Here is a 288,358-nt window from a genome sequence, read left to right as displayed (position 1 = left end):
ACACACCAGTAATACGGGTACGCTGAACACCGGTCCGGACAACGACCACACTTTACAATCGAAGAAAGGAAAGTACCTATACATCGAATCATCTGAACCGAGGAAACCGGGAGAGAAAGCTCAACTCGTCAGTGAAGCGTTCGAGAGCTCTGCCGTTACTACTTGTTTGTCGTTTTGGTATCATATGAAAGGCCAGCACATGGGAGTTTTGAACGTTCTACAGAGAACAAACGGTAAGTTTATAAATCATTCGTATCAATTCTCGATATAATGATGATAGGGAAACTAGATCAGAAATGTGAGCCCACTGGTCAAATCTTTTTGAAAGCCTCATTCTCTTACTCACTGTACTAAACAACTCTGATAATTTACAAGAAATACGCTAGATCGTCTTAAATTCATGAAGTGTTAAATCGACCGACTAGTCTTCTATGGGTCCAGCTTGAAAATCTTGGAAGAGATTTTCTGATTCCCAGGGCTACTGTTCTATAGTTCTATAGACTTAAAGACCAGTCGAAGTTCTAAGACTTTTTAGACCAATCTAAGACCCTGTTTTTTTTTTTACTTTTTTTTTTCTTTTTTTAAGGCCCTGTTAGTTCTATAGCCAATCTAACAACTTAATACCAATCTTAATATATAAAACTAATTTTAGGACTTAAGTTTCAACTATGGAACTGGGCTTCGAATCTTAAGTCTGGTCTTGAACTGTTAGATTAAGCTATAGATTCCAAATGTGCTTAGCCAAGTCTGATAATCAGGCTCCTGGTAAAAATGAAGATTGAATTGTAAGTAACTGAAGTATATGTGAATGGTTGTTTATATAGGTGGTGCTAATTCACGTGTAATATGGAGTTTACGTGGTGAACAAGGATCGGCTTGGTTAAACGCTCGCGTTCCTATCGATACCAGTCAGAATTACGATATAGTCATCGAAGGAGTTGTCGGATCCGGTGTAAGAAGTGACATCGCTATCGACGATATTGAATTCAATAATCTACAATGTGACAGTAAGTAGAATATTAGCGTTGCTGCCACTATCTTGGCATTATTTGGGAAATCGAGGGACTCAAGGGTTACTGAGCCCAATGAAATGCCTGTTAATGAATTGTACATGGAATGTAATGTTTTTCAGTTGAACCTGTAACTGCAGTTCCTCCAGTTCTAACCACAACGCTGCCTCCTCCGACCGTTGCCCCGACCACAAACATCAGCTGTAATTTCGATCGGGATATGTGCGGTTGGAGTCATGACCAAAATGAAGTTCTCCAATGGAAACGGAATCAAGGCAAAACTATGACGGTCGGGACAGGACCGGGTGCGGATCATACGACTAATTCTCCAGGTAATGAGTTTAACATCTTCGGTTTGCTTATTGAAATAATTCAAGAGCTAAGCTAATTGTAGCTAAGTTCGTCACCATTAATCCGTCAAACATGAATAGTTTGAAATCAAGTGAACGAATTGACAGAAATTTCGTCCAAACTTTTGTTTGTTCCAGGCCTTCTTTTCAATCATCAATAAGTATTTGCTCGTTTCATAAAGCATAACTCATTCGATTGTACCTTAATTAACCTAATATATCGATCGAGAATGATAAAAAAGTTGAAAATTTCAAACGCGTTTTTCTCAGTTTTAAGTTTCAACAAAAGGTCATATCGGATGATCTCAGATCTTTGTTAATTTAAAACTGTTTTATGTCCGGTTTAGACGGTTGGTACATGTACGTCGAAACTACGTTTGGCTCTGACAACGACGCCGCTCTGATGATCAGCCCTCGCGTCACGCGTAGCAGTAGCGCGCAATCGTATTGTTTGGATTTCTACTATCACATGTTCGGTAAAACGGTCAACAAACTACTCGTTTACGTCCAAACCGGACTGACGAAGACCACTCCGATTTGGATCCAGTCCGGTAACCACGGCAATCGTTGGATGCACGGCCTAATCGATTTTACGCCGAAAAATGATTTCAGAGTAAGAGAATATTTTCTGGCGACGTCGGTTCCCGCAGTACCGAGAATTAACCCTTTCAGTGCTGACTAATCAATACCCTAAAGTGCTGGAGATAATTTGAAAATTTTGAAAAATTCCACTGTAGTGTATTGAATAACGGGAATACCACTATAGTGCGTCTACAACGTGGTGCGGTGTATCGTTAGTTACTAATATTTCACTATGTTCGACAGGTGCTGCCATCTTTCAATAGAGATAAAAACGAATTACTAATTACATCAATACACCGCAGTGCGGTGTACTAGCAAAATCCATCACCGATTCATACACTGCACTGCGTTGTAAATGCACTGAAAGGGTTAATCTTTTGTGCTGAATTTATTTTCTGGTTTAGGTCGCGTTTAAAGGCGTTCGTGGACGTCAATCTTCCGGCGATATCGCGATTGATGACGTCATCTTGAAGGAAGGGTCTTGTAGCGATGGTAAGCATTTGAAATAGGATTTATTTGCAAAGTTTTGATCGAATCAATAAGAATAGTTTTGTCATTTTTCACGAAAATTTGTTCGTATAATTACAGGTAGCGTTCTGTCGAAGAAAAAGTGTTCGTTCGAAGGCGATATCGATAGAAATTGCGGTTTCAAAAATGACCCGAGTGGAGATTTTGCGTGGATTCAACAGCGAGGTGGCACGATTTCAGGAGGAACCGGACCCAACACTGATCACACGTACGGCACTGATCAAGGTAGAAATGAAATGTTCCTGATTCTATCTATTGGTCAGAAGAAATATGTTCACGACTCTGTAGAACTGGATCCTGGGCTCGGGTTCATAGATTGGTTAAACTCAAATTTGTGGTGAAGTTTCATCAGTCGTTTCATGTTTTCAATAAGTGTGATAAAACCTATGACTCTCAAAGTCAAATGATTAGAAATTAACTAAATCATACCATATAGACCATAGAGTCCATGGTCAGACTGTTTACCTCTTATTATTGCATGCCCCCTCTTACAATATATTATACAAATTTTTTAACTCATCCTGGCTTAGAATTTGCGTATCACAGGAAGAATCTATTGGTCTCTCGAGATTTGAGGGCGAAGGGAGTCTGCTCTGTCGGTAGAATTGGGTTACGTTGATATTTTCCTGAACTGAATCAGTTCTATCGATTCGTTATAGGATATTACATGTATATTGAATCGTCGTACCGAGGTTCAGAAACGGCGCGTTTGAAATCCGCCATCTACGACGAGAAACCTCAAGATTGGTGCGTTAATTTCTACTATCACATGTACGGCGATCATATCGGCAGCTTGAAGATATTGTTCGAGGGCGCGAAAACGCAGAAATATATTTGGCAAAAATCAGGTAATATTTCTTGTCTTTGTTCGAAATGTTCTACACACTGTTTACTGTTTGTAATTTCTCAATAATTTTGGAGGTCAGTGAAATTTTTATGCTGATGTAATATCCTTTGTGATTTGATTTTATCAACATTTTCTTAAATCATAAAGAAATCTCCTACATTAACCCTTTCAGTGCTGACTAAGTAACACCCAAAGTGCTGGAGATAATTTGAAATTTTCTAGAAATTCCGCCCCAGTGTGTCGAATAATGGGTATACCGCTATAATGCGTCTACACTGCAGAGCGGTGTATCGTTAGTTACCAATATTTCACTATGTTTGACAGGTGCTGCCATCTTTCATTAGAAATTAAACTAATTACTAATTACGTCAATACACCGCGTACTAGCAATGTCCATCACCGATTTATACACCGCACTGCGGTGTAGACGCACTGAAAGGGTTAAGTTAAGTGAACTTTCATCAAAACAAACTTTTCTACAGCAGTTTTAGTTTTAAATGTGATGTTTTTGTTTTTCGTTTCCAAGGCGATCAAGGTAATCGTTGGTCGCTGGGCTACGCGTCTGTTCCTAGTTCGCTAGCGGGAAGTCCGTTTCAGATCGCGTTCGAGGGAACCGTAACCAATCAACCTCGCGGCGATATCGCTATCGACGACTACGAGTTAAAACCCGGACTCTGCCCGAAACCAGGTATATATTCAATCATCAATTTTTCACAATTTCACGAGAGTTTTCTGGATAATCTTCGACGATGAATGATATGAATTTTATACAGCGGCACCCTCATAAAGAACAGTTTAATAGAGGGACTTTATTTACTGATATCACCACAAAGGACTTTAAGTATCCAAACTAATAAGGCTGTCTGTACATAGGCTTATGGCTTTCTTTGATGGTAAATAATGATATGATATGATATATACGATATGAATCTCTGTTTCAGGTGATTGTGATTTCGAAGGAGGTAATTCGTGCTCGTGGTATAACTCTGATACTAGTGATTTTGATTGGGTCGTCATGTCCGCTAAAGACACAAAAGGCAAAGGACCTAATATCGACAATACAAATGGTGGATCCAGCACAGGTAAGCAATAACGTTTATTCGAAGTAAACCAAAATGATTGTGGTGATTAACTCTCATATATCCTTAGCACCTCTAATAGTACCGGTATATGTTTCATTTCTGTTTGCGGTAGAAGTTACTGCTTAATTTTGCCTTTCTTATCCAGACAAAAATTGTTAATCCCTCATTCTTTTCGAAATTGTATCTATTCAGATGAATATTTTTGACGGCCGAGAGAAGTTCCGCTTTCATTGTGATTACTAGAAATGCCATTCTCTTATAATCGGACCCGGTCTTCCAATTTTCCTAGTCGGCTCCTGTAATGTTTGATTATTTTTACAGGTTATTACGCGTACGTCGAGGGCGAAGTTTACGGTAGAACCGGACGTATGATCAGCGAAACATTCGACGCCGGAAAAACATGTATGCACTTTTACTACAACATTCAAAGCAACACGCGGGGAAAACTGCGAGTTTGGTTAAACGAAATCGGCCGGGGTGATTACAGTCAATGGGAACAATCGATGAAACACACTGACAGGTGGACGGAAGCACGACTTTTCATCAAAACAGGTTATTCATATACAGTACGTTTCAAAATAATGTGTATACCGTAAATGTTGAAGTAGTGATTCATATATTTTTAGATTCAATAGCCTCGTATATACTTCAAACGTTTTATTGTAGGTTCAATTTGAAGCTGTGTTCGGCACAGATGGATATATTGCTATTGATGACATTAAATTTGATGACGCGCGGATGTGTAATCGTAAGTGTCGTCAAATCAGAGATTAAATATTTGAAGGAATGATTTAAACAGAAAAAACAACCTACACTTTACATAAGATCCCAAAGGATTAGCAACCCTATAGGATTAGCCATTAGATCCCATAGTATCAGCCACTAGATCCCACGGTATGAGCCACCAGATCCCATGGTATTAGCCATCAGATCCCATGGTATGAGCCATCAGATCCCATAATAATATTAGCCACTAGATCCCATAGTATCAGCCTCTATATCCCATGGTATGAGCCACCTGATCCCATGGTATGAGCCATCAGATCCCATGGTATCAGCCACTAGATCCCATGGTATTAGCCATCAGATCCCATAGCATTAGCCACTAGATCCCATGGTATGAGCCATCAGATCCCATAATAATATTAGCCACTAGATCCCATAGTATCAGCCTCTATATCCCATGGTATGAGCCACCTGATCCCATGGCATGAGCCATCAGATCCCATAGTATCAGCCACTAGATCCCATGGTATTAGCCACCAGATCCCGTAGTATCAGCGACTAGATCCCATAGAATTAGCCACCAGATCCCATGGTATCAGCCACCAGATCCCGTAGTATCAGCGACTAGATCCCATACAATTAGCCACCAGATCCCATGGTATCAGCCACCAGATCCCGTAGAATTAGCCACCAGATCCCATGGTATTAGCCACCAGATCCCATGGTATCAGCCACCAGATCCCATGGTATCAGCGACTAGATCCCATACAATTAGCCACCAGATCCCATGGTATTAGCCACCAGATCCCGTAGTATCAGCGACTAGATCCCATAGAATTAGCCACCAGATCCCATGGTATTAGCCACCAGATCCCATGGTATCAGCGACTAGATCCCATAGAATTAGCCACCAGATCCCATGGTATTAGCCACCAGATCCCATGGTATCAGCGACTAGATCCCATACAATTAGCCACCAGATCCCATGGTATCAGCCACCAGATCCCGTAGTATCAGCGACTAGATCCCATACAATTAGCCACCAGATCCCATGGTATCAGCCACCAGATCCCGTAGTATCAGTCACTAATGTAATGAATGTGATGTTTGTATAGTGTTACCCGCTGATTCGATTCCTCCTCGCGTCACGACTACAACAATCATGACGACCAAACTGAAGACGACTACTACAACTCCGCAACTGACCACGACTACCAAACCTATTGTTACTACTACTCCAAGAGGTATGCTTTATTAATCAGTGATGATTACTTTTATCTCGCGTATCATATCTATCATCGGAGTTGAAAAACTGCGTTAACCTTATGTCAAATTAAAGTACTTTGTAGGTTAACTAGATTTAATTAGAAATTATGAGCTTTCGATACTAGTTCGCAGTAGCGTGGTCAGATAGCGAACGGCCCTACATAATGCTTTTTGATGTATTCTGTTTATTTGTTTAGTGAACTCATATATTAGGGGATTTTTTTTTCCCCTTCCCGCCATTAGTAATTTTGTAATTCTGTAAATTTGAATGTGTGAATGTGTGCATGCTTGATGAGTATATGTGTTTTGAATGCGTGTGAGGGATAGGTGTCTCATACTTGACAAGCAACCTTGCTTTAAATGAGCACCTACCACTGATATTGGAACATAAAATTTGTTACAATTTCTTGTGGAAATAAAATATTATTAATAATAGCCAATTTACCCAATGGAGCTACTTCATTCACTAGCAGCATAAGCTCATAAGTTCTGATGAAAGCAAGTAATTGTTCAAAGTACTACCGGTGTTCATTCACTTTTACTGATATCTATCTAGAAGACTGTGTTGATAATTTTGATGATATTCATCTTCAGATAAGAATAGTTTTAACTGCATTTTTGAAATGGATTTGTGCGGATGGAGAGCTCCGATCAGTAATTCGTATAGTTGGAAACGCGTGCGAGGATCTGATCATACAACCGGAACTAAATGTAAGTAAAGTCAATTCATGAAAACTTTTACTTTCATGGCACCAACTTTATTAAATGTCTTACCACAGGAAATTCGTGAAAGTCCAACTGTCTCATGTTTTAAATCACGTTTAAAAACTTTTTATTTTAGAAATCTGTACAATTAGTGTTTTAATCTGCTTCTGTCTTATATGTTTTAATAATGTGAAGTGCAATGATTATGTTTTATAGAAATGCGCTTTATAAGTAAATAAATTATTATTATTATTATTATTATTATTATTATTATTATTATTAAAACTGCCGAATGTTGTTGGAAGACTTTCCTTACGGAATAGTCTCGATTCAGTCAGTAACAACAGCAACAGCGACCATATGTTAGTTTTGGATTTTGGACTTCTTTTTGGACCATACGAAATGCAGTTTTGCTTCGTCCATAGATAGTTGCTAAATATAAGAGCCTGGTTCCATCCTACCAACAAGACGTAGGCCAACTGTACATGGTTTATAAAAATCCTCCGGAGTACAATTCCCGTCCCTACCTAGAAGCAGGCCGATGTCGTTTGGAGATTGCTGTGTTTCTAGTGTTTCTCCACGCACGTGGAATTAACTCCTCTTCTCTGTTAGGGCTTCAGACAGTTCAGCGATCTACTGAGATATGTCTAAGAACATATTTGTTGTTTTTTTTTGTAATCTGGGTCATACACAGTGTCTTTCGATCACTTCCTGTGGATACAGGCTACAATAGTTATAAATTATGGCAAAGTTTGAGTAGACAGTGACACTGGAACAAGGTTTATGCAGATGTTTCGATTGTTTACAGATGGTATGTTAATGCGAGGGCAGATCAGTTCGTGGTTGGGATGGACGACGTATGCAATCAAATTCATCAGTCCGTCGATCAATATCAAAAAAGGAACGACGATGTGTTTAAGATTCTGGTATTACAAGAGCAAATATCCGAAATACTCATTGAACGTCTATTATCAGAAAAACTCGGCGCTGGGTCCGGCGATTGCTACTATTACGGATGACCACGGTGCCGCCTGGTTCATGAATACTATTGATATCGACGGAGACTCAAAACCATTCAACGTAAGTCATATGAAACTACAGGTTGGCCGCTCACCTGGAAACCAGGGAATAGTCAGGGAAATTTTTTGAGATTGTTAGATCATGGGTAAAATCTTTGCACCAGCGTCTTATGTTAACAACTTACAACTTGCACTATATCAGTAAATAGAGTATCTGAACATTTTATCATAAATGTGTGGTCTCGATATTTTTAGGTTGTATTCGAAGCAAAAGGTACGAATGGCGATGTATTACTGGATGATGTCAGTATTAGTGATGGAACGTGTCTACCAGGTACAGTATTCAATATATCATATTTGCATTCCACTGTCGTAACGGTTAGTCGTTCAAAAATGAAAAATTCTAAGTATAATTTTTCAATTTCTAGCGACGAGCAAATCATGCGATTTCGAGCACAGTTTATGCGGATATACTCACGATAAGACGGCTGATTTCCAGTGGAAACGACAGAACGGTCGAACCACCTCGGATAAAACCGGACCGAAGTTTGATCACACTAAAGGAACATCATTCGGTTAGTTTTCTATGAAACGGACTCTACATCGAACCGGAAATATTTTTTCAAGTGTAAAAGACAGTCTCACAATATTGAAGATTGCCGACAGAAAATATGTTACGCTCAGATTTTCTTCAGAGATTTAGTCGAGCTCTGAAGATGAGTAAAAAGCATCTACTCGCGGCATCAGGATCCGGTTCCACAGTTGTGAGTTACAGTTAACTCAGAGTTTAAGTTAGTTCATTTTCAATGACTTAAACTGAAAAGACAAATTTAACTCAAAACTGTGGAACTTGATCCTGCATAACTCATATTAATTGTCAAATCTTCAATATTACCGGCCTAAATTGATTTCAAAGGGATTTGTTCTCGACTACAAAGATATTTGAATCTCGTAATTTCAGGTTTCTATATTTACATCGAAGCGTCGCGTCCGCAGAGGCCGGGCCAAAAAGCGCGCATCATGTCTCCGGTTTACAGTCAGAAACAGAAATCGTGTTTGAAGTTTTGGTACCACATGTACGGCTCGGATGTGAACAGATTAAACGTGTATACGCGTGTCGGTAGTACTCTCGGATCACGGGTTTGGACTCGACGATATAAACAAGGTGATCTCTGGTTACCGGCTAACGTTCCGATCGACGTCACCGGTAAATATCAAGTGGTGTTCGAAGGGATCGTCGGTAAAGGTGTACTCGGTGATATAGCTATTGATGATGTTGATATAACCGATGGAGAATGTCCACATCCCGGTGAGTATGACATAGTGTATGTTATGTGTGGGGTAGGCATCGCCTGGGCCCGGTTACACAGTGGTGTCCAAAAGTGGTCATAAATCATTATGTTGTAATATTTTTTTTTTCTTAATATGATTAGATTAAAACATGAAAAAGTGAACAAATATTAACATTGAACATGATATTTTTACTTAGGCCCTTCAAAGTTGTAATATTAGTTCTAGAACTAAGTCACCTTAAACTGTAGTCTTAAGTTGTCAGATTGGCTTTATAGCCAAAATAAGCATAAACTGATCTTAAGTTGTTAGATTGGTTATAGAACCAAAATGAGCTTAGACTCAGACCCTCTTGGCGAAATTAAGATTGTTCAACTGAATTTGAAATTCTCATTCAGGTAATTGTGACTTTGAGCACAATCTGTGCACATGGACGAACCGTATGAATTCCGGCAATGCTGATTTTGATTGGGTGATGAATAAAGGACCTACAGACACGGCAGGTACTGGTCCATCTTTTGACCACACTTCGGGAACGGCAAAAGGTGAGTTTAACATCATAGTCTTAAGTCTTAAATGTAGATCATTTGAGGAGAGTTGTATAGATAGAAGTGATTAAATTCTTTTGATGCCCATACGCCTATTCCGATGGATGTTTCATTTGCTGTTCATTAGAAATGATAGTTTTAACTGATTTATCTATTTTAGGGCAGTATGTTTATATCGAGTCATCGAAGCCGAGAAAACCGGATGAAAAAGCGCAAATTCGCAGTCAATTATTGAAATCGCTCGGCGGAACTTCGAATTGTTTGACGTTCTGGTTCCACATGCACGGATCGACGATGGGAACGATGAATATCTATCGCCAGAAAGTCGGTGCGAACAAGGAATTGTTGTGGACGTACTCTAAAAACCTGGAAGACAAATGGCAAACGGGACAACTGACCGTGACAAGCGATCTCGATTATTACGTAAGTTCATTAATTTGTAATCATCGATGAAAGTGCTCTGTCTTTATGTCTGGTTTATGCCGAATTTGTAACTTGTAAATGTTTAACTTAACCCTTTTGCCTATAATTTACTTGTACCCTGGCACTGGAACTTATATAATAATGTATATTAATATTCGGAATAAACATCTTTATATACTTTTAAAAAAAGTGCTCTGTCAAAAAAATTAAGTCGAAATCCTTGAGTTAGAAATTTATTCCTAATAGTCGTATTGATGCTGCTACAAAATTATGAAATACAATCCAGAGTGTATACACAATTGTTCTATTTCTAACTGCTTATAACGTCAAATATACTGCTAGCTTAAAGAAATATTTCGGACGATATTTTCATTTTTAATGTGAAACTTTTTGTAGCATCATTTATTCTATATCCTTAATTGATAATGAAGAAACATTTCCATTAAAGTTGGTTTGTTTTTTACAGATATTCATTGAAGGAGTTGTTGGAAACGGTGAATTGAGCGATATAGCTATAGATGATATCGTATTTTGGCCGGGAACCTGTCGATTAAAACCGTTAGACGCAGATCCTATCGGTTCTACGACTCCTATGATCACAACAACGCCATCGACACCGAAAAACACTTCCCCGGCCCCCACTTCAGGTAGCATTAACTCGAAAACCGTTTTTGAGCTCTGAATGCGTAGAATTCACTGTGAGATTCATTATTTACTTTTCGGGATTTCAGTGACGGGAACATTCGATTGTAACTTCGAATCAAACTTTTGCGGTTGGAAGAATGTATCTCCGGATAAGTTTGATTGGACTCGCAGGAACACACCGACGACTACTAGCGGCACAGGTCCATCAGGCGATCATACGACGGGAAGTAAGTTATCAAAACGATAGATCAGTCGATTTGTGTTTCTTATTGCTTCCAATCTTCGAACACTACTTCATTCCATGGTTCCCACAGAACAGGGAAATTGGGAAAAACTTGGGAATTTTGAAATAATAATTCCCGGTTTAGAAATATTTGGGAATTTGAAAAATTGGGAAATTCATTACATTTCACATATCGCATTTGCCAAGGGCAACTTTCTTCAGCAATTTCCCTTGAAAATCATCGTTATCAACCAGTCACCGCTAAAATGTTGACTGTTGAATGACGATATGTGTTCATTTCCATTTGGGAAAATTGAAAAATCACCCATGAAATACTTGGGAAAAACTTGGGAATTTTGAATTCATATAACTGTGGGAACAATGTTCATTCATATATATAAAACTGGTACATTCAGGGGTGGATCTAGGGGCTAATTTTGAAGAGCTTGTCACATCCTAAAGGGCACTTTGATGTCCAGGAAGGCATTATTAGATCACTTCTGCACTGTGGGCCTAATCAAACCGTACACCCCCACCTGTTTTGTGGTGGAAAATTTTGTCCATTTTAACAGGACCTCAAACCATATACCGTACTCCAATTCTTGTCACTTGCAACAAGACATCTCGTTGATATCCAAATAGCCAATATTATGATGACAAATTTGATGGACTTTATCAAATCTCAATTCTCCCTGAATCCGCCCTGTTCTTCTCATTTTGTCGATGAACATTTATTCATCGCTGATCATCTTTTTATCCTAGCATATTCTTTTATTCCAATTGAAACCGTTTGTTCAGTTTGTAAAGTTTTTTTGATTAATTCAGGTGGTTATTACGTATATATGGAGACCTCAATGCCGACTGTAGCTAACACGCGTTTCCAACTGAAAAGTCCTGTGGCCGACGCCTCGAAAAATGATCGCTGTTTCACGTTCTGGTATCACATGTTTGGTGCAACTATCGGAACGTTAAACGTTTATATAAAGACGAAAGTCGATCTAGGTAAACCGATTTGGACGTTGAAAGGAACTCAAGGACAGCAATGGCATCACGCTCAGATTGATATCGATTTCCATACAAAATTTGAGGTAAGTTTTTACTTGATAAATAGAAATAACTAACAATCATCATTTGCTATGATTTAGTAGTATAATCATGTGTATTTCTTGTTGAATTAGGTCGTTATAGAAGGAATTTCATCTTATGGATGGGAAGGAGACATTGCCATAGATGATATATCAATGGTTGATGGACTCTGCAGCAATGGTAACATATTGTTTATTTAGTACTGGTATTAGATTTGGGTCTTTAAATCTAGAAAATATTCAAAGAACTATAATGGATATGATAGATGTAAAATTGCCAAATTATAGTCGTTGAAATGAGATTTTGACTAACAACTTATCATATTTCTTTCATGAAAGTGTCCTGTAGATCTAGCTAGTTACTGTTTTCTGTGCTTATCGTTGCATTTTGTTTATATCTAGGAATATCTACGGTAGCGCCATCTGTATCTCCCGGTGGTCTGTGCACATTCGAAGAGAAAGGCAATTGCGGATATACGAATGATCCGAAGGCTGACGTACCATGGGAACCGCGAACCGGCGAGTCGGGAAATATGTTCACCGGACCGGTTGTCGATCATACATTAGGAACTAAATACGGTTAGCTCGATTTCATTTTTTGAAATTTTCAGATTCGGTTCATTGAATCCTCATCATGCTCTGCTGAAATCAATTGTGTTCGGTTAACCCTTTCAGTGCTGGCTAATCAATACCCTATAGTGCTGAAGATAATTTGAAAATTCTGAAAAATTCCACCCTAGTGTGTTGAACAACGGGAATACCACTACAATGCGTCTACACCGCGGCGCGGTGTATCGTTAGTTACTAGTATTTCACTATGTTTGACTGGTGCTGCCATCTTTCAAGAGAGATAATTAGTAATAACTAATTAAATCAATACACCGCAGTGTGGTGTACTAGCAAAATCCATCACTGATTCGTACACTGCACTGCGGTGTAGACGCACTGAAAGGGTTAAATGAAGATTGTAGGAATGACCAAAAATATCAAGAAGTTTTATGAATCTCATGATAAAACAAGAGCACCAATATGTTCATTTGACACAATTCATGGATGAGATCCCCATTTATTCTTCATTCATTTCAATAAGTTTTTCTTGCGCTCAATTGTTTTTCAGGTTATTTCATGCTCGCGCTCACTGATTATCCGGCGAAGAAAGGAGACGTTGCGCGAATGTTCAGTAATAAATTCCGAAGTCCGGCTAAAGGACAATGTGTTCAGTTTTGGTATCATATGCACGGAAGAACTATAGGCTCGTTATCCGTAAAGGTGCGTACCCCGGTTGAAAGATATAACTTTACTTCAAACTCAACAACTTTCAGGCTTAGAAACAACCAACATAATATGTACATATCTCTCTTAAGATGCCACATGTGAATTTAGATTTTAAAGTTTGATATTGTACATTTTGCTGAGATATGTTGTTATGCGCTTTGAGTTTTGATAAACAGTAAATATCTTCTTTTCTGCCGTCGTGGATTAAGGTTTTGTTGATATATTATTTTGATTTCAGCTTGCAGCGAATGGTGCTGTTGGTAACACTTTGTGGTCATTATCGGGTGAACAAGGCAAAAAATGGCAAGTTGAAGAGATATCCGTTCCAGCGAATCAGGATTATCAGGTACGAAATAAGAAGTTCGAATAAGTAAAAGTTTACAGTTGTCTCTTGTTAACTTGATTCAATTTGCACCAGGATTGAGTTCAAGATTGGTGACGTTATGTGAGTTAATGAGCAAAACTCGCAGTTGATGATTTCACAATTTATTCTGACAGTTTTGACTAGACTTTATCATCAGAGAAATGAATCTCTGATGAAGTTTAGTCAAAACTGTCGGAATAAATTGTTGAATCATCATGGGTTTTACTTATCAACTCTGAAATACAGAAATTATCATCAGTCTACCGGTTACGCGAGTTAGTCGGTAGAATTTTGATCGATGTTCAAATGCAATGATTCTAAGATTCGACTTCAGCAATGATTAGCTATTCAACTATTACTGTATCTGCTAAGTCATGTAGTCTACACGTAACTTTGAATCTATGTCCTTATATTATTCAGTCTGTAAATACGTTTTTTCATTTGCATGTGTATTTTTTTGTACGCTTTTTTCGTCCTATAGTCTATACTTTTTGTACGAAATAATTATTTTTATTAGATATGGAAATATTCAAGTTAAAAGGATTCTGCTGAAATTTTCGTGTGTCTACGTTATATTAACTGTTTGATTTGTACTATTTTCGATAGATTGTATTTGAGAGTCATATAGATGGATTGTACGGAGATATAGCGGTTGACGATGTTCTAGTCAGAGACGGTCAGTGTCAACCGTCCGGCGATTGTCATTTCGATTCCGGTACGAAGTGTACGTGGGTTAACAATCGTGACTATAGCGATTTTGACTGGCTGGTCGGCAGCGGAAAGACGACGTCGAACGGACCTAGCGTCGACCACACGTCAGATTCAAACACTGGTAAATACGCATATTTCAAAACAAATAATCAGTTTAGTTTAGTTAAGTTTTGATCAGTTCAATTTGTAGAGATTGTCTAGGTATAGATTTAAACTTAAGGATGATTTTTAGGATCTTCTTTAATTTCTGTTAGTTACTGGATGCTTTTTGGTGTCGGAAAATAGGGTTTTATTTTGTTTTGATAACAGTTATTGGTTGCTTCATGTTTCTGATAAACATGAAAGTCTTTAAGCTGAAACCGTTTATGAACCAGGTCCTAATCAAATGAATTATTGTTGGATCTTCCTTATTTTCTTTTTAATGTACCCGGTACTTTATGGCTATATTTGCTGCTATAATCTAAACGCTCAAACAAATGAAGTTAATAGTTTATTGAATGCATTTTTAAGCCAAAAACTTTTTATTCAACCAGGCTATAGACTCTATAATGACAACATCCACTGGTAGGCCTACGTCCTATATTTTAACCAAGTTTTCAACGGATGCATCGTCTATGTTTTAGGTAATTACGTATTTATCGACGTGGCCAGTAGTTCGATAATCGGTAGCAAGTCTGAATTACTGAGTACAACGATGACCGGACAACGTTGTATGTCGTTCTGGTATAACATGTACGGCAACGATATCGGTACGCTGACCGTGTCGACGATAATCCAGGGGGCGTCGCGATACAACACCGCCGTCTGGACGCTCACCGGCGACCGAGGAGATAGTTGGAAACTCGGAAGAGTTTTGATGAAGAATCCGAAAGTTCCTTTCAAGGTATACATTATGAATAATCTATTATCATCGTATTATTCGCAACACCGGGCAGTTTAAGTTTATTTCAAATTAGGAAACACAAAGACAAACAGTACTTCGTAGGTTGATTAGATTTTAATATAAGTACGAGATTTCGCTAACATTTGTGAAGTAAATTCTGCGGGCATATGATTCACAAGTTTACCTCTGCACTCGTTTTGATAAAATGAAGTTAACTTTCAAAGTACTACTTCCGGTCAACTGTTAACTTTCAAAGTACTACTTCCGGTCAACTGATTTGACGCTAGGTTGACGAAGCTCCTACGCAACTATTCTCAAGTTCATTTCACTGGAAGTGAACTTAGTGTTTGTACTGTGCAAATTGCTATTTTTAGGTCGCTATTGAAGCTAAACGAGGTGCTGGTAAATCTGGTTGGATAGCAGTCGATGACATTACATTCACAACATCTTCATGCTCCAGTGAGTAATCTATTATTCAGCTGTTTGATTTAAAAAAAGAATAATCGGCATTTATTTCACCGAAATTATTTTACTACATTGCAACCCTAACCTCTGCATTTTTGGACTCAAACCATGCCAAAAACCCTAAACCTAACCGAGACAGGATTTGAACCTGGAATCTCCAGGTTGCAAGCCCGGCATGCTACCACTAGGCCACAGAGCTCTGGTGACTGGTATTAGGAAGTTTGTGTTGTTGTAAGGAACCAGTGGTCAATGACCAGTGACCAGTCAGTTATGTGATGTGACCAGTCAGGCTTGATGAATGCTCTCTTCACTAACAATAAATACCTTTACAATCATTCTTGCTATTCATCATTGATTAAAAGGGTCCCTTTCTCTAGTTCTATTCGATAAGACAATGATTATATAGTTAACAATTGTTTCAGTCATTATAAAACAATATGTTATTAGAGCAAAATAATTCAAAACATATCGTGTATTAAAGCCTTAATTTGTTAAAGTATTTAATCTTTGAAATATTGACATCATGATGAAGCTTTGATTTGGTATTCAAATGTTATCATTATTAATCTGTTACAGTTTACCCATCAACTGCTCGACCATCTCCTGTAACAACTCAACCACCGATAACTACGACTATCGCACCCACAGGTAAAATATACTAGTTATTTGAAACAGAAAATTGTAGCTCGAGTACTTAAAATAAATCCAACAAAATCGTTTAAAAATGGGTCTAGTTGAAAGGAAAACTTTCGATTGTCGGTTATAGTGATGAAACGGGATTTCTGATGTTAGTTTCAGGAACGTTTGATTGTGATTTCGATGCTGATGTTTGTGGATGGACGGCTCTTTCGAACTCACAGTACGCACGTTGGAAACGTCACAGTGGAAAAACTTCTACGACACAAACCGGGCCTTCGACTGATCATACAGGAAGTGAGTGCATGTAGCGTTATAGGAGAACAGGAGTCATTACTTCAGTTGTTGTCAGTTAATGGTTTGCAAAGATTGAAGAGAGTTGAAACATTTAAAATGAACTGATTAATTAACTCTGAATTCAAACTTTTTGTTCATTCATGGATTCTATAGCCAGATCTATAGCTGTCGACCTATAGAACTGGGTCCAGTTGCACAGTCGCGACCTCAGTCCAAAAGTGGTCTTAAATCTTAGGACCTTTCCTTAAGTTGTTAGATTGGCTCTAGAACTAAGTTGGTCTTAGACTGGTCTTAAGCCTAAGCCATGACTATGCAACAGGCCCATGGGTCCTAACTATCATGACTAGATCCCATCATCAAGATCTATTAAGTTGTCAAAGTTGAAGTCATCATAATGCCAACTTATCCAAACGATGACTTGCACCTAGTGTGTTAGATTACAAATATGGGACTCAAAAATAGAGATGACTTTGGAGTGATATGATGACTTATCCAAATGATGACTTACATAGCGATTTTGACTATTAATACAATGATCAACTCAGAAATGATATTGAATTGATGAATTCTTTTCACGATTGTGATTTTATTTTTAGATGGCGGTTATTACATGTTTTTGGAAAGATCAAGTTCGTTCACGGGGATATCAGGATTCATGGCGAAACTGGTGTCGCCCTCTGTTGCATCAAGCGTTAAACAATGTTTCACGTTCTACTATCACATGTACGGCGCGCACATCGGCGAATTATCGGTTACCGTCGGCGATACACAGGCCGGGAAAGTTTTGTGGAAGAAATCGGGAAATGTCGGAGATGAGTGGCAGCATGTGGACCTGACGATTGAACCTCAACAACCCGGATCAAAGGTACGTAAAACTATATCCACCCACGGCTGCGATCTGGTTCAACGCTTCGTCTCTGGTAGAATTAGTTCATTCGCAATAAAGTAAGATTTTAACGTGCAACTGTGGAACTGGCTCCAGAAAAACAATTGATAGGGTCTCCAGGGTCCAGTGAAAAAGTTAAACCTCTATAGTTACTTCATGTTTTCAATAGGTTAACAATTATTACTCCATTTTAAGTTATAACTTTTCTAAGGAAAATGAACCCAGTCTAGAAATTCTGTTTTGCTCATGATTTAGATAGTAACTAGAATAGATTATCAGAGTTCTGTAAGTTTTAAGTTAATTGCCTCAATTCTTTATTCCTTGTCTAGCTGCTGTAAATGTAATTGACGTATATCTCATCCTGATTATAATAGATATATCTATGGACAAAATGTGTATTAGTATTTTCGTCTTTATTTTACAGATGGTTTTGGTTGCTAAACCAGTTGCTGGTGCTAAGGGTGACATCGCTATTGACGATGTAAAGATGACATCCGGAGAATGTAAAAAAGGTGAATATTATCTTACAATAGATTTGAGTCCCAGTAAAACTACAATTTATTCTAGATCTTGGATTCTCTGAAATAGCTTGACTCCGTAAATGATTTTCATCTATGTCTCTTATTTGACCATGAATTATTTTTTCCATGATTCGTTAAAGAATTTTCAACAAAAAGCCATGAATGAATTCAGAAAATAATGATGTCTTTGTATCCTACAATCACTGTGAATCCAGATGTGTTTCTATTTACATTATAAATCTAATTTTATTTCAGTTGTAAATCCTGATTTGATAATGACGTGTGATTTTGAATCCGACTGCGGTTTCACTGATAATCCACTGGGAGCGTTCAACTGGACGCGAGCTACTGGAACTACTGCTACCTGGAATACCGGTCCTTCGTATGATCATACGTTCGGCACAACCTCCGGTTAGTTTTATCCACATATGTCTCTTCATCATCTTCATCATCCGTGGTGCTGCTTCCACGAGGAAGCAATCAATCTCTCAGCATATTGCGCCATGCAGTTTTGTTGTGGGCTGTATCTTTCTCAGAGAAGTTAGGTGTCGCGTGTATTCAATTGCCCTAAGTTTTGGGTCTTCATGCCAGCTCTCAGTTGCTCTAGTAAGTTGGAGCAGTGGGATCCATGATGAACCAGGAGCCGGCCGAATTCGTTGACTGTCACAGCTGGGCTGTAGGCATCCATATGCGAGACCTGGCCGAACATAGTCCATCTAATTCTCAGCAGATCTCTCAATCAAGAAGTGTCCCTACAACTGCCTTCAAACATGCAGTTAGATCGCTGTTAAATCATTTCATGGGTCTTCTCATTTCGTATGCCTCGCAATCGACATATTTCATCTTGTTAAATGATGAATTATTAATCGTTTCAGGACATTATATGTACATGGAAGCTTCGAATCAGAATTACGGTGATATGGCTTTGCTCGAGACACCGAAATACACATCGACCAGCGTGCAGTGTTTACAGTTTTGGTATCACATGTACGGATTTCACAGTTCGCAAGCGTTGGAGGTTTTCGAAGTTACTGATACTAATAGCGCAAATCCACAAGTGCTTTTCTCTAAGTCGAGTGAGTTTGATAAAGCGTTTTTACACATTGAAGTATCAGTAAGACTTGTCTAGTACTGATGACACGAGTTGTAGAGGGGACGTGTTAACCTGGGCCCAGTTTCATGAAAAGGTTTAAGCTTAAAACGTTTAAGTTTGAATTGTTGTCCTCATTGAAAACATGAGGTTACCAAGGTAGCAATCACACCAAAATTTTAGTTAAACTTTTTCGTGAAACTGGGCCCAGGTGTTAAATCAGTAAACATGGAGAAAGGTGGTATTTGTAAGATTACCCGATTTTGTTGAGCATTTGCTACTAGTCCATTCATCAGATGGATTTTGACTAGATGAGGCTGCTATGGGCTAGTAGCGAAAGTTCGTCCTTATGATAAAATCAGTAAACCTACGAAGTACCACCAGTCTTCAATTGGTATCTTGTAATCCAATTTATAATCTGAAATATTCAATTGAAGGAGCGATACTGATGGATTTTTGATGTTGTTTATGTTCAGATAATCAAGGAGACCAGTGGTTGAAAGCGGAAACCCAATTCCAACCGGACAGCGCGTATAGAATACGGTTTAGGGGAATTGTCGGCACGTGGCAGGCGGATATAGCTATCGATGATGTTCAAATCATGAAGGGGAAATGTAGTTACCAATGTAAGTAAGAGAATTTGGCATTTACACGTGCTCGACTTCAGTGTTTTCGTAAGCAGATTTTGTGTGAATCTAGAAAATGACGGAAAGCTTGAAATATTTGTGGATAGTATTTCATCATGCCAATTGTACTATGTTTGTAGCTGGAATTGAATGTTTTTTTTTAGCTCCGGGTAATTGTGATTTCGAAGTTGATTACTGTTCGTGGACGAACGCGCCGAAAGGAGAAGTCGAACTCGATTGGGTGCGTCATGCCGGAAAAACTTTAACTCCCGGAACCGGTCCATCTACTGATAATACTTTCAAGAATTCAACAGGTAACTTATGAAACTATACCATCACTTTTTTTTTATCATGTTTAATTAGGTTGACATTTTGATAAGACTGTATTTAGTCAAGTCATATTTTGCCGGTTTCAGTATCGGTTTACTTATGAAGATTTAATATTCAGGAATCTGATGAAAATGAATGAATATTTATCGCATGTTTTCATTCTAATTCTTGAGAGATTTCTTGATAAATGTCCATGCATTTCACTCGCAATGAATGTCTACAGCGTCCCTACGACGCCTTGATTCCTGAAAAACTCATTCATAAAATGCTTTCAAAGGGGCTTGAAACTTCTATAATTTGAACAAAGTGCGCAAAACTCTAAACTTAAAAACTCCCTCAGGTTTGAGAAATAGGCAATTAGAATTTTTGGTTAGTTTGTAGTTATACAGTAGACTACGCCTAAATCAGTACTGTTAGGATCAGGATATTCTTTTGCCTAATAAGTCAGTTACTGGATCGGAAAAATACTGAGTTAAGCATACATAGGATAAAAATTTACTTACAAAACCACTCAATGAATGGTTTTCCGAGATAAACAGTACCGATTTTTAGAGGAGTCTACATGTTATATGAAACTGATGCAGAAGACACTTCCTCAAATTTTGAAATTTTCTCCTTTAAAACTCCTAAAAAACTACTTACATCGAGGAATGACTGATTTGTAAGGACTCTGGGGTCGGTTGCATAGTCATGGCTTAGACTTAAGACCAGTCTAAGACCAACTCGAGTTCTATAGCCAATCTAACAACTTAAGACCAGTCTTACGATTTAAGACCACTTTTGGACTTAATTCACGACTGTGCAACTGGCCCCTGGTCTAAAAATTTGTGTAGTTACTGTTCTTACGAAAGAGAATATTTTCCAGGTCATTATGTGTATCTGGAGTCATCGTTCAAATGGTCCGGAAATCGCGGTCGTCTGTACAGCGAAATGTTCGCCGGCGTGGCGACCAAAACGTCGTGTCTACGATTCTTCTATCACATGAGCGGACGGAACATCGGAATATTGCGATTGGTGAAGAAATTACAGAATGCCGTCACCAATACGACCTTGTGGGAAATATCCGGAGATCAGGCAGACGTTTGGAACAAAGCGTCGGTTCCGATTCCGAGAATTACGAGCGACTTTCAGGTGAATTTTCAAATTCGTACATTGTAATTTTGATTTCGTATCAAACGTGGAATAAACTTTAAAAAATCGATGAATTTATACGATTTTTTTTTTAGCTGATATTTGAAGGAACGCTGGTTGGTGGAACGAGAGGAGATATGGCTATCGATGATATTTCGTTTACCGTCGATGTAACTTGTACGTTATTCCCGGACGTGGCTCAACCAACGACTACTCAAATTCCTACTACTGTCGTCACTACAACTATAGTACCAACATTACGTAAGCATTCATTATTATTTGGCATTCATATCCTGTATCCTGTATAAATATATTACCTTTCGGTTTTATAGACTGATATTAACTTCATCCCTTGACTTGATTCATTGTCGATTGAGTTAGCGCCTGGGTTGAGGTTGATACCAGTTCATATAACCGGCATCTTGGTTTTTAGACTGGACCTAACTATTCAATTAGAACTGAAGACTCAAATCAGTTTGTAGCAATTAAGTACATAAGTTTTAGTCGAAATTAGTTCATTTTCGATTACATGTAGTGAACATGAAAATTTTGTCCCGATCTTTTTACATCTTATGCTGTCAAGGTCTCTAGCGTTGAAGGTGTTATGAATGAAAGAATATTCTAGAATATTCGTATTTTTTCAACAGTCCTACTCAGCGAACAGTCATTTTATTTTCGTTCTAGCTCCGCAGTTCAACTGTACGTTCGATAAAGATATGTGTGGGTGGACTCACGATAAAAGCGGAGATTTTCAATGGTCTCGACTGAGCGGCAAAACTCCTTCGGTCAGCACTGGACCCAGTACTGATCATACAACTGGAAGTGAGCGCATTACTTTTTCATTGTTTAATCAAAAAGAGAGATTTTATCTACGTAATCAACAAATTCAATGCCATCATGATTATACAATTGCCACTACATGACCTGGTATGATGTGTAGTTGGCACTTGAGCTATAACAAAGTCAGACTTTGTTCAAAATTGAGAATTAAGTAGAGTTTGTTCAGATTGCTGGCCAATCAAGAACTGCGTCTTGCTGCATTAGATATAAAACACTTAGCCCAGTTCCACAGTTCTGAGTTAAAATTTGACTCTGAGTTAACTCAGTGAAAATGAATTGACTTTAACTCAGAGTTAAGTCTTACTCACAACTGTTGAACTGAGTCCTGAATAAGCAGGACCAGCTATGAAAGATGACTTGTAGTGGCGATGATTGCAGAACCGGTAATGCAAGTGAAGTCGTAGCCGGCAGTGAACGCGTTGATTGTAAATTTCTCTGTATCTTTACTTTCAAGTTCTATCTTCAGGTTATCATCGATGTATTCTTTTTACCGTTGCAGCCGCTGCCGGATTCTTCATGTACATCGAGTCTTCGGGCAAAAATTTACGCGACGAAGCTCGCATGATCAGTCCTCCCTTCGCGTATCAGCAAAAATACTGCTTATCGTTCTGGTATCACATGTGGGGAGGTCATATCGGAAATCTGAATGTGTATTTCGCCAGCGGCACAGTTCTAGGAAAACCCATCTGGTCAAAATCTCAAACGCAGGGAGATCATTGGTTGAAAGCTCAAGTGCAGTATACACCTCAGGTTGGACCGAGCGCTGACCGGGTACGTAACCTGTCATCACAAATACAGAAAATGCGTAACTTATTAACAAAGTAAACTATTGCTTGCGATGTCTTAATAAGCAGGGAAGCTCCAGCGCCTGGGGGCCAGCGGTACAGTTGTGACTCCTAAAGTCGAAAAGTGGTCTCAAATCTTAAGGCCAGTCTTCGTTGCTAGATTGGCTATAGAACTAAGATAGCCTTAGTCCGGTCTTTAATCTAACCCATGACTGCAATTAACCCCGGATTTATTGGATGTGTAGTATAACTTCTATTTATGCCAGTTCACACATCTCGGGCTAGTTTTAACTAAAACTTGGGGCTTTACTCAAATCATAGTCAATGTAGCCCTTAAAAACCACTTGAAAAGAACCACTTTCTTTGATATTTGCAGTAAAGTTTTTTTTAGTCGTGTAACTTAAATGTTCTTAATTCAACGATACAGTTATTTCAAGTGATTGAATATTGTAGGTTGTAATCGAAGGTACGGTAGGAGCTTGGTACCAAGGAGACATCGCCGTCGACGATATCGCGTTAAAATTAGGCTCGTGTTCGGGGCCCGTCGTCGAGAAGAATTTCACGTCGTGCGATTTCGAAAACGGTCTGTGCGGAATGGAGCACGAACTAAACGCCGATTTCAAATGGAGTCGAATCAACGGTAAAACGGATTCAGATCAAACCGGTCCGTCAGTCGATCATACTTACGGAACATCATACGGCAAGTATAACATCCATTTTCATGGCACGCCAATTTTCAGGGTGTCTGAACATCCTTAGGAAACAGCGTTATATTAATACACGTATATAACAGCAATTATAGCTTCTGTCCTTTGTATATGCTGTATTAGTATGTGTTATTATTTGTATTTCATTTACGCGCATATTTCTAATAGATCTTAATCCAATCTCTAAAGACACAATATTTAGAATAATGAAATTGATGGCAGACTACCATTCTGTTTATGTACTTAACATGCACTGTACTCGTAATTGATTTTGTTGATATTGTACATACTTATGGCGAAAGGTCAATTTAAATTACATCATTTCTAAATTTGAAACTTCTAAATGAAAACTATTTCTTAATTGTAACTTTGATTTGATTTGATTTATTTGATGATTATCATGGTGCAAATATGAATAAATTATTGTTACAAAGTTTATGCATATAATGCATGACATTCATTATATAGACTCTTATAGATCCTTCTGTTCTTCGCGTATTTTTCAAATCTAAGAGATGGAGAATTATTGGAATTATTTTGCTAATCGTGTCTATCGTACGATTTGTAGGTTATTATGTGTACATCGAGACCTCAAGGCCTCAACTATCTGGACAACGAGCGATATTGTGGACGCCGAAAATCAAGACAGATATTCAGAGTCGGTGTCTTCAGTTTTACTATCACATGTACGGACAACACATCGGATCGTTGAATGTTTACTACGCGAAGCAAGAAATCGGACAGATATCGAATCTTGGTCCGGCGTTATGGAGCCGCAGCACTGACCAAGGAAATAAATGGAACTTCGCCGAAGTTGATCTACCCTCTAATCAGAATTTACACGTCAGTTTTCGCTTTATGTCTTCAAACTCTTCAGCTTCTATCCGATACGTGTGTAATATCATCTCATGAATTTCAGGTGGCATTCGAAGGAATCGTCGGAGCGCATTATATGGGTGATATCGCTATAGATGATATCGCGGTCAGTGACGGTTCTTGCGGTGTTCTAGGTAAGTATTTCACCTGATGAGAAAATGCTTATATTTAGCCGACAGTATTATTTGCTTTGCCGTAATTCAGCTGTGACGATGCCTTCTTGTTATATATATATATATATAGACGAAGAATACATTTTCACATCTGAAATATTGCTAGGGCTTATCGATATCTGGAACCTCTTGGTGCTGCGTAGTTATTGACTTGTGCTTGACTCAAAACGCTTGCTTTGCCGTAATTCAGCTGTGACGATGCCTTCTTGTTATATATATATATATAGACGAAGAATACATTTTCACATCTGAAATATTGCTAGGGCTTATCGATATCTGGAACCTCTTGGTGCTGCGTAGTTATCGACTTGTGCTTGACTTAAAACGCTTGCTTTGCCGTAGTTCAGCTGTGACGATGCCTTCCTATGAAATACGAACTAAGAAGTCATAGTCACCGCTGTCCTATTACTAAGGCCTCTTCGCAGAGATCGGGGTAACATAGCGCGCTTTCGCAAAGTACTTGCTTTCGGATTTTTCAGATGCTTGCTTCGCCATAGTTCAGCTGTGACGATGCCTTCTTGTTAGATCCAGACATCAAGAATTCACCGTCAAAGCTTTACTATTGCTTTAGCCTATTATACAAAGATCATGAGCTTTGCGAAAAGACTTCTTTGCTCATCAGCCCTCTTATGGCATATGATGATTAATATGTAGATTCTCTAGCTTGTATTTCAGATTGTATTTCTGTTCAGCTTGCTCTACTGTTATTCAGCTTGCTCTGCCATAGTTCAGCTGTGATGATGCCTTCTAATGAAGTATTTGCCTAGAATGCATTGTCACATCTAAACTATTGCCTGAGCTTATATCGCGCAAAATACTGGGGACTTGTATTTTTGAACATGTTTCAGCTAGTTCCGTATTTGATGCTTGCTTTGCCACAGTTCAGCTGTGACGATGCCTTCTTGTTATGCATAAAAACCAAGAATCCATCTTCAGAGCTAAACTTTTGCTGTAGCTTCACGCAGAAAAAATGTATGCTGAATTCTAACGATCTTTCATATAGCTCGTTGTAAGATGCTTTGTCCTCGTCAAATGCTTAGCGATACTTCAGCTGTGACGATGCCTTCTTGTATCATAAAAAGCAAGATTTCGTCGTCAAAGCTGATCTACAGCTAATCGCTTATCACATAATTTCATCAACATTTCGAGGACCTACCCTACATATTGCTCGCTGTAACAATGCTTTACCATAGCTCAGCTGTGACAATGCCTTCTTATAAAATTTCATCCAAGAATTCATTGTCGCAGTTTTGTTATTGCATTAGCTTCTCACAATCTGAATTTAAAAAATATTTTCGTGCTGCTTTTATTCCACATATTCATAACTTTGCCGTAATTCAGCTGTGACGATGCCTTCTTGTTGCGTTAAGACAAAGAAGTCATCGTTACATCTGAAATATTGCTGGGGTGTATCCATTCACAGACGTGGTTTAATCATAGATCGCTAGCTTCTTCAAAAACTTGCTTTGCCGTAGTTCAGCTGTGACGATGCCTTCTTTTTACATATAGATTGAAGAATTCATCGTTACATCTGAAATATTGCTGGGGTGTATCCATTCACAGACGTGGTTTAATCATTGCTAGCTTCTTCAAAAACTTGCTTTGCCGTAATTCAGCTGTGACGATGCCTTCTTGTTTCATATAGATTGAAGAATTCATCGTGACACCTGAAATATTGCTTTTGCGTATCACATCGAGGGATAACCTTGAATCCTTGCTCCTGCAAAATTTTGCTTTGCAGTAGTTCAGCTGTGACGATGCCTTCTTATGAAATAGAAACCAAGAATTCATTGTCACAGTTTGACTATTGCTGAGAAATAGTAATAGCTGCTTCACATATACAGAAATACAAATTTTTTCTAAATGGATTTGTCCCATAGACCATGTTGTATTTTGTAACTGAATTCATCCAATAAACCGATACTGATGTGACTTGTAACTGTTTATACTGATTTGTTGCTGTTACAGGTGACTGCGATTTCGAGAACGGAATTTGCGGTTGGAATCACGCACTCGCAGACTTTGATTGGCAGTTGGGAAAGGGAAGTACACCAACGTGGCACACCGGACCCTCAGTCGATCATACATTAGGAACCTCTGAAGGTTTGTTACGACACTAAGGTTCATAGGATCCAATTCTTCTGACAATTACTTTGAATATGTATATCTATTTCAGGAACATATATCTTCACGGAATCGTCTCAACCTCAGAAGAAAGGTGATCGAGCGCGATTAGTATCTGAAATCTTCGATCCTACGCCGGCTAAGGGTCGTTGTTTGAAGTTTTGGTATCACAAATACGGCGTAAATGTCGGCACCCTTCAGATCTTACTCAAACAGGTTTGATATGCTTTATATTTCTTTTCAATGAAGCGAAGACGTGATATTCCTTGCTAGCCATCTCACATACTTGATGGAAACGCATAAATCATTTCTACCATATAGAAGTAAAGAATATTCATAAATTGATGATGGTAGGAAATAAGGTTTTAGGTTTATGACCTTTTAAAACCTAAATCTCTACCATGTTGAAGTAAAAATATTCAGAATATATTAAGTAATCATTTGAAAGTCTTTATACTGGTACCTGAATGTCATTGGAGATAAGAAAACGCTTACTGAAAGAATTCATTCCTTCTGATGCAGAAAGAAGTTTACACTAATCTTTGGCAACTAAATGGTGATTACGGTGATAGATGGAGACCTGCTCAAGTTGGGTTTGTCAGTGATAGTCTTTATGAACTGGTAATACAAGGTGTACACGGAGGTAGTGATAAAAGCGATATTGCAGTTGATGATGTCTCGTTCGGTACCGGAAATTGTGTCGGTAAGTTTTTCAGTGATTAAGTTTAAGGGTAGGTAATATTAGTAGGAAGCTTATCAAGAATTATTGATCCAATCTTTTAGCGTTTTGGTCTAAATGATTTGGTACATTCTACAAACTAGTATAGTAGTTCTGGCAGAGCTAACAACTCATCCAGATTTTCAGCAGTATTTTATTAGTATTTTCTCCCAAGAAATACTGATTGAACTTATACTGAAATGTGAAAGATGGGTAACCATTGACTACTGATTCATTTTAACATCTTCCACATTTCAAAGAAATCGTCGGGAAAAAATTCTTCTTGTCACTGGTAGCACTTTTCAGAGGTTGGCAGCCCTGGTCTGGTGACTTGTAGCCAAGTTTAGATGCTTATGCCGATTTATTCTATTTTACAGTACAGCCAGCCAGCGCGACTCCCCCAATGACAACAGGTCCAACAGCAATTCCTACATCTGTGATCCCAACCATACTTTCGACTACTGTAGCCAGTAAGTACGCTTACAATATTGACTGAATGAACCATATGCATGATCACATACATTACTGTACATCGCGATTTATGTTTTAACTCAACCTTGAACAAGGTAAATCTTCAGCGCTTTTGAGTTAAAATGTCAACAATTTTATCGTTTACAGCTAAAAGTAATTACGACTGTGATTTTGAGAGCGGAATTTGTTCGTACGAAGACAGTCCTGATACAGATTTCAAATGGACTCGATATCGCGGCGCGTCTGATACTCTCGGTACCGGTCCTACCGTTGATCACACATTAGGCACAAGTAAGTTCTTTTTGAAAAAAAGGAACTATGACAATGTGGCTTCTTACGTGGCAGGGAAATCGATGAAAAGTCAGGGAATTTTCTTATCTTAGATAAAAGTCAGGGAATTTTCTTATCTTAGATAAAAGTCAGGGATTTTTGTGAAAAAAGCTATAAATCAGAGAAAAGGCAGAGAAATATGTTGATATTGCTAGATCGTGTGTAAATTCAAACATTTTCTGTCTATGTCTTACGTATTTGACTGTGTTAATTGATCAGATTCTTAGCAGATTAAGTCAGATAAAGTAATGTGCATGCCAAGAAATAGTCAGGGAAAAAGCGAGTCAGATAAAAGTGGCCACTCAGTATGAAATTTTGTCTTTGTAAGTGAATAAGGAACATGTGTCTTATGATTTTTATTCAGATATGGGTTGGTACATGTACATCGAAACGTCGCTGCCTCAAGTTCCGAACAAGGCCGCCCGTTTACAAAGCGCTACGAAACCGGCCGGCAAATACTGCGTGAATTTCTGGTATCACATGTACGGAACTCACATCAACGCGTTGAATCTGCGCGTGAAATCCTCGGCCAACGCGTACATAATGACGGCCTGGTCGAGAACCGGTAACCAGGACGATAAATGGCTCGAGGCTCGTGTGACGTTGAACGTCAAGGTACAGCATAGAATCGTATTCGAAGGAATATCCGGACCCGGTTATCAAGGAGATATAGCGATTGATGATATAAAAGTAACGAATGGAAGCTGCGGTTGTAAGTATTCTCAGTATACCCTTTTTTTTAGTGCTGATGCTTTTCACACGGCAGAAACTGCTGGGAATGAATTCAAACATTTCAGAAACTTAATGTAGTGTAAAACGGACATATTGAATACTGTGTTTCTGGTGTTTCATAACATTTGACTGATGCTAATCGATGTTTTAGCAATCGCGATAAATGTTTGTCTTTAATTTCGTTGTACAGCTCGCCCGGGATTGTGTACATTCGAGGATGGTATTTGCGGTTATTCCTTCTCAAAAAGTCTACGGAAATTCGACTGGTATCGCGGTCAAGGGGTCGGTTCTGGTCCGAATTCGGGCCCTCCTGCGGATCACACTTTAGCTTCCAAACAAGGTACTTAGATAGCTGATATTTTGATATATTCATCTTTTACTTCAAAATATATCAGATGTTGCTGATGGATTTAGTCGCATGAATTTGTGCGGATTTTAAGACAAAATGTTTTTCACACGTTTTCATTATTTTAGGAAGCTACCTGTACGCGAAATCATTCGCCACGGCTACTAAAGGTGACAGCACGTTTTTCATGAGTCCGACTCAGAGACCGACGCACGGCTCTTGCGTGAAGTTCTGGTATTACCTCTCCGGAGATGTCGGTCGCCTGGAAGTGAATTCTAGAACCGCAAGCGGTTTCGATAAGAATAAAATGTGGGTCGAGGGTAACCACGGCGCCATGTGGAATCGCGGTTATTATCAAGTTCGTAATACGCCCAGTAACTGGCAGGTATGTCGATACAGTCCACCTGTCCAAACCTGTTTCACATATTCCTTATTATACTTATTCGATTTGTTCAATGTTCATAGAAATATTTAATAATGATAATGATAATTTTATTGCCATAATTCCATATAAAATATGCTGTTTGGCTTATGAAAAAAATTCGGCACATGAATTGTTTAGGTGTAACGAAAGGTCTTAGCACCTTCTATTATTGATAAAACCGAATAAAGTTGTTAAAACGCTTAGGGTTTTGGCCCCCTTGATTAATTCGATGCACATTTTCTTTGATATTTCACGAACGGAGAAACTTTCATAAAAACACTTTGATTTATAACTGAATGCACTACCGTATGTAGAAATGTAGGTTCCCAAAATTACATGTAATGCTTGCGTCATAGTTGGTACCTTCATTAGATTCATCTTATCCGAATGACAAACTTACACTTAGTATTGTACGGGAAAAATATAAAGCGGGACTTGTGAATTCAGTAATGTGATGACATATCGATGATAGTTTGACTGCAGTGGATATTGATGTTTGAATCACCTGATGAACTATTTGTTATTACAGTTAGTTTTCAAGGCTATCCGTGGCGCTGCTCACAGCGGTAACATCGCGATTGATGATATCGAGATCGAATATGGCTCGTCTTGTCCTCAAGCCGGTGACTGCGATTTCGAACAGGATATCTGTACGTGGCGATCGGATCTATCGATGGTTTTCGAGTGGGTTCGAGCGAGTGGTTCTTCGCAGACGGATTTCACTGGTCCGTCATCCGATCACACCCAACAGACTATTTACGGTAAGCACATCAAATGCTTATTTCAATCACTGATTCATCAATTGCATCTTATTATCAATTGCGTTATTTAAAACCTATACAGCACATTATGTATAAGGCACTTCATAGAATACACAATAAAGACATGAAATCAAGATACAATAAAACAATGTAGAATAAAATCAAAATAAGACAAGATAATATCAAGTATAAAACCGGTGATACAGCAATAAGGTAAAAGGCTCTTTAGAAAGGTAGGTCTTAAGCACAGATTTTTAATGGGTGGTTGTTATTTTTAGGTCATTATATGTTCATTGAGACATCGTGGCCCCGTCAGAAAGGCGATCGCGCTCGTCTTTTGGGTCAAGTTATACAGTACGATCGCGGCCACTACGTTCCGTCGTGTATTAAATTCTGGTACCACATGTTCGGCGCTGGAATCGGTAAGTTTTACGGTTTAGTATTATTTCACTGGTTCACTGAATCGACTGAATCATCTTAATGTTGTTCGTTTGGAAAAATTGGTTCGTTCAGTGACGACCAAATGGAGCAGTTCTGTAGCTCGGTCAATTCAATATCCACTGCTGATAAAATCATTAGTGGAACCTGGGCAGGAGTGGCTATAATGATTTTGACAGTTTTGATTAAGATGACACAAAAGCATCAGTTGACTCCTAGTCAGCCGAGCAAATACAGCTTATAGATTTGACCGGTCTTATGATACAAAATTCTGATTCGTAGGTACGCTGCGTGTTATTCGTGAAGACCTGTCGCAAGACGGCGTAGCGTCGAAGAACCCGGAGAAGTTATTGTGGCAACTTTCAGGAGATCATGGCGATAAATGGTCGTACGGACAAGTATCTCATATCATGGTCAACAATAAACACCGCGTAAGTTCAGATGATAAACAAGTTTGAATACATTGCTGGGTATTTGATGGGTGGTTTGTTATGGACCTTTTTGATAGAATCTATCAAACAAAGTCTTACACATGCTAAACTGATAATGGCTACTTCCACTGGGAAAATCATGATGTCGTAAATCCCAATATACAAGAGAAATCCCGCAATAATTCAGCAAAGGATGTTAAGTTCTTGATTAAAAGGTTTATATATTTGAACGATATTTCAGTTCAAGTCTATTAGCCACGTGTACTTAGAACTTAACATCATTGGTTGAATTATTGTCAGATTTCTCTCTGACGCGGATATTGTGTAACTTAAATCCGATGATGAATACCGCTAAAAGAAATACTGCTTGATATCTACAATGATGCAGATAATCTACAAATGTTAAAAGTGTTTTATTAAAATCTTTGCTTGTTTTAGATCATATTTGAGGGAGAAGTCGGTGATAATCATCTCGGTGATATTGCTATTGACGACATCGAATTTACAAAATCAAGTTGTGGATGTGAGTTTAGGCGGCGTATTCTGTTTATGATTTGTAAAATAACTAGATATAAGTAATCGCTTTGTGTTTACACCATGGACTCTAAAGCGAATTCGTTTTGGAGTCCATGTTAACGTGGAGGAATAACTGAATTGTCTGGTTGTGCGTATTTCAGTGACACCGTCTGAGGCTGATCCTCGTTTCATTACAACACTGAAACCAATAACTACTGTACAGCCAACTACTCGTAAGTATTTTCAATCTTTCCATGTGCAGAGAATTCTATTCAGTACCGATGACTTTGTAACCGATAGCAATGTGTCGCGAACTAAGACCAGACGAGGTGGCCACTTGCGTGGAAATCCCGGGGAAAGTCAGGGAATGGTCAAGGAATGTAAAAAAGGGAAATGTCAGGAAAATTTGTTGAGATTGCGAAATTGTACGTAAAATGAAATTTTCCATCTTTGTCTTATGTATTTAACTGTGTTGATTGAGTGGATTCTTAGCAGTTATCAAGTTAGTACCATTAAACAACTTGCATATCGGGCAAAAGTCGGGGAAAAAGCAAGTCAAATAAAAGTGGCCGCGCTGAAGAAGCAAAAATTGCAATCAAAGACTAGAGGCCACCAAACCAGAAACATATATAAAACCGAAAGATTTAATGAAAATCCATAGTAGCAAAAACAGCACAAATCTCATTTTCTAATGAGTAATATATATTTATTATAGCAAATGTTTTCGGGAGTTACATTATCCCCTCTTCAGGCATAGCGCAAGTGATTTAATTCTCATACCATACTCGTTGTATTTCCTGTTTTCACATAGAAACCGTCATGACTGGAATCATTGTGAGTTTGACACTCTACTATGTATAGCTGTTATTTAGATCTGTGTCCATTTTCTAGAACCCATCGGAACGTTCGATTGTAACTTCGAAACTGATTTGTGTTCATGGACTCAGAATGGTAAGATAGACTGGACCCGAGCCCAGGGACCGACTGGTACATTGAAAACTGGCCCGACATTCGATCATACATATGGCACAGGTAAGTTTCAGGATCTCAATGGAAAATTTAGTTTTCCCTAGTTGCACAGATGTGAGTTGAAATAATTTTATGTCGAAATTCAAATTCGCATCTATGGAAGGTGGTTTCAGATATTGGGTTGGAAATATTGATGGATGTCTGATTATTGATAATTTTGTTTCCCACTTATTCATCTCGTTTTTCAGCTCAAGGCTGGTACGTCTACCTCGAGGCTTCATATCCGAATAAACAAGGCGATAAAGCAGAATTACTGTCCAAAAACTTGAAACCATCGACGAAATTCCGTTGTTTAACTTTCTGGTATCATATGTTCGGTTTTTCGATGGGAACGCTGAACGTTTACCTGAAAGTGAGTAAATTATTAAACGATGAAAATTCATTTTGTTTCTAATTTTGTGTGAAATTGCTACATTGAAGTCCAAATATTTCTCAGCTCTGAAACAGTTTTTCATTCCGACGAGAATTCTAATGCATGCAGAGTGTATAATGTAGTTTTATGAGCGAAGTTTGTATCTATCGCTGAATCAAAGATAATTTCTTGTTTGTCGATAGATTGGTTCAAAGTACGGGCAACCGATTTGGGCGCGGTCGAAGAACGCCGGGTCGGACTGGTTGAAAGGACAAGTGAACGTCGTTCCTCTCACGCAGCAGGGTAATATCGCATTCGAAGGAATTGTCGGCCGCGATATATTCAGCGATATATCGCTCGATGATATCTCGATAGCAGACGGAGCCTGTCCCGTTACAACAGGTCAGTGTGAGAAATATAAAATGTCAGTTTAGGTGAGATTTTCTGCCAATACTGGTGATCTAGTAAGGTGGATACAGAGGCCAATAATTTTGAAGAACTTATCAAGTCCCAAAGGCCACTGTGTTGTCTGAAAATGAAATAGTGTATTCCCACAAAATTTTAAAGAATTTGTCATTGTTGTGCAAAAAGGCAATATTAGGTGTATTTCTGCAGCGAAAAGAAGCACTAATTATCATTGTAGACTGTAGAATAAAAAGGGCACTAAAGAGAATCATTGATGGACTTGTTCAAGTCTCAAAAGACCCCCTGCATCCTCCCCTGCTGTGTAACTTTGTCAACTGTGTCTGATGCCTTTCTGCCCTTGATTAAGCGATCTTTCATCATGTTGGACATGAATATGCCTAAAACCTAATTCATGTGTCCATTTCCTCTTGTGACTTTGATAATTTCTCTTGGTGTCCCCAATGGAGAAATTCAAACATCAGAAATTCCCAGACAGGTTTTAAGAGAAATTCAGTCTATGGAAAAATTTGTGGTCAGAATTTGAATAAATTTGTTATCATTTTCTCGTCAGGTGTTAACTGTACGTTTGAAGATGCGTCATTATGTGGCTGGACTAACGCTACTGTCAGTGATTATACCTGGAAATGGGCATCCGCATTTTCACCAGTTTCTTCCCCTAACTCGAGACCATCTATAGATGTAACTGCTGGAACTAACGCTGGTAGGAATATCAAGATTATTCACTTTCTTGCGAGTTTTACAGCAAATATTTTGTTGTCGAAAAAACTGATCATAACTGGATATATTTTCTAGGCCATTATTTGTACATCGACACCACCTTCGCGAAGCCCGGTTCCACGAAAGCCATCATCGCAAGCCCTAAAGTAAACAAGGTCGCCACTCAGTGTTTCCAGTTCTGGTATTACATGCACGGAGCCGGTGCCAAACAGCTCGCGGTCGAACGTAAATACGACGGATCGAACCCGACGTCCGTCTGGTCGGTCTTCTCCGACCACGGAAATCAATGGATATTCGCGCAAGCACCGATGAAAGTTAACAAGCCGTACCAGGTGAATATAAATATCAACTCTGAAATCATACTGTAGAATCAATGCCTGTATAAGATTTTAAGCCTTGATATAGAAATCTCGCCTGGGCCCAGTGTCAGAAAACAGTTAAACTGAAATTTTTGGTGTAATTGCCATGGGTTACTTCATATCTTCAATGAGGACAACAATTCAAACTTAACCGTTTTAGGCTTGAACTTTTTTGTGAAACTGGGCCCAGAGCTTTTGATCCAAATCCATGGATCTTTATCAATGTAATACGCATGGGTATTTTTAACGTTTAAAATCGAACCTTATTTGGATTATATAAACTAATTTCATTTTTGTCGGTAACCGATGATTTCCTTGTCGTTTAAACTCTGAAACGTTTGAAAGCTGATTCCGTAAAGAAATTGTTATTTTGTTGATTTTTAGATTCGATTTAACGGTAAAATGGACGATAATAAAGGCCCCGGAAGTATCGCAATCGACGAGGCATCATTGATACCTGGAAACTGTCCTAAACAAGGTATGACTGTAGTGAACTGATATTAATCTCAGTGTAGAGTTAACAGATAAAAACCGGCAGTAGATATGTAGAAAAGTTAATTATCTAACAGTTTCAGGGTTACTTCTAAACCCCATCGTCAGAGAAACTATAAAAACGATAATTAATTCAAATAAATAAAAAGAATGATAATAAACTTTTCTGTATATCTACTGTGGGTTTGTATTTGTTAAACCAGATTTATATAGAATACACACACTAATTACATGTACCTTCCTTCAATTGTCAGAAGTAATAGTCGTCTAATCAGTTCACAGACTTGCATAGAATAACTGAAACTTGGTATATTTTCTGAATAGAAGGGATCTATTTCCCTTATTCTAATGTTCGAGTGCTGTCCATATGATAATCATATTTTCGTTTTTTCAGGTGACTGTAATTTCGAGCGAGGCATGTGTACGTGGTTCAACCCGGGCAGTAAAGGTCTGATCAAAGGAGATCTCGAATGGATTATTGGCTCCGGTAGAACAGATTCATTCTTCACTGGACCAAACACTGATCATACTCTCGGCACTGTTGATGGTACGTAGCATGATTTAATGAAATGATAGCTTGATGAAGGTCTTTCCTCTGCTAGTTAGTACAAAAAACTGTATGTGGAAATCAGTCAGAAAAGTTGGGGAATTTTCTTTTCTTAAAAAATGTCAGGGAATCTTATATAAAAGCTAAAAATCAGGGAAATTTGTTGAGATTGCTAGATGGCGCGTAGAATCAAACAGTTTTCATCTATGTCTTAGGTATTTGACTGTGTTAATTGATCGGATTCTTAGCAGATCAAGTCAGGGAAAACAATGTGCATGTCAGGGAATAGTTTGAGAAAAATTAAAGTGGTCACCCTAGACACTGTGATGAGAATCACGATAAACTGTGTTTAAACTTAATGCACATTTATTACGTTACGTTACACAGGAAAGTATGTATTCGCTGAATCATCGAAACCGAGTCGACCGGGAGATAAAGCGATTCTGATGAGCAAACGATTCATCGCGACGTACTCGAGCAGACGTTGTCTGAATTTCTGGTATCACATGTACGGCGAAAACATGGGCGCGCTTCGAGTTTATAACTATAACGTCGTTACGAAAATACAAACGAAAATCTTCGATTTGTCCGGTGACCGAGGACTTGTGTGGTACGAGGGACGAGTGGCTTTCAGTTCCTATGATGATTTCCATGTAAGTTTAGTTACTGTATCAGTAAACTTTTGATGCTTGCATCCAGTTCCACGTATCTGAAATAAGATATGACTCAAAGTTAACTTATTGCAAATGAATTACTTTTGACTAAGAGTTAACTTTCAACTCGCACCACTCAGTGGTGCGAGTTGAATGTATAATGAGAATAAAATGAGAATAAAACTTGTGCTCTGTCTTTTGGGGCACTTATTCTCTGCTACATTTTTCAGTTCTATGAGACAATGATATTCCTTCGCGTCTGTTATGAAAATATCCCTGTGAAATTAAAGTTATTAACTATTAACCTATTTGGTTTTGTGTAAAGTATTCTGTAGACAGAAAATGTGTATTTTCAGCTGGTGTTCGAGGCTGAAGTTGGTCTGGGCGATAAAGGAGATATAGCTTTAGATGATATTTCATTGACTGATAGTAATTGCGCGAGTAAGTCTTCACTCATTACACGTTGAATTTGAAAACAGTTTTAAAAGATTTCGTGTAATCAATTGTATCAATTCGTGTTTTACAGCTCAGCCACCGGACGCGGTCGTTCCATTGCCACCAACGACCGGCCCGACGAGCCTGCCTACAACCACACCTTACCCATCTCCGTGGGATGTGGACTTCGAGAACGGATACGGTACATGGAAAAAAATGGCTGGTAACGATTTCGAATGGAAATTGTCGACGGGAGCTTATGAATTCTATACGTACAAACCGAACCACGATCATACCACTGGAACGTGTAAGTTTTAGAGTTGAAGAAGGGGCTTGAAAAAAGAATAATAAGACTCAGTGGTTGAATTCAGCTTTGTTTCTACATTCTCATTTCTCATGCGCCACGCATTTCTTGATACTTTTCAATAATCGAAATGATTATTTGCCCGATATTTCAGCCTCGGGACACTTCATCTATTTCGACCAATCCGTGTTCACCAACGCGAAAATCAACGACACCGGTCGATTGATTTCGGACAAAGTGCCCAGCGGTAGTACACGCTGTCTGCACATCTGGTATTTCATGCAAGGCAGTGGCAAGAACGTATTGAATATCTATCAACGGATGCAATCATCCGGTAAGAAATATCTAGTATGGACTCGAAAAGGAGCTCAAGGAACTAAATGGCAATACGCCGACATTCATCTGCAAGGAACGGAAAATTACCAGGTCTGATTTTGAAAGCGAAAAATGAATTCAAAAGTAAATACGTCTCGTGTTTCATTTGCGTTTCAAAACATGACGTTCGTTTCTTGTAGATTCTCCTGGAAGGTATTCGTGGCACGTCATATTCAGGATTTGTCGCTCTTGATGATATCACAGTGACCGCTGGTCCGTGTGGTACTCATAAACAAGGTCAGTTTATCTCTCGAGTTCTTTCCCGATGACTTTTCCATCATTTTGTATCATTGCTAATCAAAATATTTCCCTCAATTTGCAGAGATTTTGTGCGATTTTGAAGATACGAATAGTTTGTGTCGGTACGCGTCGTCGATTGGAGCGGATTTAAAATGGTCTCGTATTCGCGGTGATGAAAGTAAAGGCGCCGCGCCGTCCACTGATCATACTTACGGTACTAAACTCGGTACGTTCATTTTACAATCTTACAGTCAATGTTCGTCATTTTGTCCTTGTGTTATTATGACTAAACTTGAACTTGAACCTCTGAAATTCTCTGAAATGGCCCCTCACCTGGCGTCTAAGTTCTGATGAATTTTCGAAATTCATTGAAAATGCAGATTCTTTGCTTGGGAATTTCTCTACGCCTTATCTACACGTATAGGAAGGAACTAGAAGCAGTTGTTTCTTTTTCAACCTTGTTTTGTTTACATTTTTAGGTCACTATATGAATGCCCCGTCTAGTTCTAAAACCGCTAAGGGTAAAATAGGCACTTTAACGTCTCAGTTGTACCCGCGAGATGCCGGGCAGTGTTTAGAGTTCTGGTATCAAATGTGGGGCTTCACAGTCGCTGATTTCAATGTTTACGTACAAGACACTCGCGGCAAGTCTCAGGTGTTTAGTGAGAAAGGCTTCAAAATCAAAAACTGGTTGGTCGCGCAGGTTCCGATACCACATTTCTCAGATTTTAAGGTCAGTTTTGTTTTAAAATGACTTAGAAACGTGTCGAATTATCTTAGTTCCTTCTCTCTGTACTTAACCCTTTCAGTGCTGACTAATCAATACCCTATATTGCTGGAGATAATTTGAAAATTTTGTAAAATTCCGCCCTAGTGTGTTGAATAACTGGAATACCACTATAGTGCATCTACACCACGATGCGGTGTATTGTTAGTTACTACTATTTCACTATGTTCGACAGGTGCCGCCATCTTTCAATAGAGATAAAAACTAATTATACCAATTACATCAATACACCACAGTGCGGTGTACTAGCAAAATCCATCACCGATTCATACACCGCACTGCGGTGTAGACGCACTGAAAGGGTTAACGTATTTGATATTGATGTTTTTAACGTATTTGATATTGATGTTTTTATGTAGTTGATATTCGAAGGCGTGACGACTGCAGCTAACTCAACGCTAGCGTCTGCCGGTGATATCGCTCTTGATGACGTCAAAATCTTGCCGAGATCTTGTAAAAAACAAGGTAATAGATAATAAACCTCATCGTATTTCAAATCAACCTCGGTCGAAAGTTGGCGTATTTCTCTGGCGCAATTATCAACTTGTACTCGTTGATAAAAAGATATTTCTCTCATATTTGTGCATCGTTCGCGGATATTGCAGGTGATTGTGATTTTGAGAATGGTTTATGCACGTGGTCGACCCAGCCTGGTAGTTTTGATTGGATTATGGGACAAGGTGCAACGGACAGTCAACAAACAGGTCCAGGATTTGACCATACGACTATGAGCCCTGATGGTAAGTTACGTCTTCTATATTTCTTTCATCAACTTTGACTTCCGGGAGGTTTTAGAACATTGTGAAAAAATTAACTGATTCGAACTTCTCTGAGACAAACTTAACCACAAACTAGAGAACTGGGTAATGAATTAGAATTTGATTCACAGTTAAAAGTAGTCCTTTATTGATTTATTGAGACTATGAGTCAAATTTTAACCATAAATGTTAATCCCGGGATCAGTTCCATAGTCATAGTCATGACTATGGAACTGTCCCTTGAAGCTCAAATCTGAATTGATTAGAAATCATGGTCTCATTTCTATGATGTTCGGTTTCAATGTTCATAAAATTCGGAAATTTTCTAACCTTCAGGAAGTTATATCTATCTGGAGGCGAGTTGGCCGATGAGACAAGGAAACGCCGCGCGTATCGAAAGCCAGTTGTTCGACGCGACAAACGCCCGTTGTCTAACGTTCTTCTATCACATGTACGGAAACGGAATCGGACAGTTGAACGTTTATACGAACTCGACTACTAAAACTGTAACTCGTGTTTGGACGCTCGGTACGGATAGAGGAGACATATGGAACTACGCTCAAGTCACGCTGACGTCAACAAACAGATTTAGAGTGAGTGTTCTATTTCTGCGCTTCACGTCGAGTTTCAGATTTCCGAGTTTCGGTTTTAACATTCAGATAACTGGGACTGCGTACTAGCCCTTCCGTATATTGTGATTTTATCCTCCTCTAAAACTGGTCTGTGATAGTGATTTTAATGTTTTCTATAGGCTGTGTTTGAGGCTGTTGTTGGCTGGAATCACGCCGGTGATATCGCCATCGATGACATCGAATTCCGAGAGGGTTCATGCCATTGTAAGTATTTAAAAACAACAGAACGAAACCTCGCTAAAAATTCGTTGAAATTCCCATGAGCATTCGACTAAGTCCGTCTGTTGAATGTTTTAAATCAAATTTAAAAACATACTTTTTTAGGAAAATTTATAACTGATCTTTTTATCTACTACTGTGTTTTAATATTATGTTTTAATATGGTTAAAATGATTTACATCTATGTAAAGCGCACCGATTACTATGTAGGGGTGCGCTATATAAGAAAATATATTATTATTATTATTATTATTATTATTATTATTAAAATTCATTTTCGATGGCGTTCAAGTTTTACGAATCTATGATGTTCTGTTACAGTGACGCCTGCTGCTGCTGATCCTAATAAACCAACCACTTCAACTCTGCCACCAACTACTGTGATAACTACTACTCCTAGACCAACTCCTTGTATGTACCGTAACAATGTACAGCTAATTACTTTTCGGCCCAGTTTCAATAAAATGATTAACTGAAATATTGAGTTAGAACTTTGGTTGAATCCTGTTGATTAAAGTTTATTATGCGTATGTGTTTTTAGCAAAAACCGATTTCGATTGTGATTTCGAGGCTGGTTGGTGCAGTTGGAAGAATTCTACCGATGATGACATCGATTGGGAACGAGCTCAAGGTCCAACCGGATCGTGGGCAACCGGTCCTACTGCTGATCATACCACTGGAACAGGTAAATGTATTTACTTGTATCTAAGCGTGAGATGGCAGAGCGGTCACTGACTGATACTGATACTGTATAGGATATTCCTGATTTACTTGAAATATAGACTTCCCTTCTTAGAAAGTTTGACAATGCTCTTTTTCTGTGGAATCCTAGACCTGGTGCCAGAGTTCTCGTTGAAATAACTTGACCGTGGGTTTAACCCTTTGAGTGCTGACTAATTAATACCCTATAGTGCTGGAGATAATTTGAAAATTCTAAGAAAATCCACCCTAGTGTGTTGAACAACGGGAATACCACTATAGTGCGTCTACACTGTGGCGCGGTGTATCATTAGTTACTAGTATTTCACTATGTTTGACACGTGCTGCCATTTTTGAAGAGAGATAATTACTAATTACATCAATACACGGCAGTGCAGTGTACTAGCAAAATCTATCACTGATTAATACACCGCACTGCGGTGTAGATGCACTGAAAGGGTTAAACACAGAAAATGAACGTATCTAAACACTTACCTGAATTTACGGAACAAAATTTCCGTATTTAAGAACAGTTCGGTTGTAGAGAGTCTAGTTCCGCATGTCAGTTGTTTAAATTGTTTATATTTGTCAGATCAAGGCTGGTATATCTACATCGAGACCTCGAATCCGACTAAGCCGGGTGATGTAGCTCGTCTTGAAAGCGCGATAATAGCTGACAAAAATGAACGATGCGTTAATTTCTACTATCATATGTACGGAGGCCATATCGGCATGCTGAACTTGTATATTAAGAATACTCGCACGAATGCTATGGGTAAACCTATTTGGCGTAAACTTGGAGCGCAAGGATATCAGTGGCAGTACGGTCAAATAACCGTCCAACAAAGCGATCCATTCCAGGTACTGATTACAGTGTTAACAACGGAACCTCGTCATACGTAACAAACTTGAATACTATACTATATATATGTATATATATATATATATATATATATATATATATATATATATATATATATATATATATATATATATATATATATATATATATATATATATATATATATATATATATATATATATATATATATATATATATATATATTGTAAACTGGATATGATGAACTATCAGTTTATTAGGAACAATGATGATTTTCTTGTGCCTTGAGGTTCATCATAACTCGGTTCTGTATTGCAATACATGAAAATGTTTGTACTTTTGTCCTTGCCAACATTTCTACATAACATTTTTACAGTTCTTTGTTTAAAGAGGAAAGATTTCGAAATTTCTAATCGTTTCTATGTTTGTATCAGGTCGTGTTTGAAGGTGTCAGCGGTAACAGTTATCGCGGTGATATCGCGCTCGATGATCTACGGGTCTCTGAAGGGGCGTGTAGTTTGACTGGTACGCATGTCTGTACATTCGAAGATAAAGGCCAATGTGGTTATAAAGATGGAGCCGGCGACTTCACTTGGACGCGACAACGCGGTAAAACTTGGACTTACGGAACAGGTTTGTGAATTCCTTGTGTTTTGTTGTTAAAAAAATTTTGGCTGAGTAATGATTTAGCTGAATAACCCTAATACCATAGCTGTATCAACTGAAACCCTCCCTAACACCAGCCATGGCAGGATTTGAACCGGGAACCCTTGGGTTGCCAGCCCAGCATGCTACCGATAGACCACCAACTGACTTACTTTGGTATGTTGCTAGTAACTGACAATCTCTGGAAGTTTGTTTGGTCACCATTGTTTGATAACCAGCGACCAGTCAGCCATTGTAGTATAGCTGTGTGGTGAGATCAGTCAGGCTTGAAAACTTGTTTTTAACTGGTCAATACACTATCAATACACTGTCAATACCAAATCATTCACTGATTGTAAGAGTTTCAGTCTAAACCACTAGTGACTGATCTTAGTTGACAACACTTAGAACAAAGGAAAGAAAGTTACTTTACTTAATAGGCGCAAAATCTAAATAACATAATGAACAAAACCCACAGTTGATGATTTAACAGTTTCTCTGATGATGAAGTTTAGACAAAAACTTCGAAACTGTCAGAAAATAAATGCTGAGATCGATATCAGGCTACCAGTTATCTAAATAATTAAATCCCTGCAAAACCATCCTTTATTTAAAAATCAACTCCCAATTTTTACTGGATAGATATTTTCTATGAATCATTGCAACGTTCTATATGTAAATTATGCCTTAGTTTCTGTTTAATCCAACAAATTCTAGAGATATGAAAGTGAAAGGAAGATGAACGTTTATTACAGTGTCTGAAAAAATGTTTTGTCATTCTTGTATCGATAGTATATATACCTTAATACCATAAAGTAATGTATGGACTTTATATTTCATAAGTCATGAATGGTAAATTAAGCCCCACTTATTTAGTAATTCAAGCATTTGTTTTCACAGAAAAAATTTCTTATCGGGCTACCCTTGATAGATAACATCTGTCTAGCACACATACTGTCCTCTCCTACTTTGCATTTCTGCATCATTCAGTTTGATTCTGTTATTTAGAATTTATCAGTAAAAACACTAAAAGACTCAAATTGTTATAGGTCCAGGTTCTGATCATACCCTTGGTACACCTTATGGATATTACATGTACATCGAAACATCCGGACAGAAACAGAATGATACAGCACTCTTAGTTAGTCCGACGTTGAAATTGCTAAAGTCATCTTCGCAGTGCGTTCATTTCTGGTATCACATGTACGGTAGGCACGTGGAAACATTGAACGTCTACCAGGTACCGACGGGACAAGCAGCTGCTCGCAAACATCCGCTGTGGACTCGCGCTTTTGATCAAGGTATGAACGTTAGAAACCTACGTGCGTCGATTCTGTGTTAACCCCCATCGGAGGAACTTAACTTAGATATCAAACTCATAACGGATTTTATTTGAATCAAGATATATGATAAGTATTCAGTTTGTTCCTCGGGATCCAGTTCTACAGTTGTGAGCCTGAGTTTCATTTGTAACAATCTCTGAGTCAAATTCTAAGGGTCCTGGATTCCTTCTTATTCCCATGGGTTGAATTTTGTTCTTATCGTTGGTATCTAAAGAACATGAGTATCTCCTCATTACTTAACGCCTTCCATCTGTTTGACAGCAGACATTGGGATTATGATGATGTTTATTCGTAGGTAATGAATGGAAAGAAGGAATGGTTACTATTCACCCGGCCGGTGACTATCAGATTCTATTCGAAGGAGTCGTCGGTGCGTCGTATCAGGGAGATATTGCCCTGGATGATATTTCCATTGAAGATGGTGATTGCCCGAAACCAGGTTCGTGTGAACAACATTTTGAATAATCCAGTTACTTTCAACTATAAATCATAACAGTTGTAAAGCTTAGGTTTAAGATAAAGCTGTTATACGATATATAAACGATATATTTCGATATTGTATTCTAACTTTTCTCATTGAACATCATCATTGAACAATATTTTCTGTGTATCGTAAAACTTTTAAGTATTTGGTTGAGAAATTATTTATTTGATTAGAAATATGCAGAGCTGAATGAAAATAAACATATTTACTACAAATCTATAAGATGTAGTTACAATTGAACAAATACAAGTAACTAGCCCTTGCATTGCCAAATCTACCCTTTTCAAATTAATTGCCCGTTCCAATTTTCAGGAATTCTTGATCCGCCCTTATTATGACCTGTAATTAGTAATATATTCACTGTTTTAGAATTTCATGATTTAAATTTTTTAGGATCGTGCACATTCGAGAAAGGTCAATGTACGTGGGTAAACATAATGGCAGGAGTTGATTTCACGTGGTTACGAGGACGAGGGGCGACCGGCAGTTTTTTGACGGGACCGTCGATCGATCACACGACCGCTACCGACAAAGGCTATTACATGTTCGTCGAGAGCAGCAACCCGAGACGAATCGGAGACCGCGCTCGACTCGGCAGTGAAATATTCCCGGCAGACGGAATAGATCATTGTTTCAGATTCTGGTATCACATGCGCGGCGATCAGATAGGTATACATACTACAGTTCCTTACATTCTATTGGTTAAATATATTCGATTCAGTGTTGGGGAATTATAATGAAATGTGCTAGAATCAAATATCTATAAAATTACCTCACTATATACACTTAAATATTGTTTGTTTTGATGAACCGCAACCCAATTTCCCAATTATGTACTTCGATTTAAACAGAAAATTCTGTAAATTTGACCGCCGATCATACAGCTATATCTGTACTTCGACTTCTGATTTCAAAGTCAAACCCCCTGTTTCGCTCCCAGTAGGTGTGGTGGGTCTGTAAGGGACACTCAATCAAAAAAAAGAAAATCAAACGAAAATACTAAATCCTACTTCCGAAATATTTCCTTGAACTAACGGTTTATTTGACATTGCGACTTTATCCTGATAGTTCATTTATGTCCGCAATATGTCAGCAATACCTTTATCAGTTTGAAGAAACATACATGGTTCCCTCTAAGGCTTTGTGCTGTATGGTGTCTATCATATGGTTGAAATTTCATAGAAGCAAAAACAGTGCAAATCTCATATTTTCTAATGAGTATATTAGTTTATTCTAAACTCATATACTCATATATTCATATACTCAATAGAAAATGAGATTTGTATTGTTTTTGCTTCTATGTATTTTCAACTATTTGAACTCTACCCAAGATCCGTGTCTATCATTATGTAGTAACGAAGCCTACAAATCTGTAACTACAGGATAGAAAAATTCTGATGAGTTTTTCAAGGAACTTTCATTTATTTTACTGTTGAATTTCAGGCGGTATTCGAATATACGTGACGAATAACGTATCGATTACGATGAAAAGCGTCGAGGCGACGTTGTGGATGTTGGACGGTGCTTCCGGGGATGAATGGCTCTCCGCGCAGGTTCCTATACCCTCTAAATATACCGGCAAACCGTACCAGGTGATGATCGAAGGAGTTGTCGGCAGCGGTTGGCGCGGAGATGTCGCTATTGATGACGTCGAGTTCTTGCAACAGCCCGGAAAATGTGATATAACTCCGCGTGGCGCCGACCCGGTCTATTACAGTCAGTACTGATTTATATTTGTTCTTTTGGCCTTTTTTCATAATTCAGATGATGGATTTTCAACAACCACATTTACAGGGGAGGGAAGAAATCTTTCAAAAACCTGTTTTTGTATTTATTCGAAAAATTTGGGAGATTTGTCATGTAAGCCCCGACTGAAAATGATCTTATCTTAAAACGATGACTATTTGTAATATCTCTGATTACAGCGGCTCAGCAGGCTTTGTGTGGATTTGAGTACGATACGTGTCAATGGTCGAACGGCACTGGTCAATTCAACTGGACACGATGGACTGGTAAAACTAACAGCGGTGGAACCGGTCCTTTAGGAGGACATCAAGGAAGTCGTAAGTATCGAATGCGTCGTTGATGGAATTTTTGATGCAAATCGACATTGCGTTTCAGGGTATTTTTGGTATTCACGGGAAAGGCTTTTATTCCACGTGAATCGTTTCGCGTTTTTTCAGAATATTATATGTACATCGAGGCGTCAAACCAAAAACAGGGAAATAAAGCCACGTTGAGCAGTCCGGTGCTGCCACCTACGGACGTTTCGTGTTTCACGTTCTGGTATCATATGTTCGGACCGCACATCGGACGGCTGAACGTCTACGTAGAGAGCAATGGTGAAAAAACGCTTCGATGGATGAAGACCGGATCTCAGACTAATAGCTGGAGACAGGCTCATATTACGACTAAAACTATCTACAATCACCAGGTGAATAAATCGATCGATCACTTCTTTCCAATTTTCTTTATGTAGCGTATGGGAAGAATGCCATCGGTTGTTTTAGTTTCATTTAGTTGAAAATCTACATATGCATTGTTAAAACCGGCTTAGATCGCCTCAAAATCTAGTGAATGTCCGGTTAGAGCATTGGAAATAAACTGATTGTAACTCTGGGATCAATTCTACGCAACTGATAGGCCCCGTATGCAAATTTATTTGAAATATGTGGTACATATATTGCGTAAACTTATGCTGTAACTGACGAGAGAAATCCCTCAATAACGAAGCCAAGATTGAAAAATTCTATATCAGAATGATTATATTTGAGGAGCGACGTTTCGACTAACAACTGTTAGCCATCATCAGGCGTACTGCTATAACTGCCCTTGTAATACAAGCTAAATTTTAATTACTTGTATTTACGCGTACGTAATTTCAGGTACATATCGAAGGCATTGTAGGAAATGGATTTGCCGGTGATATTTCCATAGATGATGTGTCTTCCTTCATCGGTCCTTGCCCTGCACAGGGTAAGCATTGGTAGAAATAGAAAAATCTTATCCTCGCTTATATTTGCGACCTAATGTAAACCAAAACCGAATCGATGTTTATAACGTATAACTGTGTTTGATTCCAGGTGAATGTGATTTCGAACTGGATTTCTGTTCATGGACGAACGATGCGACGAACGACTTCCACTGGAATCGTCACAAAGGCCAGACGAATTCTCTTGCAACTGGTCCTAAAGTCGATCATTCAACTGGCACAGATCAAGGTACGTACACAATGTTTCTGTTTGACATCGTGGTTGCTGAAGTAGCTAGGCTTTCGGTCCCCTTAAGAATACAAAGAATTTAAGCTTAATTTGGCGTAATCTTCTACTTTTCACATTAGCTCAATATGTGTTTCAAAGCAATTATCAGCATTGATAGAATATTGACATCCACTCTGATAGGGGTGGCAGATATTTTATAAGGGGTGGTTGATTTTCAGAAAGGTAGATGCAAAAATGAAAGGGGTGGCTGCTCCTCTAAAACATGTTTTGGAGAACACTGAATTTTCTAGAATGAAGTTGTCAATGCTCAATCGAGTCCTGACTGGTGATTTCTGTAGTACAAACTCTAACTATAATTTCCTGTGATTTATTTTAGGTTACTACGCTTACATCGAATCATCGATGCCACAAACGCAAGGTGATAGCGCTCGATTGATCAGTCCGGTGTTCTCGGCTACGTCTGCTCAATGTCTCACGTTCTGGTATCACATGTACGGTAAGGACGTGCACACGTTGCGCGTCGGCGCGATGGTCAACAAACAACCCAGTAGAAAATACGTCTGGCAGAAAACGGGCGACCAAGGCGATCGATGGCGATTTGGACAGGCGACGTTTAAGAGCGATTTCGACTTCAGCGTGAGTTAGAAATACAGTCAACCCCCGATAAACCGCCCTCCTATATACCGCAATCCCCGCCTACCGCCAGGTTTACTAAATGTACATCTCTATAAAAATACACCCCGATATACCACCATACTGTATATTGGGTGTTGACTGTACTATCTACAGTTGAACATAATTTCATAGATCCTCGCCCGGCAGGGATTCGTACCTGATGGCATCGAGACTCACCACGGTATGAAACCCTGCCACACTAGCCTGAGCTACACGCACAGCTTAGATGATTACGCTATTCCGGAATAGAAATAGCGTATTCTGATCAAAATGAATTCAGCGCCCGAAGAGAATTCCGGAATCGATTGAGACCAATCGAACCTGCCTGAGAGTAAGAGGATCCACGTGAACTTTATATAGAATTAATAAATAAACATAAAGTGTTGGTAGTATTGAAAGGGTTAACTGATTTTATCAAAAATTACGAGCTTTCGCTGCTGGTGCTTAGAGTAGCTTCATCAGGTAAATGGTTCTTATATAAGGTATTGAGTACGAGGTGATACCGGTAGTTATTCTATATTTCAGATTGTTTTCGAAGGCGTTGTAGGAGCTGGTTATATGGGAGATGTAGCCATCGACGATGTATCCGTCGATGAGGGTGAATGTCCTCAGCCGGGCGCGTGTGATTTTGAGAATGGTATCTGCGGTTGGACGAACGGTGCCGACGATTCAGATTTTGATTGGTTGCTCGGAAGCGGTACCTCTCCGACTACATACACCGGGCCAACTCTTGATCACACCACTAATTCTAATTCAGGTAGCAATGTTAGCAAACAATCTTATTGGAACTGATCCACAATTCTTATGAGGAATGGCTTAACAGGTGGCCACTGACCTGGCAAACCTGGAAAGCTCAGGGAATCAGAAAAGTCTAGAAATAATCAGTGTCCAGGGAATTTGAGAAATTTTCCCAAAAAAACCTGGAAAACTCAGGGAATATGGATATGTTATTGACCACGCATTTCCTTATCAATATGCGATTCAATGAATAACGAGTGAATTGTTACATTTTAAATCAAGAAATTCCTCGGATTCACTCAGAGAATTTTTGTGTTATAAAATAGATAAATCAGGGAAGAATCATATCTGGACCCGGTTCCACACAGTTGTGAATTAAGATTGGAATCGGGGTTAACTCATTGAAAATGAACTGATTTTAGCTCGGAGTTAATAATTCAGGAAATTAGTAAATTTGTCGTAAGTTGCCGCCCTGTTTAAAACTTATCCATCTGAATTGATAGGTCATTATTTGTTCATCGAATCGAGCTACGGAAAAGAAGGAAATCGCGCTGATTTGTTGAGTCAACCGTACGACGCTACTACTATTGGCTGTTTCACTTTCTGGTATCATATGTATGGTGCATGTAAGTTATCATATATTCCTGTTGAAACCATGGCGGAGATTTTCAAGACTAATGAACGAATGATTATTTATAAACCATTTCAAAAACCATGGGTCATTAGCACATTCGAGGCTTAAATTAAGCTCATTTAGGTTCGATAACAATTCTTAAACACTTAAAAGCAGTCTGTGCTTAAAAGCAATCAATCAACCAATCTAACAACTAATCTAATGATTTGAGACTCTGGATTTAAAGACAGGACGACTGCCCAAGTAGGCCCATTAAATGTAGAAAAGAGACTTCGATGTCAAAACCCTTGTAATTTCGATTTTATCATGCGCTAAATTATTGTTTTTAGCTGTTGGAAATCTTACCGTCTATACAAAAAATATCAATTCAACAAAGATGGGAGCTGACTGGAAGTCGATTTGGCATTTATCCGGAAATCAAGGAGATGTTTGGAGATATGGTCACGTAGCCGTGAGTGATGAAATGAATGCCTTCGAGATCGCGATACAAGCCACGCGTGGTTACTCGTTTAGAGGAGATATCGCTATTGACGATATTGATTATATCGATGGGCCATGTCCGGCTGTTGCGATAACTACTCCTATACCAACATTACCTCCTACAACTCCTAGTAAGTTATTCCCGCTAGAAAATGAAACTAAGGCTTAAAAGGCTTGACCAGTTCTATATATACTGACAACAGCCTGTAAAATGGTTTTCAGTTTAGCCCTGGGGCCGGTTGCATAGTCATGGCTTAGACTTAAGACCAGTCTAAGACCAACTAAGTTCTATAGCCAATCTAACAACTAAAGACCAGTCTTATGATTTAAGACCACTTTTGGACTTTAGTCACAACTGTGCAACTGGCCCCAGGGCTTTACTCAATTCATAGCCTTTTGAATTTTGAGTAAAATTGAGGTTGAAATTGATATGATACGATTTATTTTCAAGTAAAATTTATACAGAATTAATGAATAAGCAAATACATTAAAAATCTAATATTAATATTAAATGAAAGACTGCTGAAATTGATAATATTGATAATCGATATAATGATTGAGAAATTGATAATATCATTTCAAGTTAACAGGGTAATGGATACATAAACGTTGCTCTAATCTTGGCCCGATTCTTGTATTCTTAGCTCCATTGTCGACCTGGGATTTCGAGAAAGGTTTATGCGCTTTTAAACACGATGACAATGCGGACTATAAGTGGGTACGTCAACGAGGAAGTGCCGGTAACTGGGGCATTCGGTATTCCGGTCCAAAGAACGATCACACGAAAGGAAATGCTAACGGTAAGTTTAGTGGTGCGTTTAGCTCTTTCAACTCCTTCTGCCGTTAAATCAAAGACTCTCAGGAACTCAGGTCGCCTATTCATGAACCAGTCGCGAAGCAGCCATATTGATTTGAAAGTTTCCATTCCAATTCCATTTGACCCTTTGATGTGTTTGATGTGAACTGAAATATGAAAGATTTTACGGAAGGATTGACCATTGATTACTGATTGATAGAACATTTTCTTTCATATATTCAGCCCTGAATGCATCAGTTGACTCAGGTCAGCAAAACAAACGTACAAAAGATCTTCAATTGATCGAACAGGGTTTTGCTGAAGAAATGTTGATTTTCAAATCTTCAATTTGATTCTCTTTCTATCCTTAGGTTACTATGTGATTGCGAGGGCGTCGTATAGGAAACAGAATGAAACAGCTCGTCTGATCACTGCGAACATAGCGCCTAAAGGTCGATTCTGTACGATGTTCTGGTATCACATGTACGGAACGCACATTAACGCGTTGAATATCTACGTCAAAACTTCATACAGCACTAAAGCTCAACTGCAGTGGACGCGGACCGGGAACAAGGGAGATCGATGGATTTACGGACAATTCCAAGCTTACAGCACAGCGCCATCTGTCAGTGTAAGTGATGTTTGATATTTTCTAATCTTAAATTGGGATTGTCCCTGTTTTTTATTTGGTTGGAAGATTTAGTCTGATTTGGTGTCCCTCACAAACCCACCAGTCACACCTGCTAGGAGCGAAACAGGGGGTTTGATTATGAAATCAGAAATCTGAAGTATGGTACACAATTGGAAGTTTCGGTTACTGATTATTCAAACAATTTATCAGATATTTGAACCCTAGCGATGATTCTACTTCACAACTGGTTCAGTTTTATGAAAAAGCCAAACTGTTTCTAATGTTCAGTTGTGTCGGTTACTTATGTTCTCAATGGGGACAACAATTAAAACTTAATGGTTTTTGACTTCAATTTTATCGTGAAACAGAGCGCTTTATTTTGACTCTTGAAACAGTTTAACTTCAAAACTGGGCAGTGATATATATCTGAATTAAGTCTTTTTGAAGTCATGTTTCTTGATGTTTTAGGCAATTTTTGAGGCAGTCCGTGGCACTGGTTACTACGGAGATATCGCACTCGATGATATCGTCTTCGCACCGGGATCTTGTCCACCTCTCAGTAAGTGATTCATCTCGCAGACAAATCAGAAGTTTCCCTTTGATTTGTACGTTTACTATTAACAATTTATTACCTTGTAGAAATGTGCGACTTTGAAGATCCGAAAATCTGCAATTTTTACCACGATTCGACAGTCGATTTCAAATGGATACGAAGTTCGGGTTCGACCGATTCGACGGGAACCGGTCCAATAACTGATCATACGATGGGAACTGATCAAGGTATGTCGTTCTGTAGAGATCATTTCCAAGAAAATTACTATGGATTCTGTAATTGATAGCTACAAGCAATCCTTGAACACTTCATGTGTACAGATTGGTAACAGAAAGCTATCACCGATCTTTGAAGACTTCATGTGTACAGAGATAGAAAAAAGAACTGTATTTCCTTCAGGATACGTTACGTGGGGCACATTTTGGAATATCCTGTGCCCCACGTAACGTATCCCTCTGGCCTCAGAAATAAAAATTTTCTTCCGGAAAATTATAATATTTCCTTCATCATACATTACGTGGGGCACAGGATATTCTAAAATGTGCCCCACGTAAATATCCCTCAGAAATACAAATTTAACTCAGGAAAATTATGACTTTTCTGAGCGCAGTCTGTAAGGAGTATTTAATGGAGTATTTAATGTTCTTTTCTAGGATTCTATATGTACATCGAAGCATCACTGCCTCAGAAACCTGGACAAAGAGCGCACATGTATTCACCTTACTATAAAGCGACCACTGGAACGTGTTTATCGTTCTGGTATCACATGTACGGCGATGACGTCGGCGTACTGAACGTCTATCTGAGACGTCAATACGATAAACTACGCGCTCCGATCTGGAGTATATACGGCAACCAGAAAAACTCATGGCATAGAGCATCGGTTACTCTGAATTCAGCAGCGGCTTATCGGGTAAGACGTTAGCTAAGATAACTAAAACACTACATATGCAAGTTCTTAGGTTTATGATTCAGTACTCCAATGTCTGGTGTTTTTACTTCATTTTAAACCAGATAATGACTTTTGTCCTGAAAACATATGAAGTATGAACGATCAGTTTTGAAAGTGTGCTGATGAAATGTGTTATGTCTGGTGTTTGTAGTTCATTTTCAATTGAAAAAGTCTCTGGTGAAGCACTGAACATATGTGAAGTATGGATGATCAGTTTTGAAAGTGTGCCGATAAAATGTCTAATATCTGGTGTTTGTAGTTCATTTTCAAAAAGAAATGTCTCAGGTGAAGCACTGAACACATGTGAAGTGTGGACGATCAGTTTTTGAAAGTATGCTGATCGAACGTCTTGGCATTTGTAGTTCTTTTTCAATTGAAAATACCTCCAGCACCGGAGTAAACTCATTTTGTGCTGTGGTTGTTTGTGAAATCTCCAGTTTCTATATTATTTGTTGTATATAGGTATTATTCGAAGGTGTTGTCGGTACTACTTATAAAGGTGATATCGCCATTGACGACGTGTTATTCGAAGAGAACGGACCGTGCGATGAAATGGCCGATTGTGATTTCGAATCCGGTATGTGCGAATGGTATAACCTGGAATCGGATGATTTGGACTGGATTCGTCACAAAGGTTCGGCGTCGCAATATTTCCCCGGTCCGCAAAAAGATCATACTTTGAGTTCGGCGGAAGGTAATTTTAAGGATTATTGATACTCGGTCGTATTAAGGCATTGTATATACAAACATTCGGGAGCCAGTCCGACAGTTCTTTGTTAAGTTTAGTCTCAAGTTTTAGAGTTTTAGTTTCTCAGTTTCAATTTCTTAATTCTAATTCTAGTCAAATCTTAATGAGGGACTGCTGATTAGTAAAACAGTTGAGATTTGAATTTTTTTGGAAATATAATTTCCATGTTTTACCAACCTGACCTGAAACATGCATGATTGCCTATGAAAAATATTTCAATTTGAATAACTGGGGCTACAGTTGCTCAAAAGTTGGTTAGAGTTGACATAGTGACAATCAAAAGTTCATTGTTACTATGGTATTTATCCGCCGGTTATCTTCAACCAACTTTGAGCAGCTGGCCCCTGAATTTTCTTTACTCGTTTGAATTCTTATTTCAAGTAGAATAAACTTCATACTTAATCGATGTACGCGCATTATATGTTTTCAGGTTATTATATATACATGTATATGCAAGGTTCCAGTACTCAAAAAGCGAAGACAGCCGTCGTGTCGAGTCAGATTATTCCCTGGAACAGCGACGTCGGCAACTACTGTTTCGAATTCTGGTACCACTTAATGGCGGAGAACATCGGTAAAATAAATATATACGTGCACTACACGAACGGTGATCGAATTCTACAAGATACGATCGATGGCTCGAAAATATCGAAGGCTTGGCAAAAAGCGAGCATTACGCTTTTCAACACTTACCAGAAATTCAGGGTGAGTTACATTAATTATTATAGATTATAGACATAATACAGTAGATTCCTGTGAACTCAGTATAAAAACTGCAACTCAGAGTGAATTCCACTGAGATTAATATTGAAGAACCGTCCTCTTCCCCAGGATCAGTTGTTCAAAAGTTGGTCTTAGTCGATAAACACCGCGATTAATGCAATCTCAATCGTCACTATGGCATTTATCAACCCGTTAACTTCGACCACGTTTTGAGCAACTGGTCGCAGATTCACAATTGAGTAATATATCTACAGTCCCAATGCTACTGAGTAACGTGCAGTTTACTGTCGTTCTACGAGTTGCCTTACCTGTGGATACCTTGGATTACTTACTAGAAACTCATTTACATCGAGCTTATTGGAGTTTGTTTCATCATTTACGTTAGGTTGAAATCGAAGGAGTCACTGATAAAAAGTATGGATACATCGCCGTTGATGATACGAGTTTAATGATGGGAATGTGTACAGACAGTAAGTATAGCTAGAATAAATAAAGAAATCCCCCACTTCGAATTTAAAATTATACGATCGAATTTATTATTACGAAACCACAACGTTTCGGCTGTTGACTAACAGCCATCATCAGGTGGAAGCTGATGATACATAATAAATTTGATCGTATAATTTTAAATTCGAAGTGGGGGATTTCTTTATTTATCTACAGTATACACGGATTATAGTGTTTATTCGACAACCATAGCTAGAATCATGTAGTAACCATCCACTATTGAATTAAAGCTGTTGCATTGTTTTATCTTTCAATGAAATTGTTTTATTTCAGTAACACCTGAAGACTTCCAGTGCAGCAATAGCAATCAAACTTTTCCGTTGGATAAAGTGTGTGATTTCATTCCCGATTGTGATGATGGTGAAGATGAACAAGAATGTGGTGAGTATCAGGGATAGTTCTCTGATGATTTTACTCTTTGTCATTTGCTTGAAGATTGTAGTAGGATAGCCATATATGTAGAATCTTATTATATGAACATTAAATCCACTAAGTCACTACTTCCAAAATATGGTGAACTGAAGTATTGAAAATCAGCGTTTTGAGCGAGTTTTTCTGACTCTTAATTTCAGGTGAATGTGATTTTGAGCGAGGAACTTGCGTATGGAAGGATGAAAGTATCGGATCATTCCAATGGCAACGCACGAACAGCCAAACAACACCGAGCTCTGGACCAACTGTTGATCATACAATCGGAACTCCGATGGGTGAGTAATGTTTACATCTTCCCTAGGTTCGGTCCCATGCTTCAGAGTCCAATTCTAACTGTGGAACTCTGCCCTGATTCTCCAGCGTTGTGCAATGCGTAATATATGTGAACGGTCATTTTTTGAATCTAAGAATGTCAAGAGATCTTTCTTATTGGCAGTCAGCATTTACAGCTATCATCTTTACTATTCCCCTTTACAATACAAAGTATCTAAGAAGAACTAGGTACATGTATTCATTTCCAGAATCTAATTTGACTACCAGTATTTAATGATGATTATTTACTTAGGTTTTCATAGATTTTACGTCGTATCTTTCAATACGCATTGATATTGTTGCCTTCCGAGAAATGTAGATTCTTTAACGAGTTTTTCAATCCGTAATTACTGTCTCGTACTACAGGTTACTACATGTACGTCGAGGCCTCGTTCGGAAACTACAACAGCGAAGCGGAATTAGCCGGAACTCTGCTGCAACCGTCAAGTCCGCAATGTCAAATGAATTTCTTCTATCACTTGACGACGTCTGGAGGTTATATCAGGGTAATGGCTAGAGTGAATTCTCGAGATACCGTTTTATGGACTCAGTCTAAAGAATCTTCTAAATGGATAGCGGCAACCGTTGAAATCGGACGCATAGATTCTCCATTTGTGGTATGTGCATGCCTGTATTCGAATTTTCCGCCGATTTTAAGCCCTGAATTACTTTCCGATCTGAATTTCTGTATTGTACATTTACGAAATTAGTCCAGATCTAAGCTTTTCACTCGGACTTTTAGATACTCATAAATGGAGTTAAACGAAATTCGAAACTAGGACACATCGCGATTGACGACATATCCTTCGACAATTGTGAATTCCCCAGTAAGTTATTCACATAATTCTTCGAGTATCTTGTCGATAAGCATATACAGTTTTTCGTATGACGCCGGAAAACCTTTTTTTTTTTTGTAGAACCAGAGGTGAGTTGCCGTGCGAACCAGTTCCAATGCGATCGATCGGCGTGTATCGACCAATCGCGAGTTTGTGATTACACCGATGATTGCGGTGATGGGAGCGATGAGGAAAAATGTGGTAAGTATTCGTCAAACCTCTGTGAAAAGTTGAAATCCTCAGCCTACACCTATGAGTGTTAAGTATCGGCGTTATGTTCCTTTCCCAAATAAATGTACATCGCTAGGCCTCGTATCTATTGAGGGGTCTATTGACAATCAACTTGGTCCACCATGTTGTTTTAGTGGTGGCTTCTGCCGGCAAGCTGCTCCATTTTCCCTCAATGGAGAATTTAGAATTTATTACATCTGGACCCAGTTCCACAGTTCTGTGTAAGGATTTGATGAAATGAATTTATCTTAACTTGGAGTTAACTCTAACTCACAACTGTGGAACTGGGTCCAGTACCTTCAAATAGTTTACCTTTCAGTATCTGGAAAAGTTCAGCTGTTGACTCAGAAAAAAATGTACCGGGTTTTTTGATCAATTGTTCTTTGATACCTGTTTTTACTTTATCCATTGTATAAAAACGCCGGGATCTAAAATTATTCTATAGTTATCTTGTAGCGTATAAATTTATTGAGAGAAAATGATCCGGCTCGCTGTCACAATTGTTGATCTCGTTTCTGATTTTTGCTAGACGAAAAGAATTACAAAACGCGGTGCGATTTCGAAGATTCGTTTTGCACGTGGAACCACGACGACGCGGCTGATTTCTCGTGGCGAATAACCGTCGCTCAGAGCAGCATCATCGGTTTGAAACGCGATCATTCTCGCGGTATAGGAGCCGGTTCTTACGTGTACGTAACCGGTTCGTACCCGCGTAAAGTAAACGACAAAGCGAGAATCGTCAGTCCCGTGTTCGCAGCTAAGCGTAAAACCAGAGCCAGCGGACAAGGTTGTAAGGTATGAAGAGAAATTTTCTGAACGTACAGTGAACCTCGCCTTACTCGCTTTATATGGTCAACTCGGACTTTTGATATACTGAAATTATTTTTCTAACTTTCTTGCATATTTTCATATTCTTTACGTTGACTAATTTTTCTGGTCCCAGTTTATCAGATTTAGACGAGGTTTACTGTACTTACTGAATTGAGATGAACGTAAAACATTGAATGAACTGAAGTGAACTCTTTAGTTCCTCGTCTAAAACTGCCTGATGAGGCTTCTTGAGGAAAAGCCGGTTGAGACTACCGGTACCTAGCATCCAACCAAGAATCAGAGCAGCTCACAGATTTTCTCTTGCTTAACCCTTTCAGTGCTGACCATTCAATACCCTATAGTGCTGGAGGTAATTTGAAGATTTTAAAAAATTCCACCCTAGTGTGTTGAATAACGGGAATACCACTACAGTGCGTCTACACCGCGGCGCGGTGTATCGTTAGTTACTAGTATTTCACTATGTTTGACAGGTGCTGCCATCTTTCAAGGGAGATAATTACTAATTACACCAATACACTGCAGTGCAGTGTACTAGCAAAATCCATCACCGATTCATACACCGCACTGCGGTGTGTAGATGCACTGAAAGATGCATTATTCAACCTTGTGAAGTAAGAGTTCAAAAGGAGAATAATATGTTTATTCGTTTAATATTTGTAGCTGCGTTTCTACTACTATATGGCCGGTGATACCGGAAGCATTAACGTATATACTAGAAACGAAGTCGGTGGAGCACTGACGAAGAAATGGACCAAATCTAATTCAGACGGTTACGATCTAACGTTCTTCGAACGTGCGGAAGTTCCTTTGAATCTGGAAGTTGATAATTTCGAAGTGAGATTTGATACTTTATCTTTACTAGTACAATTTCGAATAGAAGTCGGATAATGTATTTGCAGCATGTCTATTGTGTATGTTCAGGTATTGCTGGAAGCAGACGTAGGAGGCAGTGACAGTTCCAGTAATTTCAGAAAGACAAGATTTGCTTTGGACGACATCACATTCAGTGATGAATGTTCTACTATGAATGGTATGTACCATGTATTACAAACATTTTTTTTACAAAATCAGTTAATGATTGAATACGAGGAAAGTCTTTAGGTTTTTTTTCTTAGGCTGTAATTGATGATCGAAATTTTGACTGAATTTCCCAAACGTTTGTAATTTGAATTGTATTTTCAGTTCTGCTGCCCAATGCTACGGCGATGCCGCTAACAACTCCCAGTGCCTGTGGTCAGGACTTCATGTGCGGAGATGGATCTTGTATTCCGCGAACTCAAGTGTGTGATTTCCAGTCGCAGTGCGATACTGATGAGATGAACTGTGGTATGTACGCTAGGCGTAGTGTCTTCAGAATTGGTTTAAATCAACTTTCTTGGTCATGTATTCAACCCATCCACAATCTATCGTTTGAATCTTGGCGTTGACAGAGTTTCTTTCATCAGCGGTTCTGGCCTCTGAAATATAAACTTCTAATTTAAAGTGATAATGTATGTTATCGTGTTCTAATGCAGGTCAATGTACATTTGAAAATGGACAGTGCGGATGGAAGGATATTAGTTCTGGTGTTTACCAGTGGGAGCTAGTGAAAGCTGGTGTAACCAGTAACGCACCGCAGACGGACGCTTCAATTTCTAAAACAGGTTCGCGTTCAGCAGCAAACCTTATTTCAAAATGGGTGTAAATCATCATAGAGTCACAAATAGTCATCGAGCTCGATGTGTCCTTTTTTCAGGAAATTTCATGATGGTCGACAAGGCGACCGGTACTTATTATACGCAAGCTATGATGGAAACACCAACTTTGTACAAAACAGCTCCGAGTTGTCAAGTGAAATTCTTCTATTTCATGTATGGTGGCACGCAAAGTACGTATTATTAGTCAACTCTTTATTCGAGGATCGATTGCAAAAGATATCTAATGTTGTGTATATATTACAGGTGAACTATCACTACAGATTAAAGTCGGCAATTCAATTCCGTCGACCGTTTTGAAATATCGTGGAAGTCAGGGAAAACGCTGGAACGTAAAAACCGTCGATATTGGACAACAAAATGCTCCGTTTAAGGTATATACATACATACATTCAAGATAAGGTCCAACATTTTTTTAAAAAGCGTTGCATTTCGTTTTAACATTATTTACATTGATATCGATGTTAAAGGAATATTTTTGATTTCTAGATGATATTCACGGCTAAAGCTGGTAAAAGCTTCTTCGCCACTGGCAGTGACATCGCTATCGATAATGTTGAGTTCATTGATTGTGACCCGACTAAGATCTATTCAGATAAGAGTGAGTTCTATTTTCGGCTTCATGTTTGATCCATGCACGTCTCGGGGTGGGGGTCGTTGGTAATTATCTAGGACCAAATTTCCTGCTAAAACTGGCTAACTCGTTCGTTATCTAAGGCCCAGTTGGTAGCAAGTGCTGCAACTGACTATGCTACCCAGCTTCAGAAAATATCACCCCAGTTCGATAATGAATACTTTGAACAAACATTTATCCCCCACTTCCAATGAATGATTATTAAATTTTTGCGTCAATTTTTTTTTTCTAGGTATGAATTGTACATTTGAAAATGGTATGTGCGATTGGTTCCACGATAGATCAGGGGATTTCAGTTGGTCGCGTACGAACACGTCGACCAATTCCAAACATACCGGACCTGGATTCGATCATACAACTGGAAAAGGTATGGCAAGCTAATTGCCTTGGATTACAATCTACCTCGGAGGCAAATATCCTGGAGGATCCTTCTCCTTAAGAGCACAATAATTTCTATTATCTCTTACCAAAATGTTTGATTACTTTCAGGATTTTACGTTTATATCGAAACGTCTTACCCTCAACAAAAGGGCGACGAAGCGAGAATATTCTCCGGCCTTCAGCGAAAGTTCACCGGTTCGAAATGTCTGACGTTCTGGTATCACATGTACGGCGCGAACGTCGAAACGTTGAACGTTTATTTGTCGCATACGAAAAATCAGTCGTTGATTTGGACGCAAATTCAGAACCAGGCGAACGTTTGGAGGAAAGGACAAACGTCGTTCACAAGTGCAGACGCGTGGAAGGTAATGAACCGACAAGAAACTAAACAAACTGAAGATAATGTTTAAGGTTGACTCGATGAGACATACTGAAGTGTTTTCATTTTGCAGATTGTATTTGAAGGAGTTGTTGGTGAACCTGTTTATGGCGATATCGCATTAGACGATATTTCAGTAACAGATGGAGAATGTCCACCTTCACGTGAGTCGTTTTTGCTTCATGCTTGCACAGCCGATAAACAGTAGACTCTCCGAACACAAATCTTAAAACCATTTCAACAGAATATACGAATAAATTCCCATGGTTCCCACAGAACATGGAAATTGGGAATAACTTGGGAATTTTGAAATGATAATTCCCGGTTTGGAAATATTTGGAAATTTAAAATTTTTCCTCAAATCAGGGAAATATTTTGGAAATTCATTATATTTCACATATTGTATTTGTCAAGGGCAACTTTCTTCCGCAATTTCCCTTGAAAATCACATTTATCAACCAGTCACCGCTAAAATGTTGGCTGTAGCATGATGATATCTGTTCATTCCCATTTGGGAAAATTGAAAAATCACCCTTGAAATACTTGGGAAAAACTTGGGAATTTTGAATTCATATAACTGTGGGAACCATGAATATCGCTTGACATGAACAAAAATGACTTGATTCGAGTTAGGAGCAGTCTACTGTATAACTCTTCTTGCTCTAAATACTTCTCTTTCTATGATGAATACGAGAATAACTAAGATTCGTTGAATTAATTTGACCCTGAATTCAGTTCATATCACCTCGGGTTAAAGTAAAGACTGATCATGTATTAAACCAGCACCTGGAACCAGTTGTACAAATCAGTTCATTCTCAATGTGTTAACTCTTGAATGAAATCTTGACTCTGGAACTCGGGAACTGGGTCCTGAAGACTAAGGTTTGGTTTCTAGTGCAGCGCTGAAGTTCTTGTAACCTATCATTTTTTGGAGATTATGGGTTCTCTTCGTGTTATGGGACAGTAGAATCTACTTATTTACGACAAATAATCTGCTACCTGCTGATGGCTGGTAGGCAACAACCAAAATTTAGCATCAAAACTCCTATTTGTGGGTTTCCAGTGCAGCGCTGAAGTTCTTTTAACCTATCATTTTATGGAGATTATGGGTTCTCTTCGTGTTATGGGTCATTGTAGAATCATTCATCTACTTATTTACTACAAATAATCTGCTTCTACCTGCTGATGGCTGTTAGGCAGCAACCAAAACATAGCATCGAATTTCCGACTCCTATTTGTGGGATCTCACTTCATTAAACCTACTTATCTTTTCAGGAATTTGCAACTTCGAAGCCGGATTCTGTGATTTCAACACGAAAAGTGATTCGGACACGGCCGGTTTCGAGTGGTTACGCGGACGTAACGGAACGGATTCATCGAAAACGGGTCCAGCCGTCGATCACACGACCAGTACTCAGTACGGTTACTACGTTTACATAGAGACGTCGGCGCCGAGTAAATACGGCGATTTCGCGTGGTTGGAAAGTAAATACTACGCGGCGAACTCTGATTCCGAATGTTTACAGTTTTACTATCACATGTACGGACGCGATACGGGTTCGTTGACCGTGAAATTGCGACGTAAATCGGACGCGAGTTTGAAGAATATTTGGCAAGCGTACGGAAACAACGGAGCGTACTGGTTTTACGGGCAAGCTACGATCGATAAGGGGGATTCATTCCAGGTGAGCGAGCAATTTCCAGTATTTTAAAAAGCTATTTTTAGAGCAGTCGCTGACCTGAAAAACCTGGAAAACTCGGAAGAATCGGAATCGGAAGAATCTAGAAAATGTTTTTTTCAATTCGCGATTCACGAAAAATAAATAAATCATAACATTCTAAACCTAGATATCTTCCCTGATTCCCTCGGGGAATTTGTGTAGAAATTCAGAAAAGTCAGGGAAACTTGGGGCAGTTTGTAAATGGGCGGAAAGTGGCCACCCTGATTTTGTCCTGAAATATACTGATTGATTGTTAGGTGTGTACTGAAATGTGAAAGATGTTACTGAGGGTCTTGAAATTTATAACTGATTAATTTGGAATATTTTCTTTGATATCTTAAAGAAGAAATGTGACTGAAAAATTCAATTTGTTACTAATGGCAGTTTTTGGGGGTTGGTAGCCGCGCTCGTGTAAAATTGTAAATTTTGTTTGTCCGATTTAGGTGATATTTGAAGGAAAGCGTGGATATGGTTTCCGCGGCGATATCGCTCTCGACGATATCCAGCTAGTTCCGGGTAAATGTCCGAGTGCCGGTTGGTGCGATTTCGAAAAAGGTTGGTGCGGATACGCGAATATGGGCGGTGATTTCGACTGGTTACGCACAGCGGGAGTAACACCATCAGCGGGAACCGGTCCAAACGGTGACCACACGACTGGGTCTTCTTTAGGTAACCATTGAGCAACATGTCCGCGTCGAAAGATGATTTGAAATCCCACACTAAGAATAAATCTGTTTCGACTATATCCAGGCCCCGGTTGCATAGTCATGGCTTAGACTTAAGACCAGTCTAAGACCATAAGATAAAACCCCTCTATTTACAAATTAAAAGAAATCTAAAATCGAGAATTTATTCATTGAAACAATCTCAAATATAAGAACACGATGTTTCGATCTCACCCTAGAGATCATCATCAGGTGTGAGACTAAGTCTAGGTGTGAGGCATCAGTCTAAGACCAACTAAGTTCTATGGTTAATCTAACAACTTAAGACCAGTCTTAAAATTTAAGACCACTTTTGGACTTCCAGTCACGACTGTGCAACTGGCCCCTGATGATCATCTTCAGGAATACTAGAGCCTCCTATTTATTCTGAGTGTGCGATTTTATTTTATCTCCTTTAGAGATGTGACTAAGAATTTTGAGAAAATGCAAGATTTCTTTCTTGGTTCAGCGTTGATTTGAAAACTGAAATATTGATGATCTGTTGTAGGTTTTTACGTATATGTCGAAGCAAGCACTCGTAAACAGGGAGAAAAAGCCTGGTTATACAGCGAATTCTTACCGGGCACCAAAGTTTCTTGTGCCCGGTTTTGGTACCACATGTACGGCTCAGGTAATTCATCTTTTCGATAAGATCGTCGTGTTTGAATTTGTAGCATTGATCAAGTGTCAATTTCATAGTTATGAGTTAGAGTAAACTCTGATTCAGAAATAGTTCACTTTCAATCTTTAATTATAACTGTAGCACTGGATCTAGATTATATCATCGATGGTTATTGAGTCAATAATGTTCTGTAAATTTCAGGTATTGGAACGCTGAATGTTTGGGCGGTAAATCAAACTAAATCCGTAATTGTCTGGACATTGAATGGCGATCAAGGAAGTTTGTGGCATGAAGGAACAGTTGATTTAAGATCCACCACGTACTACCAGGTAAATATGTAACCTGAATTTTAAAGATTTTACCTATTCAATTCATAAGTCAGTCGTGGCTGAATGACACACGTGAATGTTGATTTTAAAAGCAGTTTTGATAAACAAAGTGGTTTCTCTTTTTCTCAGTTGGTTTTTGAAGCCGAAATTGGAAAAACATTCTACGGTGATATAGCTTTAGATGATATATCAATAGCTGTTGGAAGCTGCGCGAGTCAAACGACAACATCGACAACTGTCATCACTCCTCGTCCTACTTTTGGTAATTACTGTTACTAAATAATGGTGATGTCCGGGTTACAGGTGCCCTTAAAAATCCAAGATAAATCGAAAAGCTTGATTTCATTTCAAGAACAGTAGACATGTGGGAGAACAGAATCTGTCACGATATGTCCATTGTTAAAAAAATTAAACTATTACTACTGTTAGATAGATATCCTATCAAATCATTTCCGCCTGCTGCTGTGGTCCTTGATCCAGTTCAACAGTTGTGAGTTAACTCTGAATATCAGCTCATTGTCATCGTGAATTAGTTTACTCAGAACTGCAGAACCGGATCCTGGAATAGTAAATGGTTGCATTACTAGTATCAAGATGTTTTGTGGGGTATATTTCAGGTCCGTCTGTTCTTGATTGCGACTTCGAAAAGGCGAGTCTTTGCAATTGGAAACACGATCAAAATACGGCCTTCCAATGGACGATTGAAAGCAATAGCACGGGCTCGTTGCATACAGGACCCTCCGGTGATCACACTACTCAAACAGCCACAGGTAAGATACGTTCAGGATCAGTCGTGTCATTCGATCAGTCTACAGTCTTAGCTGATTGTTTCTAACATAACGTACATTACGCAACTGATTGAAAAATTCAAGCCAATTACTTCTTTTGGCTGTTATAGTCCTAGTTAACCTCATCTTCACCCGTCAAGGGATTCGAACCCACTACGCTAAAGCTGTTCCCCGAACCCCTTGACCTCACGAGTCGTTGGAGTCGTTACTAGCCGACCAGAATCCGGTCGTACCAATCACAGCGCTTGTAACAAACCGACAGTAGACTTCTGTTGGTTTTCCCGTTAAATGGACCAATCAGCGAACGTTTTACCGAACATGGAAGTATTTCGCAAATCGATATATGACGTCATGCGCAACAGTAATGAAATCACGCTTCGTGAGGCCAGGGGGCTGGTGGAAGCGAGTTCGGGAGTGATACTGGACCCCTGGCAAGCGAGGATGAGTTAACCTGATTAACGTGTCAATTCATTAGATATCTTAAGCTCTGTGCATGTAGAAAACTACTGCTTTATTTTACACGTGGTTCTGTATTTTGTATATAGGTTATTATGTATATATCGAAGCGTCTGGTCAACAGAAGGGTGCTACAGCTCGATTGATCAGTTCCCCCGTTACGATTGCTGATCAAGGTTTATGCTTCAAGTTTTGGTATCATATGTACGGATCACACATATACAGACTCAACGTTCACGCGTATGAGACAGGTAAAGTCATTCGATTTCAAGTTAACTTTTGGTCAAGTTTATGAGAACGTTTCAAATATGCCAAATGTTTTTGTGGAGAAAACCGACAAAGCTTCACGATGAAGATGTTGTTTCTTCATGAAATTTCAGCCGACTACAAAAATTCGAAAGCAATATGGCAGAAAGAAGGTAACCAGGGAGATGAATGGAAATATGGCCAAATTTATCTGACCAACAAGAAAATTACGAGCGTATGTATCTGTTGATTAGTGTCAAGATTCTGCATAGATGTTTTGATGTATCTTTTGTCTAATATGAATTGCGTTTTTTTTTTCAGCTCGGTCTGGAAGGTATTGTCAGCGACGGTTGGGAAGGTGACATCGCTTTAGATGATCTTTCGTCAAATGTCGGCCCATGTCCTGCGCAGCGTAAGTTTTCAAAAAGAGCGCTTTCTTACTCGAGATTACTAATCGACCTATTCGATAAACTGCAAAATCATGCATACTTGACAGTGAAATTCATAATATTAAAATGTTCACAAATTTGAGCGCTACATGAAAGATTCGTAACTAAAATGATGAAAAAACCCGCATTATTTTCTATTTCAGTTTATTGTGATTTTGAAGCTGCGGATAAGTGTGGTTATAAGGACGACGCACAGGCAGATTTCACTTGGACGCGAAAATCAGGCGGAACCGGTTCCTGGGGCACTGGACCCGTGAACGATCATACCTATGGGACATCATTCGGTAATTAACTTCGAACGTTTTTGCATTAACGCTTAAAATCGAACAGTTTCTGTCTACATAATTATGTATTCGACTGTGTTGATTGATTGGATTCTTAGCAGATCGAGTCAGGGAAAACAGGGGATAGTCGGGGGGAATGCAAAAGTCTGATAAAAGTGGCGCCAACCTGTTGATATTTTTACTCGCTATTCGTATAGGTCACTACATGTATATCGAAACAACTGGTAAAAACAATAACGATGAAGCGAGATTGATTTCTGCGTCGTATCTCGCAACGACGGGTAAATGTTTACGATTCTGGTTCCACATGTACGGAGATCATATCGGTACGCTGAACGTATACACGCGTCAGAACGGCAAACTCGGCTATTCCATCTGGAGCGAATTCGGAAACCAAGGCAACAAATGGCACGTCACCCAGGTGACGATAAACAGCGCCAGTTCTTACGAAGTGAGTAATGAATAAACTCGATTGAAATGTTCTGATACATCCTCCCTTGTGAGTTGTAGAGTCTACCAGGGTACAGTGAGAGTTAGAGTTAACTCTGAGTTGAAATTAGTTCATTTTCGATGAAATCAAGTCAGTTCTTAACTCACAACTGTGGAACTGGGTTCTGGTGTCGAATCTCCCACGGCAGGGATTCGGACCTGATGACATCGCTACACTCAGCCACGGCACAAAACCCTCCCACACTTGACCGGGCGCGCAGGTTTGCCCCACGAAAACTTGCAGCGCCAATCAGATTGCCTGTTGTATAATCGCTAAGGCAAATTTTACAAATAAACTGAATGGGCTAAAATACCTTAAATTTGTAGGTGGTGTTCGAAGGTGTTGCCGGTACTAGTTACCGTGGTGATATAGCTATCGACGACGTGGAACTGAAAGATGGAGTTTGCCCACCTCCGGGAAGTTGCGATTTCGAAGACGATATGTGCACTTACGAAAGTATTTTAACCCAAGATTTCGAATGGATTCGTCGTCAAGGATCTACTGGAAGTTACGGCACGGGGCCTAGCAGTGACCACACTCTGGGAACACAAGACGGTAATGAAAAAAAATTGCTTCTCAAATTGCTTATATCATGCTTCTGAAAACAAAAATTCAATCTTCTTCTTAACAGGGGCAGATTTAGGGGGTGGTCTCTGGGGTCCAGAACCCTGACTTACCGTTGAGGTTTCCCTTTTTGTCGACACAAAGATCGTTGAAACCTGTAAATGCTTGATCTCATATTGATCCATGAATCATATCTTAAATCACTGAAGGATACATCCAATGAAATGGACCGTTACAAATAGAAAGAGCCCACTGAATAATTGAACCCCGACCAAGAGAAATTTTCAAAGGCACTTCATTTCAGGACACACGCCTCTTATGCTACTCCTGTGGCCGGTTGCATAGTCACGGCTTAGACTTAAGACCAGTCTAAGACCAACTCAGTTCTATAGCCAATCTAACAACTTAAGACAAGTCTTAGGATTTAAGACCACTTTTGGACTTAAGTCACAACTGTGCAACTGGCCCCTGGTTCCTGCCTCCAACTTCATGAAAGCCGCCTGCCAATTTTGATTTCAAGAATTTATGGTTTCGTTTTGCAGGATATTACGTTTATATCGAAGCGTCCGGTCGTAAGAAGGGAGATAAAGCGTGGATCAGTTCGGAGAGACTCAGCCCTTCACAAGAACGATGTCTCGACTTCTGGTATCACATGAAAGGCGTTCACATCGGTGAACTGAATGTCTACCAGAAAATGGCCACCTCGAATAAAACGATCGTCAAAATATCCAGCGAACAGGGAGACGTCTGGTTGAATCGAAAAGTACCGCTGAAAGCCACCGAGGATTACACAATCGTTTTCGAAGGTGTAATCGGCGATTCGTTCCGCGGAGACATCGCCGTCGACGACGTGTCGATTACGCCCGGCGCTTGTCCGAAATTACCGCCGGAGAAATTCGATTGTACCGACGGTCAACACATATCGTCGTCGCTGGTGTGCGATTTCAAACGCGACTGCGATAATGGCTTCGACGAGAAAAACTGCGGCGGTAACTGCACATTCGAAGATACGGACTGCGGCTGGAAAAATAAAGGTCAAGGTTCGTTTAAATGGTCGATCGGTATCGGGCAGACGTCGACGCCGAATACGGGACCGACGGTCGATCATACTCTCGGAACGGCTCTCGGTAGGTATATGTTCGTCGACGCCAGTCACGGAACGATGTTCGATTACGCGGATCTAGAAAGCGCCTTCTTCAAGCAGTCGTTCTCGACTTGTCAAATGCGGTTCTGGTGGCACATGTACGGCGATTACGGTCTCGGCGATCTGAGTGTTTACCTGTTGCTGCCGTCGAAGCGCACGACGTTGCTCTGGTCGCGCAGCGGGAATCAGGGTAATTCGTGGAATCGCGCGACGATCAATATCGGCCGATTCAACGGCGAATTCGCGATTCAAATCAAAGCCGAACGTTCATACAGCTATAAAGGAGATATCGCCATCGACGATATCAGTTATACTGACTGCGATCTTCCGGATCCGATCGTCGGCTCGTGTCCGACTCAACTATTCACCTGTACGAAGATAAAGAACTGCGTCGCGTACGACAGACTATGCGATTATACGGACGACTGCGGCGACTGGACTGACGAATCGGCGCAGGTTTGCGCCAAGTATACGTCGTCGCGGTGTAATTTCGAGCACGGTCTTTGCGACTGGACGCACGACGCCGATAACGACTTCAACTGGATTCGTCGCAATAAGAACACGCCGTCGAGTCAAACGGGACCGTCGCGCGATCACACGACCGGACTCGCCAGCGGTTATTACGTCTACACCGAGGTGTCTCTAAAGAACAAGGACGAACGCGCGCGATTGTCCAGTCGAATTTGGGCGAAAGCTACGAAAGCGGATAAATGTCAGTTCCGCTTCCACTTCCACATGTACGGTACGCAGATGGGTAATCTGACGGTGTATATGAGGACGACGACCGACGGACCGTTGAGAGTTCTGTATCGACGATGGACGAGCGGCGGAGATTTCTGGATCCGACGTCAGTTAACGTTGACTAACGACGACGTATTCCAAATCGTCCTCGAAGGAACCGTCGGTAAAGGTTACCGCGGCGATATGGCTTTAGACGACGTATCGTTTACGTCCGGGTGTAAGCCGTTTAACGGAGGTTTACCGACCGCAGCCACGACTCTACCGCCGCCCGTAACGACGCCCGATCCGTGCGGAACGAAATTCCGTTGTCGGAACAGTTCGTCGACGGCGCCGCAGTGCGTCGATCGGCGTCACGTCTGCGACTTCTTCGCCGACTGCGACGACGGGTCGGACGAGACGAACTGCGGACCGTGTACGTTCGAATCGAACGACTTCTGCGGTTGGAGCGATCAGAGCACCGGAGGAAAATACGTATGGGGTCTACGACAAGGGCCGACCGATAGCTACTATACGGGACCGGACGTCGATCACACGTTACAATCGGATAAAGGATGGTATGCGTGGGTCGAAGGCGGAAACGGCGAGTACTTCTCGAGCGCCGTGTTGCGCAGTCCCGATTTACCGGCCGCGTCGGAAAATTGCGAAATGTACTTCTGGTATCACATGTACGGCAGACGCGTCGGTTCGTTGAACGTCAATCTCGAAATCAACGGAACCGTGACGACGCTTTTAACGAAATACGGCAGCACGGGCGTCGACGACTGGCTGAAAGGAACCGCTTACATCGGGCATAAACACGGAGGCGCCGTCGATAAGGGCTTCCGCGTTCAATTCGAAGCGCTTCCGAATCGCGATATGTTGATCCATCCGAAGAACAGCGGCGACATCGCGATCGACGATATATCGTTCAGTAATTGTAATCCGAATAAACAACCTCCGAAACTCGACTGTAATTTCGACGCCGATATGTGTAACTGGAAGGCGGCTAGTCGGCGTACGTGGCGCCGCACGGATGGTAGTACGAGTTCGGAATTTACGGGACCGACCGCCGATCACACGGGTAACGGATATTACATCTATATCGAGACGTCGTGGCCGACGAAACCGGGCGACGTGTTCCGGTTAGATTCGCCCGTTCAACCGCCGACGCACAATAAAGGTTATTGTTTCACGTTCTGGTATCACATGTACGGACCGGACGTCGATACGTTACGCGTATACCTCGAGAACAACAACCAAACCCGACAGACGCTGTTCGAACGTCGTAAAACTCAAGGCAACTCGTGGAAACAGGCGATGAAATCGTTCCAGTCGGATTTCGATTACCGTATAACGATCGAGGGAATCGCCGGGAAGAGTTTCCGCGGCGATATCGCCGTCGACGACGTATTTATTTTGGACGGAGAATGCCCGAAATCGCCGATCTGCGACTTCGAAGACGATTTCTGCGACTGGAAACAGGCTAAGTACGATCAGTTCGACTGGTCGCGCGGTCGCGGCGGTACGTGGACGACCGGTACGGGACCGTCGATCGATCACACGACCGGTACGGACGCCGGTTATTACGCGTACATCGAGACGTCATTTCCGCGTAAAGAACACGACCAGGCGATCATCGAGAGTCGACCGTACGACGGAAAACAAGACCGATGTTTCACGTTCTGGTATCACATGTACGGCAAAGATATCGGCTCGTTGTCCGTGTATCAGGTGCGCACCGATCAGTACTTCCCGAGCGGAATACCGTGGACGCGCGTCGGTAACGAGGGCAACCAGTGGCGCCACGCGAAGGTGACGATGAAAAAGTTTTCGTCCGATTACAAGATATTGATCGCGGGCGCCGTCGGTAAGAATTACCGCGGCGACATCGCGATCGACGACGTCGAGATCGTCGACAACGCCTGTCCGCCGCAAGGATTCTGCGACTTCGAGGAAGATTTCTGCGGCTGGGCGAACAGCCCGACGGCTGATTTCGATTGGTTGCGAAATAGCGGCGCGACGCCGAGTTATTTCACGGGACCCGATATCGATCACACGACCGGCACGGCCGCCGGTTTCTACGCTTATATCGAATCATCGACGACGCATTCGGGCGAGAAGGAAAAAGCTCGACTGGTCAGCGAAACGATACAACCGACGAAGGCGGGCTGTTTGAAATTCTGGTATCACATGTATGGAGCGGGAACCGGTAATCTATCCGTGTATACGCACGTACCCGATCAACCGAACAGCGACGTACGTCACTGGCGGCAGACGGGTAATTTAGGACGGTTCTGGAACGAAGGTCGCGTGGATATCTCGTCGCCGGTGACGTTCGCGATCGTCATCGAGGGCACGAACGGCGGTAACTACACCGGCGACATAGCCATCGACGATATATCGTATTCGAGATACGGACGATGCGCGAAAATACCGACGACTACTCAAGCGCCGATCACGTTCCCGCCGACGTACCCGCCGACGATCAACGACTGCACATTCGAGAGCGATTTATGCAGTTGGCAATTAGACCCGACCGGTGTATTCAACTGGACGAGACGATCCGGTCCGAGTCCGAGCGCCGGTACCGGTCCGCTCGCCGACCACACGACCGGTTCGATAAACGGTCATTACATGTTCATCGAGACGTCGCGTACGAACGTAAACGACACGGCTCGACTGATCACCGGATACCCATATCACGTTCCGCAGGGCGGCGCGTGTATCAAGTTCTGGTATCACATGTACGGCAGCACGGTGAATCGTCTGAACGTGTACGTTCGCGACGCGGTGAACCCGCAACGACCCGACGTTCTGCTGTGGACTCTACACGGCTCGCACGGCCCCGACTGGCGTTACGCGCAGATACACGTACAGGAATCGAACTCGTGGGATGTCGTATTCGAAGGTTTAGCCGGGAAGTCGTTTTACGGCGACATCGCGATCGACGACATCAAGTTTAACCGTCAGGCGTGTCCGCCGAGTCGACTGTGCGATTTCGAAAACGGTCTATGCGGATATACGCACGATCCGACGGCGATCTTCGAGTGGACACTAAACAGCGGAACGACGCCGAGCGGCTTCACAGGTCCGGCATTCGATCATACGTACGGTACTCATCTAGGTCACTATATGTATACGGAGATGACCGGACAGACGCGCGGAGCTACGGCGCGACTCGACAGTCCGATGTTCAAGCGGAGATCCGGACAATGCTTACAGTTTTGGTATCACATGAAGGGTTGGCATATCGGCACGTTGAACGTCTATCACAAGCATCGGGGCAACGTCGGAAAACCGATTTGGTCGCGCAGCGGACAGCAGGGCGATCGCTGGTACGGAGCCGAAGTCAACATCGACAGCTCGCTCGACTTCCAAGTCGTATTCGAAGGCGTACGCGGACACAGCGCTTTCGGAGATATCGCCATCGACGATATTCGAATGTTGGACAAGAAATGCCAATCGCCTGGAAGCTGTAATTTTGAAGACGGCACGTGCACGTGGGTTAACGAGGAACGTTACGACATGTTCAACTGGGAACGGGTTCGCGGTAGCACGCTATCGTGGGGCACCGGTCCGGCCGCCGATCATACCCTCGGAACCAAATACGGCGCGTACATGTTTATAGAGGCGTCGCCACCTCAGAAAGAGAACGACAAAGCGCGTCTGGTATCGACGACTTTTAATAACGATACGTACGGTTGTCTAGAGTTCTGGTATCACATGAAAGGCGCCGACGTCGGCACATTACGAGTGATTCAAAAATCGCTGAATACCTCCGTGAAAGAGATCGAAAGCTGGACGTTGACCGGCGATCAACAAGTCGACGGATGGCAGTCGCACGGAGCGCCAATGAAATCCGGCGTCGGCGATTACGTGATGATATTCGAAGGGACCGTCGGTGTGGGACATCGCGGCGACATCGCGATCGACGACGTCAATTTCATACGCAACGGAATCTGTCCGCCGCCGCCGACGTCGCCGCCCCCGAGATACTTCCAGTGTTCCGACGGTTCGTGGTTGACGAGGGATAAAGTTTGCGATTTCACGAAAGATTGCGTGGACGGCGCCGACGAAGTGCAATGCGGATACGATTGTACGTTCGAAGGTAAAGGTCATTGTAAATGGAACGATACAAGCAGCGGACCATTCAAATGGAGCATCAATCAAGGAAGTACGGCTAATATCAATACAGGTAAGTCATTGTAGTAGGATATATGGTTATTCAGTATCTGGAAATTCAGTTTAGTTCATCTTTGATTCAGTAGTTCTGTATAGTGGGAAAATGTCTGCTGAAGACTCAAAAACTGAGCACTGAACGACTCAAAAATACGTAACGTGTATTTTTGGTTTAATGTATAAAATCTATGAACCGATGAAACGATCAAAAATTATGACCAAAATCACATTTCGAAGTAATGGTTTATTGAATGTCATCTTCAGGAATACTGAATTTGAAAAGTGAAGTTCAATTGAAATTGTGAGATTTATAGAATTAAAGGACATATTAAGAACTTAAAAATTAAGAAAATTGAATAAATGTTGGATAAACTATTAATTCAAGGAAATATTTCGAACATTATTTTTCATTATTAGTGTGGAAGTTGATACGGTATCATTACTGTTTGGACTGAGATTTCTTTCTAACTGAAAGTTTTAATTGTGACTTTTCTCAGTCACAAATAATTTCGTTTGAATGAAACTGAAATATTCTACAACTTCTCAAATTTTTTCAGGGCCAACGTTTGACCACACGACGACGTCCCCGGCCGGACACTATATGTACGTCGACGCCAGGAAAGGATTAGGAGCGCCGGTAGCGCGATTCACGAGTCCCGAGTTTCAACAGGCCAGTTCGACTTGTCAGATGACCTTCTTCTACCACATGTACGGCAAAAACATCGGTCGCCTTCGAGTTTACCATCAGGAGGGCGACATCGAAACGGAGATGTGGCACGTCAAAGGAGAACAAGGCAACAAATGGATAATGGGCACCGTGCAGATCGGAAGATTGAGATCGCCGTTTAGAATTGTCATCCACGCGCAAAGAAAATATCTCACTATGGGCGATATAGCGATCGACGATATCTCGTTCGTCGGATGCGGTTTGCCAGAAATCGTTGACAAGTGTGAATATTCTTTTCTAATCAAATGCAACCGTGGTTCGTGTTACAGCAACAGTCGTCAATGCGATTTTACGGATGATTGCGGCGACATGTCCGACGAGCACAATGCAACGTGCGCCGATAACGTGAGATGCGATTTCGAGAATGATATGTGCGGCTGGACGCAGGATCGTAAAACCGACGATTTCGATTGGACTCGCAATAAGGGCAGCACGCTTTCGCAAACTACCGGACCGACTCGCGATCATACGACGAATACGAAGTACGGATATTATCTCTACATCGAATCGAGTTTCCGACAAAAAGGCGATAAAGCGCGTTTGATTTCGCCGGTGATGACTGCCGGTAATTCTTTCGATTGCGATTTGCGTTTCTATTATCACATGTTCGGAAAGACGACCGGCGATTTGACGGTTTATTCGCAGAAGGAGGAGAACGGTCCTTTGACGTCGTTGTTCACCGTCAGCGGAGAAGTCGGAAATTATTACGAAAGAGCGAGTATTTCTCTGAGTAAACTGAGAAAAGGTCCGTTCCGTATCATATTTGAAGCCACGGTAGGAACGGGATTCTTCGGCGATATCGCCATCGACGATATTTCGTTTACGTACAAATGTAAAGTTTTTGACGGCGTTTTACCACCGGCGCTAACAACTATAGCGCCACCTATAACTACGCCGAATCCTTGCGTAAATATGTGGCAATGCGCGGACGGAAATGGCTGCGTCAACGTAACGCAAAAATGCGATTTCAATCAAGACTGTTCGGATGGTTCAGACGAAAGCAGTTGCGGACAGTGTACTTTCGAAAAGGGACTCTGCGGCTGGTCGGATATGAGTAAATCGCGGTATAACTGGATACGCGGACTGGCGTCGACGCCGAGTATCTTAACGAAACCGGGCAAGGATCATACATCGGGAACGACTGGCGGATATTTCGTATACATCGACGAACAAAACGCCGGTTCATTCTACGGCACTGCGCTGCTACAAACACCGATTCTACAGACGTCGAAGGCCAGCTGTGCCGTTAAATTCTTCTACAACGTCAACAACACGTATTTCATTTCGAATGACCTGAAACTCACTCTCATTTACGGCTTGACGAAACCCGTTCCGTATAAATTAACTCTGTGGTCGGTCGGTCGCACGGTGTCCAACGATTGGATCGGAGTAACGGTCGGCGTCGGACGGCGTCGCGAACCGTTCAGACTACGATTCGAAGGTTCGCTCTACCACAACAACGGACATTACGCGCTCGACGACGTCTCGTACGTTAACTGCGGTTACGCGAAACCGGAATCGTGTGACGGAGCCGATAAATTCCGGTGTAAAAACGGACAATGCGTCAACAAAACGTCGGTGTGCGATTACGAGGACGACTGCGGCGACAACTCGGACGAGGCGAACTGCGACGCCTACGTCGAACGCTGCGACTTCGAGAACGATTTCTGCAACTGGAAACACGACGCGACGGCCAACTTTCAGTGGCAACGTCAAAGCGGTCGCACGATGTCGTACGGCACGGGTCCGTCACTGGATCATACGTACGGTAATTCGACCGGTTATTACGTCTACATCGAAGCGAGCAATCGACAAAACGACGAAACGGCTCGTTTAATCAGCGCCGTTTTCAAACCGACGATCGCCGCGACGACGAAATGCTCGTTTAGATTTTTCTATCACATGTACGGTCGACATATAAACGCGTTAAACGTGTATTTACGCACGGATAAAGGAACGTCATCGACGCCCGTCTGGTCGATGAAAAAATCGCAAGACGACGAATGGAAACGCGCGGTGATTGATATCGCGAGCGCCGATCGATTCCAGGTCGTGATCGAAGGCGTCACCGGTAACGGGTATTCGGGCGATATCGCCGTTGACGATATCTCGTTCACTCCCGGCTGCGTGGCCGGCGGTCCGACGATCGCGCCGCCGACCGTTACCCCGCCGATACAAACCGACAACTGCGATTTCGAAAAGGACATGTGCGGCTGGTTCGAGGAGAAGGAGACGAATTTCGATTGGAAGCGCGGAAGCGGAGCTGGTACGATGTCTATCAGACAGATGGCGCCAGCCGTCGATCGCACGACCGGATCTAAAGACGGACACTACGCGTTTATATACTACAAAAACGGTAAAATGCCGGCGAAACTCGTCAGTCCGTTACTGAAATCGAACGGGTTAGATTGTCGAGTACAGTTCTACTATCAGCACACGGGACGTGTCGGTCGATTGGTATTCGGTATACAGTATTCCAGCAGCCGGCGTATCAATTCCTGGTGGACGTTCGTCGATACGGGGAATACGTGGAACACCGTTAAAGTCGGTATCGGTTTACAGAAGAAGCCGTACAGACTGTTCTTCAGCGGCGGAACCTACACGTACAACGGAACGACGGCTATAGACGATATCCTGTTCAGCGGCTGCGAGCCTCCGCTGCCGAAACCGACGTGCGACGCGACCGTCAATTTCTGGTGCTTCAATAAAGCTTGCGTACCGAAGAATTTCCTCTGCGATCTCGCCGATCATTGCGGAGACGGTTCCGACGAGATGAATTGTAACGCGTACGAACGAATCGATTTCGAAAACGGCGTCGGCAGTTTCTACCAAACGACGTCGGACGATGAATTCGATTGGACTCGTAAGAACGGTTCGACTCCGAGCTACGGAACGGGGCCATCGACGGATCACACTACAGGAACTCCTGACGGACATTACATGTATATCGAAACTACAGGTACTGTAACATTTTTATTTCGATAGTATCTTTGTTAGGTGGAAAGCAGTGTAGCTATCTCTGGCTCCAGTTCCAAAGTCGAGGCTTTAGTTCAAAAGTGAACTTGAGATTGGTCTTAAGTTGTTAGTTTGGCTATATATGATTGTTTGGCTATAGAACTATGATCTATGATTGTCTTTTGAGCTATGATGGTCTTTGGTGGGTCTTAAGTCCAAGCCATGACTATGGGACTAGCACCTAGGTTCAAACATTTAACACTTTATAACCATTCCTTCGATGTGTGATGGTCACAAGTGTATATTCTTAATGAGCAATAGCAGATAAATCAGTACTACGTTGCAGATGCATGCATAACTACAGTAGATGTCAAAATTCTATTAATGCTGATGATTTCTTTGAAATGAGCTAATGTGAAAAATAGAAGATATCGCCAAAATCCAGCTCAATTTTTATGAATTTTTTTCTGGACTGAAAGCCAGCAGCCACTTAACAATGAATGCAGCCCCTTTAAAATACCAGCATATAGAGAACACTGCCGGATTGCTGGCTGAAATCCACCGTTGAAAATTACGTTCTGATTAAAACTGTGCGATCATCATAACAAAATACTGATCGATATTTTCAATAATATTTTTGATAGGTCAAAGGAAAGACAGTCGTGCGTGGTTACTGACGCGTCCGATGGTAGCCACGACTGATTCGTCGTGTAGAATTCGTCTGTATTATCACATGTTCGGATTACACGTCAATCGGTTATCGGTTTATCTGCGTATATATCGCGATGGAGCTCCAACTTCACGCGTTTGGTCGAATGTCGGCTCGTTAGGAGATTACTGGGAGCGTCTGGACGTACCTATCAATTCAAACAGTAACTTCCAAGTAAGTGTTGGATTATGTTCGGTTATTGTAGAGAGAATCCCACAATGATAAGGAAAAAGTCCGAAAATGTAACTTCGAGATGGTGAAACGTTGAATAAACTACTATCTCAAAGGTACATTTTCGGACTTTTTCCTTATCATTGTGGGATTCTTTCTACATCGCGTCAACACGGATATAGTGTTCTATCAATCGTGATGTTCGGTTATTGTTTCTTTGCATTCTCTTTATTTCAATACGAGTAACTTCATTTTCGATCGACCTTTTAGGATTTTTTATGAAATTGACTTTTCTACTCAGTGTTTGGCATCGCTTTCATTGGTAATCAATTTAGTTAAGAGAAAAGTTCATTGAATTTTGATTGATATAGAACTGCCAGTGCCAGTGAACCTGCTGCAGTTAACTGGACAATGGCTCAATTCTAACCAGAGCTGCCAACTGTTCCTGTTTTTCAGTATTTGTTACTATTCTATAACGAGAAATACCGATTTGATTTGTTTGATGCATACAGAAATATGAAAGATGTTACTGGGGATTATACTGTTGATTACTGATTAATCTGAACATTTTTTTTCATATTTCGATGAGATGTTTGTGAACAAATTCATTTCATGACTGATAGCAAATGACTGATCACATTTTGAAGATGTGGGCAGCCCTGCAATTTATTACCATGAATGAACCGATTGATTTTTCGTTTATTTCAGGTAATCATCGAAGGATTGGCCGGTGATAATTCGCAGAGTGATATCGCTATAGACGATGTATCATTCACGCCGGGTTGTCAGAAATCCAGCACGGATTTACCCCCAGCTCCGGCGACAACTCCAGTAACGATAGTTCCGACGTCTACCGTTCCGAACGACTGTACGTCCGGTCAATTCAGCTGCCGTGATAACGGAATGTGTATCGACGTGCTGCAAGTGTGTGATTTTGTAAATGACTGTAATGATGGTTCGGATGAATTAGCATGCGGTAATGATGATTTCTAAGGAAATGTGTTTCCCGAAGTTAACTAATGATGAAACACTCAGTGTTGCAAACAGAAAAAGATCCCATAATAAGATAGAAAAAGCATTCCTTGAGCTATTGTAGTTTATTCAACGTCTCAACTATATCCTAATAGTGTTTTAATGTAGCTCTTTAGACCATAAACTCAAGGAGAGAAATATGAAGAAATAATTCATAAAGCCAAGGAAACCGCTTTGTTTCTTAGCATGGATATAGAATCCTTCGTTAATATAACAAAAATGATAAAGTCCAAAAAATTTCATTTATACTCATAGTTTATTAATTCGACATTTCGACTATAACCTGATAGTCATCTTCAAGAATACTGAATGCTGAACTACAGTATTCCTGACGATGACTATTAAGATGTAGTTGAAACGTTGAATCAATAAATGATTAGCTTAAAGGAAACTTTTCAGACTTCATCTTTCTCATTGTATTAATGTGGGACTCTCTATATATTCACACTGTGAGGACAGTGTTTCATCAATGGTTATTCTTAGCATGGGATTTTTATGTCTCCTATGGTTATATTATGAACTGTTCATCACCATTGATGACAATGTCTATTTATTCATTAAATTTTTGTATTCAGCTAAAGCCTGTACGTTTAAGAACGATCTTTGCGGATGGGAAATCGAAGGACAGTCAACATTGAAGCGGCTGAAACGCGACACGAGAGCTGGCCCTAGAGATTACATGTGGGAACGCGCTCAACCGGATCCCAATGATCTATTCAGACCTCGTGAGTACAAACATAAATCTAATTGAATGTTTATTATATTGTATCTGCTGCAGCGTGGCCACTAACCTGGAAAACTCAGGGCCCAGTTTCACTAAAAGGATTAAGGCCTCAATCCAATTTCTTCATTAATTCAGTTTATCTTCAATCGATTTAACCCTTAATCCTTTTTGTGAAACTGGGCCCTCAGGGAATCAAAAAAATCTAGAATATTTAGGGAAAATTCTTGGAATTTGACTAATACTGCCTTTTTGGACGTCAAAGTACAAGTCAAACGTAACAAATTTCATTCCATTTTAGCTAAAGATAATTCTGGAGATGGTTGGTTCTTGACAGCAGATAATTCTCACGGACAGAATAAAGCGAAAACAAATTTCTCAACTCCATCAATCGGCAAAACTGGTCCACAATGCACGCTAGAATTCTACTACTTCATGCAAGTGTCGAGTAACGATGAATTACAAGTTTTAAAGCGCGATTTTACGGATCCCTCGATAAAAACGACGCAATTATTCATGATGATCGGAAACCAGGGTGCCGTTTGGCGACGCGGATTAGTCGACATCGGACCGATTCAACATGCGGGACTCGTTATACAAGCTCGACGTGGATATAATTTCAGAGGTTCGTCATCAAAATCCTGAATGTTATGCTCTTTACTTGTAGATATATCTCAGTTCTGGATCAGTTCTACAGTTCTGGATTCAGTTCTACAGTTCTGGATCAGTTCTAGAGTTCTGGATCAGTTCTACAGTTCTGGATCAGTTCTAGAGTTCTGGATCAGTTCTACAGTTTTGGATTCAGTTCTACAGTTCTGGATCAGTTCTACAGTTCTGGATCAGTTCTACAGTTCTGGATCAGTTCTACAGTTCTGGATCAGTTCTACAGTTTTGGATTCAGTTCTACAGTTCTGGATCAGTTCTAGAGTTCAGGGTTCAGTTCTACAGTTCTGGATCAGTTCTACAGTTCTGGATCAGTTCTACAGTTCTGGATCAGTTCTACAGTTTTGGATTCAGTTCTACAGTTCTGGATCAGTTCTACAGTTCTGGATCAGTTCTACAGTTCTGGATCAGTTCTACAGTTCTGGATCAGTTCTACAGTTTTGGATTCAGTTCTACAGTTCTGGATCAGTTCTAGAGTTCTGGATCAGTTCTACAGTTCTGGATCAGTTCTAGAGTTCTGGATCAGTTCTACAGTTTTGGATTCAGTTCTACAGTTCTGGATCAGTTCTAGAGTTCTGGATTCAGTTCTACAGTTCTGGATTCAGTTCTACAGTTTTGGATTCAGTTCTGCAGTTCTGGATCAGTTCTACAGTTCTGGATCAGTTCTACAGTTTTGGATTCAGTTCTACAGTTCTGGATCAGTTCTAGAGTTCTGGATCAGTTCTACAGTTTTGGATTCAGTTCTACAGTTCTGGATCAGTTCTAGAGTTCTGGATTCAGTTCTACAGTTCTGGATTCAGTTCTACAGTTTTGGATTCAGTTCTGCAGTTCTGGATTCAGTTCTGCAGTTCTGGATCCAGTTCTACAGTTTTGGATTCAGTTCTGCAGTTCTGGATCAGTTCTTCAGTTCTGGATCCAGTTCTACAGTTCTGGATCAGTTCTAGAGTTCTGGATCCATTTCTACTGTTCTGAATTCAGTTCTGCAGTTCTGGATCCAGTTCTACAGTTCTGGATCAGTTCTTCAGTTCTGGATCCAGTTCTACAGTTCTGGATCAGTTCTACAGTTCTGGATCCATTTCTACTGTTCTGAATTCAGTTCTGCAGTTCTGGATCCAGTTCTACAGTTCTGGATCAGTTCTAAAGTTTTGGATTCAGTTCTGCAGTTCTGGATTCAGTTCTACAGTTCTGAACCCGGTTCTGGATCCAGTTCTACAGTTCTGAACCCGGTTCTGGATCCAGTTCTACAGTTCTGAACCCGGTTCTGGATCCAGTTCTACAGTTCTGAACCCGGTTCCGGATCCAGTTCTACAGTTCTGAACCCGGTGCTGGATCTTCATTATAGAGTGTATAGCCCGATGGTTAAATTATTATAACTGCACTTTATAAGAAAATGTATATTACTATTATTATTATCATTATTAAGGAATCAATGAAATTATCTTACAGGTGATATCACAATTGACGACATAAAGTTCCTCAATTGTCAGCCGCATACCTCGTGTAATACTATTAATGACTTTAAATGCGATGATCGTCAGAGTTGTATACCGTCAAATCTACGATGTGACTTCGCTCGACACTGTCTCGATGGTTCAGATGAAAATGACGTAGGTTTCAATCAAATGTTTTACATTCATTCAATTGTTTATCATAATTATGACAAGAGTAATCCCTTTCAGTGTTGACTAATCAATACCCAAAAGTCCTGGAGATAATTTGAAAATTTCTGAAAATTCCACCACAACTGTGTTGAATAATTGCCATACCGCTAAAGTGCGTCTACACCACGGCGCGGTGTATTAAATGTTACTCATAATTCACTATGTGTGACAGGTGCTACCATCTTTCAATAGGGATAAAAACGTTGATACACCGCAATGCGATGTACTAGCAAAGTCCAACACCAATTAAATCACCGATTACATCAATTCACCACAATGCGATGTACTAACAAAGTCCATCACTGATTCAAACACCGCACTGCGGTGTAGATGCACTGAAAGAGTAATATGATTATTGTGGTAATATTCCAGGTATATTGTGACGCGAATTACAAACGATGCGACTTTGAGGAAGCATGGGGTTGTCAGTATTTGAACAATGATCGAACGGGTGACTTCTCATGGCAGCTCAGTAAACAAAATTCCTGGCTCTCGGGACCGAGTGTTGATCATACAACTAAAACTCAAACCGGTAAATCAATCATTTTCAGGCATTCAACCGAACTATTATGAACTTTGAAATTAAAGCTTGGCTCGTTATTGTATTCATAGCCGAACTCTATTCTCTACATAAAGAATTTCGAGGATTGCGTCACTGCATTCTTCTCATTTCAGGAAGTTACATGCACATACAAACAATTCGGAAAGCGGGAACAAACGCCAGGCTGAAATCATTTGTGATAGTTGGTTCAAAAACTGGATGCAAGGTAAGACATGTTGCCTGCAGAGTTCTAACCGGAAATGTTGTTAAAAGATAAGGGATTAACTTCGATTTCATCAAAATGTAGGTACTGCTAATAGTACAATCTATGGACCATGTTTGAATTAGTTTTATGAGTAATGTAGGACTCAAAATGTGAGCATTAGGCTTTACTCTTATGATAAAGGTCTAAGGGACCGTATGAAAGGGGTCAGATTGAAAAAAGTGATACAATGTGAAAAATGGGTGTCTGTAATCTACTTCGGTTATTGTACGCTGACGCATAAAATGCAGAGCTGTCAACTGTTACTGATTTTCAGTTACCGGTACTCTTTTATAACAAGAAAAAATGATTTGATTTGTTTGATGCGTAGACATATGAAAGATGTTACTGTTGATTACTGATTAATTTCAACATTTTCTTTCATGTTTCAATTTGATGTTACTGAAAAAACTCAATTTGTTACTTGGTTGGCACTTTTCAGAGGTTGCCAGCCCTGAAAAGCATATGTGAAAAATCATGTAAAAAATCCTGATATTTTTTATGAAAAAAAAGGCAATTGTTAGGATGAAAATGATCAACGTGTTCATCACGCTGTGATATTAATTCTCTGATGTGCAGGATATCGTAGTTGTTAGTTGCTTCCCTTCACTGTGATCTAGTGACTACACTATAACGGTCGTATTTGTTGTAATTATAGCTGCGATTCTGGTTTCACATGTACGGAGATGACGAGAATGTTCTACGAATATCGAAGCGTTTTTCATACAAAGATAAAAAACTGTCGGTAATCAAGGACTTCAACAGTAACGTATACGGAGATTATTGGTCTCGCGCCGAGTTAGAACTCACTCCAAACGGTAGCGAAGATTTTGAGGTTTGTTAAACTTTAAGTAAAACAATTTCAAGATGAGAAGTATCGTCTGATTGGTTGAAAATGATGTAATGCTTTATTTATACTCTATAGGTGGTTATTGAAGGGCTAGTCGGGAGTGGTAAGAGAGGAAACATCGCTATTGATGATGTCACATTTACCCCAGAATGCGCCGAATCTCAAAGTAAGTTATGAAAAGCTAGTAAGTTCTGCGCTTTCACAATATGTGAAAAATCTTAAGAAGTGATTTTTTTTTTTAAATGTGTTTGTGCAAAATCTGCTCAATGCATATAAGAAGATTTAGTGTAGATGGTAATGATAATAATAATGATTTAACCAGTATTTATCAAAACAACAGTATGCATATATGTAGATTTATACCAACAGTCCTACATAGTTGAGACATACCCGAGCCTGAAGGCTGTACCAATCGAAGGGGATGCCTTCGAAAAGTAGATTAAGACATATCTTCATATCATGTAGTATACAAAGAGCAATGTTAGACTTTGGTAGAGTTGAATGATAGATTGGCCACAACAAAATCACTACTAAAACAAAACTCATCCTTAAAAATAGTAAATTAGAGCATATTTGATTTCGCGGAGTCACATAATGTATGAAATAAACTATGTACAGAATGGCATAAAAAGAACCTTGTCCTTCAGTACATAGTTTATTTCATACGTTATACCTGATGAGGCTGAAGTGACTCAACGAAATCAATCATAATATATATTCTATTTTCAAGGATGAATTTGTTTCATTTGTGATTCTTAAGTGGCTTTAAAGTAATGTTAGTAGTTGTAGTACGACGTAATGGTTTTGAAATTCGCTGATGTGTATGTATGATTTCTATTTCAGTTGCGTTGCCAGGCAGCAATCAGACGGTTATTCCTCCAGTCACTCCGTGCGGCGTCGGGTTCATACAGTGTGCGAACACTACGCAATGTTACAGTACAACTGAACGCTGTAATTTCATCGCTAATTGCGACGATGGCAGCGACGAAGAAAACTGCGGTACGTCTTTATTTCATGGCGGGGTTCGATTTTTCCAGTATCCCGGTATCTCGAGGTTATCTAGATTCTTTGGTGGCATGGTAAAAATTGTTATGAAATTATCCCGACAGGATACAAACAACGTTTTCAATAAGAGCCAGGTCCCAGGTCCCAGACCCGTCTGTTGTTTGTAAAGAACCTATCTTTTTCTACAAACCAGCTATCGTTTCAGGGACCGTACCATATTATGGGACCTTCCTGTTTTTCAAAGGGACATGGCTTGTTGATTTCTTACTGAAAACACTGTACAAGAGTTACTGATTTCACCGCCGGAAAATTTTTAATCGAGTTCTTTCTTGACTCATTGAAAGGCAAACTGGAATAGCTAACTTTCATGCGGGATGATACTGAGAATGGAGGATTTCGTATCCCGAGAATCTCTAGAATAGCATCAATCGAGCCTTGGTTGTTTTCCTGATGTTTTCCTAATGATAACTGGTTCAATATTTATCTATTTCTTATGACAGGTTTGGATTGTGATTTCGAAAATGGAATGTGCGGTTGGAATAATTCCGTCATTGCAGATTTCGCATGGGGAAGAAAGAGAGGCATAGATTACGGCGCCGGTCCATCTGCCGATGAACATGGCAGTAGAAAAGGTAAATTCGTACACGCAAAACACTTTGCCTCAAGATTTTGAAGCTGAATTCATTTACACAAGTTTAAGTAGTGTCTTAGAGTTAACTAGATCACAGTTCTGAGATTTGATTTAAAACTCAAGAGTTAACTCATCACAAATTAACTAATCTTAACGACTGGAACTGGCTCCTGATTACGTGAGCAAACGTAGTCCCCACCCGCTCAAATTCTTGGAAATTAACTGATACAACTCCAACTCAAAACTGTGGAAGTGGATCCTGATTACGTGAGCAAACGTAGTCCCCACCCGCTCAAATTCTTGGAAATTAACTGATTCAACTCCAACTCAAAACTGTGGAATTGGATCCTGATTACGTGAGCAAACGTAGTCCCCACCCACTCAAATTCTTGGAAATAAACTCATTTCAACAAACTCAAACTGTGGAACTGGATCCTGTGGAATAAGAGTATATAGACCATACAGTAAATCAAAAGGTAATTCTTGTATGAATTTGTTGTAGGCTACTATGCTTATTTGAAAGTGCGAAATGCCGGTGTTAGACAGGGCCACAAAGCTCGTATAGTCAGTCGTTTGTTGTATGATTCGGCGCCGCTGTGTACGATGTCGTTTTCCTATCACATGTACAACCGATGGTCGTCAAGGGTCGGAAATCTTACCGTTTACTCGAAGACGTCTGCTGATAAAGCGTACAAGCAAATCTGGCAACGGAGCGGATTCCGAAGTTATAAGTGGCAACGGGGAAGCGTAAAGATCGGGTCGAGGAACGAATTCACGATTATGATCGAAGGTTCGCGCAGCAGTAGTTATCTGGGTGATATAGCTGTCGATAATATCGTCTTCAGTGATTGTCAACACACAGGTAACTATAGTCCCTTTCATCGGTGGATGTAAACTAGATTACACGTCGATGGATTCTCAAATCAACGATTAGTTAAAAAACCTGTTGAAAGTTAGTTTTCAAGGGTGGATACTAACTTGGAAACCCTGGTGAATACATGGGAATCAGAAGAATCCCTGGTAAATACATGGGAATCAGAAGAATCCCTGGTAAATACATGGGAATCGTAAGAATCCCTGGTAAATACATGGGAATCGTAAGAATCCCTGGTAAATACATGGGAATCGTAAGAATCCCTGGTAAATACATGGGAATCGGAAGAATCCCTGGTAAATACATGGGAATCGTAAGAATCCCTGGTAAATACATGGGAATCAGAAGAATCCCTGGTAAATACATGGGAATCGGAAGAATCCCTGGTAAATACATGGGAATCAGAAGAATCTAGAAAAAAATCAGGGAAAACTTAGGGAATTTCTAAATTGGCAGAACGTAGCCACCCTGTAAAAATCCATAGAGTGCTGGATCTTGATTTTGAATGTATATTCACAGATATTTCTTTGTTCGAAGTTGGAATCTATTGCTAAAACGAGGGGGCAGTTTTCACTTACCGGTGATAACTCTAGAAACACTTTAAACGACCCGCAACTGGAACAAAAGATAATGTTTTTAAATAAAATGAATTCGAACGATTTCAGGGAACGGAACGTGTAGTCGAAATCAATTTGCTTGCGATGATGGTAAAGGGTGTAAAGATAGAAAATACGTTTGCGATGGTGGACAATCTAGGTGCACCGATCGATCGGATCAATCTCAGAAAAATTGTGAAAGCTGTAAGTTAAACTGCGAGTTTCAATTCAAAAATACATTTTTTGGAAAATCTGTGCGTGATTGCAAATTAACCGAACTTGTATGATTTCACTTCTGAAGATAAAGCAATTCGCGGTTATTGCGACTTTGAAAATGGAATGTGTCCATCATGGATCCAAGACGAACACAGTGGCTTCAAGTGGCAAGTCGCTAGCAAGCCGCTATCCAAGGAAACCGGGCCTACACAAGGAAAAGAAGGCAAACCAGGTTCGTTGATGTAATGCCTGTTGGCAACACTTCAAAGGCTGTGGTCCCGTTGTGAGGTTAAATGATTAATCCGATTGGGTTAGTCATGAGAAACCAAGATCCGGGCGACGTAAAAGCAAAAACAAACAAACAATAAATAATGAAGAAATTTTTCATTGTCATTATTGTTGCGTATTTTTTCAGGTTCTCAATTCCTGGTCATCGACGCTCAAAATGCCGATGTCGGAGCCGTGGCAGAAATTCAAACTCCTCCATTGCGCGGTAATATGAAGATGTGTTACTTGCGATTTTGGTATCATATGTGGGCAGCAGATGATGCTCTTTACAGTACGGATAATATGGGATCAATTGAGGTGAGTCAATTGCCTGGAGCCTGTATGCCATATAGACATTCGATACATTATCATCATTCTTAACAAGTGTTCAGAACTTTTTTTGAAAATCGACTTCTAACGCTACAATCATGGTGAATGTCTGAATAGGCCGCAGATTGATATTATATTTTCTATGAAATCGAAACTTTGCTTTAATGAATGATATGTATGTATTATACAATCAGGTCGTTGCCAAGACTGCTAAAGATGATAAGACTGAATTGGAAACGCCGTTACTGTTCATACGCGGCAATCAAGGAAACCAGTGGAAAAATGCAAATATTCTGTTACATCAGACGCAAGATTTTAAACTCGTATTCAGAGCAATTCGCGGTAACGGAGCCCAATCGAACATCGCTATTGACATCGCTTCATTCACTAAATCGTGTTTGACAGGTATAGAATTTATTCATCGAGATCATTATCAATTGTTGTTCACATTAGCGCCATATAGGCCATCAGTCGTTACATTAGTTCAATTGCCGGCTGGTTTAAGCCATCGGTAAGCGTCCCATAGATCAAGTTCGGGTCCAAATTCTGGTGGCTGGTAAATGGTTCTTAAGCTTCATTCTTCCATAAGATTGAAAACGAAATCTCGAATTGGCAAATATTGCGATGAGTATCATCGCTCAGCAAGTTGAAGGAGAAAAAGAAATCGCAAGGCTATTAATGAAGTCATCCGAGACTTAAGTTGCCTAAGGCTAAACTGAAATGATACCTTGTTTCTTCTAATCAACCAAGTGAAATTTGTAAAGAATTTGTAATTAGTTCATTTCCATAGTTTCCAGGTCTGTTATTATTGTTAACTTGATCATGATTTTAGAAAATAGTAATGTACAGGGTAGATAGGCGGTTGGCTGGGTCAACTTTAAAGCTTGGCAGAAATGAAAAAAAAAGTATCAATTTTTTCAGCCTAACTGACGGCCAGTATACCGTATGCGCTTTGATGCGAGAATACGATATCAGCTTTGTTTATTCGTTACAGATATTGATGAAATGTGTTACGCCGATCATTTCTACTGTAAACCGCGTAATCAATGTTACCCGAACTCGTTTAAATGCGATGGAACTGTCGATTGTCCCGATGGTTTCGACGAACTCAACTGCAAATCGACACGACCGCCGTTAACGACTACTGATCCAAAACAGGTAAATAGCAATTACAGTAGATTCCATGTAGTAAAGTTTCCCTGTATTCTGAACATAACTAGGCACTGCTTGATCATCTTCAAATTTAATATGTACTTTGAAATGCAGCGTTAAAAAACTGGAAATGAACAATACAAAGGAAATTTAGCACCGGAAACACCCCTTCTGGATCTGTGCTCTTGTACATAGTATCAAAAATATTTTAACGAATATCTGAGTTGAACAGTTATTTCTGATTGGATCCGACTCGGGCAAAGTCTACTGTATCCAAAACGCTATGAGAAATTACTGGTTACGGTGAAGAGAATTTTCAAACATTTATTTTCCTCATTCAGGGAGCAACAATCGCGCCTCAAAATTGCGCTGATCCAAGTGAATTTATGTGCGTCGGAGGCATGTGTATTCCCGGTATATATTCATGTGATGGGGTCATCGACTGTCCGAATGGTGATGATGAATTTGGATGCAGTAAGTAGAGACCGAAAATGAATCCCTCGTAGTTCTAGTGATACAAGTTTGATCTTGTACCACGTCTGACTGACAACTGTCATTATCATTTTAGTGAAACTCTGCCCACCGCAGCTGTACTACTGCAGAAAGACCGATTCTTGCGTTCCGAAATGTGACGGCCATCCCGATTGTGACAATAGACAAGACGAAAAACTCTGCTCCAGCAACGGTAGGAAAACAGTCGGAAAAATGTTTCATCGCTTAAGTAGTTATAATGGATGGTGAAATATAATGTTTTTGTTTAATCGTTTCAGAGTGTCCTAAAGATTTCTGTGTGAATGGAGAAAGCTGTTTGGCCGATGAAGGATTTGCTTCGAAATTCCTATGTAACTGTACGACATACAGATGTGCATTCGCTACTGAGGGCACCTCAGCTCCCAGCACACAGAATGGAGCATGTAAGTTCTACATATTGCGCAACAGTCAAAGTTCGTTATAACGCCATCCTTTTTAATGCCGCTGGCCGGCCCACCTGACGCAAACATATTTCAGAGAAGAAATTTACTCAAATTCCACGAAAAATACCATTCTTCTTAATTTCATCAGTCCAAATGGTGGCGTTATGAAGGACTTTTACTGTAGTTCCACAGCTGAGTAAGGTTTGGTTCTTCGTAAAAGTTAAATTTTAACTAATAACGGAGTCCATTAGATCTTTCTTTAGATTGAACATGCTCCAAAAATCATCAGCTTATATCCAAGTCTCTTTGAATCTAGAATGAAATTTTTTACCTCAAACGCTGAGAAGAGAATCTTATATTATTTCTATGATATATTATGATTTTATTTTGTTTCTGCGTTTCAGCGAAAGCGTTGGTTCCAGTGATTAGTGTTCTAGCAGCTTTGATGTTAGTTGTGTTACTGATAGTTCTGGCTTCTTATTACGTGAAACGCCGCAACACAGCAGTGACCAGAGAGTGAGTAATTCATCATTGATAATCTTCCCATTGATTTAAATTGGAATTTCGATTAAAAAGCAATATGCAATAGACTCTGTTTGCCTCAGATGTTACAGCAGGCTCGTTGCCAGCCATGTCATTGGGGGGTTCGATTTGTATTAAAAGCTCATTCGGTTTTTCTCTCTTTATTAATCAGGCTAGTTGTGAATTCGAGGATGGGAGTTGGAGTAGAGAATCCAGCGTACGACATGCAGTTAAATGATGTAAGTATTGAAATCTGGTAAACGCATTGTGAACAAACCATTCAGTAAAGGGTGACGTCCAAAATATTTTTGCTCATGATAAAAGCATCTAGTTTCATGTGTTAATATCGGATCTTGTTATAATTGAAGTAGTTGATTTTAGTGAGAGTCATAATTAGTTCAGTATTTGATTATTTATTTCAATGCGATAGATTCAAGTGACATGCAGAGTCTTTAGGGAACAGTTTAGTCTTAAATGCTTTATTGCTTCTATAATTACATCGTTACGATGCGTTACTTAATTGAAATCGTTTTCATTTCTCGTATTTCAGTTTTCAATGTCGGAATTAGATGCAACAATGTTTGGTGGCGAATCTTCAGAACCAGGACCAATCACGGTACGTAGGAGATAGTAGCTTTCGTTCTGCATCATTAAAAACTAAGAATTTCCTCTCTTCGGAATGAAGATGAATTTCATTTCAGTATGAAACATAAAGGGGTCAGTTCCTTAAAAGTTGCTGAGAGTTAACCGGTGGATAATGAATGATGACATACTGACAATTGAAATTGAATTCTAACAAAAGTATCTGTCCATCATTTAACTCTAGTCAGTCGACTTTCAACGAGTGTTAGAGTCCATTCTCTAACCAACTGTTGAACAACTGCCCCCTGATTTATGTCGCAGATCCAGTCTAGAATAATTCAATCATCGGAATTTTGTTAAAACTACATAAAACTATTCAGTTTAATCATATCAGTGTTCCTTCTTTTTTCAGACTACTGATAAAACTGGTCCAACGTCGATAGAAAATCCTTTGTACTCTGACTGCTGATTTGTAATGAATAAAAAATCGTGATGTAGAGAATGTACCATATATTTTTAAAAGTATATTACTTAAAATAACTGTGATACAGCATCAATAGATTTAAATACGTAATAATTTTATGCAATTGAAATATTTATTCTAGTCATTAAATGAATAAATTTTGTTATGAATGTTTTTATAGTTTCTAAAAGAATTTAATTACGTGCAAACATGAAAAATAGGTAGATGATTTTAATGAATGTTAAATAAATTATTTTTGACGTAAATTTCGGTGTTATGATTTTTTTCTTGTTTCCCTGTGTATAGCCGCGATCACACGGGTCACAGATCAGGCCCGAGCCAATGCCTAATTAAAATTTCAGAAAAAAAAAACAGGCGGCGGCTAAATTAGGAGGGGAGCTGTTGGGAATCAAAGAAATTTATTTTTATGGCCTTATTAAAGTTCCACGATATTAAAAATCCATAGCAGCAAAAACAGTACAAATCTCATTTCTAATGAGTAACATATATTTATTATAGCGAACGTTCGCTATAATAAATATATGTTACTCATTGTACTGTTTCTGCTGCTATGGATTTTTAATTATCTAGACTCTACCCAAGATCTACTTCCACGAAATTGTTCAGCTGGCTACAGGCGTGTATTCAACTTCTATAAGCTCTCAATGTAAATCCATTCAACAATAGAGACACAATTGCGGCTTTTCAGAGTTGTTGATATCATTCGTACGCGCTATTGAATACGTCACCGGCTGACCACGGTGTACACGAGTATAGGCCATTCACCTCTGCACACTCACACTGTGAACATGCTACCGTGGATTCTCCTGGCGATTTTTGCTGCGCTCCCGCTCCTGTTCCTGCTTCCTGAGGAACGACGTCTTTATGTTTTATGTGTTACTGTTTGTCTCCGTACTGTCCTGTACTGTTCCGTGTTTATTAATCCGTTCTATTTTTCAGGGTCTAATCCGTTCTATTTTTCAGGGTCGATTTCTCTGTCGAATTTCAACGTTTGCTGGAACAAAACTAATGTCCGAAAGCATCAGCTCTCCTTCGCCGGTCATGTGTCGAGGATGTCAGACAAAGAGTCGGTCAGGAAATTCTGCCCTCTACACGCCCTCATACGGAACACGAAAACCAGGATGATGAGGCCTCACTGCCCCCATCTATCTACAAAGTGTGCTGAGTGATGTCAATGACGGGCTTATCTGCGGGATTGCGCGGGATACAAATGGAGCGGTTATACTGGATTGTCACGCTACTAGCATTCATTGTGTCCTTGTGACCACCCGGATGAGGGATGATTCTACTGTCACGCTCTTTGTTTCTGGTATTCTGAGTCGGCTGAGGGATGATTCTACTGTCACGCTCTTTGATTTCTAGTTTGAGTGCTAGTTTTCATTGTGTCCTTGTGACAACCCCGGTCAGTGGATGAAGTCTCTCGTCGGCTTGTGAGTGCTAGTTTCATTGTGTCCTTGTGACAACCTCGGTCAGTGGATGAAGTCTCTTGTCACGCTTTTGAGTGCTAGTTGAGATCCTGAATCTCAACCCGGTCAAGCTGGTTGTACTGTGCTATTTGTGTTTCGTGCAATTTTACAGGTTTGTCAGTTACTGACGTCGCCCAGTACATCCTGCAGTTAGATGGGGAATGTGAGGCGTTGTCATTCTGGTTTTCGCGTTCTGTGTGAGGGCGTGTAGAGGGCAGTATATTCCTGGCTGGCTCATTGTCTGGTGTTCTCGGCATGTGACCAGCGATGGAGAGCTGAAAAGCTTTCGAACATTAGTTTTGTTCCGTACCAGGTTTTCATCGCTCTTTTCTTTTTTTTCATTTCAGGACTCCCAAGAAGTTGAAGAAGATGCTGAAGGTGACTACAACGAAGACGATGCCAAAAAAGAACACTGAACTCAGCAATATTGAAAGTTAAGTTGATACACATGTAAATTACGATGCGTGATACGGAAAGGATTGTGTAACTACAGAATATCGTTCTTTTACTCATTTCAGGTTAATCCGGAAAGGCCCATCTAAAATCTGCCCACCAGAAGTGCCCACAAAAGACTCCACCTTGAAGTACCACCAAACACCTGTCGCAAAGACCTGTCGCAACCGAACCTGGCAGTCTTGCATGGCTCATCCTGCATGGCAACAGGAAAACATACATACATAAAGCTAAGTTGATTTTTCATATCTGGGGTAGAATGCATAGGCGCTGGTCAAGCTCACCATCTCCGCACTACTTTATTGAGGCTCTATGGCCGGTAGTAAATTGAAATATAGCTAGGCAATGATTGCTTGAATATTTACAATATTAGACGAAATGATTGAGTGAGGTCCTTTAAATATTCTTTGGTCTGATAATTAAAATGTAGATTGGTCAGTAGATACCGTAGGTATTTCAGGCCTCATATGACTATTGTTTAACTGACAATCAAGATCTAGATAGGACAATTTTTACTAAAAGATATATCAATTAAACTTTATCGTTGGTTGATAGATTTTTCTTTACAAATAATATATTGATAAATTTATTAAGATTGAGATTGAGGCCATACTTTACAATATATACTGTGTGCTGCCTCACACATAACAGTTATGAATTTCATAAGATAGTGTCTAGGGCTCTATCGAGGTCTGGTGTTATATGGGGAAAACTATGGACTACAGGTCTTTATGAAACAGTGATTTGGTCGCAACACTTCGATAAATCCAGAATAAACCAAAGCTTTAATTGATTTAATTCATTCCTGAAACACTGCGTCTTGCTTTGGGCGACGCATGATAATTGTTGTTTGACTGACAATTAGCATACAGCCAGGAAAAATGGCTTAGATATTCACAATTAAGATGAATTCAATATTTGATGTTAGATCAAAAACTTTTTATATCACAAGTATTTATTGATCAGAAATATAGCTGAAATATATAATATATTTGAGCACATCTATAAGTAAATCGGTCTCATTGACTGATCAGTTCTGTATCGCCAACTGCCGCGCTTACGACGACTAGCCATGCTTTTCATTATTGGCAAAATTTACTCAAACCTAACTGATTCAATTAATATCTAAAAGCCATACTGTGTGTCAAGTGACGCATATTAGATATAGTTTAACTGAAAATTAGAATCTAAGATGAATTACTCATTAACGTATTACTTAGATCGATTAAGGTTAATTCAATTGTTATGTGAAATTATTTCTAATTCCATGGACATTTAAAATGTAGCTGATACATGTGTATCTAAGCACATTTATTTATCTGTATCTAAGTGAACCTATGGTGTCTTCACACAGCTGTATTAGTTTTGGTACATATTGCCAAAATCATTTAACGCAGATTTACTTCCGATCGAATCTGTGCACAAATACATTCCTAGATTTGGAAGGGGGAATATTTCAATTTCACTGTGTATGTCAGATTGAAAGCCTTATTCTGACAGGATATCCTAAACTTAGGTCTTATTCCTCTTGCTAATAGCTCTCTTTTACTAACCCCTCTCCTTCAAACTATTTTCTAGCATCATGACTCGCACCGCACCAGGGAGGTCCGGTCATAACAAGGTCTTTCGGTCCTTATACACAGTGTACTATATAAGGGAAATAAAGATTATATAGCCATTCGGCTAAGGGAATTTCTAATTTACCACTAAAAATATGCTTTTTTATCTTTAATTTCTGATGAATTCAAATAGTGACGAATTCACCACATCTGAAATTCTACTCATGTAGATTTTCAGGCTCCATATAAATATTGTTCAACTGACTATTAAAATATAGCTAGTATGATTACTAATTAATGGTTCGCTTAGATACCTAGAATTCAATTAAAATCAATTCAATATAATGAATATAAGTGAAACTTATTCAAAATTGCGCAGTGGATGAGACGACTGTATCGTGCAATGTCATCTGCGTCTAACTGGGCCACATGTGTGTTGGATCTGTTGAATCAGTAAGGTTTTGGGGAATTCTGGGTTAGTTAAGCTAGGTATCAAAAGCTCTGATGCAAAATCAGCAGTTCTAATAGTGATTAATTCAAATTCGTACCGGATCTGAAATTCTTCTCGTGTAGAAATTTCAAGCCCCATATAAAATATTGTCCGAGACAATTTCAATTATAGCTAGGACATTATCAATTAACTAATTGATTAGGTATCTAATTCAGCATCTTCATATATGGTGAAAGTGCTCAAATCTAAACCATAGGGGTTGATAAGACAACTGTATTGATATATAAAGAGTACTGCTTAACTGTTTTAACTCTGACTCTTGTGCGTGGGATTTATTGAATCTTTAAGGCTTTGCAGAATTCTGGATTTGTTGAGGTGTGGGAATGATTCAAGGTTTCTTAAATCTGTAGAACCATGTTACTTATAGGATCAGTGTGCTCAATGCTGGCAGCGCACTCACTCTTCCGTTAGTTACATTATCATAATTACAAGATCATTGTATATATTAGGAGCAATATTTAGAATTAATGAAATGGATTAGAATACCATTTACTGGGTACAGATGTCACCATCTGTGGGTAGAAAACATCTCTTAAGTTTATTAACTGACGATGAAGTAAATTTGCTAATTCGAACATGGTTTAGCTGACAATCGAAATATATATATGCCAATATTACTAGCAGGTTTGCACTGTATGATGGGCCTGGGTTTCAATAAAAGACACATCAAGAATTTCAAGAAGATAGAAGAGAAAACAGTTCAAAAACGATTTGATAAGATTGATTATGCATTACTAAATTTGTTGTAACTCTGGTATTCCTAGAGATGACTATAGATGCTTTAGTTGAATTGTTGTTAAACTAAAAATAATCAACCATTGCTTAGATATTTAGAATATAGATGAATTACTATATGAGTTGAATTTTATAAATATCATTTAAGACTATTATAAAAATCTACATAACGATCCACATTGCTGATCTTATATATGAATTGACATGATAATTATGATCAGTGATATTCGAAAGGATTTTCTGCTCAAAAGGTTCTGCTCTTTTCTTCAGCTTGCCGTTTCAGACTGATTGGAAGATAGTTTGAATGAACCGGAATCGAATTTCCCAATTATGTACTTCGATTTCAGACATACTCGAGAAAAACTACAATAAACTTTGAAAAATTAGACAAATTTAAACGGTGAAAACGACAAAAAAAATTAAAGTTAGACAAAATTCTCCCACCTTGTAAACTTTCGGACTAGTTACATGAAAAAAAGACCAAATATTGTAAAATATAGTTATTTCCAAAATCTCGATGTTTTAAATTAGGCAGAAAAAAATAGATAAAATTATTCAACCTTGTAAACTTTCGGACTAGTTACATGAAAAAAAGACCAAATATTGTAAAATATAGTTATTTCCAAAATCTCGATGTTTTAAATTAGGCAGAAAAAAATAGATAAAATTATTTAACCTTGTAAACTTTCGGACTAGTTACATGAAAAAAAGACCAAATATTGTAAAATATAGTTATTTCCAAAATCTCGATGTTTTAAATTAGGCAGAAAAAAATAGATAAAATTATTCAACCTTGTAAACTTTCGGACTAGTTACATGAAAAAGACCAAATATTGTAAAATATAGTTATTTCCAAAATCTCGATGTATTAAATAAGCCAGAAAAAAATAGATAAAATTATTCAACCTTGTAAACTTTCGGACTAGTTACATGAAAAAAAGACCAAATATTGTAAAATATAGTTATTTCCAAAATCTCGATGTATTAAATTAGGCAGAAAAAAAATAGATAAAATTATTCAACCTTGTAAACTTTCGGACTAGTTATATGAAAAAAAGACCAAATATTGTAATATATAGTTATTTCCAAAATCTTGATGTATTAAATAAGGCAGAAAAAAAGTTAACCCCAATCAGTCACTTAATATGTGCTTCGACTATTTAAACGGTGAAAACGACCAAAAAAATTGAAGTTAGACAAAATTATTAAACGTTGTAAACTTTCGGACTAGTTACATAAAAAAAGACCAAATATTGTAAAATTATCTTCAACCGTGTAATATAGTTATTTCCAAAATCAGAATTAGGCATAATAAAAGATTGTTTGAATGAACCGGAACCCCGAATTACCAATTATGTTCTTGGACTTAGGAAAAAAAGATCTGTAAAAACGACCGCCGATCACGCAACTATATCTGTACTTCGACTTCCGATTTTGAAAAAAACCACCGTTTCGCTCCCGGCAGGTGTGGTAGGTTTGTAAGGGACACCAACTCGAAAAGTCAAACGAGAGCTTGAGGTCAACAACTCATCAAAGATCTGCCGATTAGAGAACAGTGCACAGAAACCAACCGACTTAGGAGATCCTCGTCGATGATGAAACCAGCAATCATAAAAGGTAACTTGATATACGGTACATGGAGTTATTACGATGATTTCTAAATGTCGTGATTACAGGATATATTTCTTTACTCATTGCAGCTAAGTTTCAACTATAAGAAAGAAACCAGCTTAAAATCAACTACTCATCTGAAATCTACGGATTTGAACAACCCACAGAAGAATCAAACTCATTAGATGGAAATTACCGGTATATAGAAATTTCAGGCCTCATATGAATATCATTTGATTATCATCGAAATCTATTTACCTGTCCACATGGCTGATCTTAGAACTTTTATCTTTACTTACACCTTAAATTTTTCAAACGAATACTCCAAGCTTAAACATTGATGAAATAGTCCTACTACTGCAATTATTTATTGGGGTTTAAATCGGCAATTGACGTCAATGAACCTAATTCTGATTTTGGAAATAACTATATTAACTATGTGAAAAACACGGTGGCTTGTAATTTGAAATGACATGTAAGTTATGATAAATCTGTCTAAAATGTTTTGCTTTCTTCACTTTGTTTCAGTCAAACTACATCCCGGAAATAATGGTCTGAAGAAGACACCCACAACGATTACTGATTGACCCATTGCTGATGAAAACTGCAGAAGCCCAAATGAGAAGTTTAGGAGCCAGCGACGGATTAATCACTGAATGATGGATTCTTCTACAATCGGTGATTTCTATAAAACATTTTATCAGGAGCAGCAGAGACAATAGTGAATCTTATAAACACTGATTCAAGCAACAAAGTTAATGGATTATCTCATAAACACTGATTCACGATAAACAATAGCGCACTTCTGTAGTAAAGTATTGATTTTTTTGCTTATCACCTTTTTCAAACCAGTCTGATGGATAATATAGTGTTTTCGAGGAAACTATTTGATAATGTTTATGCAATGTGAGTCTAATAAAAGCTAAGCTCCATTAATGCACAATTTTGGTCTTTGATCCTTGGTCAATAGATAAGTCAAGTTAGTCACTAGGGGTAAATGGTCGTGTTGAGTGCCTAGTTTTGACTTGTAGGTCTCTTGAGTTAACTCCTAAACTGAGATATAGTTTCAACATGAATTGTGAGTTTAATCTTCCAACTTACCATAGTTAAACATAGTCAGCTGTGGCTATTTGTCCGTGTAGATATCACTTAGTTAGGAAACATAGAACATAACGTTAGACCAGTGTTGATGTACAAATATTAACTATTTGCTGAATTGTAGATGTACAAATTTGATGGCATTGATATTTTCGAAGGTAACCAATTTTGAAAAATTTGAAACAAAGATTTCGATTAAAGCCTCCATCAATCTGTTTGATGATCATACCTACGTATTTGAAAACTAAAGCTTCTGAAAGGAGACCATTATTTACATTTGAGAGGTAAAGCTAGGAATAACAAGGCATAAAGTTATGGCTAGGACTAATTTGTAACGTTTTAACATTGTTTATAGCTGATTGAACTTCTTTTATTGTAATGGGTAAATCCATATCACGAGATGGCTCTCGTGAATAATCACTTAGCTTCAAATCGGGTGTATAATGATTATTAAGGAGTGGCGGTGAATCAGTAGCGCTTTCTTAAAATGGGCCCAGAACTTTACAGTGAAAAAATGCCTGCAGTTGTAAATAGAGGAGTATAAATAATACATAACTACAAACTACAAGTACATAAATTAATTCTAAAAAATAAAAAAAACCAATAAATAATAAATAGAATAAACAACAATACAAACAAACAAAAATTAATATTCTATTTACATGAAAAGGCATTTTTTCAAATATTTATCAACAAGGTTCTTCATTTATCGAACAACCTTCCCTAAGTATAGCGAAAACCCGAGATCTTTTCTTTTGTTATTCAAAGCATTCTATCAACTCAGTTATTGTAATGAACAAAACAAATAACCATAAACCTTAACTAAATCGAAAACATTTAAAAAAATAACTGATATGATAGAATGCTGTGAATAACTGTGATGAAAGATCGACCCGTCCTTTCAACTAGCCGCGCTCAATCACTGCTGTGACTGTTTATTGTTATACATGGGTAGACTTACTGTCTAAAATCTGGTACATACATTTTACTTTTTAGAAAGAATTTAAAACAGCTATAAACTTAAGTTATTGATGTTATTGATTAGTTACCGGTTGTTTAATTATATTGAAGCCGCCAGGAAAAACGTCAGAATACTTAGTATGTAATGTCAAGGTGTTTGGAAATCCTTAAGACAAGGCAAAGTTGGCAAAATTATAGTTTTCTAGTGAAAGTACTGATTAAGTGATACTAAGAGTTCCCGAGTGAATCTGAGTTTCTCATCTCTAGTTTTAATGCTTTTATGTTGGAGACTATTATTGTAACACAGTTCGCGTGTTTGTATATTAGGAACTTGCATGATGATTCATCGGTTAAGATATTATTGTTGCGTGAATAAAACGATGTACATTTTCATCATTCATGTTAAAACTTTTCAGTTGTTAAGTTTTATAGCAAAAATTTCTCTTTGGTGCTTTTCAGTGGTTCATAAAATACTGATTTAATCAAGGCCCTGTCGAAAATAGCGAGAGCATAGAATAATTGTCTTAGCTTTGTTTTGATTATCAGTTTAACCGCGTCTGTGTGTGGCCTGTAATATCTGGACAAGAATTTCTGATCTTTATATAGAGTTGTATTTATATCTACTATCAAGTTGAATAAAACAATTAAGAAGTTACCGTAGCTTCATCAGTCAAACCATATTTATTTGAAAATACTTGATTTATCTTAAATTATCACGAAGAAAAACCTTTATAATAGTTTGCAGGGTTTGATCTGAGGAATAAATGCCACTTGACCTTGGGGCAAGCATATATGTAATATCACTTGCCCCCTCAAAAATCAACTTGCTCTACATGAATAGTCCGATTGTGACACAATAATCCCTTGCATCGAGTGGGATAAAAGCTTTGAGACATAAAATTACACAAGCCCGGTGGATGAGTGATTATGATAACCTTCATGCCCTAATGAAAATATACTTGTCCCGGGCAATTGGACTAGTGCTTAAATCAGACCCTGCTTTGTTTCAAATGTAAAATTTGTGAAAAAGTAGTTGATAATGTTTGAAGAAATCTCTTAAAGACGAGGAAAATTTGGCAATGTTTTTAGTTTTCCAGTAATAATCAAGATTAATTAGTTAACCTTACGCTTTCCAGAGTGAGTGAATTTGTAGGTTTAATGTTTTTTCTCGATAATTAAAATGTCCTCAATCTCGATGTCATTTGAAAAGTTGACGATGATAGATTCATATTTCATGAAATATAACAAAGTGTCGGTTATATTGACCTCATGAATTGTCAAATTTGACTTTCAGACTAGTCCTTTTTCCGGTGTTTTATGGATCAAAGTTTACAACTCTGTGTATTTTTGTTATTTTCCCATTGATGTAAATTGTATGAATCAGCTGTAGTGGAAATGTATCATATATAAAGACATGTAACGTTTGTGATTTTAAAGTTAGTACAATTTCATACATAGTAAAATTTGAGAAAAAAAGTTAATAATTTGATATGTGAAAATAAAATGATGTAAAGAATGTAAATCAGATTGATTAATCCTACGCTTTCCAGAGTATTTGGCCAGGTTTATCTCTGGTTTTAGTGCGGGGCTAAGGACAATTGAGTCCATGGTTTGGCCATATACTTTTTTGTTTCAGAGTCTATGGTTGGACCATGGGCGCATAAACTCTCGTTTATAGTTTATACGCATATGGTGGTTGGACTAGTTGTTTTTGAAAGTCCACGTGTTTGAGGAGCTTGCATTATAATTCTTCGAGCACTCCTGGCATTTTGTGCACTCGTTGTATGACAATAAATATGATTGATTTTGAAATTCGTCATTCGTTTAGTTATAAAACGTTACAACAAGTGTCACTAAAACAATGCACTACTAGAAACGAAGACTATATGCACCAGAAAAAACCGACCAATTTACGTTTCATATGCGTTTGTTTATATCTTGGTATTGACTACACTCATTGGCAGAGAAGTGGTTGAATACACAGAGAGCGCTCCGGGTGAGGATTTCTATTGAGTACATAGGTCTTCGGTCTTCGTTTTAGTAATGCATAGTTCTAATATCGCAAAGTGCATAGGTATCTTGGTTTTAGTAGTGCATAGTTTTAGTAACATCCCCATTTCACTGCCCATTCACAGCTTTTTCGCGGCCGGTCCGTCAATCATTTACGAACTACAACCCTGGTAATGGGAAGCCGTGCAATTCAAAAGTTGTGAAGTAACAGTGTGAGCCGCAATCATCTAGTGTTGGCCTGGTGAATAAACGTAGTAACCCTAGTGTTGACCTTGTGAATAAACGTAGTAACCCTAGTGTTGGCCTGGTGAATAAACGTAGTAACCCTAGTGTTGGCCTGGTGAATAAACGTAGTTACCCTAGTGTTGGCCTGGTGAATAAACGTAGTTACCCTAGTGTTGGCCTGGTGAATAAACGTAGTAACCCTAGTGTTGACCTTGTGAATAAACGTAGTAACCCTAGTGTTGACCTTGTGAATAAACGTAGTAACCCTAGTGTTGGCCTGGTGAATAAACGTAGTAACCCTAGTGTTGGCCTGGTGAATAAACGTAGTAACCCTAGTGTTGACCTGGTGAATAAACGTAGTTACCCTAGTGTTGGCCTGGTGAATAAACGTAGTTACCCTAGTGTTGGCCTGGTGAATAAACGTAGTAACCCTAGTGTTGGCCTGGTGAATAAACGTAGTTACCCTAGTGCTGGCCTGGTGAATAAACGTAGTAACCCTAGTGTTGGCCTGGTGAATAAACGTAGTAACCCTAGTGTTGGCCTGGTGAATAAACGTAGTTACCCTAGTGTTGGCCTGGTTAATAACGCAGTTACATGCACTGCACATTTCGATCGTTGTAGGATTTCGGAGCCACCCTTCATCCTCATGAAAAATCTAATCAAGTTTGTTTTACCCTGTATCTATTAAAGAATAATTCCGTATTATTACTGCTTTACAAACGTATCGACTCGAGTATGTAGTGGAAATCTGCATTTGAACAGTCGTATTTTTTTAAGAATCGCATACTTTTGTTTGATAAAAAACTAAATACCGTCTAGTGCTGCCACCTGTCAATAAAGGAAAATGGCGGCGCCCATACTGTTGTTAATATCCGAATGATGTTTCATTGTTTCCAATCCCATTCGTTAGTAAAGTTCTGTAGATCCACAACTCGGTGTGAAAAATAAAAAGGTCAGTATGCACCATCTCAGAGTTGGTCTGGGGGAAATTTAGAGGCCTCAATTTACGTAGGCCCCTATGTAAGCGCGGAATACACCGGGACGGGTTACCCGTTTTATCTATCAGTTACCTGGTTACTGCTTAACCCCCGTGAGAGGATTATCATGTGCAGGTGCACGTCTGTGTTAGAATAATAGAAGAAAAAGAAATCTCCCTCAAGGAGAAAATGAAAATAATTTCTGTAGTTAAAAAACTAATGTACATAACAAATAGCATAGAGCCTAATAAAATGTCTATTTCAACCTGACTTGAGAGCATTCCGGGTGGCCTAGCTCATCATCCTCGTTTGCCAGGGGTCCGGTATCACTCCCGAACTCACTTCCACCAGCCCCCTGGCCTCACGAAGCGTGATTTCATTACTGGCGCTGTTGCGCATGACATCATATATCGATTTGTGAAATACTTCCTTGTTCAATAAAACGTTCGCTGATTGGTCCATTTAACGGGAAAACCAATAGAAGCCTAAAGTCGTTTGTTACAAGCGCTGTGATTGGTACGACCGGATTCTGGTCGGCTAGTAACGACTCCAACGACTCGTGAGGTCAAGGGGTTCGACGAACAGCTTTAGCGTAGTGGGTTCGAATCCCTTGACGGGTGAAGATGGGATGTCATGAGCCATATGACAAAGCCTAGATTAGGATTCTGATTAGAATACGTTGCCCTAGCATGTTATAGGATGCTTAGACCTACTTCGATGCTTACACAACTCGGCATAGTAATTACTGTCTACTCCACAGTGCGGTAGGCCTATATATCATTGGTACACATAATGCTAGCTACGCCATGTTACAACTATAGATTTCACTTATGGTTGACAGGTGCTGCCATCTTTCAATCGAGATAAAAACTAATTACTAAAATCGTTAATACTGTATACGAGCAAACACCATCGCTGATTTATACACCGCACTGCGATGTAGATGCACTGAAAACGTTTACATTTCTACGCGATTGATTATTTTCAGAAACGTCCTGTGTCGGCGGCGGAGGCTGACGGCGAGTTGAAATGAAATAGCGACCACATTCCACATTAAACGAGTGACATGTACAAAACGAGCGGTAAAAGTGTCAGCAGTAACAGAATGGCAGCAGCGTTACGAGCTCAACCGAAAACCGATCAGTATCAGTTCGGTCCGTGGACTTTCACGGCCGTCAAAGGCCACATACTCAAATCGGAAGGCGCCGATCGGCAACAATTCGAGTCATCGCTCGCGTTGCCGCAGGTTCCCGAAATGGTGTTCGCCGACAACGTGCTGCGCGTACAGCACGAACACGGCTTCGGTTTCGAGTTCAATCCGTTAGACGCGTTGAAACGCGTCGACGCCGAACACGACCTGATGAAGGTCGCCGGCTCGGACGCGTGGCTGAAAGCGCGCTCGGACAGCGAGCACATACACCACGTCGTGCGGCCGTTCGACTGGACGTTCTCGACGGACTACACGGGCACGTTGTTGGGCTCGGACGCCGTACCGATTCTCGTTTCGGAGAACGCCGAACGTATCGACATCGAAAAACTGAAAGTCAAAGAGAAGATTCTGTTCTACGCGGACGTGTTGCTCTACGAGGACGAACTCGCCGATAACGGCTGCTCGTCGCTGAACGTGAAAATACGCGTGATGCCGTCGGGGTTTTTCGTGCTGCAGCGTTTCTACATGCGCGTCGACGACGTGATCATACGCGTCAACGACACGCGCGTTTATCACGAGTTCGGCAACACGTTCTGTCTGCGCGAGTACGCGAGTCGCGAGAGCACGTTCGCCGAGTTGATGGTGCCGCCGCATTTGTACACCGATCCGAACGAGATATCGGCGTATTTGAAACTGAAGCACGAACGCATAGAACGCATGGACCTGCCGATCATTCTCGATTTGCCGGTTTCGATGGCCACCGAGAACATGGTCGAATAACTCGAGTCAATCTCCCGTTTATTCCAATAGTACGACATACACTAAACTGCGCCTTACTCGGTACTGTTCAACTCTTCAAGATTTTCAATGGATCAGTAAGATCACAATACTGATACGCAACTGATGAAACGAAGAATGTAAAATCGGGCAATTGTTGAAAGATTAAAAAGTTTATTTAAAATACCGGAACTATTTCGGTTACTATTTTTGGTTCCTACCACCTATCCTCAGTGTAAAAAAGTTGAAAATTGTTTACACTGAAGCAGGGTGGTAGGGACTGTCTGAAATATTTCTGGTATTTAGGTAAATTTCAACTCTCAAAGTCAAGGGAAAAAGTCAAATTTTATGCGTATGTAATAAGTTGATGATCCCTTAAGGTTTTTGATTCGGCTAAACCGTCTATTTTGCCTAATTCTCAACTCGGTATCCGGAGCTGTCAACACTTTTCCTGATTTTCCGTGTTTTGTTACTACTTTGTTTTCGAAAATACTGATTTATTTTGTGTGGTGTGTACAGATATGTGAAAAAGGGTCCTGTTGGTATTAATTTCAAATATATTCTTTCATGTCTCAATGAAATGTTCTGAAGAAAATCAACTTTATATTTTTAGCACTTTTCACAGGTTGACAGCTGTGGGTACCTGATAAATTCAGTAATCCTATTTCCAGATGGGAATTTTACAAAGTTTCACTGTAGAAATTCTTCTAAAAATCCTTTGTCGGTAGCTTCCGCTTGCAATGGAGCCAATTGTCTCGGATTATCGCGTGCCCCGGACAAAATCTAAAAAATAAATTTCCTCTACTATGCTACTGTTCACGTATTATTTCGTTGTTTAGGCTGTCGTTGAATTTGTTAGCCTTAGAGATATTCTTTTTATCCCAGTAGGTCCGAGGCAAGCGGAGTCTACTCTTTTTCTCAGATCTCAGTCCTATCGTTTTCACGAGTAAGGCCGAGTTTACTGCAGTAATGATTAAAATGTGCTCATGATGATTTTAACGTATCGACGATGATTTGGATCGATCGAGTTTCGATGAGTTTCCGGTTTTGGCCATCGAAGACAAGGTTTAAGTAATTATCTTTGCTCCTCTGATTAAACTAGCTTGTTATATTAATGGTTGTATTCGGTAGGTATCGGTCTGGAGCCACTATTCAGGGTCCGATGTAAGGAATAAAAATCACACATATCTGAGATTTTACTTGCCCCCTCAAAGATATTCTTGCCCTACACAAGCAGTCCAACTGTTGTATCGATTGGGAAAAAGCTTTGAGACATTAAAATGCACTAGCCCGGTGGACAAGTGATTATGATAACCGACTTGCCCAAATGATAATATACTTGTCCCAGGCAATCGGACAAGTGCTTAGATCGGATCCTGCTATTTATATTTGATCACCGAAGAACAAAAGAAAAATTTTAAATGAATTCTCAGTAAATGAAGTAAGGCACTGAGCAAATAATGTCTGTATTAAGTGACTTGTGAAAGAGGTCAAGTCAAGTGGTAGTCCCTGTTACCCACTGCCTTCTGTGAAAACACTGGGACCAAGAAAAACACGACGTTGTAATGAATTCGGTTAAGAATGGTGCGTTCAACTCTCAGTTATCTTCCGCTGTTGATGTGGCGATGTCTCGGTGGCGTGTAATCAACGGTGCTACAGGATAATGGGTGGATAATCGAGGGTTGTCTCGGTGGCGGATTTAAAGCTCAATGGCGCACACTACGTGGGAAAACACGAGAAACGCAGAATCAAACATGTTTGATCTCACGGGGAAAATTGTTTCCCGAAACCGTGTTTCTCGCAAATGGTGCGAGGAAACGCTCGAAAACATGTTTCTGTCTCCGTGTTTCCCCGCGTCGTTTGTGTCGGACTTTACAAAACACCATTTGAATCGACGATGAACTAAATTTTTTTGTGATCAGGGATTCGAAATTCGGGTAGAAAACCTGAGGGTGGTGGATAATCGGATTTTGGGTAATAGAGGGTTTGTGGAGTTATTTTGTGGAGTTGTTTGCTCTTAGAAAAATGTAGACTTAAATTAAAGCCTAGCGCATACATCGAGAAACACGGCAAACATAAAACAGAAATGCTATTAGAGGTGTGATTAAGGTGAGCACTGTCATTAGAAAGGATGGTGTTAGAACAGAATTTGCCCAGGAGCGGATCCAGGGGGACTTACGACGCTGGTACAAGCCCATAAAATTTTCATTTTGTCAATAAAGAAAATTTGTGCGCATTTCAGTACAGGAGTACACCTATTATTGCCTGTGTGACCATCTAAGTGACCTTGCCTCCTGACCCGCTCCTGGCCTGTTACTGCATTTGATGAATTGTTGTGTCCAATTTCACAATGACTTGGGGTTCTACTGTAATAATTGTTCTCGTAAATTAGCTATGTAATTTGAACATTAGGGAGTAGGGTAACGAATGATTTTTTTCATTCGTGAACAACAGCCGGAAAATCTGAAAAAAATTCTGAAAAAGTTTTTCTATGTAATTGCAATTAACCGATTATTAGATGTTTATTTGAAAAGCTTCTTTTGAAATTCCGATAACATTTGGCAAACTTTGTCGTAACTGAACTGTGTTGTGAAACAGACATCGAAATCTACTGCTTAGTCTAATCGGAATTAGTAATTTACACAAATTAATTACAGTCAATCTTGCCTTACTCGAACATTGCCGAAAATAATTTTTGTGACTTCATAACTTATATTCCTATCCTTAACTTTGCTTACTTCAGCTCAATTTTGAAGGTCTCAGTTTGTGGGAGTAAGGCGAGGTTTACTGAAATAATTGTCAGGTCGAAGCTGAATCGACTCATTTTGTCATTTCTTCTTGCGTATTGTAGCCTATTGTATTTAGATTTGGACATTACAGTTGAAAGAAGAATATCAGATCAGCGCTATTGAATTCAAAATTTGATACTCTTCTGAGTTGTAACCTCGCTACATAATAACCAGGATATAAGTAAGGCTAAACAAAAATGATACCTTGTTTCTCCGCAGCGGCCGGGTCATTTTTCTAAAATATGATAAAATTTGTAAACAGTTCATTTCTATAGCGGCCGGGTCTGTTAAGGTAAAATTGATCACGATTTAAAAAAAAAGTAATGTATAGGGTAGATAGGCGGCCGGCCGGGTCAACATTTAAGCTCAGCAGAGCAAAGAAACAAGGTATCAATTTTTTTTAGCCTAAGGACTGTCTCGCAAACTTTGTGCGCTAAAGACCAGATGCGCCACAGACCTAACTCGTATCCCATTTATCCCCGATACAGCTATCAATCTGCAGCCTGAACCCGCCCCTTTCATTGATACTCGATACTTTATCACCATTCTCATTTTCATCATACAGGCTTCGCTTCACCTGAGCCAGTTGACAAAATCGCCATACATCAGAAATTTTATCAGCGCCACACTTTCAAGACGATGCACAACACTAAGTTTATAAGGGGTATTTCCAGGCAGCAGATTCACGAATGCATCTTCGTTAGTTCCACGAATGTTATTATGTCCAAATTTGTTGTGATGACTCTGTGTGTAGAATCGCGTCCGCTCTAACAACGAAATCTCCTTAAATGTTGTCGACGGAAAGTGTAAAACAGTTGATAAACATGCAAAAAACGACGTCATTGTACAAATAAGTACGCGTGAAAATCTGTACAACTACTAGCTACTAGTACGCTGACCTCAGCTCAGGAAAGCTTTACACTATATATTATACATGTTTACGTAATGATCATACTCCTTTAAGGTATCTGAATATACATTTTCATTCTGTGTACTATTGTGTCGTAAGAAAATACATTACTGTCATGTTATTTTTAGAATCATGATGTATATATGTATATCGCTTCCCCAATAAAATTTTTATTAAAAGTATTTGTATTTCGTTTCGTTCTCGGTTTTCATTTCGGAATACTACAGTTAAAGTGCAATCAGCTAGAAATATCTTTTCGATGCGCTCGTGTACAACATCAACTATGATTAGGCTAAACAAAAATGATACCTTGTTTCTCCGCAGCGGCCGGGTCATTTTTGTAAAATATGATAAAATTTATAAACAGTTCATTTCTATAGCGGCCGGGTCTGTTATGGTAAAATTGATCACGATTTTAAAAAAAGTAATGTATAGGGTAGATAGGCGGCCGGCCGGGTCTACATTTAAGCTCAGCAGAGCGGAGAAACAAGGTATCAATATTTTTTAGCCTTATCTCGCATTCGTTTCAATGAAACAAATAACATTTATGATACAAGGCACCACTGAAAAGCACTGGTTCCAGTCGGCCAATATTAACAGGCGACGAGGAAAGAACCCTACCCCACGCACTCGATGGTCGCGATCTCGGGAGACGAATCGGCGGAGATTATGCCCGAGTCAAATTTGGCCCACAGAGAGTCAGTCACGCGTAAACCACTCACTCGATACTAAACGATACTTTAAGCGAAGCAAGTCACGTCCGGAACCACACGCAATGATTTGACCCGTGTTAAAAATTTGACTCGGACGTGGTCCAACGGTTTTGGTCGGCCAAACAGGCATGGGTCCATTGAGCAACCGTGTTAACAATGTTGTTCCGGGCAAAAAGTGGTCGTGTGGTCGCGGCTATTATAGCGATGTTTAAACATCATCTATATGACTCTGTCGATAAGCCACCCTACTATTTATTCTTTATATCAATTAAGTGCACGTTTCTCTTTCATTTATCAGGAATTGGTTTATTCAATGGCGTGTGATCAGAGAAATATTTACACAATTAGAAGATTGTAAGAATACGCCTCCTGCTTTACGCTTCCCGTATAAACATTTTAAACAGCTATATAAATACAACTCGCCTAAAAAACTGCGTCCAATAACATTTGTTGTAATGTTATGTACATGATGGAGTTATTGAATGTTGCTCCGGGCGAAGGACACGAGCGTTAAGCGGATATAGGTCTTCATTCTTTGCCCTTTAAAACCGGTAAATAATTCCAAATCTTCAATTTACGTTCAGGTTGTATTGGATAGTATTACACGCTGCCGCGTCGCGATTACATCAAAATGATTACATGGTTTGCATTGCAAGTCTAATAAGTGCTACTTAGTGTTACTTTTAGGAAGATCCCGATTAGTCAAGATCCTGGTGCTTACTTTTATATCAAAAAGTGCTGGAAATGTGCTTCTTTTTGTCTTAAACTTACAAGTCATCTAAAAAATGTCTTGTCACTGCATTAACTAATAAATATTGGTCAAATAATCAAAAGCCAAGCACTGTGGAATAGTGACATGGTCCTGGTGCACGAATAACATGTGTGATTATTATGGTTCGGCAAATCATGATGATGAGCAGTTACAATGTTTATCGTGGTGGGTGCAATTCACTAAAAAGTGTCACCTTTCCACACAAAACGTACTTCCTTTTGCTTAAGCCTTACTACGTAGTTCAAACAATATGGATTAGGCCATCGGCAAAACGTTTTTTCTTCATAAGAATATTCTCTGTTTCGAAATATAACATTCACGCGTAGTTTTTAGAGGAAGAGGAATACAGGTGACACGTGTGCGCGCAAACAACAATATGAATTCAATGACGCCGTCTGCGAATTAGAGAAGGTAAACGTAACCAGTCCGTTACGGTTAATTCGGCTTGTCATGTTTCTCTCGGAGTCATTTCCTGATGTTCGGCGCACTCTTTTCTCCTCCGTGTATAAACCGACACCGGGAAAGCTTCGTTCTTCGAGATGTAGTTGTTGTTGGGAGAAGTGACGACGAGGCGCTGTTGCGCTGTTGCGGAAGATTCGTTGCTATTGGATACTATAAACGCATCAACCGAAGAGGTATGTGTACTTTACTTGCATATCCTTACGTATAAATGCATTTTTTTTGATTATGTCTTGAATCGTTTCATCTCGGTTTACAGGATCTTTATTTGTCAGTCGATGTCATGCATCCAATCAATTTTCTACAAATCGCCTTATGTATTTTCGCTCATCAACGCGCTAATAATGACACGCGCGAGTTCTGCCGCTGTCAAGAGAGTACCGGGTTTTTTAACTTGCCAAGGCATTCCGCGGTTTCCTCGAAACGGAACTTTGTGTTTCTTGTCGTGAGTGGCAGGCCCGTGCCGAGCTTTTCTGAGGGGAAGTTCTACATATTTCAAGAAAAATGGCACTTTTGCACCGTGAAAAGGGACACTTTCCTATTGAGAGGACAGATCTTAAATATATGATTTTTTTCGATAACAAACTTAAACAATATCTCATTATATGACGTAGAATTTAAGCTATATATATTTATCTCCAATATTTAAAAATAACACATTTAAAAGTAATTGAACACTTTTATGGAGTGATTTATTACAATTTGACCCTTTACATTTTATCTTTTTCGCAAAACTTTTTCCAAATTTCGGTAATTGGTGTGACACAGATTTCGGCGTTCGACTCAATCCGAAATCGCTCTTCATCTGCTATACGTTACGACCTGATAAAAGAGCTCGTATAAGCAATTTGACGATCGTATAAATTTGTGAAGTCAACGATTCATCAATTCAAGTTTAGCTCGCACATTTCGAGAGTCTATTTTCACTCCGAGTGCTGTTAAGAAACATAGAGCGCGTGCGACGATCAAAAAGAATCTCGACGAAAGGTATTCTAATTAAATGCTAATTGGTTTTAAACGCATCGCATCCATCATCTTCTTAAAAGGAATAAATTACCCGTTTCTTAAACGAGCCGTAATAAGCCTCATTTTTATCGACATGGCGAGAATTTAAAATCGACAAACAAAAATGATGCTTTGGTCAACTTTTTTTCGTCTTTTCGTATTCAACTCAATTTAGTTTATATTTGCATATAGAAAATAATAGAGACAATACAATCGATGCTGGCCGAAGAAATCCTACTGGTCGCGATAAGTTATAGCTTTCAAGAAAGTAAAACATTAATAGCTTATTTAGAATTTACAAAGAGCGAAGAGAAAAAAACTATGCTACAAAATGTGTAGTGCGAAAAAATGCTAATGATAACAGTAACATTTAGAGTCATTGTAAATTACTATATTTTGCTACTATCCCCTTTCAAAAGGTCAAAACGGTAAATAGTTGCCACGCATTTTGACGTGTTAGTTCAAGCAAATTGAAGTCGGTTTCACGCGCGGTTGGACGCATCCTCCCCCGGCAGGGATTCGAACCTGATGGCATCGAGATTGCCACGGCACGAAACCCTGCCATAATCGACCGTGTGCGCAGATACATGCGCAGTTCAGATGATGTGATTTTTAGCCAATCAGAAATTCAGTTTTATTTTAGCCCGGGTTTTCCCATTTATAGTTCTTCCTTGAAATTTGCCTCAACGATTATACAACGAGCAATCTGATTGGTGCCGCCAGTTTTCGTTCGGAAAGCTGCGCATGTACCTGCGCACCCGGTTTACTGATGCAGGGGTTCGTGCCGTGGCTGAGTGTAGCGATGCCATCAGGTTCGAGTCCCTGCAGAGGGAGGATGGGTTAGACGTTTACTCAAATAGTTGAAATATTGCAAATGAAGCCAAGAAGTTTGAAACCGGTTCCCGAACGAGATATTTCCATCGCAGCATTTTGTCCTATTTCCAAGCTCGGAAACCGAAGCGGCTTTTCGTGTTTTTACACCATGCAGCTTTGGCTAAGAACTACAGCCCGTGAACGACATGACTCGTGCGATCGTATGTAACATTCATGGTCTAACGGAATTAATTACATAGCGATCTAGATACGAGAATAGTTATATTCATATGATACACAACTGCTCGTCGCTCGACGCTCCTCTATTCATCGGAGTAGTTTCTTTTTTTCAAAACATCTTCACGATGTCCACCATATTGATGCGCGCACAGATCCGTATGCAAAACCTGCGTCGGTTTTTGAAAATAAGATTAAGGACCGACACACAACAAATGCCAATGAAATTTGAATGGATTTCTAGGCTTCCGAATATGGTCAAACGATTCATCGATAAAAAAGATATCACTGATATTTGATTTGAAATATAGAAGGAATAGAAGCCAGTAACCTTATCGCACTTGTTGGGTCATCACGGAATCCTCTCTTTTCACAGCTGTACCGGTGCGCGGTACCTCATTCGAGATGTAGGTGTGCCCCGTAGCTATGTATGTCACGTTACGATCATACACGCTCAGTGGCTCATTTGATACAACCAGAGATTCCCGTGTGGCGAATATATTTTTTGCTTCATTTGTTTGCTTCCTACGTATAGTTCTGTTTACGCCTTCAACGGCTGAAGCACCCGGTATCCGCGGGCACTAAGCTAAGCCCAAAGCACACGATGCAGGGGAACACGGAATCATGCTTGATCTCGGAAACATTGTGTCAAATGCTAACGACACAGGGAAATGCTCGCAAACATGTTTCCAATTTCACTGTTTCGTGTGCGTTGATCCAGGTTTCCAAGATGTCAAGGTCCACACGGAGAAGCGGGCACCGCATACCACACGATATTTATACACTCGAAAACGTATAAATTACTGAATTCACGAGCGATGAACCGAAAAGTCTGAGTGAAAAACGACGTTATTTTCCTCAGGTTTTTCGCTAGATACATAACAATCAATATACGCGACGCGCAGTGAGAAACTGCGCTGCTTCAGCTTAACAGTTTAATTCGGTTTTTATTGGAGGTGGCATAGACGGGTTACCGGTCTGTATTGAATGGGACAGGCAACCAGTCTACGAGACGGCAGTGGCCTACTGTAATTCAACGCTGCATTTAATTCCCCAATGTATAATATACACTACGTCCCAATGATTTCTTTTTCAAATTACATCAGAGTTATTTCATTGAAATCCGTACAAACAATGATTATACTTTTGCCAGATTACGAAGACCAATTCATTACTTATCGTGAAATTTCAAACGGATATTCAAATTTTACGATTCTTATTTCAAAATCACACGCGAAACCAGCTGCGTCTGCCACCAATAATACCCGGCACTTAATCCATCAATTCTGACGATGCGCTCTGTCGTACTTGTCGCGCACGGCGAAAAAACGATTACCTGCAATCAATTTCTAGAAATTCTGCACTATTCGTGATTGTCAGAATTCATTTCGAGCGCCAACGAGATTAACCTGTGTGATATAATGCTGTAACTGCCCCGTTTTTCTTGAAATGTGCAAAAAGACCCGTAGCCCAAGAGAGCCCAGTTGAATTATGATATACGGATATACCTGATTTTGAGAGGCCTAGTTCTGTCAGGTTTCCGTCGTCGAGTTTATACAACATTTTAGTCGCTAAGCCCATACCAAGCACAAGGCGCACAGGGAAACAGAACATGTTTCCGAGCGTTTGCCCTGCGTTTACGAGAAACAAGAAACAAGGTTTTAGGAAACAATATCTCCGAGATCAAGTACATGTTTGAAGTTTCCGTGTTTCCCTGCAACGTGTGCGTTTGGTTTACACGATTGAGTATGACATTTTGTTCTCGAGCCGAAAAGAAAATCTTGTTTGCAAGAAATTTTCACGGAAAATATGATTTGCGCAGCGCATACGCGCTTTTTGCTTTATATTCCGATATGGAACTTCCTGTGGCAAGCGACGATGCTAGGATTTAATATAAAATTCATGGTTTTCATGACAAACAAATCGCAAGATCGACGGCGACGATTCCGGTGATTTTATTCATCAAAGATTAAATCGGCACTCTCCACAGAACGATTCGCAAATTGTATTTTCTATCGTTGCCACGTGAAAATGTCATAGTTACTTTTTGTAACTCATCACATTTAAGGCACCGAAAGCAATCGAAATTATTCCCGAGCCGTTGGAAAAATTGCCTTTTGAATCAGTGTGTTCGCTTGATCAGAACGTAACGTGCTCTATCGGGAAATTTGAAACTTGAAGGAGTACTCACAACAATCCTAAAACCACGAATGAAACGAAATCTTAATCTGCATGTATTGGAAATGGACACGTCTCGATCTATGGTCGCTCGTAGGGGAACGAAACGTTATCGTTCAGTTTTAATCGTTATTCGCCACGCGTATCTTGGGCTGAATCTCAAATGTATTTCTAATTCATAGTATTACTAGTGATCAGCATTGAATATATACACAACAAATTAGAAGTTTTCTTTTCAAAGACGTCATTATTAAACTTCGGCCTGTCCTCAACAGTCCGTGCTATGGAGTACTTGCACTTAGCATCAGGTGTTGATCGCGATTGGTTCATATTAATCCACTGGCGCTTCATTAAGCCAGGGAAGTGTGACACTTCCCTGATTAAGCCAACAAAATTAGACTCTTAAAAGTGCCAAAAGTCTTAACCGTGGCATCAACGTCGAAATGATACGCGTCTCTCACCTTCGGTGGCGCAATCGCCTTCTAAAATTCCAACACCCCTTTCATACATAGGTTTCCATTTTTAGTCGAAAAATACTGAGAATGATGATGGTGGCCCTAGATCAAGGTCATTTAAAAACTCATATTTCCCCGCGCTCACCAAAATGCCCTTTGTAATCATTTTGCCCCGTAAAGCACGGTAAGACCCTTAGATTTTTCCCTTGGTTTCGGTAAGTCGACTCTCGAAGCGCCGGTGTTCTTCACGCGGCCGGTTGTTCACCGCTGATCTCCGCTGCTTGTCAGAAGGACTGCAAAAATAAGATCGTACGTTACTCACAACCCGAGCCGCTCACCTTGACGAGAGAGGGATAGATAGATTTCCCCGCAGCAAGTAGATTGTTATTACAATAAATAATTTACTATTATATCAATCGCTGTAGGGAGATTTTGTACGTGTGCGAGCGAGCGTCTGGAACATATAGAACTCAGTGGATTTATTAGGATATAAACGGTTCATTTTTCCAGGTACTTTTACCATTCTGTGTGTATACAACTGTTCTCTCATCCCCTCGTTGTTATTTGAGCCTATTCTTCTATACGAGTATTGCGCTATATTATGCACGACAGATCGAGTTAATCAGAAAAAAAACAATAGATCTAAATCCTATCATATTTTTTTCGTGCTTTTTATTGAGCGAGAGTATATGGCTATTATTTGTGTGGTCATTCAACGCGTGAGGGCCCGACATTATGTAACTAACGCGATGCAATTCGCGGCCGTGCGTTGATAAGCTGCCGTTGATAAAAACAATGCCTTAAACGAGGATTTCAAGGTTAACGATCGGAGATACAAATTCTAGTGGTGTTACCGCGGTCGTAATCATCAGGTAATCTCCGGTAATAATAACTTCAAGCTTCGGTATTTCCAAAGATACGTTGTTTATTGCGCCTATCATTGCAAGCACACACACGACCCATCAACGAGAGCACGGTTTAATCGGGCATCTAAATGGGCTCTTTTCCGATTTCTGTGTTCTCGGAAAAAGCGGCCATCATTATTCATTAGACGGTGCACACGAAATAACCGGAGGCTTTAGATGCGGTACCGGTATTCATTTCGTGGAAAAAACTGGCCAGTTTTTTTTCACTACTGTTAGATCACTCGTTACGCAATGCGAATTGTTCTCTCATTTGAAATCGAAATTGGCAATTTCGTTAACGGTAAAATTATATGTACCATTCGCGTCCTGCTCCGACTCAACCTGCTCCGACTCAACTTGCTCCGACTCAACCTGCTCCGACTCAACGTGCCCGTTAAGAACATTTCAATCGTTGGTCAATGAATATATCCCACGATGAAATTTGTTAGTATCGTATATCCGATGAAATGTATTGATAAATGAAACCACTATACGTTTTGGCTGTTGACAAACAGCGATCATTTTTTCCTCATTTTGATTTTTCACATTTATCTTCAGCTGTCCGTTAAGGATTTGTTTTAGAATATTTCAACCGTTGGTGAATGAATCCCACGATGAAATGTATTAGTATCCATTCATTGAAATGAAACCACTACGTTTCGGCTGTCGACGATCATTTTTTCTTCATTTTCATTCTCTCACATTTATCTTCAGTGTGAAACGGATATTAAAGTGATTTATTCGACAATTTCAATCGTTATTTTCGACGCATCTCGTGTTTTCGTTTAGATTTCTGTGACGAAGATTAGAATTCGCATCGTTTTTTTTTTCTCAAAATGCAATTTTCGCTATCAGATTGCTTTATCGGCTGCGAAACGTCTGAGTATTGAGTATTGACTATAGAAACGTGATAACGTAGTTTCAGAATCAATAATCAAAATTCGAGATTCTTTACTTGTTAAAAATTATGATGGCGCACTCATAATTGAGGCTGATTTGGCCAAATTTCTGCGCAGAAAATTCACATAAACACAAATGCGCGAGAAAACCAAATTATCTTTATTAATCGCGTAACAAAACCACAAACGTTTTATATTAGCCAAACATTCGGATTCCTCGACTGCGAAATGTAACTTGCTGTGCTGGCATTTGGTAACTTTTTAGTATGGTCCGAATCGGTCACCACGATGAATCGGTCACAGATACGTAGAATCATTTTCGTTTTTCAATCTCCTGTAGATGGAATGTTCGTGATGTTTGTCATGAACGGAACTAGTACGGCAGTTACAGTCTTGTCGCCTTGACGCGCACCACCGGCCGATCATCCGAGCAGCCATTCATCCTCCCCCGTACACCAGCGCCACGGTATAACTCAGTATACAATATGAAATAAGTCGACGATTTATTCTTAAGTTTTCTTTGATAGCAGATTCGTATCCAGCTAGGAAAAAGTTGAAATCATTTCTTCATCGCGACAAAACATAAAAACTCGATTTGACGCAGAAAATGGGAATCATCACCACGATATGCACTTGATTTAATTAGATCAAAGATTAGAAAGACAGCTCTTCATTTTGGCAGTCACTTGAGACTGTGGTCCTATTTAAAAAATGAAACTTTTTGAGATTCCAACTATCGTGTGAAATAGATATTTCATTATTAAGTTTCGTTATTCCTCTGTTCCCACGTTACTGATATAAAATCTCATTTTTTTTCGTGAAGGTTTATATTCTATAAGTTAGACCTGTAACCTTTATATTGGCGCTGTACCCTTCAGCCCGGTACGTATTCTAAATAGTATAGCTATCGTCTGAGGTAAATTCCACTGAGGTGAAGAATATCTTCCTAGCGAGGAGAAATTATCATAAATATTTTCATCCGTCAAACATCAATCCCAGCGAACGCTTGAGCAAAATCTCGCGGTTTGGTCTTAAAATGTTTTTCTTTTTGGTTGTTGGACCCTTGGATTTCACGCAAATAACCAGAATTCATAACCCATCCTATTTGCAGAACTATGACAACATTTGGGGGACCTCTTTTTCATTGTAGGTATTATTTTTAGGTCCTGTCTTACGCATCTTGAAGCTACTAACCTAATTATAGCCTTACGCCACCTAATCGCCTGCTAATGATTGGGTCTTTTCACTACCAGATCTTCTATCGATCAAATCTCATGTGGGATTTGAGGAGGCAGATATCTTTAAAGAGATTGTGTACGTACATACAAATGTTTGATGTATACGTAATGTGCAACCGATACGTACATTGTGTATCGCTTTCGCTATTGAGTTTACAGTTCGTTGTTCACTTTCTGTGTGATCGTATCAACGCCGCGCAGCGCTTGACTCGGTGGAGCTGTGTGGGATTCCGTTCAAAGATATTTTCCGCAATAGAATAAATCAAACGCGCGTCGAACGTGATACTTTTTTCTATACGACGTTTTAAAGATTTTTAGCTCTCTGGTGCAGATTACGGACAAACTGCGCTCTATTTCTGGTTCACGAAAAAGCATTCACTTATTTTGCCACGGTATATTGGATTTTTAGCAAATCCAGTGAAAGATAGTTTCGGTTCCTATGACCAAATTATGCCCAATAAGTAACTAATATTCAGGACCCAGTTTCACAAAAATGATTAAGGCCTAAATCGATTTAGGATAAACTGAATTAATGAAGAAATTAAATCGATTTAAGAGATAAACCTTTTTGTGAAACTGGGCCCAGGGCGTCCTAAGTTAGTGAAAAATCCACCATCGAAAAACTATGAGAGTTCTGAACGTTTCAACATAATTGCAGTTTGAAATAGCCCGTAGCAATTTTAGTTGCATGAGATTTCCTTCAATAATGAAGATAGACAACCACTTGTATGGAAACATGGAAAGTCATTGCTAATTATTATCTTAATAGATTTTTTTTTTTTACTTTACTGAAGATATCGGAAGGGGCTTCAATTTCAACAGCTACCACTTTTTCAGAATGCTAGTTTACGTTTACTTATTCAAACGAATTGATCATTGTTTCTTTTTCAATATTTCGCGGGATTTACGTCTTGTTTCGCTCCCCGTAGGTGAAAAGGTTTGCAAAGAATTCACGCCAAATAAAAAAAAAAAATAAAGAGATTGACAATGTTGTTTCTGCAGCGTTCAGCGCACCGCTAGCTCCCGTAAAGGACAATCAATCTCTTTTTACGCCCGTATCCGATACATCCTGTGTATCCGATGCATCCGGTGTATCCGGTTATGGACATCAATGCAACTTCACGCTACGACCGATCAAATATCACCAGTTTTTTCAAACATCTTAAGCAGACTGACTGATCCAATATCACCAGTTTTTCCCCAAAGTCTCGTAAGCAAAATGATAAAAGTATTTCGTTCACAGTCAGATATAATGCTTAATCAATTCTATGTTGCGATTGTGATATTTTACCGAAGCATAAAATCATATATCCTTTCCGCGAGAGATCTGTAATTAATTACCTACAAAAGCCGACGCTTCGGACAATCTTTTGGGTTGGATTTTTGCAACTCAGTTCCTACGTTGTTATGCTTCTATTCTTTCACTAGTCAAAAGTTCTAAGTAATCGTTTTCATCGTTTTATTATAGCTTCACCGTCGACTGTTTCATTTGACTCCAAGCGTCTAGAAAATTAGTTCATTTCCAAATCTTTTGATTGAAATTTGTATATATATATATATATATATATATATATATATATATATATATATATATATATATATATATATATATATATATATATATATATATATATATATATATATATATATATATATATATATATATATATATATATATATATATATATATATATATATATATATATATATATATATATATATATAGTTTCACTATTTTCACTGTCGAAGGGTTAAGAACATAAGTTCATTTCTAGTTACAAGGAAATTTTGATTGAATTTGACGGTGAAATAATAAAACACGACCCATTTCTAATCTTTTGAATTGGTTTTTTTACTACCTACGTAAATCCGTAGTCGATAAGTCAATTCTATTTTGAAATATTAATGCTCTTCGAGGTAACTAGTAGGCGAGCTTCAATTTCCAATTCTCGGAGCGCAACATTCATTGACGAACATGAAAAATTAATTCTTCGTCGACGCCATCGAAATCACCGGTAAAGCGAATTGCGAGAGAACGGAGCGCTCCTCGCTTGCTAGGTTTACCATCATATCGCACAGAAACCACGTGATGCGAAATTATTACTCTTCGCAAACGAACGAAGAGGAAATGAACAAATTCTAATGACGCGAACGCGATCATAATCACCGAATATGTTTTCGCCGCTAATCGGCACCGAAAATTCAAATTCGACACGTCCCGCGCGCATCCGATGAATATGTCGTCTGTTATTAAGATCCTAATGCGAGTTAAATGACTTGAATTAACTCGTGAACTATTGACCCCCGTATTTGATTACTCGACAAGATCTCGTAAACAGACGTTCTCGGTTGAAAGTGAAAAAGTCAGGAGAAACGCATTTTGGAAATCAGGCGAGTTTGTTTTGCTCGCGATAAAATCTCTCTTGAGATCGGTTTGTTTTCTTTTGATATATCACATTTTCTCGGAAGAAAGCGACGTTGTTTCCAGATACGATCGGAGATAATTTGTTTCCGATGCTTAGACTCGAGTGGTTCGAATTATTTTTGAATTGTATATCGGCTTTAGGAGTCTGGCGTAAAAACTGTATTATCATTGCTTTCAGTTTTACTTTGGGAAACAGTGTTAACTTTAATGTGTGGCTGGCGTTTAACGATGCTGCGTATACACTTTAAAACGTGTGTTTGTCTCGTGGCTGAGATTGCGGATATGGATTTGAGGTTATGTTATATTCCGCAAGTCTTCTAGTGCGTATTGTAAGAAATACACTTAAGATCACACTCAAAGATATTTTTTCTCGCAAACGTACCTACAATAACAATGAAGCGCAATAGGACTATAGAAGCGATAGACTAGAATGTGGTGAGAAAATAATTCAAGACGAAATGAAGATATTCATTATCAATAATGTTGATTTACTTTGTTGCGGTTAGATTTATAGAAGGCTGGCGGTAAAAATACCAACAAATTAAAAAAACGACTTTGAACTTGTGTCTCAGTGAAAAGAATGAATTAACACAATCCGCAACAGTCATCTCTCCCAGGGGAGAGGCATATCATCCGAGCTAGGAACTCTTTCGTCATCTATCAGGCCAGATTCCCATTCGCTCCTTGGTGGAGGGATTTACCGGTTCGAACCCACGACCTGGCTTCCCGGAGTCAAACTCTCTAACCGCTCGCCCACGCCGCTCGCCTTAGTGTCTGACGCGTAAGTCTTAGCAGAGCTTAGCGTTGTGGTGTCAAGAAATGAAGTCAACTGATTCGACATTTCACCACGCAGGTAACTATTAACACACCGCAAGTTACGATTTCAACGCGCCAATGTCATTCGCCAATGTCATTCGCCAATGTCATTCGCCAATGTCATTCGAGTTGCGGTGGCCATTCGCAGGAGGCTCCTCTTACTCAAAACTCACGGCAACAACGCGACGACAATAAATAACGTCAGTCATTTAGATTTATCTCAGTACATGAATCAATATCGTTGATAATCGAATATTTCTCATAAATAACTAGTTGTAGTTTCTCACTGATTGGATTTTCCACAACCGGCGGAACACGCGCGGGAACCTCTCGCTCAGATCGGAGTTATAATGCTGTATCTATATCGTTGTGCCTATTGCCTACTGCGTATTACAACTTTTTCATATATATAAGAGTTGGACCATTAAAATCTCCTGGACTTAACCGATGACAGAACGACCGAAAGGCCGATTTGTAAAAAAGGAATTCAATTGATTCATCGTCGACGAGTTCAACGAAAGCTGACGCATTAAACGATACATCTACTACTCCGGACTGCTGAGACAAGAATGTGGTTTTATGCGATATAGCGTTATACCGGTATGTTCCGCAGTCATGTTATTTTTCTAAATAAAATACCACAGATTTAGTCGAAAATAACACCGAAATTTTAATCTTCGAAACAACGTCCGTATACTCAAATTATCTGCGTTGACCGTTAGACCGAACCTTTGAGGAATAGCTGCCGATTTATTCGACGATCAGTCTTCTATTAACGGTAATGATCTTTCTGCGGAGATGACGACGCCGTGTCGCTTATTATAAATGCTAATGAACGCGAGGATATGAAATATCAGTGTCCACTGTCGATTCAGACTCCGATGCCGCCTGAATTTCGTAGAAGACCCGACACTACTATGCAAACACCGCGTAACTCGACCGCCGTGGACGAAAAGGGCGCGATTTTTAATAATCCCGTCACCGCCGCTCCGATCGACGTTTCTTCGGCGGCGAAATTCGAACCGAACGACGGAATCGATCGCGGACCTGATCAGAAACTAATGGCTTGTTCTTATATCGGTAATGAACGTTGCGGCAAAACAGATTACGACTTCTGTCGAAGGAATTCGTCGTCTGCCAAACGCGATGACGACATCGACGTGAATGAAACGTCGACCGACGATAAGGAAAACGATAAAAACTTTGATGGCGACGATGACGACTGCGGTGACGACAATGTTACTACTACTGCGCAGCATCGATGCGGTGATGATCGGTGTATTTCACCGATACGTCAGGACCACAAACACAAATGGAATAGTTATATGAACTTGTCCGTCGAAGAAGTACAGATGAAAGTAGCACGGGTAAGAAAGTATATTTATCGGGATTGATTAAAAAAAAACCTATTTTGAGATCGTAAACGTATTACTGATATTTTGACTTTTTAAAAGCCCAACACACGTACGATGCAGGAAACACGGAAACAGGTGACGGAAACATGTTTCCGAGCGTTTCGCTGCGCCGTGTGCGTTTACGAGAAACACAGGTTCCTGAGATCAAACATGTTTGATTCCTTGTTTATGTGTTTCCCTACGTCGTGTGCGTTTACGAGAAACACAGGTTCCTGAGATCAAACATGTTTTATTCCTTGTTTTTCTGTGTTTCCCTGCGTCGTGTGCGTTTACGAGAAACACAGGTTCCTGAGATCAAACATGTTTTATTCCTTGTTTTTCTGTGTTTCCCTGCGTCGTGTGCGTTTTCGAGAAAGGAAAAACACAGTTACGGGACACAGTGTTTCCGAAATCGAACATGTTTGATTTAGTGTTTCGATGTTTCCCGGCGTCGTGTGCGTCGGGCCTAGTGCATGAGTGATCGCTGCTTTCGCCATAACATTTCGGCTGTTAACAAACGACGGTGAATGACTATAACGATATTTGTTTCATCAAGCGCTACACTGTACTGTACACATCGTCCATTCGCCGCCGGTATTTTTATTGCTTACGGGTATGGCAATTTGCTTTCGGCCAAAATGAAACGAGCAACTCCATTTTTTCCCATTTCCATCGCAACTGCTTTGCATTATCCGTCTGTTTCTATACCGTCGCTCCGAATAAAGGACAAGATTCCGCGATATTCAAATTACTGCGGCCAATGAATTGGAAACGCGCGACGAGTTATGAAAAAAGGCAATTTTTGATTTCCACGACTAGAATTAGTAGTAGAACTACTGGGTCAAGTTCCACAGTTCGGAGTTAAGATTTGGCCCTGAGTTAACTCATTGAAAATGAACTAATTTTAACTCATAGTTAACTCTAACTCACAACTGTGGTCCTGTAGTCCATTACTAATACAGTTAACCTGACATAACTCGGGCAGACTTGAGTCCGATGAAAGAAACTAGTTTTTCCGTGTTTTCGAAATAAGTAAAAGATCTGAGTTTGCCGTGTCCGAATTAGGTGACCATTATTGCTACCTAGAAGATAAAGCACCTTGACACGGATAAAGGTTACCTCCTACTCCGTCGCTATGGTACGGTAATAAACATCCATTTCCCTTCGCGTTAGTCTTACATACATGAAAGACTAAGCGTGATTATACGTGCCCTGCGTACGCAGTGTTAATGAGTTAACCGAGGGACCGACCGAATTAGTAAACCGATCATTAGTCGTCTGAGCGGTAAGTCGAGGCGCTGTTAGTTTAAGGTCGGCTCCGACGACGGAAGTCGCGTAGGCCTAACAGCGACGTTCCGATGGCCGATGCTGATTAACTATTCATAAAATGTACGGTGGCGGCATAATCTTTTACAGAATCGGTTTGTACCAACGCCAAATCTAGCCTATCGTCCGATGCTGGACTTTCTCCACGTAACCTTTGTTGGGTATGTTATACGTTTTGGAGATACTTTCGCTTGTTGGAAGTTATTTCATAAGTGATCATAATATGTGTGTATTTATGTCCACCAAGTCGTGTCGCTCTATTATCACTATATATACCAAGTGGAATATGCATCTAATAATGCAATTTTATACGCAGCAATCTTTCTTTGAGTATAGCGGACGCATCTCGCGTTGGCGAAGCGGAACAATGATTTTATCTTATGCCTGATATGGCGAGCTTCTTGCTGTCAGTTTCAGAAGAATGCGTGACGGTTTGATTCACATTCACAGTGTCGCCTGCCGTCCATACCTGATGGGGAAAGGTTGTGAAACTTAATGCTTGCCCATTTCTTCCCGCCATCACTCGACTAGACAATGGGAGCGAGCGGCAGTAGTACCGGCAACAACTAGGAAATAGTGGCCTGAGGGAGTTGCTCCTGGGTTCGAATCCCACTTTTTCCGAGTCGAGTAGCATTATACTTGGGGACATGTGTCGGTCATAACGAAAAAACAATCAGATACGTGGGTAGGGTAAATGTAGAAAGGTTTGACCAAAGGCGTTACAAAGAAACATCGATAAAATACGATCCTAAGATGATGTATACGTTTGTTTATATACCCGTGTCCAAACAGTTCATTCTCTCGCTAAGGAATCAGCCCTGATTACCTAGTCGATAGATTCACGAGGAAAGGCTAATTGATCGCGATTGTAAACGTAAATATTTGTAGATACAGTTTTGAAATGAGATCTCGTCCTATCGGCGAGTGTGTATACGTTCGTGTCATAACACGATCCGATGCATTTCACACAATAAAGCTTTGTTGATCTCCGGATTTTTAACCCTGTTTACGTTCACACGATCACCTCGTAATTACCACCATCGTATTCATTGTTATGCCATCTATGCATCGTAAACAAGCCGATGCTGGTTATGAGATATAGAAAGATAAGGACTTATAAGGGCTTAGAGTTTGCATCAGCCGAAAAGGCAAATTTCTACCTGCATTGAGTGGGAAACATGATTTTGATGATCAATAATTGGCTATTCCCTTCTATCCCACGCAGATTAGGGTCAAAGCGCCATTGACATTTGAGATATAGAAAGATAAGGACTTATAAGGGCTTAGAGTTTGCATCAGCCGAAAAGGCAAATTTCTACCTGCATTGAGTGGGAAACATGATTTTGATGATCAATAATTGGCTATTCCCTTCTATCCCACGCAGATTAGGGTCAAAGCGCCATTGACAGTTGCACCCAGCTTTATATTTCCCATGTTTGAAAGGATTTCTTCCATTTTACACGAAAACCTTGTATATAACAGGAATGGTTAAATCTGATGAGTGACACATTCTTCCCAGTATTCGGGTACTTTTATTGGATCTGTGCTTCAAGGCAAAATGGGTACAACATAGTGGCAAGCCCGGAGGAACTGACATTAAAGATAAATGCGATTTAACTGCGATAGGTCTTATCATGCAATATGCGTAAAGCGAATGTATCACAAAAAATCGCAAATATGAACGTTCTTTAAAAATAATGAAAATCTAGGCAAGTATCACGTGACGCGGGTAGATGTAAAATGAATAATAGTGTTCGGGATTGACGCGTCGATAAAACCGTTAACTATGACTATCACAGATAAAACGCGAATACGGCGTATATCCTGAAGGAGATATGATGACTATGAAGTGATTGTGAGTTTGTTTATGTGGACACGGCTTTCCATCGAGTCCACGACGATCATCATCTCGTTCGTTTGACGCCGCGTCAACGGTACGAGTTCCTTTCCCCCTCGGGGACGATAACCTTCGCATAACGATCAGCGACGGATTCGGCGTACGGAAGCGTGACACGATTGGTGTCAATGAACGGGAAGGCGGTGAAAAATATCGCCGCGATTTTGACGCTGTCCTCCGAGTGGCAGCGTTACTATATTCAATACCAGTTCAACGACGGATCGAGTTAAGGGTTTTCTGCCTCAGATGCGTAAGCATCCTGGATACTTGTAAAAAATAAAATGTCGAGGTTTATTTCGAGAGACTGAACTAGTTTTTAAACTACTGGATAAACTAGTTATTTATTTGATTGGTAAAGATTTGGTTTGCCTTCTTTTTTATTCGTTGTCCCTTACAAACCCGCCACAACTGCCGGGAGCGAAACAGAGTATTAAAAACACGGTTATTTCATTTGATGATTATAATATGTTTCTTTAACGTGAATTCGTATTATGGACATTCACGTTTTAAGGTGCATTAGACATTAATCGTGGTAATGAAGTGAGTCAATATTCTGGCCATTTGCTCAATCCCACTAATAGCATCTTCCGGCGCCATATTTTTTGGGTACCCGCTGGGCCCGCATTGTTGAATTTTTTCTCCATATTTGTTTTCAAATCTAATTCTAAATAGTAATATGTTTCAATCGTTTTATGAAAGCGGTTAATTCAAATACTTGTTTAGAAAATCGGCACGGGAAGCTTCGATTCACAGCCAATAATATCTAACGTTCATTTTTTCGCCTAGCCGGGAAATTTGAGGCTACTATACAAATATACCGAAACCTTTGATGGCTATTTCGCCGACCTCGATCAACTGACAACGGAAGGGGACAAATGACTTGACTAATGGGCGCAAACAGTCGCAAGAAGATTGATGCACCAATAGACCACACGCGCAGGATAAAGACTAGAGTCTCTATTGCAGATAAAACCTGTAAAATACCATTGTGCGAAAACCGTGATAAATTATTGACTCCGGTTTGGCCGCGTGCGTTGGTAACCTTGAGACGGTCACGTAACGTCATCGAGAAAGGTGATGACATTGACCTTATATGCGGACAAAAAAAATAGATAGGAGGATGATAGATACGACCCGGTCGAGTTGGCCCAAGATGTTTCTTTTCTTTCATTTCCCGGGCCACAACACTGATTGCTTAAAAGCCCGACGCACACGATAAACAGGAGACAGAAACATGTTTCCGCGCGTTTCATTGTATCGTGTGCGTTACGAGAAACGGAAAACATGGTTTGGGAAACGATGTTTCCGATGACAAACATGTTCGATTCCGTGTTTCCGTGATTACCGGTTTTCCCATGCGTCGTGTTCGTTGGGCTTAATAGTTTAGTCGATGGTGTCCGTAACGTTGAAGCCATTTATCCCGCGTACGAGCGGCGAGAGTACTCGTTTGGGCCATTCGCAAAACCGGGCGATTTGTCAAAGTTTTGTGCGCCGGCTGTCAGCCCATCACGGGCGAGCGGACCATCCCCCTCGCCGAATAATTTTGCGTATACTTCGCTCAAATATATTGATGCGAATCAAATCGCTCCATTAATCATCTTAATACAATCGCTACTTCCTTTTAACGTTGACGTAAGACATGGGTGTTGCAAAAATGGCAGGTGATTAATCGTTAGTCGACGCCGATCGACGTAATGGTATATATGTATGTGAAATTTGTCTCTAGGAGTTCTATCTCAGCCGTAGTCGGTTGGCTTATACCATCAGTCGCCGGCAAGGAGAAGACAGCTTCGGAGCTTCTCGTAAACTCGCCAATCAGTCGCATTGAACGAATGCGATCCGGAAACGTTTTCGTTATATTGGCTCTCGTCTGGTGCGCGTTTCTTTCGTCGAATATATTGTCCGCGTGCGAGGCGGACTCTTAACAACTATAGAGGCTCTCAGCTGGATCCACTCGCTGGTAATCCACGCTCTGTCTATCTATCCGTCTTTCTATTCGATACAAACTCAGGCAATCTTTATCTATCGTTTTCAACAGGAATCGATGGTTATGATAATTGATGGACGAAAGATGAACGAAAAAAAAACGCGTATTCACAAGTCGGTATCGGATAGTAACTTGGTTTGCGACCATCAATCAAGTTTCGTCGGACGGGCTTCGGTTTCAAAGATCGCGAGGGCCGATTGATTTCGTCGGCCGTTGTTTCGCTATAAAGAATCGTGCTCGCCGAAACTGTTATAGCCATACAAGTACTTGTATCGTAATCATTCGATAATGCGACGGACGAGCCCCCGTTGGGGTATCATCCAAGAGTTCATACCGCATTGAGAATGAAATATTTATCGCTTTTTCGCCGGGTAATCTTCGCGCAATTCCATACAAGGCGCGTGTGTATCGCAAGTTCCCTTTAACATAAGATTCTATCGCTCAAATTCGTCAGTATCGAATCGTCCCGTCTATCACTGGATGTGATTTTTGTAGATTTAAACCCGGGGATATTATCTAGATATTAGTAATTACTGTAGCTGCGAGATATAACGTTTCGTCCGTGGCCCGTAGCGTTGCGGCGACGACAGCGGTGGCGGCGGCGGCGGCGGCGGTGGCGGCACGGTTGATCATTGAAATTAGAGCGACATTAGAAATTAATTAAAACTGTCGGTGGTGTATAATTTCTTAGTTTTGTCCCTCGACTATACATGGATGCATTCGATTAATGTGAATTTTTCGGAGTTGTAGTATAGGTTTTTCTCGGCCGCTAACGCGTGAAAAGGCATCACGAGCGCTCGTTGGAATCACTCGAATATGACTGTGTAGCATACAAAATATATACTTGGATCAACGGACGTTGTCAGAGCAACACTTCTTCTTCATGTTGTTATTGTGACTGTCGTTGCCGCTGACTGATCCGAATGAAAAGATGTTCCCATACGCGCACGGTTCGATCAGACGTTGGATCTTACTTATATAATTTTCGGTAGACATTCTACAGTCTTTGGTGGAACTATTTACAGAAATTCATCGTCTACACGGGTCTGGTGACTGAGCAGTGCGTGCACCACAATTAGCGAAGTTATTTTTTAGTTTAGATACAAATCTGTTAGCTTTGATTCTTTGAAATCGCTGACGAAGATAACGAATGCTATGACTTAAGATTGACTTTCACTGGATACAACGACTTAATATATATCGGTGGAGATTAGTTTGCTCGAAGGAATTAAATACTGATTGTATGTATGACGTGGATCAATATCGATATATCATAATCCGTTGAATGAACGAGGTGCACCGCACCCTGTTGCATCGGCAGGTTATTGATATATCATTTACGCCCACAGTCAGGCGCTGAGTTCTTACAACCGATGGGATTTCGCTTAAGTGCTAACGCTTGAAAACAAACACAGATTACCGCGCGAAGACAAAATTCGATAAGTCTTTAACAAACTAACTTAATATGTGGAGGAAAATGGGATGTATAATGAAGGACAGACCAGAAACTGCTATTCTGCCGTCGCGCATGTTTTGCCCAGCTCACTACGCTTATCAGGTAGGATAGAGTTCCATAAATGTTTACTCTCCATCTCCGTCTCCGTCTCCGTCTCCGTCTCCGTCTCCGTCTCCCTCTCCGTCTGCCTCTGCCTCTGCCTCTGCCTCTGCCTCTGCCTCTGCCTCTGCCTCTGCCTCTGCCTCTGCCTCTGCCTCTGCCTCTGCCTCTGCCTCTGCCTCTGCCTCTGCCTCTGCCTCTGCCTCTGCCTCTGCCTCTGCCTCTGCCTCTGCCTCTGCCTCTGCCTCTGCCTCTGCCTCTGCCTCTGCCTCTGCCTCTGCCTCTGCCTCTGCCTCTGCCTCTGCCTCTGCCTCTGCCTCTGCCTCTGCCTCTGCCTCTGCCTCTGCCTCTGCCTCTGCCTCTGCCTCTGCCTCTGCCTCTGCCTCTGCCTTTGCCTCTGCCTCTCCCTCTCCCTCTCCTTCTCCTCAGGTTGTTGGCTTTTCAGTCCAAATCAAATAGTAAATGGATATATTCTTATACGTATCACGCCAGCTTCATATCTTCCATCACGAGCCTTTATTTTTTATCTCGGACTACTTTATAGCGACAGAATGCTCAGATTTTATCGCTGGACGTTTATCGTTAATTTGCCGTTCTCGCCGAGGGATTCATTGCACGCTTAATGTGTCTTCGTCGTCGAGCGAACGGCTGATTATGTTTCAAAGAAAGGCCACATGTTGACGGCGCGACGGCGTAAATATCTCACGACAAGAGTAATAATGAAACCCCAGGTAACCACAGCGCGTGTCGTCATGCGTCTGTCATATTATTTATCACGTATGTCACTGGGAGCTTTCTTCTACACGCGAGGTTATCACCTTATTCGAGTATAATTGTGTTGACCCTTGATGAGGTTGTCGGCAGGTCTGCTCTGATATGATAGACGACCAGTGTCATCACTTATACACAACACGAAATAAACGCCGAATAGTAACGTTTTCCTGACGTGTTTCGTAACTACAAGTCGCTTCGAAACAATCGCAAGAAACACATGTTTTCACGAAATATGTTTTTTTCGTTCCAACGAAATTATGTTTTTTTTTCGTTCCGACGAAAAATATTTCGTTCGAACGAAATGATTATGTCGTTCCCACGAAAAAAAGATTTATTTTTCACAATTTCATCTCCGGAGCTCCGTAGAGGCGAACTTGATATCGAAGCGCATAAACACAAAAAAAACCCATTTAGATGTCCCATGATTGTCATGCCTATATGCTTTACCAGTCCTTTTGTAATACATGGATCTTATAATACCACACTAATGACGAAAGATAAATTTTTTCAACCATTAATAGCTGATAGTTTATTCAACCATTATCGGATTTTATATTCTCGTCACAAAACAGGTTTAATGTTACATCGGTAGTTATATAGTCCCCTTATTTCGCTTAGCCCTCTTAATCTTCTATTAAAACGCCCACGACCACCTTGCGCGCGAAGTAGGACACAAAAATCAACTTTTATCGGAGATCCGAATCGGGATAAACTTAAAACGATAAGCCTTTGATTCCGTGTTTATTTGATGTGCTGCGACGAAGAGACAACAACAATTTTAATTTACAAGGCCGATTACTCCACGCCGCATGATGCGCCGGAACATACCACGGCGCACGTTATACGTTATCACTAACCTTATTTCTTCTACGAAATATATGTTTGCGTATAACTTATTTTTTAAGTGTAAGACGTGTGTGTGTCTGCGTCGGTTTTCGTGGAAGCGCTATGGCGGCCTTTTTAACGCGTATCTCTTTCTCTCTCTGCCTTTTTTTGTGTTGACCATAAATTGCCGGTTTTTTGTCTCTCGATTCGACTAATACGTGATCGATCACGCGTGTTGCCGAAATTGAAATTTGACGATCGTCTCTCCCTCGTAGACTCGCGATGTTTATTCGCGGGAAGCTCTTGCTATTCAGGACGTAGATCATTCGGCTGAATCCATTCAGGCGACCATAATTTCTGACACGGTCTTCCGTACGCAATCCGCGACGATTAAGTGGTACAGATGAAGGAAGTCGACGCTGCGTTGAAGAGCATGAATAGGAAGCTTCGCCTGACGGTCATGTCCTTCGTTCATAACTTGCCGATGACGTGCGTCACATAAATATTCATTAGAATACACGGATGCCGGACCCCCGAGCGCTAACTGATTTTTATTATGCGGTATCCCTTATAACATCGATAGCAGACGAACCAGGGTTCACACACGCCCGTCGTTTGCCTGGAAAAAAGTTGCCCGTCGTCCGATGATGGATTTGATCTTTGATTTACAAACGATGCTAGTGAATTGATTTTGTCTATACCAGTTGAATCGTTGTCGGTGAGTAGAATTGGTAATTCTGTCGACTGATAGCTCGGCGATCGGCTTAATGCGTCTGAATATACGTCAGACTGTCGGGACATCTTTTTTTTCGTAGATGGAATCGCGACGATACGAATTGGGATCACAGGGGCAGGAGTTGTTGGTACTGCAAAAACGATAATCTATTGAATCCAGCGTCTAATGAAATAAATATTTTCTTATGTATCTATAGACACTATTAAGATACTAATTTATACACGCATTTGACACATTATCGTTTTTGAAGTACCCATACGAGCCCTTTGGGGTTGGATCTAGACTCGCTAAGGAATTTCGTGTTAGGATGTCATATTATTCGCATGTAAGGATTGCTCATGTATACACAGAATACATCATCATCCTCATATTCTTATGAAACTTACATATTTGTCGGCATATATGTTTGTCAATACGTTAGGCGGAGTGTGAAAGGTGTTCAATCAACAAGCATGCAATATTATAATTGATATTTGAAGTGAAAATGAATTCATATTCATGTTCGCATGTTGCATCCCTTGTTTCACTGCGGACGATAGTAAAGATTACATCAGTATTTTTTCACAGTATTATCTATTCATTATAGCTATGAGAACTATGTAATGAATCTCGGTCTCAGAAGCGTTAGAAAAGTTAAAAATGAATTAACATAACTACGAAACAGAGTTGGTATTTACCGAACCGAATAACTTTACATCTCTTTCGATAAAGCTAATTAAGCATTTTCGTCGAATAAATACGCGTAAGTTAATTCTTTGAAACGTTTGCTAAAATGAGATATTACGTGCGCTATCGAAGGGACGTTTTTTTTTTTTTTTCTTTAGTTTATTGAATTTACCCCAGAAGTTGTCTCTCATTTACACACATCGAAATAAAACTTCAGAATCAATTTGTAGAAAAGGAAATAACGCTAACGTATATCCAAAATAGATTAAGGGATCGACCTATACTTTTTAAGACTATTCTTTCTACTGAGTTGAGTGATTTAGGGAATCTATTTTTAGGCTTTGATAGAGAATGTAGATTCGTTCAATTTGTCCAGTCGACGCCGATTAGATGAAATTGATTCAGATTGATTACGCAATTATACCGTTAGAAATTGAATCGAACCATCGATAGTTCAGTCAAGAGTGACACATCTTTCTGACATGTCAACCGACATCAAACCGACGAGAAGAACGGCTCGGATCGTCAAAACATCCGCGAAATCATACATTATGAATTTGATGAACCGTTATGAAATGTAATTAAAGCCTCGAGGTACAAGCGATATTCGCGGCCGCAGTAAAATACCGCTATTAAATTGACGATGATCTCTATACTAGGTTGAGATCGAAACGTCTTCGTGTGAGATTAATTCTATATGTACCCCTCGTTTTAACACTTAATCTCACACCTGACGATGATCTCTGGGGTGAGATCGAAACGTCGTGTATTTCAATTTGATATTTTTTGATTCAATGAATTATCGGTTTTTAATACTTTTAATCTGTAAATGGTGGGTTTTTATTGTATCGTCTCTCTTCACGTTTGATTGTAGCTATTCTACCAATAACCACTGATAACATTGATATCTTGCATGCTATCTCTCCAGTCACTCCAGGGCGAATTTTGGTTTTCTTAGTCGCTTAGTGGTTGGAGCTAATAACCGAACGCGCTATAGTTCGGTCGTAACGCATTTCACAATGTCGGCCATCTTGGAACTAGGTCCGAACTACTGCGACCATCCCGGCGAACTTCGGTTATCAGAGTTAGTCGACTATTTGCGAACTAAACGAAACTGAATGTCAATGGTCAACCGCGCAAATAAGCACGATCGCTGTTGTTCGGACCTAGTTCCAAGATGGCCGACACTGTCCGAAATATAGTGCGTTCAATTAATAGCTCCGACCATTAATCGACTTACCTACGAATTCCGGCTGCTTTCGGTTCGCAAAAAGATACCCGGATCGATGTATTAATATCTATTTTGTTGTATTTCTATTTTTCAGCAATTGCGTTGGTCGGACAAAAGTTCGTGTTCCACCATGTACGGAATACTGCTGGAGAGTATCGAGCACTACATGCGAACTCTTTACGGCGAGGATACTTGGCTTCAGATTCTCGACGTGATCGGCGCCAAGGAACGAGAATTCACCACGCACGGACAATACCCGAACGAGTATATGACTAAAATCGCCGAAGCCTGCACGAAAGTCATCAAAGACGACGCCAAAACGTCTTTCAACGATTACATGTCTTTTTTCGGCGACTGCTTCGTCAACTTTTTCCGGCATTACGGTTACGACAAAATCATGCGCATCTCCGGCCGGCATTATCGGGACTTTCTGCAGGGTATCGACAACCTGCACGAGACGATGCGCTTCAGTTACCCGAAACTGAAAAGTCCGTCGTTTTTTGTCGAACGCGAAGACGAGAAGGGATGTATTTTACACTACCGCTCGAAACGAGTCGGATTCGCGCACTACGTCATCGGGCAGTTGAAGGCGTGCGGGAAGGTGTTTTACGACGTCGACGTCGAAGTGGCCATTCTGGACGAGCATTCGACTGAGAATTCCTGCCACGTAGTTTATCGTCTGGACTTCGACAACGACGCGTATACGCCGCCGAAACAGGACTTGAAATTGATCAGCGCCGCTTCGCGCTTCTCGCCCATTCCAATAGACACATTTTTCAAAGTAAGTTCTCAGGAGCGATCTGTCTTTTTTAGATCGAGCTCATCAGACGATACGTTGGTTTACCTGGGGGAGAGATAGAAACATTAATTTCTAGAACGTCGAATTCCGTACATCGAAATCTCGAAGAATTATTGGCAAATAGCGATAAAGTCATTAATCATCCCCGCGTGTCAAAAACGAATTAATCATTTTACGTATATAGATAAGTTGCAAAATATTAGTATAATAGCAATGTTTGTTAGTTATATCGCGCTCGTCTCGTGAGAGCGCAGACGGCGGAACCCCCTGAACAAACTTCGTGTTATTCCCGCAAAACTATTGATCAGTGTATAGATGGGTTTTAATGAGCTTTAGAGAGATACATAGCAATGTAATTATCGACGACGTATAGCTAACACAAATTACCGGCTATTCATTTCATGGGTAACGTATCCAACGTGAACCCGTGCTTGATTAGTTTCTTCTGTTTCTTCTCAATAAACTACATTAACGGGTAATAATGAGGTTTCGCGAGGTTTTTTTGGGGAAGTATAGTCACGTCACGTCGTGACGGTTAAATTTATCGATTTCGGGTTCATGGCCACCATTTTTACTAAGTTATTAACCCTTTCTTTTGTCTTTCATTTTGTATAAGTGCTTTTCGATTATGTATGTATATTTTTGCTTGTCTTTGGGTCCCTACATATTGGTTGAATACCGACAAAACTTATTTACTAGAGATGAGAAAATAATCCTCAATAACTCGATTGAATCCTTATATCGACTTGGAATAATCAGAATTATTGAAAAAATATTCAATCGTTTTAAGAGACAATCCTTTCTTTTTGTAACGGGGAGGGGGGATGGGCGGGGTGCTTGTCTCATTAGTTTGAGTTATATTGAATGTTCATGTTATGTATATCTGAGCAAAGATGAAAAATTGCCAAGTAGAACACTGGGCGATTGGTGAGGTTTGGAAGATAAATTAACCGAAGTTCTCACGAAAATGCGAATTCATTCAGGAACGACTACTATCAACCTGGTCGCGCTATGTTGAGCTAGGATTAATCCATTATCCACTTCACGAATTTCAGATATTCCCGTTCATAATAGTATTCAAGGACGACATGGTTATCAGAAAAGTCGGCCAAAATCTTCACATGCTGCTCTCGACAGAGTCCAGCGAACTCGCGGGAACCGATATCAGGGATACATTTCATTTACGCCGTCCAAGAATGGAGTTCACTTGGGAAAACGTACGTAATAACGCTTAAAGAATGATTACATTGCTTTAAGTCTATAGAAAGCAGATACGATAAGTGCCACACGTTATGGCGAATGTTTTAAAGGTTACCATCATACCCGTATCACGTAAGTGATTAAAAAGTATTGATTGTTCATTTGAATTTATGTATTAACGTTTACGAAAATAGATATACTATTATCATTAAGGTTCACTACTCTGCGCTTCACCGATACCTGTCCAAATAGGGAAATATTTTCCCACAAAACCCACAAAAGGCTCCTAATCCCACAGAATGCTTCTTTGCATGTTGAATGAATAAAAAGTATTTAAAAAGTATTTAAAAAGTGTGTGTTCTAATAATCCTTTTTACTTTTAGTTAATCGCATGTAAAAGCTTACTGAATACTTCATTTTTATTATTCTATTCTTTTATTCTATCGAATTTTTCAGGAAAAAAATTTTTTTCTTTTTTTGCTTTCAGATATTTTGTTTGCAACGAGTTGTATTCGAAATGGAAACGTTGCGCGATATGTCGACGTATAATAACAAAACGTCGAAGTCTACGCAGAAAAAATCGCGTCAGAAATACCATCTTCTACTCAGAGGTCAAATGAAATTCATCCATCAATGGAATTCCATGGCTTTTCTATGTAATCCACTGTAAGTTTTCGTTTTCGCTGCTTCGTGTCCGCCTTCTTCAGCTTGTAACAGGCTCGTGACTAGGCGAGTTGCTTCGGCAGATTATTCGCCGCATATTTCTTCTGCGATCGAATTCAGGGTCCAGTTCCACAGTTCCGAGTTAAGATTCAACTCTGAGAAACTCATTGAAAATGAACTAGCTTTAACTCAGAGTTAACTCTAACTCAAAACACTGTGGAACTGGGTCCTCCAGGAGGTTGACACATTAAGGCGAATTCGGCGCGAAGACGGATTGGCCGAATAAATCGCCGAACAAATGATTAGGTAATTCACTAATGATGGCGATTAGTCTTTAGCCGAAACTTAGCTCTAAATATAGACTCTTTTACTTTAACACTGTTCATCTTTCGCTGATTTATTGAGTGATTGCCCTCGTATATTCATCGTACACGCGGACATTGTGTATCTTCTCGATTTAGCCAACCTGTATGGTGTTATTCTTATTTCTAAAATAGGCTGGCGAACATTCAGGAAATGCAAGAAGTCGGTTTGTACATAAATGATTTGAATATGCACGATAACAGCCGTGATATGGTGCTAGCCGGATGGCAGCACGCTTCTACACTGGAATATTCGATAGAAAAGGTAAAAATAAAACACCCATCAGAATCGCTAGAAATTGAAATATTGCGCATATCTCGTGTCCGACCGCGCTATCGGGTATATTGCTTCAGTTCTTCTCTTTCCTATGAAATCGATTTAATGTAGTAGTATCAATTATCTACACGTTTAGCAAGTGGAGAAATGCAAACAGATTTCCGAACATTTATCGCAACTCGACGAATGGAAGAAAAAGAGCGAATCGCTATTATACTCGATGATTCCGAAATCGGTCGCTGTCAGTCTAAAATCTGGTCAGAGTTCGATCAATACTTGCAAGGTACTCGCTTCCCGTGTTCCTCGAGCTTTCAATGACGTCACACGTCCAAACGGAAGTCATCGAAATGTCTCATCGAATTGCCTGATATTTTGTAGTTGCTGAAAGAGGTGACTATTATGTTTAGTTATTTGGTCGGATTTACGGAAATCTGCGCCAAAGTGAACCCGATGTCGGCTGTTGAAGTGATCAGCTCAATGTTTAGTTTGTTTGATACAGTTTCCGATAGATACGACGTCTTCAAAGTAAGTTTAAATAGTTGAAAATATCATTACTGATTATGCTATTATTGATGTTGATTTGTTTTTTAACGAATTAGAAATAACCACTGATGATCAGCTAGTGAACTACACCAAAAAATGATATTTTATTGCAGTAGTTCTTATCATTTCTACATACAAATTCCCTGTTACTGTAGCTACATAGCATTTTTTGCATTCGTAAAGGTCGAGACTCTAGGGGATGCTGTATACATGGTTGCAGGCGGTGTACCCGATTGGACTCCGACTCACGCGTCAGAAGTGGCCGGTCTAGCCTTAGAACTCGTAACTGCTATCGATAAACTAAAGGACCCGTCGACGTCTGGACAAACATCACTCTCAGTTAGAATAGGTATTCACATTCTTGCATTTATTCAAATTATGTTAAATTTAAATTCCTTTTCACTTCATTTCGTAATGCAAAACTCGTATAAGATTTTCGATTAAGTATTTTCCGACATTTCTGTATGATTTTTTGTCTAGCCTATAGTGCGTTGGTAAATGCATGAGTTTCAAATGATTTTAGTGACCGGAACCTATATCCGAAGTGCTGACGTCAGTTTGGACGCAATGGCTCGTTAGGTCGTCCTAAAAATCATAGAATAAAACTTAAGATAATAATCCATCATCATTTCCCTAAGTAAAAACTTCTATATTCTAGGTATGCATACGGGTTCTGTGGTAGCTGGAGTAGTTGGCCAGAAAATGCCTCAGTATTGTTTGTTTGGAGACACTGTAAATACCGCTTCGCGAATGCAATCTTATAGTATCGTGAGTAGCCCCTATACCCTGTCGATCTATCGAAAATGTTAGATGTTTTACAGATTTCTCCATTTCCACTTAAAGGCTGGCAAAGTTCATGTAAGCGAGACTTGCAATCGTTGTTTGCATGGATCGGACTTCGTCGTCGTCTACCGCGGAACTGTTAACATAAAGGTAAGATCTATGTTTCATTTCTCCTCTCAGACTCGAATCATCGACTAAATCGTGACTTCATCTGATTATAGGGTTTTAGTAATTTTTATTAGATATACACCCAATGGTAGACACATATTTTAATATAGATAACCGTCCGGCGGCCGTTCGCTACCTTTAAACGGCTTTCTTAAACGGACGTATCTTCATTTCGACTTTTCTCAGCGAGTAGAGGTAACTTTGTTTCCAATGGTACCAGAGCACGCCACGGTGGATTATACCGTCGGGCGTTAGTTCGATGATGCCCGAATTGCGGTGATATTCACCGTTCAGCTGGGCGTACCCGCACGCTTTATACCACCAGCCAGCTTTGTCCTTTTTCGCGCAGCTTCTCGACCATTCGTCGTTATCGCTGTCCATCGTGCTGAATCTCATCCCGTGGTGGTATTTCGTCATCGAGTCGCCTATCGTACCCGTATATCCGCCTATGGACAGTTGAAAACTCTGTCGCTCGCCGCCCAATTTAAACAGCGTGTACTCGGCGTATCCGGTGATATCGTCCCAGTCGGTGAGGTCGATGCGTAAAGTGTAGTTTCTACGCGTGGTCATCCGGTTGACGTGAATGTTGCCGAGCCAGTACTCGTGATTCGGGTTGCCGAAGCCACGCGCGTACTCGTCCCAGTTACGAGTGAAATTCACCGAGCCGTCGACGCGTCTCTGTAAGACCGTCCAACCTCCACCGGCGGTGTTCATGTCGCAGTACGCCACCACGATATCGCCTCCTAGTATACGCAGTGGATAAACTCCCGATTTGATAACGCCGTGGTTGTACAGCTCGGCGCAATCTGAAAATGCGACGAAAATGATAATTTGCCCGAAGTGACAACGAGGATTATACAGGTAGCTTCATTCAATCTTGGAAGTGGCTGGTTCGCAGCAATCATCACGTTTTGTAAGCGGAAACTGTTTAGGATTGCGACATCTACTTACTACCTTATCACCATACCATAGCAACGTTTCATGTGAACATATTTTAAATCGTTAATAATAATAAACGTATCTTTAAACTCAAGTACAAAAGTGTGTTTAAATCTCAACACTGGTCTTTGTCTTATGATAGTGGGTCAGTTTCAAGTTAAAACTGTGGCCCTAGTAGTCATTTTTATTAACGCACCTTCGGCTAACGGTATGTCTCTTGTCGATTGGAAGCTGATCACATCCTCGGGCAGACGTCTTGCCGAACTGAAATCCTCTTTTTCTCGCGGTTTGTACATCACCAACTTGTCCATTTTACTCTCAAATGCATTCAATTTGCTGAAAATGAAATCGTTAAAACTCCACATTGTTAGAACTCGATGAAAAAGTTCTTCATTCCAAGCGAAATAACTTTTTTCATCAACTATTCCAGGGTTTAACAGATCTAAAATACCTTAACTAATTCAGGAATTGATCTAGTAATCTCAAGAAGTTACATGTTAAAAGATCTATGCATTCAATTTGTTCATGAAATGGTAGTTAATTTTTTATCTAATTTTCCTTGGCCATTTTTTTTCGCGGCTATTTTTTCCGTTCATCTCTTGGTTAAGTTAAAATTGGCTCCGCACCCGGTACTTTCTAGAAAAACAGTTTCTGAAACACTGTACTAGAACCTTAAGCGAGAAAACCGCGATGAACAATAGCTTTATTTACACGAACTATTTGCAGCCGGTCGGGCTGCGGTAAATCAGAAGAGCGCCGCGTCGTGCCTGGCAGCACGTAAACCTGTCAAGAAGTAACTAACTACGAAGATAGAGTGAATGATCGGTAATTATTAACTGTAAAAGCTGGTGATGTGAAACTTAATCGCTGTACGTACGTGAATAGCTCTCCATAAAGGTGTTCGGCGTCCATGCGCGTGTTACGAACGTCGTTCTCGATCAATTCGAACAGATGACACATGTGTTCGCCTTGAAGGTTCAACGGCAGGCTGCGGAAATTCGTCGTTCGACAAATGCTCGTGAAAGTCCAGCCTGTGTTCATCGATAAAATAACGAACGACACCAGCAGAAGCGTTCGTTTGTCCACCATCGTGTAAAATTACGTTCAAAATCTGAAAGCAGTACGCGGGAATATTGAGGACGACACGTTAGGCATATAAAAAAACGACGCAAAGAAACAAGAAAACAGGAGACAGAAATATGTTTCCGAGCGTTTCCATGCGTCTGGTGTGTTGTACGAACAAATGAGAAACACGGTTTCGGGAAACAATGTTTTTGAGATCGAACATGATTAATTCTGTGCTGTGTTTTCGCCTTTCCCTGTTTCTTTGCATCGTGTTCATTCGGTTTTAGCAATCGATGTTTTTCTAATTTCTCATTTCTTTCGATGTTTTTGTTTGTGGCCACATTAGCGCAGCTTCGACATCACCCGACACAAGCAATAATATCGATTTTATCGTCAGGTTCCAGTCGAGTTGACGCTAGAACATTTTTTTTTCAAATCGAATGTCAACATGTTTATCTTTCATCTAGGAGCACTTCACTTACTTACTTACAAAGCGATACCACTACAGCTTATATGTCTGAATAGATCGTATCTTGTCTTCTTAATCTTCGCGTATTTTGTACATGTTTCTGTCGGTGGTGACCGTAATTTCTTTTGTTTCGGTGTTAGACAAACCTGCGCCGAGGCAATAAATCGAATATCGTAAGAATTTCGTTTTATTTATATTTCCAAATTACGTCGCCATTTAAGGTTAACGATCAGAGACGATTGTTTATTGGTCCTACCTTGAATACTTTATGACCGATAGTCCATTTGAACTTTCAGGAAAAAGTTTAATCCCAATTTCGTCCACCCGAAGAAGCGATACCTTCAGCGTGGAAAAGGTACCAATATAAACTGACTGCCTTATCTATGTTTTTACGTTCTAAAACAAAAAGCGAAGGTGGAATACGTCTAGCTTTGTGTATATCTTCACCTTGTATTACAACACTGTCTGTCTGTGTTTAATGATAAGAATTAAGTTTATGGATTTACCCTGGAACGTCTTACTTATTTACGCGTTCTTCCTCCATTAGTGATACGCGTATAACCGTTATTCAGCCGGATGTCGGGAGTTATGCGTTGGTGTTTTCGTTCGAACTGGAATATTGTAGAATCGCTCGAAAGGTTTACAAGGTTCAGCGATGTTTACGTCCGGAAACCGCGGAAGATTCGCACCTTTGTTGTTTGATATCACTTCAAGTCTATCCAATGTCTCGCTATCTACTACCAATTCAAAATCGGTTTTTTTTCAGGGTAAAGGTGAAATGAAAACCTACTGGCTTGCAGGCCGTAAATCCGACCCGAACATTGATTTCGTCGTGCAAGAACTCCGCCAACAGCATTCTCACATTCATAAAAACACGTAAGTGATTTTGCTCATCTTCACATTGCCCGTTTCACTGAAACACAACTTTTACAGCGGATCCATCAGTCATAAATACATAATAATGATGAAACTCTAAGGAAATCCCCAAGCAGCATCGCACTTTTAGTGGGGCATCACCGCAATGTTGCTTCCGCTGAACTAAGTGACATACTGCCGTACTTTTGAGATACGTGACATATTATTTTTGATTTTTCAATTTCTTCAAATACCATAAATATCTACAGAATAAGATCGGAACTGCAGCAGGGGAACTGAATTTCGCAATCTAGGATTTTTGATGAATCGTGTTCGTCAATCGCATTTTCCCCCGGTGCAACAAATTTATTCAATCATTCAATTACAATTCAATTACTTTGACTGAATTTTAAGTAATTACCCCGAATTAAAGATAACGGAATGAATGCATTTATGAAGGGGCGAACACAAAAGGGTTTTAGGGGATCATGACCCGATGCTCCGTCTTCGAAACTTTTCTGATTGTGATTGAGCAATCATATCGATGATGAAACTAACCACAATTCAAATCTATATCGATTGCTGTTTCGGCGTCTGCCAGAAATTACTGTAGGTGGTGCACGCATTTTCTTGAATGCATTTTCCATTGAAATATTTGAAAAAATCTGGAAAAACGCTGTGCCTGACCCCCCCCCCTCTGCTCAAATCTGGATCCGGGCCTGACTTTGTATGTTTATAATGTAATCAACTGATTTTTCTGTTACACAGACCAGACTCACAGACTGGTTGTTTGTTACATTCACCGCCGCCGAGTGAAGCCAGTAAAATGTATTCGTTCACCGACGCCGCTCGTCAACAGAACGGTGTCGTGACTACGTGTTGTTGCAGTAAATCATCGGCGTCAACGTCGATCTCTTCGACTCCTAGCTGATAATACGTGACGTTCGGAATACGCACCGGAATACCATTTCGCGCGGACAAACTCTGCATACGTACCGGAACAGCATTTCGCGCCGGACAAGCACGCCGCGATTAAGCGTGAGGCGCGTATATAGGCTTACATGTATTTATACCATCGCCTGAGGGTTTCCTTTCCACTTCGAAATTTACGGCGGCGTGGCTGAGCGAGAACGGAGAAAGGGGCTCCCCGTTAATTGAAATAAATAAATAAATATACGCCATCATATCCTGACTGGGATCTTTACATAAATAAGACTCAGGGTTAAAGCTTTTTTGCCATTAAAAAAGTTTATTCTACACCGAAATAGCCGAAACAGTGATAAACCATTACCAGGAGTGGATCAGAAATATCAATGGTTCGTGGTATGTTAAAACACTGTACGTGGAGAGTGTTTATAGCATAATACCTTAAAACCTTTGAATCGAGTGATGCGGCAGCCTATCGTCCAAAAAACAAAGATGACTGATCGTTCTTCACCGAGAATGAATATTTCTATTGATCCTTTGCATAATTAAGACATGATGGCTCGTCAGAAATTTACGATTCGTTATGTTTTTATTCAGTAAAACGTATAATATAAGTATTTACAAATGAGAGAATTGTATGTTGAATGTCATTATCATTTGGATAATGATTATTATCATTATTAGTGATATTTACGATAAGAATATATTCTGTGAAATTCGATGAAATTCGTATTACGTCATTGTATTAAGTCAATAAAGAATATCGATCTCTGGGCTGGCTCGGAGTCGCTCCCCACAATGCGAATGATGTTATCTTTTTTTGTTTATCACCGAATCCTTATTCGAGATACCTTACGTCCAGTTCCACAGTAGTGACTTTAGAAAGCGCCTTTCTTTTGACGAATAGAAAATTATCAATTGAAAATATACTAATTTCGAGTGATATCTAACTAACAATTGCACCTTTTTCCTGAACCAAACCTTAAGCGTACGTACTTGAATATGAATAACTGATATAGTCAATAGCAATGACTGTGGAACTGGGGACTAAAACGACATGTCCACAACCACTTAACATCGAATAATATGTAGTCACGTGGAAGTGAATGTTGCATTTGCCTTTAATGGCTTGTTTAAACGTGATTTCTTAAATTTGTAAGCACAATTTAACTTTTTTTCTAACAGAGAATCAACAAATTTGACGAGGGGACAATTTAACTCAACTCGAAGAACTGGTCGTACAGCCGTTGTTTTTATTGGGCGTGGGTTAAAACCTCGACTTCGAAATGAACCCAATATTCAAATATTTCTCTTTGTTAACCATCGTATTTGAGATTTTGACTGCACCACAGATAATCGGCGCTGGCATAGTACTGCGATATATAAAGCGTTTTTGGATGCTTTAAAAGTATGAAACGATGAAAGTACATTATATCACAGTTAATCGATAAAACCATTTTCGCTTCATACCGCGTGTACAAAGTACCTTAGATAGTTCAAAATAGAAAAAAAAACATGGAAATATTATGATGATATTGTGAAACCAAATATTTGGAACACCAGGTCGACTCAGGTTGAGACTTTTGAACGATAGTCAAAGTCCTTCATAATGCAACTGTTGAGACCGATGGAAAATAAAGCGTTATAACGGATTCGGCAGCGTTATAAAGAATGTATTTTCATTAAATTTGAGTTGAGCAAATATGTTCTCTGAAAATGTTGGCGTTATGTTAGCAGTGGCATTGAAAAGGATGGCATTATAACGAACTTTGACTATATACGTTTGACGGGAGTATGGAATGATATATCTCTTGAATCAAAAGTAATGAATATCAGATATTGATAAAATGAAAAAAAACGTGAAAATATAATATATATATATATATAAGTTTTATAAAAACTGTACAAGATTCAATAAACATCGTGGCTGTTGTAGACGGCCGTATCGTCCCGACCTTGCCACGTGTCGAATGCCGTATTGTCACGTGGTTCAGCCGTCTCGTCGTCTTCGTCTTCCGGTTTACTTTTGCAGCATCTACGAACAAATACAAAGAGAGAAACATTTTTAAAATAAAGGGCTACCTACCTTCATAATCACGCTATCATCAAGCCTGCGCTTAATGAATGGTTTTGTTAGCGTTGGCGCCAAAAATGGTTTACAATTTTCAGACAATTTATAGTTATTTTTATGGTATTAATTTTTCAATTAACTCAAAATCTACCTGAATCTACATGAATATTGATAGCGGAAAAATTGAACAGTAAACGAAGGTAGCGCCAATGAGAGCCTTATGGACTGTACAGTAGTTCAGGCTTAATCAATTTCCTCGATAACCGATAAATCGTGATAACCAACATACACCATGGATGTCATATTTCAATCGACCGCGCTGATTCGATAATCACATATCATATTAAAAAAGGCTCTTTGTAGCTTTTTATGAGCTCTTTCGGAATGCTAATCATCGAGTTGAATCATTGAAACTCCTGTATAGTATACTATCGATACGACTGAAGCAAACACTTACGAACATTCCTCTTTCAGTTTTCCCTTTATTTTTTCGGCTTTGGTTATGTGTTTTTCCATGCACGGAAACGTCTCTACGTCGCACCAGTTGTACACGAACACGATAACGGCCAAAACGAACGAGATGATACCGATAGACAGCCAGACCGGCAACGCTTCACGGGCGCTGTTCAAAACGAAACGATCAACAAAAATCAATTCATCGATATCGAAGGCTTTTCAAAGGTAAGTCGAGAAGATAATATGATGATAACGAGAGACAATCCCACAATAACGAAGCCAAGATTGAAAAATTCTAGATCAGAATGATTATATTTGAGGAGCGACGTTTCGGCTAACAACTGTTAGCCATCATCAGGCGTACTGTATTTTTTTATTTGCATTTATACAAGAATATGACAAATGATTAAGATTAAAGGATTAAGATTAAAGTAATTCATTTTCAGAGGTCGTGATTTATCTATCGAATGCGATAAAAATGAACCGTTCTATCTATTTATATCTTGCTGGGGTCATGATTAATTTTTCATTCCCTGCTCTTCAACATTAATGTCTCGTGATTGATTTCGTTACTCACGCGATGTAATTGAATTACGCTCATTGTAGTCTGTGTAAAACCCGCCCGCCATCCTCCAATTTAGATACGTGGACTTTACACATTACGTATGATTTAGATAGATTAAACGATGTTTTTTTCGGATACAGTCTGAAGCTCATGCGATCCTCGATTATTTGTTTCCCAGAATTAACAATGTTTGGGTTGATTTTTTGGCCAGTGAAAATGAATATATGAAAGCTGATATGGCGAATAGCGTACTAGTTGGATTCTGCTAAATGCAGAACCTTTCAGAAATAATTTTGTGGACTTTTTTCAAGTGCATTTTTTTCTAGATTATGCACGGAATGAATAATTCATTTTTCAGTAAGATCTCGATTTCTCTACAATACGTACACATCGGCCGGGGTGCAGCAGATAATTTTCCCACCGCGCCAGCAACACGTCGTGGCGCCTGTCTTTTTCTGAGCGGCGGTCTTACAGTTGACGTAGTTCCCGGGAACGGTCTCGTCTTTGCGCCAGTCGTAGAAACATCGACGGTCCGGTCCTGTTCGAACGAATATATGTAAAAATTTAGATTTTTTAGATAGATAAGTAGATATTAAGATATTTTACAAAATTTATTTCATCGAAAGTTTAGAGCTCAGGCTTAGAATATTTAATTGCTGTTTCAAAAACATTTTTCTTTGTACGGAATTATATATTTGCTCATGCTAAACGATCGGAATCATATTGCTGTTCATGCTAAAACGTTTACAGATAATGTTAATAGCTAATCCGCTGCTGCTTTGGCAAATAAATGGAAAACCTGTGCTATTATCAAGAGTTTTTAGGATATCTCTTTTTCTCTGGAGGGCGTAGGGAACATCGATGCGTTCCAGGTCGTGGCACGCAATTGAATTTGACTGCCGTGCTCAGCTCAGGCATTTCATGCGAGACGTTGAATTTTAAAACTGAAAAGTCAGAGATATTAAGGACGGCTAAATCGAATAAATCAAGCGGCACAAAGCGTAAACGAAATTGCGAAATGATTAACGGCTGCGCAGCGAGTGAACGACGATTGAAATGTCTGTAATTCACCAGACGCTGGTCGTATAACTGCATGCAAAACTAATCCTTCAAACTGCTAGTTGTATAATCTGTGTATGGATGGAAAAGGCAGTTCGAAATTCTTGCCAGAAAAAAAAATCTGTATGTGGTTTCAGTGTGTGGTTTCAGTTTCAGTTTTATAATCTGTGTATTAGATGGAAAAGGCAGTTCGAAATTCTTGCCAGAAAAAAAAAATCTGTGTGTGGTTTCAGTGTGGTTTCAGTTTCTTTTTCAATTTATTTGACAAACTCAACGTCTACAATTTAGACATTATGAGTGAAAAATACATTATACAAAGTAACATAGCAGCGAATGCCGCTTGTGTGCGCCTGTTGAAACTAGCTCCACGAAACGTTGTTATTGGCACAAAAATGGTTGTTTTGGCGTGGTGCTACAATACAATACAATTATTTTCTTGTTTCGTTGCCTGGAGTTGGTTGCTGAAAATAGCTTTGTCTTGCGCGTCTTCCGACACAAGTTGTTTTCATAAAAGAATATCGAATGGCCATCGTACATATCTGTTGAATTATAGCAAAATGGCCGCGCGTTCTATCATCAACATCGTTTTCACATGTGCACCATGGAATCAAAAAATCATTTTTTGCATCATTTCATATATGCAAATAAAGCCGACGTATCGGCGTTTGACATAAAAAGGTTGAAATATTTTTGTGTGTGTGTTGTATTAAGTCGTTATTCAACGTATAGTGGATTAGCCCTCTCTCTAGTCGCAGCGAGTAAACGAGAGGTGACGCGGCGAGAGTTTAGTAATCGGTGTTCGGCATTTCAGTCGTGGCGTGAGTACTTTATTACTATGGAAACTATTCTTCATCGCGCCATTGCCACCCACTTGATGCAATTTAGCCGAGTACCTAACGAAACGCGCACGCGCACGGGACGTATGTATATATGCACGAGTGTTCGCGGGACATGGCGTTGAAAAAAAAATCCACGCACATATACGTATCGAATCCGATGGAAGCCCATTAAACAAAATCAATGGGACCTTTGTGATATCGTCGATATTTTTCGCCAATAAAATGTCGCGGTGCATGTGCATATACAGGGCATAACTGACAGATATATGTCGGTTTAATTCGGTTATTTTCAACATGGCATTAGACGTGTTTTTTCCTAAATGGAATGCGTCATTAAATGTAGCTAGTCTAGTTTAATTTGAGCATTGAATACGCTTATTCACGCTAAATGCGAACATATATATTGGATTTTCGCCACATTTTGGTTAGTTAGAATTTTTCGAATGAGTCAAATATCAATCGCGACCTATGGAACTTGGTCCATGAGTCCAAGACTGAATAATTGTGCAGTTTGTAAGTTACGAAAGATATGAGGATGGCAGTTATAAATATGGACAGGGGAGTTGTCCCCTAAGAAATTTTGGTAAAAGCGCCTTTTTGCAACAACTTGTGTCCTTTTTAAAAATCTATCTGTATTGAAATTCAGTCACTTGAGAATGACGAATATTTTGTCATAATAATAGACCAAAGAGGAGCTTTTGTTAGGACCCATAAAAAGAATCGTCATATTAGAGTTTGACTCAAGGTAACTGCACTTATTCAGGGTTTCTCGGCCCCCTCCGGGGCCCAGATGCTGTCCCATATTATACTAACAGAAAGCAGTGATCCATTCGCTGATTGGCCAATTACGATTCAATTACGACCGTTAAGTTCAAACTCGCAACTCGATGCCCCGTAAACTTTATCGTGTGTAACGATATAACAAAATAATAAGTGTTATACATGTTACTAAATGATGCTAAAACAATAACGAAACCGGACCACTTCATATACGTGTATATACCGAGTTTATGGTATTGGTTAATGTATTATTCATAAGCGATTCGTATTGCGGTATTGTATATGCAAAGTATGACGCCATAAAAAAAGTCAAATAATAAGGAAAACATATATACGCCCCGTGCCATGCACATTCTGATTGTGTATATTTTTCATAGGACTTGTTTATTAGTTTAGATTCAGCGAAGTCTCGATTTTCGTGCCGTTGCCAGGAATGATCTCTGATTTTTAGTGGATATCCTGACTTTTCCCGATTGCATTTTAACAATACCATAGGCATTAGAATGCTTCTTCGGTCGCGCCATCCGGGACCGTTTGTATTGAGGCCTATCCTAGAGAAAAGGTGACCAGAAGTAAGAATCGATTCAAAAATCGCTCGTCCCTTTTTCAATTAAGAGTCTACTTAAGTTGCCACATAGCTATATACATTTTGTGTCATCATTTGGCGTAGCATTGTGAGAAAAACTCCAGGGCTGGGTTTCACAGATGTGGAAGAAAAATAGTCCCAGGGAATATTTTGAAATTTGTCAGTTACAACCATGGTTTCTCATTGTTACTATGATGGTTGTCACCCAAATTGACGTTTTACCCCTAGGGATAACTTTGATACTCAGTCCATGAAACCGGGCCCAGTTCATAAAACTAATACGAATGTGGTCAACGAGCATTCAGGAAAACCTAAACCCCGTTATCAGATCATAATCATTTTGCGCTGTATTGACGATTATACGGTAGCAAGATTTGATAAGATTTCGGTTGCTGAATAATTCATGAATTGCTTTTAAATGCACACAACAGAGTTTACGGCGTAACTACGACCAAACTGAACTGGTTGCCGGGGAAGGACACGGCGGCGGCGCAACGTAATACGTACATTTGAAAAAAAAAAACATACGGCGGAACATAAAAACAAGGAAAAAGACGGGTTACAAGGACGTTCTAGAGATACTAACAGAGTCTACTGCATGCGACAATTTGTTACCAACTTAAACACTATATCAGACATTCGATATATGGTTGATCTGAACGCACAGCTCACGTGACAACTCACCATATTTTATCCAATATTCCAAATCGCGAAGACATATAATCATAATACATACACGCATATTATATTCATTGTTAATATAACTAGTAGTAATAGACTTAATTACGTAGTATGGGTATCATAACGATAGGCCTATGAGTAAATGTGTGAACTATACAATCTGATTATTTCTGAGGCCAGTTGCTCAAAAGTCATCAGAAGGTCATCCACGCGAATACCGTGATAATAATGGACTTTTAGGTTTCGTTTTAGCCCAACCAGGAGACAGAAACATGTTACCGAGCGTTTCCCGGTGCGTTGGGCGTCAACTATCCACTGGTTAACTCTAACCAACTATTGAGCAACTGCCCCTGGTTAATGAGGACGCCATTTAACCCCGTTGTTACCCAAAAGACGACGATGAAGAGATTGGATGCTAAGGGACCATCCATCAATTACATTCGCAAAAATCTGGCGTAATCAATGAACGGCCCCTGATTTCAGAATTGTAGACGTAAATTAGATTGTATCTGAAGAAAGCTAAGATCTCTATTTTCGATTCACATTTTGTGCCTTTAAGCCCAGTCATCAGTAATGTGGTATGATTTCATGATGATACGTAAAGTGCTGAAACGATTGCAGTGGTAAAAACGATTTTTTGTCGAGTGACAAAAGTCGAGAATCTTTTCAATTTAGAAACAAGATGTAAAACGTTCACGTCGAAACGTATAATGAGTCTAACTGTAATCGGTTTGTTTCAATTTACGGAACTGTTCGCCGTTTAAAGGCGCGTTATGTGTTTAGTTTGCTCGGATTGTTGATAGCGGTAAAAGTAAATTCGAAGAAAGTAATAAAATTTACCTGCGGCGGCTCCTTGGCAGAGCAAATTGAAGAAAAACACAAAAACTGCTAGTAAGTGTAGTAGGTTTGGTTTAGCCGACGATTTGAATTCAAGCATTGTTTTTTCCCTACGAACTTAAAATGATTTTCCGTATTATATATCCTATAAATGATCGTTCAGTAGTTTTTTTTCCTGTGCGAGGTGGTGGCAGCGGAAATCTGGTGCGGTTTCTTTACAAACTTAATACGACGCGATTCTGCACGTGATCATATAGCGTTGTTAGTGAATTTCGATGATGCGCAACAAGCATTTTCGAGAGACATCTTTTTCTATTGGAGTTCGTTATTTCATAGATAGTCCGATGATCTTGAAATTTATGGAAATATCGCCATAGTTTAAATCATCTAACGCGATATCAAAGCCCGTATCACAATCGAGCGGAAAATAACTGTGAACTGATAAACGACTAGACCCGACCGGCTTTCTGCGTATAACGCGCTCAGCCCTCCGGTTGCTGCCGATACATGTCGTGCAACCATTAACCGAGTCAGTCGAGGATGTTTGTTATCTGTCACGACTTTTGAATTCCGACGCAGGTATTCCTTGAAAAAACTGTCAATACACATTATTGATGGACTGGTTAGTACACGTTACAGCCATCAAATGCATCTATATGTGTTTCATCCACACAAGTCAAACTATATTTCAAAACACCAACAATAGCGATGAAACAAAACAATATATAATAGGCCTGTATAAATTCTGTTTTCCTGACGTTTCTAGAAGAATTTTATCTCCGTTATTCAGAGTTCATTCAAAATGACAGTTAGATATTTTTTTTGAATATATAAACCTCATAGAATGCGACCAGTATTAGTGCTTTGGCAGGTTTCGTTTGGTCAAATTTCTGATTCTACTCTCGTTTATACTTATTCCGCAATAGCCATTATCTGTAAACCGGATAAAAGCGGCCAGAAAGAGTCAGTATCCGGATTTGCTATTCTTAAACTGGAATACGTTCAATTGAAACCTTGCATATATATACGATCTTCGTGGTTAAGCCGTTTTTTATTATCAGTTGGAATCCGCCGCCGAACTTTTCCGATTCTATATATTGTATAGGCCCCCTATATATATATATATTTCTAAGCGTAGATATGGAAATAAAAATAAACGTTTATAATTTTTTGTACTGCAGCCACATTATCCTTTGACAATACAACCAAAAACTCGCGTTGGACAATGGGTGTCCTAATGGATAAATCTGTCGGGTTCGTTCAGTAAATAGCGTCACTTGCAAAAATGGCGGCGTCATATATGTGTAGGCAATTATATTAAAGAGAATTATTATCCAAAACGACCTCCAAATTTGTTTATTTTTTTCAAATCACTTAAATAGTTATGAATTCAAAGTTAAAAGAAAAAATATTAAAAAAAAATTTTTTTCCGCCTCCGCCATTATTTCAAGTCCATCAAATCCGTAATCAGAATTATAATAGAAAACGGCCTAATAAGTATACGCAAATACCGGGTTCGTTAGGAGGTCGAAATGTACGTGTGAAAAGAAATTTACAGATTCGTCGGTTCGATATTGGAGTATTATTTCTATTATAAACGATTACTCCAAGGTTCGATTGTCTTCATGAAGTGATTGCGTGATCCAAGTTATTGTCTTTTCTAAAAGGACTGTTCCTTGAATATCCAAATCACGATAATACAGCCATCGAGCGGATGGCTCCGAGTGGGACGACGAGAGTCCGGTCCAACGTACGAACTTCCTTTCTGGTAAGACGACGATAATTATCACCAAGTAATTACATAGTCGTTGGTAATGACTGCTTTAAAGCTTGCTTCGAAAATTCTTGCACATCGACATCTTTTATCAGCAATAGGCATATGACTGACCGCCATGTCGAGGTACCGGAGAAATACATTTACGGCGAAATACATGCGCTTGCTTTGTCGATTTCCTGTTTCCGGGCAGTGCGTGGTATTGGGGATTTCTTGTACTTCGTATTAGGAAACAAAGCGAAAGGGTGCCGTCACACATCGACTTAACTTCCAGCCAAACGCGATTAGAATGGTAAGTTTTTAGGATAGAATAATCATTACAATCTCAAATTGTTAAAACAATGGTTTTTTGTCACTTCATTGAGGCGATTTATTCGAACGAATTGATGCAGACTGCCTGTAAACCCATATCCTTAAAACCTCCATCCACCTCCACCCTCAGACAATCATGATGTACGATGTGATTCTCCATGCACGGTGAGTATATATGTATAATATGGGCCATGTAAAATTGTTCATTCCATTCTTAAAACAAATGCTTCGGCTTCAGGCAGGAGACCTTGGGAGTCTTGACAATCCGTTTTTGATGGATACTCGAAATTACTGAACGGGGTGGGTACAGAAAGCATAGTCCGAGGGAGTGGGTACAGACAACAAACTGTCTGGATATTTGGAATGGGTATAGAAAGTGGGTGAAGACTGTATAAAGTTCTTCTGAAATGATGATTATGTATTATTATTGATGTATCTTTTTCAGCCTTACAAAAAACAAAGAAAGGTAATAGACTCCTAAGGATAGAAATCAAACCAAGAAAACCTTATATACAACAAAATAACAATAATAGTCCTGCATTGTATATTCTGTAGGGTCTCACACCGTACCAGGGCCCGAAACGGGTGTTCGGGGAATATAAATGCCCCGACTGCGGTAGGGAATGGATGAGCGGTAATTCATGGGCAGACATGGGTCAGCAATGTCAGTCATGTAAAATAAACATTTACCCGCACAAACAGGTAAGTATACAATGGAATTAAAAAATTAGGTATAGATATCAATTGATTTAACGATTGTTTTATTGTAAAAAGTTCAGTCGATTCTAATTGAAGACATCGAACGTAGAAGACCGAGTAACTAGAACATAAGGGATCTTTGCTTTGCTTTACTTGAAATCTTCGATTGCCACAGCATCGTTGGAGGTTCTCCATTCCAACTTTCATTTGGGAGATGAGATACTAAATATCTAAGCTTGGAATAAATGCAAGACTCAAAGATTGAATTTAATTTGGCAATTATAAGTGCTAATGAAATACGTAGATTATATGTAGATATTCAAAATGCGATAATATAATATAGGCCTATACATTTTTTCTCGGTATCTTTTGTTTCATTTTCTGTTGACTCTTCACTATTTTTGTCCATTTTTCATCGGCAATCATGTAACTTTTGGTTATGATGAAAAACAACTCGTAATCCCGGAAATGAAACAACTGTACGACAAAATCTATCTTTAAAGAACTATTGAAAAAAATGTGAATCGATGACACAATAGACGAGTGATATCTTCTTATATTGTTTTAGCGTCCACTGGATGCCCCCGATGTCGACAACCAGTCCGATTCGGAAAAAGCCCATCCACAGCATTTGTGCGAAAAGTGCAAGCGACTCGGGCGCAACTGCCGAACTCGGCGATTTTAAGAAAGATTTTACGAAATTTTCATGAATAGATGGAACAAATATTCAGTCAAGAAAAATATGTTCTTTCCTTGTATGTAAACAACATATCGACAAACAAAATCAGCTAGTGGATTAAATCGTATTTAAAAGAACTTTGTAACATCTGGAAACTTTTTGGTAGTTTGTCAAGTAGTAATTTATCATTTTTATATGTCGCACATTTCGCTACTATCGATGTATATTCGGCTATCTGTTCGGATAAGTAAATACAAACTTTCTGTCTATAGGAACTTTCAGAGTCCTATTCAAACTGTCTTTTTAGTCACCGGATTTTACCCCTGACATTGACTGGATCTTCAGCGGCAGTGATTTGGCTAATCAGTTACAATCAGCCGCAGGTACGGATTGATAATTCTTAGGAACAACTCGCAAACAAAAGATAAGATATAAAAGGTACAACATGAGCCATTTTCAAAAGAAATACATATTTATTGGAACAATCCGTGTTGAAAATAGCAAAAAAATCAAAATCATTTTTTCGTGCGCGGGGGTAGAATATTAGGTTATTGTATACTTTTCTGATGTATAACAATGCGGCTTAGATTTCCCTTGCCCGATGTCATATATACGACCACAAAAAAGGAAAAAGGCTCTAAATAATAATCATACCATACATAAACGTATATGTTTATCCTTCTAACCTTAAAAACACTCGAACCCTATTTCTAGGTAATCATTGTTTCTATATAAACAAATACTATTTGTGACAAATAATTTCATGTATGGATAATCGGCGATCATTAGCGTCATTATTTGTTTGTGCGCCTCGGGAATGCTGTAGGGCTAAATTCGGAGATTTTTTTCCTACCGATGCCTGATGCCGGCTCTTCACTGGTAAACAAAACTTCACTATAATGAAAAAATACCTCTTGACTCGTATCTGAAATTGTATCCATGAAAATCTGTGTCGACAAAGTACTTTGTCATATACCGTATAATTATATACCATATACGTTAGTATGTATTGAAATATCATATATATATTTACAAGAGGGATAATAAAAAGAAGAAACATCAACAGAATGAAAAGCAAATTTTCCCGTTCATGCTTCGTTTTATCGGTGGTCTTTGGCTTCTTTCAACATCTATCATTAAGATGTATATCTAGTGGTGACCTAAGTTTGAGGTATTCTTTAATCTTAAGACTGATTAAGAAGTAGATTGACTATACGGTATTGAACGAAGTTGGTCTTATAGACAGGTCTTTAAAGACAGTCAGTGATCTAATCACATTATATACTCCTACCAGATCCTTACGATCCTACCAGATCCTTACGATCCACTCGGCGACGTCAAGATTTACAAACACTTTCTTTCAATAGTCTAAGAAGAAAATTTTCAGTAAAAGTATCCCGCCCTTTACTTTGGAATAACATCAGTGAAAATCTAAAAAACATGGAAAATTCTAAACTGTTCCTAAGAAATTATAGAAAGCAACTTTGTGCTTGATTTTATCATACAGTTATTCGAACTAAAATTATTGTTTTTGGAATATTTCAGAAAATAACTGGCTTATTAAATGATTATATCTTAATCAAGCTGTTATCATAGTTTACTTTGATTGCATTTTGTGTGTTAAGGGTTGACTGTGAGCATATTATTTTCTTTATTGCATTTCTCTTTTTTTCTTTTCTCTTTTGAGGGACCTGTTTTATACAAACTATTCCTTAGTTTCTACAGGCCCCTCCGGGTCTAATTTACTGTATTTTGTATTATGCTTTGTACACTATGCTGTAAATTATATTTGAAAAATAAAGTGTTCAAATCAAATCAAACTAATACGATTTTACTAAATTCTGTCTCATTTAACATCCAATTTTACGGCCACCGCACCTTTGCTTCAGCAGCTCCAATCTTATGGAATGCTTTACCTTTTAGAATAAGATCCTGCAGCGACGTAGTTACTTTAAATTGACTTAAATATTCTAATTGACTGTTCTAAATTGTTTTTATAGCCTTTTTATATTTGTAAACCGCGCTGAAATGTATACGGAGCGCGGTATATAAGAAATAAATATTATTATTATTATTATTATTATTCTTTAATCTTAGCCGTGACTATACGCAACTGGCCCCTGACGCTTGCGCCCAGCTCAGTCTCTCGTTTTGCATCGACATTTTCTTTTATTTCCATATAAAAATACACGTATACATTTCAATAGATGAAAGTACAGGTAATTTGATACAAAATGAACGTGCTGTTATATTTCAACGGGCAGTTATTATTAGGACTATATCTCCATTCAAACGCCTTATCGATAATTTGTTGTTTCGCGTATACTTCTAGACTCGGCTTTACTCGGTACCGGTGAAGTCAGTAAATCACTCTCAAGTCGGTGTATTTTACAAAGAAATATCCCGATTCTCAACTCGATGAAATATTTGCAGTCCAAAAATAACCGAGTAAAGTGGGAATTATTGTATATAATTAGCTGGCCTCTCTCTCCCCGTGACGTTTTAGAATATATGCCTGTCGATGGGACCAGGTTTGTATATGCATAGTTATAGAGCAGACACAGACATGTAGAACAGATTATAACTATAAAACCCACTGTTCCGATGGTTAATGGAAAAATTAATTAAAAGAAAATAAATGAAATCAAAATTTGCACTGGGTACAAGTAGCTGACTAGCGCGCGTTTTTGACGCGCTGTTGTTTATCGTAACGGATTTACGGTACCCCACATTAACTCGTAAATTCTAGTCAGAGCTGATTGTGAAGTAAATGCACAAAGAAATAAGCAATTTCCCGCAATCCGATGACAAGTGAGGTCAATACTATACTAGTCTAATATAATATAATAAACCGCTAAAAAAGCAAATTGTTCAGCGATTATGTGTCATTACTAGTATACGCAGATTTGACTAATTACGACACTGGCCTATAGGCCTACTTGGTGTCCTGAATTTTTACGGGAAAAAATCAAGAATTAAACACGCGTAACGCACAGTCACCCGCTACCGGAGGGCGATAACGACACGATCGACGAGTGAGTCTCGATAAGGAATCACAGCAGTCAGTTATCGAAAAAAAACCGTACATATTTCAAAATGAATCGTCTGGCCTTCGTCGCGACGTCCATCGCATTAGTTTTGTATCTTCACGTAGAGAGCGGTAAGTCATACATACATAAACCTGAATTAATTGAAATGAAAAATATTTGATACACAGTTAAATTGGGTATATCTGTAGAATATAGATTCAATGTTCATTTCTAGTTTGTAACCGGGAATAAACGTAGTTTTCCAACATCGTGAACAGACACGGAATAACTGGTTTTCTGTGTTAAAAAGGATTTTTGAGGTTTATTCCAAATTTACTTACTTCGAATAAACTGGTTATCTCGGCGTTAAAACTGATTATCGAAGTTTTATTACGACTTGAAAATCACTTATTGATTTGGGTGGGCACCAGACCAATGGTGGCTGATTCGGGTTATATATGAAAAATCACGCCACGCGTAGCAATTTTGTTCAATAAAACCATAAAAAATCGAATAGTCGTATCAATACGTGTTCACAGGATATTTGTTTTATCACACCATTTGAAACGGGAAAAGTCATTTTAACGCGAAAATTCTCACGTTAAAACGGCTAAAGGTTTGAAGAAAATAATCTGAAATTGAACTGTCTTTTTTCGCCGTTATTTGTTTTATAAATTAAACATTATACTAGAATGCGTTATTTTAGGGATTCTGCGTGAGACGATGTGCACTACGTCATCAATACTGGCGTTTCAAAATAACAATTACAATCGTGAATTTTGGCAATTATTTTGTAATCACAAATATATTTCATAACTCTTATTTTATGTTTCATAATCATCATTCTTGAAAAGATGTGCACTACGTCATCAATATAACGGGGCTAGACTGGTTTCCGGTCAATTCAATTCAATAATCGATATATTCAAATTCAACATAACTTTATTGATCCACTTTTATATCATACTGTCGACAATATCAAGGTATATACTCGTTATTTCTTGAGGCGTCAATAAACTTTGAAGTTAGTTTTCTCGTTCACTTCCGTTTAGTGGTTTCCATTCGATGTTACGTCTGCGATACGAATACCAATAAATTATGCGCCGATCCGTTTGACAACCTGACAATGTCGATCAGCTTTTGTTACGGAGGTGGAAAAATGTCGACTGGCTGCCGAAAGCTCAAACAAGGTAGTAAAATGACAAGAATAAAATAGAAAAATGTAGTACATATAGAGATATATACGTATATATTTCTAAAACCTTAAGTCTTAGATCTTTAAATCGTGAACGAAGAGAAAATCTTTCAGAAAAACTTAAGGTTCATCGCAAATTTATTAAACATCAAAACGAATCGATATGTACGTTTATTTCAACCTACTTTTAAACTGAATGCAAGAAATTTTCGTCAATTTTTGAAAAAACTAGGAAAGGATTTTCGAACTTCGAATCGATATTCGGCGAACTATATGCCGGTATAGGAAATCTTGCATGGAAACCGTAACGAGGCTTGTTGTTATTGATTGTTCATGTAACAGACATCAATAATTAGTGTTCCTTAAAAAGTTGCCTTGAACTACATTTCTTAGGACATATATTTGACAATTAACTGTGCATTAACTACAGATACGATATCGAATGTACGTATTGTATTTGTTTTGTTCTTTTCTTCTCGAAGCCGGAAAAAATGGTCGCGTGATTAGAGAATGCCTGTTTAACGGTGACCCGGAATGCAAGTCGAGAACCTCAGACGGTATGATGTGTACCGACTGTACCGGTCATGATGGCTGCAACGCGGCTTCCTGGACGAGAATCAGTACCACTTTAGCCGTCGTAATCATAAGCACAATTATCTTCAAGTGCCTTGCATTCTAGCAGAACAATTCGCTCACCAGAATTCCATCATCTATAGATTTTATATCGATGTAATTTTATCTGCAATGATTATAAGTGTATTTATCGTATATATGTATATATATATATATATATATATATATATATATATATATATATATATATATATATATATATATATATATATATATATATATATATATATATATATATATATATATATATATATATATATATATATATATATATATATATATATATATATATACATGTAATTGTGAATAGCATAAATAATTGTACGTCACTACTGTATCTCGTTAAAGCTCGAATCTGGGTTCCATGTTTTCTTTCAATTCCAATTTTTCACGTACTAGTCCGGTATCTAACTTCGAGCCTGCATCAAATGAGGCCGACCAGAATGTGATAAATTGTAGTAGATTTGATCGTGGATTCGATAAGAAATTGTGAGGTGATTTTTATGTACATATATATTCGAAAATCCAATCTATGCACAATATATAGATTTACCGATATATCGAGAAATCGTAGTTTACATAATGTAGATTGTTCTGAAATATTGTCTATCAAATTACTTTTCATTCACGTTTAGAATATACAGAGATACGTCTACAATTATTACTTGATCGATGATGTGTATATTGTTCCAAAATATGTTTTTACACGAATAAAACATTAATTGATAAAATGTTGAATTCTTTTTTTATCTACTATCGTGATTCTGATTGGATATCATAACAATCACAATCGTCTTAATCAATTTCTAGTAGAGATTGATTTATAGTTCAGTAACGATCCAATTTTTAAGTAAACAATATACGTACACATATCAGTATCTTTATTTGGTCTATGTTTTTTACGACTACACCGTGCGGTTCTTGGGCGTGGAACTTGCGGGACGTGTGCAACATATATTTTCTACAGCCGAAGTCAACCCGAAGATAACCAGAATAAGAGAGCACCAGTTTCCTTTCGCCACAGGATAAACGGGCGCTTGTCCAAGTTCATTCATATCGATGATTTCGGTGATGAACAATGTGACCGTTGTCGAAAGATACGCCGGCTATTGGCCATCCAAGGTTATGAATAGATATACAAATTTCGCTAAGATGGGCGCCAGTAAATTCTGGATGGAGGTGGCTGTTTTACCGGTGATAATTTTCGTCGGATTTTCGGGTAACTTTCTCATCGTCGTCGTGATGAACGTCACCGTCCTTCGACGTCGTACCTACGCGCTGTATCTAACCGCCATTGCTGTTTCCGACACTGTTGTCTTGTGCGCGCATTTCTTGTACTGGGTGAACTTTCTTTCGTTGAAATTCGGACGGCGATTGGTCATCGTCATCACCACTGACGTCCAGTGTATCGTAATGAACTCTTTGCCGACGGTAAGCCAGCACGTGTCCGCCTGGTTCATGGTGGTCATCGCCTCGGAGCGGTTCGTTTCGGTAGCTTTTCCGTTTTTCGCGCGGCGATTTCTGCGGCTGAAATTCGCCGGAATCATCACCGTATCGTTGGTGCTGATTTGTTTATTGGCCGCTCTGAACAACAGGCAGTTGTATCACGATAACGGCGCTTGTTATTTCAACGCCAAACGATTGAAACGAGCCGCTCAGTTTTTCAGCTTCACCGTCGTCTACTTACCGGCCGGTTCGATTATGATTTTGAACGCGTTAATCGTGGTAATTCTGGTCAGACAGTCGCGATCGGTCAGCGGCGGCAGTCACGACGAAAAAGGCGAGCGGAAAGTAAATCGCGTAACCGTAATGATGTTAACTCTGACGTTTTCGTTTTTGGGATTATCCCTGCCTCACTGGCTCATCCAAGTGATCGCTCCTCGCGGTACTATGACCGATAGCGTACAGGCCGCTTACGAAATATTATCTTTGATGTACGTAACCAATTATTCGATCAACTTTTTCCTTTATCTCTTGTCAGGCGGCGAAGTACGCCAGGAAATCTATAAACTATTTATCGTGTCGCGTTAGAACGATGTATAGAGACTCCTACCAATGAGGACCCGTGTCACCGGCTTATCCGCCAGATGGCGTGTGTATCAATAAACGATCTCAATCAAGATACATAAAGTTAAAAGCAATAAACCATTAGACAAATCACGATGAACTCAGAGCTTGATCTATAGAGTTCATATAATCACAGCGTGAGTTTTAGTCATCATTCGCAGAGTTTGGAATATTAGGCATAGAGTTTCATCAATTTGAGAAGAAATCGTGACATCGTTTTCCGAATGCACACTAGCGAACCTGGTGGATCCTCACGGCTCGCAACCTGGTGGATCCTCGCGCTCGCCACAAGTGGAATCCGAGATTGGTAAATTCGAACGTATATCCCCCTCCCCACTACAACGCAAACTACCTCAGTTTTGTAGATTATCGAAAATTAGGAATTTCACTAATCTTTATTTACACTCAATGTCGTGTTCTCGGAAGTGACGTCAAAACAATTGAACTTCTTCTACACGGCTTCGATTTATTACTAAGCAGGTTCATTGCTTTCCTAAATGTTCTTATGTTTCTTGGTAAGTGTAAAGGAGCAATTAGAATGTATTTCATTTGATTATCCATCGAAGGGTTAACAGCGAGAATGCCATATTTACATTTCCTGCTGCACCACTGCTGCCCTCTACAGTCCTCGTTCCGCCCCCGATTAATGGTATTTGGCCTTTTATAGACGAACAGAAACTGACTAGAATCCGCATCACTTCATTCAGCTTCCACATTTGCTTTGAAAAATGAGACGACTGTTCTACACCATTTTTGAGCATCGTGGCAGTCAATAAAGACAGAAAGCGTCCAGTTTTATTCATTTATTTATTCATCATTCGAGTATAAATTAACCGTTTTATATCGATAATTAAATGCGTGTCAAATCTATCTAATGATCGTTCACATAGAATTACAGAAAAACAACAAACAACAACAATTACGTCTCAATCCCCGAGACGACGGGCAGCATGGCATAAGCCGCGATCACAAGGGCATGATTTGGCCCGGGCCAAATTGGCACGGATCAGGCTGGCACGGATCAGGTCGGTGGCTAATCGAGAGAGTGCGCTCACACGTAAACCACTCGAACAAAGCGAAGTGAGTATTTCCAGAAGCAGTTGCAATTCAAAACAATCATTTGTTTCGTGCTAAAATTTGGCTCAGGTCAGGCCCGACGTTTTTGGTCGCGCCAAAACGCTCGTGTGATCGCGGCTATAGATCAAGTTCATTCAAATAGCAACTTCGAGTTAATCGTTGTAAATTCGTATCGTTATCGACCAATGCTTCTGCAACATAGCGTTGGTTGATGACGAAACGTATACGATCATCACAAATGGTTCTTCCAAAGTGTTGCCTCAGTGGATGAACCTCCAATGGTTCTCGATGAACCTGTTCGAGGTGTTTACTATAAATACGTCTGTTGTTGTGAATAGACGGCTGATCTATCCCGTACAGTAAACCTCGCCTTACTCCCAATATGGAAAACTCGGGAGTTCTTGAAAATGAGATGATTTACTGACATCCAGGGTCCAGTTCCACAGTTGTGAGTTAGAGTTAACTCTGAGTTAGAGTTAGTTCATTTTCAATGAGTTAGTTCAGAGTCAAATCTTAACTCGGAACTGTGGAACTGGACCCTGGCGTGTTTTTCTATCCCTACCCGGTCCCAGTTCGGCCGAGGTTAGACGAGGTTTTCGTGTACAGTAATATCTACTATCTAAACTAAACGTAAATGCATTTCTAGGACACTAGATTAACGAGGTCATTTTGTCGTGTTGATAAGAAATACATAACATTAATAGCTACCGCTACAGACACTATTCAACTTGACCAGAAAGATGTGTACAGTAGATCCCCGCTTTAGATACATGTAACCCCGGTTCTCATCCCTGAAAGAGGATGGCTTTATTAACAGGTAATCATGTGATCCCGAGCAAACATCGAAACTTACTTTAATCGGTTTTTATAAGAAGGGCAATAAAGTAGATCGGCGCTGTAGGCTCATATCTCGCGGGACCAAGTCAATTCCGGGACAGTCAGAGCAGGTCCGACAATTACAGTAGAACCGGCTTCATTCGGATTTCTCAATCTGCTTTTTCACTTAATTCGGATGAAATATTTGGTCCATTTTATCTGGAACCGTGTAAACTATTATTCAGATTATGCTTAATTCGGAGAAATCTGGGCATTTTTCCGTAGTCATCTGAATTACAGCGAGTTCTACTGTACCCCGATGAACTTTTATCCACACATCACCTGGAGCACGCGTTAGTACGAGGCAGTAGAATCCCAGGGTTAAACCTTGGAGGTCAAATGATTACTCCAAGATCAAATGGAGTCTACTGTAATAAAGAAATGTCGAAGATTATAACGTCGTTTTCTGCCGTTACGCGTATCGCGCCGTGGAAAACGACTTCAAATCACATAAAATCGCGACTAATAATCGATATACATCGAATCATTGGAAAGTGTACAAAATTGACTACATCATCGTATATACATTATTCGAGCTAATTAAACTAAAATCGCTCGTTCTCATCCTCGCTGTTTCGTCTGTTTCTCCGCGTGTTTACTCGTCATTTTGATACTTTTTACTTCCATCGCTTGCAGTTCGCGTTCGGCGCGTTCCGTTTCGCGGCGTTGAATTTCCTTTTTTACTTGCGCGCTGTACAGGTGCTCGCCGGCCACCGTGCTAGCGTATTCGGAACCTACGTACGAACAAAAATATTCAGGCAATATTTAGACAATTTCGTCGAAAAGAACATGTGAAAAGGGCACCCTTCAAACGAAGGCAGAATTGTGTGGAGAATTCTTGAACAGCGTGTATTCTTCCTGTCAATATCAAAGTGCCTGGAACCAGTTCCTAATTAAAATTTCACTCGATATAGTTAACTCGTTGAAAATGAACGAATTTTATTTCAGAGTTTGACTTTAACTCACAACTCAGTTGCTACAGGTCCTTTTTTCAAACTCATATTGCCCTAAAAAAATCGGTAATCCTCAGGTCTTAACCCTAGGTCCGCCCCTGTCGATAAGGCCAGGTCAATAAGGTATCATTTTCAAAAGGAAAATGGTCGACGACAGGTATCAATAACGACAAGTAATACTACAAACCTGATACAAAAGCAGCCTCTGCAGCCGTATTGAGCAGTTTTTCGGCGTGTTCAACTATCTGTTCATAATGCTGAAAGAATAATCATCGGTTTTTGAAAACACTTCTTAATTCGCCTATCCTGCCCATAGTATAGTGTACGGAAATCATCTCAGCTCACCATTCAGATGATTGCTCGTAGATGTAACTACTGAGTATTTCATTAATTCAATAATAAATGGAAGTTTACGTAGATAGATATATTATACAAAAGCACATAAACAAAGCTGAATGAATAACCCACAAAAGCAAAGCGAAGAAGGTGCTTGAATAAATACATCGAAACCTCATTCAACAAGTTCAAGTAACCATGATTTTGATACGGCCAATGATAAAACTGTGATCAATGAATTCAATGAGATTGTTTTACAAAAAATCTCTTCTTATTCAATGATATTTATTTCCTTATCAATTTGTAATCAGTTCTTTCTGTCCGACAGGGGCGGATCCAGTGGGACTTGTACAAATGTCTTCAAATGTTTTTGAGTGCCTTTTTTCATTTTGTCAAAAAAGATAATTGGTGCATCATTTCAGTGGTGGCAGTACACCAAATTGCCCTTTTGGACATCAAAGGGCCCATTTTTTTGGTGTTAATCCTTCAAAATTGGCATTTGGATCCGCCCCTGTCTGTTACTGTGTTAGCTTGATCATGATTCTAAAGTAATTAATGTACAGGGTAAATAGGCGGCCAGTTTTTTAAGCTCACCAAAAATAAGACTAGGAATCCATTTTACGCTTTATTAGACTTGTTTAGTGTTACTGTCATAGTAAATCTGTTGTTGAATGAGGTTTCAAATGAAGGGGGGAGGGGTGTAGCGCGACTAACTAAAATGTAGTAACTCCTAAAGAATACTTCGCAGTACAGCTGACCTCGTCGCATACAACAGGAATGAAAACATGTCAAAATGTACAATAAAGTAGTATACAGCAGTTTGGTATGTGTATGATTAAGAGAGATCGTGGAAAAATTGAATTTATTCACAAAATATCTAAAAATATATGAACACAGTGCATCAACACAATACAGAAGAGATGAGTTGAAACGTGGTTTGATGTAGAAGTAGTGGTTTTTATTGACGATGGTCGCTGATTCACGCCTCAAAATAGAAAATATCCCACATGCAATTGTAAGCCACACAAAATGCCTGGAACTTTCTTTTAAGAAGAATCTGTTTCATAAGACAAAGAATATCCATTTTCGACAACCATCAAAACAGACATTCATTTTGGCTACCAAAAATGTGATTTGCCGCACAAAAAATCCTCATCAATTTTGGTGCTCTCACGGTAATGAAAATTCCTTTTTGCCGCAGATGTTAAGATGAAAACGGGTTTTAAGTACAGGTGCCAAAATAGATGGTCCTTTGTTTGAGCGTGCCAAAATTAAGTTTGGAAATGAAAATCCACTTTTGACGAGTGCGCTAAAATGAAAGTGTGTTGGTACCAAATCAAGAAACTCTTGTTTGACCACAACGGAATTAAAGTAAGCGAACAAATTCTAGGTAAATCTGTTTTATTCTGTTGCACTAATTCTTAAAGTTGCAGGATATTCTACGAACGGCCCGAATCAGCTACTTAAAATAAAGGAGCGTTCGTCAAGTATGTACCACTATGGGGGCGAGGGTTTGAATTTTCAGAACCAAACAAGGTACACAGGAGTGGGAGGTTTGGGGGTTTGAAGCAGAAAAAATACATAATCATCATGGGGTACCGATTGAATCAATCTGGATTCTACTCAATGCACCAAATACTCAAATACAAATCACCACTTCTTGTGTTAATGCAGTGTAGCCTAATGAAAGTACTTTTGGAAAGAAAATTTTGTCCTTGATTTTAAAAAAATCAAAACAGGTTAGTGATTGTCAAGATTGAATACTGACAGGAAGGGGATTAATGACATGGTATGTGCGTATCTCAGAGGGAAGTAAGGAAACTTAATGCACAAAGTAAGTAGAGGTGGAGGGGAAGTCGGAAAATTATGGGGTACATACTTTTTGAACGCTCCACCTGAGACCTCACTCTGTCAACCGGAATTCACCACGCATATAATTAGTACATACCGATTTCTTCGTTTTACCCTCGTTAACCGCGCTACGGGCCTCGATAATTTCATCCCAAATTTCCTGCTGCGCGAACTCGTTGCCGAGGCACTGTATGCGTTTCTCTAAGAGCGCTACAAGTTTCGTTAACGCCTAACAACGAACGGTAAAAAACAAAAAAAAAGAAAGCTGAAACAACAACTCGAAAATGCCCTCGAATTCCGTGTCGCGGCGGCGGTCTTTGTATATTCAATTATCAGTAAATTACACAGAGTCGCTTATAGTAGTTATTAGTAATTACAGTGATGGATAGTCTCTCCGTGCGGGAAAACACACAATACAAAATCTAAGCAACAGCTTTTGTTTTTTCCTTACATTTCTAATAAACTCTGAAGATGGGTGGAATGATTCCACCTGAAACGCAAGGAAACAACAATAACAGTTGTTTATATTTATTTTGTAGTGGGTTTTTTACAGCCCATCCGTCACTTAGTAATTTTGATCCCCGATCTAAAATATTCGCAGTAAACCCGATTTGTTCCGGACAAATCTGGATTTTTCATTTATAAACCGGATTGGGTTCATCAGTCCCGAATGATCCAGATTAAGCTGAGTTCGCTGTGCAATAAAAACCTGCATACATTCAAGCATATATCCAGATTAGATTAACTTTTCGCTGATAAGCGTCTCACGCACAACAAAACAAACCTGAAAGATTTTAGACCTTGAAATGGGGATTGTCCCCGTTTTATTTATCTGATTTGCAGATGTGGTTCGGTGTAACTTGTAAATCCACCACACTTACCAGAAACGAAATGGGGTTTGATTTTAAAATAAGAAATTTGAAGTTGAAAACCAACAATGTTTAATAATTCTTTTGATGTTTTATATCTTTCGGTTAAAATCATTGTGGCACAAAAAGCTAATTTCTACATCTTCAAGATTCGAGCAGGATTTTACAGATCCCTCCGGTTTAGGATCCATGCGCCGAATCGAAACATTTCAAATCTAATGCCAATCAAAATTTTACTCATTTAGGGCAATCAAAATCACTGACGACTCTACTAACAAGCCCGACACGAAAACCGAGAACACGAAAAACAGAAAACAACCCCTACCTCGCGTTTGATTTTTAGATCGGACAACGTGTCTCGAAAATCATTGATTTTATTCCACGCCTTCATTCGAGCGAATTCATTGTCCAAGTTTTGTAAACTGTAATCGATTGTCGCGGTGAGCTCTTTAGCTACCTGCCGTGGTTAAACAATGTACATTCAACTATTAAACCTGCCGTGGTTAAACAACGTACATTCAACTATTAAACCTGCCGTGGTTAAACAATGTACATTCAACTGTTAAACCTGCCATGGTTAAACAATGTACATTCAACTATTAAACCTGCCGTGGTTAAACAACGTACATTCAACTATTTAACCTGCCGTGGTTAAAAAATGTACATTCAAATATTAAACCTGCCGTGGTTAAACAATGTACATATTCAACTATTAAACCTGCCGTGGTTAAAAATTGTACATTCAAATATTAAACCTGCCGTGGTTAAACAATGTACATTCAACTATTAAACCTGCCGTGGTTAAAAAATGTACATTCAACCATTAAACCTGCCGTGGTTAAACAATGTACATTCAACTATTAAACAATGTACATTCAACTATTAAACCTGCCGTGGTTAAACAATGTACATTCAACTATTAAACCTGCCGTGGTTAAACAATGTACATTCAACTATTAAACCTGCCGTGGTTAAACAATGTACATTCAACTATTAAACCTGCCGTGGTTAAACAATGTACATTCAAGTATTAAACCTGCCGTGGTTAAACAATGTACATTCAACTATTAAACCTGCCGTGGTTAAACAATGTACATTCAAGTATTAAACCTGCCGTGGTTAAACAATGTACATTCAACTATTAAATCTGCCGTGGTTAAACAATGTACATTCAAATATTAAACCTGCCGTGGTTAAACAATGTACATTCAAGTATTAAACCTGCTGTGGTTAAACAATGTACATTCAACTATTAAACCTGCTGTGGTTAAACAATGTACATTCAACTATTAAACCTGCCGTGGTTAAACAATGTACATTCAACTATTAAACCTGCCGTGGTTAAACAATGTATGTACATTCTTACTTTAGTGTATTCATCTTCCACTAAAATCAACGCCATCACAGCTTGGTTTAACATCGCAGAAGACGCATCAACTGTCGCTAATGCAGCGTTTTGTATCAGTCTCTTGTTACTGAGCGCTAATTGCTGAAAATAGAATAAAAGTGGGCAAAAATTTCGTAAAAAATCATCTGCCTTAATAAGATAATAAGACAGATCCATGTCAGAATATATCTATCTTGTACAGTGTTAATAATCGATCAGCTGGAATGTCAGAAATGAACTGAATGTTCATTTTCAAATCTACCTTGACAGGGGCGGATCCAGAGGAGGCGCTAGTGTTGTTTCAGGTTATGGTTGGGCCTAGTCAGTAACTTGTCTGTGGTTTAGTTTCACGATCGGATATTTTCACAATCCACAAGACCACTATATCATTATCTAGTATCTAGCTTGAAAGATCGCTACAGTAACAACTACGATAATTTAGATTCTTGAATCTGGACCGTTTAGTTAGCCTTGATCGCCGATTTAATTAGGCCTCTATTAGGCTATTCAATTCAATTCAAAATATCTTTATCATACGATGCCATTGGCATTGCCATGGCATATGGGTCAGGGGAAAAATCTACTCACCATTTCGTCATCTTTTTCTGACTTAGCCACGACCGGTGTGGCGGCGATCAAAACTCCGAAAGGAGCCGCCGTAACTACTCTACGCATACGATTGCAATTGGAGCCGATTCTTTGAACGTATCGCCACTTTAGAGAGCATTTTCGGGCAAAATTAGCGAGATTTAAAATTTTCATGGGCGCCGCCATTTTGAAATATCTAAAACGCAAACGCATATTAAAATCAAATCAATAAATATTTAAGCCCAAAACGCAAAAATCTATCTCTAAGATTGAATTGTGAATAAAAATATTCACTTATGACCACAGAAATGTTTATTTCGAATGATAAGATAATAAAAAATCATGAAATGAAGACCATTTCATCGATAACTGAATTAGAAATTGTGTAATTTATTCGTTATCCGCGTCGGTCGTTCCTCGTACGATCGAGAATCCCGGCCTGAACTCTCGCTTCAAAACAAATCTGAACCGTCAATCTTCGTCTCTGAATAGATATCCAGCATACAGAACCATTCAGAAAGGCCTGGCACTGATTTACGATTAGAAAAATACACAATCCTAACGTAAGTAGGCAAGGCATATTTTTTTCTCGTCGTCTCGTCAGTCAGAGTCAGTATTTATTTATAAACCAGACTGACGACGTCACTGTGAGTGTTGAGTGGTTTTTTACGCGGTACTCTTCTGACTCCACCCATCATGACAGCAGGAGGCAGGAAAATCAGCCTAGCTTAACTTGACAGCGGTCTAGTCTATAACTAAGCTACAGTAAAGTCATCAACCTGACCCCCCACCTCACGCATGTGACATACTATTGATCAAAAGTCTGTTCAACACTTAATTCAGTGGCGTTGGAAGTCGCGGCAATAATTTACTGAAGTGAATGACATCTTTTTTCTTGAAGAAATTAAGTAAATTTGCCGCGGCAATATTTAGAACCTGTCCAAAATTGGTATTTGGCCGCAGCAATGAAAAATTGCTTCCCACCCCTGTTATTTAGAAAATATTCCCGCTCTTGATATCTTGTCTAGTTTTTACTGTAACAATTTTTCTGCATTTTTCTGTTTCAGTACTAGGCCTTCACCTATGAGTTTGTCAGATGAAGCTGTGGTAGACCTTCAACTCCACGACTACTCATAAGGCTGAGGTAATGTATTTTCAAACTGACTGCAAAGGGAGAGTTCATTGCAGTGGCTGAGTTATTCGGGGACAAATACAGTTCAGAAGCTATGAACTCAAAAAGCACACATTCAACTCAATCCTGAATCAGCCTAAAGCCCTATTGATGCACCGAATATGACTTAGAGATTGTCTGGTGCTAGAACTGCCTGCCCTCTGGTTCGTGTATCGAGCCTCTTCTGATCTCCCGCGTGTCAGGGATACAAAACGGGTGCTTTTCAAGATTGTCTCATCCTGTGGACCTTCCCAGCATTATTCAGGCCTGCCACAATCCCATCAGTTGATCTCAGAGCTATCAACTGTATTCATGATTTCCATTGCTAGTAGGTATGGCCTGAGAAATGCTGGGTTTAATTGATTGATGCTTGGGTACATCATATGTCGATGAGAATTGAATTGAATTGTAGCATGTTCGACAATTCAATTTTTTGAAATTTCAATTTTCAACAATGGAATAATGAAAACTTTCTTTTCAATAACAAATTCACTCTCACTAAAACTAATCATTTTGATAATCACGTCGTAACGATCAAAACTAATCCGAAAAACAATTTTAATTTTTCTTCGTAAAACAGTCGAGGGCAAGCTACGTATCTAGACACTTGTATCTCGGATCCTGCTAATAAACCGACTTCAACTCGATACCTCTTTAGAGAAATTGCGCGCAGGTGCTATGAAATTTTCAGTTGTATGGTAATTTCAGAATTACGTCTGGTGCAACAACCGCAAAAAAAAGCAAAACGGAATGGAAGCTCTTCCGGCGAGACGAGTTTCGGCGCCGTTGTACGCTGGGCCGCTGCGAGAAGGCCCGCCTCGCGGCGACAGACGACCCGGTTTCCCGGACGCGTACGTGTGGCGCGCCGGAATTCTGCTGATATTTTGCGGCGCGATATCGACGTCTACGCTACTGATCGTCGGTCTCGTGATCGGCGTCGAGTTCGTAAACGGATTCAGCTACGTATCGGGCGCGTTGTTCATCGCGACGGGCGGGTTCGCCGTTCAAACCACACGCACCAAACTGACGTGTATGATCAACGGAACTCTGATCGCGGCGATCGTATCGTTTTTCGCCGGTTTGCACTTCGTCATATTCTACGCTCATTCGTACGTATTCGCCGCCGGCGACGTCGCGTTGAGAAGCGTCGTGTCCGCGTTGGTTCTTATTCCGTGTTTAGTTTCGTTGGCGTTGGCTTCGTTGTGCGCGCAAACTCTGTTTTGTCGACGGACGGACGTTTCGGTCGTCGCGTCGTCCGAGTTCGAATTGGCGGACGTCGTCGATCGGCCTCCCGCGTACGTCGTCGTCGCGACCACCGCGAAGTGTTTCCCCAAACCGGACACTAATGTACGAGACGTCGGGGATAACGTGAGAAACGTCCCGGAATCCCCGCAGCGACGAGAAAATCTCCGTCAGCCGTCGTCGTGTTCGGAGTCGTTACGGATCGCGTCTGTTGATGATAGTAACGGCGATACAGCTGTCGATGATAACACCATTTTACAGCAGCCGGATACGAATGAATATATACCACCGGATACACCTCCACCTCCGTATTCACTCGCAATCACCACTTGAATGCGACAACTGATGCGAATCCCCCCCAACTTCATAATCGGTTGCTGTGATGACTTGAAAAACAACAAAATACCATCGAAGTGAACTTAGGTGTGCTACATGAATTTGAGGCTAGTCCAGATTACCACATGATACTATTTCTGATCTATATCGGATATAGTCGTCTTCAACTATGAGCGTTATCTGGACATCCGGGTGTCACCTCGAGATCGAATTTCACCCTAAGAATAGTGAAAAATGTGGAATCTGCTTACATGAAGATGATGCGTTAGTCGGAATAAGAGGCTGGAGGCTGGATATGCACACGGCGCACCGCAGCACAACGCTAGTTGGAATAACGTATTTCAACGGCTCCCGTTTTTAGACCATTGAAACTATAGCAGATGTTTCCCATCTATTGCCACATGCTTCACATTTTAGAATATTCTACACTTAACAAAATTTTACGTAAATCTTTTTTTGAAAGCGTCGAATCCGTATTCAATTTTTCTTGTTTCTTTTTAATCTATCTCTTTGTGTATAATTTTTTGCTTGCCGTGAAATTAGGTTCAACTATTTTGGATTCGTTGACTCGAGCGAGAACTCATACGAAACATTTCTCCGCAGGATATCAGTTTTACGAACTCGGTTAGAACCCTTTCAGTGCTCACTAGTTACATGTTACTATTGGCGAATGTTCTATGCTGAAACATAATGAAGGCCTAAGTACAGTAGACTCGGCTGGAGTCTGATATTTTTGAGCGTGAGGAGTGATATCCGAATTGGATTATAAAGTCGAACCCGTTTAATCCAGATCAGTTGAGATTCATTTAATCTATGAGGTATTTAAGAAATCTCAATCCAACTTCATTTTTTCATGTAATTACGTATAAATGAACCGTAAACAATATCGGGATGAGATGAATTTCCGGATTGAACTGATGCAAATTGAGCAGGTTTGACTGTACATTAGGCCCAATGCACACGATGAAGAGAAACAGGAGATGGAAACATGTTTCCAAGTGTTTCCCTGTATCATGCGCGTTTACGAGAAACGAGAAACATGTTTTCCGAAATCAAACATGTTTTATTCCCTGTTTCCCTCATTTGTGTGCATATGATCAACCATTCCGAGAATAAAGGTTATCGGACTGCAGCTGAGTTTACTGTTACTATACGTAACATTATTCATTGTATAAATTGTTTGTTTCCAATTTTTCAGACGCCACCAAAACCACCAATCATTAAACAGCACACAAAATCTATGTAGTCGATCGCGCGATTGTTCGCGCTGAAACGCAAATCATGACGGACGCCGACATCGTCGTTTTGCACACGGCACCAGTTTATGCACCGACCGTTCAACCGTTACCGTGGAAAAAACAACAGCACCAACACCAACAACACCGTCGTCAACGTTACGGTTACTCGCACGTGTCGGCGCGGCGCTGCGGCGTCGTGCAGATCATCAGCGGCGCCGCGGTGATCATCACGACGATCGTGATCATGGCGACGACGTGGACGGCGTTGCCGTCGGTCGGTCTGATCGCCGCGTTGGTCTTCATCGGCGCCGGAGGCGCCGGCGTGCACGCGTCGCACCAGAAGCGAACGTGCGGCATTATCGGCTGTTTGGTGTTGTCTGTCGTGTCGTGTTTCATCGTCGTGTTGGTGTTCCTACCCTTCCTCGTCGGCGGCGCCGCCAGCTTGTACGCGCAATCCGACGCCGGTATCGCCATGCATTTGATCAATGTTCTCGTAGCTTCCGTCGTGTTCGTCGTGTCCGTTATCCAGGTCGTCGTCAGCAGTCGTACAGTCTGCTGTCGGATACACCAACAGCCGCAGGACCGCGTCGTCTATACGGTGGCGACGAAAGACGAATCGCTTGCCCTCAAAGTCGAAAACTACAACAATCGGATAAAACCCGTTTCCCAAGGTGACCATTGCTACATCGACGGCAAACTGACGAATGTTTTAACGTCGTTGCCGAGTCCGCGCGTCGCTAAGACGACACGCGGGGTCTCGAACGGTTCCCCTCAGGTGACGCGCGGCGCGTACAGCCCGCAGATCGCGAGGTCGCGCCCGATCGCCGGCTCGCCCGTCATCCCGAGACCTAATCCGATTAAAAAAGCGCCGCAAGCGCAGGCGAGGGATTTCGCGGCCGAAGACGACCAGCCGTTGATCGCCGGTCGCGAGCTCCTCTATCCTAACATGCCGCAGTAGAATTCGTTATCGATAATATTTTGATTATGTTGCATTTTTCTGCTCCAAAACGTACATTCCTTCCCTCTGATTGAATTGAAATTATTTTTCGATGATATTTCGGCGACAAACGAATCTCATTTCAGGCAATCTTTCATACGGATATCTATTAATCTTTAGTTTCTTCCAGATAAACGAAAAAAAAAATACCGAAAAAAAAAACATTAACGATGACACCGTATTTTTATTTTCAGGTTTAAAAAAAATTGAAACGATGAAAATCGAAATTGGATTTTTTTTCTGCGTCCAAAATGTATTTCGTTTTTTAAATGTTTTCTTTCGATTTCTTGCTTATTTCAGAAAAGAAATTACCGTAAAAAAAAAGCGTTCGTTTTTAAGTCGTCGTTCGGCGTCGTTTGTTAATGCTCGACGTCTAGACACGAGTTTACGATGGCCCAAGTCAATACGCAGCAAGGTCCCATTTACGTTCCAACCGTTCAACCGACCGTTCAACCGATGACAGCAGCAGCGCCACCTGATGGACAACGACGCGGCTTCGCGCACGATTCGTCGCGTCGATGCGGTATTTTACAGATCGTCTGCGGTTTCGTCATACTGATCACCGGTATCGTCATGATCCCGACGCGTGCCGCGTTGTACATGATCGGTTTCGGCTTCTGGGTGTCGGTGATTTTCTTCATCGCCGGCGGTCTCGGCGTGCAGGCGGCCAAGTCGAAACGCTCATGTCCGATCGTTGGTACGCTGGTGATGTCGATATTCGCGTCGATCGCCGGTTTCATGGTGTTCATATTCGCGTGCGTCGGTCTCGGCATCGACTCACGCGCGAAGTACTGCATGGAAAACTGGGACGGCCACCTCAGACACGGTTACCTGTCGTGCTACACATTTTGGCAGAAACCGTCGAGCGACTCACAGATCCGCGCGCGTATGGCGATGCACGCTATCAATCTGATCGTCAGTATTTTGATGTTTGTAGTACCGATCATTCAATCGGCTATCAGCTGCCGCGCGGTCTGCTGTACGAGACAATCAGCCCCGCAAACGGGTGTCATTTACACCGCGCAGCCCGTTCGCATTATACAACAGCCTGTCGGAGCTGCCCCGATACAGTATCAGTATCAGTATCCCCCGCAACAGCAACAACCTGGGATACATTATCCCCCGCAGCAACAACCCGGGGTTCAGTATCCCCCGCAGCACCAACCCGGGGTCCAATATCCCCCGCAACAACAAAATATGGCTTACCCGGCGCAGTATTCCGGGCCTCCACCTGCTGGTTACGGACCACCACCAGGCACGTACGGTGGCGATCCCTACCCAGGCCAATATCCTCCACAAGCGGCTCCTCCTGGTGGCGTGTACCCCGAACTATCGGCGGCTCCTCCCGCTTATAACCCCGACTATCCGCCTGGCTACAATCAATCAGACGGTATACCGCCTAAACCGCAGTAATACCGATAGCGATATTAACCCTACGTTTCCTGTTACCTATTAAACATCGTTGTTACCGAATAACGTCGTTTACTGACTGATGTTATTTTTAACTCTATAATTTAGATATTGTTTTAACGGAATGCACTCACATCACCTTCTTACGTAACATTTTAGATTTCATGTCTGTTTTTAAACCTAAAACTGAATGTACATCGAATGACATCAAGCAAGTATAAAGAAATTGTTAATGTTTTGATGAAATTTACATTTAGAAATTATTCACGGGGCTTGTTAACACTGTGAGGATTCCTCAGTTCCTGTACATTTCGGTTGAAATCCAAACAACCGTTCTGTTACGTAATTGAAGTTAATCGGTTATCATTGAAAACTATATTGATTAGGAAAGTTAACCTATTGAATCCAGTTCGAAGTCGATTAGAAATGAACGAATTTGGCAACGTTCAGTTTATCGGTCAGTCGTGCAGTCTGCAGTAGAATATGTAGCACCCTGGTTACTGGAACTCGATAAGCCGTATCCTCGCTATTAGTTTTCCCAGCTCTGCGCGCTTAAACATTGAATTCAAACATTGCGACACAACCGGCATCATCAGTAAAACTGATTTTTATTTTCGCCATCCTCCACCACACCCGTGCCCGTAGGTGGTGTACCCGTATTTTACCCCGCCCAATATTCGCAGTCTGCCGCTCCTATCATACAATTTTACGGCGAGAAACCCAGAAAATCTGACGGAATAAACTTCCGATGACGGAGAATACTGACTTCGCTATCGATGAATCCCTCAATCCTAGTTTAAGAGAAGCTTTAACCGGAGTTGTTTGGCTTGTTTGTTTTGTATACGCTATTCTCTGCATGCTTGAAGCATATGTCAATCCCTGCTGCGATGATTTGATCGTTGAATTCACTTCAATGGGTGTTTATTTGTTCACCAGTTACCTGGTAGATTGTCAAAGTATCGCAAATGGAATGTCCGGTCTCGATGGGTGTCACCAGAAGTTTTTGAAATGGCATCAAATATCTAATGATTTCATATTCGAAGAAATATGAACTTTGGGGTCGTGGCCTCCACTATGAAAATCATTGAATTTTGATGCATTTTAGTAGCTGTTTTCAGCGAAAAAAATTTCATCAGATTTCGATCAGATCCTGACCTCTGGTGATGCCTATGCCGGTGTGTACCTGTGTGTCCATTTCGTGTATTTCATGTTCAGGTGTCAATGGAATACTGGTATATATGCTTAGAAAATTTATACTGAAAGAAATAAGAAATAAGTTAACTTAAGATATTTATACGCAACTCTTAGCGGTGATGGTTTTTAATGTGATAATACTACCCGAGTTTGTTTGAAGCATTTATGAAAACTAAAAGGTTTTAAAACTTGACTTCGATGTTGTTTGCCTTGTCTTGCATGTTTAGTATTGGTTGATGCTTTACGCTACTGGTGCATGTTCAGTTCGCAAGTTTTTCCAAAGTACTTCGCCATTGAATTTTAAATCGACTCATTCTGTGCGCCGAATCTGATTAGTGAAAGTTAGTTACAACTGATGGACTCAGAAGTTCAGTCACTGCCCAAAACATAGATTTTTACTGAAATATCAACCTGAAATCTATTTGTAAGCCATGACTTGTATCTTAGCCTTGGTTTGTAGTTTATAATGTACCGTAGATAAGCGGTATTATGTAAAATTAGTCGGTTGTTTCGCTATTTATGAGGGACGTATATTTGTTCCATGTTCTTACAGCCAACATATACATGTATATCGACATTAGGTTCAATTCGAGTCACCAGATGGCTCTGTAGTTTGTCCTATACGCTCTGTACGTGAAAGGGTTAACGTCGTCTTAATCGAATGTATTATAGATGAATATATGACATGTAACTCATTCATCTCATCTTTCTGTTTTAAAATTCTGTGGTTGCAGCCGAGACCGAACTACTCGGACATTGAGAGGGGTTTCGGGGATCTTGACCCCGTACTCTGTGTTCGAAACTTTTCTGATTGTGATATCAATCATATCGATGATGAAACTAACAATAATTCAAATCTGTATCGATTGCTGTTTCGGCGTCTGCCAGAAATTACTGTAGGTGATGCACAAATTTAAATTATGAATGCATTTTTTTCATTGAAATATAGATAAGATTATATCTGGTAAAATACTGGCCTTGAGTCGACCCCTCTACTCAAAATGTTTGGATCCACCTCTGATGTGATTGTTTTCGTTATAATAAGATATGAAGTGTAGCATTCTTAACGCAACTTCACGAATTCTCTCGTACAAACAAGAGGGATAATGTTTGTAGTTAATGTAGTTAAATCCAAGTCTTTGCTGGGCATCATGTTATACTATTTATATCAACTCGACGTATGATTCAATCTGTATGTAGGGTGCGTGTATTTAAAACAGTCTCGGTCAGTATACAGAGCTGCCAACGGTTCCTGATTTTCAGTATTTGTTACTATTCTATGACGAGAAATACTGATTTGATTTGTTTGATGGATACAGAAATATGAAAGATGTTGCTGGGGATTTTACTGTTGATTACTGATTAATCTGAACATTTTCTTTCATCATGTTTCAATGCAATTTTACTGAAAAAAAATCAATCTGTCACTTGACAGCACGTTTCAGAGGTTGGCAGCCCTGGGTATATCAATGATGCTGTTATTTTGTATTTATGTAATGTACAACTGGGGCATTTGTTATTGAATCGTGTATATGACCGTGTCATAGCCTCTGCCGTTTAAAGGACGGTCTAGTGATTGAAAACTTTAAAATCAAGTGTATTTAAATGATTAACACGGATTAAAGGGAAATGTGATGATATCAAATGATGAACTTGTACTTTGACCAGTAGATGCTGTCTTGCGCTGTAAAACCGTTCAATGTATTTAGAAAATCCTTCAATTACTTAGTGATTCTCAAGTCGGTTATCGGGTCAAATCCTGTGAAATGCTGTTATTCTATACAGACTTCAATCAAGGCAGATTCGAACAGCTAGAATAAACCGTTATACACTGAAGCTTGTAGAAAAATCTACATCAAGCTTTAAACCAATCAGTTGAATTCAGCTCACTATTATTTACAGAGCACTTATGAATGAATGTATCAAATTTGCTGTTGAATCATTCGCAACTGTGTAGGCTAATTACTGTCTTTACAATTACTAAAAGGGTATAAATGTTTGCTACATTGTGGAAATCACTCATTGTCAGATCGAACTGGATTGAAATCTCGGAAGAAATTGCATTTTATTTTTGTACTGTTGATACGTTTATCTATCGATGAAAATCTCTCTATTTTTTATTTTCGAACTAACCGCGTTTTGTAGAATGAAAATTGTGTTTATCGCTTTCATGAACAGTTCTTTATTTTAACCATTTGCAGAGATATTTTTCTCGAGAATCATGGTTCGAATATGTATTGATATTAAAGCAGTGTTAACATACTCATATATATTATGTACTAAATAGCAAATAAAATGCATGTAAATCTTTAATGAATTGTCTCTCATTTCGATGGCTGTTTGTACTATGCTGCAGGAGAGAATCTGTCGCAAATCTCTGAAGGAAGTAAATGTACCGCTATGTATTCGGTGCCTCCAAATGTAAATTTGGCAACAAGACTCAGGACCGTTTCTCTGTATCAAAATTTGCCGTTGTAACCACCTGAGATACACAATAGATATTTTTCCTAAATATATACCAACTTCTTGACTTTTCTAGTAAAATTTCAAAAATTTTTCTGATATGCCTTTCCATCCTAAATTAAGAATATATGCCCTTTTTATTCGGTCAACATGATCACAACATGCCCCTTGATCCGCCCCCAAGACTATCCAACTTTCTGAGACCCCCACGAAACAATCTACAGTTCAGCTTTTCTATAACCTTTGGTAGACGCTTTGATCGATCCTGAATCTAATTTGACTTCTAGCCCACGAACAGAGAAATGACTGATACACAGTTCCAGATATAGCGATTAGTCTAGGGGCAACGATACCGATGTCTAGGGGTCTCACCAGGGAGATGACTGATACACAGTAACAGATATAGGCTAGGGGTATTAATACCAATATCACTTCTCACCGCAGAGATGACTGATAGCCTACACAGGGATATAGTCTAGGGGATATAATACAAATGTCACTTCTCTCCAGGGAGAGATGACTGATACACAGTTACAGATATTGACTAAGGGTAACAACACCAATGTCACTTCTCTCCAGGGAGAGATGACTGATACACAGTTACAGATATTGACTAAGGGTAACAACACCAATGTCACTTCTCTCCAGGGAGAGATGACTGATACACAGGGATATAGTCTAGGGGATATAATACAAATGTCACTTCTCTCCAGGGAGAGATGACTGATACACAGTTACAGATATTGACTAAGGGTAACAACACCAATGTCACTTCTCTCCAGGGAGAGATGACTGATACACAGTTACAGATATTGACTAAGGGTAACAACACCAATGTCACTTCTCTTCAGGTAGAGATGACTGATACACAGATACAAATATAGGCTAGGGGTAACAACACCAATGTCACTTCTCTCCAGGGTTAGATGACTGATACACAGTTACAGATATTGACTAAGGGTAACAACACCAATGTCACTTCTCTCCAGGGAGAGATGACTGATACACAGTTACAGATATTGACTAAGGGTAACAACACCAATGTCACTTCTCTCCAGGGAGAGATGACTGATACACAGTTACAGATATTGACTAAGGGTAACAACACCAATGTCACTTCTCTCCAGGGAGAGATGACTGATACACAGATACAAATATAGGCTAGGGGTAACAACACCAATGTCACTTCTCTCCAGGGAGAGATGACTGATACACAGTTACAGATATAGGCTAGGAGTGATGATACCAATATCACTTCTCTCCAGGGAGAGCTGACTGATACACAGTTACTGCTATAGACAATTCACCAGGGAATTAAAACAATTCACGGATTCCAAAAGAAACATTTAATTTATTCATAACTTATTGATGCAATTACGTTAGCCACATAGGCTAATACATACACAGTAATAACATATTTATATACAATGATTGTGAATGAGGAAAACGCATATTTTGAAGATATTACGTAATATTGTGTATTCAATAATATCCCATTCTGAATTTTGCTCATGTCTGAAACACACTCTGTTCACATACAGATGAACCACAGAATCTGAACACAGTTCTTTTTATAATTACATATGTACAGTAATCCACAGTACTTCATTGACATGCATTGTAACAGCACTATAAGAGCCTTTCGCTCATCGAACATCACTACAGGAGCCAGTTCAGCATTGTTGCAAGCCCGTTATGCGAGGAACAATGAGCGGAACCAATTTTTTTGTGGGAGAATGAACCCCCACGCTACGGGTCCGTATCGGTTGACTCTTGAGTCGGAAACATTGGAAATCAACTGAATTTAAACTCTTATGTACGTTAAACCAAACCAACAACTGAAGAACTGAGTCCTGTAGACTCCGCTTGCCAGAGCCAATTTTCTCGGATTATTGTCCCGTGCCCAAACAAAATTCCTACTGCAATACATCATGCGATGTTAATCAACGACCTATCATCATTCTGATTCGCTCGCGTCAGAGATAATCTAATGGCTTGTAACTTATGAATATTCATTTATCGGCACATGAGTCAACTGTACGTACTAAACGTCCCTATGACTGAGATAGATTATTACCGAGCGAATTGTCTACTGGTATTAGTAGATAGGATCTCACTTCAATTACGTTTTCTGGAAGTCTTTAGATAAAATTACTAAAATGTAACATCATCGGGGCTTTGTATTAGGAGGCTTCTGGAAGGGCCTGAAACAGCTGCAACACTGATCCATACTCGTAAACCCGACTCACGATGCTCCCCGACACAAGGCGCAGTCGACTACGAAGATTTCGACGCCGACGATACTTCGATCACCGTATTATTGAGATCTTCCGCCGAAGCGCCGTCGTCGATATCCGTCTGCGCTTCTTCTTCGTGCATCTCCGGTTTCTGCAACGACCGGCCCATCGTCGCGCTGATTTCCAAAAGCTCGCGCAGTCCTTTGTTTTCGATTTGTAAACGTATGATTTGTTCTTTGTCTTCGCCGCAGACTTTGTCATCGATCGCGACTGCTTTCTGCATGACGGCCGCCATTTCGCAGATCTTGTCGATTTTTTCACGAATCTCCTGGAACGTAAGATCGAGAACGCAGTTTAACGTTTCTGCTCATCCACGAGTTGTATATACTGAATTTTTATTCCTAGAGATGAATTAATTGGGTAGGATCCGAAATAACACGTCGAGGATCTAGAGAGATTGGAAGGGCGGGGTCCAAAGAAAAGAAAAGGTATTTCTCGGATTAAGCAGCCTATCAAAGGCCACTCAGGGCAATATCCTCTGTGTTTAGGCATTTTTGAAGAAATACATCCTAAAAGATGCAAATGCAAATTCCGAGTAATTCCGGCCCTGTAGAACTAGAATCACAACAAATTTCAGTAGACTCTGCTTGCTGCAATTTTTAAATATTTTTACAAATCCAATTCAGTTAATGATGACCCATAATCGCTATGAAAGGCCTAAAATTCATCTGCCTCTATCGGTCCAGCGATAAGATCCGAGGCAAGCGGAATAACTTACCGGAGTCGTGTCGTTATTCATGACTGACATATCCATCTTATTCGCCGTCAATAATTTCAGAATCTGCTCGCGGTATTTACTCATGATCAACTCGAGCGCCGATTGATGTTCCTCCAGCGACATTCGCAACTCTTTGTTCTCCTGTTGTAGTTCGCGTATTTGTCGGTTTTCCTGCGCGATGCCGAGCACGAGCTGCGCGCGCGGTTTGTGACGCGCGATCTCGTTCAGTTCGTTCAGATCCTCTTCGTACTGAAAGAGATACAAAATAGAGAAAGATTACTGCAATCTATTTTCATTAAGAAAGTCTACTTCATAAGTGGTTAACCCCCAAACAACTGAAAATGGTGAAACCCATCCTCCCCCGGCAGAGATTCGAACCTGATGGCATCGAGATTGCCAAGGCACGAAACCCTGCCATAATCAACCGTGTGCTCAGATACATGCGCAGTTCAGATGATGTGATTTTTAGCCAATCAGAAATCCCGTTTTATTCTAGCCCGGGTTTTCCCATTTATAGTTCTTCCTTGAAACGATTATACAACGAGCAATCTGATTGGTGCCGCCAGTTTTCGTTCGGATAGCTGCGCATATAACTGCGCACCCGGTCTACTGATGCAGGGGTTCGTGCCGTGGCTGAGTGTAGCGATACCATCAGGTTCGAGTCCCTGCAGAGGGAGGATGGGTGAAACCCCAAAGAAGGTTGATGCTGGAGCGAGAGTGTTTCATTCGATAGCATCAATTGGAAAACTTCCAATGTCAGCAAATTTTTTATGACACTATTTAAGAAATACATACACCCAACTCAGATATTACTCATGTCGGACACATTTTTACGCTCTCAAATGATCCGACTCGAGCGGAGTCGGCTGTAGGAGTCGGTCGAAATAGCGTTTACTAAAATGATGCCGCATCGGCAAAATATCCACATTCTTTTAAACTAATTTAAATAAAAGAAATTAATTTGTAAGGGACACCGAAACAGAAAATTAAACGAAATCTACCAATCAAATAAATAACAGGGTCAATCCCTATTTTAAGATCAAAAAAGTAAATCAATTTCTCGCTTCAATTTTAAATGCCAGGTCTATTGACTGAAGTGTAAAATCTGTAGGCGTCTATTATTATCTACCTGTTTCATAGCGTCGACCCTCTTGTTCAATGTCTGAGCCTGTATGATGAGGCTGTCGGCGGCATTATCGTGATCCTTCAATCTGTTCACCAGAAGTTTAGCGTCGTTCAAAATCTTCTCAATCGTGCAACTCATCGCGACAGTCGCTGAGAGAAAATGGACGTATTAACACAGGCTCTTCAATATGGGTTTTGATACCGGAAATAGTTAATTGGTAATCCACTAGCTAAACCAGGGGCGGATCTAGGGTCTGATTCAGAGAGGGGTGCACCCCAAAATAGGGCATATCAAATAATCAAAAGGGTACCCAAAGACAGCTTATGAGCGTTCTGTCGGAAATGCCAGAATGTATCAGCGGGATTGCTGTGCCGTATTAAGCCCAATTTGAGGTATGTGTTCAAAAGATTAAGAGAAATATTCCCGAACATTCCAAAAAATCTTGGAAATGATTTATCTGGACTGCACAACTCTACTGATTCGATTAAGACCTATTTGAGGTATGCACATCGAAAATTAAGCGAAATATCCCAAAAAGATCGTGGACAATAGATAATAAATAGACTTTAAGTTTTAGTACGTCTTTGTAGCTGTTCTAATCGCTAGTGGATTATCAATTATTTTTCCAGTATCAAAGCCCATATTCAATTGCCTTTAGCCAGCCCTCTAGGCCTAGTTCAAGTTGGACAGGTGTACTCTCTGGTACTGTAGTAAGTCTGAATTAATTTGTTAACCGGCCTGAGACTGAGCTGAGTGTCGGGAGTGAATGAGGAAGAAGTCTACAATAATCTACTACGCTACAGCTGTTCTCTTTACTTTTAAGTTAAACTGAGTTTAAATGTCGTCGTTTTTGCTGCTGTGTGGTCGATTAAAATCTGATTAATTTTGCTGTTGAGCTGGTTCCAATTACTTCAGTTCGGTTAATTTCCTTCCCCGATTGAAAATTCGACCCGAAAATCGGAAAAAAATTGACAGAAACACGGAAGTAAATGAAGGACGCAAGGGAGTCGGGGTCGCGATAAGCGCAATAAAAACACGGAATCGGCTTTACAATCTGCGTCGAAAATCCGATTCAGTGTACTCGCGTGCCGCAGTAAGAAGATTGGTGACAAATCTTAAAGCGGTAAGTGCTGCCCCTATATATTACATTGGCGGTATTATGTAAGAACTAATATTAGTATATCTGCGAGTGTTTGATAAAGCTTGAGCGTTGATATGATTATAACGTTTGAAACAAAATTTTGTTTTACTTGATGATTTTGATGGGATAGAACATAATGCACTTCGATTCCGATTTCAATATCTAACCCTCTTCGTTCCCGGCGCCGGATAGAGTGTGGCAGGATAAGTATGGATTTATGCTGTAGCGCTGACTGAAATTCCGATGCCGGTAATTTCTGAATACCGATTTTCTGATTACTTATCATTCTTTCGATACTAAATTATCACTTGAAGTTTAATAGTTCAAGGGCGATGAACGAGAGGAAATTTTTTCATAGTCTTCGTCAGCAGATCTATGATTAAATTCTCCGTACGATTGTAAGTAAGTTTTAATGTTTCCTAATTGGATAAATTAGACACGGGGAAAGAAAGATGGAGAGTTAATAGTCTAGTTATGCGGATAAAGATCTCCTAATTGATTAAATAAATCATATCCATTCGAGAGATGTGTATACAGCACAAAGGTTAAATGAACACTGCCGAACATGTATATATTACAGGGACGGCAGCATTTTAGCTCATGGCGGTTTCTTTTCGAAGATCAAATTCCGCAATTCGATTCTGATTTCTTTACCTGTCATCAGATACAAGTAGAGATTAGACGAATAGTTAATCATTAAAATATCGGTGAAAACGGCGAAGATGTTTTTTAATTCTGAATTTGTCCAGACAAAAGGGCTAAATATAAATGTCGGGAATGTTGTAACCATGAAGAAGATGCATAGTAACAGAACTAACATGGTTACCTGGTTTGAGTATTTCGATGCTCGGGTTGTTTCTGAGTTGCCTTTTCTTCTGTATAAAGTGATAGAAGTGATTGACGACATGATGGCTAACGAAAAAAACGGGCCGATAGAGATAAGAATAGACGTTAGCAAAGGCTTGGTGAATGTGGGTACATTCGTAACGATACAACCGTTGTCACTAACATCGATAGCTAAAAACAAATAGCTATAGCCCAGCGATACGAAACACACTACGGAAATGCATAATTTTGAAGCAGTATTAGGGTTCCAGAAACGAGGACCTCTGAACGGGAAACAAACCACGCACATTCGCTCGGTAGCTATGATGACCAACGTCCACGGACTAGTCGAAAGGCCAAGTGATAGAAAAAACTCAAAACATATACATTGAATTCGTGTTGAAGGTTTAACCAGTAATTTCTTACCGTGAAATGTATAAGATATAACGTTGACGTATTTACTGAAATAAGCGCAGAAGAGAACCAAAGTGTCGCAGACGGCTAGTTGAACGAACATACGACTGAAAGAACGTCGCCATAATTTACGTTGCAGCATTACTATTACTATAAGAAGATTACCGGTGAATCCGAGGATATAACAAAGACTGGCGAATACGAGGTAAAACCAGAGATAGGTCTCGTTAATCGTAGTTGCAGCCAGTACAACGGCTGTGTATATATTAGTAGGGTTCGTGCGGTTCTGAGGAATGGAAGTTGAAGCCATTTCCTCAACCAATCAGACTATACTCTCAATTACATATCACTAATCATTGTAACTATATTCTCGGCGGCTTTATGATGTACGTTAATGTATACGCCTTCTTCGTCTGTTCGTCAATTCAAATGACCTTCAGTTTCGGACTTAGGTCTTCACCGCAGTAGTCTCTATAGTGAAACAACGGCTTTCAGAATTCGAAAAAAATATCATTTACAAAGTATCGTTAGTTCTTCATTCTGCGAAGTGCAAAATATTAGATACAGTTGTACGGAGGACCCTTTACGAGATCACCACTTAGCTGGAGCATACTACGAAATGACGAGCCACTTAGTAAAACATAGTAAATAGTTGGGGTATCTAGGAACGAAAGTGTATATCCCATAATTATGGAATACTCTTGTTATTATTATCACTATTATTATTAGTACCCTAAAGAACCCATGTAGTCAATTATGGACTCAATCAGCAGGTCATAGATTCAAGAACTTTTGATAGTGGGGCTGAAGGGTTATTACCTGTGTTGAAGAGTATCAGTGCTGCCTAAAAGCCCTATGTTCTATGACCCTTGTTGGTAGATAACTTGAACTTTAATTTTATTGCTCCATATAATATACAAGTTACATAGGAAATGATATGCAATAAAATGTTAACATCAAAACACAGGGAAAACAGTATCAAAGTGGACATACATTTATAATCGCTTTTATAATGGATAACATAGGAATAGAGAATATTTGCAAATAAGATATGTGAAATATACTTTTCTAGATAGAAAAATAACTAGGTGACGCACCATGAAACTGAGATTACCTCTTTGACCCAAAAGGTCAAGCGCATGACCCATGGCCAGAATGTAGCTTGCAAGTTTTCTGACAATTAATTGAGGTCATATATGGAACGCTGGGTAATAAGGATGCACTTTTTCAGATTATATGCAGTTAAAGGCATTCATTCAAACATTGAAATACAACAAGGAAGTTCATAATAATAATCTAAAGAGATAGAATTAATGATACATCACAAATCAATGTATAAGTGGGTTATACATAATCACGAAGCTTAGATGAATTTTAAATATTTTCTTTCAAATACCTTGTAGACTGGGGAATTTACGAATCGATTTTGGAATGCCACAGAAAAGGTCCAGAAATATTTAGAGTGTGTATCGTCTAAAGTTAGTTTTGCAATGTGGTATTATCGTAAGTTATCCATTGTCCGGGTGTTTCGATAATGTGTATGTGATGACCGAAATTCCAGTAATCGGAGAAGGCTGTGGGAAGTTTTGATCATACGAAGTTGTAAATTAAGGAAGCTAGTTGCAGTTTGTTAATATCTCCTAATTTCAATAAACTTAAACGGTTGAAAATAGGGTCAGTATGTGCAAGATAATCCGATTGACCAGTTGAAAATTGGGTCAGTATGGTAATGGTAATCAGATTGACCGATTGAAAGTAGGGTCAGTAGTTGCGAGGTAATCAGATTGACCGATTAAACGAATCGCTGTTTTTGAAGGATAATCAAAGGGTTCATTTGCAATCGTAGTTTCATCCCCAGACGACATTAACGAATTGTCAATGGAAAGGAATCGAGGTAAAATACGATACACGCATCGTGTTGGTAGAGAGCTTGTAATAAACAAGGTATAAAATTTCAATATTACGAAAAAACTTTTTTTTTGCAAATTGAACGAATGTGATCTTCCTTTCATAATATTACGTTAATACAGCTGCACCCAAATAGTCTGTCGACTGGAATTCCGATGCGGATCGTTTCTGAATGCCGGTATTTTCTGATTATTAATCACTCTTTCGATACTATAAATTATCATTGATTAGAACTAGAAGTTTAACAGTAAGTTTAAGAGCGATGGACGAGTGGAATCTTTTTCGTTGTCGTCAGCACATCTAGGAATTAATGCCCCGCACGGTTAAAAGTTGGACTGGTTTCATGTTTGCTAATTGGATTTATAAGTCGATTGTCAAATTCGAAGGACGGCAACATTTTGTGGCTGGTCAAGACGATTTCCTTTCGAAGATTAAATTCCGCAATTCGATTCTGATTTCTTTTCCCGTCATCAGATACAAGTAGAGATTAGACGAATAATTTACCATCATAATATCGTTGAAAACGGCGAAGATGTTTTTTAATTCTGAATTTGTCCAGATAAAAGGGCTAAATAAAGATGTCGGGAATGTTGTAACCATGAAGAAGATGCATAGTAACAGAACTAACATGGTTACCTGATTTGAGTATTTCGATGCTCGGGTTGTTTCTGAGTTGCCTTTTCTTCTGAATAAAGTGATAGAAGTGATTGACGACATGATGGCTAACGAAAAAAACGGGCCGATAGAGATAAGAATTGACGTTAGCAAAGGCTTGGTGAATGTGGGTACATTCGTAACGATACAACCGTTGTCACTAACATCGATAGCTAGAAGTATAAAGCTATAGCCCAGCGATACGAAACACACTACGGAAATGCAAAGTTTAGAAGCAGTTTTAGGGCTCCAGAAACGAGGACCTCTAAACGGGAAACAAACCACACACATTCGCTCAGTTGCTATAAGGACCAGCGTCCACGGACTGGTCGAAAGGCCACATGATAGGAAAAACTCAAAAAATATACACTGAATTCGTGTTGAAGGTTTAACCAGTAATTTCTTTCCGTGAAATGTATAAGATATGACGTTGATGTATTTACAGAAATAAGCGTAGAAAAGAACCAAAGTGTCGCAGACGGCTAGTTGAACGAACATACGACTGAAAGAACGTCGCCATAGTTTACGTTGCAGCATTACTATTACTATAAGAAGATTACCGGTGAATCCGAGGATATAACAAAGACTGGCGAATACGAGGTAAAACCAGAGATAGGTCTCGTTAATCGTAGTTGCTGCAAGCACAACGGCTGTGTATAAATTAGTTGGGTTGGTGCCGTTATGAAGAATGGAAGTTAAAGCCATTTCGTCGACCGATCAGACTTTGCTCTCAATTACATATATATCACTTATCATTGAAACTATATTCTTGGCTATATGATATTCACACATATTCACAAGTTTACGCCTTCTTCATCCGTTTGTCAATTCAAATAACCTTCAGTTCTAGACTGACGTTTTTTAAATACATGTATAACATAGTCTCTATAGAGAAAAAACGGCTTTCCTCCAATGAAAAAAAAAACTCGAATAAAGATAGCAAAAACTGCATAATATACAAACTTGTCAAAGCATTATTTGGTGCCTGACAATCCTCGTTCTTAATATCTATAAACTGAAAGTTCATATTCAACCGTCACCTTGCAGACTACTCACTCAACCAGACAAAATATCATATCTTACCATACAAACTATCATATTCTATACGTATCAAACTATCATATTCTACCAGAAAGAAATATCAGATTCATCCATATCAAACTATCATATTTGATCAAACATTTTTGTCAAACTATCAAATCCATACCCCAACGAAATATCAGAGTTTAGGCAACAAAATATATAAGATACCTTGGATAAGATGTCTAGTCGGCTCGATACGAATGAATTTAACGATTTATTCGTACATACGAATTGTTAGTTTCAATTGAAAATTATTTGACGGTTTTATTCTTCACACGGTAAGATGTCTTCCAACTCGAGTCATAACTCTCTAACAACGAAGATTGAAACAGGCGCCGAGCGAGTGATCTTGTACGGCCGTATGCTACCGAGTAATTTGATGGTAAAGGACCATAACCCACTCTCCACGGGAGTTTTGCCTGATAGATACCTCCTTCTTTAGAAATAGAACTATTTAGATATTCCTCTAAAAAATTGGAAGTTTCGTCGACTGGAGGCGTGATACCTAAAATATCTAACGACCAGAATCGGCCAAGATTATAAGAATCAGGCTCCGATACTACATGTAACATGCTAACATTACTAGAACTACCATTTTTCCTCGGCCCAGTTATAACATAACCGAGTTTAGTTGGAACCGCTACTGGACCATCGCTCGACCGTATTGTGCCTTCAGTCTCAATAAAATTGTAGTAATAATCACTTCCGATTAATACAGAAATGTCGATGTGATCTGAAGCGTAATGTATGGGTTGTGCAAATTGAAGACCTTTAAATTCATTAATTGTTTCAATATCAGAAGGCACAAGTAATGGTTTTGTTATGGCCGGTACAACTATTGCTTCGACTTTTAAAGTAGATCCATCTGTACATATTATGTTAATCTCTACAATATCGACCTTCCTGTTCGTAGTCGAAGTTACCCCAAAAGTACACAAATTCAAATCTGCATTTTTGATAATCTGTAATTTTAGAAGATTTGCTAACTCTTCCGTAACAAATGATCTTTGCGATCCATCATCGAAAAGGATGTTGGCGAAGGTATGTTCCTCGGGTCCCGTTACCCTACCAACAGCAGTTTTTAAATGAACTGGAATCGTTTGAACCGTATTAACGGCTACTGAAATGTTAACATTTTCTATAGACGTTTCTGACTTTGCGTAAGAATTGGATTCATTTATTAAACTCATTGTTGACTGCTGTTGTGGTGTGGGATTGCGAGCCGCGGGTACTAACTGAGGTGTAGGCGCAGTACCATCAACGCTACGCTCACAACTGACCAAATGTGCACGCACACCCTTAGGTTGAGATCGCCTGAAAAAAGAAGCACTGCACAAACTCGAATGATGCTTGCCGCCGCACGATTTACACCGCTGTTGAGAACCACAATCTCGAGAACGGTGTTTCCCTAAACAACTATAACATAAATTCGCATTTCTGATCATACTGAAGCGAATTTCAGGGTCAGTTATGATCTCGCACTGGTTCGCGTAATGATTTGAAGAATAACAATACGCGCATTTACCGCGGTTCGAATTGTTGGGACGGTGTAGTTGTTGTTTAACCGGTCTATTATAATTCACGCGATCTACGGTCGAAATCAACGACGTCACGGTTGAACTTTTGGCTTGAGTTGAATTCGAACAACTCAAAGTGTTACACGCCTCGAGAGTTAACACTTCATTCTTTATAGCCGTACGCAACGAGTCGAGGTCCCAGTCTTTATTGCCATGCTCTTTAGAAATACTCAAATTTACTTCATATGGTAATTTCGTTCGCAGAACCGGAACTAACATGGCGCCATAATTTGAAGTAGGCTTCCCTATCGAATCTAAACTCCTGATGTATTTCTCTAACTTATCGTAAAATGACCTTAACGATTTTAGATCATAGCGGGGTGCCGGTAAACTCAACAAGGATGTCATATAGACCTCAGCGATTTTATGAGCTTGCCCGAATCGGTCGCACAATAACTTTTTTGCAACGAAATAATTCACATCGGTTAACGGGAGGCCCTCAAGACATTCTTTGGCTTCTCCTGTCAAATGAGTAATCAAATGACTAAATTTTTCGATACCCGAGAGATCCGACTGCTCGTCAACTGTTGCGCAAAATAAGTCCCAGAATGACTTCCATTCTAGGAGGTTTCCTGAGAATGTCGGCAATTTTAATTTTTCGAGCGTTAATCTTTTCGGACGAGTTGTAAAATCACGGTTTGAAGGAACATTAATCGTAAGAGCTTGTACGGAATGCTCCAACACTGACAAATCAATTTTTCGTTCCGACAAATAATCTTCAGACTCGGCGATAAAGTCGCAAATTTCTTTTTCTTTCGAATAAAATTCTAATAAGTTTGAATCTAAATCGGTCATCATTTGAATTTTTTCCTTTATCATCGATACGACGGACATACCTTGCACGCTTTGCTCCTGAGATACCGCGTCTCTTCCTCTCGTAAATAATTTCGTTAGGTGACTCCGATGTCCTTTCCTCGTGTTGTATAATTTTTTCTTATCTTCTTCGTCCATCTTGCTGTTTCTATTTCCTCGGCTCGAGGGACCAAAATGTCATACGGAAAATGACCTGGGACTGTAGATCCTCCAAAGGCAGAAAAATAACTCCAACACAGCTAGGTACAAACGAAAAACTGAACCCCACTTTATTGCAGGAAAAAGGTTTATATACACAATAATATACATGGTTGATCACCCGTGAAACTGTGATCGGTGAAATATAACACGTTACATAATACACGCTAGTACTGCGTGACATCAATTAAGACTACTGATTTGTGATAGATTTGTGATAGACAGAAGTGGTAAAAATAGTCTATTGTATTATATACGGCATACAGAATTACGTCAACAGTAAGCTTATCGGAGGTGATAGGATGTTACTTAAAATATTCAATAGTCTTTAATTTGTCCTTGGCACACGGAAAAAATTGGCGGCTTTAGGTTAAAAAAAAACCGAATCATTCGATAAATGAACGAATTAGATAATCATCAGAGAATTAGATAGAAATAAACATCAATCCATCTGAGTGGTCGTTACAATTTATTCAAAAAGTAGGCCTATCTTTAGTAGTATAAATTGAAATGTGGGCAGTAGCTGAAAGTAAGCAATGCACGCCCCAGTCGAATGAGAACAGGAAAACAAACAAACAAACAAACAAATATAATATCATAACGTAAAAATAACGGTACATTCGATTAGATTCAGAAATTTTTATTATATTTGAAAGAAACTTGTACCATTCAAAGACGGATACATATTCATCCTCAATGCTGCACATCATTTTGGAACGACGAGACTATAGCTAATCTTGTTTTGAAAGTCTACGCCAAACAGCGAAACAAGTTTGTGGTTGTTTTATTTCATTTGCATAATTTTTAAGAAGCTTTACGATGACAGGTACATAGAATTACGAGGTTATTATTTCTAAATTAAAACATCCGAGTAACGCATACATACATTTCACGATCCACGATTTCGTATTTGTTTTACAGTGTCCTCATTATCCTAGCACAAGCGGGAGAAACAGCATAATATTTTATCGGCAAAATAACTTTTATGGCAATAAACACATGTTACGTTATTTATTTTATACAAGATACGCGCTATGCTTAGAAAATTGGAAATTCCTCTTCGAACTCTTCGTAAACATCGTCTTCAACGGCGTACGGACAGACGAGTTGTCTGATGTGTCCGATGCTCACTTCGATCTCCGACTTGCGTCCTCGGGGGTCGACGCAGTAGCAGACGGATCCGCGACACTGGACCGGCGCGTAATTACCATTCTTCAAACACCGAAACGTCAAACCGAGCAGTTTCTTCTTACGCCACTGGAATTGGTCCCGAGCACATCCTGGCAATGAATATAAAATGAGATCGATTTCACAGAGTGCACCTTTATAAGACCGTATCATCGGCTCGAAGGGACCCCCGGAAAAAAGTAGTTCCGCATAACTCGACAGTTGACACGTAGTATGACAACATGATACGTGTACTATAAATGTATATATTTGATATTTGCATTTATTCAAACCATAGCAACGAAAACCCTTTATAAGCGGCCATATCTGAGCATTGAATTATTGAAATGTACCCAATTCAGTTCCGACCAAATTAAAAACGAACTCATCCACAAATTCTTCACGCTACGAGCCTCGAGTTTATGGGTTTCAATACGCATTCAAGCGATACCTACTGCAGTTCATTCCAGCGTGTAAATGAATTGGTGCGCCGTATCCGGGAATCGTTTCACCTTCCCGACTCACACAGAAATATCTGTAAATAAACAAAAAATGCATTCGATTAATGCGTCAATGGTATATGTGAAGTATACAAATCTTATTCAATATGTAAAGTAAGTGAGACACAGTGAAATTCGACCGACTCACATATTCGGTCAGTGTCAATATGATTTTAAAGATAATGGGGATATTTTTCGTAGATGATAGAAAAATCGTTGGTCCTTACTAGAAAATAACTTGTAAAATTTTGATTCCGATGTGGAAAAGTATTAGAATATACTCACGCGGATCCCCTGCGCTGAACGGCTGAAAAAGATCCATCTGCGTCACATTTCGGAACGAAAGCGCCCATCATACCTCGACGAGTTGCCTCCAGACCCCCTCTACGAGATTCAATGCAGCTTTTCTGCACTGTAAATACGAGGTAGGGAATAAGAATAAGTTGAAATATTAGATTTCATCTACATTAATAGAAGAATTTCAATAAACCTCTATCCTTAGTGTTGCGATAAACTTAAAATCGCTTACCTTTACTTGAACCGCATGATGCAGTCAGTACAACGAGCGCAAAAACTGCTGCTACTATCAACCTCATCATTACAGTGATACTAATACACCGTCAAATAAGGGATATCTCTCGGTAACGGGCTTTTTTATACGATATCACCCGTATTTACTTCCTTCTTCGAACATCCTCGGATATGACCATTCAGACCGCAGTGTTTTATGCGGGCTTCGGTGAATCGCGGTATTCGAATTGGTTGGAGGTTAAATATTGTCATCTGGCGGTGAAGGATTATCTTCCTGCATTGAATTTTACGTGGTAATACAATTTCCGCTAAAAATGAGGACTAAAGATGAAAATTATTGCGGATCATCAATTTCCATGTATTCAAGTCTAAGTCAAAAGTCCATCTTTCCCGTAACTAATGAATAGCGATAATTATTCATGATTAATCGTGATACTGATAGGACAATTGGTCTATTAATGTCACAAAAAAATACCCGGGATGTCTGTCAAAAGCCGCTACAGTTGGCTCGAAGTTTAGATATCAAAGAAGAAAACACCGTCTTTTACTCTTCTTAAACTCAAAACAATATTATTATTAATTCGTTCTGAGCTACTGATTCGTGGTATTCGTCACGTTTTTCTGAACTTCAGCCAAAGCGTTGGAGATACATTTGCCGAGATTTCCAGTTTTCGTCAGTTCGGCCGGGCTGAATCGTTCCGACACGACGCAATACGTTTCCGTTTTCGTGTTCTCGTCGTCAGATTTAGCCGTATCGCAAATCGACTGTATGCTGGCGTCGAGCTTTTTCTTCTCGCTATCTTTAGCGATACCTGGAACGAAATACGAGCAAAATCCAACGTCACCGGAACAAATGGGGTACCGGCACTGCTACTGTGGCAATCGAGGATTCCACTTATGGCAGGCGAGGATCCGCCAGGTTCGCTAGTGGTTACCCGGTTACCGCGCATGAATTTCTTTTACATTTCAATTGAATATGAATCAACTTTTCTCAGCGGCAGATCTTTTTTCAGTAAATACACTCATTGGAATGGGGGCGCCAATATATATATATATATATATATATATATATATATATATATATATATATATATATATATATATATATATATATATATATATATATATATATATATATATATCTAAAATATATCTAGCCTAAAAATCTAGTTCAAATCAAACTAAACAACAAATTTTCACTATCTATTACTATGCATTGTTGCGCCGTCTGGTGTGTGCCGGTACCCCATTAATTTCTACGCAATCCTATTTAGTGTTGTTTTACTGCGAATAATATGAAAAAAGATATATCAGGTAACAAAAATTGATAGGAAATGCCTAAAGAATGCCTTCACCCATCAGAAGTAAATCAATATGTAGATTTTACCAATCAGTTCTCACCAATAACAGCTCTCGGTATGTGAGCCTCGTTATATTCGCTGACTTCTTTCCGTATAGCGATATCGATTCGTTTTGATTTCGCTACCGAAGCCTTTTTAGTTGAGTTTGTTTTGGCGGTGGTCGCCGCCGTCGTCGTCGCGTTGGAACTCGTCGTGTTTCTGTTTGGTGAATCGGAATGACCGGCTGCTCGTTTTTCTAGAACATTCTCCGTGTTGTTTTGTGTTCTTTCTTCAGATTTTGCTACATTCGTGTTGTTGTTCTGTGCATCTCCTTCAGATTTTTCAGAATTGACCTCCGAAACATTTCGACCGATGACGGTTTCATTTAACAGCTTACCGACAGTAATCAATACGAGAAAAGGCTTGGCGTCTTTGCGTACCTCCTTGAAATACTGAAAAAAACGTATCAAACCCATATGATTTTATTCCCAATGTAATTACGATTTCATAAACCCACGGATACATAATCGAAATCCTATATTATGCCTATCCAGTATAGTCTCGTTTATTGATTAGATACCATAACTCCTCTAAAACTCTACTTCTATATTGTAACTCTACATAACAAGCGCATGTAGTTGTCAAACAAGGACAACTGAATCTGTGAACTAGTACATGAAGTAGTTATCGGGAAAGACCAACTAAATCTGTGAACTAGTACATGAAGTAGTTATCGGGAAAGTTGGGCATATTGACCTTGAGTCTCGTTTGTTGTAGCGCCTTGATAACGTCAGGAAGGTCATGTTTAACGTCACTACTATTTCTAAGCTCGTTGATGAGCAGACGGCGCTGTTTTTCGCTGTTCAACACTGTAGGCTTGGCTTTCAGAGTAACGTCACCTGTCAGTGAAAATGATTTTCAAATGTATTGCACCCTTGAATCAATAAATTCGCTCTATTCGCGTGTATTTCAGGTCTAACTCTGATATATTTATTTACACTGCTCACCCGCACCGCGTCAAAATCAATATTATGATTATTATTTTTAAATTTGATATTTTCCTGATTATTCACACGTACCGGCGTAGTAAAGAACGGTTATTTTAGTACCGAGCGGTAAGATGTGGATGACATCCTGCAGACCGGTGATTACCGTGTCCAGTTTGTTTTCACGGACGACGTTAACGCTGCGATCAATTAGAAACACTATATCGTAAAGACATCCTGTAACGATGAGTAAAACAGTTTAAAAACTTCAGAGCCCAGTTCCACAGTTCTGAGTTTAGATTTGACTCAGAGAGTTAACTCAGTTAACCCTGAGCTCTTGTTAGCAGCTCGGTGTTACTTCTCCCCAGGGAGAGATGACTGATACATGTTAGAGTATAAAATTGGCCGGGGTAATAATACCGAAAATGTAAAGCGCAGCCTCGCTGCATTTAGCGCTATATAAGGCATATATTATTATTAACTCTAACTCACAACTGTGGAACTGGGTCCTGACGAATAGACTTAAGCCGCGATCACACGGGCGGCTTTTGCCCGGGCCAAATCGAGTGAGTGGTTTGCTCGTGGGCACGCTCTCTAATTAGGTAAGGGCCAAATCTGATACATGCCACCAATTTGGCGCGGGCCAAATCGTCTTCGTGTAATCGTGTGTAGTCTTTGGTAGTCGTTGAGACGTTTGAAAACTTTCTTGAAATTATTTTTCTAAAGCTTAAAACCTCATTCAAATTTCAACTCTTCCGTTCTTCAGGGATTTTATTTTTCTTTTTTAAACAAAAGACACAATACGTAAATCATAGTCTGCAGTTGTGTTCAGTCTGCGATGCGACTCTATAACGTTATTGAATTAATGAAAGCCAATTTCCATCTGTTCCAATTCATCAATATATCATTTACTGATAGGATATTAGTAAAAATCGTTTTCAGAGCTGGTTTAAAAACTAATCAATGTAATGGTACATATCATATGTTAAATTTGAGACACCGCTCCTTTGTAGATGGGATCTATAGCATGCACCGTTATAGGGATTTGGTTGGGAAATATGAAAAATGAGCACATTCTATATGGAATCGCAAAATGTCACAAAATACGGGCCAGACTTGTCTTCCCAAACATAACATCAAGAGATGATAAACGAGGAGATTTACAAAGTTGACGTCTGCCATGTAAATCACTTATCGTGTTTGACGCACTGATATGGCGTACAGTCACACGCAGAAAAGGTACATGGCTGCCAGATCTCAATACTGTTGGTATTATTAAATACATAAGACACTCCTATTCATTTATATTACAATGAATAATATTCTCATTATCCGCGTATATCCCATGACTATTGTGAATACGTCTATATATCGATACCCGGGGATTTGCCAGCGATAACGGCATATTCAACTGTTTACAGAGCGACTCGTTGTATTTTCCGACCATAAACGCGTTAATCGTTACAATAGAACCCATTGTCACGATTGAAAACCTTCGGATGATAGACGATTAATTATTGGAATAATAATCGACTGAATTGATATAATAGGATCGGTATAGTTTATATATGAACAAGTCGTTTAAACTAAGTGGGGTTTAATTGGTTTTGCTGCAGAAATAAAAATATGAAATGGTATAATTTCAGAGATAAAACTAACTTCCTTATTCGAACAATCAATAATTGACCGACACAGTAGTAGAGAAATACACGTATACAATTCAAGCGTCTTTTTATCACATCACGACGGTAACCGAAATCATTAGGAACAGAAAACAATGATTGTGGGCCTAGTTTTATAGACTGGTATGAACTTTTTTTAACTTAAAATAGGGATTGTCCCTGTTATCTATTTGGTCGGTAAATTCCGTTTAATTTTTTTTTTGATTGAGTGTCCCTTACAAACCCACCACACCTGCAAATCGGAAATCGAAGTACACAGTTGTGTGATCGGCGGTCGAATTTACAGATTTTTTTTGCTTAAATCGAAGTTTTGCGTAAATGTAAAAAAGAAACAAAATATCTACCTTCAAGTTGCAACGTCGGTGTCGCTATGGCGAGTAGAAGAAGAATCGGAATTGGGAATAACAAGAGACTTCCCATCAGTGTTTGAGAGCGCTGCGGCGATTACTATAACAAAAACAAAAACAGTCGACGCGCTTAACGATAATAGAATTAGATAGAAATGATTATTCGAAATTCGATTTTTTCAGTCGACAGTAATTTGATTTCATATTTCGTGTGATATCACGTAGGCTTTTACGGGGATTTACAATCAGAGTCTACGATATTCAAAGCGGCGTCTGAATCGAAGTTATATCGCGATTTTGTTTCTACTGGAGGCACTCAAAACCTCCGTGAATACCACGAGTGGAACTATCGCGAATATAGAATCTATCAAATTTGCAACTGCGACTCGATAAACAATATCACAGCAGTATCCAGCTCAACGCATCGCTTTGAAGAACACGCCAGATTTTTGGATATCGGAAACATCCCTGCATTGGACTGATCTCGAACGACAAGAATAAAATAATGTCGACTTTCATACTTTCGAGGAACGATTTGATCATCGGAATGTCACACTTACCATAAATGCACACAGCAGGTCCTATGCAGCAGGGCCAAATTATGATTAAGTCAAAGCCTTTCCAGTATTCGTGATGTTATGTTTAGTCACCTGCTTAATATCAATAGCATATGTTTGTGGCGAGTGGTTTCTCTTCATTCATATATATACCCATTGCTATTACATCCATGCGCGGGGAAAAATGTTCAAGTATAAAGAATATATATATACGTGTGCATGAAATAGTGGATTTCGCTCGGTTTGCGTCTACTGGTGGATTTGTGGTAATCGACCGCAGTCTGCTCATTACTGATGATGATAAGAGCATTTTGCAGATGTTCCGCGACTACAACCGTTTCTAATCGTTCATCACACTAATATTGAAGGTCGCGTTTGTCACCTAATCTTCTTTAGCCGCGGCACTTACAGTCAAATTTGGCATACATGGGAGGGAATACGCATAGAATGTCCCAAGGGCGTAAACAGTTTACATTGTTTCAATAAAAACCCAAAGAAATGGCATTTTATTCCCTTAGTGACCGTAGTGGCGATTTCTACCGGTCCAATGGCCGTTTTTTGTATTTTACTTATAGTACAAATAGTACTGAATAAATGACGAATATTAAATGACGAATATATTTTTGAATATACACAAATAAAATAAACAGACTGCCTGAACACATCTAAATGATACGTGTGATACGTCTAAAAATTCTAATCCTCGAAAGTGTGATTCAAATAGAATTTCTGCTTGACGTCGATATTGAACTTTTGACGTTGATTTTGAGAGACTGGTTGTTATTCACACACAACTAGTTCCGATTTCTGAGCTTTGACAAAAGAATTATTTACCCTCAAATTCTGGCGCATTCTGTCGCACTTTACAAATATCTATAACACATTAACGCGCGCAGTGACCAAACGAATACAGCTGGGCAAACTCGTCACAGATGTTACCATCTGTAGCAAGTAGATAGGGCATGGCAGTTAGCAATGTTTCATTAGGTTAAATCTGTTCTGTGGTGTCTGATGATCTGAAAAGTTATCAGGACTTCTTTTAATTGGCTTAATTGAAAGGTAATTGTTCGACGCATCGATCAGCAGTGTGTGATGGCTTCGGAGAAACGTCGTTTGATACCGTGGAATATCAGTTGCAGAATCTATATCGGCGATCTCGGTATGGGCGCTATAAAACAGGTATATTGATTTATACAGATCAGATTTTTAAGTTGCTACGAGGTACCCGTTACGTTTGTCATCACGGTGAATTCAATGTCCTCAAACCTCGGCGCTGAACGTCTTCAGACATCATTGTAGCTTCAAATACATTTTCGGGCTTTCAAATCGATAAATTCAAAATTTAACCCTAAAACACATCTGTTAATCAAACAAGTTGTCTGGAGCGGCTGATAGCATTACTATCACGCTCTAACGGTGGTATCAATGATTTCATTATGGATAAATGAATTTTGTTCGTGTAATAAGTAATTATCATCTAAGTATAGGCTTTACTATGCATCAGTATTGCGCTAATGACTCAAAAACTTTACGTTATTCTATGTAAACGGGCCCATCTTATTCTGATTATTAAGATCTCTTTGCATACCGTATCACTTACAGGAAATAGCTGATTTATGTTGTCCGCACGGTACGGTTAGTAATATCTGGATATCACGGCGTCCGTCGGGATTTGCATTCGTCGAGTTTTCCAGCGAGGAAGAAGCGGAACAGGCGTCGAAAGCGCTAAACGGAAGGTATGTATCAAACCATTTTTTAAAGTTATAACCTTACGCTGTTATCTTCGTTAAGGACAACAGCAAAATCATTTTATGATTTCGTAACGTATTTTTCGACCGTTCACTCGGACCAATTTTGCCGGTTCGCAGTTTGCCCGAGTTAGGCGAGGTTTAGTGCATTGCCCTCATTGAAGCTGGGGCGAATACCCGCCATTGCGGGTTAGAACACAGCTTTATGAATAGAATAAGTAATTCACCATTGTATTGTAGTGGGAATTCTCGACAGTGTGAAGGATGATGTCTAAGATATATTTCTTAAGTAGTAAAAACGGTCGTGTTAATCAATTTGTGTATTCAATTTCAATCATCGAAGCTACTATAGTGCCGATTGTCCGTGGGGTCAGCGCAGACTGCGGATTATGTATCTGCTAAATATTCAACGAAGTTATTTCTTTGCATCGTGACATATTTCATCGGATCATTTTTGTTTCGCAGGTGGCTTAACGGGCGTCGAGTGAAAGTGAGGCTATCGTCTGAGATAAAGAGCGACAAGAAACACGACGAGAAGTACGCGAAAAAGAAACGTGAACAATCTAAATGACACGTTTCGTACGAATATCGAAACGAGCAACGAAAAACTATATTCATCAATTTTCCAAACGGAACAGATTCGAGATAAGATCGTTGTAAATTTGCGCATAAAAGGGTTCACTGATCGGATAGGTCTGCAGTCGAAGCGAAAATAAGAGACTCGAAAGATGACCCGAAGAGGCACGGTTTTACGAGGCAGGGGACGTCTAAGTGAACGGAGCCCTATAATGGACATTTCAGAAAACTATCTCTCCAAATATTCATGTTACCGATGATGATGTGAAAATTCAGCGCCGTTGAGGAATTCCGTCGCGTCCAATTGTTACAGAAACCAACAAATAATTCGCTGACTTTATATTTGCTATAATTTATTAGAGATAAATATGGATGTATACAAACATGGTTATAATACATTTTCTAAAAGTATTCACGACGTGTCAACAAAAATATAAAGCGAAACTAGAAAAAGATTTAAACTGCAAGAACACAAATTGATAAACGGATTTTAACAAGAACAACAGGTAATAAATAAATGTTTACAAAACGAATTGCTTAACATTTTTGTAGCGCCATTTCGAGTAATTACTCGACATTCATATCCACACGTCAGACACTGCTGAAATAGCACCATTTAGGCGTGAATGAATACATGTCGTAAATCATACGATGGGACCTAGGACGCGGGATCGTTAGGAATCATGGAAAAGTTTGGTAGCCATTTTGTCTTTTGAGAATTAAACAATGCATCGAACTTTGCACGCGATTTGTCGAAAAAGCAATGATTTTAGAAACTAGTAAATACGTGTAGTATCGTGAAAATCGATAATAGTTGGTTAGATCTCACACAAGTATAGCATTCATCTTTATATATAGATGTTAATGCATAACGAATAAGTAATTATTTCGAATGTAGTTTGATGTTGACCGTTAAAAATACACACAAATAAAAAAACTCACTCAGAACTGTCTATTGCAAAGCCATCAGAACAATAGGTTTGTTTGTTTGCCTTTACGTCGCTTGGATCTTGGTTTCCCAAGACTAACCCTTTTTCATTTAACCTCATGACGGGGCCGCGGCCTTTGTAGTGTTGCCTGCACACTGTAAGCAGCCAATAGGACTCGATATATGGAAAGATATATGCGCGTGCATCTAGTGAATTGTCCCAAAGAGGGAGCGACTGGCATCGACTACCGTCTCGATTTAGGGTAGGGTGGTGGATCGTTATCTGTATGGGTTTCCTGAAGCCTCTCTTGAACCAGTGCGGATCCTTGTCGAACACCAACACATCCTTTACCCCTAGTGTCCATTACAATCCTATCGCTGGTGCTGCGATACCTTCAAGTTAACGCTAGGGGGCGTGGGGACGATGTTCCCTGAACCGAAGAATTGATTTATAGCGATAGAAAAATATGTATCTTCAACGTTCAACATATAACATTGTTGTGATTAAATACAGACAGATGAACTCATTTCGATTAACTAAAGTGTTAATTATCAAATGGTGTTTATATGTTGGTAATTAGTAAATAGTCACATAATCTGAGTCATATATTTCTAGATCGTTGTTGATGAATATTGATAGTTTTTGAAATACTAAAAAAGCGAATGTGAAGCATATCATTGAACGAGCACTAATTCCACAACCTGGAACCGAATTTTGGCCGCGCCTGCGCTATTAATACGTAGTGTGTTATGTATACCGAAATATTAAGTATAGGGCCATAATTTCTGTCGTCCAACATTTTATGATTACAGGAAATTGTTATTCTTGTTCGTTTGTAAGGAAAGTAAGTCAAAATTCATTGCACTAGTACTTAGGCAAATCAGGTGTACCGGGCATAGGTGCATCATCCACACTTCCTGTCTCTGGAGTTACCGGTAATAGCGACCCCTGGCGACTGCGGTTTACACGACCATCCGACCTGCAAACAGACAAAGCGTATTAATCAAAATCATCTTTATAAACCGTGAGGGTTATCAGACATTTTTATATCCATCGGAGCTTTGTCATTAATCGTCAAAAACTTCTTCGAACGGCAACAAAGCTGACGATTCACGTTATTGCTTATTTTCCTCCGATTAGATATTTAGATTTCAATGAAAGATACCGAGTCTAAAATCAAACTAAACTAAACTACAATCAACCATAAAAGAAGTGGTTCTGACCGTAATTCTCCGTCGAACGAAATCGACGAAACGGAAAGTCTCCCAGATGACAGACGTGTAGGCGTGGTCGTGCCGCTGTTCGGCGCTCGCTTGCCGTGGCCAGTCGACCACTTCCACGGGGATTGGTAACCGCCGGGCGTCGACCACGCGGTAGCCGTATTCGCCAGTAGACTTTGGCGGCGTATTTCCGCGCGTTTCTTGGCGTTTGCCGAATCGGTCGTCCACCACGATGTTTGTAGCTCGGGTTCGCGTTTGTTGGGCGCTACAACTGGTTGAGACGCCATCGAGGCCTTTCTCAAATATTTGAAATACATCGTGTCCGGTTGGTCGTCCTCCTTTTCTTCCAGTATCCGTTCGATTGGTTGTACAGCCGACGAGCCTCTCCTCAGATAACTGAATAATGTCGGATCGGGAATGGGTTCTTTTTCTTTTTCAAATTCTCCTGAAGTTGACAAAGCAAAGATTGAGAATGTTTTTAAGTCCGGAGTCAATTGTCTTTTCAACGGTTTTCACTTTCAACCGATCTGGTGACAATTCGCTTTAGTTCAACCAGCTGATTTTTAGTTCAACCAGCTGATTATTTTTGGAAATCCTCCCGATCAGTAAAAAAAAAAAAAAACAAACGAATATCGATGTGATGCAATGTCTGGTCATTCGAGACATGTTTTGAATCGAGCGAGATAACGTTATAAAATAACTTTAAAGTGAGAATAGGAAATGACAATATACAAACAAACCTTTACGACTGCGACAACACTTCATGTACACGACAACGATTATAAGAACGACTAAGATCATTATCGATACGGGAACAGCGATGGCGACTATGAGGATGACATCCTTTCTTTCTTTAGTCACCTATCAATACAATATAAGATGATGCAAATCAGATGCGATGCACCGGAGAGGGGATACGACAAATTGATTAGGTCAACCATGGACGTATAAACTAGATCTAATAATCTAGTTTATACGTCCATGGGTCAACTATTCCAGTCTTGAATTGAACCGCCATCTTTTCATCTCTGGGCGGACCCACGGAGCATATCTTGGGGCATTTTAAGTAGGTTTCGAGATTCGCGTTTCACCGATTAAAGGGTAAAAAGTTATAGAAGAGGGTAGTTTTAGGATTCTTTTAGGATTTTCTTTTAGGTTTCTTTTTCTCGATTAGGGAGAAAGGTTTGAGAAGAGGGCATCATTGACAAGTTCACGGGATCTTTCTTTTCCCCGATCAAGTCGGAAAGGCCAGAAAAGAGCTTTCGACCAGAAGTGCCACCACCAGGATTTAAACCCTAGATTGACTATACAATGATCGATGATTTGAATCCCCTTTGTATCGATTTATGATATTTGGGAAAGAGAAACATCGATTAAATACTAAAATATAGAGGATTAATTGCGGTGTAAGAATATACCTTTAAACATTATTAACGTCTAGATATGATTGGAATTCATATAATGCTTAAACTCGAAATTACAATAGTTCAGTCTGGTGTGAACCTCTAAATCCGTATATTAGAATATTGAAATTAGTATGATATAAGCTTTTTTCACATTAAATTCATTTGAGGCTGGCTCCTTGGTCGCCTCCAAAATTATGTAAAAAAAACCTTTTTTACCAGAATTTTTTTTGCGTTCTAATGAACCAAGGAGAAATGAATATCATACCTTCTCTACGCCGTAGCGAACACCGTCGACAAACAGTGTCTTATCAGCTAGTGCAGTATTCGGTGGCAACTGTAGGAAAATTCCCTTAGCCGTCATTTGTTCGTAGATTTTCTTCAAAGTTCGTTCAACGTCGATCATGTTTCCTTCCAAGAGGAAAGAAGCGACGATACTTCCTGAAAGTGTAAATGTCATTCGTAGCAACCTCTCAAGCCACTGGACTTAGACTAGACATCACAAAATAGCCACTTAAATGATTATGAAACAGAGAGGTTAATCCGTACGAATACGACTTCAAGAGAATATTCAAAAACTTACCCGCCTCACATTTCGTATTTGTAAATAAAACCAGAGGGTAATCCGGCTGGAAGAGATTCCAAACAGCAACGCCACAGTACATAGCCCTACTACCGACGACTTTCTGGAAATCGGCGGCGAAAGTAATCTGGCAGAACTTCTTTGTCGTAACTTGAGGTTTCTTATAGTTGGACGGTTGCGCCTTTATCACGGTCAACTTTTCGGTTTGTAGCGTCTGATTGGTGTCGTAGTAGACGAGCGAAACGAGCAGGAAATATTTAGCGTGTTTCGAAAGACTCGTCTCGAATGTAAACGTGTTGTCGGTCGTCGTGTTTATCGGGACGGTCGTGTCGATAGTTTCCGATTCATTCGAGCTCATGAAACATTCCGCTGTGCACATATGCAGTCTGGCAACCAAGCCGTTCGTCTCCTAAAATGAAGAGAAACGGATTCCTCCGATGAAGCTAATATTCACTAGTAGCGAAAGTTCGTAAATGAATTTAGTTAATTAACCTTCAGATTACTACACTGTATTTGTCTCGAACGTTAGTTTTTTATTCAAAGCGAGTATGTCGTTGGGACCATTGTGACTAGATCTCCAAGATTGATTTTGAAGGTTTTTCAACACTTAAAGTTACGATTTCTTCTACACAAAACGATACTTTGACATATCTTTGGTTTCAGCAAATAATGGGAATAGTTTATCTATGACATCATGTTCAGCGAGGTGGAGTTCATCTACTTCGATCAGCCAATCAGTTTCTGCTAGTTGTCCCTTTGTTTCATAGTCAATCTACAGGTAGTCGGGCATTTTCCAACAGCGCCCCAAAATTGTGGAACCAGCTTCCGCTTAGCCTTCGTGCTATCACTTCATTAGATCAATTCAGGAAGCAGCTAAAATACTTCCTTTTTAAGGAGGCGTTTTATAATTTGTAAAGCGCTTTGAGCAGCTTCGCTGGATTTAGCGCTATATAAGATCCTTTATTATTATTATTATTATTATTATTATTATTATTATTATTATTATTATTATTATTATTATTATTATTATTATTATTATTATTATTATTATTATTATTTCATTTTTGGCAAACGTCACATACGGCTATAGGATTCAAGATTTTACTTGGGTGGAGACATTGTGCAAATTAGGCATGAACTTTTAATCATTGAGTTGTTTAACCACCCTTTCAGCATACAACAGCTGGTCAGACAATTTACTGGTATAATTGATTGCTACGAATCATTTAAACGATGACGACAACTCTTCATTCAACAGCGAAAAGTAAATCAACAACTTAATGCATAAACTGAACTATAGCCCAATAGTTTTGTAATGATATATTACTGACTTACACTCGAAGGTCGATCCAAGTCAGGAACGCTGCCATCAGTGGCTCTTAGAACTTGACCGGATATCGAAAAGTCTTCGTTGACTTCGACTTCGGTCGGTTGGGACATTTTCATTTTCAACGCCATCATCTTCACCACTAGCGGTCGAGTGCGAACTACCAACGTCAAATTCAATGGGACGACAACTCGGAATTCGACGACGTACGAGCCGGAAAGCGAAACGCCCAAATCGGTGAATCGAACCTGGCCATCGGTGAACGGAGCTCTAGTCGTACCGAACATCTTACCGGTTTCATCCGTGTCGTTGTCGCCGAATAATCTCGCTTCTATTACCCATTCGAGGGCCGGAGATCCGACAAACTGCACGAATTCACCCTGTACATAAACAACGTTTAGGTTATAGTCGAAACGCTGAATCAATAAATTATTAGCTCAAAGAAAACTTTTCAGACTTCATCTTTCTCGTGCGGGATTCTTTATACATCGATACAACTTACAAATCATAGTGTTTCGCCAATGGTTATCAACGTTGCTCGTTTAGCCTTTGACGGACTAGGAAAATTTTGTCGGGGGTTGCACAATGTGGCAATGAGGGGGGGGGGGAAGGCGTGTGATCGGCAAATCAATTCGCATGAATATTTCAACGCACACGACGCAAGAAAACACAAAAACAGGAAACAGAAACATGTTTCCGAGCGTTTCTCTGTATATGAAACAAAAACATGGTTTCGGGGACAACGTTTTTGATATGAAACATTTTTGTTTCCGTGTTTCGTTATTTCGCTATTTCCCTGCATCGTGTGGATTGGGCTTAAGTTAACCGTTTGGCGTAACAAAGTTGCCTTATCATAACCTCTAACAAACCTCGTCGTTTTTCATGCGTAAAATCGGTTGAGACGGGAACGGTCGATCCTCCTCTCCGGGCACGATGTCGTTGACGATTACCATCTCGCTGGGAGCCTTCACGTATCTTACTCTGATGCTGCCGTTTCTGGATTCGTCGGTGACGGCCAGAGTTTTCACCGTCGCGTTGAGTATCGAGTCCAGTTGTCGGGTTTGGTAAGCGTCGAATACCTTGTCGCCGATACCTTTAGAATACGAATCGGAGACATTTTCTAAAACGGACGAAACGTTGCTCGAAAGATAATCATTTTAGAACTTATCATTTTTGGCTTCGTTATTGTGGGATTTCTCTCGTTATTATCATACACGGATATTGTGTATCTTCTCGTACTACTCGTACAGTTTTTCGTTGATAGCGGGTTTTTTTTTCTCCAACTTAATCTAATAGTCACTTTTCTATGAATTTTTATCGATTATCAATTAAATTGTCTTGAAGTTTTGACGAAATTCTAAGTTCACAAACCCAATTTACCATCATTAATTAAGTATGGCTCAGTATTGGGTAGATTTTCATAGACGAATGACTGTTTAATTTGAAGAATATGATGAATTTAACCCACAATCAGAGACTAGTGTAAGTACAAGTGTATTTTGACATTTTAACTCAAATGCTTTGAGCCATTTTTATAAACATAAAAATGAGTATATTAGTCGAAACGTTAAAATCCAGTCTTACAGATTTTCATTAATAATGAGTTTTTATTCCTCATTTGAATTAAACAGTCACCTGTTTATGAAAATCAAAAAGGATAGGGATATTACGAAACATAAACTTACTATTAAAGGTACTATTAGGAATCGGATTATTAGGGTCTTGATTGATATCATTCGTCTGATCACCGATCTCTAATTTCAAGTCGAGAATTCCGTCGTCGATTGCTCGTCGCCTGCGCTTGCCTGTCTCGCGACGCGGATCCACGACCATGATCTTGTCCGGTGGAATGTTCAAAAACTGAGCCAGATTACTGACCACGTTCTTCCCGAAAAATTCATCTATGGTCAGGCCGGGAAAACCGAGCCCCAAAATTACGATTTTCGACACTCGGATATCGGCTCTTACTCGGCTACCCTTGAGTAACACGTATAGATATTGTTCGTACCGGTCGTGGTAGTTTGACACGGCTCTGTCCGAATCCTTGGGTAGATACTGACCGATGCTGGTTGGAGCTTTGAGAATAAGACGACCGTCACTCGGACGAATGTAGTAATTCATCGGTTGTACTAGGATATCGTTCGCGTACACGTCTATGCGATAAGGTGTATTGTAATACACGGCAATCCGGACGACGCAATCATCTTCGGCGTTTAGTAATCTTAATCGTAAGTGTTGCGGATGTGTACCCGTCATGTGTACGTTATAATGGCGGCCTTAAAAAGACGAAATAAATTCAAAATACGAAATCAAATATCAGTGTAGAAATCTATTCGAAAAGAGATGGCGCCTCAATTGCTATCTAGCGTAAATAATGATACGTTTTATGTTCCACTCAATACGAAAAACTAATTAAAACTTTTCTTCTATTTTCTGTTCAGTTGTTCGCCTATCAGAAATGCATTCAAAATATGACTTGGATGTTCCCAGGGGAGGGGATGGGGTTGGAGGGTGCGAACTCTGTCAGAACAAAATAAGTTTCTGATTTATAAATCACGCATTTTTTCCATTTTGATATCGATTCAGATTTCAGATTAAGTTTGAGAGCTACAGCTTTAACCACGCGACAAGAATGTAGGGAATAAATATGGCCTTGGTTCGACCCATCGTTTTTGCCCTATTTCTTGTAAATTCCTGGGGACGTCCAGGTATATATTGGAGTGATAGAAATGATTTTTTAGATGTCTTACCGTCCATTACTATCATCGGGAAAACAGAAATCCGTTTGTGGCAAGTATACCCGTTACACCAGCCGTGGTCTTGCGGCCCGTTCACCAAGTCGATGTACTGATCACCGGATATAGATACGGGTGAGATACGTCGCAATTCGGTATCCGAGTCCATGCTGGACATGGTGACGATTTTATACGAGTTGTCGGTGCAGTTGTAAGCGTTCCAAACGTGATTCATCTCACACGATTCACGATAAACACCTATATATATATATATATATATATATATATATATATATATATATATATATATATATATATATATATATATATATATATATATATATATATATATATATATATATATATATATATATATATATATATATATATATATATATATATATATATATATATATATATATATATATATATATATATATATATATATATATATATATATATATATATATATATATATATATATATATATATATATATATATATATATATATATATATATATATATATATATATATATATATATATATATATATATATATATATATATATATATATATATATATATATATATATATATATATATATATATATATATATATAAATAGAGATAACAAACTGAAACTGAAAATTGCCGACGTTTCTCGTCAGAATCTGATATTACGTTCAGTTTCGTCCGTTATAATGATTTCACTGACTTTTCCCTGATTTGCAGGTTAGTGGCCGCGCTGATCTAAGTCTTCAAATTCAATAGAATATTCAATATATTCAAATATATTCAATAGAATAAGAACAAATCCAGCTACCTTTTTTTGGAAAGAGATCATTGATGTCAAGTCTCTTGCCTTCTGGTGACATGTAAGCGGCTAAAGGAATGCGATAATTGCCGGTGCCATATCGGGGGTTGTCGTCCCACTGGAACTCAGTTACGGGCAGTACAGTGCCGGGATGCCGCGAACCGATGAAAGAACCGTCGTGATCGGTGACCAACGCCCTCTTCTTTCCATCGCACATCATGTCGACGCAGTCGGATGGATTTACTTTACTACAAAACGCATATACATGCGAACGTATCGAATATGAATATCAACATAATTTAGACGATGTTCTCGTGGGGTACCGATCATTGCGTGCAAAGAAATATGTATTTGAAATCTGTTACTCCTGTTACTTTTGTTAAGCCGAGGACACACTGGGTGATTTCGTCGCCCGATGAAATCGCCGGTAAAATCGCCTTGTGTTCGTCGGCCGACGAAAACGCCCGAATCCAACATGTTGGATTCTGTCGCCGGTGACAGAATCGCCCAGTGTGTCCGGGTACGGCGATCAGTCGCCTCTAGCACCGTATTAACCAGCCGATCTCGGCTCTTCGACGGTTCACGTGATAGCAAAATGGCGACCTCCACCGATTTCGTCGACCGACGAAATCGCACAGTGTGTCTGAGGCTTTAGTTGTTCATTTGATGACGACCCGCAATAAGTGGCCCGGAATTCGCTTGTCTTGAAAGAGCATGTCTCGGTCGTGGGGGGCAAGGGTATAGCTTACGGTATAACGCATTATCGCTATTTTTCAATTACCTTAAACTCGGATTGTGCATAAATATCTCGTGACCAGGCATGACTTCTTTCATCGTTAAACGCCTCGTTTCTATCGGGAACAACATGTCCTCGATAGCCGGAGCGGTCATCAGAACGCGGTCCATTCGACCGTCGTCGCATTCCGTACCGAATTTGTAAAAAGTCGTATCTGCAAAACCAATAAAAAAAATCAATAATTTGCAACGATTATCATAAAGTCATATAGATAACGGGATAACCAATGAATTTATTATATCATTATCATGAAATTATTAACAAGTTTCGGTTCCACAGTAGTCAATTAAGTCTAATAGCTGTCCACCGTGAAACAGATTGATTTACCTACTACATAATTTACAGTCTTTTCGGAATTTTCTCGAATATGTAAAATATCACCCCGTAGGTGTAATTTCTATACAATGTACCTTGAATGTGAATGGTGCCGTCGTATGTCGGGTAACTCTTATCCCCAACCCAATTCTTTTCTGGAGCTCGGTTCTGTGCACTGAGGAAAATAGGCCAACCGACTCCGACATTACCTAAAAAAGATATTGTGAATCGAAAAACTAAGTAATGTGTGAACTAGTAGCATCAATTATGTACGGTTTTTCATAAAACATACGTCATCATCATTTTCCTCGAATAAGACCATACTTCTATGTGCTAAAAGCTATGTGCTAAGAAATGGGATTTTTAAACAAAGCACGTTGAGACATTAGTAAATATGTTTAATATAAGCCAGTTTTACCGCCAGATGGCGTCCTCGGAATATCCGATGAAGTGGACTGTTGGTAGTTAGTGTCACGTGGCGGAAGCTCATCGCAGTCGAAATCGTTGCTGGTGCCGATGATTATCGTGTCTCTTATCTTTACAAATTTTCCCGACGGCTAAAATTATGAAATAAGATTATGAGTTACGACGGAAATGATCTGATTAAATTCTTTTTTGTTTTCTTACGATATCAAGTCACGATACAATTTCTATTTTTACGAAGGGACGAGTGCGATATGTACATTCATTTTATAAGATTTTCCATGCACGAGCGTCAATCGATTTCAAAAAAGAGTCCAAAATGCGTTTGATTTTCATCAATTTTTCTTCTAAATACGTTAGATCAAACTGTAGGTCTACTGTCGCGGTATAGTTACCTGTTGGCTGAATATACTCGGTCCGATGACGACAGTTTGTAGAGCGACTGCATTATCTGCTAGCACGACGTTTTCCACGATGATTCTAGTCGTCGACTGCACGTAGATACCGAACTTTGACGATTTGTACACTTTAAATCCCGATATTCTGACGCAGCCTGTGAATTAATGACGAGGTTGAGCATTATTCCACGAATGATTATACTTTTTTGACGGGTGATTGATAGAAGATTGAAAATTCGTACGTTTCAATTCGTTTCCACGAATTTGGAAAGAATACTCGAACTTTCAAAGTTCATAGATCGTAAATCATCAAATATATAAAGAATTCTGCGTAGGAATTACGAGATGATGAAATCAAGTTCAAGGATTATGAAACGAAGTCTGTGAACTAGACTGAATCTTGAATGTGAAACTGGTCCCCGTGACCTTAATTGAAACAAATCGGTATTTCTCGAAATTTACTCAAGGCAATTTGATATTAGAACTTATAGAACCCGAATTAGCTTAGCTAAGGTGTAAGTCACCCAATTGGGAATTCCGATTTGTAATTTACGGATGAGGCAAAGTGATTTACCGGGTATCTTTGTATCTTCCGGGAATATCGCGATACCGTGCATGTTCGAATGCGCTTCGTTTCCCGCCCAGGCCGGTGCTCCAGTTTTAGACGCGTCGCAGTGTTCGCCGCCGATGCGATATCCGACCCGATCGCAACCGACGACGATGTTATTTTTCAACGTGACGAATTGGGCGTTGATCACATCGATTCCTGCCGGATATGTGAATATCTGACTCTGATCACGGCCGCCATGAGACCCGGGCCACGCGGAATTCATCACTAGGTTCTGTTCAATTGTATTCTGTATACCTTCGATCTGGATACCTAAGAAAAAAAACCAGTTTATATTCTCTATTAATCTATTTGCGGCCGAAAAAACGGTGAAAATTTGATTCGATCTGATTTATTTTTTGAAAATAATGTTTAGCATAAAATATTCGGTCGACGAGAAGATCCCATGTTGACATAGCCGGAATCACCGGTAAAATTAGAAAATTAATCGAGCTTAGTACCTGTAAGTGAAGTTTGATTCGGATTCTATCGAATCCGCAACAGGGAACGAAGGAATCACACGAGATAGCACATGGGTATCTCATGGGATTCTGTAGTGACCTAGTTGCTGTTGAGATCAGCTCGGAGAAACCGGTTCCACGGGAATAAGGACGATAGACAACTTATGAGCCATCGGCGGTCCATCGTTTACTTACCGGTTCCAACCGGGCGATGGACAACGTTGTCGAATATGGTTATGTTGTTGCTGCCGAATACGCCAATGGCAGTCGAGTATCCGTGATGGAACGCGCACGAAATAACGGAGGACGGTGAGTCGGCTGTTGCCGTGCCGATATTAAGGAAAGCTACCGAATATCGTGGATCGTGGCGTTCAGTCCAGCCATACTGCCCTGAACGATAGAATTCGGTGTACCAAATTCTAGCGCGAGCTGAAAAATCAACGGCAATAAAACGTGAAAAAGGTTAGGTTACAATCATTTCTTGAAATTACGTAATGCTGACGGTAACCTTCCGCATTCGGGTGGTCGGACTTAGTTATGACGACTCTTGCGCCGAATGATTCTTTTTCGATATCGTCGTATTCTTCGCCGATAATTTTGATGTTCCTCGACAGTAGACCCACTTCGCACGAGGCCGAGAAGGTTTTTCCTTGATGAATTTCATCCGAATTCACTGTCGAAAAATGAAACAAACCGATCAATAATCAATTATGTATATCGACGACTTCGTTACATCTACGCTGACAGTAATGAATACAAGTTCAATTCAAAACCGGTTCATATTTTAAAAACTAGTGATAAATTCTTACAAAAATGAACGAATATATACAATAATCGCTTTAATGTTTGAAACTTCAAAATGGAAAACACGAATCATTCTTAGATTACAAGGAGCACGTTTTAACAGACGCCAAAACTACGAACAAATAACGTGAGAAAATAGTTCATTACCATAACGGCTCCTAAGATACTATTCGTGATGATTATCATTACTTAAAGTCAACGAACTTAACTGAAAAACGATTGAATACAAGAGCATACGCCTGTACGATACTAATGTATATTTATTAATGGATGAGACCTGTTTTTCTGGGATATTTTGCTTACTTTTTGGGGTACATACATTGGCAAAAAGACTCCTTAAGTCCAGTTGAATGAGAGAGAAAATCCTCCATTTTGTGAAATTTCTTGGATTTGAACATTGTTACCATGCCTACGCCACCCTGATTTAGTTGCTCATTCAACTGGACTTAAGGAGTCTTTTTGCCAATCCATCTAATTGGTACAGAACTGGAATAATATCGGATATTCAGTTGTTGTCCGCGATTTTTGGCATTCTGTTAAGACATAAATGAGGTATGTACGCCAAAAAGTAAGCAAAATATCCCAGAAAAACAGGTCTCATCCATTAATAAATAGACATATTAGTCTACTGACCTCTATGCGTGTACGAAAGCGGCTCAGTTAGTGTTACTTCATTTCCCTGCACGTCTGCTATCGTCGCTTTTTCGGTTTCTCGCGGATCGAGTGACGTCGTCGAAATTACGATCTCTTCGCCGACCTCCCAATCGACTGATTCCGCCAGAGAAATGACGTCACTGCCGGCCTCAGCTGTTTGATTCAGTACCGTCCAAATGACCGCTCGGCGTTTACCGTGCAATTCCAGTGCGCCGTTATAAACACCTAGAACATCAAACGTATGCACATTTCCTAAGTAATTGTGTTTACATCAAGTAAATTCCACTTGGGCATATTCATACTACTTCTATATTTTCCCTGAACATATTCAGGCTTAAAAGTTGACGAAAGAATATCTTAGTTAGTATTCGCTTGGTATTAAGTCTGATCATTTGCTAAATCATGTTCACAGGATGCAAGGCGAAATAATCTAAACAAAATATCTTCTTTTTTAGACGCTTATACGGTTACAGTAACAAATCTTGTGGCAATAAAATGCAAGTTGCTTTTACTATGTCTGAATGTCTGAATGGCTTCTCTGTTTGATCGTACTGGCGGATTTAACGAGCCGGTAAATTAGGATTAAAATCTTCTTACCGATGAATTTCGATCCAAAATACGGGCCTTTCAAGTCGGGCGTATCGTGCGTTCCTCGCAAGACGAAGGTCATCGTGTTTTCGAACGGGCGGGATTTCCAACCGACTATCAGCCGACCACCATTTATGAATATCCACGTGCAATTCAAGACAAAATCAACCACTTCGCCGTCAACCTGTTCGAACGCGAACTCTAATGTGCCCTGTATTTCACAGCGATCGAACGAGGGTAGCGTCGCATTTACAACTAGCCAACATCCTATTGATATAGGTACAAATCGTCATCGCAGGTTTTTTTTTTCGATCGAAATGTGGAACACTAATAACAAATAACACGAAGTCCGAAATGTTTCCTTGATTTATAACTTAATACGGCATGCGACTATATCCTTTAAGTCATATTTGGGTAAAAACTTAGGTTGCAACTAAAACTATCAGATGTGACTCAGATCTAATGGGAGGGAGCGAGGGTACACTAAGAATGTCGAGTTCCTCTAAAATTTTACGGGAAATGAAATTTAACTGATACGCGAATATTTTAAACTCATAAGCTTGATCTCCGTATTTCCATAAATGAGTTAATGTTTTCTGATGAGTTTTCTTTTCTATGACCTATTTTGGGGGTACCCCACAATGAATCAAACCCTAAATCCGCCCCTGTCAGGAATGAAAAGAATTATTTACTTTACAAGAAAACATTTCGAACTTAATTATTTCGTTACTAGTGCAGAATGTTCTATATATTGACTGAGTGCTTTCATCAATGGTAAAGGAACAATACGTACCGTGGGGCACCGTTATACTAGCGCCTTCGACATCAATTACCGAAGCCAGCGGCGTGCAGTTACCGACAAGACCACCGCCACCACCACTGTAGAAAATGTGATTCGGATCGCGTTCATCTCTGGGACCGGGACCGATGTAATCGTACCTCAAGATTTTCACGTTGACCCAGCGATTGATGTAATTAGGGTTAGACATGACGCTCAACGATCTGCGCTTACGACTGTAGGACTTTCCGCTAACTGTATAAGATTTAAAACGATTTAAAAACAACAAAGTCATGAAATATGAAAACAGCCTTTCAGGAAAATCTAAATCCGTAAAACCTAGAGAAGTAATACTTCATAGGTCAACAATTTCTATTTCAGAGCGAGCTTCAGCTTGTGTTCAAAATTATTGCAAGCGGTTTGCGCCGTATTCGCCAAGCGCCTAAGAGCCAACAATATCGACGGTACACTGACTTGATTATAATGAACCACGAATTATCATCAACTTTTCATAAACCGGGGTAAGCGTTATCAATATCAGTGATAAAATAAAGCTTTTCCTACATGAAAAACTTACTTAGATATGTGGCATATCCCTTGAACTTTTCGATAAACCAATCACCGTTATTGTTCTGATCGTACGTTAGCGAGATATTCGACATTTGTCCGCTGCTGGTGACACTTAGATAGTCCGGTATCTGTTTTAAGCGGTGACGGATCTTCACCCAGTCGGTCGGCTGAAATCCAATACAAGGAAACCTCAACGAAAAAAAGATTTGGAGAATTTAAGGGTTTCGATGGCTGGGATGACCGTCTTAATGAAAATGGTGTGTTAGAACTTTGACCTCCTGGTGGCCGATATCTTTAGAAATGGCATCAAGTAAGTTGTGCTTGCAGTTACCGCCACCAACCCCCTCCAAAAATATTAGTTGGACAATATAACACAACGTTTCTCGCCCAGTAGTAGGAATTCTTCGCAAATAATTTGGAATGAAACCTTGGATCGAGTTTAAAACATAAACATAAAGTAGTAGGTAGTGTGGTGGTTTATTAAAACATTTCATCTACACTTGATTACCATGACTTACCTTGAGGCCGTAGAATGTACCCGAGTATGATATATTTACAAACTGTGTCGCATGTTTGAATTCTATATAGTAAGTTTTATTCACGGGCAGTGTTACCATCCAACCTTCTTCATGAGTCAGTCTTTTACTCATGTACGGAGAAGAAGTTTTTCCGTATTCGTTCGTAAAAATGACGTCGTTGCCGCGCAAGGTTGAAGGCAAAGCGTTGTTGAAAGAAAACCGTATGAACTGCGACGATGGCTGACAAACTGAAGCCGCAACGCCCACGCTAAACGATGGGTCGGCCTCGCAGTTTGTCGGATCGAGCACGCCGGTGGTCGTTACGACCGTCGATCCGGGCGGTTTTCCGGTCAGCGATCCGTCCGCGTCTATCAGAAAGCCTTCGTGCTCCCACCGAAATGCTCCTTTATTCGGCGAATTGATGAACGTTACACGGCTGAACTGGTGTGAAAATCCTCCGGTGGAAGCTCGCGTCTTACCAATGATTGAGCTGAAACCGAGCGCCGCGTGCGAACTTCGATCGAAATTGACGAATACGGTGTCCTTAACGAGAAGACCTGGACTAACTGGTAAAACTACGCCTCGTTTCGTGGCGATATCTTCACCCGGTACTCCAGAATCACTGCCCACGATCAGCGAGTTATTAAGCAAAGCGCCTTCATCGCTAAACAGATTAACTCCGCGCGTCAATTTCATTTCCACGCCGGCTTTTTCGTCTCGTACGGACGTGAAATCGTGGAACTGGATCGCGCCGCCGTCGACGAATTCGGAACCTTTTTCGCAGTGCCACGTTTTCAACATACGAAATACAGCAGGTTCTGTTTGCGAAGAGCTGCACACTGGATCCTTACGAGGAGTGTACGCTTCGAAAATCCACAATCCGTACCAACCGACGCTGTGCACTGAATTATCGTAGAACGACGACAGCGGCATTTTATTCGGACATAAATTTGTCGTAAACGATGGTCCAGTAGGGTGAGATCGAAGACGGTACCAGAAACCGAAATGGGTACCTCCAGCCACCCCATTATGGCGAATGGTATTAGCAGGGTTGGCCACCCAAAATGCGGCCGGCGTAATATCATCGTTCAACAAACTGCTACTCGATTTCGTAAATACGACCAAATTATGCTGCAGCGAGTTGTTCGTTTCGATGCCGTCTTCGAGAAATATGGCCGAGCCCATTACGTTGTAGATGACGTTGTTTTCTACGTTAGTATTGTCGGTTCCGTGGATAACTATGGCGCGATTGAAAGTGTTGTGAATTGAGCTACCACGAACGTAAGACGCGTGGCCGTCTCCGATCAGATGGAAATGTATAGGATAGCGCCCGAGACGGAACGCCTGTCCCGCGTGCTTTACCTCTACGTATTCGATGTGACCGACGGCTTTTTGGCCAACAGGCGCGTGAAACATAATATGAGCCCCGTACATATCGCTACCCATTTCCTCACCATAACGACCTTGAAAGCACGTTTGGACTGCGAATTGTCCTACGAACGAATGAATAGCAATCTTTGAGAAGTCGAGAAATTGCATGAATTCCACTTAAAATAGAGGGCCAGTCACACAGTTATGGCTTTCATTTCAGACAAGTATAAGACCTCTTAGTTTCATAGCAGATCTAACTGAAAATATTTGTCGTATGATTTAAGACCATTTTCTGGACTCAAGTAACGACTGTGCAATTGGGCCAAGGGTTCAGCAAGGGTTAAGTTCTATATTGTGCCCGTTCGAAGAGTTGTAGAGTAGCCGTTGTAACCTGTTGTTGAATCAGTAAACGGAGAAAACGGGGAGAAGTACAGAATTACGGCGAAGGTTAGATAGCTTTATTTGAAGTAGGTGCTTTTGCTAGTGCACAGTAGCATCATCAAAAAAATTGGTGATTTAGCAAAAGCTATATACTTCAAATGACTAGTTAACCCTCGAAGTACTGTTAAACTTGTCTTTACGCTTAGAGATAGCACGAGGTAAGAATTGGTTTCTTTTGTGAATATTAAAGTAAGGTTTGAGCCCACAGTGGAACCGGCTGCTAGAATTCTACTTTACCTGTATCAAACTTGTCGGGACATGCTTTAATCGCATCATTCCATTGAGGATCGTTGCTTCCTTTCACTACGATGTTTCTAGTCAACAAGCCGACCTCAGCTGCCAGCTCAATCTTGCGTCCGGCGTGAGTGATGTTTATTCCCAGATGGTCGTAATCGAGCGCTTTCGTCAAGTGTACCGTGTGACCGGTTACAGACGCAATACGACGAACTTCGTTTTCGTGTTGGGAATGGCGCATGCTGGAAGTTGCTATTACGATCTCGTCTTCAGCCTCCCACGTTACGGCGTCTTGCAGCTGAATTATTGTATCTCCGGTGTTCGCGGTTACCTGAAGCTTCGTCCACGTAATTGGTATAGGCTTCCCTGGCATCAAAAAGTCAATAAGATTTTCATTAGAATCCATGCTCATTAATCCCGTAAAACAAGGAGAGTCATTTTATTCAAACGACAAAAGATATCAAACGAAACATCAACCCTCTCCACGATTATTGTACAAGCATGTAGATAACGTATTTGAATTAGATAGGTTCCGGTACGAAGAAGAAGATCTTCTTTCAATTATAAGAACCGCAGAATCTTGTAAGGACATTTTACACTGTTCAAATGAAAGGAACGTACCGTGCAGTTCCAGTGTTCCGCTCCGCACGGCGATTGTTTTCGTTCCGTAGATCGGCAATTCGGGTTCTCGTGCATGTCCGTGCAACTGTATTGTCGCTTTGTGTTGGAACGGCTCCGATTCAGTACCGACCTAATAGAAAAAGGAACAAAAGAAACATCTCGTGTATATACTTCCAATACAAGGAAAATATTGAAAATTACGGAAGCGTCCAAATTACATATGCTTCGAGGTTTGTTACTAGTTACAAACTCGAAATAAACCTCCAAAATAGCAATCAACAAAGAAAACTAGTTTATTTCGCGAAGATTTTAGAAGATGTTTAGGTACGTGAGCACACCATACATGGTTCAGTAGAATTTTGTGATGTTTGACTACATCACAATCCGTGAACGCCGAACCATGCGTGGAAAATGTCCCTATGACGATCCTGTTGAGTATTTATTAGTCGTCTTACCTCTAGAACGCCATTATCGGTTATCAAAATTATCTCGACGTTCAGTTCCAGGTCTTTATTATCGAACATAAGTTTTCCGCCTGCAATAGACAAGTTGCGTTGGTTAACGAAGTGTCGAACTTTTGATGTATGGAAGAAGATGCGTCTGTCAAAAGGTAAGAATTTATCCATTCTCGAGGCTCAAATTCAAGAATTCTAGTTTCCAGCATATAATTTTAGTTTCCAGTTTCGAAATATGTGATACATGTAAAAATGTGAATTCTGCCCTGATGAATTCGAAAAAGCTCAATATGGCTTTACCTTTGATAATGATTATCTTGATAACAGGAGTAGACACATCGAGTAACAATGTTTCTCCTTTGCCGACGACAACCATATCGCCCTTTTCGGGTAGTCTGCTTTTGTTACCCCACGTGTACACGGATGACCAAACGTCTATGTAGTAAAACTCGACCGGCTGAAATAAACCGTAATACGATAAGGATAACGAAATTAATGTTGGTCATGTTGAATTGGACAGGAATTCGTGATGAATTAATACATAATTATGGACATTTTCTGGGTACATATCTTGTTAAAAATGGGTACATATCTTGTTAAAAAATGAAATTGCCAGGTTTATCCAAAATTTGAGAAAACTAGTCTATTCCGAGTTAAGTAAACCTCGAATTCTTTTAAGTATGTCTCCAGGATGCTTCCTTACATAATCATTTGAATATAGATGCAAAAGCCTTACAATGGATCTTACTCGCAAATCTTACATGAATGTAATGATAATGAGAATAACAAGCAGAATCTATTCACATGAAATCGAATCGTTGCAGTTAAAAATCACAGCATGATATATGAACGTAATTTATCTCGAGGTCGATACTGAAGAAGCTGAATCATCTATCTTATGTATCTACGTAAATACCTGTACGGTGTGTTTCGCGTGACCTTTCGAATCCACGTCAACGATGACCGTGGCGCGAGTTGAGGGTTTACGCGCTGATGTCGTGCACTGAATCGTCGTAGAATTGACGGACGTCACCACGCATTCTGCTCCACCGATCTCAACGCGAGTACTGCCGGAGGTCGAACTACGAAAATGGCAAATTACGAGACCAATATCAAATCGATGCTCAGAATGGATTGACTGATGGATTATTCATTGGATAACATACCTGAAGCCACTGCCTTGAATGGTGAGGTTCGTGCCACCAGCGGTACCGCCCCGTTTTGGCGTCACATCCGTAATCGTCGGTGTCAAAGCCACCTTGTACGTAAAAGCTGCCGCACTCGTAAGCTCTGACGTTCCAGCAGCTACTTTCAGATCGCATACCAAATTATCGTCAGTTCCTGTCGACAAAACGAATAATAGAAAACTTCATTGAACAGACCAAACTGCAATGACGGCTCAATCGGCAAGGATTAATCATAAGAAATATACAGTACATTAACGAATAATGAACTCTTTTAAGAAAACTAGAGTAATTCGTTTACGTAATCACTGAATATAGTTACATTGTCCGTGGATTATTAGCTGATACAAAGTTGAGATTTTACAACGTGGTGAATTTCTACACATTTCAATCGGTGAAATATCTTCTTTATATGAATATGATTTATCGAAAATAATTGAAAATAATCACCTGTATTAGCGGGTACTTTGCACGCGAGTTGGGTGTGCGTGAGTTTGACAATTTCACACTTCTTTTCACAAATTTGAACGCTCGTGTCGCCTTCTGTGTATCCGCTTCCAATCAGCTTAAGAGTTTGTCCACCGGCAAAACTACCTATGAACGATCGTATGAAAAACACATCTATTTTCTGGAATTGTTGTGGAACGTGTCGAATAACACGAGGGAAGGAACGTATAGACTTGAGTTTAATTTCGACCATATACGGTCAGAATAAAAAATACACCGACTGATTATTGTAAGCTCTTCGCAATGTGTCGCGAATTTACATTCATCAATCGGAAATACATTTTTTTCTAACTTTCCGTTTTTTGCCATTATGGATTTGAAAATCTGACTGAGTATCGAATAACACCTAAGATTGTAGTTAAATCTATAAATACTCGAACGATCGCCAGTTTATAAAACCGGTCCCTGGGATTACCTTCAGAAGAGCTGATCGAAGTAACCGTGATGATGTAATTGAAGTCTTCATTAGATGTGGCGTTGCCTTTGCCTGCGACGTGGACGTAGACCCTGTATTGACCAGCGGGACTCGCGCCTGCCGAACAGATTGTCTGCGTATCAGTCACGGATTCTACATTGCACTTGACAGCACCCACATTGACGATTACACCGTTAACATCATTACCGAATCCGGAGCCGGCGATGGTTAGTTTAGTGTCGATGGATCCCGCGTTTGGATTGACCGACGATACTTCGGGCGTTGTAGCGTTAGTGTAAGAAAATTCCGCCTTCGGAAAAGAGTAACCATTCGATTTGACGACGAGGTCGAGAACTCCGGCTACGGCTTGACCGGGAACCGTGCAGTCAACGCGGGTATTCGTGTAGCCTAAAACCGAACAGTCCTTCGTACCGATTTTCACGGACGGTTTGCTCGACGGATGGAACCCGTAGCCGCTGAGGGTGATGTCCAAGCCGCCGTTGATACTTCCTTCCTGCGGCGAGACGGTGGGTTTATCAGCCGCGAAAGCTACCGGAACGTTGCCGTCTGCGAAACCATCCGGTTTCTTCTCGACGGTTATTTCATGAGTTCCGACGACATATTCGTTTGAACGGCAGGATATTTTAGTTTCGGTCAGCGATAAAACTTCACACGTGGAATTACCGATATACACGGCGATAGCGTTTTCATCATCACCGAAATTATCACCGGTGATTTCTACTTCAGCCGTCGTCCCGTTGGTCGTGTGTGTCACCTGGCTGACGGTCGACGTCGCGTTTGCTGAATACTCGAAACTGCAAATATCGCTTTGCAAACACGCGCCCGGAAATCCTTGTAGCGAGACCACCGCCGGACCAGCACTGGCTGCCCGAGTAACACACGTAATCGAAGTCGCCGATACATCGACTATTGACGAGCACATGATCCCGCGCACAGTTACCTGTGGGCTGAACGTTTTACTATGCAGATGCATTCCACTGATGACGATTTTAGTACCACCGGCTAGAGAGCCTTGGTTCGGCGTGATCGACGTGATTACAGGCATCGGAGTGAATACTTTATCGGATGCAGACTCCACGAACCCGTAACCGTAACCGAATACGTGTAGGGAAACAAGATTTTCGAGTCGGTAAGAAGCGCCGATTGTCAGATCAGAAGACGGTTTCCACTCGCAGTCGATCGACGTTTCGGACATGTCCGTCACGCTACACAAATCGCCGTTCATCTTCACCGTCGTAGCGCATGCGTCATCGCTGAAACCGTTTCCGGTTATTGCCACGTCGTAAAAACCGGCGTCGTTTTGTTCGTAGGTAATGTTCGTTAATCTTGGCGTGAAACACTCGTGGAAATCGTACATGAACTCGTTCGATGCTGGCATCGGATCGACCGCCGGACAGTCGGCCTTTCCCGACGTCATCCTTTGGCAGCCAGGCGCCTGGGTTGTGTTACCTAGATAACGATTCAGAAATGTCTGTTTTAAAATACAAACCCGTGCAATCTTTTAACGAGCCTGAACCACAGGATCCAGTTCCACAGTTCTGAGTTAAGATTTGACCCTGATATCACTGAAAATGAACTAACTTTAACTCAAAAGAGTTAACTCTAACTCACAACTGTGGAACTGGGTCCAGGGGTTTGGCTATGGGCATACAGAAACCCATTCACCAGAAAATTCCTTCTCGGTCGATTTTGTTCGGTTACAAATTTGTAAATATTGTAAATCCAGTAAATATTGTGGAAAAGTATTGCAGGCTATCTGTAGACTTTTTGGAACATTTATCAAGCACCAACGGTACAAATTGATGAAGAGTTTTTCACAATCGATTATCGTTAAAAATGTGGTCACGATTTCAAAATATTTGAAATGATTTTAGGCGAAATGTTAGCTTCTTCGTTAGCTAGAATCTTGGTACGAAACAGGGACGAAACAGGGCATTCGTTTATGAAATTGGAAAAGGAAGTACATATATAGTCGGATTATCAGTCGAATTAACAGAATTTCTTTGATTGTCTTACTTTGTTGTTGCGGTTGGTATTCGGCTTCGAAACCGTGTATTTTAACGGCGATCTTCTCGCGTTTCGACTCGTCGTGTTCGACCACGAGCACTACCCCTCTCATTACTACGTCTCCGTTTCTATCGACCGGTCCACTCGTGTAATAAAACGTACCAGCCTTCGTAAACGTATGCTCAAAAATACCTGGAAATATTCAAATGGAATGCAATATTTCAAAGCAAGTTTTATTCGTACCATGAAAATATCAAATATAACTTTTTTTTACGAGTGCTATCATGATTCCGTGTTTGCCGGTGACACGTCAATTTTTGGACTATTGCCCATATTGATCGGTTTGATATATATTATTGCCAACACCAGATTTTTGCTAATTGATAATCATGAGCCTGCTTGAAACATATCGAGGAGAGACGGGGAATACATCAGCCTTCCCTTAAATTCAAAGTAAGCAGGTTTCATATTGTCAGAAAAATATTCAACCAATTTACAGTAACAATTACCCCTGATATACCGCCATATATACTATTTGTACATCGGTACATTATATGAATTATTAAGAGTTTGTATACTTCGCACATCCGAGGAATGTATTAAAGAAAGTCAAGCACTTAGATGTAATTGTACACGAACCTGCTGAGGTGCTGGATCCAGGACTGGCGAAGCCGTCAGTCACAGAAGCCGAAGACGACGACGACTCAACCTGTTGAACCTTGTACTGGGCGTTGATATTCTCAGGGCTAATCCATCTCCATCGAACTGTGTCGGTAACTTTAACTTGCAGTGTTTGCGGACTCCACATGAATCCAGTTCCATGTACTTTTTTATAGTTACGAAAGAGTAGAAAGAAAACTATGGGTTAACTGCCAATCATTAGAATTGCATAAACAACACCCAAAAATGATTTTTGATTTAGCTGGAACAAAGGAAGCATGAAAAAATGATAAAAGAGGACTGACAAGATAAAGATAAAATGAGTAAAAGTTGAAGGGAAAATGTTCGTTAAAATCTGTATATAGTGCAGGGTTTTTATCGTGATTGAATCTCTTTGATCGTGTACCTGGATGTTCTCCCATGTTATCAACGTGGTGTGTTTTACTAGGATGAGCAAGTTGACAGGTCAAACTCGTAGAGGTGCTCGTATCTACGATGCACGGTACTTCGCCCATTTTGACTTCATTTTCGGCGGCGTTGTTACTGAATCCCTCTCCGGTGATGGTGAACTTCGTTCCGCCGAACAGTGAGCCGATGTTCGGCTCGACCGAATACACGCGATTGGTGTATATTACGTTTGGTACTCTACAATAAAAAGGAATGAAGATAAAATAGGAATAAACATGAAGCTATGGTTTTAGCAACGCTACTGTGGCAATCGAGGATTCCACGTATGGACGTGAGGATCCGCCAGGTTCGCTAGTATCTGCTCTGTCTTCTGGGTTCGATTTTTTTTTCTATAATTCAGTGAAAATCGAATGTAATTTTCCTTTTCTGTTAAATAAATGCGAGACGATTTTGAAAAATTTAAACGTTTTGAATGCAATTCCGGTAGATATTAGCGAATATTTCATATAGATAACAAAGTTACTGAAACATTTATGTCATCCAATAAATTTCTTTCACAAAAAATAGCGGAATAAAGGAGTTCTTGCTCGTCTCACAGTTTCGTGATTACCTGGGTTCAGCGTATTCTTGATCTCCGATTTTGAACATCAACCTATACGACCCCGGTGGATTCGTCGGTAGAATACCGGTCACGTCGGTTCCGTTGTAGGTTTCAATTTTCGCAAAATGCTCGCCTACTTTCAAACGTTTATCGGCCGGTCCGGTGTATAGGTCCGTGTGTGGGGACACTTTCAGATTGAATCGTTTGCCTGCAGAAACCATAAAAATACACACTGAAAATTCAATCTTCCAAGATCTCAATCAACCAAATGATAAGATTGAACCTAATAAATCGCTTATTTCTTAACTTATTTCCGCTGAGAAATATTTTCGTCGGGAACATATTTTGATGGGAATCCATTTTTCATTCAACAGAAATAATCTTTCCACGTGTAAACTCATTAATTGTTATTCGTTGTTTGGTACAAATTCGCAAATTGTTGCCTTTGTTCACTTAAATATGATTCCCTAAGTTGTGGTGCATTTAAACGACTACTAGACAACGTAGGAGTCATCCTCCTGGTCATCCTCCTGGTCTCGACGTATACGGGTTTAAACTTACCGATGGAAGTGTCGGTGATGATCATCTCGTCGATAAACGCTCTCGGCTCTTCAAACAGTATTTTATCGGTCGACGTCTTGCGTACTTGGTTGATATCGACATGAATGTGTACTCTACCGATCACCTGTAAGTAAAAGAATGAACCGCGAACGGATTTCTTATTTCAAAATGAACTGAACTGTTTTCACGAGCCACTTTTAGCCAGCGATAATTCGCTGTGGCCTATATAATCCTTATGCTAAAAGGGCCTGGCATCTTAATGTTAGCAGCAAATAAGCTCTAATACACGAACTTCACTTTTTCACGGCCGTTTTTTTTTTCTAGTAGCTTCGTCATCGTTTCCAATAAGTTTGAGCTGAGTAACACTGACAGAAATGTGAACTTTACCGTCGTCACTGGCTTTTCGCAGGTGATCAGTTCGTTCTCGATCGATTTGATGTGGCAAATTTCGCTGCCGTTTCCAAAAGTCACCAGTGCATTTTTCGTAAAACCCGTCCCGACGATTTTCACCAATGACCATTCTTCACGCCGCGGACAAAAAATTGATAAATTAGATATGATTAGCTAAGATAAGTTCACAACTTCAGGTCCAAATCCTATTGAAATGTCAAACAAATCCTAAGTTTGTCGTATACTTTTCGATACTCTATGATTCAATGCCGTGGTTGGAGGAGGTTACAAGTCACGGCTTTGAATCTGGAAGCTTAGACAATTGGAAAGGGATAATGGGCACCTCAGCACCTATCCCGAGTAAACTAAAGTGTTGTGTAGCTAACAACTATCGTGAACTTTAAACCATTGGCCGCGTGGATAGGATCGGCATCGTGTCGGTATACCATAGCAGTTAAATGATTGACAGGTAAATGTTGAAGGTTGCAATTATAGTAAGATGTTCACGATTGATAAAACGATGTATCCGTATTAAAGCGATGAAGAGAGAATCCCACAATGATAACGAAATAGTCCGAAAACGTTACTTCGAGCTTAGTAGTTGAAACGTTGAATAAACTACTAAGCTCAAAGTAACATTTTCGGACTTTTTCGTTATCATCGTGGGATTCTCTTTTCATAGTAAGATTCGTTATAGAATCAGTTGATAAATCAAACTGATTATTGATTGAAGTTTTTACCTGTTGTGTACACAGACGTAGGAGTGAACGATGTGATGGAATGTTCGTAGTTGAATTGTTTATCTCCCGATGCGTAACCGACGCCGGCGACCGATACTTTAACCGGGTAGGTTCCCGCTTCACCCGAACCGAGCTGGCAACTAATCGAAGTCTCCTGTGCGCTGCTGACTGCGCATTCGCTCGACCCGACCTTCACGCTCATTCGGCTCGCGTCATTAGCAAATCCGTCGCCTGTGATGGATAGTACGTCTCCTTTGGTTCCTAGAAAGATGAACCGATTGAAACTGTCGAATACCATAGCACACGTAAAGCTTGATAGGTGGTTTTTTCTTGATAGAAATTATTGTATTTTGATGCACGATTGTAGTATTCCAACTCTGAATTAAATGGAATCGCTAAAAGTGCTTTTCAGGCTTCAATTTCGTACGAAAATGCGGTAATTCTGAATCTAGTTATTACTAAGTTATCATCGCCCGATTTCACATGGCCCAATTTTTACCGAGTATTAAGTCTAGTAAAATAGACGTCTTGCGCGTGACGTCATCGTTTTTTGCCAATAGGAAACTAAAATTTATCTGGACTGCACAACTCTACTGATTCGATTAAGACCTATTTGAGGTATGCACACTCAAAATTAAGCAAAATATCCCAAAAAGATCGTGGACAATCAAAAATAAATAGACTTTAGCCTTGCATTACAACAAATATTATCAGTATCGATTTACAAAAATCAAGGGTCTCTCCAGTCTTGTAAATCACTTATTTGTTTTTGCTAGCCATTTGGCGAAGTCGGAAGAGCAAATAGTGCGATTGGTTGTTGCTTACCGCTACTAGGTGTCACTGACTGAATAGATGGCGTTATAGCTTCATTCCAGTAAAACGAACAGTCACCGGTACAATTAGCAGGTACATCGTTAATGAACGCCATTACCTAAAATACATGTTTAGAAAGTAGAAAATCAATGTAGACGATGTTTAATAAGCTTGCAGCGAGAGACATACGTGAATGCAATATGATATAAAACCACTTTTGGCGAATTCTGAATTTTTTCCATGTGTTGACATCCATTTAATAGATTATCTACTGTCAGCGTTCGCTTTATCAAATTGCAATGCATTTAAACGACTGTTGGACAACATTGGAGTGCGCTGATACGATACAGAAATAGGAAATTTGAAATCATACACTCATCATCTGAACGAGAGGACGGTATAACAAGAATTACAAAACATAACATAGAATACAAAATCAAGACGAAATTCCAAAACTTCAAGTGATTTTCTATCGAATAGGAAATCCGAATGGGTGAACACGAAATTTTGGTGGTTTAGATAAATAGTGCACAAATTCTACCTGAGATTCCTGTTCGTGCGTTCGCAGCATCCAACCCGGAATCGGATCAAGAACCATCGCACCGTCGCTGACCGTTGTAACGCTTCCATTTACCGACGGGCCTCTGGCGTTAGACATATCCACCTACATAGGCAAAATCGTGTATGCGTGTATTCAGTACTGATATATTGATTTAATGGATAAAGCAATTTACGTTAAAAACATTGCTAGATTCTTAAAAGCTATACTCTAAACCTCGCCTTGCTCAGACAAAACCAACTCGGATATTTGCCTAACTCGGTCGGGCCCGCGACGAAATCTTTTTCTGATTGCTTAACGTATTTTTCGATCCTTAACTCGGACTTCGCTTACCCCGGACCGATTTTACTGGTCACAGTTTGTCTGGTGAGTCTGGTCAATAGTTCGGTGATTCTGAAGTAAACACCGCGAATGTAATTTCGATCTTACCTGCATCGGGAGTTGGTTACCGGTCAGCGATAAGAACGTTATCCGATACGAATAACCAGCACACGCGCCATATCGATAAACACCAACATCGGCGACATCATTATCTTGAAACACATTTTCAAGGTCCGTGGGTGAAATGTCTACAGGTATATCTAATACGAAAAATAAAATATCAATACCAGTGTCTCATTTCATATTCCGGCGATTGATTGGCAAGATTTGCCGAATTAAGCGATATTACACCACCCTCATTCGCGACAATTATGACGACCGCTTGGTTTATTTTTCATTTTTGTTCATTTTGTTTGGCAAACTTTGAAAAACGTACTGAATAACTTGGTATCTTCGACGATCTCTGGCGCACCAATGGTCCATTCTGATGGAAAATAGATTGTGAATTATGTATGAAATTCATACGTCTGCAATAATGAAATCATTACGTATTCTCTCTGACAATATATCGATATCTCACCTAACTTCTTTTTCCGTTGGAAAATGATATCGAATTCGCCGGATATTCCGGGAGTGGCGTCGCTGATGCGAGTTACGTTAACTGCCACGCCAGTCGGCCAGGTCGTCTGCGAATACAAGTCTCCCCTCTCATCCTAATAGGAGAATCATTGAGTGATTATTATTGCTTTAGGCTGGTACCAATAAAGTATGAACCGAGTTTTATTGCATTGGATTGTATTTTTATTATAGTAACATGTACGAGTTGTTAAGTTTGGGAGATGATTGGTTAATTCGAGCTCTAGATGCTCGCGCGTTCGTCTACTTTGGCTTTGAAGGTTTATAGGAGTTTGGTCATAGCCTTCAAATGCTGGAAGCGGATTTAAACAAACTTTAATTTCACTGCATATGGCCAGATATCTATATATGAGTAGAGAGGGTTTTGGACACTGCCCAGCTTCAATGGAACATCAACAGTGAAACAGCGCTTCCCGAGAAATGTCTCGCAAATCAAACATTGCTTCTTCTATGGTAATTCAAGAGAAGGGGGTACTGGTATCTCTTGCCTGTTCGGAGTCTTGTTCGTTTTCTGGCCAGGAGTTGTACGGAGCTAGCAGTTCGAAATTGTGCGAGCATTCTTTCGGTGTGATGTCGATCAAGTATCCGTCGTCGGATCGAGTCACGTCGACGTCTGATATTCGCTGCGGTAAGGCTTCGCGACGGTTCGGTACGAACTCATCTGATTGCGGATGAAAATAGAAAGTAATAAGTTTTGTACGTAATAATTTCTGAATCAGACGACATCAGACGACACCCGTTCCCTTCTTTCTAAGTATATTACTTCATGCCTTGCCAAACACTAATTATTTACTCACTCACCAATTTACTCAATTAACCTGTTCTCCTCTGTATATATACCCCTGTTTTTAGTCTATATCTCACACCTGACGATGATCTCTAGGGTGAGATCGAAACGTCGTGTCTTATATATATATTTTAGATTGAATAAATAAATTCTTGTTTTTAAATTCTGTTAATCTGTAGATCGTGGGTTTTTATCTTATTATCCGTTCACGGAACTTCAAAAAGTTAGATTTATCGTTACATCGATCGTCAACGCCGCATATTTATTGTTGTGGTTGCCAAAAAAACAGGCTGACGAGTTCTACAGGTTCCTCCCACCTGATATCTACTCAAACGGTACACGAGAGTTAGGCAAGAATGTCGTTTTCACGTCATCATGTAGAAAGGGCATGCACGATAACGATACGTGGACCGGTGATTGCACGCACATGCAGATGATTGTGTGATGTCATATTTGAATGACCTTTTACATTAATTCTGTGAAAGGGGTCCCTCGTGCATGTAGTATATATGTTAGTTAATTATAATTAAAAGAAAGAGACAAACGAAACAAACAAAGAAAACCATATTATGCGTGAATCGCCATCTATGTTAATTATGCTGGTAAAATTTACTATAATTTATTATTTACTATATTAAATTTTGTGTTGAAAATCGATGACTCTGCCCGTAAATATAATGTATATGTATTATAGCGATGATTATAAGTAAAATAAAATCTAATCTAATCTAGTTCTTTTCAGGACCCTAAATTATCACTGAATATCATAGATATGTTGAAATGCTCTGTAAATATTTTGTTTCTATACATAGTGTATTAATATCCATGTTTTTCTATATCCTTGTACGATGACATTGTGTGGGTGAATAAAGTTATCTTCTTTCATATCCGTTGTCGAAACATTTTTCTTTGAAATTGCGAAATACCCGCATATCAAGGAAGTGAAAAGGCCTATTCATTATGACGGTTCTTATTGGTTTGAAATGTTTTAAGGGTTGCCAAACCTGTTTGTGATAACGAGGGCGGCAGATTCTTCATAATTGCCACTGTGTCGATGTAGTCCAGTCTGGGAGAGCTACTGACATATTCTACAATTGTTTCCATCATGGTATTTCCGTACGCTGTCGTCAATAAATTGTACACTTCAATGCAACGATAGTGCCACCTGCAAAATATTCAGATTCACAGGGAGTGATCTTCAGTTTCGAGAAAACAGATCGCTCGTTTTGACCGACAAGATATACACCACACCTCCTTAAAATCATGGACAGTTTTCGACTGGATGCATTTCGGTTTGAAAATATCAATTCCAGATTACAAACTCCCTTCTGGCCACTTTACAGATTATGCTATTTGGGAATACATAGAGCTTACACTGGTCATAACGAACGCCCCAGAAAAGAACTCCGGAATCGGTAGAATTAAATCGAAATTTCTATATCCGAGGCTTTATGTCTACATCTAGCAACACTGTAATTTGCGCCTTCGATCCCCCTCCCCCACCCCGCTTTCTCACCCCCAGTGGATAGCACTTGTACTGATCAGTGTTTCACATTATTAACCACCCTGATAAAAACGCTTACCGAGAATCAGAGATGAATCCGTCCACTGTAGGGTAAAGATAAAGGATTTTCCTTGTCTTGGCGAATATATCATCTTTATACGACGCGCGGAAATGTAAGCGTGAAATGTGTGAACTAGATTTGTACGCGAAACATAGATACGTTCCCGACGGTTCTACCTTGAATTCGTCGACATGGATATCATACGAGTTTTTCAAGCTGTACGCCCCGCAAAAACTATCGCCGCTGTATCTATAATGCCTCAAATTACCGGAGAAAGCTTCTTCGAAGTCGTTGGTGTATATGGCCGATGGAGGGCTCAATAATGTCTCCCCGCACGATGGATAGAACAGCCCGGTAACTGCTGCTTTTACCTAAATGAAAATTATCAGTTTCTATAAACAAATAGACGTAAACATCACTTACTAGCGCTGGAATTGTAAGTTTATATTATAGTCTTTTTTACTCTAAAATATTTTTCTGCATTTTATGTAACTACAGCCTTTCTTCATTTTGAATAAAGTTTGATTAGGAAAAAAAGCAGGAGAATTCTTCATTCTTCGTCGATTCATCAATAAAAACAACTTTTATTCTGATTGTGAAAGGCAAAATACCTTTTATTCATTAGAAATCTAAAAGATATTAATTTCATGTAACTACAGCCTTTCTTCATTTTGAATAAAGTTTTGATTAGGGTAAAGAGCCGGAGAACTCTTTCATTTTTCGAAAAGTCATCAAAAAGTTTTTTTTCTTATTGTGAAAGACAAAATACCTTTCATTCAATAGACATCTAAGTGGTATTATTGTCCTTAATGAATCAACCTTAAAATGTCTTCGTTGTTTTTTTTTCTCACTATTTTCTTATCATTTCGTTTTGCTAAACCATTCAATGATGTATGTATATGGTCGAAGCATCGATACTGAATGCTCTTCTATATGTGCTACGTTACATGGATGAACAACGCTTACGGTATTTTCATCGGCGTTTTTGGCTATGGGTCCAGTTGTTATATCCTCGACGGCGAGCTCAAACGTGTCGAGCGAAGCAACTCCTTTTCTTTCTTCGGTGACGTTGACGGCTAGAGAACTTTGTCGCGAGAACGATGACAGCAGTCTCATGTCCCCTATTCAAAAAAGACGATATATTCATAAATGTTTCGGCCACGAGCGAAAACTTTATTCAATAGTAGTAAATTCAATTAGATAGAAAGCTCCGATTTAATCTAAATGACTACAGTTCACCCGTAATGATTTCGAGTGCGAATTATTTTGATGGCTTTTCGCCAGCATTCGAGCAATCTAAGGTCACTTACCTCTTCCGGATTTAAATTCTACTGTATACTCTTGCTGGGGCGTTATTTCTGTCACTTCGACTTGATCAGGTTTTATCGTCGGAAGGGCGTTTAGATGAGCCTCGATTTCTTGTGCTGAATCCGTCACACTGATTAGACCTGTATATTTTTCAAAAACACCGTGTTACTAGTTATTTGCTATTACTATAGGTAGCTTGCTTCTAATCTATGATACAGTTCAACGATCCATTTCATATTGCGAAGTAAATGAAACATGAAATTAGAAAAATACTGATCACGCTAATCAGATCTTATTCTGACTCTAAAAGATAGCGTCTGACTGATAGCTTAGGATCCCATAACCAGGCCCGTGCCGAGCTTTTTTAAGGAGCAGTTCTATATCAAGAGAAAAACCCTTTTTCACCGTAAAAAGGGGCACTTTCTTATTGAAAAAGGGTAGATCTTAAATATGGAGTGCCCGGGTATCTGAATAAATCATTTGAGAATCGAATGAATTGATTTCCCCCCAAAACATGAAAATTGGATCAAAATTTCGAAAAATCTCGACCCAGATTTTTTTACACTCACTTTTTGAAGGCACTTTGAAACTTTTAGGGGGTTCGTTCGCTAATTCCCCCCTTGGAACGGGCCTGATAACAGTGGTGTACGATCCCACAATTCCGGTGAAGGATTCCAGATAATACTGGTGGAGAGGTTCTATAACAGATACATCACTCACCGGTCCACGCGCCGTTAAAACCCAAGGAATAGTCTTGACCCTGTCCCGATAATACAATCTGCTGAATCTCGTTTACTGAGGTATGACCTGTGAGGTTATTCCAGTTTATGAATTCGATTTTCTGTCATTTTGAAAATTAAAAAAAATGAAAACAACGCATACAGTATCGATGTTTGAAAATGCTTTTCGGGGTAAAACACGGAGTGATTTTCCATAAGTTGTTTTTTTTCTATCAATATGATGAATCGGTAAATTATTTTCATAAATATTTTCAGTTGTAAAATGAATAATTGCGTAACTTTGTGAATAAGTAAATGTATTGATAGTATCAATAAAGGGATGAACATAATGAAAACAAATTCGTGCTATTGCATAATATTCCTGATATGCAATGATGGCGCTTGAACGCCTGAACACCAAACTGGCAAAACGCCATATTTTCTATCTAGAAAAATCAAATCCGTTTTCGTACGCAAAAACTAGGAAGAATTTTGAAACAGATGAATTTGTTAGAACTACGCATTTTGGTGCCCACCCTACCAATACAGACGTTTTCTTGAGCTCAGCGCATTCGAAAGCAAGAAATTGTCCGTTCGACTAATTCTTTTTAGCTACTAATATGTAGTAGTTGATTATCTGTCATACAAGTGTAGTACACACTTTGATAAAGAATAAACTACTGCTAAAATCTTGTGCGGGCATGCCCGCAAAAAATGAAAGTTTGCTCTGGCGCCAAACAGGAATTACTTTGTTTTAGCGCAAAGAGAGAAAATTCAGCGTAGCAACTTTTTATGGCGTAAGATCTACCCGAATCAGCCACCATATCATTCACCAAATAATGAAAAGACATATTGGGTCTGATTTAAGCCCTTAGGCTCCAGTTTTAAGGTTCATTTACTTATTCTCAAAATGACTACATAAACAACACAAGATGTACAATTCCTATAGAAATCGATACGCGATTGATTGATAAGCTTATCTAGGAAGCTACCCATACCTGGATTTCATGCCTCTGTTTGGTTGTCAGAGATATCTCCTGTGCTTCTGATTTGGCGTGAACCGTTTGTTCATATGTATACAATGAATCATTAGCATGTAGACAGTATTTAAGATTGCCCCTTGTATTCGTCATGATTTCTTCGATGTAATAGCTACAGTTATTTAAATTAGAAAAAAAAATATTTTTCATCGCGACAAGCAATAACTTGTTTCAACATGAAAGATGATCGGCTTGTATTGAATTCATTTTTCAATTATATCATATCTTTGTTTATATCGATCGATTTGGGAGAAAAACTTTTTGATGATGAACATACGCCGGGATCCTCGAATAAAATTACCCATGCCCCGAGTGATTGAACTGGGCCATGTTAATTACAAAGTACACGGTTTATCCAGCTACTAGTTTATCTCAAATACTCATATCACCTGTTGCCCTTGTTCAGCTTTATTTTGCCTGTTGCAGCCGATATCACCTTCTGCAATGAGGAAAAACATTTTCTTGAGTTTTTCGCAATTTCATATTTCATAACGCGTCTTAATGGTGTGATAAGCTTCACTCGATTCTATCAAAGTAACGTTTGTTCTCCTCTTTTCCATCTTTTAAAAATGGTTTCGGTACAAACATGCAAATGATGTATGGATTGCCATCAGACTGCGGGTAGAAACACCTTTCGGTACTGATGTTTCAAATTAAGTACCGGTACGTCACTTTTTTCTGAGACATACCATTTAATTACGATATTGCAACTCATCTATGTAGCGTAAATGTTGGACTGAAAACAATCTGTACACGTACCAATGTCGCATCCATCGTCTCACGTAAGAAGAAAGGAGAACACCAGCTGGGGACATAGTAAAATGAGGTCAGTGGTGGAACAAAATAACCAGATATCTTCACGTCGCGCGCGTTGTCGAATTTCGGAAGGTAGGATTCGCTCAAGTATGTTTTTCTGTAGCCGTCGTGTGAGGAATTCAACTCGCGAACGTCCAGATTGTTAGCAGCCGCGGTTCCGCCATCCCAGGACTCAACCAGTAACCCGAACCCGCCTGCAGATAAGAAACACGTCGGAATACAATATCCAATATCGTGTATTTTTGACACCGTAAAAACCGTAACAATAATGTTTATTCATATACATTTTCAACTATGCTTTATTTTTGGATACTGTGTGAGCGGATGTGCACTACGTCATCAATTATCGCGTGTCTAGTGATTAGCGCGACGTCGATTTTCATAATGATTGAATTCAAAATCGGAAACTAACCTGGATTTAATGAGTGCAGAGGAAACGGCGGTTTCGCGGGCGTTTTGCATTTAATTTGCGTTGAATTGACGTAAATTGACTCCAAGCATTCAACCCCTGAAATGATGCATAATTTTGAAATACATTAGGGGGTTTAGATTCCACATTTGTAGCATTATAACTCTAACCATGTATCAGTCATCTCTCCCGGGGAGAGGTATCATCCGAACAGCACCAGGTGCACAGTATTCATCTATCAGGCCAGGTACCCATTTACTCCTGGGCGAAGAGAGGCAATGGACATAAGCGTCTTGTCCAGGGACACACGACCTGGCTTTCCCGAGTCGATCGCTCTAAAAACTCATTAAGCTCATGTGTGTACATTGAAAAATAAGAAAGTCGAAGTTTGATGATAGAAGACGAATGGAAAATGTTGAATTCAGATGTCGTAGATTTATTACTTTCAATTCGGTTGTAAAAGTCTAATTTTAAAACTGCGTACCATTTACATAGATCATTACGGCATTAGTTGTCTTGTCGAAGTTGTTCCCGTTGATTGTAATTAAAGTGCCGCCTTCGGTTCCTCCTTGTTTAACGTCCATTTCCTCAATCTCTGTTTAAAGGGAAGCACGAATTATCAAAATATCATTCGCGATCGTAATATGAATATAGTATTCACTCGAATTCAAATTTTATTCAGTAGAAAAGTTTTACGATGAATGTGACTGAAGTAAACAAATTAATAGTACATTACATGCAATTTCAATATTTCATTTTATGCGGTTATGAAACCCGGTTTTACAAGAATCGAAAAAGAAAATACGGATAATACAACAAAATAATATAATATACATGCAACACCGAATTCATTAACTATTTCATACAAAAAAAGGCATACGTTTTAAACTGTACAAATAACGTTGTAACTAAATTAACACACGTACCTGCGTAAGTCAAGAGCATGCCGAGCTTATTACCAGGATGTAACTGCATCTTAGGCTTCGCTGATCTGCGGTCATAAAGTTTCATAACATGTATTATTGTCTTATGAATACGGTTATTTATTGATATTGAATGACGCCCTTACCTGCCGTAACTACCGCTGACGATAAAACTAACGTTTTGGGAACCTGTAAAAGCGAAATCAATTGCTGACTTAGAACCAACAGGTATTTTATTCAGGGTAAGGAACTAAGATTGATCGTGTTCATTTATCTTTACCGACAAATGATCCTTCCATTTTGCACTTCAAAGTTCCGTATTCGTAACCTGTTATTTGTATGCCGTAACTTAAATTAGAAAAAAAAATGCAGTTTGCAGCGAACGAACTGTTCGAGCGGATACAAAAAACTGTTAGATCACTTTCCTTTTCTGGAAAAATTGAAATGTCACGCAATAAAATGGTAAAATGTTTAAGGTCGAGATGATACGCAATTTCCGTGTAAGATGAATTCAGAAAATGAGTAAAAACATAAGTTCTGTAATTTAAGCGACATTTCGGCTATATTCTAAAAGCCATCACCAGACACACATGCATACAGGGCCACCTTCGGTTTTCTGAGTTAGTCGACTATAGTCGAACTAAACGAAACCGAATGTCCGTTAGTCGGAACTATATTCCGGAAATAGTTCGAAAATCAAGCGCATTCGGTTATTTGTTCCGACCACTAGTCGAGTAGATACGAAAGCCGAATTTGGCTCCGTGTGTCTGTGATAGCTTATATAAGAATATAGTAGAAGCGTCGCTCAATAATATGTTCACTTATAACAGAACTTGTTCGTCCTTTTCTTGACTTATCGTTGAATTTTCTTACGCACATATAATCATATATCACTAGATACTGCAGATTTTAAAAAACAGATCTAGAATGAACAGTATTATGTCTCAATTCTATATAATATTGAAATACGTATACGACTTCAAACGTACGAAGTATCGTTTGCATCTGGGTTCAGAAGTTCGCATTTTTGTCCGCCCACGTAAACTCGCTGTAATAGTTCAGTTCTGCCTTTATCATCAGTTTTCACGTTTACCGTAAGTCTGCCGGTGATTATTTTGCCAGATATCGTCAACATCGATTCTGGAATCGAAAGAAATGACAGGAGATGAACGGGAGATCCGTTAAAAACCAGCAACAGCTAAAGACGAAACGAAGAAAAATCGGCAAAACCCTCGAATATTTGGCTGTAAACGCGTATAGCGAAACGGAGGCCACCACATATAAGATCAAAATGGCGTCCCACATTAGTACCAGCATTTCAATCCAACGTGCCTACGCATCGTTTATCGATTGACTATCAACGATGACTGATTCCAGCAATGAAAGAAAATAAGACTGGTGCACTGTGTCCCCCAGTTTTTTATTCATACTTAATCGTAAATGTACAATATTTTGGAACTGAGATAGATCACGGAGGTTGAAAGACTCATTTTTGTACCGTCAACATCAATATTTTTTCTGAGAATGGCCGCAACCTCCGGTGACGGGGTCTCGAATAGTGCACCTATTTATCGATTTTCCCGAAGTGCTATATATAATTTTATGTGTAGTTATTTAAGGATATATAGAAGAATATAAGTTGTATTTACTTGGAACTGTCAGCTGTGGTAATATGCTTTGAACGGACGGAGTATATGAAGTCTTTGCCTAAAATTCAAGGAAATTCGTTATATTTCAAAATGAATACATGCAGAACGACAAAAATAGGATTTAATGTCTTAGGTCAATCTTATCAAAAATTGCTCGCACATTGTGACCGGTAAAAATTCGGGAATCCCAACAACATCCGGTATTTATCTCCGAAATATTTCCTGATAACCTTGCACGCCTATCATGGCCATTTTCCAGCGTAATAGGAAGGCTTTATGTAAGGAAATGAAATAAAAATTCTTCATCGATTTGTGAACAGAAAACAAGGATCTCAGACTGTTGAACTTACTCTGAACGTGCAACAAGAGCTCGTTCCCTGATCGACACCGTCGACTTTCAATTTGAACTTGTACGCGTCCGCTTTCATCGGCCTGCAAGATTAGAGAAACGGTTATATAACCAACCAGCAGCTATACCTTAGTTAACTATTTCAAAGTTTTCAGATTTCAATTAAGGTTAGTGGATTAATGGATGTGTATATTCGGCAAAGCTTATCCCTTCAATTGTTGTATGAATGTTGTGCGCCGACACAGTATGTTGAATTACTAGCAAAAAAAAATATTATTCAAATAATTCGGAACAACTGTTAAAAATCAACCTTGTGAGACAGATTATCTGTGTGTGCGTCGTGCCATATTTTTCGATGTCGCACTGGTAAGAATTCTTCGCTGAGACTAAAATCACTTCGTTCCCGAGGTTTTCGTTTCCTTGCCCAAAGTTGAACTGATTTCTCGCAAAATCTTGTTTTCAAATAAAAAGTGAACGTATATACATGTATTGCCTATTTGTGCAAGAAGTAGAATCTCAAATAAGAAGCTAATACAATCACACAGAAAATTATTGTTCATTTACAGATAAACATCATTTTTTACTGATCGGCCATTTTTTCTCCACCTAAGCTTCACACTCTTTTTACGGTGATTCAAGTATCAGCCGAATGAATAAATGATCATCATAAAGATAAAATTGATGCTATCGATTTATAAGAGTTATTGCCACCAAAAAATCATCTTTTTACAACGTGATAGGGCCTACGTTTAAGTCATTATATTATGACTAAGAAAATTAAAAAAAAAAAGATTAGTCAGTTCCACAGTCATGAACTTAGACTTAAGAACAGTCCAAAATGATTTTAGTTTATCGCTTATATAACTACTAAAGACCAGTATTAGGATTTAGGACCGCTTTAAGAGTTATGATGTCTTGACTAATGGAACCGGCTCCTGTATTTCACGCAAAATGAATATTGTCTGTAGCCTACAATAGCCCAAGGAATTAATTTCTGAAGAAAAAGGAAAATTATAAATTTCGATATTCCGATTAGCGGAAATAAGAATGCGTTACTGACCTTGGCCTTTGATCGTCAATCGCGTTGCCCCGTGAACGCTTCCACGAAGAGGACTGACGCTCGTAATACGACCTGATTGAAAGATAATAAAAAAAGAGATGAATTCTATAATCACAGCATTGATAATTCGTGGGTAATACGAATGGAATTCCACTGAACCCAGTTCGAAGCGTTATCACTATTAATGTTATATAATATATGTATTACATATCCCCATGCTTAAGAATAGCATACTAGTTCAATATAATATATTAACATATACTAGAAAACATGTATTTGACATAACTAAGATTTCTTGGTTCCTGGTTGAAATAAGGAGTGCCACTCTGGGTCTACAAATTGGAAGATATCGTAATACAAAGCCTGAGAAGACGGTGCATATGTCTTTGTCGTGGTCAAAACGAGATTAAAAGTAAGTCTCATTTTGTCAATTCTATAATTATACCGATCCGTTTTATAAGATAAAGTTAGAAATATTTATTCTACTTTTGAAGACCATAAAAACCGCTTCAATTCATACAAATTACGTCAATCTAATCATCATGTACCCTCAGACTTCGGAATTGCAGCACTTGGTCAGAATAGAGAAAGTCACTTTTAAATCCAATACAGTAACTATCAGAGGAAAAGAACTTGATCGTAGGCCAATTCTATATTTAATAAATTAAGTTACTTATAATCCAAGTGACTTACACGTCTGAAATACGGCTGGGTATAATTTCTATAAATGCCTATAAATATTTCTATAATTTCACAATATCATATTCACATGTCACTCAGATTGACATTACATACATGCCATATTCAGTTAAGTTATGTCGGTATAAAATAAGATGAAATGTAACGAAAATACACTGACCGGACAAGACGTAGTAGGCTTCAAAATGGAGGACGCAAACAACTGCGATTAAACCTACGTTATCAACAAGTCGCACCATCTTCATCTACAGGTGAAGATCGACCTTTCTGATGAGAGAGAGACCACCTTTCCTCGTTCCTAAAGGTTTAACGGCTACTGACTTAAACCTCGTTAATTCGCATGTCAAGCTGCTCCACAAATATCGTTCCTTCGATATTGGATAATATTCGATAATCAACAACTGGCTCGACCGCTGATTCGCGAGTAGCCTATGACCGTAATAGAAGCGAAAAAACCCCAATAACTTCAAGCCAATGAGATTAGAGACCGCCTGCTGCTTACAGAACCAAATTATGAAAATATTTTGTCTGCTCGAAAGTCTCACTTCATTACGAACATAACAAAACTTTTTTGAGTGTGAAATGTTAACATCAGCACAATTGGTCGCCTGATTTATGTCGACAGCGCGGTAAATTTTCCTGCGGAGTCAAAAGGTGTTTTGAAGATATTACGGTCACAACATAAACCTACTTTTCATTAACGAACTACCAAGTATTCGTATTTTTAGATCTATTGAAAACCATTTCCTGAATTTTGACACCGCGAGTACAAGGGGACAAAGGAATTTATCGATAAACGGCGAATGTAATTAATAGAGGAATGCGTGAATCATTTACCAAAAAAGAGTTTCATTTTGCGTAATCAATTATTGATTATTAAAACTATCCCATCTGTCACCGCTTAACTCGTCATTTGACGTCTTAATTTTTGGTGAACATTTTGTTTCTATTCATGAAGTTTACTAATACTGTCGTCATGTTTATAAATCGTCGACGAAATGATCATCCCAGGTATGACGACTTAAGTAGTTCGACCTGATGAACGATATTAATGATGAGAGTAGTTTGAACGTGGACTCAAATGATATGATCTATTTCTAAGACGGATTTAATTTGTGCATTCAATAAATTGAAATCAAAATCTGTTTTGATAATGATTCATAGCATTTGAGTCGAAACGTTACACATACTCTTATAGTTTTTCTATATAATTGTGGGTTTCAATTCAAATAAACACAACGATTGTTTATAGAATTCATTTGTTTATTTTTTCACAGAAAAGCACTTCATTACTTTATATATAAATAACGATTTAAACTATAGGACTATACGGTGCAAATACAAAATTCCGTAACGAGAAAAGTGTTAAAAACAAATGTTTTCAATAGATATAGACTTCAAAACCAACGTTCACGATCATACTCGATATGTCACAGTTTGTGCCTTAAAAGTATCGAGTATAACAAATCAAAAACTAGACTGTGTGACTTATCAAAACAAGTATTTTTAAAGATTCTTCAGAAATGTTTCTAAACATTTGTGCAATATTTTATTACCACGCGGTGAGATCATGCGAACGGAACCACAAAGACTACAAGCAAGACACAACAATATAACAAATCATTATGCAGTTTATGCAGGATTTATTATGAAATATAGGTATTTAGTTTTTATCTTTTAACTGCCAATGTAACTAACAACATCGTTTTAAGTCTGTACGCCAGACCCATAGTTTAATAGAATTATGTCGTGCTAAATTTTCGACGGCCGTTAGATTTGTGTCACTTTCTGGAACTATTCGGGCAATAGAAATTACCAACTGATTGTTACCCTACCTAAACAGTAACCCCTGGACTGGAAGAATAAGTCATTTACGTATTCACTGTAGTTTTATTAACTAATCGATCACGGAAAGCGTATGACAATATAATGGTTCTAACAGACTGCACAAAACCACAACAGAAAGCCTAACGCAAACAGGGTGAAATAAACACGGAACGTTAAAACAGAAACGTCGTGCGACCGTGCCCGAAACAAGAAATACTCTTAAAAGTGATTGACGTTTTAATCTTCCAAAACGGGAAACCGTGTTCTAATCGTTGTGTGCTATATCAGAGTCTAAAAATAACAGACACGTCATAATCAACAAGCGGATCACATGATAAGTCACCGCCATTTTATCTCATCGCTTAGTGTGGCGCTGAAGGTTTGTTCGGTGTGAGAATATTACTTTTATTTTCTCTTTAAAGTCATTTAACATTTTAATCCTCTATGTACCACTAACGAGTGGTGAGTGCAAATCTTATCTTATGTTATCGTGTGTTTCATGATTCTTATCTGTGCGCGAAGCGGGAGAACCGCTCACTTCGAAACCCACGAACAGAAAAACTGTTCCTTGTTTCGAGGTTTTTCTTGTTGCGTGCACTAGGCTTAAGGGCTTTCATATCTTATGTACGTTACAAGGGCTTAGTATCATTCTAGTTTTCGGCTAATTTAGGTATTTCGATACATTAATAGAAAACACTCATAAAACCCGTAATTCAAAAGCAGCAGCAATGATACAATTCCCTTAGTAGTTTTAAAGCGAATATTAACCGCATTTCATGATATGTTTAACTGAGTTTATTCTATCGGGGTCATATTGGACGGCGTGCTCGCTGTTGAACGTAACGACGCCACGCTAGTGTTGCGTGAGTCGTGTTCAAACTTTGCCTTCAGTTTTGTGTTCGGACGCGGAGACGGAACCCCGTTGGTCGCGCTCGTCTGCCGGAACTCGTTCGGATTCGGCGATCTGGGAATGGCCGGTAGTTTTCCGAGTTTTCTCTGCGCGTTGGTGTCGCCGAGCGGCAAGAACGGTTTCGGAGGTTCCGGAAACTGTTCGATCGGGGCGAGCTTGTTGCAGTGATGGTAGGTCGCGTCGAGGTCGAGGGGTATTTCGGATGGGTGTTTGATCCGGTCGTTGTTGATGGTATAGATGGAACTGTCGTTGCGTGCGTTTACCCGATGCGAGCTTTCACCGTCGATACCGCCTTGTTGGACCGGGTGCGCAGGACCGTCAGTCTCGAGGATCATACTCGGTAAACTGTCGGAAACAATTTTCGAAGATGAGTGGACCGGCGACGTTGCGACACGCTGTACCGCAAGTGACACTATGCTATCATTTCGATTGTTCGACGACTTATTGTATTGTTGATGGATATATTCGTCTTGCATGAATTTTCCTAAAAAATGGAAAAAAGTATATTCAACATTGAATTATCCGAAATCATCTTTGATATCATCTTAGGAACCACTCAGAAGTAAATAGACTGATATAAAGACAATTGTTTGGTATGGTACCGTGTCGAGTCATAATTCTTAGTGTGTATATATGTATTACATGCAAATAAGAGTGCAAGAACGCAAAAACGAACAAAGAAACATGTAGAATTATTTCTCTACAAAGAAATATTTCGATTTATCGAATACGCACCTTTTGCGTTGCGGAACTTGGCGAAATAAACGACGAGTCCGATCATGGTGCCTAAAACGACAGCTCCAACCAGCGCCAGAGCTATAATCAGTCCCAAATCCATAGTAGAACTCTGAAATAATTAATTAATAATACGTATCATCACTTGAAGATGACTACCACGATCTTGAGATGCATGGTAACTTTAAAAACCAGAATTTGATTCTCGTGTTGTAGTATTGGAGATAATAGATTCTAGGGAATAGCACCGCGATCTGAGGGCTCAGAAGTGAACGTAACCGCAAATCACTCGCGAAGGAATTTCGAATACAACTGAGGCAAAATCAGTTTTAACCATTTCACAGTTATTAACCGCCATTTTGTTAGGGTGATTTTTTTTAGATTTACACGGTCGGAACGTTGCCAAAGTTGTCAAAATCCATTAATGGACCATTGAAATATATTAAAAACAGGCGTCACCAGAAGAGAGAAAAAGTACGCTACAATACAGGATAAAATTACCCCCACCAAAATGGCGGCTAAAATAAATTACTGACCCGACTTTTGATTACGAATCAAATCTTCGCAAACTCTAAATGTTTCAAAAGAATGAATCATTACTGATACTAGAGATGACCCTACCTCAGCTGACGATACGCCATAGTTGACACCGTTCACTAAAAGTATTCTATCCGCCGTCAGAACGTAGCCGTTCAGTGTGAAAGAGAATCCTGACTGGATCATTGTATTCAGTTGACCGAGCGATGCGCTCATTCCATCCATGCTTCCTTGCAGAGTGAACGCCGCTAAAATACTTCCTGAAGTCAGAAAAAAACGAAAGATGATGTAGATCTCAGTTGCGAATTATAGGTGTAGTAAAAGATTGTACAATATGCGCAGAAAATCTTGCATTTAATATGTCAGATAAATCAGAAAGTCTTTCAAAATAAAACGGCAATGTTTGGTTCTTAATCAATAACATGTCATCGGGTGAAATAACCATCAACATCAATTTGAATGCCACGGACAGTTGTGGTTTCAGAATACTGCTAATTAACAATTTTATACAAGAAATCTTAGTTAATCTTTAAGGACTAAAGCTTTGGTGAAATTCTTAAATACTCTAAATATATACGCGGCTGGCTTACCTGGCGAGCACGTGACATTACTGATCGAAACGTTGGTCAATTCCGACTGTAAAACGTTCCACACAGCGGCACCGCAATATTCGGATTTACTTCCAACTATAGTCGAATAATCCCCTTGGAACCGCATTTGGCAGGATTTCGTAGATTCTTTTCCGGGATCGACCCAGTCGGCCCGCATCACCGTGATAACCGACGACTGTCCGATAGCCGTGTAGCCGGTAAACGATGACGTCACATTGACGTCGACGATGTATTTTCCAGGACCGGAGAGCTGGAGTCCGTCGAATCTGACAATACCGGTGGTTAGATTAGTATCTTGAATGCTGCCGCCCCCTAGCGTCGCAGCTGTTGAGAAACAGGTCTTGCAAATCGAGATCGAAGCCGGCCAACTTGAATCTCCCTGCGAAATACGAACAGATGGAAATTATCCATAAGGCATTCAAAATATCATACGGATAAATATGAATATTATAATACTTAAGTTTCAGCACTAGGGGAAACAAAGATTTACCTTCCACGATAGATCAAATGGTAATTCGTCTGTACGCTGTAGTTGTGCAGTCAATGAGAATGAATTCCCGACGTAAACCACGCCGCTGGGCTGCGAGGTGATGCTCAATTTCAACATTATCTTCGAGGCCGAGAGCGCCTCAGTTGTAGCCGTCGTCAGCGTAGAAGTGGTCGGATTGATAACGCGAAATTCGAGATTGTAATCCGACCCGTAATGCGTGATGGCGAGATCGGTAAAATTCGCCCATCCGTCGACGAACGACACGTTGACGGTTCCGATGAGCGAGGCCAGCGCGTCCGAACCCGCACCGCGCGTCAACGTAGCTTGGACCATCCACACGAGGCTATTCGTTCCGACTTTATCGACAAATTGACCCTATAGAATGAAGAAAAATACTGAAGATAAATAGGTAACCCTAGAAGACGCGGAGTGCGTTTGATGCCCTAAAAACCGTAACAATATATTTATATTGATACCAAGTATGCGTTATTTTATGGGCTCGATGTGCACTACGATGGGCACAACGTCATCAATAATGGCGTTTATTTTTGAGATCATTTCATAAATTATATTTCATATTCGATAGATTTTTAATATGTATTTTTGAGAGGCTGGGCACTACGTCACCACGTCGCCCGCATATCGGGTTTAGCCTGGCTATCGGTCATTCAATTCAATCATCGATATATTAAAATTGAAAATAACTTCATTGATCCCTAATATGGTGTATAATTTATGTTATATTATATATTGTCGACAATATTAACCAATAGTGTTCAAGGTAGTTTTCTAATTGTATATTTACCGTGGTGTCTTTCAACCTGAGTTTAGGCTGAGAAGGGAAAGGCGAGTTTTCTTCTCCGGATGTCGGCGCTTGCACGAGGACCAACTGCGACGGCACTTGTATCGTCTGTGGCGCTTTTTGTGCGCTTTCAGCGGCCGATACATTACTCTGAGCGGACCATTCGGTGCTGTTGATCGGTGGAACAGGGTCGGCAACGGCAACGTTCGTTACCGTTGTATTCAGCGCTGAACTGAGCGACTGAGTTTGCACGGCGTCGGTTATTTTCGTCGATATTTCGGACAAAGATGAGAAATCCAGCGTATCGGAAGCGTTGCCCGAATTGGTGGCGTTCGAACTGGCCACCGGTGGTTCGCCGATCTGTAACTGCACGGTCAAATCTCCGACAGCTCGTTTACGCCTTCTACCAGCCGCGGACACCGGATTCACCATCATAATCTTGCTGGCCGGAATTTTGAGGAACTTCGCCAAATTTTCGATGACTCGAGCGCCGAAAAACTCTTCGACTGTCATAGCCGGCAATGTCAACGATACGATGACGGTCGGCGCGACTTGGATTTTTATTCTGACCGGGCCCTTCACGATGACGTACAGCAGTTTATTTTTCTGGTCGAAATAATTGCTGCCGGCGTCGGCGCCATTCTGAGGTACAAATTCACCAGCTGTAGTCGGTGGCTTCAATATCTCTTTGCCGTCCGGACGAATCGCTTTGTTCGCCGGAGCTACGTACTGGCCGTCGGCGTAAACGTCGATACGGTATAGTTTCGTGTACGACACGGCCAGCCTGACGACGAAATCGCTGTTCACGTTTAACAGTTCAAACTGAGTCTTTTGGGGGTTGATTCCCGACAAATACACGTCGTAATGTTTACCTAGAAAGAATTTTCATCTTAATCTCAAGATAATTCATCAAAAGCGATTTGAGCAGGGTGGCCAATGGACAGAATCCAATTTCAAAGGCAGATGAAATTGTAAAATTTTTGTAGGGGGCAAGTATTGGCTGGGCGTGCAGGAGAATCCCAAAACACTCCGTGAACACTTTTGATACGAAAAACGACATCGGGAATGTTACCTACCGTTTAGGACGACCATATGGAAAGTGGATACCCGCTTTTGACACGTGTAGCCGCTACACCAGCCGTGATCTTGCGGCCCGTTCAGCAGATCCACATAACCATCGCCGATAAAAGCGATCGGTGAGAGGCGACGAGTTTCGGTGTCGTGGTCCAGGTTGGCTATTACCAGCATCTGGTAGTCGACGTTGTCACCTGAACATTTGTACCCATTCCACGAGTCGATTTTCTGACAGCCGTTTCGGTATATACCTGTAACATCAGAGACAATGTTGTCACAAACAGTTTGTCGAGATCATATATGATGTAACCTTTTAGAGACCAGCTTAAAAACGTTACATTTGTATACATCCAGGACTTGTCCGATGAAGAGCAGTTAGCAAGAAAAGAGATAATGCCCATCTCAATTCTAGGAGCCATTTTCAAAACTAGTTGGTGCAAAACTGGTGCAAAGAATTTAGTTGAATCGTCACCACTGTCAGTTTTGTTCTTCATCAAGGTCTTTTTACTTGAATTATAGACTAGTCGCTGGTCTATGGAAACCGAATCCGATCAGATTGAAAATAAATTAAGCTGCATTCACCTTTTAATGGACAGACGTTAGCGACGTCTAATTTGTTGCCGTTGACGCCAGTCAAAGCTAACTTCGGAATTCGGTAGTCGCCGAAACCGTGCCTCGGATCACCGTCCCACTCGTAATCGCTTTCCGGCAACGCGGCACTTTGTTTACCGGTTCGTAAGAACGATCCATCCATATCTCGTACTATGCATTTACGCTTAGCGTCGCAGTCCATATCGACGCAATCGGCTGGATTCACTTTCCTGAAGTTTTTGAAAAAAAATTGGTATGTTAAAACGCTACGTAACTATTGACTTTAAATGAAAACCAAGATGCATAGTTTTAATCTAACGCCAGAAATGGTTCATTTGCAATCAGTTCATCGGGCTCCAGAGGCTGGTTTTATAGACTGGTATTAACTTAAACGCGGGGGCTAAGTTAATTCATTTTCAATTGAGTTAACCCCCGAGTTAAAGATAATACCAGTCTATAAAACCGGGCCCGGCAGTTTAATCAGTGGACTGTTAAGATGGAAAAACCGACTCACGCGACGTTTGGATGCATGAGATAAAGTTCATTGTCAGGGTCTACATTGACCATCGTCGACTTTTCGATTTCGATCGGGAAAAGGACATCCTCGATCTTCGCCGGCGTTGAGATAGCGGCGCTTCTCTGATCTCCGCACGTCGTTTCGAATCTGAAGAAAGTTATACCTAGCGACGAGAAAGAAAATGAATAGGAAAAATATACTTTAGCGGTGCCATTTTTTTATGGAAAAATATCCTGTTTTTTTTTAGTCAAAACGTTACCAGGCTAATAATTCACGTATACATTTTTCCAGTATTTCTCTTGACAGGACAAGGGCAAAATGAAGGCAGAATTTTTGTGGAAAAAAAAACGTTTAGTGGAGTAATATTAAGAATGATAATCACCTTTCGTTTTCAGGAGTCCGCTATACGATGGATATCCTAAATCTCCGGCAAACGGAAATTCAGGGGCAGCATTGGATTTACCCAGAAATATGGGCCATGCAATACCGGTGTCACCTAACATTGAATAAAGGAAAATAGCGTGATTCTTAAAATACGTGAGAAAATATAGTCGAAGATTGAAATTCCGATTCAATATCTTACCTCCTGTAGCAGTTTTCCAGGCCGCTGCTTGGCTGCTAAATTTTATATTATCATCCGAACGTTTCATCGTGTCGGTGCAATCGTAAGAAGCTGATCTGCCAACGACCAACGAATCCTCGATCCTGGCGATTTTTCCAGACGGCTGTAATTCGAATACGAGATGAATCTTAGCAGAATCTTAACACAAACATGGAGAATAGATGATGAAATTAAGTTAATTTCTTTTATCTTAACTTAAGATAAGAAATTGAAGACTGTTTTGTCAAATTAGATTCGATTGAATAATTGTATGATGTATAAATGAAATAAAAGACACCATGTTTTGTACGATGGTCTCTAGAGAGAATCCGAAACGTAGATCTTTTTTGAATCATTACTTCGATTGTTTATCTTTATTTGGTTCTAATTCTATGGACAAATAGATACACTGTGATAATTGCGAAAATTATAAAATAAACTACGTTGCATAAACGTACCTTATTCGTGAATATACTCGGTTTAATGACGATGACCAATATTCCAACTCTATTATCAGCGACTATGACATTAGTCACTATGGGGTTCGCCGACGTCTGGCAATATATACCGAATCGCAGCGACTTGGTGGCCTGAATGCCGGATATTTTCATGCAAACTAAAAAACGAAATGCATCAATACCCGATGAAAAATGATCAACCGCTAAGTGAATAAAAACTGAATTGTAAAATAATGTAAATGCTAAGCAATTGGCAATAAGTCAAATTTTCAAGATAAAAGAATAGATCAATTATTTGTAGGTCTAACAACTTGATGAACTAGTGAAAGTGAAAACAATGAATAAATAACCAAGTTTAAAGGCTACAATCACAAGTTATTCTAGCGACGTTGACGTATACGTGAATATGTCTATTACCTGGTCTGATATCTGTAGGTAGCACCACGACGCCGAACATGCTCGAACGCGCTATGTTTCCGGACCAGGATGGAACTGTCGGGTCGTCGCAGGGTTCTCCGCGGACACGGAAAGCGGCCCGTTCGCTACCGACGACTACGTTATCCTGCATTACGACCTGCTCGGCGAAGTTGGTTTCGATACCGCCTTGGTTTATAAGGTTCAACGGTTCTTGACGACCGTTGTAAGCACCGGGCCACAACGACAATGTCACCAGGTTCCGTTTGATCATGTTTTGACTACCGCGGACAACGATACCTAGTAAAACGAGAAAGATGAGATAGAATTGGATGAACCACGCGAGGTTAACGTAAAAGGTAGAAGCGATTCGACCAGCAACCATTTAGCTTAATCTAATTAGCAACCATTGAATTTGATTTTATTCTTATATAATGGCAAACATAACTTCTTTTGGAACATCGGCCTGAGCAACGGATGGGTTTTCTGGTGGAACCAGGGAACAGAACACCGACATATGGAGATGACACCACTGCATCCCCACTAGTGGCCTTTGACATGGCTCTGCGTTATCCGAGAAATTCCTTTTTCTTCTGGACCAACACCTTTCAATTCTTATATATCAATGCTGAATATTTACCGGGGAATATTGGCACTAGAAAACATGTGATTATACTTTGGGGGGTGTACTGGGGAACCTAGGGATGACCCTGCAGCCATCGTTCTTCAAACCAAAGAATCCGAACACCGCATCTGATATGCTTACCTGCACCGACTGTATGGTAAATGACGTTATCTTCGATGAGCAGTTTGTTTATACCGAACGCACCAATTGCCGGCGAAAATCCGTGGTGAAAAGCGCACCGACGCACGTACGACGGTCTGTTTTCGGTGACGTCACCGGTGTCGAGGAAGGCTAACGAATATCGCGGGTCGTAATGCTCGTACCAACCTTCTTGACCGGTGCGATAAAACTCTACATTGGATATCCTCGCGTAACCTGCAAAGCGAGTGAAGATGGGATTGATGGAACTTCATGTTATTTTCAATCTATTTTCGATGTATATATTCAGTTCTCCATAGATATAGGTATTTGGTTATCAAAATACGTTGCTGTTTACTGGAAGACAATATAAACCTACTGGAAAACTATATAACCAAGAACTACCATAAATCAATTATAGATAGTCAATCCAAAGGGGCCCGTTCCATAGTCACAGCTTACACGAGGCCGGCCTACAACCAACTCACTTCTATAGCCCATCCAACAACACCAGTTTAAAGATTTAACACCACTTTTGGACTCAAGTCATGACTCTGCAACTTGGTCAGCTGTTTTCCGATGTTGGAATATCAAATTTCCAAGGGGCCTATAACTATAACTCACCTGTGTAAAGCTTGTCTTTGAATCCGTATTTTCCGACGATGATCCTAGCGCCGAACGATTCAGCGATCAAACCAGGATAATCGGCGCCTTCGATTACGATGTTACGAGTCAGTAGACCGACTTCACACGACATTTTCAGCGTCCAGTTCGTGCCAGTGACATTTTCCTCCGACACTGTCAATATATGAAACATCGAAAAGCATTTAGTATTTCCGGCAGATTTAGAAATGTACGTTACGAGACGAGTAGTATTGTATAGGTTAACTATTTATTCGACGCACGAGCTTTCGCTTCTAATGAATAGAAGCTTCATCAGGTGAATGAGATGAATTGGAAATGTATATACACCATCTAAATTTAGATTTCATCAGGAGGCTTTAAAGCAGTCTCTTACTATCCCAAAAGTCCCTAATTTCTTTTGCATATTTTCATTCAAATATCAGTGTTATTTTCTATCTAGTGTAACTGACACATAAAGCCCCAACGATATTAAATTTGCTAAAACTTATTGAAGATGATTCCCAAGTCTAAAGTTGTAAAAGACGTTTCACTCCATTCATAAATAAGGCATTTCCTACGTTTTATCACTGGACATCGCGTATTTCAAGTGATGCAAAAGATAATACCTGTATGAGTATAGAGAAGGGCTTGGTCGAGAGTGATCCTAATACGGTTAGGATCGACGCTCACAATCGTTCTCACTTCCGTATCTCTGGGAGTCTTCGATGTCGACGTAACGATGATTCTATCGCCGACAGTCCAATCGACCGGTTTATCGACGGTTATAGCGGTGCTCCCGGCTGCGACCGTACTAGAAAGTCGAGTCCACGTGACGTTTCGCGGTTTTCCGTGCATATCCAGACCTCCGAAAACCCCTACGAGTTTAAGCATATCAAACGGTTAGATGACGTCATCAATACGCGTACTATGGTGAAAGACGTAACAAATCAACGCCCGATTTTGGCCAAAATATATAAACAACACTGCATTATTGGAACGGTAAAAGCAAAACTCACAATATCGATGATATAAAAGTACATTCTGATATCAGCAAAAATTTTTTTTTTACTTCGATGATGAGGTTACTTACCAATGGCTTTCGCTCCCACGAAGTTTGAAAATTCAGGCGTCTTGTGGTTACCGCGTAGAATGATTCTAGCTCGGTTCATGAACGGATTCGTTTCCCAGCCGACCATCAAACGTCCGTTGTTAATGAAAATTATCGAACAGTTGAGAACTAGGTTCATCGGTGTGGAGTTGCCCGTCGGCACGCGAGGCTCCAGTTCCAGAACGCCCTGGATTTCGAGTGTCCCGAGCGCTGGTACATTCTCGACGTCGAGTACCACCCAGTAACCTATCGATGAAATAGTGAAAGATCGTCATGATTTTATAGCGTAGAAACCTCCCAGCGGCCACAGCGACTTTTGCCCCGTTGCATTTTCTCTCCAACCTGTCACAATGACTTAGTAAGCAATTCTTAGGGACTCTTCACAGGAACTCTTTGCACCGGTTGGAGATGAAACAAATTTCAAAACCATGGTATCGACAATTTGAAAAACACCTCTGATACCAATTTGAGAATCACAATACACGTTAAATTGCATAGGAAGCTGTACCTGGTGGAATCAGAAAATCGTCCCCTTCTTTCGGCTTAGACGTATTCTTCCATAGCGGTGAATTCGGATCAGACCAGCGCGTGAAGTTATCCGGACGCTCTGTCGGTGGCGGTAACGAACCGGGATCTTTCGGCAGCACGCAACCGTTGAAGAAACATTTTGCAACGGTTAAGTGTACTTGTCTTATACAATACGTAGGGTTTGACCTGGCGTTACCGACAACTATCCCCGGTGTAAAACCTTTTCCGGAAACTGAAAACGAACAGTTCAAAACAAGGATTAAAACTGCGATTATAAGATCTAGTAAAAAAATGTCCCCAATGTTATCAATTCACAGAACAGAATTTTCGAACTGATTTCAACAATTTCCCCACATGAAAAGTAATGTTTGAGGTTTATTCAGAGTTAGTAACATCTAGAAACATCTACAAATTTTCAATATGTGTCCCGGGACGCTTGCCGAGTAACAACGCCAGATTTACTCATAAGAAACGATCGGATTCGTTGAAAGGTTGTATCAAAAATGCATACAAACCTAAGTAGGTGAATTCGCGATCCAGTCGATTTAGATGGAAATCGCCGTCCACGTTGCCGGCGTAGGTTAACGCGGTGCTGGAGGCGTTTCGCGAATCTCCCGGCTTTATCGACATACGATCGGGATTCTGTGTAAAGTTATGATTGATGATAACCCAGTCTTCGCTCTACAAGTAAAACGCGTGCATATTTGAATTATCATCTGTCGGCGAAATTGTTCTCGTGACACGTTTTATGCAGGGAAATGAGTTGTTAATATTATGAACTGCTGGAAGATTTTGAGTTGGAGTCGCTCTGTAAGGAGCTTTGGACTTGCATAAGTAAGCACTTCGATTTCTCTGGACTTTTTTATTTCAAAACTACGCTTTATTGAAAACAAGAAAACTAACTTGCCGAAATTATATTACGGTTTTTCTAAATATAGCATGGAAATAATTTCAATATCATCATGATGTGATTCTTTAAATGCAAAATTACTTCATTCAAACAAATGGATATCATTAGTCATGTATATGCTGAAATAATCGAGAATGATAATTTGGGGACATGGATACATTGATTGGATTAAATATATTATATTATCTAGGTTATTTTTAGCGTGTACGTGATCGACAGAAACAGCGAATGTCGTCTCTTTTAACGCAAATCTATAAATTACCTTCAAGCCAAAGAACGCTCCGTCGTACGTTATGTTAGTAATGTGATCTACATCGTTGAAATTAAACGTATACTGCTGTTTGGCGACGAGTTCCACCATCCAGCCGAATTTATGCGTCATACGTTTCTCGGCGAATCGCGAAACCAGCGTGCCGTGCGAGTTGGTGAAAATAACGTCTTTCGCGAGCAGGTGCTCGGGACTCGGTTTATTGAACGCGAAGCGAACGACGTGCACGTCCTCTTCGCAGATAACCATCGGGAAATTACCGGCGCTAAATTCTGGCGAGGCGTAGCATCGATCCGACGGTAGAATGCCTGTTTTGGCGACGGCGAGCATTCGCGGCCCGCGGCCGGTCAACGTGCCGTCCAAATCGTAGAATCGGGCTTCGCTCGCCCATCGTATCGAAGCTTTGTTCGGCGAGTTCGCGAACGTCGTGCCGGTGAAATGATTCGCGAAACCACCGCAGTAAGTGCTACACGTACCGTCGATCAGAGCGACTTTAATGGCGGCGGATCCCGGTGAAGCGAAATCCACGAATGTCGTTCCTTTCACCAATAACCCGGGACCTAACGGTACGATAAGCCCTGCCGGTGTACCTGTTCCGGGCACCTCATCGCCCACCAATATCGCATCTTTCACCATGGCACCATTTTCGCTAAACAATTCGGCATTCTTAAGGAATTTAGCCTCTATACCGGCTTTCTCGTTATGCAGGCATTTGAAGTTAGTGAATTGCATAGCTCCACAGTCGACCCACTCGGCGCACTTTTCACTGTGCCATGTCGTCAAACTGTCGAACACCGCCGGCGTCGGGATCTTCGACGAGCACGACCCGCCTAACATCGGTGTATAAATCTTGAAGATCCATAAACCAAACCAGCCGAAGCTGTGAGCGGTGTTGTTGCTGAACTCCAGAACCGGAATATTCCTCGGGCAAACGGTTTTCGTGAACGACGGACCTTCCGGGTGTTCCTTCATCCGGTACCAGAAACCGAAATGCGAACCGCCGGCAGCTCTGTTGTGCCGTACCGTGTTGTTCGGATTGGTTATCCACACAGACGCCGGAGTAATATCATCGTTTAATAAACTCGTACTCGATTTTACGAACAACACCAGGTTGTACTGGAAAACGTTACCGGTTTCGATGCCGTCCTCGAGGAACAGCGCTCCACCCATCACATCGTACACGACGTTTCGCTCGACGAGTACGTGATGCGAGCCGTGTATGTTCACCGCCCGGTTGAACGTGCGATGTATTGCGCAGCCTCGTACGTACGAACCGTTCATGTTACCGTTCAAATGGAAATGTACCGGGTATCTTCCCAGTCGGAATGCCTGACCGGCGTACGTGATTTCGACGTATTCCAGGTGACCGTGGACCAGATCCTTGTCCTTTTCAGGTGCGTGGAATATAATCTGAGCTCCGAACTGATCGCTTCCTGTTTCCTCGCCGAAACGCCCTTGGAAACATGTCTGCGTGGCGAATTCACCTGAAATGAAATGTTGTTAATAATGTTATTATGTTATTATATGGAGATTCGTCTATATAGGTTTAAAGTCAATCCGACTTATATCCAACTTAAGCTTTATCACAGGATAAAACTTTATCTTATGCGTAAAAAAAAATTTCACGTAAACTTTCCCATGGGATTGCCCATTCTTGATAATGTCAGGTTGGTGCACTCAAGCCTCCTGTCGTAGGTGAAAGGTTAACCGATAACTTAAGCCATATCTAGAGATCTAACGTCGAGAATACGTCGAATAAAGTTCATCTGTCCGGTATATATTAATTTCGAGGATAGATTACCTGTATTGAAACCATCTTTGCACGCAGGAATCTTGACGTGCCACTGCGGATCAGAGCTACCTCGGACCTTCACATTTCTCGTCAACAAACCGACCTCCGCCCGTTTATCTATCGTATGACCGCCATATGTACCGCTCACTGCCAAATGTTTATATACGAAAGGTGCATCGACGGTTATAGTCTTGCCGGTGATAGCTGTGATCCTTCGGACCTCTGTTTCCTTCTGGGAATGGCGTAAGCCGGTAGTGGCGACGACGATCTCATCTCCGACCTTCCACGTTATAGGATCCATCACCGTCAGGCTCGAACTGCCAGGTTCGACGGTTTGATCGAGTAGCGTCCATGTGTATGGCACATGTTTTCCTGTTAACAAAAAAACCACAACGATGCAAACAAGTGCGTAGTCAAGGGCATTTTGGGTCATTGCAAACACATATCAAACGCATTGTCAATTAAGGTGTCGCTTTTGAGAATTTTTACAGTGAGGCGTATTTTACAGCATTCTCAAATAGAAAGCTTTGCCTTTTTAGACCATTATGCTAGAGAAATTTATAAAATGCCATGTGGAGTTCATTAAAAAAAAAGTCAACTCAATACATTTAAGTCTTGTACAATGCATATACATGACCCATGGATCCGTTACTGCCAGTGTGAAAAACGTTAAATTCAGTATCAAAACCGTGTTTAATGGCAGATTCATAGTTCACTTAGATCAACGGTCACATAATCCGACCTTTTGACTCACCGTGAAGTTCCAGCGAACCTTCTCTTATTCCGATACCTTTAGCACCGTATATCGGTAGTTCAAGAGCCCGCATGTTCCCGTGTAGTGTGATGATTCCTGTGTGTTGGAAAGGTTCCGATTCAGTACCGACCTGCAATTAAAGATACGTGAACATTTTACCCTCACTCGATATCGAGAAATTGAATATCTAAAATAATACGATTCCGCTTTTCGAACCTGCAGTAAACCACCGTCCAGTATCAATATCTTCTCCGCATTCAGCTCGATATCTTTATCGTCGAATATCAATTTTCCTCCTGCGCAAAAGAAAATGACAACTCGTTATTTCACACATTCTAATGATCCTTGTGCATATCGATTTCTTAACTGATCATAAATTCATAAATATAATATAAATTTATGGTGGCTGATTTCTTAATACGACTGACTCCGGGACAAAACTTCAAAAGAAATCCGTACTGCTAAACACCAACACTAACAGATTTTACATTAAAAAACAACTGTTGCTTTTCTCACGCTGGAAAACAAAATTTTTCCATTTCGTTCTCCAGAAAACCGAACCGATTTCTAGCATGAGAAAAAAACATAAAGTCTTGATTCTCGCAGCGAAAGGTTTTCTTTTGCAAGAAAAAAACCCAGTAAATTCACTTCAAATGTCTAGCGCTGGTTTTTGGCCGTACAGGAATTTGTTTAATACATCATCCCGCATCATCCCCCTCCCCTTATAGACAAGTTCAGAATTCGATTCTTCTTACTATCGTTTTTTGGTTTATTTTACCTTTGATGAGAATCATTTTAATGATCGGTGTACTGGCGATATCGAGCAGTAGAACGTGCCCCTTTCCGATCACTATCATATCACCATCTTCAGGTAGTCTTATACCACCCCACGTGTACACCGATGACCATAGATCTATGTAGTGATATTCGACTGGTGTCTGTAAGAAAAGTGACGTAGAGAGGTATTTTACAATCACTATTGAGTATGGTCGATACAGGAAAAAATGAAGAATTTTTTTCCATTTCAGACTTTTTTAAAATCAAGGAGACAGAGGAAATAGAAACATAATTTGTCTTTTATTTGAGTATTTTCCAGATAAAATCTTAGAGGGACTATGGAAAGAGAATGTTTAAAAACTGGAAATTCCATTGATGTGCATTCGAATGATGGGGAAACGAAGAAAACGAAAATCAAGTCAGAAATATGAAGAAGATGTTTTTCTTCAATGAAAATACAGTGGAGGACTGGAAGATGATTAATTATATTTTCTGAATGATTCCGGGCCACAGATCCGTACTACAAAAAACTAAAAACCTTTATTCGTGTTGAAAGTATCGGTAACAGTAATGAATTATTCTTATACACAAACTGCTATAACTATTAAAACTGCGCACTAGTACTTACCTGAGGGTGTTTTGCTAGTCCTTTGCCGTTCAGTTTCACATCCACGGTAGCTTTCACTGATGGACTATGCGAGTCCGTCTGGCACGTGATCGCGGTATTCGTCACGGCCGAGACGACGCAACTGCTACCGGCGATTTTCACCGATACGTCGGCCGAGTTCGTTCTACGATAAAATAGCGCAGATTTTGAGTTTAATAATAACTAATTTGTACTTCGAGATCCGTGTTTTCAATATCAGCTATTATATGACGAAGTAATCTATATAAAACTACGTACCCAAAACCTTGTCCGGTGATTGTCAACGTAGTCCCGCCACCAGTTCCTCCTCTCAGCGGCGAGACTGCTGCTAACGTCGGAGTTTTTGAGTCGCTGTATGTGAATTTGTTGGTAGTATTCACTCTCAACGCGCCTGATTTTACGCTGACATCGCAGTTAACATCACCGCTGCCTAAACGCACACAGAACAATGAATAAACAAATGAATGAATAAATTGGCTGACCACGTTCAATGTATTTCTATTCGAATATCTACGTTTGGAGACGTTAAATGGTAGAACCCCCTCGACACGTTATCATAAGCTATTGCTCTGGAACCCAATCGATGTAACTCTATCGATATACATTTACTTGTTGCATACACTCATCATTTTCCGAAGAAGTAGCCAGCGTTAGTCACGTGATGGGTGGGGATTTTTGAGAAACAGACAACAAGCCTCATTACAACAAAACACTGATAAAACAACAGCGGTATCAGCGGCAGCAGCAGCAGCAGTAGCAGCTGCAGCAACAGTGGTGGTAGCAGCAACAAGAGCTGAAACCGCTGCTTGAGGCGCAGATTTCTCTTTCTGAGAGTGTGAAATGGAATAGCATCATCTCCTAGATTCTTTAACTACAACAGTTACTCGATATACTCCATCACCAAGAGAAAACAACGAAGCAAAACAATGGGGCTTAGGGGTATTTAAGATGGATCACTATGAGCCCTGCTGACACCCAGGACAATAAATGTACAATGACTCGCAGATAAGAACAAAGTCGAAATCAATAGTTATTTGTCTGAATTTCTACAGCGGATTTCTAAGCAGAAATATTCACGAATTTCTCGTCCCAGTAAAAGATATATGTAGAAATTTACCACATAGTTACACATTTGAAACTGATTGAAAATATCGTATAGAATATCTCTCTGTTCTGGTGGGATTGGTACAAATGTAGTAATAGTCGTTGGAAGAGTCGCTATCGCAAATGCGAGTGAAACTGTTACGAGCATTATTGTTGTACGTTTTGATTTTGTAGTTTTCTGATCGGACGAAACCATTTTTGAACCTCCGAATAACTGAAATATTATCACAGAATTCGATATAATGATTAAAGTTAACGGTAGAAGGTACGCGTGTGTGACGCCTACGATGAAAGTTGTTAATTGGTCGGACAATTCATAGTAACATCCGAAAAACTGGTCGGAAAAATTCATCGACAAAGCAGGTGTTAGATACAGAACCAGAACATTCACTGCGGTAATTATCAGTACAACAAATCGAGCGAATCTCGGTGTACATATCAAACGAGATGTGAACGGGAAGAGCACAACTCCCGCGCGTTCTAGAGATATTGCTACTATCAACCAAGCACTGTTGCAGGCTGCACAAGCCATGACAAATTCGTAGACTTGACAAGTGATCAATGAATTCATCAAGAATATAGGATGAGTTTTTAGATGCAAGAGAACAAATTGTAAAACGGGCATGAAAGCTAAATTGATACAAACAAAACAGTCGCAGACTGACAGAACGATAAGATAGTTAGCGTAGGATAAACTGCGAAATCTGCGACTTATCATTATCAGGAAAGTAGCTGAATTTCCGAAAGCTCCTAACAAGAATACGACGGGTAGAAAGACCAGTGACACAGTAAGGTAGCTTCCAGATCTGGTTGCCACGGACATGATAACGACATAACTGTTATAAGTTCGACCAATGTGAATCTGAGTAGAATTCATTGTTCTTGAGGATTGAGAGTGTACTGGCAGTATAAGAATCTACTAGAACTGACTCGCGTTTAACTCGCGTATTGGAAAATTAATATAACTACGGAGATATCACCAAACTCTTTAAAACTACAAATTCATTTGTAAGATCTACTGTCAACCGCGAATAGAAAATGAATTCTCATAAATCTGATACAATTTCCCCGGATTTTGTGAAAGTCCATTATCGCGCAAAATATAAATGTAACTAAATACGTATGATATAAATATGTGTTGTAAATGTTGGAATATCTTATATTAAACCCCCGGACGCGGTATCATTCCATGGAATGATGCATTGCTACTGATTGGCAAGACCTATTCACACGATTTTCATCGTGTCATCGTATCATCGCAGGCGATGACCACAAGGATTTGTCACAATTGATAGTGAATGAATAAAACCAATATCAATGACCAACCCCAGTATCCCTGTATAATAAAAAACGAAGGATGGCAACTAATCATCAACAATCTGAAAATGACCTCTCCACTTCAATCGACCGTAATTCCAAAAATCCTCAACCGATTCACATGAAATTAGCTTTAATACAAACTACAAGACTTTCTTCTTCAAACGAGCCTATAACGATCACTTTACAACAAATATCTCACAACGAAATCGGCGTCTATTTACGGGAGATAGCTCAAAATGGAGGTGTACAGATTCTATGGTGGACAGCAAAAATGGCAACTCGTACAATTTTTACAACAGACGATTTAGGGTAAATTTCACCGTGTTTTTAGATTTACTGTAGAAACCAACTGACCTTGATTAGTAGGACTGAGACAGGTGACCAGAGTTGTTGTGAGGGTCACTATCGTACACGGATTTTCACAGATCGTAACTTGCGTTTCACCTCCTGAGAATCCTGCTCCGTTTAACGTAATCGTCTGTCCGCCGCCAAAACTTCCTGAAATATAAGAGACAGCGTGTAACAATTCAATAACTGATACCGAATAGATAGTCGGTAAATTTCGTTAGAAAAAGCATTTCTAACTTTCGGTTCAACTAACCTGTCATAGGAGAATATGATGTGACGTCTAGGTTGTACTCGAACTGCGCCGAAGATGTGGCCAGGCCATTGTTAGTGATTACTCGGACACCGAACGAGCCGGGTGAATGCGCTCCAACCGTACACTGAATCTGCGTCAAACTCGCTGACGTCACGTTGCACGGAACCGTACCGATGTTGACGGACACATCAGCGGCCGTGTTGCTGAAACCTGTTCCCGTTATCGTCACGGTTTGTCCGGCGCTACCTCTCGCCGGACTTACCGCAGTAACTGATGGCGTCAACGCGTCGGAATAAGTATAAGTCGGGATCGGGTAAGCGATTGAGTTCGATACGACCACGACATCGACGGCACCGGCGACGTGTTCCGGTACGGTGCAATCGATGGCGGTCGTGCTGGCGCGCACGATCGGGCAATCCAATGCGTCGATCGTTACCGTCACGTCTGATGAGTTGAATCCAAATCCGCGCACCTGTAACACGTTACCTCCGTTAACACCGCCTTCTACGGGTAAGATACTCGGGGCATCGCTCCGGATGTCGATAAAATGGCTACCGGCCGCCAGACCTAGGTCGGTCATCACTTGCAACGCGTGGCGCCCAACGACGACGTCGGCAGTTTTGCATCGAATTTCGGTATCGGTGACGTCGTTTGGCGCGCAAGGGATACCCGCGAATGACGGCCACACGACGGTAGCATTATCATAACCAAAATTTTCACCCGTTATGATGAGAGTTGCTTCGTTCTGAACGACGGTCGTGTTGACGCTGGTGATTTTCGGCGTCAGGAGATCGCCGTAACTAAACTGGCAACCGCCGGTGACGAGGCACGTAGCGACGTGTTGATTAGTAGCCGTAACGACCGTCAACTGGACATCACCGGTATTCTCGACCGCACTCGGACGCGTGACGCACACGACCGAATCGTGGCTTACTCGTTTCAAACTGGCGCACGCGAATCCGTGCACGGTGACTTGCGTAGTCGACGCGTCGTCTGTCAGATGCAAGCCGCGAATGACGATCTCGGTACCGCCGGCTAACGAGCCTCCGCTCGGCTCGACGGCTGTAATCGTCGGCATCGGCGAGTACGTCAACGACTCGTTCAGAGCGTTTTCGGCGATACCGCGATTATTGATCGTAACCGACAACACGTCCTCCATTTTCATCGGCCGACCGACCGGTACCGAGTTGACAGGTGTCAACGTGCACAGGATGTAGTCCTCGGCTATTCCGATAACGTCGCACGGTTCGCCTCTGATCGTTACGTTAGCTTGACACGGGTCGGTACCGAAACCGTCGCCTTCCAGGTAGTATTCGTACCGATTCGACCCATTTTTGATTTCGTGTGTTATGTTCACTACGCGCGGCGTCAAGCATTCCGAGAATCCGAAAGCGAACGTGTTATTTTCGTCGTTGTATATTGCCGGTTCGTTGCAGTTCGGTATCGGATAGGAGACTTCGACGCAAGAATCATTTTGTTGCTGTATGATTGAAACATCTATGAAATATGATAAACAATAATGACTTAGTCCATATTCACATCTACACAACTTCATCGATTACTTCGAAATCGCTAACAAATGCAGGCTTTATTTTCGATGACTGGTAAACTCATACTACTCTCAATATTCAGAGTTAATGAGCAAAACCCTCAATAGCATAACAATAATATGATGAACATTATTATGTTATTTTGGTTTTTGTGATGATGGAGCCAAAACTTCGAAACTGTCAGAAAGAATTGTTAAATCATCAGACTGTGGAGTAGAGAGAATCCCACAATGATAATAAAAAGTCCGAAAAATGAAACTTCGAGATAGTAGTTTATTTCAACGTTTCGACTATATCCTAATAGTCATCTCATTATTCCTGAAGATGACTATTAGGATATAGTCGAAACGTTGAAATAAACTACTATCTCGAAGTTTCATTTTCGGACTTTTTATTATCATTGTGGAATACTCTCCTCATCGCGTCAACACGGATATAGTGTTCTACCAATCGTCATCAGACTGTGGGTTTTGCTAATTAGTACTTTTTTTCGATTTTGATTTACGTACCTGAGTCCACATTTTGGACGGCTGCTATCCCGTTCACTTCGAATGAAAGCTTTCCTGCGCTAGGCATTCTATTTACTACTTCAACCTGCCCGTGGAAGCCGACTTGACTCACGCTGTTTACAAAACCGCTCCAATAATAGTAAACACCAGTATGACGAAATACGTGCTCAAATCCACCTTTGAAAAAGACGTATCGATTCGAAAATGAAGTCCGCGTTTCAAAGATTTTTTCAAAATTTAGAGAAGGGACCTCGCTTACCAACGCGTCCTCGGCCGCTACGGAAACCACCGTCAAGACATTCCTCGTCGACGATAGTCTTCGTTTGGCAGACCATGAACTCGACTTCGACATCTGGTTGTGGTGGCTGCCAATTCCATCGCACTTTATCTCCGGTACTGATGTTCAGTCTCTGCGGCGTCCACTTGTAACCGACTCCAAAATCTAGAAGAATAGAAAATAGACTCAAGTGTGAGAACAGTTTTGCCGACCAAATTCACTAACAACCTTAACTGGAGATAAGACTCCAATTTGACGCGGCACCTTTAGACTTGTGAAATTGGCACCAATTAGCTATTCATCCCTTAGAGAATATTCAAGCAGATACAGAGCGAAACCCACAGTTGCTGATATAACAGTTTATTCTGATAGTTTCGAAGTTTTCACAAAACTTCATCGCCATCATCATCTCTGTCTCAGTTCTCGATTATGAGGTTTATTTAAACGTCTTAACTGTCAGAATTAAAATATCAGCAACTGTGGGTTTTACTCATTAAATCTGAAATACTGAGATTAATATCGGTCTATCAGGTTACAGTGTATTTCACTTACCAGGACTGTCCCCGAGATTATCTACTCGATGAGTTTTGCCGGCGTATTCCAAACGGCACATCAACGTCGTTCCGCTGACCGAAATGGCCCGACAAGGCACGTCACCGAACTTGATTTCGTTTCTCGACAAATTCGCGTTGAAACCGTTGCCTTCGATTGTGATTTCGGATCCGCCGTACAGCGAGCCGAACAGCGGGCTGACCGCGTCCACTTGTAAGATATACACTATCTCGGGAATGTTGTTAGTTCTGAATAAAGATGGAAATAGGCTCGAAGTTTATCTAGGTATGTGATATTACGAGAATCCCACAATAAATTCCTGCCGACGTTCAACACATGATCTTAGTCGTCTATCAGCTTACATGGCTAATGAAAAATAATTTTACTTACCTCAAATCAGCAAAACCGCCTGCGGCTAAGCTCAGTAGAAGTGGATACTGCCCGGGATTATTTTGAGGTAGAACGGCCTTGATTTCGTCGTCGGAGTATGATACTATTTTCGCGTAGTTCGCGCCAACCTGCAGGCAATTTTCATTCAGCTTCGAAGCCCCGAAACCAGTTCCGTGTATCGTGATGTTAGTCGTACCTGAGAATTTCGAAAGTTTTCCGATGAATGATAGATAACAAGAGATTGCTGCATTAGCCTAAAACCTCAATACACCTTGTCGTTATCATGGAGACTGGAACATGGCATTTAGAAATAAATTGCACTGCAGAACTTAGTCATTTGTTCCAGGCTTCGAAAATAATAATGAATTTTTGATAAAATGTTAAAATATCATGTTTACCGTCAACATTGGCTACAGAAGTATTTATTGACGTGATGAAACCATTTGCGACGGCGTGCGTGTATTGGGAACCAGCAGTTGTTTCAATACCACCGATCGTGACTTTCAAGGCAACAGCGCCAGCGCTTACCTAAACATTGGAGAAATTATCGGATTCGTGTGAACGATAGAGTTTTGAACTGTTCCTAAGGAATTTCGAAAATTTTAAATTTGTGAATATCAAGCAGAAAATGTCTTTCTCACCACTGCCGGGGTCACGCAGACGATCTGGTCGAAGGTCACTTGTTTGACATTGCAAACGTCGCTATTTCCTAATGTAACCAGCGAGTTTTGCGTAAATCCCTTACCCTGAACAGTCAGTTCTGTTCCTCCTAAAACGGAAAATAACTCGCTCATACCAAGTCTACATTCAGATGGATTCTATACTTAATAGCATGACAGAATTTTTCTTCATTGACCCAATGAAATATAGCTATAACCACCACTTTTTAATTCGTAAGAACTATGGACTCGGAGTTTGAAATGCTGGCTACCGATAAAGACAATTGAAACTACCGTCATTTCTTCTACGCACCTGCTATAACCCCAGATACAGGTTGGAACGACGACACAACCAGTTGATATTGGAATGTCGCGGAACCAGACGCCAAGCCTACATCTTTAACGTTAACGGCTACATCATGGGTTCCGGTCGGTCCCTTCCCGACGGTGCACGAGATACTGTTCGGCGCGCTAGAAGTCACCAGACACGGCAAACCACCGATTAACACATCGACATCCGAAGTGCTTCCAGGAAATAAAGTACCCGTGATCGTCAAGACGGTGTCTTCAGTTCCTGTCGAATAGAAAATAGCAAACACCATTACAAACACGAGAACTGAAAAGGCCACGCACGGACATGATGCTGATTATGATCAATACCTGAGGTTGGCGATATCGAAGAAATCGTAGGCACAATGGTAGGATCCCATCTGAAGGAGCAGTTACCAGTACACCTGGACGGTACGTTATTCACCAAAACTGTCACCTGAAAAAGTCGAGTCAAAATCGTTACACGAAATACAGTCAATTCATAGATATTTGCATTCAATCCAAAAACATATCGAACTGCAAACACCAGGTCAAATTATTGGGGAGAGCGTAGGCATAGGGAACAAATGGTTTAGATGAGAAGCAAATCTAAACATACCCCTTTTAATCGCATATTCGAAAATAGTAGTTTTGGCATATCTCAATAATTTCATGTAGTTTTACCTGCGGATCGCGTTCAACTGTGCGTATCATCCATCCTGGAATCGGGTCGAAGAACAAACCGCCTTCGTCAATTGTTTTGACTAAAACTTCGGCAGATGGTCCGTCTACATTTTCCATGTCGACCTTAATAGCGAAAAGAACTACGATCTATAGTCAGAGTAGAGTCAATAGGGAAAAGCGAAAGAATTAACAACGTCAAATGAATGGTATAGTCTCAGTTTTTTCAAAGTTGATAAGTGAAACCGCAGTTGATGATGTCTATATCGATCCATAGTTTCAAATCTTACATTTAACGGTGGCTGATCTCCGGCTAGTTTGTCCATTGATATTTTGTAGTGGTACCCCTGACAGGAACCGGAACGGTACACGTTTGGTTTTCCCATTTCGAAACTGCCACTCAAAAATTCGCTGAGTTCCTTTTCCGACACGTCGACCGGTATACCTGAAGTGAGTGAAATTGTCGATAAGTTCTTAAAAACGGATATCTAATAAGTTTATGAAGTCTTGAATATGATATTTACCCGTAGCTTTCATGCCTTTGAATTCAATGTCGAAGGTTCCGTTAAGACCGGGCGTAGCGGTTGATTCTCGCGTTACTCGAATGGCAGCGGTTGGTGGCCAGCTCGACTGATGGAACGTAATGTCCGAATTTGTTTTCTACGCAGAGATTAGATTCAATTATTCAACAAAAAGACAGGGCGATCTAACATCAAAATTCAAAATTCAGCAAATCGGGATTCTCGGTCTGAACTCGTTTTCTGCACATTATTAAAATGAGATTCAATTATTTAACATAAAGAGAGTTTGGTCTTACATCAGATGTCAATCTGTTCATGTGATTATATGCATCATGGTTTACGAAAATAAATTATTATCATTATAAAAAATAAATTATCATCATTATATAATTCTGCAATTCGGTATTCTCGAATGATATATACGCACCGGGACCGTGTTGTAAGGTTGAAGTAAAGAGAATCCATGCGCGCAGGTGTCAGTCTTGAACTTAATCCTGTAGCCATCTGTAATGGCTGTGACGTTAACGTCTGAAATCTTTTGCGGCGGAGGAATTCTTCTTCGCATAGGCATTCCTTATTGAGACAAAATACGAAACTATTAGATATATACACGGTATATTTGAAATTCTATTCTTGTTACTTGTTTTAGGTGGGGATATTTCCAGAATGATTGAAATGTGCAGTTTTTACGGTGTTCCTCGCTGCAGTAAAGTTTTACTTTCATAAACATATATTCTTACATGAAACATTGCCTTATATACAGCATGGATCATACGTCCATGTATATATACAGTTACATAGGAAATTCAGGTTACATACAATACATAAGGATCTCATCGGGTTTATTTATTGAACACTAATAGTCATTTAGGCGGTAGCTTTCATCAATGAGGGATTATAAGAGATGGATGATGAGCTACAGTGAAGTTGCACTGCCGTGGTTTTGTTACTTCATCTCGGTGAATATATGTCTTCGTTGACATGGATGTTAAGGCTAAAAAAAATTGATACCTTGTTTCTCCGCTCTGCTGAGCTTAAATGTTGACCCGGCCGGCCGCCTATCTACCCTATACATTACTTTTTTTAAAATCGTGATCAATTTTACAATAACAGACCCGGCCGCTATAGAAGTGAACTGTTTACAAACTTTATCATATTTTACAAAAATGACCCGGCCGCTGCGGAGAAACAAGGTATCATTTTTGTTTAGCCTAAAGTAATTCAGCGGGCTGTAGCATATACTTACTGGGGATCTCGACATCGGCAACGTTCATTGGCACGACGGATATCATATCCAACCAGACGTCGCGGTTGTGCACCTTCACGATGTCCACCGTTTGCATCATCAACCCGAACATGTGCTGCGGTACAGACGCGGACATCAACGTGTGCAAATCGTGACATAGGTAATGCCATCTGAAATGCAAAACGGTGGGATAACTGGCAGCTCCCCCAGCAAAACAAATTCGTCGGTCGAAAATTTGAAATAATGATATACGACTGATAATCTTATAAACCACACTTACGCTCCATCATCGACGAAATTGGAAACGGTGTCCAAATCGATCGTAGCTTCAACCGTATCTCCTCTGTCTTTATACGTGTAAGAAACTTTGAGTTTCGGTTGCAGCGAGCCGGTGTAGGCGAAACACAGCATCCGTCCGGCGACGCTGATGTCGAACGATCTGGACGGCGCGATGATTCGACCTGGGTTTTTTATGCTTTGACCGCCGCAGAATGACCGCTCTTTGGTCAGCGTACCGGACGGAACGGGCGGGTTTACTCCCTCGAAATCCATGGTGACGATAGAGCTCGGCGGATCGGTCAGAATGGTCGGGCACAACGGTCGAAACAGCCCCTCTATTGCGGCTTTTACCTAAATACGTAATAGATATATAATAATGTTCTTATAGAATCATCGAAAAATTATATATAGTTTACCAAACTTAATCTTTGCAGTTATGTGCTTGATTAGTTAATGTCTGTAGTAAACGTACCGTTTCAGCATCGGCGCCATGTGCTATAGGCGCGGTAACCCTATCGTGCATTGTCAACTGGAAGGTTTTCAACGAGGCAATACCAGGCGTCACTTCAGCCACGTCGACCGTAAGACCGGAATTCGAGCCGAGTATCTGTACGGCCAACATTTCAACATCACCTGAAGAATACACGCAACTACCAAATACACATTCAAATCAGATTACGCTTAAAACATTTATCTAGAACACTGAAGTCCTGAAGCGAATGGGTAATCGGCTTCTCTGTGTAGCCCCATCTCTTGTTACATATTTCTTCCTTATATAATAACGTTGTTATAATGTCCAGATCATATTTCGCGAATTGACTGGTAATTTCTCGACGTACGTAATCAATTCTTACCTTGATCTGTATTGAATTCGACCTGTAACGTATGCGGTGTACCGACCGACTGACTCGTTACAGTAACTGAACCCGGACGGATAGTTGGCAGGTCGTTCAATTTCTCCTGCACGACCGAAGCGCCAGTGTTTGGTTCCATGAATTCTGAAAAAGTTGATACACATCTTTCAATGTATTACCAATATCATCATTATTATTTTTTTATCATGCAATTTTTCAAACTATGTAAAATCACTCAATCGAATATGCAAGCATCAAAATGAACCATGAACTCCTAATCTTTGAGCCCTTGAAGAATCTATGCCTACGATTCGGGTCCTGTTCATAGACATATGACTTGAAAATATCAGTAGGTCTGGACATGATTCATATACACCAAATTAATGCTCGTGCATATTTCAAAATATGTTCTTATACAGAATCGTATGTAGATAAGATGTACCTGTCCACATGCCATCAAATCCTAACGAGTATCCGTCACCAGTTCCCGATATTGTGATTGTCTGCACCTCGTTAGTTTTAGACTGAGTCGACCAGTTTAATAATTCAACAGTCTGTAATGTGTGAAATGAAACAATTTTAGAATAGAAATGATTACAATTTTCCTTTTCACGCCTTAAGCCGGGCGTAGGTCGTCGCTGGCGGTCGCAGTGAATCGCGTCGCAGTGAGTCGCAAGCCGTCGCAAGGCCGACCTACGTCCGGCTTTAGATACGCGGAAAAGGAATGTTAACATCCTAGTTCTGATTGATTTACGATTGTTCACCTGGATTTCTTGGCTTTGATTCGAGCTGAATTGAATTTGTTGTTGTTCGGCGATCGCATCGATCGTATTCGATTTCGTATACGGGGTGTCACCGAAATGAACAGCCACGTCGGCAGATCCAGGTCCGCCGTAATTGACGTTTACCAATTCCAGATAATAGCTTTTACATGCAAGAAGAAGAGAATATGTCATCCAATAGTTTAAGTTTAGGCGAATTCAATTTCGCATTAAACAACCTCCGCGTGAAGATTTACAAAGGCATGCTTATCTTAGGCCGCGGCGGAGCAGTAAAGATATTTTGAATTGATTTGAATTGTCATAGGCCCGACGCAGACGACTCAAGGAAATGCAAACAACGTTCAGTCTGTATTTGAAATTAAGGTATTAAATATAAAATACAAAATAAACAACCCGAATCGGGAGTATAATGAAATTAATATGACTATCGACACCTATATCGAAAGCTTCGATCCATAATCTTTACAGTTTATTTTATGTGCCAACCTTTTATCGGCTTGCAGGTGAATCCGATCGGATCTTTGCGTCAGATCTCTCTTATAGTTATTGACGTACCGAGCCGAAAAAGCGATCTTCGTCTGAAGAAAACAAAAGATCTCTCATTACAAATTTACGTGTAAAGAAGACGTTTTGTAACTTGTGCACGTACTCAAAACGGGCCGATATAGATATCTTTTGGCGTATTTGGAAGTAATACGTCTATTTTTTAATATCAAAAATACATTTGAAATGTCATCATTCGGTTATCTAAATGCTATTATTCAGTGATCTCATACGGCTATGTATACCTATGGATGTCCCATTGAAGCATAAGAAAATCGTCATTCTATCGGCTTTGGTTGACACGAACTTCTACTGTCTTTATGACACTCATACTAACTAGATGAGGAGAGAATCCCACAATGACAATAAAAAGTCCGAAAATGAAACTTCGAGATAGTCATCTTCAGGAATAATGTTTCAGGAATAATATTATTCCGGAAGATGACTATTAGGATATAGTCGAAACGTTGAAATAAACTACTATCTCGAAGTTTCATTTTCGGACTTTTTATTATCATTGTGGGATTCTCTCCTCATCGCGTCAACACGGATATAGTGTTCTACCAATCGTGATCATACTAACTAGTATTATACTAACTAATAGAATACGTAAGCGTAGCAATGAACTTACCAAGTTTGCAGGATCACCAGTTTTGCTGAAATATAGGGCGGCGCTGTCGTCTGCCTTGATATAGAACGTATAGAGCCCGGTGTAGGGCGGTACGAAAAACGCTTTCATTCGGGCATCGTTTCTGGGCATGTCGCTAGAACTGTACGACAGTCGTTGCGCGTGAATCGAACTGTACCCGGGGTCCGACGGGGTTTTATTTCTGATTTCTTCATGGCTGGTACGCGACATATTCCAGAATTCCTGATTGACACCGATACTGCCTGTAATTGGAAAAGATTGATAAAATCGTTGATTTAAAGCTTGGTTATTTGCGCATAACATAAAAAGATTTGTGGCGTAAAGATCGGTTATCAAATCGAAATCGCAACGTACCCGGATAAACCGACCAGAACTCCGACCCATCTCGTGGCTTTTTAGGAGTTTCACAAGTTATTTCAGTGGAATTGACATAACTTGCCGGGCATTCCACACCTAAAAACGTAATAGAGGAAAGTTTATTAAGTAGATTATTGGTTAAACCAGTCCAGAAAGACTGCCTATTTGCGTCACTCCATAATACTATGCACTGGAGAGCTGGCGTTAATATCAAGACAGTGCGACGGCCTACTGGGGATATTGATTTAATCCAATTTCCAGCCATATTCATCTGCACGTTTAGAAAGGCGATAAATGGCCGAATTTTCTGCGACTTTGCAGATTAATATAGCGGAAAATATGAAAATAGAAAATAGATTCTTGGACGAAAGAATCTATTGATACTATACTATGATGAAATTCGAATTTTCGATAATTGACTCACCACCGATGAAAACTTTAGGTGGAGCAGTTGTATTGTCGAAGTTGACTCCGGATATAACCAGACGCGTGCCGCCTTCAGTGCTGCCTCTGTGCAAATCGACACCGGTCACATCTGAAATAATCAATACCGCTTAATACCGACGTCTGGTCGCGTTGTTGTAAAACATTTCAGGATTTAAAATTACTTACCCGCATAAGTCTGTAGCATGCCAAGTTTCTGGTCCGGCATTACGTGCACAAGCCCCGGGTTCGCGATGGACCTAGGTATAGTGAAAGATTTTTTTTCATCAAATCTCCCTCATTTGTTGTCCATGTTTAGATGGCCGCCGAAATTTTCAATGCACTTCGATTATAAATGAAAAATATCTAATTTGACCAACCATCGAACTACGGGTATGTACTTCGATTTTCGATTTGAGAATCCAGCCTCCTCTTTGTTCCCGACTGGGGCATTGGTTTGTAAGGGACACAAAATCAGCGTCAAAACAAATCAAATCGAACAATCAATCAATCGATCAATCGAATCAAATCAAATCAAGTCTAGTAAAATCAATCAATCGATCATCCATCTAGACGGACAATCATGTCCATTTCAAGAACTGAAGAACACTCGTTATGGAATATGCGATGACCCACTACATACCTGCCCGCATTTTTGCTGACGAGAAACGTCACATTTACAGCACCTACAAAAAAAACAATAAGTTTGTTTCATAGTTGATTTGATAAGAATTCGAATATAGCAACAATTATTTGTTGAAAGATAGAGAATATACATAATGTTCCGTACCGATGAATGTGCCTTCCATCTTGCATTTCATCGTGCCATACCGTGTATTAGACGAATCCAATGACAAACCGTAGCTGCAAATTGAATTGGATCGGAATGCACGAATTACATTTAGAATGAAATAAAATCAGAAAATCGGAAACAAATAGTGAATCAATTGAATCATAATAAACTAACTACAAACCTGAATATAGATAACAGATAAATTTGAAATGAATATTGAATAACTAATGAGATCGTTTCATCGCATGTTAGTAAGATTATTTTGTTTTTGTTTGATTTATTTATAATGAATCTTTCTTCATCAATCGCTCAAATCCTTACTTATTTGTTATATATTTCTATTGAAAACAAAATACATATGATTTAGAAATACGTTGATAAACACATTGAGTCGATAACTTACAGCGCGTCGGCTTCTTGGTCGCGTAGTTCACATTTACTGCCACCGACGAAAGCCCTTAATATCGTCTCTTCTCTGTTGTTTGAGCTCTTGTCGATGTGACTACCATACTTGTCGCTGAATATTCTACCTCTGATCGTTAACAGGGAGCCTGAAACATTTATGATTACATATACTTAATGATCAAAGCGACAGCGATATAGCCTGGGAATCTATGGAAAAGAATTCAACCGTTTGATTTATCCACCCCCACATCGATGTTCAGGACATAAGCTCCTTGCCGGGGGACAGAACGGTTCAACAACCATCCGTATTTGAAAAGAAAAAATGATTTAAGCGTAAAGCGGCCCCGTGGCTTAGTACAGACCTGGATGAGTAACTGCAGGCTGAAGCGAATCCACAGTAGGCGTAAAGTGGTCGTTTACCTGAAATAAATAAGATACAAAAGAATAAGATCGACCTGAAAAGTGAAAAGAAATATTCTTCACGAGTGCACGCATGTCCGTGCCACGTGCGTATATGTATGTTAAAGATGGCTGATCCCCGAGGAAAATTAGAAAACAAATTAAATGTACTGCAGTTTTTGTCATTTTTTACACAGGATAGAAATTATGAATAGTGTTTTTCTGCTTTAAATCAGATGAACTTATCGATGCAACGTTAAAACAAGAATCAAATTTAGGCGACACAATTTGCCACGATACGATATTTGTTCAGCATTAAAATGGATGCAAAACCAGACACTCCTGTTTCATTGTTTTCTATTTTTGGATTGGTCAGTCGCGATTGTATGAATTCTAATAGCTTACCCTGAATGTACACCAACTGCAGATACGGTCTTGCGGCACGCTCTGGCCGTCGACTTTTAACTTAATCGTGTACGTTCCCACTTCCATCGGTCTGTTTACAAAGAAAAAAATAATATTCATTATTCATCATCATCAATTGACGGATCCATTGGAGGCTTTACAGCCTATTAATATCCGCTTCGATGTCTCGCTTTAAGTTGCCATACGGCCTACAACGATGCGGCTCAGTGACGTCAATACTATTATTTCAGGCCTCCTTAGGCGCTTTACGAACGAACTCTTTTTCGCTAAAATCGTGAATCTAGTTAACTCCTCAAATCGAACTGTCAACTGGATCAACATAAGGCGATTCGGAAAATGTTCTTGAATTGGCCACTAGGATTAGAAAATCAAATTAACAAACATCTTGTTACATTTTGCGTTGACTTAATTCAAGGTCGTGTTGTTCAATTACGGTCTCTACTTTTTGAATCGCTTCAACAAGTCCTTTATATTCCTTCATGGTCGCTCTAATGACGTCACTAAGCCGCCTCGTTGTAGGGACGAAGATGAAATGAGTTGGTGAGATATGTGACGTCATCATAAATCTTCATACCCAGGGCTACGTTTCAAAAAAGGGATTATCCTGTGCAGATTTGCTCGCAGAAATAGTTTAAATATCACCCACCAGCAATCGGGTATACTGGCACATGATGGGTAATGAAAATTAGTTCATTTTCAATGAACTTTGTGCTCCAAAATGGAAATGTTGTCAAACAAGTCATCAAATAGTTATAGGATTGACATTCCCAATGAGTGTATGGTAAATTGATTTACTAATGAGAAAAGTTGATTCGAATTTGATTGAAATGTAGAAGGAATTGAAGCACGGTGAGGGCGGTGTAACCATTAGCGAACCTGGCGAATCGATGCAGAATCCTCGCCATAGTAGCCAGGCCGGTACCCATTATGACCTGGTTTCCTAGTCGCGAGTTAAAAAGGACTCGCATAGAAAGCTATCAGTTCTTTTCAAATAATTTTTTTACCCATTGTGTCAAAAATCTAATCCTGGTTCCAGACTAATACGCTTATCAACATAGATGATAAAAAAGTGAAATTGTGCTAATTATTCTTGGTCCTGTTCCACAGTTCCGAGATATGATTTGACTCCGAGTTACTCATTGAAAATGAAATAACTTTAACTCTTACTCACAACCGTGGAACTGGATCCTTATGTTTTCGAACAGACAACTGGTCGGGGTCATCACTTTTTACCGATTGAAATTACATTTAAACTGACGACTCATCGTGTAAGCTGGGTAACATACATACCTGGTATAACACATCAGTTGTATTTCCGTGCAGCCGTCTTTGTGTATGTCGCACGGATAGGATCTCGTATCGGACACGAGATTCACTTCATTTCCCAAATGATCGTTTCCTTCGCCGAAATTGAACTGATTAGCAGCAAAGTTTACTACGAAAATATCAGATATCAAAAGTATTAGATACCGTAAGCACTGATAATACCGAGTGAGTCTGGAAAATACTATGTTGGTGTTACGGTTTGTGTCATGGAACATTTTGGAAACTGGCAACTCGGATTAAGGATTAAGGCCCGGTTACTCAAATGAAACTTATTCCTTTTCTTTGAATCAAGGGTTGGTAAATTTTTGTGAAACCCAGCCCAAATGACTAACGAAATCAAAACTTATTTTCTGTATACATTGATATTTTCGATTGTGGAAATTCGTCATTATCTTAATGCTTGTCTTATTTTCTATAAATTTTGAGTAAATTACTATTTTTGTATTACTATATGGGTTCTTGGGTAGACTCACTTCCGTCCATTTCGAGTCGAGTTCCTCCGTTCTTGGAGCCGCGATTGACGCGAAGCCTCGTTATTTTCGGAAGCTCTGAAAATAATTGAAATTGATATATCTATCTATAAACCCCGCACCGAAACACAAAATGTGAAACCGTGTATCATCTATGGTATACAATGGATAACATATACAAACATTCATCTAATTCAGAATCTGAGAACTTAACATGGCATTATGCGGTATATGATATAGAATAAAGATACATTTATTAATTTCAAGGAAAGCCACTTGTATCCGAAGGAAACTTTATCTTATCTGAAAAAACCGCCCAGTTGCACAATCAGGGCTTAGATCTAAGACCAATCTAAGACCGTCATAGTTTTATAGCTAATCTTCAACAACATAAGATCAGACCGGAGATTTAAAACCACTTTGGAGGTAAAGTCATGACAAAGAAGCTGTGCCCTGATCGTATGTTTTTCAATTTTGTTTATACAATCCACGTCATGGATTTCGTGACAGAGAAAGAAATTTCACACGAATGAATATTTCCATTATAACTACAGAAAAAATGATATAAAATGCAGTTCGTGATGGGATATTTTTTTTCGGCCGCGCTTCTCTTCTCAGTCACAATAAGTCGTTCGCCTAAACCGTGAATCAATAAAATCATGGCATTTTCATTATTTGCGTTGATATTGCCGGTCATATTGTTGGTTTTAATCTATTTCCTCGATTCCATATTTTGTTTTCATTTCGGCGATGTCTTTTAATGATATTGTTCTCGGTTCAGGCGATTTCGGCAACGAATGACATAATTTTCGTGATAACGTTCGACACGAACGCGAACAACAACGTAACCCCGGCGGGGGTGACGATGAGTTTTTTCCGAGCGAATATTTCCTTCGTTTGTCCTTTCGTAATTTGTCCTTTTGTATTTTCCGTGAGTTGAGATTCAGAATGAACAGACGTTTTAACCGGAGGCGTCAACTTAAATGGCTAGCTTTCTTCGAATTTGCACCCACGTGTCGGATAGATCGGCTTTCGGCTTAAAGGAACCGTTCAAATTCGAACGATGTAAAATTTATGAATTCATTCTACAAGCAGTGAAAGCATTATTTCTTTTTTCATGTGCATAAGCCACAGCGTAATCGATGAATTGTGCAATTTTGAAATGATGAAAATAGTTATCATGAAGTTCAAGTTGGACACGAAATTTCGGCTACATGTTCGACGATGTTAGTATAGAATAGCCACTCTCAGACATAGAGAAATACTGTATGATCGTGAAGACAAATCCAAAAGATTAAAAGCGGAATTTATTCTAGAAAAAAGTTAGACGTGAATAACTTGACGATAGTCTCCAGCTGAGAAGATATCTTGTCTTTTGCATTTTTATGATAAAGAGTTTGTTTCGTCCGATTTGAGAATGCTTGTCTTCCGGAAGAGTGGAAAAAAAGTTTCCTTGGGCTAATGACGTTTCGATTTAATCCTAACAGTCATCCTAAGGGAAACTAGAATTAGTCTTTCTCTCCCTCTCCATCAGTCAGAGATTTTTAAATATTTGTTTGTGACTTTTTCTTATCGCCGAGCGAAATCTCGGTTTTCACCGGTCGAAAGTCTGAAATTTCGCGATTCGTTGCTCGTTGACTCAAGTTCAGCCCAGGTGCCGGCAGCATCGAGATTTCAAATGATTCACTGAATAATGGTAACATTTTTTCATTTGTTTTTGTACAAAATACTATGCACTTACTTTCGTACTAACTTGATTTGAGGCCAAAAAGAAGCAAAATCTATCAGAAAATATTCTCAAAATAAAAACGAAGCCGAAATGCGATACTGCCTAAGCAAGCACGTGATTCTAAGTGACTGGACAATCGCGTTGTGCCAAAGTGTGAATTCTGAATTTTTACAGTATCTATATATATATATATATATATATATATATATATATATATATATATATATATATATATATATATATATATATATATATATATATATATATATATATATATATATATATATATATATATATATATATATATGTATGTATATATATATATATATATATATATATATATATATATATATATATATATATATATATATATATATATATATATATATATATATATATATATATATATATATATATATATATATATATATATATATATATATATATATATATATATATAGCGTGCGCACATGTATTAAAAAACTCAATATTTCCACTAACTACGCAAGTCAAAATTTAAAAGTCGAAATTCGACTAAGAAAAAAAATCGTATGGCTGCCTCGATATTCGCCGAAAGGTCCCTAGTTGTTTTTTTTTCGGAACAGTCAGAATCAGTCACCGCGTCTAACAGTTTCCTATACATTCGAAGTAATAATGTTTGCCTTGCCTGCCTTATTATCAAAACGCGATGAATAATACAACATTCGAATAACGCGACTAATCACATCAGTAATAAATAGATTAATAATTTAATGTAACGGTTGCTTAATGATAGTTCGCTTCGGGAAGAATTTCTCTACGAGCGGGCAGTCACGACAATCAATCCTTATCATACAGAAACTTATTATACACAAATATACATTAATTACAATAGTATACTTCGTTTCCAGCAAAACTTAGTTGAAGGAAGGTTTTTGGTTATCAGAGAATTATTCCAATAGATTTTAAAACAACAAATTTAGCCTACGGTCAGATAGTTAATGTTACATAAGTATGTAAACGTTTAGAAAATTGAAATATAAAATCGAAGGTAACTTCAGTAAAATTGTGTGAAGCTGCCGGAATTTGCTGTATCAACTTGAAATGAATGAACGCTTTCTATTGCAAAAATAAGCATAAAGCGCGACAGAGTGAAATATGTGGGACCTTTATTTCATTTCGATGATAAGGAGTAAACGAACTTACCTGATGATAGAGCGGGTTCAACTGCAAACACCAGGTACACTAAAAGCAACGCTTTTGCTTCCATTTTTATGCTCGGTGCTTTTAATCGCTGGTTATATAATCGTTAATTTATCTTTGATGCGTGTGCTTATCGTTCACTCCTCGCATCGTTAACAGACGCGGTCCTTCTCAGCGCCGTCGGTTGAAGTTACGAATCGTATTTCTGAAGTTCTGTTCGATGTTCAACGTTTAACTCGGATGAAAATAATCTTGTTTAATGTCCCTGTTATAAATAAATAACGCGTAATAAATAATACATCAGGTGTATAGACCGGTGTCGAGTGACGTAAATGAAATGCCGCACGACCATTGGACGGTTTAGATTTTATGTTAACACGAAGCGTGTTCAGACACGACAGCAAAACAATGTCCAGTACCGCGCGAATTGTCTGAGCAATTTAGAGAAACGATTGACTGGACTTGCAGCTTCGGGTCTGAAACGTAGACAAAGCAACTACGTACGTAGCTATTGTTTTTCCCGTAGGCTAATTGCATTTATCGGTGACAATTATCATTCAATGTTTGCGGTTGAGCAATAAGGAATGCGCGAATGTAGCGAACTGTAACCGTAAAAAATTAATACCTTAAATATATTGCGACGAGATAGCGAATAGTAAATACTAAGTTATTGCGAGTATGATATTTCTAAGTTCAAGATAAATTCAAAGAAAAAAATATGTGGGAAGCAAAGAAATATTAGGTAATAAAAACAGCGCAAATCTCATTTTGGTTTGTCACATAAATGTATTGTCGCAAACGTTTTCGGTAGCTACATTTCCCGTTTCGGGCATTCGTTGCGATCATGTTTCTAAGTAGGCCCTAGATTTAAGGGTGAAATGCCTCTGCTCACCCATGCTAGAATTAAGGGCATTTCTGACGGGTATTTCCTATATTCTGACCACCTCGGTCATCGACATCGCCTGATTTCTAAAGCATTGTATTACACTCTTTATACCGCATTATTTTGAATATGAAAAAATAAATAATAATTTATATATCTGCGGGACTTCGTTTTGGTTTTGTGGGTTTCGCTGCAGAGCGCCAATTTTTTCTCTCTACCGAGTTCAAATTATATTAATTGCTTTCCCAGCACGAGCCCATTACGAGAACATGGACATAACGAAGAAAATGAACGTAGACCAGCAAAGTCTGACAACAAGTGGATTATTGCAATTATAGCAATTAATTAAGTTAAAACCGCTGCGAAAATGACCGCTTGAAAGAAGTGACCCTAAATGGCTTATGGTATACTACTGTTTCTCATTCCATAACGGCGTTTGATATAGGTAAAATACCAAACATACTTTATAATTGCTTCATGGTTCGAGAAACCACGCGAACTTTACATATGTCAGAATATAGGTGGTTCAATGGTTGTTTTATAAATTAATATACTTCACTGTAAAAGTATTGTTGGAATGTGTTCAACTATGACTTTATTTGAGTATATTAAATACCACTCCACATTGAAGATTGATCTATTCAAATTTTTTGCGTAATCGGACCTAGGGACCGTTTCCAGATGCTTTAATATATTGTGCAATAATGACAAACCAAAGTCACCAGTCTAGAGTACTGTGAAACGGCCCCTAGCGTGTAACGACTGTCACACAATATTTCCCAGTTCGCCGTGCCTGATTCCCGTCGGCAATAATCGGGCGGTAATCGGGCGGTAGTGACCGAGAGCCAGAGGAGATTTTTAATCAGAGATTGGATATAACCCCGATAGACGAAGGAATTCACGTGAACCCATAGATAAATGTAATTCATTCGAGAATGATATAATGAAAACAGGAATGAACATTGAGATATTTCGTCATTTCTCCCACACATTAGATATTCCAAATCCGACTTTCCCAATTATGTACTTCGATTTAAACAAAAAATTCTGTAAATTTGACCGTTGATCACACATCTATATCTGTACTTCGATATAGTTTCCGATTTCCGATTTCAAAATCAAACCCCCTGTTTCGCTCGCGGCAGGTGTGGTGGGTTTGTAAGGGACATCCAATCAAAAAATTCAAACGAAATTTACAAAGCAAAATAAATAATAGAATCAATCCCTATTTTAAGATTTAGAAAATTCCAAATCAATGAAAAACAGCGTTTTGAAGCTACATAAGAATATATTCACGAACGAAATAAGTATTTTCCTTTTTTTGTGTGAGGTGTTTCTCAATAACGGGACGCTTCGATGCGGTGCCCGCAGAGAAACTATTTTCTCTCATGATCATATATTAAGCGAATGAATGAAACAGTGGTGGGAGGCGGTCGATCTCATCTCGGGAATTAACTGATTAATTTTTCTGCGCAAGTTTCTAAGATTTTCAAGGAAATTGTGCCTTCAGAGTATCGCGGTGATGATAATGTCTTTGATTAGAATTGCGTTTGTCTTTGTTATTTATTAGTCTTCGATTTTCATAGTCCGTTTGCCAATTGTCTAATGAATTGAGGAGATGATACTACCGGTCTGCAATGAAAAGCTTTTCTTGTATACACACCCGTGTCTGGTTTAGATGGGCATTATCTGTGTTACCCGTGGTCGGTTAAATCAATCAAAACATAATTGACTTAGCCCCCGGCTTTATTTCATTTCATTTCATTTCGTTTATTGTAACTTTGTACAAAGTACAGTATACAAATATCGTTCATGTAATACATAATATAATATAGTGGCAATACATACATACATATATATATATATATATATACACATATACACATATATATACATACATACATACATACACATATACACACATACATATACATATATACATATATATACACATATATATACATACATACACATACACATATATATACATATATACATATATATATATATATATATATATATATATATATATATATATATATATATATATATATATATATATATATATATATATATATATATATATATATACATATATATATATATATATATATATATATATATATATATATATATAGTGTAGTATTTAGTAATCTAGTAATTTAGGGGGATACATCATGGAGGTTCAAAGGCTGCTTTCAGAAACTTACATAATTTGACAAGAGTATTTTTTGGGGAATTGAAAAGGGTTATCAGTTTATAATGACTAGGTCTTGTTAAACAGAATTGTGGTAAGCACTGTGATCTTAGAATTGTATATTCTGGACATTCAAATAAAAAGTGATATTCATTTCCAATTACATTTTGGTTGCATTTTAAACAAAATCTCTGGTTTTGAGGTGTATTACTATATCTACCGGTTTCAATCGGTAGTTTGTGATTACTACATCTAAACCGGCACAATGTGCGTCGCAATGAAATAGGGAGGTCATGCAAATATGGTTCGAACTTTAGTTCAGTTTTGATCATAGAATACATTAGTCCTTTTGAGCTGTTACGGCAATCGGCCATCCATTTTTGCGTAAATTGGTCTTGAAGACGCTGTTTGATCAATTCACCAATAAGTTCAGGATTAACTCGCTCGTGATTTACCCAGTAGTTCATTAAACCACACTCTTCTAGGGTGCATTTTATATAACTTAACCACTTGGTTGTTTTTCCATGGAGCAAGTGCATATTAAAAAGCATTTTATACATTTGACCCGATAATGTCGATACATCATTCCATAAAAGCTTTGCCCAGAACTTAACCATTTTACTCTTGATGATTATCGCAAGCGGGGTTCTACCTAATTCACCATAGACCATATAATTTGGGGTAGACCGGTTTAGATGTAGTAAATATTTACAAAAACGCAGGTGGTATTTCTCTAAAATAGCAGTTGATTCGTAACCCCATATTTCACATGCATACGTAAGGATTGGTTCGACCATAGCATCAAAAAGTTCTAAACCTACGTCTGTATCTAAAGAGTACTGTTGGACCTTTTTCAAGACAAAAAATAGAGCTTTATTTGCACTTTCCCCAATTTTCTTTCGACATTTTGCAAATGTACCAGTGTAATTAAATAATATTCCTAAGTAGACAAATTCGTCAACAACTTCGACTTCATGTTGGTGTATAAAAAAAGTTGGTTTTAATCTTGTTTTCCTTTTTTGGAATATTAGTATTTTAGTCTTTGCTGGGTTGATTTTCAATTTCCATAGGTCACAATATTCAGACAAAGAATCAAGTGCTAATTGTAGGCCTTCCATCGAGTCAGATAAAATAAGGGTATCGTCTGCATATAAAAGCACTAAAAGTCTCAACCAGAAATTTACCTCATCATTATTATCAATACATACACTTTGACAGCCTTTACTCAATAGAAAGTTTTCAAGGTCGTTTACATATAGACTAAAAAGTAGTGGGGATAGATTATCTCCCTGCTTGAGACCAATATGACTATGAAAAAACTCGGAATTCCTTCCGTTAGTCGAAACACAACATTTGACGGACTTATACATATTTATTACGATATTGTAAAATTTACCTGTGATTCCGTGGTTATCTAATTTTTTCCAAAGTGCTTTTCTCCAGATTTTATCGAACGCTTTTTCATAATCAATAAATGCACAGTATAATTTGCGATTTTTACCCAAAAACAAGTCAACAACTGATTTCAGTGTAAATATATGGTCAGTAACCCCATGTTTCTTACGGAAGCCGGCTTGTATAAGATTTAACAACTGGTTGCACTCTAGAAATTCAGATAATCGACTGTTAACCAGACTAGTAAATAGTTTGCCTAGACAGCTCGTTAGTGAAATGCCCCGGTAGTTATCTGGGCAATTAGGATCCCCTTTGTTTTTAAAAAGTGGAATTATTGTTGATAGTCCCCAGTCGTGTGGGTAAATTCCTGAGTCCAAGATACGATTAAATAAGGTAGTGAGAACAGGTGATAAATTATTTGCAACTGATTTAAGCATTTCGTTGATTATCTCATCGGGTCCGGGTGACTTGTTATTTTTTAGTTTTTTGATTGCATTTATAACCTCTTCTTCAGTTAGGTCTCTATTAAGGGCATCAAAATTCAACGTTGCAAAATCGAAATCGAAATGTCCCTCTGGGGGTTCAGTATTATCATAGTTGGGTTTTCTATTTAGTGTATGAAAATGGTTCACCAAGTCGTCAAAATTTGCTTCACATTGTGGTGCATTCGCCTTTTTGCGGAAGAACTTCCAGAAACTTTTAGGATCAGACTTCTTTAACATTCTAATTTCGTGATTAGTTCCTGTCGTGCGCGCATTTCGTTCACGATTAACCGATTGTTTATAGTTAGTGTATGCGTTGTTCAGAAATTGTTTAGTTTGTTCATTTTTGGTACTCTTATAGTGCCTTTTGGCACGCCTATATGCCCGGCGCTTTTCTATGACATTACGTGAATGGTGACGTGAGGCTTTATCATTGTTGGTACGTTTACCTAGTAATCTTTCCCCCATTGTATCTAGAGCCGTTCGCTTTAACGTGTCACAGAGACGTTTGTTACAAGTGTTAGGTTCCGCCTGGTTTAATAAATCTTGCTGGATAATATCAATGCCCGTACTATTATGGATTTTATCCATGTAATCAACTATTTTAGTTTTGTTCCAATTTATCTTCCGTGATGTATTAACAGGTTCTACGTTGGTGTCATTTATTATTGTTGATTTGCTAGAAATTTTGATTTCGATAGGGCAATGAACATCTGAAAATATTCGGTCGAAACACAACACTTTAAAATGCACGATTTTTTCAAATAGGGGATAACTCGCTATGCCGTAATCGACCACATGAAAATTATCTGACTTAACGCATGTGTGTTTGCCCACATTTTTATCTTCACCGAGACGACCATTACATATAAATATAGTGTGTGATTTACAAAATTCGACTAATCTGTAACCATAATTGTTGATGCCGTTATCGGAATTGGTTCTTTGTAGCATATCATTTACAGTTAACGAGCGAACAGCTGAAACGTCGTCTTGAAAAATTTCACTAAGGTCTAAATATTCTATATATCTGTCATCAATGGGCGTATAGTCTAAAAGGTTGCGAGTGTGAGCGTTGAAATCGCCACACAATAAGAGGTAATCATTGTCACAGTTATAAAGTGATATTAATTCAGAATCTAAATCGTCGAACAATTCGACTCTTCCGTAGGTACTACTCTCCGGGGGGATATACACGGAACCTAAAAGTAGATCTTTATCTTCATTTAACATTTTTTTATCAAATTTAAGCCAGTGAATTAGTTTACTCGTTTTCTTCTCCATGGTTACATATTTTTTCAGTACCTTTTTTATAAGAATGACAATTCCACCTGACCGTCTCACTGATAGATTTGTTCGGTTGTTCACATATGGGAAAAATCCAAGTTTTTCACTGAAGTCATTCAGCCAAAACTCGTCTGAACTGTCTAGTTTTGTCTCGGTGAGAATTACTATATCGTTACAGAGTAGAAGATCAATAAATTCATCGTATTTACTTTTCGATTTAAGCCCGCAAACATTTAAGTTCAACAGTGATATACTAGGGGTGTTTCCACTTTTCGTATCCACCCAATCCTATTCCGCGTTCATCTCTAGTATTGCCCGTGCATTTTCTAAGGCGGCACTAATGCTATCGGGTCCAGTGTTTTCAGTAATCACGCTGTCGGTCGATGTCGATGCTTTCGCTTTCTTAGGTACTTGTTTCACCCTCTCTCGTCCGCTATTATTTTGCTGCTGTTGTGTAGGGGTTTCTTCCGTGATATCTTCGGATGGGGGTCTCTCGCGTTTTTTGTCGTCTTTTCTTCTAGCTGTTTCTACCTGTCTGCTCGTATTATCTTCTTTGGTGTTATAACGATTAGTATCGGTGTAGTTATTATCGGGCTCTTGGTTGTTGATCAATCGACCGTTGCTAGCCATTTTTAGGTTTTTTCCACCAGGTATCATGTGTAATAGTTTACGGGTGTTAATTTCGTGAAGGCGCTCTATATGAGATTTGCTGCTTCTGAGCCATACATCTACGAATTTCCTGTTGTTTTTCAGTTTACGCTTAGCTCGCAGTATTTCGATTTTAATGTTTTTGTTCTCGAATGCTAACTTGACGAGTGGTGGTTCCTTGGTTGTTCGTTGTCTGAGTCTAATACACTTTACAATTTTAGGGGCAGGTTCTGCAAGCAGGGAGAGCATTTCGGTACATACATTGTTCAAGTTCTCGTTTTCTTCCATTCTGAGTCCAGAAATAATCACACAGTTGTCGGGGTCGTCTAGAGGATCTCGCTTTATTTTGGAATTCACTTCTATTTGCAATTCCATGCATAAATTTTCCATTTTTTTCATGTCGGATTTTGATGCTGCTAACTCACTTTTGCATTTTGCTATCGTGGTATTGGCTTTTTTAAGTTTCGCGGTGAGGGCGGCATTTTCTTCAGCTATATCATCTAGTTTTGCGCTGGTGAACTCAGAGGAAGTTTTAAGATCCGAAATATCAGTACGGTGTGTGCCGACTTCACTGGTCAGCTCCGTGATTTTGGTACTGTGCTCATCAGTTCTATCGATCAGAATATTGAGTTTTGTTTCGAACACAGTTTGTTTCGACTCGACATTTTCTATAGATTTTTGTAACTTGTCGAATGCATTGCGGACGAACTGCTCGAAGTCGTTACTCATGGTTGCACACGTAAAATGTGAATCGATCCTGATATGGAGTATATAGAAGTCCGTCCTATCAATATGGAGGTTTCTGTATTGTACTGTCCTGTACTGTGGACAAAATGGCGGTGGTAAATCTACTGTACATAACCGAATAATTTTTCAAGTTCCACAAATCACACTGTAGATTGGGGGTTTTACTCACAGTTTACACAACTCGACAGGAAAACATCTCACACATCTTCAGTACATTTTTCATTGCGAAATTATTCCGAAAAACTATCCAATTTTGATGTCTTTACGGAGAACATAATTATGTTGATACCAGTCTATAAAACTGTATGGCCCCTTTACTAATTGCAGAAAGTCGCCCAGAAGAGAGTACACCAGAAATAGAGAGATTCAATATCTTTATACCGGGAGATATATCATTTTGAAAAGTTTTTAGAGAGGTTGTTAATTCGTCTTATGTGTACATCGTCATGCTGAAACCTATTCTAATTAATAATTCGTGGCAAATTCGCCATGAAAGAAATGAGCTTCTAAATCCGCGTTTCTCCCGTTCAATTGAAATAGAAGCAAATCTTATCGTCAAATTCTTCTCTTCTTTAAGAATGAATTGTGATTTTTAAGCGATCGTTGATAAATATTACCTCAGAGATTACGAATTTACAATCAATAGATCACAGAGATAAGAAATCCAATCACAATTGGAAACGATAAAAGAAATGTTTTTACTTACATATTATTGCCAGTGGCGATTAATCAGCAAATTTTCCGCGATCGCAATCGAAGCGTAAGCGTAACGTAATAAAGTTCGTTTTATGAAGTTCCTTCCCTTTTGTGTATCGAGTTTTCTTGCACGCGAGAATAATTTATTTGGCAATAGGCAAAATTACTTAGTTGATAGTTATTTCCGATCCTTCCGATGACGTATGCGACCCGGCGCGCGCAAGATTTTG

General features: G+C 39.7%; 15 protein-coding genes and 1 long non-coding RNA gene across 20 annotated transcripts in view; 8 read left to right on the top strand and 8 right to left on the bottom strand.

The window, feature by feature from the left end:
* LOC141913307 (MAM and LDL-receptor class A domain-containing protein 2-like) overlaps positions 1-91,736 on the top strand; it is a 103,330-nt gene extending 11,594 nt beyond the window's left edge. Inside the window, exons 19-171 of the mRNA XM_074804802.1 lie at positions 1-233; positions 825-1,007; positions 1,133-1,342; positions 1,708-1,973; positions 2,347-2,434; positions 2,531-2,695; positions 3,130-3,318; positions 3,844-4,005; positions 4,259-4,399; positions 4,721-4,965; positions 5,066-5,147; positions 6,241-6,369; positions 6,986-7,102; positions 7,905-8,176; positions 8,371-8,449; positions 8,544-8,690; positions 9,077-9,424; positions 9,804-9,950; positions 10,114-10,376; positions 10,843-11,023; positions 11,108-11,248; positions 12,070-12,332; positions 12,423-12,510; positions 12,732-12,908; positions 13,447-13,598; positions 13,843-13,950; positions 14,575-14,800; positions 15,303-15,562; positions 15,937-16,021; positions 16,604-16,675; positions 16,820-16,960; positions 17,557-17,825; positions 18,271-18,358; positions 18,623-18,778; positions 19,243-19,443; positions 19,934-20,083; positions 20,248-20,397; positions 21,279-21,544; positions 21,640-21,805; positions 22,229-22,366; positions 22,884-23,155; positions 23,623-23,869; positions 24,445-24,719; positions 24,796-24,886; positions 26,894-27,028; positions 27,102-27,265; positions 27,572-27,752; positions 28,145-28,237; positions 28,386-28,529; positions 28,933-29,280; positions 29,491-29,640; positions 29,775-30,031; positions 30,600-30,831; positions 31,110-31,253; positions 31,552-31,700; positions 32,139-32,223; positions 32,378-32,449; positions 33,108-33,248; positions 33,434-33,597; positions 33,801-33,999; positions 34,574-34,723; positions 34,816-35,072; positions 35,484-35,577; positions 35,986-36,138; positions 36,526-36,791; positions 37,148-37,232; positions 37,318-37,533; positions 37,685-37,956; positions 38,046-38,142; positions 38,228-38,371; positions 38,625-38,878; positions 39,292-39,397; positions 39,538-39,672; positions 40,027-40,283; positions 40,442-40,526; positions 40,863-40,952; positions 41,083-41,226; positions 41,833-42,101; positions 42,516-42,714; positions 43,776-44,027; positions 44,365-44,508; positions 44,947-45,222; positions 45,997-46,269; positions 46,479-46,616; positions 46,737-46,987; positions 47,439-47,529; positions 47,637-47,774; positions 48,151-48,410; positions 48,975-49,206; positions 49,691-49,813; positions 50,151-50,432; positions 50,946-51,101; positions 51,469-51,728; positions 52,197-52,287; positions 52,368-52,508; positions 52,935-53,194; positions 53,696-53,927; positions 54,412-54,686; positions 55,090-55,174; positions 55,485-55,592; positions 55,784-55,918; positions 56,322-56,572; positions 56,698-56,782; positions 56,873-56,992; positions 57,552-57,817; positions 58,514-58,687; positions 58,775-58,883; positions 59,036-59,179; positions 59,368-59,496; positions 59,589-59,720; positions 59,794-59,921; positions 60,037-60,148; positions 60,414-60,548; positions 60,671-60,927; positions 61,015-61,105; positions 62,217-62,626; positions 63,106-63,331; positions 63,875-63,997; positions 64,190-64,317; positions 64,447-64,579; positions 64,935-65,087; positions 65,651-65,812; positions 65,942-66,042; positions 66,129-66,219; positions 66,400-66,540; positions 66,738-66,991; positions 67,357-67,585; positions 68,137-73,653; positions 74,195-77,323; positions 77,964-78,202; positions 78,908-79,175; positions 79,807-79,956; positions 80,254-80,577; positions 82,062-82,222; positions 82,649-82,808; positions 82,952-83,043; positions 83,738-83,914; positions 84,005-84,095; positions 84,773-84,928; positions 85,435-85,566; positions 86,068-86,427; positions 87,105-87,239; positions 87,337-87,483; positions 87,667-87,836; positions 88,043-88,253; positions 88,843-89,006; positions 89,342-89,474; positions 89,569-89,685; positions 89,771-89,914; positions 90,319-90,430; positions 90,609-90,675; positions 90,987-91,052; positions 91,431-91,736. The exon at positions 1-233 is cut by the window's left edge and continues 76 nt beyond it. Of these exons, the coding sequence (XP_074660903.1) occupies positions 1-233; positions 825-1,007; positions 1,133-1,342; positions 1,708-1,973; positions 2,347-2,434; positions 2,531-2,695; positions 3,130-3,318; positions 3,844-4,005; positions 4,259-4,399; positions 4,721-4,965; positions 5,066-5,147; positions 6,241-6,369; positions 6,986-7,102; positions 7,905-8,176; positions 8,371-8,449; positions 8,544-8,690; positions 9,077-9,424; positions 9,804-9,950; positions 10,114-10,376; positions 10,843-11,023; positions 11,108-11,248; positions 12,070-12,332; positions 12,423-12,510; positions 12,732-12,908; positions 13,447-13,598; positions 13,843-13,950; positions 14,575-14,800; positions 15,303-15,562; positions 15,937-16,021; positions 16,604-16,675; positions 16,820-16,960; positions 17,557-17,825; positions 18,271-18,358; positions 18,623-18,778; positions 19,243-19,443; positions 19,934-20,083; positions 20,248-20,397; positions 21,279-21,544; positions 21,640-21,805; positions 22,229-22,366; positions 22,884-23,155; positions 23,623-23,869; positions 24,445-24,719; positions 24,796-24,886; positions 26,894-27,028; positions 27,102-27,265; positions 27,572-27,752; positions 28,145-28,237; positions 28,386-28,529; positions 28,933-29,280; positions 29,491-29,640; positions 29,775-30,031; positions 30,600-30,831; positions 31,110-31,253; positions 31,552-31,700; positions 32,139-32,223; positions 32,378-32,449; positions 33,108-33,248; positions 33,434-33,597; positions 33,801-33,999; positions 34,574-34,723; positions 34,816-35,072; positions 35,484-35,577; positions 35,986-36,138; positions 36,526-36,791; positions 37,148-37,232; positions 37,318-37,533; positions 37,685-37,956; positions 38,046-38,142; positions 38,228-38,371; positions 38,625-38,878; positions 39,292-39,397; positions 39,538-39,672; positions 40,027-40,283; positions 40,442-40,526; positions 40,863-40,952; positions 41,083-41,226; positions 41,833-42,101; positions 42,516-42,714; positions 43,776-44,027; positions 44,365-44,508; positions 44,947-45,222; positions 45,997-46,269; positions 46,479-46,616; positions 46,737-46,987; positions 47,439-47,529; positions 47,637-47,774; positions 48,151-48,410; positions 48,975-49,206; positions 49,691-49,813; positions 50,151-50,432; positions 50,946-51,101; positions 51,469-51,728; positions 52,197-52,287; positions 52,368-52,508; positions 52,935-53,194; positions 53,696-53,927; positions 54,412-54,686; positions 55,090-55,174; positions 55,485-55,592; positions 55,784-55,918; positions 56,322-56,572; positions 56,698-56,782; positions 56,873-56,992; positions 57,552-57,817; positions 58,514-58,687; positions 58,775-58,883; positions 59,036-59,179; positions 59,368-59,496; positions 59,589-59,720; positions 59,794-59,921; positions 60,037-60,148; positions 60,414-60,548; positions 60,671-60,927; positions 61,015-61,105; positions 62,217-62,626; positions 63,106-63,331; positions 63,875-63,997; positions 64,190-64,317; positions 64,447-64,579; positions 64,935-65,087; positions 65,651-65,812; positions 65,942-66,042; positions 66,129-66,219; positions 66,400-66,540; positions 66,738-66,991; positions 67,357-67,585; positions 68,137-73,653; positions 74,195-77,323; positions 77,964-78,202; positions 78,908-79,175; positions 79,807-79,956; positions 80,254-80,577; positions 82,062-82,222; positions 82,649-82,808; positions 82,952-83,043; positions 83,738-83,914; positions 84,005-84,095; positions 84,773-84,928; positions 85,435-85,566; positions 86,068-86,427; positions 87,105-87,239; positions 87,337-87,483; positions 87,667-87,836; positions 88,043-88,253; positions 88,843-89,006; positions 89,342-89,474; positions 89,569-89,685; positions 89,771-89,914; positions 90,319-90,430; positions 90,609-90,675; positions 90,987-91,052; positions 91,431-91,487 (34,726 nt within the window). The 3' untranslated portion in view covers positions 91,488-91,736. The remainder of the gene's footprint in view (positions 234-824; positions 1,008-1,132; positions 1,343-1,707; positions 1,974-2,346; positions 2,435-2,530; positions 2,696-3,129; positions 3,319-3,843; positions 4,006-4,258; positions 4,400-4,720; positions 4,966-5,065; positions 5,148-6,240; positions 6,370-6,985; positions 7,103-7,904; positions 8,177-8,370; positions 8,450-8,543; positions 8,691-9,076; positions 9,425-9,803; positions 9,951-10,113; positions 10,377-10,842; positions 11,024-11,107; positions 11,249-12,069; positions 12,333-12,422; positions 12,511-12,731; positions 12,909-13,446; positions 13,599-13,842; positions 13,951-14,574; positions 14,801-15,302; positions 15,563-15,936; positions 16,022-16,603; positions 16,676-16,819; positions 16,961-17,556; positions 17,826-18,270; positions 18,359-18,622; positions 18,779-19,242; positions 19,444-19,933; positions 20,084-20,247; positions 20,398-21,278; positions 21,545-21,639; positions 21,806-22,228; positions 22,367-22,883; positions 23,156-23,622; positions 23,870-24,444; positions 24,720-24,795; positions 24,887-26,893; positions 27,029-27,101; positions 27,266-27,571; positions 27,753-28,144; positions 28,238-28,385; positions 28,530-28,932; positions 29,281-29,490; positions 29,641-29,774; positions 30,032-30,599; positions 30,832-31,109; positions 31,254-31,551; positions 31,701-32,138; positions 32,224-32,377; positions 32,450-33,107; positions 33,249-33,433; positions 33,598-33,800; positions 34,000-34,573; positions 34,724-34,815; positions 35,073-35,483; positions 35,578-35,985; positions 36,139-36,525; positions 36,792-37,147; positions 37,233-37,317; positions 37,534-37,684; positions 37,957-38,045; positions 38,143-38,227; positions 38,372-38,624; positions 38,879-39,291; positions 39,398-39,537; positions 39,673-40,026; positions 40,284-40,441; positions 40,527-40,862; positions 40,953-41,082; positions 41,227-41,832; positions 42,102-42,515; positions 42,715-43,775; positions 44,028-44,364; positions 44,509-44,946; positions 45,223-45,996; positions 46,270-46,478; positions 46,617-46,736; positions 46,988-47,438; positions 47,530-47,636; positions 47,775-48,150; positions 48,411-48,974; positions 49,207-49,690; positions 49,814-50,150; positions 50,433-50,945; positions 51,102-51,468; positions 51,729-52,196; positions 52,288-52,367; positions 52,509-52,934; positions 53,195-53,695; positions 53,928-54,411; positions 54,687-55,089; positions 55,175-55,484; positions 55,593-55,783; positions 55,919-56,321; positions 56,573-56,697; positions 56,783-56,872; positions 56,993-57,551; positions 57,818-58,513; positions 58,688-58,774; positions 58,884-59,035; positions 59,180-59,367; positions 59,497-59,588; positions 59,721-59,793; positions 59,922-60,036; positions 60,149-60,413; positions 60,549-60,670; positions 60,928-61,014; positions 61,106-62,216; positions 62,627-63,105; positions 63,332-63,874; positions 63,998-64,189; positions 64,318-64,446; positions 64,580-64,934; positions 65,088-65,650; positions 65,813-65,941; positions 66,043-66,128; positions 66,220-66,399; positions 66,541-66,737; positions 66,992-67,356; positions 67,586-68,136; positions 73,654-74,194; positions 77,324-77,963; positions 78,203-78,907; positions 79,176-79,806; positions 79,957-80,253; positions 80,578-82,061; positions 82,223-82,648; positions 82,809-82,951; positions 83,044-83,737; positions 83,915-84,004; positions 84,096-84,772; positions 84,929-85,434; positions 85,567-86,067; positions 86,428-87,104; positions 87,240-87,336; positions 87,484-87,666; positions 87,837-88,042; positions 88,254-88,842; positions 89,007-89,341; positions 89,475-89,568; positions 89,686-89,770; positions 89,915-90,318; positions 90,431-90,608; positions 90,676-90,986; positions 91,053-91,430) is intronic.
* Positions 91,737-96,968: 5,232 nt separating this feature from the next.
* On the top strand, positions 96,969-99,571 carry LOC141913069 (uncharacterized). Its single transcript, XR_012620215.1, has 3 exons — positions 96,969-97,843; positions 97,927-98,035; positions 98,366-99,571. It is a non-coding gene; the product is annotated as an uncharacterized LOC141913069 (long non-coding RNA).
* A 3,405-nt stretch (positions 99,572-102,976) lies between these two features.
* LOC141913115 (TIP41-like protein) lies at positions 102,977-108,826 on the top strand. Its single transcript, XM_074804570.1, has 2 exons — positions 102,977-103,082; positions 104,096-108,826. Exon 2 carries the CDS (start codon positions 104,174-104,176, stop codon positions 105,035-105,037), a length of 864 nt encoding a protein of 287 aa, XP_074660671.1. The 5' UTR covers positions 102,977-103,082; positions 104,096-104,173; the 3' UTR covers positions 105,038-108,826.
* Positions 108,827-134,169: 25,343 nt separating this feature from the next.
* LOC141912645 (soluble guanylate cyclase 88E-like) lies at positions 134,170-143,858 on the top strand. Its single transcript, XM_074803960.1, has 11 exons — positions 134,170-134,820; positions 135,894-136,055; positions 136,526-136,704; positions 137,199-137,328; positions 137,477-137,623; positions 137,719-137,865; positions 138,067-138,232; positions 138,542-138,651; positions 138,727-138,816; positions 142,074-142,183; positions 142,931-143,858. Exons 1-11 carry the CDS (start codon positions 134,170-134,172, stop codon positions 143,091-143,093), a joined length of 2,055 nt encoding a protein of 684 aa, XP_074660061.1. The 3' UTR covers positions 143,094-143,858.
* Positions 138,053-141,718, bottom strand: LOC141912646 (fibrinogen-like protein 1). 3 transcript variants are annotated; one of them, XM_074803964.1, is made up of 5 exons: positions 141,564-141,718; positions 141,329-141,453; positions 140,651-140,884; positions 139,970-140,109; positions 138,053-139,640 (listed from the first exon to the last, which is right to left on the bottom strand). In XM_074803964.1, exons 3-5 carry the CDS (start codon positions 140,860-140,862, stop codon positions 138,973-138,975), a joined length of 1,020 nt encoding a protein of 339 aa, XP_074660065.1. In that variant the 5' UTR covers positions 140,863-140,884; positions 141,329-141,453; positions 141,564-141,718; the 3' UTR covers positions 138,053-138,972. The 3 variants fall into 3 exon arrangements, with proteins under 3 accessions (XP_074660065.1, XP_074660063.1, XP_074660062.1); XM_074803962.1 differs by having other exon boundaries at positions 138,054-139,640; positions 141,321-141,453; XM_074803961.1 differs by having other exon boundaries at positions 138,055-139,640; positions 141,325-141,453.
* A 9,117-nt stretch (positions 143,859-152,975) lies between the features above and the next one.
* On the top strand, positions 152,976-156,060 carry LOC141913063 (zinc finger CCHC domain-containing protein 24-like). Its single transcript, XM_074804507.1, has 4 exons — positions 152,976-153,029; positions 153,495-153,515; positions 153,605-153,751; positions 154,317-156,060. Exons 1-4 carry the CDS (start codon positions 153,027-153,029, stop codon positions 154,431-154,433), a joined length of 288 nt encoding a protein of 95 aa, XP_074660608.1. The 5' UTR covers positions 152,976-153,026; the 3' UTR covers positions 154,434-156,060.
* A 1,378-nt stretch (positions 156,061-157,438) lies between these two features.
* On the top strand, positions 157,439-159,402 carry LOC141913231 (UPAR/Ly6 domain-containing protein crok-like). The gene is made up of 3 exons (XM_074804703.1): positions 157,439-157,587; positions 158,509-158,646; positions 159,134-159,402. The coding sequence occupies exons 1-3, from the start codon at positions 157,524-157,526 to the stop codon at positions 159,328-159,330; spliced, it is 399 nt and encodes a 132-aa protein (XP_074660804.1). The 5' UTR covers positions 157,439-157,523; the 3' UTR covers positions 159,331-159,402.
* A 1,034-nt stretch (positions 159,403-160,436) lies between these two features.
* LOC141913356 (uncharacterized) lies at positions 160,437-161,315 on the top strand. Its single transcript, XM_074804861.1, has one exon. The coding sequence runs from the start codon at positions 160,437-160,439 to the stop codon at positions 161,313-161,315; it is 879 nt and encodes a 292-aa protein (XP_074660962.1).
* An 858-nt stretch (positions 161,316-162,173) lies between these two features.
* On the bottom strand, positions 162,174-169,475 carry LOC141912740 (diablo homolog, mitochondrial-like). 2 transcript variants are annotated; one of them, XM_074804108.1, is made up of 5 exons: positions 169,289-169,475; positions 168,680-168,802; positions 167,639-167,770; positions 164,445-164,514; positions 162,174-164,038 (listed from the first exon to the last, which is right to left on the bottom strand). In XM_074804108.1, exons 1-5 carry the CDS (start codon positions 169,472-169,474, stop codon positions 163,866-163,868), a joined length of 684 nt encoding a protein of 227 aa, XP_074660209.1. In that variant the 5' UTR covers position 169,475; the 3' UTR covers positions 162,174-163,865. The 2 variants fall into 2 exon arrangements, with proteins under 2 accessions (XP_074660209.1, XP_074660208.1); XM_074804107.1 differs by lacking the exon at positions 167,639-167,770 and adding an exon at positions 166,542-166,673.
* Positions 169,476-169,753: 278 nt separating this feature from the next.
* On the top strand, positions 169,754-179,169 carry LOC141913106 (uncharacterized). The gene is made up of 3 exons (XM_074804557.1): positions 169,754-169,851; positions 170,356-170,432; positions 174,573-179,169. The coding sequence occupies exon 3, from the start codon at positions 174,663-174,665 to the stop codon at positions 175,683-175,685; it is 1,023 nt and encodes a 340-aa protein (XP_074660658.1). The 5' UTR covers positions 169,754-169,851; positions 170,356-170,432; positions 174,573-174,662; the 3' UTR covers positions 175,686-179,169.
* A 1,537-nt stretch (positions 179,170-180,706) lies between these two features.
* LOC141912559 (FGFR1 oncogene partner 2 homolog) lies at positions 180,707-184,499 on the bottom strand. Of its 2 annotated transcripts, none has more exons than XM_074803835.1 (4): positions 184,391-184,425; positions 183,484-183,629; positions 182,355-182,603; positions 180,707-181,904 (listed from the first exon to the last, which is right to left on the bottom strand). In XM_074803835.1, the coding sequence occupies exons 2-4, from the start codon at positions 183,616-183,618 to the stop codon at positions 181,617-181,619; spliced, it is 672 nt and encodes a 223-aa protein (XP_074659936.1). In that variant the 5' UTR covers positions 183,619-183,629; positions 184,391-184,425; the 3' UTR covers positions 180,707-181,616. The 2 variants fall into 2 exon arrangements, with proteins under 2 accessions (XP_074659936.1, XP_074659935.1); XM_074803834.1 differs by having other exon boundaries at positions 180,708-181,904; positions 184,297-184,499.
* Positions 184,500-189,756: 5,257 nt separating this feature from the next.
* LOC141913355 (uncharacterized) lies at positions 189,757-192,033 on the bottom strand. The gene has a single exon (XM_074804860.1). The coding sequence runs from the start codon at positions 192,031-192,033 to the stop codon at positions 189,757-189,759; it is 2,277 nt and encodes a 758-aa protein (XP_074660961.1).
* A 106-nt stretch (positions 192,034-192,139) lies between these two features.
* On the bottom strand, positions 192,140-194,443 carry LOC141913117 (equistatin-like). The gene is made up of 4 exons (XM_074804573.1): positions 194,290-194,443; positions 194,046-194,172; positions 193,716-193,795; positions 192,140-193,373 (listed from the first exon to the last, which is right to left on the bottom strand). Exons 1-4 carry the CDS (start codon positions 194,357-194,359, stop codon positions 193,132-193,134), a joined length of 519 nt encoding a protein of 172 aa, XP_074660674.1. The 5' UTR covers positions 194,360-194,443; the 3' UTR covers positions 192,140-193,131.
* Positions 194,444-194,570: 127 nt separating this feature from the next.
* Positions 194,571-199,363, bottom strand: LOC141913116 (uncharacterized). The gene is made up of 6 exons (XM_074804571.1): positions 199,207-199,363; positions 198,644-198,746; positions 196,711-196,854; positions 196,388-196,530; positions 195,693-196,083; positions 194,571-195,103 (listed from the first exon to the last, which is right to left on the bottom strand). Exons 2-6 carry the CDS (start codon positions 198,717-198,719, stop codon positions 194,883-194,885), a joined length of 975 nt encoding a protein of 324 aa, XP_074660672.1. The 5' UTR covers positions 198,720-198,746; positions 199,207-199,363; the 3' UTR covers positions 194,571-194,882.
* A 2,502-nt stretch (positions 199,364-201,865) lies between these two features.
* LOC141912438 (fibrocystin-L-like) lies at positions 201,866-242,094 on the bottom strand. Its single transcript, XM_074803639.1, has 62 exons — positions 241,881-242,094; positions 241,022-241,093; positions 240,272-240,413; positions 239,963-240,044; positions 239,613-239,670; positions 238,953-239,103; positions 238,244-238,311; positions 238,110-238,152; positions 237,967-238,031; positions 237,525-237,635; positions 237,044-237,139; positions 236,575-236,825; positions 236,205-236,254; positions 235,774-235,927; positions 234,777-234,897; positions 234,059-234,196; positions 233,715-233,869; positions 232,767-233,119; positions 232,188-232,348; positions 230,885-231,057; positions 230,341-230,473; positions 230,197-230,244; positions 229,869-230,020; positions 229,422-229,544; positions 228,893-228,998; positions 228,068-228,328; positions 227,325-227,458; positions 226,938-227,061; positions 226,386-226,584; positions 225,774-226,012; positions 225,347-225,532; positions 224,717-224,899; positions 222,680-224,149; positions 222,208-222,351; positions 221,740-221,914; positions 221,490-221,655; positions 220,874-221,030; positions 220,574-220,653; positions 220,119-220,248; positions 219,501-219,863; positions 217,452-218,944; positions 216,941-217,100; positions 216,379-216,618; positions 215,595-215,852; positions 214,977-215,222; positions 214,048-214,212; positions 213,735-213,968; positions 213,046-213,351; positions 212,469-212,626; positions 212,069-212,207; positions 211,746-211,859; positions 211,321-211,489; positions 210,549-210,787; positions 209,740-209,982; positions 208,675-209,265; positions 207,859-208,082; positions 206,998-207,369; positions 205,663-206,071; positions 205,348-205,520; positions 204,417-204,537; positions 203,680-204,121; positions 201,866-203,435 (listed from the first exon to the last, which is right to left on the bottom strand). Exons 1-62 carry the CDS (start codon positions 241,963-241,965, stop codon positions 203,321-203,323), a joined length of 13,713 nt encoding a protein of 4,570 aa, XP_074659740.1. The 5' UTR covers positions 241,966-242,094; the 3' UTR covers positions 201,866-203,320.
* A 2,248-nt stretch (positions 242,095-244,342) lies between these two features.
* LOC141913354 (fibrocystin-L-like) lies at positions 244,343-279,860 on the bottom strand. The gene is made up of 59 exons (XM_074804859.1): positions 279,797-279,860; positions 276,886-276,960; positions 276,377-276,521; positions 275,066-275,156; positions 274,624-274,681; positions 274,260-274,407; positions 273,854-273,927; positions 273,707-273,749; positions 273,253-273,323; positions 273,065-273,175; positions 272,638-272,736; positions 272,266-272,525; positions 271,578-271,669; positions 271,074-271,233; positions 270,752-270,863; positions 270,310-270,453; positions 269,928-270,088; positions 269,457-269,806; positions 269,177-269,346; positions 268,358-268,503; positions 267,934-268,069; positions 267,700-267,854; positions 267,413-267,535; positions 267,080-267,185; positions 266,733-266,993; positions 266,402-266,529; positions 266,159-266,288; positions 265,761-265,956; positions 265,371-265,618; positions 264,801-264,983; positions 264,542-264,718; positions 262,483-263,979; positions 262,236-262,379; positions 259,716-259,887; positions 259,440-259,602; positions 258,813-258,972; positions 258,251-258,330; positions 258,035-258,164; positions 257,290-257,652; positions 255,483-256,972; positions 254,826-254,991; positions 254,291-254,542; positions 253,765-254,028; positions 253,301-253,549; positions 252,675-252,848; positions 252,054-252,287; positions 251,291-251,587; positions 250,874-251,031; positions 250,398-250,539; positions 250,197-250,310; positions 249,812-249,977; positions 249,289-249,527; positions 248,709-248,957; positions 247,636-248,504; positions 246,831-247,205; positions 246,384-246,719; positions 245,814-245,918; positions 245,193-245,304; positions 244,343-244,941 (listed from the first exon to the last, which is right to left on the bottom strand). Exons 1-59 carry the CDS (start codon positions 279,858-279,860, stop codon positions 244,343-244,345), a joined length of 13,716 nt encoding a protein of 4,571 aa, XP_074660960.1.
* Positions 279,861-288,358: the final 8,498 nt, after the last annotated feature.

Source organism: Tubulanus polymorphus, chromosome 11 (assembly GCF_964204645.1).
Source record: "Tubulanus polymorphus chromosome 11, tnTubPoly1.2, whole genome shotgun sequence".
NCBI classification, from domain to species: Eukaryota; Metazoa; Nemertea; class Palaeonemertea; order Tubulaniformes; family Tubulanidae; genus Tubulanus; species Tubulanus polymorphus.
This window is presented reverse-complemented; position numbering and strand designations above follow the sequence as displayed.

Bases quoted from the DNA above. Each gene is read 5' to 3' on its own strand.
- LOC141913115 (XM_074804570.1), top strand. From the start codon at position 104,174: ATGTACAAAACGAGCGGTAAAAGTGTCAGCAGTAACAGAATGGCAGCA.
- LOC141912645 (XM_074803960.1), top strand. From the start codon at position 134,170: ATGTACGGAATACTGCTGGAGAGTATCGAGCACTACATGCGAACTCTT. The intron at 136,056-136,525 runs GTACGTAATAAC...TTTTGCTTTCAG, and splicing joins TGGAGTTCACTTGGGAAAAC to ATATTTTGTTTGCAACGAGT. The intron at 142,184-142,930 runs GTAAGTGATTTT...TCTGTTACACAG, and splicing joins TCTCACATTCATAAAAACAC to ACCAGACTCACAGACTGGTT.
- LOC141912646 (XM_074803964.1), bottom strand. From the start codon at position 140,862: ATGGTGGACAAACGAACGCTTCTGCTGGTGTCGTTCGTTATTTTATCG. The intron at 140,110-140,650 runs GTACGTACAGCG...TTTCATTTTCAG, and splicing joins CTTTATGGAGAGCTATTCAC to CAAATTGAATGCATTTGAGA. The intron at 139,641-139,969 runs GTGCGTTAATAA...TCGCATTTTCAG, and splicing joins AGACATACCGTTAGCCGAAG to ATTGCGCCGAGCTGTACAAC.
- LOC141913063 (XM_074804507.1), top strand. The intron at 153,516-153,604 runs GTAATAGACTCC...TATATTCTGTAG, and splicing joins CTTACAAAAAACAAAGAAAG to GGTCTCACACCGTACCAGGG. The intron at 153,752-154,316 runs GTAAGTATACAA...ATATTGTTTTAG, and splicing joins ACATTTACCCGCACAAACAG to CGTCCACTGGATGCCCCCGA.
- LOC141913231 (XM_074804703.1), top strand. From the start codon at position 157,524: ATGAATCGTCTGGCCTTCGTCGCGACGTCCATCGCATTAGTTTTGTAT. The intron at 157,588-158,508 runs GTAAGTCATACA...ACTTCCGTTTAG, and splicing joins GTATCTTCACGTAGAGAGCG to TGGTTTCCATTCGATGTTAC. The intron at 158,647-159,133 runs GTAGTAAAATGA...TTCTTCTCGAAG, and splicing joins CTGCCGAAAGCTCAAACAAG to CCGGAAAAAATGGTCGCGTG.
- LOC141913356 (XM_074804861.1), top strand. From the start codon at position 160,437: ATGGGCGCCAGTAAATTCTGGATGGAGGTGGCTGTTTTACCGGTGATA.
- LOC141912740 (XM_074804108.1), bottom strand. From the start codon at position 169,474: ATGGCGGCGCCCATGAAAATTTTAAATCTCGCTAATTTTGCCCGAAAA. The intron at 167,771-168,679 runs GTAAGAATGTAC...TAACCACGGCAG, and splicing joins TGGAAGATGAATACACTAAA to GTAGCTAAAGAGCTCACCGC. The intron at 164,515-167,638 runs GTAGGGGTTGTT...TTATTCTTTCAG, and splicing joins ATCTAAAAATCAAACGCGAG to CATTATGAACAGATAGTTGA.
- LOC141913106 (XM_074804557.1), top strand. From the start codon at position 174,663: ATGGCCCAAGTCAATACGCAGCAAGGTCCCATTTACGTTCCAACCGTT.
- LOC141912559 (XM_074803834.1), bottom strand. From the start codon at position 183,618: ATGAGTTGCACGATTGAGAAGATTTTGAACGACGCTAAACTTCTGGTG. The intron at 182,604-183,483 runs GTAGATAATAAT...TATCTCTTTCAG, and splicing joins GGGTCGACGCTATGAAACAG to TACGAAGAGGATCTGAACGA. The intron at 181,905-182,354 runs GTAAGTTATTCC...CTTACGTTCCAG, and splicing joins TGAATAACGACACGACTCCG to GAGATTCGTGAAAAAATCGA.
- LOC141913355 (XM_074804860.1), bottom strand. From the start codon at position 192,033: ATGGACGAAGAAGATAAGAAAAAATTATACAACACGAGGAAAGGACAT.
- LOC141913117 (XM_074804573.1), bottom strand. From the start codon at position 194,359: ATGATGAGGTTGATAGTAGCAGCAGTTTTTGCGCTCGTTGTACTGACT. The intron at 194,173-194,289 runs GTAAGCGATTTT...TCGTATTTACAG, and splicing joins ATCATGCGGTTCAAGTAAAG to TGCAGAAAAGCTGCATTGAA. The intron at 193,796-194,045 runs GTGAGTATATTC...GTTTATTTACAG, and splicing joins GTTCAGCGCAGGGGATCCGC to ATATTTCTGTGTGAGTCGGG.
- LOC141913116 (XM_074804571.1), bottom strand. From the start codon at position 198,719: ATGGGAAGTCTCTTGTTATTCCCAATTCCGATTCTTCTTCTACTCGCC. The intron at 196,531-196,710 runs GTACGTGTGAAT...TTTCACTGACAG, and splicing joins AACCGTTCTTTACTACGCCG to GTGACGTTACTCTGAAAGCC. The intron at 196,084-196,387 runs GTCAATATGCCC...CGTTTTTTTCAG, and splicing joins TACAACAAACGAGACTCAAG to TATTTCAAGGAGGTACGCAA.
- LOC141912438 (XM_074803639.1), bottom strand. From the start codon at position 241,965: ATGAAGATGGTGCGACTTGTTGATAACGTAGGTTTAATCGCAGTTGTT. The intron at 219,864-220,118 runs GTACGTTCCTTT...TTTTGATGCCAG, and splicing joins CGGAACACTGGAACTGCACG to GGAAGCCTATACCAATTACG. The intron at 217,101-217,451 runs GTAAGTCATGGT...ATTGGATTTCAG, and splicing joins GTACATTCTACGGCCTCAAG to CCGACCGACTGGGTGAAGAT.
- LOC141913354 (XM_074804859.1), bottom strand. From the start codon at position 279,860: ATGGAAGCAAAAGCGTTGCTTTTAGTGTACCTGGTGTTTGCAGTTGAA. The intron at 266,994-267,079 runs GTATTGATCATA...TCTATTCGACAG, and splicing joins TTCGATATCGCCAACCTCAG to GAACTGAAGACACCGTCTTG. The intron at 254,543-254,825 runs GTTTGTATGCAT...GTTCGTTTTCAG, and splicing joins TCGCGAATTCACCTACTTAG to TTTCCGGAAAAGGTTTTACA.